General features: G+C 48.8%; 3 protein-coding genes across 6 annotated transcripts; 1 reads left to right on the top strand and 2 right to left on the bottom strand.

Moving 5' to 3' along the window:
- Window positions 1–42960: 42960 nt before the first annotated feature.
- On the top strand, window positions 42961–105595 carry GLS (glutaminase). Of its 3 annotated transcripts, XM_079782786.1 has the most exons (18): window positions 42961–43591; window positions 53710–53806; window positions 54149–54270; window positions 57766–57895; window positions 59988–60067; window positions 62177–62340; window positions 65514–65572; window positions 73504–73536; window positions 73624–73682; window positions 77838–77904; window positions 78460–78510; window positions 80144–80320; window positions 81529–81660; window positions 82827–82919; window positions 98492–98553; window positions 99560–99636; window positions 99719–99782; window positions 103201–105595. In XM_079782786.1, the coding sequence occupies exons 1-18, from the start codon at window positions 43182–43184 to the stop codon at window positions 103355–103357; spliced, it is 2034 nt and encodes a 677-aa protein (XP_079638912.1). In that variant the 5' UTR covers window positions 42961–43181; the 3' UTR covers window positions 103358–105595. The 3 variants fall into 3 exon arrangements, with proteins under 3 accessions (XP_079638912.1, XP_079638913.1, XP_079638914.1); XM_079782787.1 differs by lacking the exons at window positions 98492–98553; window positions 99560–99636; window positions 99719–99782; window positions 103201–105595 and adding an exon at window positions 83885–84877; XM_079782788.1 differs by lacking the exons at window positions 98492–98553; window positions 99560–99636; window positions 99719–99782; window positions 103201–105595 and adding an exon at window positions 83826–83964.
- Window positions 105596–108861: 3266 nt separating this feature from the next.
- STAT1 (signal transducer and activator of transcription 1) lies at window positions 108862–142626 on the bottom strand. 2 transcript variants are annotated; one of them, XM_079782784.1, is made up of 24 exons: window positions 142496–142626; window positions 138865–138993; window positions 137883–138027; window positions 136285–136383; window positions 133396–133485; window positions 132195–132273; window positions 130819–130910; window positions 130458–130609; window positions 129642–129800; window positions 128664–128756; window positions 127005–127064; window positions 126298–126327; window positions 126115–126208; window positions 124988–125029; window positions 123438–123521; window positions 122711–122809; window positions 121155–121290; window positions 119253–119302; window positions 118230–118324; window positions 117396–117541; window positions 116076–116261; window positions 114819–114891; window positions 113982–114084; window positions 108862–109883 (listed from the first exon to the last, which is right to left on the bottom strand). In XM_079782784.1, exons 2-24 carry the CDS (start codon window positions 138990–138992, stop codon window positions 109869–109871), a joined length of 2250 nt encoding a protein of 749 aa, XP_079638910.1. In that variant the 5' UTR covers window position 138993; window positions 142496–142626; the 3' UTR covers window positions 108862–109868. The 2 variants fall into 2 exon arrangements, with proteins under 2 accessions (XP_079638910.1, XP_079638911.1); XM_079782785.1 differs by having other exon boundaries at window positions 114819–114894; window positions 142496–142522.
- Window positions 142627–149467: 6841 nt separating this feature from the next.
- Window positions 149468–230917, bottom strand: STAT4 (signal transducer and activator of transcription 4). Its single transcript, XM_079781814.1, has 24 exons — window positions 230886–230917; window positions 228202–228330; window positions 226518–226662; window positions 186426–186524; window positions 185253–185345; window positions 184105–184183; window positions 180423–180508; window positions 179755–179906; window positions 174994–175152; window positions 174186–174278; window positions 170485–170544; window positions 170168–170185; window positions 169988–170081; window positions 167969–168013; window positions 162274–162357; window positions 160677–160775; window positions 158943–159078; window positions 156445–156494; window positions 155689–155783; window positions 155253–155389; window positions 154138–154329; window positions 151309–151375; window positions 150818–150926; window positions 149468–149619 (listed from the first exon to the last, which is right to left on the bottom strand). Exons 2-24 carry the CDS (start codon window positions 228327–228329, stop codon window positions 149593–149595), a joined length of 2247 nt encoding a protein of 748 aa, XP_079637940.1. The 5' UTR covers window position 228330; window positions 230886–230917; the 3' UTR covers window positions 149468–149592.
- Between the last annotated feature and the right edge of the window lie 56194 nt (window positions 230918–287111).

Genomic DNA, 287111 nt, shown 5'->3' on the forward strand with positions numbered 1-287111 from the left:
AGACTTAGCCAAAGTCTTGATTAGCAATACTTGCTCACTGTATTTCTCATATATCTTTTAGTAATTATGTACATATTTCCATGTTTAATTTTATCCCTCAGAGTGACTCTGTGTTAAGACATTTGAAATCAATATTTCAAGCATTTGTTTTTCCTCTCTCTAATGAAGGATATCTCCAATTCTCTTTTGCCTTTGCCTACATTCTTTTGACTTTAATTAAAAAAAGCATCTGGCCTGGCTGGTGTTGCTCAGTAGTTAAGCATCCACCTATGAACCAGGAGGTCATGGTTCGGTTCCTGGTCAGGGCACATGCCAGGTTACAGGCTGGATCCCCAGTAGGGGGCATGCAGGAGGCAGCTGATCAATGATTCTCCCTCATCATTGATGTTTCTCTCTCTCTCTCTCTTCCTTCCTCTCTCTCTGAAATCAATAATAAAAACAAACAAGGGGAAAAAAAGATGGCGACCGGCAGGAAGGTAGGGAGAGAGAGAGTGTGAGTGAGGAACCCATAGAGGAGAGTGTAGACGTGTGAGGTGTGTGTGTGTGTATGAGCTAGGGTCAGTTAGATTCTGCAAGTCTTCTAAGGGGCTCCCTAACCAGGCAGTCCTAGACGGCGGAGCCCCACGCACAAAGCGGACACTTCTCGGCGGCTGGTGCGGACGCGGAGACCACGCCATCTTGAGAAACAGAGCTGCCTGAGACTCGGATCCTGGCTTCTGACACAAACCAGGACCCTGCAGCCACTGGGGACAGAGAACTGCTATCACAGCTTCAGACCAACAAACAACAAGAATCCAGACTTCCCCGCAGATTTCCGTGAGTCAAAGAGCCTATCCCCCTCCCCGCAGGCGCGCAGATAGCGCCATAGTAACTGATAGACCCGCCCCTCCCCCAAGCTGCTGAGCGCCCACAGGCACACGGAAAGCGCCATAGTAACTGATAGACCCGCCCCTCACCCAAGCTGCCAAGCTTTGCACAGGGACGCGCTCCCCTGTAGGGAATTTGGCGCGCACGGGACAGAAGCAGCTCCCCGTCGGGGAAATCTGTCAGTGCGCACAGAAGGCTCCCCTTCAGGGAATTTTGGGAAATTTGGCTTGCGGGTCACAGCTCCCCCTTCGGGGATTCTTAGAGCGTGCACAGAGGGGCTTCCCTTTGGGGAATTTGACGTGCAGGATGGACTCCGCCCCCCTTCCGGGACTCTGGGAGAGTTCACGGAGCCAGCTCACCTTCAGGATTTTAAGAATGTGCGCTCTAGCCGGTTTGGCTCAGTAGAGAGAGCACACACAGGACGCAGCTCCACTTCAGGGAATTTGGCACGCCGGACACAGCTGCCTGGGATCCCTGACTCACAGCGCATTCACACTAAGAGCCAGCGACCCCAATTGTTGGTGCATGCACACACAGGGACCCTGATTCTCAACGAGAAACCGCACAAGGCAACAGAGACTTTGCCACTCGAGTCTTGGTGCAGACACAGGGAAACTCTTGACTCCTGGCACATGCTAAGGATCTCATTTTCGGCACATACCAACAGTGTGGTGCAGACAGGGCCCCTGATTCTAAGTGTGCACACGAGACCACACGGAACACTGGGGACACTGACCCTGGGCAAGTCTGGTTCCCGCCAACCAAAGGCAGCCACACGTCCTAGTGTCAGAGTACTTCAGTGAAACTCGGGTGGAGCGAAGTCCCCACAGCACACGGCCCAGGTCCACGCAAACGGAAGCTTGAGCTTTCTGGTAATAGCCAGAATGGGGAAACGAAATAACTCACAGAGGAAAGAAAATGTGGAGTCGCCAAGAAAGGAAATTAGTGAAACTGAAGCTTGCAACATGACCGAAAAGGAGTTCAGAGTAATGGTCATGGAATTTATACATCGGATGGATGAGAAAATCAACAACTTATGCAAGAATCAGGAAGAAATGAAAAGTGATATAGCTACAATCAAAAACACCATGGAAAGTTTCAACAGTAGACTACAAGAAGCAGAGGACCGAATTAGTGAGTTAGAAGATCAGGTACAGAAACAAGCTCAAGCTGAACAGCAATTGGAGAAAAAAATTAAAAAGCAGGAGGAAAGCCTAAGGGAGCTTCGGGACAACATGAAACGAAGTAACATGCGTATAATAGGGCTGCCAGAAGGACAAGAAGAGCAGCAGGGATTAGAAAATCTATTTGAAGAAATAATGACAGAAAACTTCCCGGATATGGGAAAGATAAAAGTTACGCAAGTACAGAGAGTCCCAAGCAGGATCAACCCCAAAAGACCCACACCAAGACATGTCATAATTTCAATGGCAAATATAAATGATAAAGAGAGAATCCTAAAGGCGGCAAGAGAGAGACAGAGAGTTACCTACAAAGGAACACCCATCAGATTGTCAAATGATTACTCAACAGAAACACAACAAGCTAGAAGTGAATGGAAGGAGGTATACAAAGTGTTGCAAAGCAAAGGACTGAATCCAAGAATACTATATCCAGCAAGACTATCAATCAAAATTGAAGGGGAAATCAGAAGCTTTGCAGACAAAAAAAGCCTCAGGGAGTTTATCACCACCAAACCAGCAATGCAAGAATTGCTAAAGGGAATACTGTAAAAAGAAGAAATAAACAGGTAAGAAGGAATACAGACACAAAAATAGATATGACTACAAAGAAATACCTTTCAGTAATAACTTTAAATGTAAACGGACTAAATGCTCCAATCAAAAGACATCGAGTAGCTGAATGGATAAAAAAACACGACCCATATATATGCTGCCTACAAGAGACCCACCTCAGAACAAGAGACTCACAGAGATTGAAAGTGAAGGGATGGAAAAATATCTTTCAGGCAAATGGAAATGAAAAAAAAGCTGGGGTAGCAATACTTATATCTGACAAAATAGACCTCAAAGTAAATGCCATAACAAGAGATAAGGAAGGCCACTTCATAATACTAAAGGGAGAAATCCAACAAGAAGAAATAATTCTGGTAAACATATACGCTCCCAATATAGGAGCACCCAAATACATAAAAAAACTCCTGGAGGATATCAAGGGAGAGATTAATAGCAATACAATCATAGTAGGAGACTTTAATACCCCACTATCACCACTGACAAATCCTCTAAACAAAAAATCAGCAAAGAAACAGCAATCCTAAATGACTCACTAGACCAGATGGAATTAATTGACATCTTCAGAACATTTCACCCCAAAGCCACAGAATATACATTCTTCTCAAGTGCACATGGGTCATTTTCAAAGATAGACCATATGCTGGGTCACAGGCAAAGTCTCTTCAAATTCAAGAAGATAGAAATTATATCAAGCATCTTCTCAGATCACAGTGGCATAAAACTGGAAATCAACTACAATAAATACAATCCAAAGAAATCAAACACATGGAGACTAAACAGCATGCTATTAAACAAGGACTGGGTCACCAGAGAGATCAAGGAAGAAATAAAAAACATCATGGCAACAAATGACAATGAAAACACAACAATCCAAAATCTATGGGACACAGCAAAAGCAGTCTTGAGAGGGAAGTTCATAGCTCTACAAGCCTATTGCAAAAAACAAGAAACAATGGTAATAAATTACTTAACCCTACAACTCAAAGAGCTAGAAAAAGAGCAGCAAGAAAAGCCCAGTGTAACCAGAAGGAAGGAAATAACAAAGATCAGAGCGGAGATAAATGACATAGAGACCAAAGAAACAATACATAAGATCAATAAAACCAAGAGCTGGTTCTTTGAAAGGATAAACAAGATTGATGGACCTCTAGCCAGGCTCACCAAGAAGCAAAGAGAGAGGACCCAAATAAACAAAATCAGAAATGAAAGAGGTGAAATAACAACAGACCCCGCTGAGATACAAAGGATTGTTACAAAATACTACGAACAACTCTATTCCAACAAACTGGACAACCTGGAGGAAATGGACATATTCCTAGAAAAATATAACCTTCCAAAAATCAATCAAGAAGAATCTAAACAGCTCAATAGGCCAATAACTATGGACGAAATTGAAGCAGTCATCAAAAAGCTTCCGGCAAACAAAAGCCCGGGGCCTGATGGCTTCACAGGAGAGTTTTACCAAACATTCAAGGAAGAACTAAAACCTATCCTCCTCAGACTATTCCAAAAAATTCAAGTGGAAGGAACACTTCCAAGCTCCTTCTATGAAGCCAGCATCACCCTAATACCAAAACCAGATAAAGACAACACAATGAAAGAGAATTACAGACCAATATCCCTCATGAACATAGATGCCAAAATCCTCAACAAAATTCTAGCAAATCGGCTCCAGCAGTACATCAGAAAGATCATACACCATGACCAAGTAGGATTTATCCCAGGAATGCAAGGATGGTACAATATCCGCAAATCAATAAACGTGATACATCACATAAACAAATTGAAAGATAAAAATCACATAGTCATATCAATTGATGCAGAAAAAGCATTTGACAAAATCCAACACCTTTTCTTGATAAAAACTCTCAACAAGGTGGGAATAGAAGGCTCATACCTCAACATAATAAAAGCTATATATGATAAACCCACAGCAAACATCATACTCAATGGACAAAAACTAAAAACATTCCCCCTGGCCGAAACCGGTTTGGCTCAGTGGATAGAGCGTCGGCCTACAGACTCAAGGGTCCCACGTTCGATTCCGGTCAAGGGCATGTACCTTGGTTGCGGGCACATCCCCAGTAGGGGGTGTGCAGGAGGCAGCTGATCGATGTTTCTCTCTCATCGATGTTTCTAGCTCTCTATCCCTCTCTCTTCCTCTCTGTAAAAAATCAATAAAAATATTAAAAAAAAAAAAAAACATTTCCCCTAAGAATAGGAACGAGACAGGGATGCCCACTCTCACCACTCCTGTTTGACATAGTACTGGAAGTATTAGCCATTGAAATTAGACAAGAAGAAGAAATAAAAGGCATCCAAATTGGAAAAGAACAAGTAAAGCTGTCTTTATTTGCAGACGACATGATATTATACATAAAAAACCCAAAAGACTCCGTCAAAAAACTAATAGACTTAATAAATGAATTCGGCAATGTAGCAGGATACAAAATTAACGCCAAGAAATCTATGGCCTTTCTATACACCAATAGTGAACTTACAGACAGAGAGATTAAAAAGGCAATCCCATTTACCATCGCACCAAAAAAATTAAGATACCTAGGAATAAACTTAACTAAGGAGGTAAAAGACCTATACACGGAAAACTACAGGACACTGAAAAAAGAGATAGAGGAAGACGTAAACAGATGGAAGAACATACCATGTTCATGGATTGGTAGAATCAACATCATTAAAATGTCTATACTACCCAAAGCAATCTATAGATTCAATGCACTCCCCATTAAAATACCAACGGCATATTTCACAGACCTTGAAAGAACTCTCCAAAAATTCATCTGGAATAAAAAAGACCCCAAATAGCCACAGCAATCCTGAGAAAGAAGAATAAAGTAGGAGGGATCTCAATACCAGATTTCAAGCTGTATTACAAAGCCACTGTTCTCAAAACAGCCTGGTACTGGCACAAGAATAGACATATAGATCAATGGAACAGAATAGAGAATCCAGATATTGACCCAAACCACTATGCTCAATTAATATTTGACAAAGGAGGCATGAACATACAATGGAGTCAAGACAGTCTCTTCAATAAATGGTGTTGGGAAAATTGGACAGATACATGCAAAAAAATGAAGCTTGATCACCAACTTACGCCATACACAAAAATAAACTCAAAATGGATACAGGACTTAAACATAAGACGGGAAACCATAAAAATACTAGAGCAATCCACAGGCAGCAAAATCTCAGACATATGCCAAAAGAAATTCTTCACTGACACTGCACCTAGGGCAATGGAAGCTAAAGAGAAAATTAACAAATGGGACTACATAAAAATAAAAAGCTTTTTCACAGCAAAAGAAACTATCAACAAAACAACAAGAAAGCCCACTGTATGGGAGAACATATTTGCAAATGGCATCACTGATAAAGGTTTAATCTCCAACATCTACAGGCAGCTTATACAACTTAATAAAAGGAAGATAAATGATCCAATTAAAAAATGGGCAACGGACCTAAATAGAATCTTTTCAAAAGAAGACAGAAGGAAGGCCAAGAGACACATGAAAACATGCTCAACGTCACTAATTATCCGAGAGATGCAAATCAAAACAACAATGCGGTACCATCTCACACCTGTCAGAATGGCTATCATCAACAAATCAACAAACGACAAGTGTTGGCGAGGATGCGGAGAAAAAGGAACCCTCGTGCACTGCTGGTGGGAATGCAGACTGGTGCAGCCATTGTGGAGAACAGTATGGAGTTTCCTCAAAAAACTGAAAATGGAACTCCCATTTGACCCAGTAATCCCACTCCTGGGAATATACCCGAAGAAACTAGAAACGCCAATCAGAAAGGATATATGCACCCCTATGTTCATAGCAGCACAATTCACCATAGCTAAGATTTGGAAACAGCCTAGGTGCCCATCAGCAGATGACTGTATCAGAAAACTGTGGTACATCTACACAATGGAATACTATGTTGCCATAAAAAAGAAGGAATTCTCATCATTTGCAGCAACCTGGATGGAATTGGAGAACATTATGTTAAGTGAAATAAGTCAGTCAATGAAAGAAAAATACCACATGATCTCACTCATTTATGGATAATAAAGAACATTATAAACTTGAACAAAAAGATAGATACAGAGACAGTAAAGCATCAAACAGACTGTCAAATTACTGGGGGAAGGTTAGGGAGAGGTGGGGGAGATAAGAGATCAATCAAAGGACTTGTATGCATGCATATAAGCATAACCAATGGATGCAAAACTCTGGGGGGTGAGGGCATATATGGGAGTGGGGTGGGGGGGCAATGGTAAGATATGTACACATATAATACCTTAATTAAAAAATTGAAAAAAAAATTAAAACAAACAAACCCAGATTTTTAAAAAATAGATCTGGCCCTGGCCCGTGTGGCTCAGTTGGTTGAACACTGTCTCATGCACCAAGAGGTCGCCAATTCGATTTGGTGTGCAGGAGGCAGCTGATCAATTGTTTCTCTCTCATCAATGTTTCTCTCTCTCTCTCTCTCTCTCTCTCTCTCTCTCTCTCTTTTTCCCTCTCTTAAAATCAATTTAAAAAACATATTTTTTAAAAAATAGATCTGGCCGAAACCGGTTTGGCTCAGTGGATAGAGCGTCGGTCTGCGGACTGAAAGGTCCCGGGTTCGATTCCGGTCAAGGGCATGTACATTGGTTGCGGGCATATCCCTGGTAGGGGGTGTGCAGGAGGCAGCTGGTCGATGTTTCTCTCTCATTGATGTTTCTAACTCTCTATCCCTCTCTCTTCCTCTCTATAAAAAATCAATAAAATATATATTTAAAAAAAAAATAGATCTGAGCCCTGGCTGATTTGGCTCAATGGATAGAGCATCAGCCTGTGAACTGAAGGGTCCTGGGTTTGATTCTGGTCAAGGGCTCATGCTCAGGTTTCGGGCTCTTTCCCCAGTAGGGGACGTGCGGGAGGCAGCTGATCAATGATTCTCTCTCATCATAATTGATGTTTCTATCTCTCTCTCCCTGTCCCTTCCTCCCTGAAATCAATAAAAAAAATATATTTTTTAAAAATAGATCTGATAATAAACTTTCCTGGAGATGAGCCTCAGAAATTGCTGAGGATTCGGGCGTCAGCATACTATGGCCCACAAACCACAGCATGTTTGCTGCCTGTTTTTAAAATAGTTTTATTGGAACACAGCCACACCCATTCATTTATATATTGTCTACGGCTGCTTCTTTGCTATAATGACAAAGTTGACAGAGATTGTATGGCCTTAACATTTTTACTATCTGGCTCTTAACAGAAAAAAAAAAGGTCATTGTCGCCAAAAGCATGGTTTACAGACTGTAATTGGTCTATGTATTATTTATTATCAAATTGTAGTAATAGCCCTGACCGGTTTGGCTCAGTGGATAGAGCATCGGCCTGTAGACTGAATGGTCCCAGGTTCGATCCGGTCAGGGGCATGTACCTTGGTTGCGGGCACATCCCCAGTAGGGGGTGTGCAGGAGGCAGCTGATCGATGTTTCTCTCTCATCGATGTTTATAACTCTCTATCCCTCTCCCTTCCTCTCTGTAAAAAAATAAAAATAAAAAAAAATTGTAGTAATATAAGGAGCTTTCATGAACTGTAAATAGAAACCAACTATATCATTATGCACACTATTGCATTCAGCTGATGTTTTTTGTAGTAAGACTTCCTTGATGGAAGGACGCAGTATATAGATTTACATTCTGTGGCAAAGTCTTTATCTCTCTGTTGATCAGCATTTTTAGTGCCAACAGGTTACAGGGCCTGCTTACACCTCCCCCCACATTGAGAGTTTTCTTTAGTACATTGCCCAAATGCCTAACACCAAGAGAAAGACAACTTTTCTTCTTTATTATTTCCTTTTCTTCTTTACTATAAAACTAGTAGCCCATATGCAGGAAGAATCCTGCAAGCGGCCGCTGCGGCCGTGTGCACTGCTGCGGCCACCGCCATTGCGGCTGCCGCGCCTGCACCCACGCGCCGCTGCCACCTGCCCCGCCCCGCCCCGCCCCGCCCGGGCTTTCCCTCTGGCAGCCACCTTGCTTTCCGCTTTTCCTCCCTCTTCCTTCTAAGTTGTCTTCAGTCTTCACTCCTCCCTCCCTCAGCGTATGCAAATTAACCACCATCTTTGTTTGGTAATTTGCATACTCGCCCTGATTGGCTGGCGGGTGTGGCTTTGGCTGGCGGGTGTGGCTTGGGCGTAGCTAAGGTGCGGTCAATTTGCATATTACTATTTTATTAGGTAGGATTCTCCAAAATTCCCTTTTCCCGTGATAGAACATTCAGGAGAGATGTATTAGCTTCAGAGGGCAGGGACTTTTTGTTATATGTTTTGTCACTGACATATTCCAGCTGTCTTAAATAATGCCTTGGCATACTAGGCCTTCAATAATAATTGAAGAATTGAATAACATGGCTTGCTTTTCTAAAAAAAAAATAATAATAATCAAGATGCAATAATGGGCACATTTCCAGAGTTCCGTTATTTCAGAACACCACCAGAAAACCCTGACCAGGAATCCAACCGTGACCTCCTGGTTCACAGGTTGATGCTCAACCTGAGCCATGCTGGCTGGGCTGTATTGAACTTCTTTGAGAGCAAAATTAAATATCTTAATGAGAGCACAACAATAAATGTAATGTTTTGAGGATTCTTTGATAAAATTCTTGACTAAAAATCACTATTAAAACCAAAGTCATCTCGGAAAATGACTTGTGAAAGAACTGCTCTAAAACCATTAAACAAAGCATGAATAGAAGTGGGCAGGTGCACATTCAATCAGTGCACTGAACAAGCACTAACCTGTGGAATGTACTCAGAAAAACAACTTTATCTTTTCTCTTCCATTGTCCACTTACATCTGTTCAGTGGGTCTCATACTTCCCCTGCTTGTCTGTAGAAACCTGGCTTTCCTTCTTGTCCTTAAACAATGAGTTCACAGTGCTTGTTCACTTTAGGACTCACTCTTTTTAAAAAATATATATATATATTTTATTGATTTTTTACAGAGAGGAAGGGACAGGGATAGAGAGTTAGAAACATCGATGAGAGAGAAACATCGGTCAGCTGCCTCCTGCACCCCCCCCCCCCCCACTGGGGATGTGCCTGCAACTAAGGTACATGCCCTTGACCGGCATGGAACCTGGGACCTTTCAGTCCGCAGGCTGACGCTCTATCCACTGAGCCAAACCGGTTTCGGCTAGGACTCACTCTTGACTTGAGATAAAGTGGGATGTGTTTTTTGTTTTGTAATCTCTCAAAAAAAATCAAAACACCTTACAAATGCCCAATAGAACTAACATTTATGCCCTTGATATAGGTAAGGGCTCTAAGAAGGTTGTAACTCTAAAATTCATTAATTCGTAATTCACTTAGGTATCTGATACGCTAGGATCTCAGCTGAAACTTCCACTTTAACATTCCATTCCACCTGAATAAGGAGGTTTAAACAGCAGGGTACACCAGGGATTGGCTCTAACACATTCTTATGAAATATTTGGTAAGTGATTCAGAGGTGAGTATGTGTGTGAAATATCCAAAGTGACATATGACATGAAACTTTCAGTTAGTAAAATGCCAAGTGCAGAATAAACTGCAGGAAGATGGTACCAGGCTGGATGAGTGGGCAGAGACATGGCAGATGAGTGTTCAAAGATACACTAGAAGATGCTTTCCGGACAAATAATCCAAACACCGTTTTCAGGGTAATGGTCTCCAGGGCAGTAGTCATGACCACCTGAGAGGATGGGCCTCAGAAAGGTACAAAGCTGTTCACAAAATAAGGATCACTTGAGATACAATTAAAAGTCTTTAGGATCCCAGCCAGTGTGGCTCAGTATCGACCTATGAACTAGGAGGTCACGGTTCAATTCCCGGTCAGGGCACATGCCCCAGTTGCGGGCTCCATCCCCAGTGTTCCTCTCTGAAATCAATAAAAATATATATTTTTTTTAAAGTCTTCAGGAGACTCTCAAGATTTTTTTTCCCCATTGAAAAGATGAGGCATTGGATAGCTGGTACAATTCCCACTAATAAAAATAAATGCCCTTCAGACAGGAATCAGATAAGCAGCTTGTTTCTGCAAAAGCTGAACTGTAGCCAGTTCTCATACAAACTCATTTCATAAATACTTCCCTCTTCCAGAGAGAGAGAGAGAGAGAGAGAGAGAGAGAGAGAGAGAAAGAATAAATGGATTAAAAAATGTCCAGGAAGGTGCTGAGGATTCTGCTCAGGATTATCCCAGGGGGAAGGGTCCATCTGTTCCCTCTAATCATTTAACTTGCTCTACTCTCTTCCGTATTTCTTATTTATTTTTTAAATATATTTTATTGATTTTTTTACAGAGAGGAAGGGAGAGGGATAGAGAGTTAGAAATATCGATCAGCTGCCTCCTGCACACCCCCTAACTGGGGATGTGCCTGCAACCAAGGTACATGCCCTTGAGCGGAATCGAACCTGGGACCCTTTAGTCCACAGGCCAATGCTCTACTCACTGAGCCAAACCAGTTAGGGCTCTTCTGTATTTATTCATCAGGACTTTGGAGCTTCTGCATCTAAGTTCAAATATTTTTCTCACTTCCCCTTTTATATTATTAAAATACCACAATTATTTGAAAAATCATTACCCTGCTCTATTGTTTACAGTATTTATCTTAGGAGAGAGAAAATATTTTATCACAAAAGATTTCATGACATCTCTATAGCTAAATATTTATGTATCTTTGTAAATGCCTTGATTGATTGGTCTCAGATTGTCTCAGATTCTATCTGATTTCAATCCCTGCTTCACTTCCTATTTAATCCTGCTTCCTAGGCCACACAGGTCACCTTCAAAATATTATGACTTTTGCTTGACTGGTGTGGCTCAGAAGGTCACGGTTTGATTCCTGGTCAAGGCACATGCCCGGGATATGGGCTCGATCCCCAGTGTTGGGTGTGCAGGAGGCAGCCCATCAATGATTCTCTCTCATCATTGATGGTTCTCTCTTTCTCTTCCTCTTTGAAATCAATAAAAATATATATATTTTAAATGTTATGACTTTTATGTCATGAAAACACAAAACATAACCATCACTTAAATGAATTCAATATGAGTAATTTTCAAGTAAACAGGATGTGAGTAATTTTCAAGTAAACAGGACATAAAGATAATTCAAGAAGAGGAACTCCACAAATCTTAGCATTGGAACAAGCACATAACTTTTTTCTGCTGAATCTTTTCAATATATGTGCTGTAATATTTATTTATAAAATCATTAACACTTTTATATTCTCGCCTCATACTTGGTATTAATATGCTATACAGTATCTCATATTTGGAGTAAAACACTTACTTGTTTAATGTATTCATGTAAATAGCACTCAGAAGAGGTAGATTTTAATTTTTAGTAGTGTCTTGTTTTTATTCATGACATTCTCACATCTATAATAATAAAAGCATAATATGCTAATTAGACCAGATGTCCTTCCAGACATCCTTCCGGGACAAAGCCCGGGCTGCAGCCATAGGATTGAGGCAGCCGTTGTGGCTGTGAGGGAGGGATCAAGGCCTACTCTTGCATGAGTTTTGTGCATCGGGCCTCTAGTTTAATAATAAAATATATAAAAGTGGATGTCTATAAGATTCTTTTAATTGGAGGAGTTTCTTGTGTTATATTTGTTTCTTTAAAAACTCCTGGGGCCATTAATTCATGATTTTAAATTGTTTGTAACCTTAGGGACTTGTCTACTGCTTCATCTCTCAACTTAAAAAAGAAAAAAGTAAGCAAAGTCTACAGAAGGTACTTTCAACTCCCCGGTGAAGGGCAATACTTTGCAGTAACTCTTTTCTGGCAGGCTCCTGTAATTTTCCATCACAAATGAGTGCTCGCGCTTCTTTCAAGCAGACACACGTTCCATGTGCTCTAAATACGTGGTGACCTTGAAGTGGAAGTGGAAACCAGCCCAAATCACACTCTGCTTTCCCCTTCCTGCTCCAAACATTTTTATGTGGGAACATCAGCTGAAGAGAAATCAACATGGAACCAAAGAATGAGGAAGAGCCACACCCAGTCTGGGTAGAGGGTGTGCATGGGAGATAAGCCAGTCTGACCTGCCTGCCTTGCTGACCGAGGGGATGGCAGGAGGTTGGGCATTCATCAGTAAGAAATTTTCCCCCTAAAGGATGCTGAGGACATGGAGTTTTTATAGCCCTAGGAGACAGGTAGTATTCTTATCCTCATATTTTACAGATGGGAAAACTGTACTTCAGTTGTTTTTAGTACCAGTTGGGGAATTGGCCAACTGCCTGAGTGAGTCAAGGTCCAGATGCTCAATCCTACAGCCAGAGGGCCTAATGTTCTTGTCACTACTTGCATTAGCTGTGCCCAGCACACACCCTAAATATTTGATAATATATGCTTATAAAGTAACTCCATGTTGTACTGATTATCACACAAATATCAGTGTTCGTGAATATTTATTTTCAGTATTTGAATCATTAACCCTCACTGCAGTACTGATTTTCACTTTGGCCGCTTGTGCCAATATAAGGAAGCATTGGCATGGATATTGGAAGTGGGCAATTCGCCCACCCAGCAGGACCATGCTCCTCACACAAATGTGCCAAACTCTGAAATTTGCTGTCACCTCATTCCTCTACAATTCAAGCTAGAATGGAAGAAAACTACCACTAGGGGGCAATAAATATCTTATCATGTGGTCAGAACCAGAGATAAATTGGTGGCCAGCAGCCATATTTTGCTTGATTCAAATGGTTTGTTGGCTTGTTCACTTTAAATTTAAGTCCACATTTAATAATAAGGAGTGTTCACATAACAATAAAGATTTTTTTCAGTTTTTCTTGGAAAAAAAAAATCAGAAGATCTAGCAATTATTGGCTCTGCATTTCCTCACAATAACAATTGGCTGTCACCGAGTCCAACCGCCCCATTTAGACAGCGAGGCTGTCTCCAGTATCCCGTCATTCATATCATCCATGCACACGTGCTCCCCGCAGCCTGCTACAGGTTACCTACCTGGCCTCTGTGGCATTTACGTTTGTGAACTTCTCATCCAAACAATTAGGCTAAGGCAGGAAGTATGGTTTTAAGAAAGATTGTATTCATTAAATTTTAGGCTTCCTTAAGTAAAATTTTAACTTGGTTTTAAAAACAACAACAACATTACATTATCAGGGATACAATAATTAAACATTACAGGGATCAACATGTTTGAAAATGACCAAATTTTAGGTATAATTGGATGTATTTATCACTAATGTTTAACTAGTTTATTCTAATTCTGTTCTTAAGCTCTGACTAAAACAGAAATTTGGAGAGTCATTTTAAATCCACACCCTGGAGGCATCAGGACCCTGCTAGAGAGGCTATATATTTTGTTACTTCCAACCAATCTGGCATCTGGCCCTTCTCTTAGCTGCAGGAAAAAGCAAGACTTGCATAGCTGCATCAGGATCTTGCTTAGATGCAGCCTCCCAACTTCTCACCTATTTCATTCTCTCTCTAACAGGTAAGCTTACTCACAATCAGAACAGGCAGAGAGAGCAAGTGATGGACTCCAAGGTCAAGAAGGGCTTTGGCAGGAATGTTTCTATTTCCAGACTCCTAGACTCTCCTCACTGTTTAGGGTCGAACTTTCTGGTTTCATGGAGAGATTTACTGAGGTACTTTGGAGTGGCAGGCAGAGATCTAGGTCTGAGAAAGGGGTGGTTTGAGTTCTGACTCTATCACTCACTGATTATCCATTTCTATTGTGCCCTGAGGCTCAATTTTCCTGACTATAAGGTGGATAATACTATTTGCCCTTACTATTTCCCCATGTTATTGTTAAAAATAAAATAATACAATGAAAACAAAGTGTAGAAATACAATGTATTAGAATTTGAAAAATGCTTGGGAGGCAAACTGACCTAAGATGCCTATTTTTCTTACCTAAAAGGTTTAACAATTAGGATGCAGGTGAGCAAGATCCTCATAGGGAAAGAGACTTTTAGGTAAGAGTTAGTGAGTCTTTGGGAAAGGAGTAGGCAGAGGAGGCAGCACTAAGAGTCTGACTCCCCTTAGGTAACACTTGTACTCAAATCTGCCTGACAGAACTATTGGAACTCTGGAGTCTATTAAAGGCTCCAAGCTTCCAGGAGAAGGCTTGGAGGGTAAATTGTGGTCATTTTTTACAATTTCAGCTCTGAGCATAGTAGCAACTACGCAGGCCCCCACCCCGTGGCAGGCAGCTGTGCTCTTGTTCCTGGGCAGCTTGCATGCAGCGTGCCAGAGCCAGCGGGGGCGGGGGTGGGGTGGGGGGGAGAACACTGTCCTCCAAATACCCAGATCTGCTCTCTGATTGCTGATTGCTGTTTATGACCACGGAGGAGCAGACGAAGAGGCAGCTGCCATGTGGTACACCTGCCCTCATGCTGCAAGCCCCTCTGCCTCTGGCTTAGTTAACGTCCATGGGTTTAAAGGGCTTACCCTGCACTTTTCTCGTTTTTTCTTTCGGAAGGCATACATTAGAAAGTAGGACATCAGAAGCAACCACATATTCAGGGGAAATTAATTAGAAAGTCACTGCACACATCCAGGCAAAGGCACAGGCTCAGAAAAGACCCGAGAAGACCTCAAGGTTACACCTCAGCCTGATTCTCAGTACAGAGACAGGCCTACAGCAATAATAATAAAAAAAAAACCAAACCCCAACATAAAAACAGAAAACCCTAGGGAAGGAAGAGAGTCTTATTTCCAGAGTTACCAAATTAATGGATTTAAATGTCCATTTTTTTAACAACAACAGCAAAAAATTACCAGGCATACAAAGAAACAGGAAAATATGGCCCATTCAAAGGAAAAACTAAACCAACAGAAACTGTCTAGGTGGTGAATCTACTTGACGAAGACATTGAAACAGCTGTCTTAAAGATGCTCAGAGAATTAAAGGAAGACATGGAAAAAATCAAGAAAATTATGTCTGAATAAAGAGTGTAGGCAAATATAAAGACTAACAGATAATGCAGGTGGACCTTAGAGGTGAGAAGTCTTGGACAATGAAATGCGAGTAGGGCTGCCACAGTCAGAGTTATAGTCTGAGTGTTATGCAGACACTTGATGGAGCAATCAGGGGAACTGAAATTCAGACCCAATCTCACTTGTCAAACCTCATGCCCTGGGGAAGGGGGGAGAATAGACTTTACCCCTAAAGACAGGTACCTTTTTCTAACTCACAGAAAGACTGCATAGGCTATCTGTGCCCCTGACTCCAAAGGTGTGCCTTTAAAACTGAAAATGTTAAGGAGAGAGACAGTCGGTGGTGCTGGTACTCTGTACTCAATCCAGGGTCTTCTTAACAATTTTCTCACATATTCAGAATTCAAGAGTATATTTTCAGATATATATATCCTGGGCTTATAATAGTATGTAACAATAGATGTTTAAACGTGGTGCTTAAGTTCTTCCTCTATTTTAAGAGAATGCTTTAATACTATATGAGATAATCTATAATAATAAAAGCATAATATGCTAATTTGACCAGACAGCTGAACAACCTTCCAGACAAAGCCAGGGCTGTGAGGGCTGAGGCAAGCCGCTGCGGCTGCGAGGGCTGAGCCCCTTGCACGAATTTTGTGCATCGGGCCTCTAGTATATTAAATAAAACAAAATACCAATGTCTTGTTTACCTTTATATTATGTTATAATGTTTTAAGAATCATCTTATTATTACCATTATCATAATACTTGAGAAAATCACCAGGCTCCAATGTAAAACATGGTCATTTATTATTTGAACAAGATTATTTTCATTTACATTGTTTCAAATCTTGAAGTTTGTGGCTCTACATAAAATAAAAGAAAGTGGCCTAATCTTTTCAAAATAGAGCGCTGATGTGGAGTTTAAAGTCCACTTCATTTTTATTCACTTTCATTTTCCTCTAAAACACCTGGAAGCATTCCTCATAATGAAAGAAAGCAGCTGTGCATTCATGTTCATGCAAATTGTAGTGTGAATCTAAAACACAAAACCTGTGTACATGTATATTTTATGAAACCTAAAGTTTTTTGTTTTTTGGGTTTTTTTAAATAAATATTTATTGTTCAGATTATTACAATTGTTCCTCTTTTTTTCCCCCCCATAGCTCCCCTCCACCCGGTTCCCACCCCACCCTCTGCCCTTACCTCCCCCACACTGTCCTCATCCATAGGTGTACAATTATTGTCCAGTCTCTTCCCGCACCTCCCACACCCCTTTCCCCCCCCCCGAGAATTGTCAGCCCACTCCTTCTATATCCCTGGTTCTATTATATTCACCAATTTATTCTGTTCATCAGATTTTTTTATTCACTTGATTTTTAGATTCACTTGTTGATAGATATGTATTTGTTGTCCATAATTTTTATCTTTACCTTTTTCTTCTTCTTCCTCTTCTTAAAGAATACCTTTCAGCATTTCATATAATCCTGGTTTGGTGGTGATGAACTCCTTTAGCTTTTTCTTATCTGTGAAGCTCTTTATCTGACCTTCAATTCTGAATGATAGCTTTGCTGGGTAGAGTAATCTTGGTTGTAGGTTCTTGCTATTCATCACTTTGAATATTTCTTGCCGATCCTGTCTGGCCTGCATAGTTTCTGTTGAGAAATCAGCTGACAATCGTATGGGTGCTCCCTTGTAGGTAAATAACTATTCTTCTCTTGCTGCTTTTAATATTCTGTCTTTGTCTTTTGCTCTTGGCATTTTAATTACGCTGTGTCTTGGTGTGGTCCTCTTTGGATTCCTCTTGTTTGGGGTTCTGTGTGCTTCCTGGACTTGTAAGTCTATTTCTTTCACCAGGTGGGGGAAGTTTTTGGTCATTATTTCTTCAAATAGGTTTTCAGCGTCTTGCTCTCTCTCTTCTTCTGGCACCCCCATAATTCTGATGTTGGTACGCTTGAAGTTGTCCCAGAGGCTCCTTACACTATCTTCATATATTTGGATTCTTTTTTCTTTTTGCTTTTCTGGTTGGGTGTTTTTTGCTTCTTCGTATTTCAAATCTTTGACTTGATTCTTGCGATCCTCTAGTCTGCTGTTGGATCTCTGTATATTATTTTTTATTTCAGTCAGTGTATGCTTAATTTCTAGTTGGTCCTTTTTCATATCCTCGAGGGTCTCACTAAATTTATCGACCTTTTCTAGAAAATTATTGAAAAACCTTATAACCGTGGTTTTAAACTCTATATCCAGTTGTTTGCTTTCCTCCATTTCTTTCATTTGTGACCTGTTTCTTTGTCTCCGCATTTTGGCTGCTTCCCTGAGTTGACAGAGTGGCTTTGTGTGCTAGGTGTCCTATAGGACACTCTTGGTGCACCCCTTTGTGGGCTGTGTGCACAGTCTTGTTATAGTTAAGCCTTGATTGTTGTTGGTATCACTGGGAGGAATTGACCTCCAGGCCAATTGGCTGTGAGGATCAGCTGTGTCTACGCTGGGAGAAATTCTGTGCTGGAGACACCCTTTTGAGACAAGACTTGTTTCAGTGGGGCTTTGGTGCTCACTGCGTCTGCCCCCTGAGTGTGTCCCTTATGGATCTGAGGAGTTGTAATCTGGATGGTCCCACTCTAACCTCTGGGTACATTGGCTCTTGGATCTCCAAGGAGGTGCTAATTTAGCCTCTGCCTGAGTCCACCCAGCAGGAGCTACAGAGAGATCTGCAGATTCCTCTTCTTTGTTTGGGTTTTGGAGGTGCCCAGATGAGGCCCAGCTGTGAAGCAATGCAAGCTGCTGCGGGGCCTTGGGCCTTCTTTTGGATGTTCTGGGTCTCTCTGACTCAGCTGCAGTTTGATAGGTAAGTTTAGAATTCAAAGGACCAGGCCATTCATATGCAAAAGCCTCTGCACTCAGCTTGGATGGGGCGGAATCTCAGGGGAGAGCAAGCAGCAATGGCTTCATGGGGCGGGATCTCAGGGCAGAGCAAACAGCAATGGCTTCCTGTCAGTCCTGCCCTAAGAGGCCCCTGGGTCTCAGTGTCCCAAGGTAATCGCTGCAAGCACCTCTGAGAGAAAGCCGCCCTCGAGTTTCGCCTGCTGCCAGGCAGTCCAGTTTCTCCCCGTATGAGTCTGGGTCCCCAGAGGCTCGCCCGGAACTGGAGTTCAGCGTAGTCGGGAGCTTTTTTCTCCCTCCCGCTTGAGAAAGCCAGCCGCGTACTCAGTTTCTAGCCCTCTCCGCGTGCGCGCGCCTCCATACCTCTGCCTTCCACAGCTCCTGTGAGTCTCAGTGTGCTTTTCTCTTTCCTTCTAGTTGTAGAACTTCCACTCAGCCAGCCTTCCTGTGGCTCTGGATGATGTCCATTTTGTCTTTTAGTTGTAGTTTTGAAATTGTTGTGTAAGGCAGCAGTTCAGGTGTTTACCTATGCTGACATCTTGGTTTCTGACAGAAACCTAAAGTTTTATAGCTTTTTCATGTGCCTATCTAAGACATAGTGTTTTTGGTTCCATAAGTGTCAAAATTCATTAAGTGTGCAAAGCATTTCGGAATTAAGCAGAGAAATATACTATTTCTGCCTTAAAAGGGATAGGTTATTTTGGCATTAAAATATTACTTTTAATGAAGATTATAACACCAGGAACATGGCTCGAATGTGGGCAAAATTGTACAGTTGTCGTCTACTGTTTTGATTTGTCTTTGAGGAAGGGAGAGGGGGTGGGAGAGGGGGAAAAGAGGATAAAGAGAGAGGGAGAGAGGGGGAGAGGGAGAAGAGGAGGGAGATGGAAAGGGAATTCTCCCCATGCCAGTTCCTTCTTCTATTAAGCCCATATCAAAATTACTTGCTTATATTTTCTTAGGGACTAGTTGCCAAGTGACAGCTAGCTAATCTGGGAAACTAATCCACACTAAGGTACATTCTAGTTTTATTCCTTTGAGCAATATACTTACACATTATGATCTTTTAGAGGCAGTGTCTTAATGCATAATGGCTCCACATTTAGTGTCCCTCAAATAAATCATTTGAGGGGCTGCCAACATTGTTTCCCTGTCCTGAGACCTGGGGAGAATAGAAATGGGCCAAATAAGAGTTCCAGCAGCATCCTTGCCAAAGCCCACGAGGGGCTGGTGGTTTCATCCATACCTTTTCTAGGATCCTCCATTTCAATACGCCAAGCCAAATTTCCACAATTTCTATTAGAGGAAAATATACTTCTCACAAAGGTGGTATTTGGGGCAGGATAGTTTTTTGTTTTTTTAGAATGGTATTATACATGGCAGGAATTTTAGCATCCCTGGTCTCAACCAACTAAATTCTAATAGCACTTCCCCTGCACTATCACTGTGACAACCAACATTTTCAGATATAGAAGCCGGATCTTAAGAGAAATCAGTAGTCGCTTAGAATAGAAATGCAGATCCAGGTCTCTAAGACCTGGGTCTCTTTTGAGTGCCTGGTAGAGTAAGGCACTGTGCTAAGAGAGAAGGTCAGAGACTTCCATGACTCTCTCCCCTCCAGTGAGGGCCACGTACAGAAGTCATTGTGGGTGGTGGACACACAGGACAGCGTACAGACGATGTGTTATAGAATTGTGCACCTGAACCCTGTATAATTTTGTTAACCAATGTCACCCCAATAAATTCAATAAAAAGTGGAGGGGAAAGAAGACATTGTGGCCCTGGCTGGGTAGCTCAGTTGGGTAGAGTGTTGTCCCAATACACCAGGGTTTGATCTCTGATCAGGGCACATACAAGAAATAAGCAATGAATGCATAAATAAGTGGAATAACAAATCGATGCCTCTCTCTGTGTCTCTCTCCCTCTCCCTCTCTCTTTCTCAAATAAAATTTTTTAAAAGTCATTGCATTCACTATTAAATGAGCTATAATGCAGGAAGTGACAAGGCAGCAGGGTAATATTTAAGGAGGGAGGAGCAATTACTGGCATGTAAGATATTGCTAATCCTCTGATGACAGGAGAATGACAGGAGTGGCATGCTGGCTCTCCAGATTCCCAGAGGCAAGCCATTTATGAAAGCTGAGTACACCACTGCCTCTGGGGGTCCAGGCCCCAGTTCTCTCCGCACAGCAGGCCGCCGGTGTATGCTGAGCAGTGCTGCGAGACCATACCATGCTCACTGAGAACGCTCCCCATCCAGGTCTCCGTCATAGCTGTGTCCCGTACACCACTCCCACCAACTTGAAAAGGGTCCCCTGTGATTTCTGAGAGTCACCCAAAGGGTCCTCACAGGCACAGAAAAACCAAGTCCTTCCTCTCCTGTTTGGGTTCCCTCTTGCCAGTGTCCCCTGCACCTGACACTCAGGGACCCTGCAGCCCCATGAAGGCCTGTGAGGCAGCCGTGCTGGAGCCGGCCTGTACCCGGCAGAGCCTCGGAAGGGGAGCCGAAGCCCCTCTCTCCAGGCTGTGGCCTTCCAAGGCCCCCCGGCTGGCGCCCAGTGTCTCTCAAAATAGAATGTCTTCCCTTCTTTACGCCTTTAAGCAAAAACCTGTCTCAACAAGAAGCAGTAACAGTTCTCTCTGTGTCCCCACTCCTGCAGGCCTACATCCAAGAAAAATGTTTCCTTTCCCTACGACTGAAATGCAAGCAGACACGCACACACAGGCCGTCAACACCAGAGACCTGGAGATGAAACCCAGTCAGCCATTCCCTTCCCACCCCAGGATGCTCACTACCCCGCTCAGGCGACTGGCACTTGCTTTATATTTGTGTAATTCTGGGCATGTTTTTTTTCTTTTAAACAGAGAAACAGTTTAAAGATGAATGAATATTTACTTGTGGAGACCAAAAACACACACACAAAAATTCACAAATTTTGAAGTTCAGCCTCAGCCAAGACCCTCTATTACTTGTAGGTGAAGAAATCAAGAGTCGGGAACATTAAGTTTGGTGGTTAACGTCATCCAGGCAGCGGCCGAGCCGGGTGAGAACCCAGGGTCTCTCATTCCCAGTCTAATGCTCTTCCTTGGGAGAGGGAGAGAAGAGGAGGCTAAGCGAGGTGTCGTTGGATACTTTTTCCTCTCAGGAGAAAGAAGAATGAATTTCTCTGTTCTCCTTCGCCTAGTTTTTTTTGGTCATCTGCTTGGTATGTGTCATTTCTGGCTCCTGCGTTTTCAACACAGCCGGCTCTTGTCTCCTGAGCGTGGCGGCTCGGTGGTTTTTCTGGAAAGCTCAGCCTGAGCCTCCTCCGAAGGGAGAGTGGGCACAGCACTCCTCACCCTAAAAACACGCTCTCTGTTTCAGCTGGGGCGGTTAACACAAGATTAAGTCTCATTTTATTAGGACTTGAATTGTGTCTAAATTCCTTTCACTGGTTTTCTTTCCAACTTCCTGTGCCCTGGTCCACCGTTCCGCTTTCCTATTTTTATCCTTTTAAATAAACTGATTGTGATGTGCTCCATGGAGCCTGGAATCATGGACTGGTGCCTCCTAATAAGTCAGTGTCTGCAGGCTGTCATTCACGTCCCAGCCTTCTCCTTCAGCATGGCTGCGTGGATGCGCTGCCAGAGGCCCCGATGGGGTCAGACCAGGTCCCAGGCCGGACTGACCTTCTGTGAGGCCCCCCTCCCTCTCCCTGGTCCAGGGAGGGGCTCCTTCCCTCAGCTTCACCAGGAACGTAGGCATGGGTCAGCTTCCTACCTCTCTAGGCTGCTCAGTGTCCCGGGAGAAAATATTGGGGGTAGGTTAGTGATGGCTGTTTCACCACATTCCTGTGAAAATGCCTGCAGACAGACGGCTCCACTCAAGGGCCAAAAAGCCTTCCTCCAGCCTGTCATCTGTGTGTGTGTGTGGGGGGGGGGGGGGGGGGGGAGGCCGCGGGGATGTGGGGCCGGCCCTGCTAGAAGGCATCAGTATCTAAAAGAAACCCCTGGGGGCGGGGAGGGGGCAAGATTCCTGGGACGTGTCCCCAGGCCCTAGGATTCTGTCCTTTTTGGGTAGAGCCCCAGGACCCTCCAGCAGCACCCACACAATCCTGTTGCGGGCTGTCTGCAGAGCATTCTTCGAGAAATGCTGATTACAGTTTCAGAATTAGGCTCCTTATTCTTTAAAAAAAAAAAAAATCCTCTTCTTTAAACTGTGGGTGGATAGTCAATTTTGAGGAATGCTAGAGGAGGTTAAAAAACAGATGGGGGAGCGGGCCAGATTCCTTCCTTCCCACCTCTACCATTCTATGCTGCATTTTTTAGGCTGTTATAATACATCAGAACCCACGGAATTCAGGCTCAGTATGGAGAGCCATTGGCATCTTTTTTCCCTAACTGGAGAATGTGCCCGATGAAGGCTTACGTTAAACTGTAGATACTGTGTTTAGAAGCAGCTTTGGTACCTTTCCGGAGTGACTCTGCTGATGAAATGAAACCCCAGACTGCAGTCCCCGGCCTGTCCCCAGTCTCACCCTCTGGGCACAGTCGGCTTGGTCTTACAGGATTAGGACTAGAGTCAATAGTCTGTAAACAGGAGCAGAGGGGGAGTGCCCTGAGGAAGGCGGTGAGCCTCAGAAGCTGAAAGGACAGGGCTGCTCACTCCTGGTGGCACAGACAGGGCTCCGGCGGTGTGATTTCAGAGACCAGGACACTTGGGCATGTCGCTTCTCTACAGGGGTTAAGGTGGCTGAGTGCCAAAGCCTCAATCTGTGTAAAGATAAAACTTAAAGGTATGTGCCTGGAAGATGATTTCTCATACTATTATAGATAAAGGATTTCCGTGAACTTTAAAGAAAGCTGTTTTGCCCTAGCCTGTTTGGCTCAGTGGATAGAGCATCAGCCTGTGAACTGAAAGAAAGCCTTTTCAATGTGGAGGGCGGAAATTGCCATAGTAAGTTGGAGTGGTGGGGGGAGGGAGGGTGGGGAAGGATGCAAATAAAAATAGATTATCACCATGACATGGTTCTTCTTTTTTTGTTCTGTTATAATGATGGCTTATTTTATTTTATTTAAGATGGTTCAACTACTATAATTTTTTAAAAAATCATTATGGTTGAAAATAATATATATGTTCCCTTTTCCCCCTATTAATCCCCTCCAGCCCATCCCCACCCCCTGCCCCAGGCCCTCACCACCTACTGTCTGTGGCCATGGGCCATGCATATATGCATACAAGGTTTTACCTCCCACTCACCGGCCCTCCCCTGCCTTCCCTCTGAGATTCAACGCGCTGTTCCATGCTTCTAGGTCTCTGGATCCACTCCATTCATCAGTTTATTTTGTTCATTAGATTCTACATATGAGTGAGATCATGTGATACTTGTCTTTCTCTGACTCATTTATTTTACTTAGCATAATCTCTCCAGGTCCCTCCATGCTGTCTCAAAGGGTAAGAGATTCTTTTTTCACTGCTGCATAGTATTCCATGGTGTAAATGTACCCCGGCTTTTTTATCCACTTTCATGGTATGGTTCTTCTTCTGTTAATGTTATCCAGTAGGCCAGGGGTCCTCAAACTTTTTTAACAGGGGGCCAGTTCACTGTCCCTCAGACCGTTGGAGGGCCGGACTATAGTTTAAAAAAAAACTATGAACAAATTCCTATGCACACTGCACATATCTTATTTTGAAGTAAAAAAACAAAACGGCAAAAACACCCGCATGTGGCCCGCGGGCCGTAGTTTGAGGATGCCTGCAGTAGGCAATCCACAAAAGAGAATTCTGGAGAAAAATACCTGACTGTATGGCAACCTCAAATTGTTGTGGCAGAATGCACGGGAGAAGGATCAGCCAGCACTCTAAGGGAGGAAAGTTTAATCTTTATTTCGCAGATGGGCTAGTCCAGGGCAGTGGTCGGCAAACTCATTAGTCAACAGAGCCAAATATCAACAGGACAACGATTGAAATTTCTTTTGAGAGCCAATTTTTTTAAACTTAAACTTCTTCTAACGCCACTTCTTCAAAATAGACTCGCCCAGGCTGTGGTATTTTGTGGAAGAGCCACACTCAAGGGGCCAAAGAGCCGCATGTGGCTCGCGAGCCACAGTTTGCCGACCACTGGCCCAGGGGATTCCGGATCCAAAGCCTGAACTGAACTCGTGGGGAGGCTGTGACCTATATATCTCCTCCTGTGGCGGCCCCTGAGGGTCCCCGAAGCTCCGCCCAAGTCAGTCAGAGTGGGGAAGTAAGACTGCAGTTTTAACCAGATACTGAACTAGATTGCAAGCCCCCCCGCCATTTTCTTTTTCAAAATAAGAGAGCAATAGAAATTCTAAGGAGCCCAAGCACAATGGGCCCTGACAAAGCAGATGCCATTGTGTTCTCCCACGGCAGAGGGAGGGCTTCAGGCCTGGCTGCTGCTGTGACGTGGTACATATACTCTGAGACACAGACATGGAAATCTCTCCAGGAGTTTCCCTATGAGCTGCCTTCCACATTGGGGGTTCCCAACAGAAATAATCCTGTGGACGGAAGAGGCCACATGCTAACCTGACAGCTCAGGGAAGGCTTGCATGGAAGTCTTGCAAACTCAAAGACCTAAAGTCACCACAAGGATGGTCTGAAATTAAACTTTAACTAAAAGCAATTATGGGTTCCAGGTTCAATTCTGGTCAAGGGCACTTGCCCAGGTTGTGGGCTCAATCCCCAGTAGGGGGTGTGCAGGAGGCAGCCAATCAATGATTCTCTCTCATCATTGCTGTTTCTCTCTCTCTTTCCCTCTCCCTTCCTCTCTGAAATCAATAAAAATTTAGACAATAAATAAATAAATAAATAAATAAATAAATAAATAAATAAAATAAAAGCAATTATGATGGGTAGTCACCTCCTAGGCTGGTCTTCCCTGACAAGGTCAACCTTTACCTTAACTGAGCCTATCTGTCTTTTTGTATCTACTTGTAACTTCCCTTTTGTTTGGACCCCTCAGGGCAAAACCAAATGCCCTGGGCGCCAGGACAGAGACCACAAATTCCTTCATTGTTATTGTTATCGTGTTAATTGTTGACTTAATTGTCCTGTACCCACCTAAGTAAAAGAAGTGTCTATCATTTTAATCTTTATCCAATCCCAGAGGTTTCCCTGCTTTGCTTTCTCTGCCTCTCTTATCACCAATGGACTTCATGTAACCCACCTACACCTCCTCCTTTGATTGCAATGTATAAAAATAGATGAAAACCCGCCAATCTGTTGAGATTCTGCTTCCTGGCAAGAGTCAGTTTAGCTCAAATACACTCAAAAACTCTTTACAGGTTTGAATGTTTTTACATTAACATGTTAAGCGACTGACACTACTTTCCATCCGACCTGGTCAGTCACTGGTGCCACCAGCATATTGCTGAAATCGGGTATCTCGGGCTAAACGGAAAGGAAGACAAAACAGGCTTGGCGCTTAACGTGTTTAGTCTAAAGGATGATGCTCATGAGACCAGGATGGGAGAGGAACCTTAAAGAAAAATCAAAGCCTGATAGGGAGGAAGACTCAAAGTGGTGTGTGTGTGTGTGGGGGGGGGAGAATGCAGGAAAGACTGTCAATCTAGACAGACAACCAGGCCAGAGAATGCAGAAAGATGGTACCGAGCGTAGTGCTTGGCACTTAGGAACAGTCATAAATATTCATGAAGGAAGGGAGGAAAGACAGGCTTTCCTATAAAAGCTTCCTATATCATTGGAAGAGGTGATGGGCTATAAAATGTGCTGTCATGACTAAAACACAAATGGGACCAAGTCTAGAATCCAGCCAGAAAAGGGTATTAGTACTTCCTTCCAGAGACCGGTGCAGGAGCACAGCTCAGGAAACTAGAGCAGGTGACTTAGCCCACTGGTAAATGATTCAAAGGCTCATGTGATACAAACTAGAAGCGCGGTACAAAGATATGCTGCAGGGACAATTCTACCGAAAGCTCAGGAGAGGGAGTGCCTTGAGGTAGTACTTTTTGTTCATAGTTAGTGGCCCCTTCTCTTCCTCTTTATAAAGTCCCTCTTTTCACATAAGTTTAGTTTTGCTCCAGAATCATTTGCAAATATTGAAATGCCGTGGCCGGGGTAAAAGAAAGGACGTTAGTTAAAGAGTAAGTAGGAAGAGGCCAACACACAAAAGCACAGTATTTGATGGAGGCATTTTCTTTCTCTTTTCCTCCTGGAGGTTGGCTCAAGAAGAACCCCCCAAAGTCTGACATCAGGTTGCCTGGAGTAATGTTTTCCAATGTTTCATGGTGTGGGAGGGAGATCTTTTGATGGGGGCAGAAATAGAATATTGGAGATCAGTATAATTGTAAGAAATATTAATCATACCCTGTGAACCGTGATGATTTTGTTCTGGTTAAAGAAGGCACACGCTCACCTGGCTGGGAGGTGCACGTGGGACCTGGGAGCTCACCTGGGAAGGCGGCCCATCCTGTCCATCAGGGAGCTGCCTGTGATCAGGGAAAGATGAACAACCCTGTTGCAGAAACCAGAGCTGCCAGCCCTTTGAAAGCCCCCAGCCCTTTTAATACCCACAGGCCTTTGCAAATCCCCAGCCCCCATTACCTGTAAACTGCCCATTGGGCATTCCCTTTTGCCTACTTCCCCATGTAATCTTTGTCCTTCTACCTAATATAAACAGCTGGCTTATAGTGGGGGGCAGAGCAGATGTTTGTGGGCGACCTGCTGCTCTCCCATACTGCTGGCATTATTGGAATAAACGCGCATATGATTCAACCCTGTCTCTGCTTAACTGGCTCAAGTAGCGACAGGCAGCACAGACCCATCGGTTGTCCAGTTACACTTTCACTACATCCGCAGGTAGATTCTCCAGCAACAAGCACTCCCTGCATCCTTCCCTGGGCCAGCCTGTGGCCGTGAGAGAAGCAGGCCTACTATCCTGGCCTTTAGGTACCTCACAGTCCAGGAGGGGAGAAATGGTCACATAGGATTATTCATTCGCTTGAAAGAAAAGAACAGGTGATAGAATTTTAACAGGGAAACACATTTGAGGAGGTGACATTTAAGCTGAGACCTGAAGAGTACGATTTTGCCAGCAACCAAAAGGTTAGATGAGGGTTCGGGGAAAGGGGACGGCATGTGCAGAAGCAGTGACAGTCCCCAATCACATTCAGAAGGGCCTCACTGGCAGCAATGTGGCTGAGCAGTGCAGTCAGAAGCTATTTTTGCATAGCATTTTACACAAGACTTATAGACTATCAATTGTGCATATTAAATGAGTTGGGGTTGATGCCTATTAGATAGGAGATAAAGCCCCCAAATCTCCCCTGTACTCCTACCATGCAGGAGCCAGGAGGTAGGTCTGGGCCATCCGAAGACCTGGGAGAAGGCAATGCAGTCACAGCATAACCCTAAGGGGAGACTGGCTGACGCTGTAGCTCAGAATTTACTAGTAGGCAGAGCCCAGGAGGCCTTGTAGGGAAGGCTATGAATTTTTAACATTATCTCCACTGCAATGGGAAGCCATTAAGCCGGGGAGTAGTAACAAGATCTGACTTACAGCTTAAGAAGATCACCTGGGTTTCTTAATAGAAGTGGATTGCAAGGGACAAGGAGCTGACATCTGTTGAGCTCCTGGGCCTGTCCCTGAATAACACACACGCACTACTCATTTAATTCTCACCACAGTCCCCCAAAGAGGGTGCTATTATGTTTACCAGTGAAGAAACAGAGTCCCTTTGAGAAGCAAGGTAAGGATGCAATTTGTTTTATTATTGTGCAGTTAATGCATGGGGCAAACTATACACCCAATAAAATTATAATGATTGTTTTATCATAAAATTCTGGAGGTGGGTGATTATCATATCCAGAATGCAGTGACCATGGAAGGGTTAATATGTGTTTTTGCAGCAAGAAAGTACCTGACCCTGGCTGCTGATCTGAGAGATAATGAATACAGCCATATTTGATTGAAGCTATTATAGCATTTTGCTCTTAAAACCTCCCTTATCATTGCTAAATGTGCAAAAGACCTGTTTTCACTGTTTTCATCTTTTTGTCAGGTTGTTTTCCAGGAAGTGGTTGCTAGGAGTGAAAGAGTTATTTAGAGATAAGTGGAGAATAGATATCCCATCCCCTTAAAAAGTAGACCCCCCCCCCAAATAAAAACCTACAGTAATTGACTTGAAAATTATTTTCCTGACACTGGTTTTACCAGTCCACCTGCTTTCTATTTACACTTGTGGTTATCTCCTTTTGCTAATGGCTCTCTAAAAGCACACACTAAGGTTTGCACCACTATACTGTCCTGGAGACTGAAAGAGGAGTCCGACTGTAGAGCTCTTTAGAGCCAACAGCTGCTTCTAAAGGCAGTGAGCATGCGCGTGCTGAGCGGCTACTGAGCCCCCTGTCGTGGGTCTGAGTGCCAGCCGGCCAGTGTACGAATTACCCGCACACATGGTTGCCTTATATTCTGATCATGTCTACCCCTGGGGTAAACCCCACTGAGGCTGACATTATACCAGTCAGGTTACAGTGACACTGTTCCACACACGGGGACAAGTCCCCACCCAGGCTCTGAGGTTCTTGGCTGTATATATCCCATTGCCACTTCTCGCACCATCCCTTAACAGTATCTTTAATTATTAATCTAAAGGTGCATGTACCCTTTATTGCTCTTGCAAAACTGCCATATGCTAGGCGTTTATAGCTTTTGTCTAGTCACTGGACTTACAACATTCTTTAACCTGTTTGATATTTATAGTGTGTCACCTTGAAAGTAATGCCATAGTATCTGTTGGAAAAACAATAGACATGAGAATTCATCAGCAAGTGTCAACTAATCTCCAGACAAAAGCCACAACTGCATGTAACCTGTGCTCAGAATCACACTTGGGGCTCAGACACCACCTTTGAGGTCACTTAATTCAAGCCTCCATTTTAGAGGCGAGGGAACTTAGGCACTGACAAGTCAAGACCCTTGCCCAGGTCAACCTGCTAGGGCAGCGGCCACCAACCGGTGGTCCTCAGACCACTGGTGGTCCGTGAGGTCCAAAAGGTTGGTGACCACTGTGCTGGGGAATGGCCAGCCTGGAGCTGGAACTCCAGTCGCCTGACTCTCAGTTCATAAAGCCTGTAGAGATCTATATATATTATTAAACTTTTTTAAAGTGTATTTTTATTGATTTCAGAGAGGAAGAAAGAGGGAGAGATAGATAGAAACATCAATGATGAGAGAGAATCATTGATCGGCTGCCTCCTGCATGCCCCACCCCCACCCCAATGGTGATCAAACCACAACCTGGGCAATGTGCCCTGACTGGAAATTGAACTATGACCTCCTGGTTCATAGGTAGATGTTCAACCACTGAGCCATGCCAGCCGGGCTACATTCTTAAACATTTAAGTAAACAAATTTAGTCTTCAGAAATGGACTTAGAATTTATTTATTGGATTTCTCACTGTGCAAGGACTTGATTTTCCTCTCAACATCTGTGCAGACTCTGTAAAGTTACACACTTGAGGCACTTACCTTGGCCTACTTCACAACTTATTGAGAAAAAAAACTACAATTATGAAGAGACAAAGTTTATCTCCATCTTTGCTCCACATCCCCTTGTCTTCTGTTGGTATTTCTTTCAGTGTTTCAGGTATCTTAAAATATGTATTCCAACCGGTTCATAGACCCTTGACCTTACATGTTTATAATTTAGGACAACCCCTCATGTCTAGACCTTTTCCTACCTCATTTCCTCCTCTGCCTACATAAGCTTACCTCTATGGAATCATCAAACTCTTAGCTCCTCCTCTCAGGGAGGATGTTAGCAAAGCTCATGTGCTAATAATCATCACCAACGTTCTGTTTTCGCCTATCATGAGATGTCAAGTTCTTACCATTTCAGTCACATTCTCAGATTAAAACACTATTTCTAGAAATCCCCGTTAAAATACAATGTTAGCTGGGAGGTAAAAATCCATGAAGGAAAAAAAAATCGATGAAGGCAGTACTGTATGAAGGTAGTACAATCTACTGGAATTAAAATCTAAACCTGTCTCTCTCCAAATTGTAAGCATTTCCCTTTGTATCATGCCTCTTGCAGTAAAAATGTAATGACAGCTAGTGTTCAATACCAACGAGAGCTAATATAGACCAAGACTACAGATATCTCTGGATACTTTTTTCTCCCTGGAACACATGGGTCAGTGGCTTTGTGACTGTAAGATTAAATAACGGTTGGATTATGAAGACATCTTTTTCTTGACTTAAATTACATTGGTCAACTTTAGAGTTAGTTGTGAAATAAGAACAGCTAGTCAGAAATGGCATTCAATCGAAAAAGCATAAAATGTGTTTACTTGAATTCATGAATTCAAATATTTTGGCAACACACTTTTAGGTAAGTGGTCATTTTATAAACTGACCTTTATATATGCTGCCAATGGGACTGGCTCTCTATATTCAATGATCTTCCTCCTACCTTCCTTGCATATTAGATGGGTCAATCAGAATAGAATGAGACAGTCCCCAAGTCACAGAAGTTTAAACTGACAAAGTTTCTCTCTCTGAACTTTAATACCCTGGTAGACAAAGCAGCCAACAGCTTTAAGCATTAACAGTTATAGGGGCATAGGAAAAGAGAGATTAGAAAATTCTGCATTGCCCTAACTGGTTTGGCTCAGTGGATAGAGCGTCGGCCTGCAGACTTAAGGGTCCCAGGTTCAATTCTGGTTAAGGGCATGTACCTTGGGTGCGGTTACATACCCAGTGGGGAGTGTGCAGGAGGCAGCTGATCAATGTTTCTCTGTCATCGATGTTTCTAGCTCTCTATCCCTCTCCCTTCCTCTCTGTAAAAAATCAACAAAATATATTTCTAAAATAAATAAATAAATAAATAAAATTCTAAAAAACAAGAAAAAAATAAAAATAAATAAAATAAAATTCTGCATTGGCCTTTTAAGTTTATAATCACATTCCCCTGGCCAAAGCAAGTTGCTGGATCCATCCAACTTCAAGGGAGTATGGATGTGCAATCCTACACAGTAAGACACTGGAAATATTTAGTGGAGAGTACTAATAAAACTATACCAGATTATTTATAGTTCCCTGAACCTACCATTTAACTTCACTCCTTTTTGTTCTTGAAAGAATGTCCTTGTCAATCTATACACTTGGATTTTTACCTACCAAATGCCACCTCCTTTCTAGAATATTCCATAATCTCCATCAAAAGAATTTATTTCTATATTATATTTACCCATCAAAATACATATATGTGTAAGGTTTATAGCATCCACAATACTGTATTTAATTAGCAGTTTATCTATCTGTGTTTTGTCTAACTCCTCAAAGCAAAACACCATGTTTTTTAAATTTATGTAATCTCCTTGGTGGTGGGCACAGGTAGACAGTCACTATAAACAAGGGGTCCATAAAGCCCTTTTGCAATTTGATTTTTAAAATTTCCTCCTCTTTGTGAAATTTAATAAAGAATAAATTTACTCAAGATTCAAAAAATGTCTGAAAGGTTCATTTGTTCTTATATATTTCTTTTATTTTATAGTGAACTCCTATGTTACATTAAACAGCCTCAATTATGTGATTGAAAATGATGTTACTAAAAATGATGGTGGATATGTTTAAAGTTAAAAATACTAAATTCTCAAAAAAATCCAACAAACAAACAAACAAACCAACACTAAATCCTCTTGTCTAGTTCGAAGACAGAGGCACACAGAGTCCTGCAATAAATGAAGATATTACCAAGTGAACCCTGATACAGAGAGAAAGGACCCCTTAACTCTGCCTGGACAGGTCAGGGAAGACTTCTCAGAAGAAATGACATTTGAGCTGAATTCTTAGGAAAGAGGAATATCCAAATGGAAATGGTAAGGGACAATGGTAGGGGTAAAAGACATAAAGTCAAATATTTGGTACTTTTGAGGCAAGTTACTAAAATGTTGGACAGATTATTTAACATTTCTGTGTCAATTTTCACACCTGCAAAATGAGATTGTACCTACTTGCCCATCTTAAATGGCTGTTATGAGGGTAACAGCTGTTACCAGGGTAAAAGGGCTGTTACATAAGAAATTGCAGAGCACCGTGAAGATCTAAGATGGGGACCTTGAAAGGTCAGTGGAATTTGATATGTAGAGAAAGGGGCTTAGGACATACATGGTGATAAGAATGGCATAGCAAAAACTCCCAGGAGGAAAGTTGGTTAGGTAAAGAAAAATTGATCATTTTGGCAAGAATGAAGAATAGCCAAGTTAAAGTCCAAACACTAACCAATCAGGCACAAGTATAGAATCTAGTTTAACAGAAGGGCAAAGCTGGTTGTCTCAATATGGCTCAATATTTTTTTTTGTTGGGAGAGAAGGGAAGCAAATCTAGAATGAAATGAAAAGGATTCTGGGTCCAAACTGAAGGTTAGGTGCTGGCTTCTTATGCTCACCATATCTCCAGCTCCATCATTTAAAAAAATATATTTTATTCATTTTTTTTTACATAGAGGAAGGGAGATGGAGAGAGTTAGAAACATTGATGAGAGAGAAACATCGATCAGCTGCCTCCTGCACGCCCCCTACTGGGGATGTGCCCACAACCAAGGTACATTCTCTTGACCAGAATTGAACCTGGGACCCTTGAGTCCGCAGGCTGATGCTCTATCCACTGAGCCAAACCAGCTAGGGCCCATCATTTTATTTTAAATCATGCAAGTCATATCATGTGTATATAGGTTAAAACATCTACACTAATAAAAGAGAAACATGCAAATTACCATCACTCCGCTACACTCAACAGCCAATCAGAGTGAGTATGCAAATTAACTTGAAAAGATGGCAGCAGCCCTGCCCCCCCAGCCGCTCCGGGCCTGTGGGAGTCAGAGAAGTTGGGCGTCAGCGCCTAAGCCTGGCTGCAGCCAGGGAGACCAAGAAGCCACCTGCCCCGTGACCCCAGGCCTCAGAAAATAGCAGAAGCTTCACGTCCACCTGCCCCACGACCTGGGGGCGACGGAGAAACCGGGCCCCAGCGCCTGAGGCTGGCTGCAGCCAGGGAGACCAAGAAGCCGCCTGCCCCGTGATCCCAGGCCTCAGAAAGCAGCAGAAGCCTCACGTCCACCTGCCTCACGACCTGGGGGAGACGGAGAAACTGGGCCCCAGCACCTGAGGCTGGGTGCAGCCCGGGAGATGAAGAAGCTGCTTGTCCCATGATCGCAGGCTGCAGCCAGTCGGAGAAGTCACCCACACTGCATCCCAGGGAATACGGAGAAGCCGCCCACCTGCGGTCCAGGCGCCAGCACCTGCGGCTGGCTACAACCTGGTAGACGGAGAAGCTGCCCACCCCGCAGTCCTGGGCACCAGTACCTGTGGCTGGCTGTGGCTCAGGAGACGGAGAAGCCGCCCACTCTGCGGTCCCGGGCACCAGCACTGCGGCTGCAGCCCAGGCGAAGCCACCTGCCCACCATCCCCTGAGGCTACAGCTGCCCTGGGCGCCTATGGCTGACCAGAGGGAGGGAAGCCCGGATCCCGGGTGCCTGTGGTCAGTTGGAGGAGGGAATCCTGGGTCCCGGATGCGGGGCCAAGGCAGAGGTGGTTAGGGGCAATCAGGCAGGCAGGTGAGCAGTTAGGAACCAGCAGTTCTGGATTGTGAGAGGGATGTCTGACTGCTGGTTATCCCCTGAGGGGTCCCAGATTGGAAAGGGTGCAGGCCGGGCTGAGGGACATCCTTCTCCCCTCTCCCCCGCACAAATTTCATGCACCAGGCCACTAGTAGATATATAAGTAAGTAGGGTTAATAAATGAGAGCGAAAGTAGATGTCATAAATTGTTCTCAGGGCAATCAGTCAGAATGTCTTAACGGAAACCCAGATTCAAAATGATTTAAATATTAAAGAAATGTATCACATGTAACAAAGGAGAGCAGGCCCCTGAGTTGGTTGAGTAAGTAGCTCATGAATGTCATGGAGGTTACAGATTCCATCTCTCACTCCTTGTCCTGGGTGTGTTGGTTTGCTGGGAGACCAGTTCCTCTCCTGGTAGCCAGGTAGCTGCAGCAGTTTCACGGGGAATGGGATGCGCATGGCTGGCTGGGACTAAAGATCTGGAGTAGAATCTGTCAGGAAACAAACCTCATCATCTGACTGCTCAGTGCAGTCAAATTATTCTTGCAGATATTTTGTGTATAGTGTTTTAAAAATTGTAATGAGCTACTTATATTTAAAAATCAGCCATATAATTTTATTTATTCTTTAAAGTCATATTTCTTAATTGGATTATCTTAAAGAATCCAAGGGTCTGGTAACTGTGTCTATATTCCACTTAGCTAAAATGGGCCGGAATGAATTAGATGGAGCATTCCAACTCCAACTTATTGGAGCCTCATCTTTCCCTAAAATATTACAACCTGTTCTTCTTTACTCAACTTGCCAATGGAGCCTCTCATTAGGGACATTACTCCCAGAGATTTTTATGACCCTTGTGGCATTTTTACATCCATAAACATGTCTCTTAAAGGCATTCGTCCAATGGTTCAAAAGAAATGAGGGCAAAGGCCACATTTAGCTTGAGGGTGTGTCATTGCCAACTTTATTATTAATTAGCTATGTGACCCTTATTAACTTATAATTTCTATAGCCATAAAGTTTAGCAATTGATACCATCCCTAACAGCAACATTACAAAGACAAATAGCTTCTTCTTCTTTTTTTTTTAATCCTCACCTAAGGATATTTTTTCCATTGCTTTTTAGAGAGTGGAAGGGAGGGAGGCAGGAGAGAGGGGGAGAGTGGGAGGGAGAGAGAGGGATAAGGAAAAAGAGAGAAACATCAATGTCTCACATTGACTCATTAACTGGTTGCCTCCTGCACAAGGTCCGACTGGGAGTGGAGAGTGAACGTGCAACCCAAGTACATGCGCTTGATCAAGAATCAAACTCAAAACCCTTTGGTATGCGGGCTGATGCTTTACCACTGAGCCACACCGGCCAGGGCATAAATAGCTGTTTAACTTCAAAGGAAGGAAGGATATACATATAGATCCTCACTCGAGGATGTATTTTTATTAATTTTTGAGAGAGAGAGAGAGACATCAATGTGAGAGAGAAACATTGCTTGGTTGCCTCCCCCCATGCACCTTGACTGGGGATTGAAACAACCTAGGTACGTGCCCTGACCGGGAATTGAACCTGTAACCCTTTGGTGCACGGGTTGACACTCCAACCAACTGAGCAACCCAGCCAGGCCTGGAAGCATGTAATTTATGGTCATATTTGTTTAATGAAAGAATTACTTACATATTTATGTTTATAGCCAAGAACCAAGTAATCTTTTCTATAAGTTTCATTTAAATGTTAGTCATTCTTACCTTTTGTAAAGTCTTTAGTTCAAGGATAGTGTCTGTTGGTTGCACTCTTGAAATATATTTCTAGGGTAGCTACATTGCTTACTAGTTTTATCAACGAGTGTTGGTTAGGCAAAATTAAATAAAGTTTAAAAGGAAACTTAAAATTGAATATTGTATTTGTAATATTTTCTACACTTATATTAGAGAAAAATAATGGCTTTCAACGTAATAGAACTTCTTCAAACATAGAGGAAAAGAGAAAATATAACGAACATCTATAATCAACTACCCAGGTGCCATATTTGCTTCAGATTGTGTTTTAAAAAAATCAATCATTACAGATGAAGCTCTCTGTGTACATGTATGTCTTCAATCCCATTCGGCATTGTATATACACAGAGATAATAACCAAACACTGAATTTGATGTTTATCATTCCTTTGCACATTGGAAACTTTTAAACCATATGTGTATACATCTATAAATAATATATTGTTTTGCATGCTTTACCATTTTATAATCATGGTATCATACTATACCCATCAATATTTAACTTTACTTTCTCCTCAACAGTGTTTTTGAGACTTATCTACTTTAATACTGGGGATCACTGATTCTAAATAAGTTATGTTATCCCGCTCTAGGGAAGTATCACATTGTTTATTCTATGCTCCTGCTCCATTCAGGCTGTTTCCACTACCTGGGCTGCATACGAATAAAATTCTGCCTTACCACACACCACATGGCGTTGCTGCAGTGAGATGCAGCTCTCTCATGAATCAAGAGTCAACCTTTCTGTTGTGGAGCTGCTTGTTGCGACTTATGACTGGACAGAGGGAATCACATGCTGACTGTAAATGTCAGATGCTTGAAAAGTAAAGACAGAGTTTGAAGGAATCCAAGCTATACAGAGGATGGATATTGATTCCCTTTTACTCCAGAACGTCAAAACACGTTACTGTGGACTCGGGTGCTTTTTTTCAGATGTCTGAGTGTAGCTCTATAAATAATGGTTTCAGTGGAGTTTAGTAATTGGTTCCTGCATTGGTAATATGATCTTACCTTTGGATGAACATAAACAGCAAAAGTCCAGGCTCATTTTTCTTTTTCAGGGTTTAAAAATGTGACAAATGCCAGATGTTGAACCAACATTAGATTTCACAGCATAACGCCAACACAGCATAATTGATATAGAGCTCATACCTCAAACCATTGCAAATTTTCCCCAATTATAATGTCCAAATATGTATGACATGTTGAAATATCAATCAAACATCTCTTACCTAACCTTTGGTTTTAATCGATCCTGAAAGAGGTCTACTCTGACTTTCTCTCAGTGGTATTAAGTTTCAACCGCTCTGGAGGTCTACTGCCTATCTTTCAGAGTTCTCTTTGTAATCCATACTAGTCTCAGGGCTGCTAAGTCTTCTTCACTGAGTTGGATGATACATTGGTCAAGGTAAGTCAAGTCATCTGATGGTAATAACCCCCAAGTTAAAATTACTTACAGTCAGGTGTCTCTCTCTTCATGCTGTCAGTCGCAGTTATCTTCAGCTTTGTGCCATCATCCTGGGACCCAGCTGAAGGGCATCCTCTATGTGGGACATGCTGTTTTTGCCGCAAAAGAAAAATATGACAGAACCAAGCAATTACTCTTAAAGTTTACGCCCAGCAGTGGTATATATCACTTTCTTTCTCATTTCGTTGAACAAATGAAGGCATAAGGCCAATCCTGCCATTCAACAAGGTGGGGAGGTAAAATCCTACCACTGGGAGGGACAAAATTATTTGGGAACAGTAATATAATCTACCACAGAGGCTGTTTTCATTCTCAGACAGGTATGGTTTTAACTTTTGGATTATCCTACATAATCCTATATAATAAAAGCGTAATATGCTAAGTGTCCAACTGATCAGTCGACCATTCAGTCAACTGCTCAACCAGTCGCTATGATGCACACTAACCACCAAGGGCCAGGCACTCTGACCAGTAGGTTAGCTTGCTGCTGGGGTCTGGTCAATCAGGACTGGGTGAGAGAGCTGGGCATGCCCTGGAACCCTCCCATGGTCCCTCCCCAGCCTGCTGGCCCCCATTGGCCCTGATCTGGCCCCCGATTGGCCCTGATCACCAGCCAGGCCAAGGGACCCCACCAGTGCACAAATTCATGCACTGGGCCTCTAGTTTACAAAATAAAAAAATTTGTTTAAGTTTTGCTAATATACAAGTAAGACTTTCTTATCTCTGGGATGGGGGTTAGTTCAATTTAATGCTTTCTATGAATTAAAAAAACACACACACCAAAAACAAGCCCTAGCCAGTTTGGCTCAGTGGATAGAGCCTTGGCCTGAGGACTGAAGGGTCCCAGGTTCAATTACAGTCAAGGGCACATGCCCCGGTTTTGTGCTCGATCCCCAGTGTGGGGCATGCAGGAGGCAGCCAATCCATGATTCTCTCTCATCATTGATGTTTCTATCTCTCTCTCCTTCTCCCTTCCTCTCTGAAATCAGTAAAGAAATATATTTTTAAAAAACACACAAAAAAACACACATCTAGAATTAAAATCACTTTGAAAAAAATCAATAAGTATCTGGAGGCTCAATGCATATAATTTTGATCTAAGTATAAACAATATTAACATAAACTGAGCTAATTGAAATATTTACTGTATCACTCTGAATGAAGGAAAAATAACTGATTAACTGATTTCTACCCCACTCCTATTTCAGCTATGAGGGGATCCCTCAAAAAGAATTTAATGTATTTTATTTAAATATTTTTTTATTGATTTCAGAGAGTAAGGAAGGAGAGAGATAGAAAAATCAATGATGAAAGAATCATTAATTGGCTGCCTCCTGCACACCGACACTGGGGATCAAGCCCACAACCTGTGCATGTGCCCTGACCAGGAATCAAACCGTGACCTCCTGGTTCACAGGTCAACGCTCAACCACTGAGCCACGTCAGCTGGGCATAGTTAATATTTTAAATGAGAACATTCAAATAGTTTCTTCAAATTTGATGAAAATTTCTCTCACCAATGTCACAAGGAACAGAGGTTTAATTTATATAGGTAGCAAATAAAAATTTTTTTAGATTTAATGGTATATGACATATGTATTAAGGTCAGTTTTTGTTGTTGTTTGATTTTCGCTAGCAATTCTTCTTTCTTTAGTACTTTTTAAAAGTTATTTGTCAATAGCTGGTACCTGGGCCAGCTTTGCTTAATCTGACTGCTTTTGCAGCAGTCTCTATTTCAAGATACTTTGGAAATTCTTTCTAAAAATGAAGTAAATAATCTCATTTGGGGAAGCTAGCTTCTATTTAAGTGGTATTTCATGATTAGAGGTTTTAAAACAATTCCCAGTTTGGCTTTTCAGTAATAGACCTGACAATGAATCACATTCACAACAAAATGTATTCACTCAGAGAATAATGAGAGTAATTATTATCATTGCTATTAATTATTTTTTAAAAAATATATATTTTATTGATTTTTTTACAGACAGGAAGGGAGAGGGATAGAGAGTGAGAAACATCGATGAGAGAGAAGCATCGATCAGCTGCCTCCTGCACACCTCCTACTGGGGATGTGCCCGCAACCAAGGTACATGCCCCTGACCGGAATTGAACCTGGGACCCTTCAGTTCGCAGGCCAACGCTCTATCCACTGCGCCACACCAGTGAGGGCATCATTGCTATTAATTATTATTGCTGTTAATAATCATTATTATAGCGAACAGAGGGCTACTGCCATTGTTCTAAGTGCTTTACATGTGTTGATTCATTTAATCTTCACAAGAATCCATGAGATGAGATACCAATATTGTCCCCATCTTACAGAAGAGGGATTTATAATACTTACTTTCATGCAAATCTAAATTCAGCTTTGGAAAAGTAAGTCATGTTTGGCAGGGCTTATCAGTGAGGCTAGGAAGTTGGCCAGTTCAAGCCGGAAACCAACAGAAGAAAGGGAAGTAGTAGCAGAAGCTTGTTTAGAGGTTTCCTGCTTACTCTTCTTTAAATAGAGGAATTTCAAACAAAAAATAAAAAACCTCAGGCAATTCTGATGGTAGTCAAAAGAGAATTATTGTCTATTTAGCTCTAGGTCAACAAATAGCCTTTTAGTTTTCGTGAAGGGCAAGATCTGGAACTTACACATAGGTTACATTATGATCTGGAGACATTAGCCATTTTTTAATCTTCAGAAGAACACAGAAGCTCAGGAACGGTGCTTCTAGTTAGAAGAGAAACAAAGTGGGTGCATTCCGGCCTCTCCCGTGACGGCCGGTTGCCTTCCCAAAGGCCGTGAGCCCACAACCCGTTGCAGGTTAGCTGCCCTTAATCCAGTCGAAAGAGGAAGTCTGAGAGTAGCTCTCAGGACCCAGCCACGTGCTAATCTGGAGAGCCACTTTCTATTTGTTGATATCTTGGTGGACCATTGCACGTGTAACATGTTTTTATAGGGCTATCTTTTGTTTTATATGATGATACGATTGAGTAGGTGAATAATTAACCTCATGGAAATAGTAATTAACTGCAATTCATAGTTCCAAAGTTGTACTTGATTAAAAAACAATTAGTAAAGATGAAAAAAAATTGTAGATGAAGAAAAGAACCAAATGAAAGCACTGAGTCACATTTTTATTCTATTTATGGTAATTTCAGTTTGCTGTCCATAACTTTTTCCTTGGTCTTCTCTAAAGAGGGGTTACATTTCATCAGACTCTTAAGTTTTTCTAAATGTTAGGAGTAATGTCTGTCTATTCTCACCAGTTTATTTTTGAAAGGAGAAACTCTAGAAAATAAGCTATTATAAGGTTTGCTTTTTATGTTTAAGTATCTATACAGTATTTAAACCTTTAATCATTGGAAAGAATTTTCATAGAAAAATTAGAGAAACTAAGAAAAAAGAACAGGGAGGAAAATAATAACTGGATTTGTCAGGAACCTGAATGTGGTTGAAAGGAATGCACCCACAAAATGGATTTTAAGAAGTTATACCTAAAAGATGGGAGAATATTCAGGTTTATGTCATTGATAAATCAGACAGGAAAGGTTAGGCAGAGGTAGTATTTATCTTTCTTACAAAATTTGATGTTCCTTTTCATGAGTATATTATTACTTTGATTCCTGTCAAATTTTAGTGACAGGTAACATGAAGTAGCAATAAAAGGCCTCTAAATAAATTGCAATTATCTTCACTTTTTTTTTTTTTAATGTGATTAAGTGCTTTACACAATAGCTTTTTCCACGTTCTTCTGGTTAAGGAGCAGGTGGAGCCCTGGCCGGTTTTGCTATGTGGTTAGAGGTCAGGCCCCCAGACTGAGGGGGGTGAGGTACCTGGATTCCGCCCCGATGGGGGTGCTTACAGGAGGCAGCCGCACTGATGTTTCCCTCTCGCTGTCTCTCCCTCCCTTCCACTCTCTCTCTCTAAAAAAATAAAACCAATGGAAAAAAATATCCTCGCCCAGCCGGGGTGGCTCCGCGGTTGAGCGCCTGACCTATGAACCAGGAGGTCAAAGGCCGATTCCCATCAGGGCACATACCCAGGTTGCAGGCTCCATCCCCAGGGTGGGGCATGCAGGAGGCAGAAGATCAATGATTCTCTCTCATCATTGATGCTTCTATGTCTCTTTTCCTCTCTGAAATCAATAAAAACATATATATATATATATATATATACTGTATATATCCTCGGGTGAGGATTAACAACAGCAACAAAAAAAGAGCAGACAGAAAGAACTTAAACATGGCAAGCCTGTGACATGCCATAGGCTACTCATCCTGTAGGGACAGGCAGATTTCCTAATTATTAATCTGGTGCAATATTGTAAGATTCATTAGCTTTCGACGGTAAACCTGGTGATTAGTTCCTGACGCGCCTGACACACACCCTTCCTGTTTCATAAAAATGAGCCCATCAACCTTTGGGGATCTGTGCATTTAAACCTACTTGTTTCAGGAAATCATCTCTGGCCCTGGCCGGTGTGGCTCAGTGGGTAGCGCGGGGGCCTGCGGACTGAGGGGTCCAGGGCACAGGCCGGGGTTGCGGGCTCGGTCCCCAGTAGGGACCATGCAGGAGGCAGCCGATCCATGATTTCTCTCTCATCGTTGAGGTTTCTCTCTCTCTCCCTCTCCCTTCCTCTCTGAAATCAATAAAAATATGTTTTACAAAATTCATCTTAAAAAACCAAGTCTAAAATAAGTCTATTTTAGATGGTTGAGCGGAGTGAATGTGTAGGCCCAGAGAGGAACTCAGAGCTCCCGATCCCGGGCTGTTCGGCTGCAGGTCCAAGAGCACGGGCGGGTCCAGCGGTACCGGGCTGAACCCACGGAGGGCCCCGAACCGGAGGCTCCGTTGGAAAGGGACGGAGCGGCTTTACAACAGAAAAGCGTCTTTCTCTCAGGCCAACGCGTGTCGAGGGGATCGCTGCTGTTCGGAAATACTTTTTGGAGATACTGGTGTACATTCCTTGTTTTAAAATAAAGTCATTTTGGGCCAGGACAGCAGCCGCCTTCGGGGACGGCCCCCCTAGCCGTCCGCCCGGCCCTACCGTCCGCACGGCCGCGCCGCCTAACAGAGGGTTTGGCTCATTTTCCCCAAAACACTTCCCATCCGGGTAGTCGCCAGCCATGGAAACGTCCAAGTAAAGGCCACACTGGGGAGAGGGGCCAGGCTCGTCGGGGGCTGCCTTCGCGGGGCCGCGGCCCTCGGAGCGTCGCCGCACGCCCTTACCCGTCGCCGGGGTCCCGCCGCCAGCCCGGCCCGCCGGCCCGGCCCGCCGGCCCCTCGCGCCCGCCCGGCCTCCTCAGCAGCGGGAGTCCCCGAGCCCAGGAGCCTCTCCGCTTCGTCCATGACGACTCCTGGGCTCTCGGCTCCACAGCAGAGCAGCCTCGGGGTGCGCACGGTGAGAGCGGGGCGGGGGTGGCTCCGGGGCCCGGCCGGGCTCCCCGCCTCACGCCTCCATTCCCCTCCTCTCCCCGCCTCCTGCCGCTCCGCCGCCCGCCTCTGTGCGCATCCAGCGCTGAGGGGAGTTTGACTGCTCCAGCCCCCAATCAGAAGAGAGGTCGGGAGCCTGAGCCAATAGGAGCTGGCGAGGTGGGCGTGCCCTCGGCGCGGCCCCGCCCCCGGAGAGGGAGCGCGGAATGTCCCCGGCCCCCGCCTGCACTTCAGCCTCAGTGCGGAGCCCTCGCCGGCGGGAGCAGCGGCGGCCGAGTCGGAGGCGGCGGAGTCGGGCTCGGAGGCGGCGGCGGCTGCGGAGCGCCAACCCCACCCACACCCACGTCGCGGGCCCTGTCCTCACTTGTCCTCTCGCCGTCCCGCGGGAGGACGATCCCGGGAGGAGAGCGGCCGCCCACGCCCCGAGCATCTTTCCCCGTCGAGCCGGCGCGGGCTGAGCGGGCGGCATGATGCGGCTCCGAGGGTCGGCGCTGCTGCGGGACCTCCTGAGGCCGCCCGCCGCCGCCAGCGCGGCCCTGAGGCGGGCGCAGCCTCTCGCCACGTTCCGCCGGCGAGCCTGGGGCGGGGGGCCCGAGGCCGCGGGCCCCGCTGCCGCCGCGCGGCTCTGCCCGCGGTGGGGCGGGGGCGGCCGGCCGGCGGGGCCCGGCGCCCGGGGCCTGTCCAGCTCGCCCTCCGAGATCCTGCGGGAGCTGGGCAAGGCGGGCGCGCAGCAGCCGCAGGACCCGCAGCCGCAGGACCCGCAGCCCGGGGCGTCGCCGCCCGCGGCCCCGCCGGCGCCCAGCCCCAAGGACGGCCCCGCGGACACGGACGCGTTCGGCCACGGCGAGGGCAAGGAGCTGGCGGCCGCCGGCGAGAGGTGAGTGTCCCCGCGAGGCGGGGCCCGCCGTGGGGCGCGGCCCGCTGTGGGGCGGGATGGCAGCGGAGGCCGGCGAGAGAGAAAGAAAGAGATGCCGGGCGGCCTGCGCCGTCTGCGCCATGTGATTAGGCCCGGCCGCGCCCCAGCCGGCGCCCCTTCGCCGGCCCCCACTTCCCTTCCCGGCCGGGGCGCCCGCGCGGAGCCGCCGAGGGGCCGGGGGCCTGCCCTGGCGCTGCGTGTCCGCGCCCCGCGCGCCCCGCTCGGGCTGCGGCACCCGGGCTCCCGCCCAGCCCTCCGCGGGGGATGCCGCCCGGACATCCCCGCCGGCTGACGTGCCGGGGCCGGGCGGGGAGCGAAGCCGGCGCCTCCCTGACTCGCCGCTTTTCCAGGCTCGCGTGGCCTCGGTCTGCCCCCCTCCCATCCCTGCCACCGTCTCTCTGGAAACCCAGCGTGGCCGAGGCTTCTCGCCGTTTCCAGGGTGGAAATACTCAGGGCTGCGTAGAGCCATCTGGGGCACCGGAAATAGGGCTTCCGAAAGGAGATTAGGGGCAGGAGGGTCACGTGGCCCCGGAGCCGGGGCTCGCGGTCCCGGCCACCTGCTCGCCCTGGGGACCACCGGCTTTGGCCTGTCGGTGTGCTGCGTGCGATGGGCGGCGAGCTGTGTTTTTGGAAAATAGAGTAACGAAGGTGAAACGTGGCCGGTAAAACGCTAACTGAAAAATTGGAGTTACTACAGTGATAGGATGTGAGCTCATCTCTGCCGCACAGCCGTTTGGTCTCCACGTAAACCTGGTTTTCCTTCCCCAGTATGGGAAGCAGTTCCCCGGGTGTTTTGTCCTGTGTAATGTAAGTGGACACAACCCTTGGTTTCCCAGGGTGGTGACACTTTACCTGTCTGTCTTCTTCATGCCCTGCTGTTTTTCTGATGCTGTACTGACATTCTCTCCAGCCCCATACTACCTTAAGTCAAACCGAAAGTGTGATTCTTAATACCTTCAATCTCAGGTCAGCTTAATGTTTCCTGTAATTGAAGCGGGCACCTTCTTAAAACATTCCAAGCTGAAGTTGTTTTCCCAGACTGGAAAAAAAAAAAAGTTATTTTTAAAAAAATCACTTGATGATGGGCAAAGTCTGGTATTTCGTGATGATGACGTGCTACAGAGTAGCCTTAGGACCTCGGGCACATCATTTAATACCTTCAGTTAGATGACTAACATCCCTTCAAGATCTAAAAAGCTAGACTTTTGTTAAATTTCCACCTCTTATGTTTTTTTTTTAGGGACTAGAATGGGTATGCTTAATCTCATCTGATACCTTTATCGCCTGGTTTACCAGACGTGTAACTAGTTTAAATAGCTGTGCTCAAAGTCACAGAATTGCAAAATGTAATTACTGGCATTTAAAAGTTGTCCTTCAAGGCTATAGGATGGGGCCTGCCTTCTATTGAAAACCCTTTCAGTCTATGTCTCTTCAGTGGCTTTAGTATCCTTTTTCCAGAAGCTTGTGCCTTCATTAACTTTGAAACCCTGGCAATGACTGAAACCCTATTGTGGCTAATACTTACTGACAACCCCCACACAAATGTCCTCCTAGCCTCCCCAGACCTCAGAGAAAATCAGCCTAGGCTAGGGATCCATCAAGATTATTTGCTTAGATGCCCAGGAGTTTGAGTGATCGATAGTCTTGTTTACCTCAATTAAAAGTTTGGAGAAATAGGCTAGACTGGTTCAGGTACTACAGTTACAGGCATACCTTGCAGACCACTGTAATAAAGCAAATTGCAGTAACAAGCAAGTCATAATCTTTTTGTTGGTGGAGAGTCTTGCCTTCAGTTTGTAAAAAACAACAACAAAAAACCCCAAAAAACACACCTCAATACCTAGTACAATAAAGCTAAATGCCATAAAATGAGGTGTGTGTGTGTGTGTGTGTGTGTGTATGTATATGTATGTATGTATGTATATATATATATATATATATATATATATATATATATATATATTATCCTGAGAGTTTTCCAATCAAGGATTTCAAGAGTGAACACCAGCTGTCTCCAGTTTACATACAAAGTGAAGAGCACTGGCTTGAGATTGTGGAAAACATTTTTTTTATCTGGTGAAAGATCCTATTTTCTGAATGTTCTGGTTTCCAATTGTAGCTTTCCTCCTTTCCATTTGCCTTTATTCTGGGAGGTAAGCTTCCAGTTGATTTTGTTATTCTTTCTGTAGCTCAGCTTCCAAAGCATAGGTCATCCCTCCAGCCGCAAACCACCTGGAATGCCAGTCCTCACTCAGGACTGCCAGGTTTCATAGAGGGTTATTAAAAGAAATAGCCAAGTGAAAAGCGAGTTAACGTTTTGTAAAGGGCTTACTTAGAACAGTATTTGGCATGTGTTGTATACAACAACTGTTTATTAAACAGAATGAAATTGCTTGTTTATTGTAAAACCTGACAAGGACATTGGCCTTTGAATTTTAGGACTACTCTTAAATATCTCATGGAAAAATGGAATGATCTTTGCGCAGTTTTCCATGTAGTGCTCTGATTTAATTTTGTTACTGTCATTCTCTCATTTTGAAAACCGCTTTACTTGGCTCTCTCATTTTTTAAGTTGTTGTGTCTGCTTTCCTGACTCTCTTTGGGTTTGCTCACTCGGTAAACCCTGAGGCCGGGGCCTTTGCTGCTTTGCCATTTGTCTACCTTCTCAAGAACATACCCCTTTTCTCAGCTCTGACTCTCATCTTTGTGTAGGTAATATCATCTCTCCTCCAAGCTCTGTTCTCACATTTACCTCCACATAGCTGATGACTTCAAACTTAAAATCTGTACCCTCGTATCCATTCTTTTGTCTCATTTCAATCTGTTTTGCATACTGTTTCGAGATTAATTATAGACTTTTAATTTCAAAGAATCACTGTCCTTTCAGAAAACCAATATGGACTAGAATGAGTGTTACATAAAAGTCACAGAGCATGCTATCGCATTAAAGATTCTTCATTAACCTTTATACCAGTGCTTGTCCAACATGGTCATTTTTATCACAGTGTTTCTTCTCTGTCAAGCATGCCATGCTTCATTTCTATAAAGCCTGGAAGTGTGTATATTCTAGGTCCCTGGGAAGGATTTGCAGGTGGGAACAGGGCATTTTAAGTTACTTTTTGTTGAGCAATTTATTTTTTAATTAGAAAGGAAAAGAGATATAACAGAAGGAGCAGGTTGGGAAAATATCACAAGTATGCTCTTTAGAAAATAGGTAATTCAGACAGGGTGCAACATTGAAAGTATTCCATTAAAATACCAGTGAGATCGTTTTTACTCTATCAGATTGGCAGACTTTGGTTAAATCAAGTGATGCAAAGGTTATGGGAAATGGGAACTCTTACGTTGCTGGTAGAAGTAAATTCAGCTATTTAGGAGGGCAGTTTGGTAGTATCTGTTAAAAATTATGTACCCATGTGCAATAATTGCATGTTTGCTCATTTATACAAAGTCACGGCACTTCAAACATTTTTTTAAAATTAGAATAATTAAAAATACTATATTAAAAAGTGAAAATGACAGCAAAAGTGATTTCCTCTATCTTCAGATACTGTGATTTTGTTTTGGAAATTCATATTTAAAAAAAAATATGTTGATTGATTTCAGAGAGAAAGCAACATCAATGATGAGGGAGAATCATTGATTGGCTGTCTCCTGCACGCCCCCTACTGGGGATCAAGCCAGCATCCTGGACCTGTGCGCTGACCAGAATCAAACAGAGATCTGGTTTATAGGTAGCTGCCCAACCATTGAGCCACACCGGCCAGGCTGCAAGTTCATATTCTTAATAAATGGAAAGCATAGGCCATAGAATCATTATATTCTATTGAGAATTGAATTTTGAAGTAAGGTTAAATACTTATGCATTGAATAAACATTGAGTTAGGTCTATAGAACAGTAAATAAAGTTGAGATGGTATTTAGCAGATATAGATAATATATTTTGGAATTTAAAAAACCCTCTGTTGACATAGATGACAAATTCTGTTATGATCTTTTAATTACTTGCTTTTTTGTAAAAGGGAACATATTTTCAGTTCACAAGCTAAAGTCAAATTGAAAGTACAGTTAATTTTGAGATAAAATATTTAATTTTTTTCACTGAACCTCAGTCATTTTATTTGTGATTTACTCTACTAAAAATTTTTACTGGTATCAGTGAGTTTAAGTTTTGTTTTAATGGCATCATAACATTTTACATTTTTGCTACCTAATGTTTACATTAAACCACACATCCAGTTAGCCATGGATATGTCAGTATACAATCTGTAATTAACCAACTACATGTTATTAATTAATTTTTAGGTGAAGTTCACTGATAGAGCGTGAATTAGACCCTGAAATTTAGTCTCCTTGAGTTTTAACGTCTAGTTTCCAGGCTTTCTTTCCTGTTTTACAAAGAAGTCTGTGTACTTCAGAATCCAGTGATTCAGGATAGGACTACCAAATAGCATTTAATCTTTTTTGTGTGTGAGGCAGTAGGTAGGGAAAGTAATTGGGGAGTAGGGCATTATTTTAGTCTGGAAAAAATAGAGGTCACCTTGAAGAGAAATTTGTTGCAGATATTTGTGGGTTACTTTGAGATTTACAAAATTATTGGAAACCAGTAAAAAGCTTCACTACTACTTCCTTCTTACAGTATTGAGGTAAAGTAAAATTATATCTGTAGAAACGGAAAGTCTAATTGTAGAATTTGCATTCTTTAGGGAGCTCAATCTTTAAATCCTATATAAATCAAGGAGTTATCATTTTCTAAAAATTTATCTTTATTGTTGAAAATATTATAGATGTCCTTTTTTTCCCCAATGACCCCTTGTCTGTGCCTTTTCACCCTTTAAGTCATTTGCTATTAAGAGGAATGCTTACCCAGTCATCATGGCTCAGGGGTTGAGCCTATGAACCAGGAGGTCACAGTTCGATTCCTGGTTGGGGCACAGACCTACCTGGGTTGTGTACTGGATCCTCAGTGTGTGGTGTGCAGGAGGCAGCTGATCAATGATTCTCTCTCATCATTGATGTTTTTATCTCTCTTTCCCTCTCTAAAATCAATAAAAATCTATTTTTTTTAAAAAAAGGAATTCTTAAGAAAGCCTAATGAAATTACATATTTACAAAAATAGTTACTAATAATTGATATCTCTAAGTGAGGTAAAGCGCTTACAGGTAGAGAGACTGTGAGTACGATGTTATCCTGGAATCTACTAAGGTATAAAATTGCTTTGGTTATGAAACAGTGCATATGAGTCATCACTGCACTTGTGATTTTTGTGACCACCTACAATGTGGTAGAAGCAAAATGTTAATGTAAGTCTTGGCTTCCTTTGGGAAGTATCTCTGGTTGGTATGTAACATTATTGCTTACTAAAGAAATGTTTATAGTGAAAACGCTCATTTTAAAACAACTATTGATACTGCATAATGAACAAAAGGTAGCCTTCAGGATTTAGGAATATTTTTTTGCATACTAATTTCTGGTGCAGGCCAAAGAAAATTTTAAAAGTTGTCATGTTGCTGAGGTTATTTTGAGTGACATAAATAGATTCTTCCTGGTCGGAGTTATTGAAAGAGTACAGACTTTCTGAACAATAGTTTTTAAACTGTATGAAGAACTTTAAATATATTCATACCTTTTTAGGAACTTATGGTAGCAAAGTAAGCTGAGGTATAGGAAGAATTATTTACTAATATTTTGGCACAGTATTATGCATATTAGAGAAATGCGGAGGAAACCTGTGTTCAACATTAGTGGAGTTAAATTATGGTGCATCCACATGCCTTCCCTCTGCCCCTTCCACTGTGAGACTTAAAGCTGTGCATGTGGACAAATGGCCACCAGCTGATAGGAACAGCCTGGTTAGTTATGTCCTCATGGAAAGCTGGCTTTTGCGCTTCTTTGGCTTGCTCTTGAATACATTTCAATCAAGTCCAATCAGAACAGCAGCCCTAATTTAATTTAATCTCATCCTCACTTTGTACAGGATGCAGTTTCAACAAGACAGAACAACAATTTAATCATGTAACATTTCCAAGGGTAAAAATGGATTTTTGTCAAGGAAGCTGTAGGCTTAGGGTAGCTGCCCACCATGGCCTGCTTTTCAGTAGGCCACCCCACGTGGTTCCTTCTGGACTGGCGAGGCCCACCTTGCGCCCCCTGAGCCTGTCAGGCTTGGTGCGTGGCCCTTTTTGTCCACACAGCAGGTAGAATCTAGGACTTTGAACCAAGGCCCCGCTTTGTAGGACTAATTCTGGCCGAACCACTTGAGTGTGTGATGTTGGACATGCTGCTTGACTTTGAGAGAGAGAAACATCAATGATGAGAGAGAATCATCAAACTGTTAATTGGGGACAGTTGTACCCAGCTTGCTTTACTGTTGAAGGGTTTTAAGATAAAATAACAGAGTCCTTTAAAAAAAAATCTATTGCATATTTATATTATTTTTTTATCTCACCCGAGGATATGTTTTTATTGATTTTTAGAGAGAGGAAGATGGAGAGAGAAATACCATCGGTTGCCTCCCATACACGCCCCAACCCAGGATTAAACCCGTAACCTTCTTTGGTGTACAAGCCATGTTCAATTTGGGGAGAAAAAAGGGACAAGAAAGATATTTGTAGTAATTTCTACCTGGTTGAAAGTTTGGGGAGAATCTGTACATTGGTTTGTTCACCAGATTGTTGAAGCTAACTCAGTCTCTGATCAGAGTCTGAGCTTTTAAAGGCCTACGTAGGTAATGAGGGAGAATAAAAGGAAAGGAATAAAAAGGTGTGAAACAGGATTTTTCTTTGGATTTATTAATCTGTGTATATCCTATTGTAGTTTCTGAGTGTCATAAACTAATTATTATTTTTTAATTAATTTTGACCATTTATTTTGTGAGAATATTTTTTAGAGTTGACAAATCTCTCCTGTGGATAAAAATTAGTCTCTTGTTCGAAAGCAAGTAAAAATTTACTTCTTTTGCTAGGGAATAACATGATCACACTAATTTTTTTGCACTATGGTACCATAAAGTAAGAAGTGTATTTCTATTTTATGTTATTTATGTAGCTTTTAGTGAAGCAAAAAACCATTTACTGATGTGATAAATACATAGAAAGCTTATTCTGCAAGTTTTTTTTAAACTACCACTGTCATTTATTTGACAAACCATTTTCTGTAAATAATCGGTATGTTATTTTTCACTGACTTTTTTGACAGCTAGCTCAATTTTCCTTTAAATATTAAGTCATTAGTATTGTTGAACACTGTTTAATGGTTTTAGATCAGGCTAAGACCAAGAAACATTGTACCTTATAAAAGTAATAATAACTAGTAAGTTTGGTAGTCAGTATACTCTAGTGCAGTGATGGCGAACCTATGACACGTGTGTCAGCACTGACACGTGTAGCCATTTCTGATGACACGCGGCCGCATGCCGAGGATGAAACATTTGCTGCTCCTGAGGATGAAACATTAGTTTTTTCCTCAAAGTGACACACTACCCGAGTTATGCTCAGTTTTTTGGCGAAGTTTGACACACCAAACTCAAAAGGTTGCCCATCACTGCTCTAGTGGTTAATGGTTTGGAGTAAGAGAAACCCATCTCTGCCACTATGCAGTCTTGGAAAGTTTCATATGTCTGAGCCTCTATTTCCTCATCTGAAATGAGGATAGAGCCATTCATCTTACCAACAAATAATAAATTTATTGAGCTTCTATGTACCCGGAACCATAATGTGTTTTGGGTAATAATAATAGTACCTTCTGTCATAAAATTGTTGGAGGCATTCATTACATTAGACAGAATGCATGCTCTGAGAGTTTGTAACACAAAAGTGATTGGTAAATGTTAGCTCTTATTTTTAAAATATCCCAAATACATTTTTAAAAGTTCTCTAAGAGCCAAAATTGTTTCAGGGAATAATTATATATCCAGGATATGTCATTAAATTAGGGTATGTGTTAGGTTTTTTTTAAACATTGGCATGAAATTCGTATATTTTAAGGTTGACTTTAAAAACTAAGTAACATCTTTGAACACAACTATAAATTAAAATCAACTTTAACATTTCAGGAAAAACTTTATAGTTGCATGTATAAATGTATATGCTATGTGGACCAACTCCATATTCTATTGTTTTTTAAGATAGAAATATATGGATCACTAATAATAGGGAAGTAATTATGTTAAGTAATAACTAAATACATGTGGTCAGTCTTATTAAAGTATTGAGGACATATTTGGACACCTGGAAAAGCTCTTCTTCTTTTTTTAATGTTTTTATTGGTTTTAGAGGGAGAGAGAAACATCGATGAGAGAGAACCATCAGTCGGCTGCCTCCGATATGCCCCCTACTGGAGGATGGAGCCCATAACCTGGGCATGTGCCCTGGAATGACGCTCAACCAACTGAGCCATAGCAGCCAGGGCGAAAAGCTCCTTGTAACAGTATAAAAACACAATTTTAAACATCCTTATGCTGTGTGATAGTTTATTTTACAGATGTAATTATAGGATTTTCCTTTGAAAGTTGTCATTATACCATTGGCTAGTCCTGAACTGACTTAGTATTAAGGTCTGAATTTAAGAAAAGAACTATTCCCTCCTTCCTTTCTAATTTTCTCTCTTGCTTTCTTGAAATACAGGTAAAGTCCTTTCCAGAATATTTCATATATTCACGCACATATGTATCTACACAAATGTGTATGTTTCTCCCCCGTTTTGTTAAATAGTGATGGGTGGGGAATGGCTTAATCTGCCTTAGACCTGTAATCCTTATAACATCACGCTAATGCTTATGACGGTATTGTGGGACAGAATCATGAAACGTGTTAATTTCCGTTTCAGGGCTCCCCAAAAAAGACATTTAATAGGTTCATTGTAGTTTGTTTACTTGAAAGCTTTTCTTTTTTAACTTTATTAATGATTTGAGAGAGAGGGAGGGACACACACAGAGAGAAAACATCAACTTGTTCCACTTATTGATGCACTAATATGTTGCTTCTTGTATAGTTCCTGACTGGGATCAAACCCTCAACCCTGGTGTATCAGGACAATGTTCTAATCAACTGAGCTACCCGGTCAAGGCCTACTTGAAAGCTTTTCAATGATTAGGAAAAACTCCTTTCTTGTTTAAAAGTTTGATTAACCATAGCATCTTATTATACTAGCTAATTAGTTAATTAAGATTTTAATGTATATTTATGGCAAAATTTTTATTCTAACAGTCTTTATGATTTGTGGCATTTGACCTGATAATGTAAGCCTAGAACACTTTAGAACTAGTAACTGTAACTACTACCATCAGTTGAGTACTTACTCTCTGACAGGCAGTGTTCTAAAGGTATTGAATGTATGAGCCAACAATAACCCTGTGAGATCTCCTTTTCTCAGATGAGGAAACAGAATCACAGGAAGGTAACTCAGTTTAAGTATTATAGCCAGGATTCAAGAACTTTTGTGCTAATCTTTCCTATCCAATACATAATTTCTCTCCCTTAGATTTTACAATCAGGATAAATATTTGAATAACTAGAGGCCTGATGCACAAAATTCATGCAAGAGTAGGCCTTCCTTCCGCTGGCTGCCGCCACCGGCTTCCCTCTGGCACCCAGGACCTGGGCTTCACTCGCAGCCCCAGCTTCCTCTGGAAAGTTGTCCAGAAGGACGTCCGGTCTAATTAGCATATTATGCTTTTATTATAGATATGTAAATATAGTCATAATTTTTTTTTAAAAGAGCAACATTTTGACAACTTGCCTGAACATTCGCTGAGCTCTGTAATTAATATTGGATGGTTGTATTAGATTGTGCAGGAAGGTACACCATAACAGATGGCTAGGCATTAGCACAACTAGGAATGGTCATCAAGATTTTAAAACCTGGGATTAAAAAGTATCTGTATTTAAGAATGAATGAATATTGTTTTTCAGTGTGGTTTCAGTAATACTGGTTTAATTTTGATAAATCGGCAGTTAATATTGTCTTGATGAGTAGATCAGTTCAGCCTGGTTCAATGAATATTTAATAATGGATGTAGCTAAAATCCTCTAGAATGTTCACATGAGGATTAATTTTCTCTTCTCTTTTTCCCCTTTAGTAAAATAAAACAGGGTCTGTTACCTAGCTTGGAAGACTTGCTGTTCTACACAATTGCAGAAGGACAAGAGAAAATACCTGTTCATAAATTTATTACAGTAAGTTTTTATACTTCTCTAAACCTTGTTAAAAATCAGCAGTGCTGAATCAATACAGAAATATTGAAATGTAATCTTAAAGGTCATTTGACATTAGATTCTGACTGACACTATTTCTCTTATGTTTTCAAATTTTCATTATGCTCATTTCAAGGTAATCAGTGAAAGAAAGAATGAGAAACCCATCCACAAAGTGTGTAATAGTGACACTAAAATGTCGTATACTATATATTCAGGTCCTGGGTAGAAGTGTTTATGTACAGGAATAAAAACTTGTAGTTGGAAAAAGCATATACATTATTTGCACTATATATTTACAAACTCTTATTTTTTTAAAAACAGGCACTCAAATCTACAGGATTGCGAACATCTGATCCCAGGTTGAAAGAGTGTATGGATATGTTAAGATTAACTCTTCAAACAACATCAGATGGTGTCATGCTAGACAAAGATCTTTTTAAAAAGTAAACATTTCTGCCAAACATTTAATGGTGATTGCTGTGCTATATGGTGATTTTTATTTTATAACAAAATTGCATCGTTTAAGGCCAGTGCTTCTTGTGTAATTGAAACAAAAAGGGGGGATTTATAAACATCAGTTGTTTGAAAAACTTGGTGCACATTAAGGTTTCCTAATACATTGGGGCTGTTGTCTACCTTCTGTGAAACTGCTCTAGAGAAATGTAGCCGTGGATGCTTCCAATGGATAGTACCTGGGGATTGCATTCACTTGGCATAGAGCCTCCGCTTTGTCCTGCTGTGGCTTACATTGATCTCCACTTCACCTGATTGTCTTGCGGCTGTCTCAGCATGGTCTCTGCTTCCTTCTCACAAGGTGACTTAGAGGACATCATAAAATGAGAAGGCTTCAGACAGCCGGTATTCCTAAGGCTTACAGTTCTTTGTCTGTTTCTCTCCTCTCTTTAGTTGTATTAATATATAGGCTTTTGACTATTTTCATTTTCCTCAAATATTTAAAAACTACAGATGACTTTGGAGATTAATGCCTCCATTGGGTAGATTGAGCACATTTTTTTGCTTCCCTATACATGCCTATGTATTATTTATCTTCATTAATGTGTCCCTACTAGTCTGGTTACTTAATGGTTTAATGGACAGCATGGTGTAATAGTATTTTAAACTACTAATCAAGTGGAAAGCAGTATAAACTTGTCAACATTACTGTAAGACATTGGCTTTTTTTCAGACCATAGGATTAGGTTCAAATCCCAAAGAATTCCAGTATCGACCTTGAAAATTTATTTGTATGTCTATATGTATTTATCTTTTATTTTCTTATGGGGATTGGATGATTTGTTCTAGATATCTCCTGGGAATATCCTGGGGTTTTAAGTTATCTAAAGGTGTGAGGATTTTTAACTGAGATCCTTCACAGTTTCCTGGCATGCTGTAAAGCATTGCTGACAGTTTGGGACTATATTTTTACCACAAGGTTCATGATTCTATTAATTCAGCTGACCTAATAAAGTATAGACTTTGGCATATCTGAGAATGAAGTTGTCAGAGAGATGGGAGGTAGATCTATTGATAATAGCAATGAGGATTTGCTTTGAAATTTTAAGTGAAAGCAGCATTTCACACTTTTTTAGTACTGTTTAAAATTTTTTGTGCTCAATAAACATGTTGCTATGATTTAATCTGAAATTAAAAGTAATTTAACTACATTGATTATAAATCCAGGAAACATAATTATAAATTTTTCTGCCCATAATTACATAAAAAACAACCACCATTATTTTAAACACTAATCCAATCATTTAACAAAATTGATTATTGTAATATAGGCAGTTCCCAATAGGACAAATGTGTACTAGTATGTAAGCAGGCAGAAAAGTCTTAAGTCTGTAGGCATAAGGGTTGCTCTTTCCAGCCCTAGAATGAGTTGATTTTAAACAGCTGAAAATTAACCTTTTCAAAAAAAGTTTTCTAGTTAGTGTTGCCAGAAATAAAACTACTTCACCTCCATGCAGGTGGGAATGAAATGGTATAGTGAAATTCATTTCCCCAGAAAATAATTTATAAAGATTTTATTGAAGTCAGTAATTTTGATGAAAATACATTTTTGGTTAACATATTTAGCCTTTGAGGATAATCTGAGAAACACCTATTATGTATGATTTAAAAAAAAAAAATGATTTCAGAGAAGAATGGAGAGGGAGAGAGTTAGAAACATCAGTGATGAGAGAGTCATCAATCTGCTGCCTCCTGTACACTCCACACTGGGGATCAAGCCTGAAACCCAGGCATGTGCCCTGACTGGGAATCAAACCGTGATCTCCTGATTTATAGGACAATGCTTAATCACTGAGTTGTGCTGGCAGGCTGACTTTTTTTTTTTTTTTTTAATGGGAAAATTAGTTCTGAGCATATTGTTTGGAGTATAATCTATTTGAAAGTTGGAGACTGCCTGTTAGTCAATTATTTTTAATGCTAATAACCCTTAAAATTAATAGAAGAAAATTTATGTTGAAAATGAATGCCATATTCATGCATTTTTAACCATATAAGTATTAGAATTAATTTTATGTGTAATAATTTTTGGTCTATTCTCTTTGGGGGGAAAATGAATGGTAATCTTTGCATTTGTATAATGTTTTAATTTTCTTTAAAAAATTCAGGGTTATTTTACTTTTGTAAAATACTGACTATACAATTTTGTTAATTATAAAGCCTCCTTTTAAAAGTGCTGATAATTTTAAATAGTTAAAATAGTTGGTAGTAGGTTAATTTAAATTTGTTTGGCAGTTCTCATTTTCTCATGCATAATTTCTTAAAAATAAGGATGTGTATTTGTTTTGATACAGATACAGCGATTTAAGATCAGGAATTGTCTTAACTTTTCTGCGGAGTAATGTATTCAGTATATTTCTTGCAACTCTTGAATTGCTATTTGGAATATATTGCTTGTTACAAATGAATGCCAAAATTTAATATTTTTTAGATTAACATTATGAAGGTATCAAAAAAATTTATCAAAATTTACTGAAGTAATGTTATCTCTGGAGTAGCAATTATTTCTACATATATAGGTTAATAATGGAAAATAGGACTAATTTTTTATGTTCTCATTGGGGCACATCATTATCACTGAAAACCTATTTTGTTTTATATCTTTTTAATTTTATGTTGATCAAGTGAGTATATATTCTGAATTTGTATTAATAGTTAAAAGTGAGTAGAATAATGTAATTATTTTGGTGAGTCAAATAATATAAATCAAATTATACTACATTATGTATATAATTTCATTTAAAATTCATTATTTTTATAAGCATTTTAATGTTATTTAAGAGACATTAATCTGACTAAACAAAGTTGATTTTTATCTACATTTTTTAGCTTAGAAATGCAAATTTTTCAAAATGTAATTCAGGAAAAATATGTTAAAATACAAACCAGCTTTTTGGAAATACTAGTAATAGTTTTATAGGAACTAAGAGATTAAAGTCTAATTTTTGTTAACTAAATTCATGTTTAAAATAGTTTCATTCATTTTTAGAGAGAGATGGAGAGAGAGAACATGGATGTGAGAGTGAAACATCAATTGGCTGCCTACTGCATGCCCCCTACCAAGGATTGAGCCTGAAACCAGGGACTGGGATAATGCCCAACCAACTGAGCCACACTGGCCAGGGCTAAAAACTTGTTTTTAGATGGTCTTGATATTTAACCTAATGAAATGTTCTGTTATTTTAATCTTTGATATAATTTTTTTGGCAATCTAATTTATTTTGTTATCTTGTTCAACAGCTTATAAGCAACTCCATGAAGGCTGCTTAAAGGAAAGAAACTGTAGAAAGAATATAATTTCTAGAATTTAGTTTGTTGTATAAAATTATTAATTTCTCTGTTGTTTAAATATTCTCCTAATATTGTTATTACCAAGTACTCATATTTGAAGGGCATTCAGTCGACTTATTTTTTCTCACATTCCACAGATGTGTTCAAAGCAACATTGTTTTGTTGACGCAAGCCTTTAGAAGAAAGTTTGTCATTCCCGACTTTATGTCTTTTACTTCTCATATCGATGAGTTATATGAAAGCGCTAAAAAGCAGTCTGGAGGAAAGGTAACATTTTAATGTGAATATTTTCCTAAACCAATCACTTAATAAATTCAACTCAACTTGAGATATAGAGAGTCAAGTTGTTAGTTTTCTTGTGTTTTGCTAATTAACTTTAAATGAAGCCATTGGATAAAGTACTTTTAACATTTTAAATATTTGAGCTTGTTATTTTGGCTAACAAGTAATCTAAGTTTATAAATTCTTGATTTTCAAATTATTGAGATGGCTTTTAAATCTTTAATAAAAAGTAACTTTACTGGGAATTTCTGCAGATATGATATTCTCAAACATTAAATATTTTTTAGTTTTAAAAATCCTCTAATACTAAGAGTTACTAATTTATTTCTTCATATTGAAAGGTTTTAGACAATGAAACTACTGGTATGACCCTGATTAAAGAAATTCTCTATTTCTTTCCCATATTAAAAAATACTCATTCAAATTCCTCTTTTAGACTCTGTGCTTTCCTAGGAAGAGAGAGTACTTGGGAAAACAGATGGGATGGTGGAGACTGAGGGAAATCATGTAGATTTCACCTGTAATTCTCAAAGCTGTTGTGCCCTTAGTTATTATGAATCCTACCTAATAATAGACAAACATGCACATTGGCCATACCTCCGACACGCCCAAAGCCACGCCCACCATCCAATCAGAGTGAATATGCAAATTAACCCAACCAAGATGGCTACAGCCACAGAGAGCAAGGTTTCCTAGGTAACAGAGGAAGCCAAGCTTTCTGCCTGCCCTTGCCAGGCCTAAGCTTCCACTCAAGCTACAAAGTTTCAATTATAGAAGGTAAACAAATTAAAACAGAAATGGCGGCAGAATGGAGCTTGAGAGAGCAGGCCAGGGTTGTCCCCGGCAACGGGAAGCAAAGTTTTCTGCACACCCTGGCCGGGCTCACCCGCTTAAGGCTACAAATTTTCAATTATAACCCCAACAGAAATGGCTGCCGGCCACGGAGGGAGCCCCAGGCTTGGCTCCGCTCCAGGCTATAAAGTTTCAATTGTAGAAGGAAAATAAATCCCAGATACCAGGGCCTCCGCTTGGGTTGCCAGGGGGCGTGGCCGGCCTGCAAACCACCACAGGCCCCTCACTCAGGCCGCCCCACGCCCCAAGGGAACCCCACCCTGATCAGGGACACCCTTCAGGGCAAACCAGCTGGCCCCCACCCCTGTACCAGGCCTCTATCCTATCTAATAAAAGAGTGATATGCAGATTGATCATCACTGCAACACACAATATAGCTGCCCCCATGTGGTCAAAGATCCTGCCCCCAAGTGGACACAAGATGGCCACCACAAGATGGCCAGCAGGAGAGGGCAGTTGGGAGGCACCCGGCCTGCAAGGGAGGGCAGTTGAGAGGGACCAGGCCTGCAAGGGAGGGCAGTTGGAGGTGATCAACCCTGCAGGAGAGGGCAGTTAGGGGTGACCAGGCCGGCAGAGGAGGGAAGTTGGGGGCAAACAGGATGGCAGCAGAGTGGTTAGGGGGTGATTAGGCTGGCAGGCAGAAGCGGTTAGGGGCAATCAGGAAGGCGGGCAGGCAAGCAGTTGGGAGCCAGCAGTCCTGGATTGTGAGAGGGATGTCCGACTGCCCGTTTAGGCCCACTGGGATCGGGCCTAAATGGGCAGTCGGACATCCCTCGAGGGGTCCCAGATTGGAGAGGGTACAGGCTGGGCTGAGGGACAACCCCCCCCTCCGTGCACGAATTTCGTGCACCTGGCCTCTAGTATTGTTATAAAAAACTACAAAGCCACTAAGTGCTATAAAATAAGTATTCATTGGTGGAAACTAAATTGAGATGAAATTTTTGGTAGACTAAAACAGTGGTCGGCAAACTCATTAGTCAACAGAGCCAAATATGAACAGTGCAACGATTGAAATTTCTTTTGAGAGCCAAAAACCGACTTCTGCGCATGGGCCACGAAGTTTCAATCGTACTGTATGTGTGCGCCCGCACGTGGCATTTTGTGGAAGAGCCATACTCGAGGGGCCAAAGAGCCACATGTGGCTCGTGAGCCGTAGTTTGCCGACCACTGGACTAAAGTATTATTTTCTTGTATTATATCTGTTAATTTCTAATATTTTGATTAGGTTGCAGACTATATTCCTCAACTAGCCAAGTTCAGTCCTGATTTGTGGGGTGTATCGGTTTGTACAGTAGATGGACAGAGGTAAGTTTCTTTCAAATCCATGAAAACCATCACTCATTTGTAAAGTATGAAGTCATTTGCAAAACATGCAGGATTTCATGAAGTTTATGAAATTTGTCTTTGGGAAATGCTCACACTATAGGCACAGCCACTGACAGATGAGGGTCTAGCAGAATTATAGAAAGGATAATGATGTTAGGTAACTTCGGAGAGTGATTTGATTTTAAAAAACAAATGAATTAAGGAGAGGCCCTTGGAAAAATGGATGAAGTCGGCAATGTTTTTTTAAGAATGATTTTTTTTATTGTGCTGTGAATCAGACATAAAGATTTAGTATCTTGTTGTAATTTGATTTTGTCAGTTAAAAAGAAAAACTTATTTTTTTCTTCATTTGAGGACTTAGCTCAGAGGTATCACCCAAGGTAATTCTTTTTTAAATTAAAATATAACATAAAATAAGGTATACAACACCTACGTGTATACAACTTTATTTATAGCATAGATGTAATTTACCCTAGATTTTGTGAAAACTAACAGGTCATTTAGCCTTATAATTTTAGGTTTATTTCTGAAGAAAATGTCCAATTAAAGCTTTCCTTCCCCATTTGTTAAATTCTGATCTGAAGTGCCTTTAATCTTTTCGTTATTCTTATTTTCCTCAAGTATTTATAGTAAAAAAAACATAGTTTAGTTTATTCATTTTTGAGATAAGGAATCTCAAGCCCAGAGATCATATAATACTGGAAGAGCTGAAATTAGCACCTAGGTCTCTTAACTTATAGTGCATTTGACTAAATGTTAATTTAGTCTAATAACATTTTATCCTCATCTGGGCCTGTAAAATATACTAAAATGCCATGAAAGGACACAAATCAAGGAGAAAATGTGGCTTTATCCTAATGGAGCACATTCCAGTAGGCAGTGAGGAAATGGTTTATCATGTAACAGAAATGTTTATATTTAGAGAATCATTACTATGTAATGCTTGCACATGGCTTTTCTCTTAAACATTGTGTGTAGAGGTGATTCTTTTAGTTTAGTTTTCTTATCTAGAGAATTTTAAAGACGACTTTGGACTGTTTATTTTATTTTATTTATTTATTTTTTATTAATCCTCACCCAAGGATATTTTTCTATTGCTTTTTCTTTTCTTTGAGAGAGAGAGTGGAAGGCAAGGGGAGAGAGAGAAAGAGAGAGACATTGATGTGAGAGAGACATATCTATTGGTTGCCTTCTGCTCGTGAGCCTGCAACCATGGTATGTACCCTTGACTGGAATCTATATATGTAAAAGCCTAAGGGACAATTATGACTGTTTGCTATGACTCACACTGACCACCAGGGGGCAGATGCTCAAAGTAGGAGCTGCCCCCTGGTAATCAGTGTGCTCCCACAGCCAATCTCCTGTGGTCCCTCCCCCCGGCCAGCCGGCCCCTGTAAGCCCTGATCGCCAGCCAGGCCGAGGGACACGACGTGTACGAATTCATGCACCGGAACTCTAGTCAAATATAATGCAAATATCTCTCTGTAATTAAGCTTATGTTATAATGGCGTCAGTGAGGATTTCTCTACTTCATGTGCATCCCAATTTGGTAATATATGAAGCTTTTTTATTCGGTTTTTATCTACATGGTGATAAATGATTACTATTAGTGCTAGTTATACTGGATGCCATATATAATGGTGCTGGAATTGTAAGTAGATATGGTTGACAAGATGAAGCATTTATTGATAGGGTCTCAGAGAATGGTATTGAATCTAAATTGTGCTCCATTTAAAAATTAACCATGGTTTAGCCATGATTAAGGCTATGAGTAAAAAAACAAGTGACTAGTTTCTAAAAGGGCTAAGTGATTTTATATGATTGAATACAGGAGGGCCATACCTGCTTGCCCTGAGGAAAATTTTTACATTATTAAATTGTCTAATCTGGAATTATTTTATTACCCGAGTACTTTTAAGGTTTGGCTTTATTTGCACTGTTCCTCTTAAAATAAACATACATTTATTTTTTAATATCTAAACTTGTGGTTGAATTATGGGGAAACCATTGCAAATTAGCATTCACATGTAAAAATAACACCAGTGATTCCAGTTTATCCTAATTATTATTTAATCTTCTTTTAAATAGGCATTCTATTGGCGATACCAAAGTTCCATTTTGTCTTCAGTCCTGTGTAAAACCTTTGAAATACGCCATTGCAGTTAATGACCTTGGAACAGAATATGTGCATCGATATGTTGGGAAAGAGCCAAGTGGATTAAGATTCAACAAACTGTTTTTAAATGAAGATGGTAAGAATTATATAAAAGTTGGTCAGAAAAAAGATATCTTTACTATGTAAACCTAAGTGGGTCATTTTTTGGAGGAGAAGAGTAAAAGCATTCATAGTTTCATTTTTCATAGAATTCTGTGAAACCAGTGGAATGTTTTAATCACCTACTTTTTAAATGGTTATTTTAGGCATCTCATACCACTGGAAAGTGGAATAAGGATAAGGTGGGGGTGGGAGCAGGTTAAGATTCTTACTTTATAATCACATAGGGGAATAGCTTTATAGTAAAATCTCACACTATCTGGGATTTGCTATCAGAGAATTCATGGAGTGCAGATGGGAGTGCTAGGTGTGACTGTTACTGTATGTTGGTAATTATTGAAGCTAAAGGATAGATATACATGGGTGTTCATATTTCTGCTTTTGTATATTGTACTAGGGGCCCAGTGCACGAATTCATGCACCTTGAAAGGAACTGTGGCTCTGAGGCTGCAGTGGGCAAAGGGGCGGGTATCGGCCAATCCTCCGGGCCTCCTTGTCACGACCCCCTTCCCCCCCCCCCCCCCCCGTCCCCTGTCTGCCGGCAGCCCCGCTCCTGCTGCCACCCCCACGGGCTGACGGTGCCAGCCCCGCTTGCACCCATTGCTAGTGTAGAGCCGGCGCTGTCAGCGGGTACGAGTGGCGGCTGCTGCCCCCATCGCCCTGCAGGAGCCAGGGGGAGGTGGAGAAGACCTCAGCAGGTGCGAGCGCCAGGTGGGACTGTGGCGCACGGGAGGAAAGAATTTTCAGTAACCACCAGAGGCTCAACCCAATGACAGTGGCCCCCCCCCCCCCCCCCCCCCGGTCTGGTGCCCCCACTCACCTGCTCATCCCGCCGTGGCCGGCCATGTTCCGCGCCCGCTCCCTGGTTGTCAGCGCATGTCATAGTAACCGGTTGTTCAGTTGTTTGCCGTTCAGTCTATTTGCATATTAGCCTTTTATTATATAGGATAGGACTGGACAGGATAGGATATATTTGAAAACTTCCATATGTTTTAAGTGGTAGCCCTGATTGAGATAATGTTTTTGCTTTTTCTGTTTTGTAACATTTAATATTTGAAAGAAACATTTTACGTTAAATAGTTAGACAACTAACAAGCCTTATTACTTTGTAGGGATCCAAAAGAAAAGGGAAGACAAAGGTAGTTAGTACTTTTGGTCCCTTCGCAGTTGGTGTTTTAAATCTACATATCAACGTGTAGATTTGTTTCTATCTTTCCATCTTTCAGGCACATGCTAGGTTCCTCATTGTGTAAATTAAGATAATTGAAAAAAGTGAGAGTGAGGGAATTCAGTAGTTGCAGTAATGGTTTGGAATAATACTTTTGTATTTTTTCTTTATTTTGGATAAAAATGAAATGTGATTTATAGTCATTGTTTTATTTTTTTTAGTGAAGTTAAAGGGTATTTTCTCAGGTTTCTTTTCCTATTTGAGAATGATTACATTTTATTCTTTTATCATAATCTTTCTAACCTGATGCTACATTTGACTTTATGGAGATTACCATAAACTTGTAACTTCAGTAAGGACAGTACATGCAGAAGTACTTTATTTATTAAATTCACTGAAATCAAGTTTTAATGTGGGGAAAAAGATTTAATATGGAAGAAGAAAAATTAACATTTTTCTATGTAATGTAAAATAGAATAATCTAGGAGGTTCTGGTGAATTGATTGGTGGTGGTTGTTTTTTTAATCCTCACTTGAGGATTTGCTTTCATTGATTTGTCGAGAGAGGCGGGGAGAGAGAGAAAAATTGATCGGTTGCTTCCTGTACGTGCATGGGGCCTCGGGGAATCACCAGGGCGGGGTGAACAGTGATTGTCAGGTTGATGGGACTTGGATATGGTGCTTCCCTGCACCGCAGCAGCAGGGCTCGGCGGTGAAAGCATGGCGCCTGCCAGCACTTGTGTCTGTGAGAAAGCTGCCCCTCCGGCCCTGCCCCAAAGCCAGACAACTCAGTTCCTCCCTGTAGGTCTTTCCCTGGTGCCTTTTGAGCTGCTGCCTCTGCCCTGGGGCTCGGAGTGAGTCCAAATAAGTCCACATGCAGGCCCTTTCATAGGAGTGCCCTCCATCTTAACTGTAATCCCTGCTGGTTTTCACAGCCAGAAGTTGTAGGGGTTTCTCTTCCTGGCACTGGAACCCTGGGCTGGGGAGCTTGGTGTGGGTCTGGGACCCCTCAGTTTTCAGGGGGCCTCTGAGCTGCGAGTTTCCCTCCTAATTTTTAACTTACACACGGGGGTGTGGGACAAGCCTGTTCAAGTCTCTGCCCCTCCTACCAATCTCCATTTGGCTTCTTTATATCCTTAACTATAGAACTTCCGCTCAGTGTGAGCTCATGCTGTTCTCAGTTATGGCTGTACTGTAGTTTAGTTTAATTTTGATGTGATCTTTGGAGGCTGCCAGTACCACCTTTACCTATTCTTCTATCTTGACCAGAGTCCTCTATTTAAGCGTTATGACTTGCTGGGGTGCTGGTGCTGTTGTTATCCTAGTTTACAGATGGGAAAACTGATGCAAGGTGAAGATCAGTCAGTTGTCCATAGTCATATAGCTAGTAAATGGCAGAATTAGGACATTTGGATGCGCTCTTAACACTACTAATCACTGCCTTCTGTACATGAATTTTTGTTCACATATATAATTATTACTAGAGGCCCAGTGCGCGAAATTCGTGCACTCGGGGGCGGAGGGTCCCTCAGTCCAGGAGCCCTGGCGGGGTGGGGGTGGTGGAATGTCCAACTGATGGCTGGAGCAGGCCTAAGCACTGCTGCGGAGGCGGGAGAGGCTCCTGCCACTGCTGCTGTGCTTGCCAGCTGTGAGCCCAGCTCAGGGCTTCTGGCCGAGCGGCGCTCCCCCTGTGGGAGTGCCCTGACACCAGGGGGCAGCTCCTGTGTTGAGCGTCTGCCCCCTGATGGTCAGTGCATGTCATAGCAACCGATCATTCCACAGTTCAGTTGATCTGCATCCTCTAAGATAGCAGCTTCCTAGAGGTGCATTACTAGTTTGATATGTAAGTGATTTTAAGTGCATTCCTCCACACTCCCCACCGTCCCCCCAAAGAAATAGATATATGTTCACGGGAAAAACCTATGCATTGCAGAAAATGATATCAGGTATTCGAAATAATGCTATTGCTTTTATGTGTTTCAGATAAGCCACATAATCCTATGGTAAATGCTGGAGCAATTGTTGTGACTTCATTAATAAAGGTAAAATGTTGACATTTCCTTTTTACCTAATACATTTTTTAAATAACTAAAGCATAATGTGAATTTTGGGTTATTTATGTAGAACTATATAAAAAGTTTTCTTTTGGTGATAAATTAATCTTTTGGTATAAAATTAGGATATCTATTAATGTAAAAATAAGTGATATAATTTGAAAACAGATGACTCATTATAAATTTCAACAGTTATTCTTGACCTGAAGATCTGGCAAAAATTCAAAAAGTCTCTGCTGAACAATAGGCACAAGTTTTTCTTCTTAAAGTTTTGTTATTTTTTTCTTTTCTGTTCCTTTTGGCTCTTTTAAAATGAACAGATGTAAACAGAGTTAAAAGCATTTTATTGTTTAATGTTTGTCATCAACATATATAGGAACAAATGTTCTGGTACTTTGTGTTAAGGCAAAGTACATTTACCCTTTAATATTCTCAAGTCTTTTACATTTTCATGAACTCTAGTTATGATTTTCATTTGAACTTGTTTTATTTGGTTTACTTCAATCATACTAATATAATAACTGAAATAATTAAGACTTATTCCAATTATTAAGTTACATTATTTTTATTATGCTTTGGTTTGCATTATATGTTTTAATTTTTTAAAAAAAATTTTAGTGTCTGGTTTGCCTTAATAATTGGAAGCTCTAATGTAATGTTTGAAATTAGTATTTGAAAATAGTTCTGTTGTGTGATATTGTTTAGATTTTAATTTTATAAATTTTATTTATATTCAAATAAATTTCATTTGTATTTGGAACATTTATGTGCTGTCTTAGTAAATCTGTGCCTGTGTGTTCCAAGCTTGAAAAAGTAAATGTATGGCTTTGTAGGTGTGTGACTGAGGATGGGCTATCTTGGCTAGACAAAGAATGTTTGAATATAAATTATGCTCTTGGCCCAATTAATAAAAATTCATCTACTTTGTATGCTAGAAATCCTCTGTTTCATGAATTTTATATACTTATGAGAAGAGGCCTTTAAATTAGAAGACTAATCTTAAGAATATGTACGTTTAGCTGCTATTTTAGGGCAAATGCTTTGAAACTATTGACCCACTTAATCCTTGTAACTCTAGTGAGGTAGCTACTATAGCCAAGTGTTATTTTTTAATGTAACTAATTCAGTAAGCTATGGAAATTTTCATTTTGTCCATTATCTAGTTATTTATGACTGTTTAGCATAAGAGAAAAGTTGTCATTTTGAGGCGAAAAGAAACTATTTGTCTATTGTAGAAAATTATAATATGAATATGTGCTAGGCACATCCCTGCCTTCAGGTGGCTTACATTATAGTGTGGAGTATACACAAATAAGTGGGCCCTTACCATGCAGTGCAGTAAGTACTGCAATGAGAGAAAAGTCTCATTAATAATAGTTAGATTTGAATAAGTAACTTGAATTAGAGGTGAGCAAATTTTTAATAATATATGTGTTAATAATGCTTAATGAAAAAACTAGAATGGTTCTGAACCTTTTGTGAATCTTCCCAGAAAAAATGTTCACATGCCCTGATTTTATGTAACTTTTTGGGGAGTTCACAGACCCTTGAAGCTGATCTATGGATCCTAGTTTAAGAGCTCTAACAATAGTATCAAGAAAGGGCATATGCAGGTGCCTTTCTTAACTGCATTCATCTTCTGTTTAATGATTCCTGGGTTTAATATACCACACTGCAAGGCCGCATGTGGGAAATGCATGTGTGGTCATACCATACCGTCACTTCATTAGTTTCACTTACCATGGTCATTCACAAGCCATGAACTTTACATTAAGCCATATTAATGTGAGCACTTAGAAACAGAGTTAAAACACACATACACAGTGTGGTTCAGCGTCCAACAGAGCAAAAATTTAACTGAGTCATCTTGTATTTGCAAATTTGATCAGTGATTTTAAATTTATAAAAGTTTCAAATTTACTGGAAATGAAGCATTAGGGTATGGTTTATATTTAAGTTCACTTTCTTTGAATTTTTATTTTGATTGGTTTTTAGAAAGTGTTTTACAAGGGTTTTTTGTTGTTGTTGCTTTTTAAATGACCTTTATCTAAATCTAGAGGTACATCAGGGGTAAGCTTATAATACTTAGACTCTTCAAAAAAAGAATTCAAAACTCTTATATTAAATGTATGTAATCTCTGCGAGTCATATGGTCATGTACTGTTTCTGAGTTGGTCATTGAAATTGGGGTAATGAAACCATAGCCGACAGGTTCTTCAAGCCCAGCCCTCGTACTTTACATATGTGCAGCGAGGAAATGGCATGGGTTTTAACTGCAGCAGCATCGGGCTTGAGCTAAATCTCCTGATTTTTCTGTTTGCTGTTGCCCTTAATTACATCTGTTTCTTTACCTAACACAGTTATATTGTCCAAGAAGCAGACATTTTATTTTCTGAATTTTTATTTATACAAAAGATGCAAATTTATTGGCTTAAAAGCACGCCTAATTTTCAGTGGAGCATAGTCATTCTTGAGACAGCAGTTGTAGAGCTCGGCCTTTGCTCAAGGAGCACCAGAGTTTGGGTATTTTATCATGGCTACTAGATTAGTTAATGTCTTTCAAGCTATTTTTTTTTTCTCGTTCAAATTCAAAACTGTATTATGATGCTATTAAAATAGTCTCTTCATGTTACTGCCATTCACACACACACACACAAACACACATACACTAAGTAGAGTCTTTAGTAAGACTCTTTATTTCATAATTTTGTAGTATTGATATTTTTTCCTTGTAGGATTGGTGGTGATCCTCAGGAAATGGGGCAAGAGGCAGAACAAGTGTTCAAAAGGATTAGCAGATTGTGGAAAAAAGGAGGATTTGGACAGAAGGAACCTGTTGCATAAATTCTTAACTACTAAACTTTTAGGAAACCGCCAATATTTAACATTTTAAACAAAGCTATATAGGTAAATACCTTCATAAAAGAAATGTCATTTTGTACAGAAAAAGAACATAATAAATAAAACATAAAGGTATTATACCTCCTCTCTTTATTTCTATGTTAGCTACTAAATTTAAAGGAATACTTTTTGATATAGTTTGTTTTATTGGATGATGATGATGATGTGATCACTTGATTTAAAGAAAAGAGGAAAAGTAAATTTGAAAGGAGCACTGTTACTCTGGGTGGAATAGTAGTAGTATTATGTAATTTTTTTCTTTCCAGTGGTAAAAGTTTCGTGTAGTTGTAAAGTTAAGCCTGGTAATAATAACTTTTAATAAAGTTTTGAATTTGAAGGTTAGGGTACAAAAATGAGGATAACATATTACATGATTATTGCCACACTTCTGCTTTTTTATTTTAAAAGAGTTACATTGTCTTCTTTGTTTACGTATCTCTATTCTAGTGGTAGTTTCCAGTGTTTGTCATTTGAAGAAGCTGATTTTTAAAATCAGAAGTATTTTTTAATTTAAAAAATCAGAAGTTGTTTTCCCTTCTTTCTCTTAAAAGGAGTTACTCATGCTCCGTGAAAATCTGCCTGCTGTGAAGCTCGGTTTGCTTCTGTCAGCGATAACCTGTCAGGCTGGCTGGAAGCCACATTTGTAAGGCAGTTTGTGGCTCTGGGGCGCAGTAGATGATGCCTTGGGCTTGCTGACGTGCATAAGAAAGGGTGGTATTGGTTTATTACTTCATGTTTATATCAGTTGGTGTATTCAACGTTTCTTTTAAATGAAAAATAATTTATTGCCAAAGATTTCACTTTTTTTTGTTGCTTTATTTTTAAGCAGATTTATTGGCTTAAAAGCACGTCTAATTTTCAGTAGTGCATAGTCATTCTTGAGACAGCAGTTGGTGCTCACTGTCTGTAGAGCTAGGCCTTTGCTCAAAGAGCACCCAGAGTTTGGGTATTTTATCATGGCTACCAGATGTGATTCTCTTTTTTAGCTTTTTAATTAATGTCCTTCAAGCTATGTTTTTTAATCTATGAAAAAAATAGTTTTAAAACATTATTTTTTTGTCTGTAACACTTATTAAAATACTCCATGTATTTAGCTTTTAAAGCATTCTCTATGGCAAGGTTAAACTTGAGAGTATCTTATAAAATTTTTAGTTATTTTGTTTTGCCTTTCTTCTAGGCCTCTTTTCTCTGAGATCTATTATTGTCAGTTGGCTTTTATATCTTCATATTTTATGGACAGAATCAAGTTATTTACATACATGCAGTGACTTTGAATGTCATTTTTATATTAAATTTATTCCTGTTAACAGTGATATTTTCACCTGTTAAATTGTATAATACATGATTTAATTCATGAGTATGTTGTAAAAACAGGCTGTAAAAACACTCTAAGTAATAATAGTTATATTTTATCAGCCAGTGTTAAAACTCACTGCCTCTTTATCAAATTTTCATTCATAAAATTTCTTTAAAGGAATGGAAATTCTTTAATATCTTTGGTAGATATGTTTATAGAAAAATAAATATATATAATTTTCTAATCTCAGGGTCTGATTACTACCTTTTCAAACAAGCCATGTGGCTTGCTTTTTTAAAGTCATTTGGTCAGCCCTGGCTGGTTTGGCTCAGTGGATAGAGCGTCGGCCTTCGGGTCCCAGGTTCAATTCCTGGTCAGGACACAGGCCCAGGTTGTGGGCTTGATCCCCAGCATGGGGTGTGCACAAGGCAGCCAATCCACGATTCTCTCCCATCATTGATGTTTCTCTGGCTCCCTCTCCCTCCCTCTCTGAAATCAATAAAAACTTTTTTTTTTAAAAAAAAAAAGTCATTTGATCAGTGGATTAAAAATTTAGTGAATATATTTTGTCTAGTTTTTTTTTTTTTTTTAAAGTTTTCCTGCTATACTTAATGTAACTTTTCAAGATTAAAATAACACGATATCAGGCTGGTCCGAGTGCAGTGGTGTCTTACAAAAGAACACGATATCTAATAATGCTGCAGTGATTTAAAACTGGAATAAACATATTCCTGGTCCTAGGGTTTTTTCCCCCAAGAGTAAAAGGCGTATTAATAGGTTTAGATTATCAGTTTTCAAATCTCAGTTTTCATATATGCTTTTTTAGAAGTTAATCTGCCTTTAATCCAGGTTTCCTCCCATTTTCCAAAAGAAAGGTATACTTCTCATGTGTCCCAAATGTTACTATGGTGTACTGCTTCAGGTTCTGAAAACCTGTTGGGCACCAACAAAAGAGAACATTTTGAAATAATGGACTCGGTGGCAGTGAGGATGTGAAGCACTGTAGTAGCAGGTCCTCTTGTAATACCAGGTTGTTTCCCGCTCTTTGGTTTCAGCAAAATAGAAAGAGGATCTTAGTTTTTGTAGCAGCAATAAGCATAATTTTTGAGGATTACTGACTTTTGTATGTGATGAGATAGATGTGTAAAATACTGTGACGTTGCTTTAAAACCTTTCCTGTTTCTACCTACTCACTTGTTGTCAGTGATACTTCTCAACTTGTGCATCTATAAAAATTTAAAATAGTGAGAAAATTAAACGCGTCCTAGTAGTAGAAAATATCCACTGATACATGAACTAATTAAAAATCAAATACTGTTTTAAGGGTAAAGAAAATATTCTTAAGGATGAATTTTGTAAATTAACATGAGAAATTATTCGCAAATAGACTTTTTCCCTTTAATATTTAATGAGAATCCTCAAACATACACAAAATAAACAGAAGAGTCTAACCAGCTTCCCCCCCCCCCCCCCCATATACCTATGACCATTTTTAATTTTCACATCTGTTCCTCCACCGCGGTGCACTGCTTGATAACAGTGATGGGCTTTTTTAAAGTTCACATTTGCTTATTTGTTTGGAGGTATTTACTCTATTTTGTATGTATTTTTTCTAATATCTTTACAAATAAATTTTACACAGTAACTTTTTCAAAAATAAAAATAACATGACATCTTATGATTGTTTGGGTTCATGAAGTCTTTCCAAGAGATACAGGAGCAAGTATATTTATTGAGTTACATTAAATGCTATTTCCAGGATAGATAATAAGAATAAACATTAATCAAGTGCTTTTACATTTAAACAGAGAAGTTTTGGAAAGACTTTTTTGAGTCAACACCATCATTCAAATATTTTATTTTGATTTTTTGCATAATTTGTCTAGAATATTTCAAGTAGCTTACTCAAATTTTTTATAATGATAGTCATTGGTAAATATCAAAGTTTCTTTTTAAAAAGCATAGAAACAAAAGTCAATCATACTTGATTTTAGTAAGCTACAAGAAGGTGACCATAGTCTAGGATTGGAACGGTTTTTCTTTTTCTTTTTTTTTTCCTTCTATTAAATACAACAGCTAAATAAAGAAAATTTGTGTTAATTTTATAGGGCACAGTTTATGTGAGAGAATGAAAGTTCAATATAACTTGTTTTACATTGATTAATTGTATAACCAGTAATTATTCATGTGACATCACAATGCAAATGCTGACATCCAAAAGAGTTGTGGTTCTTTTTATTTGTTTTTTTTTTTTTTTGGGTTGTTTTTATTTTTTATGCTTTTTCAAAGGTTAAAAAGGTTTTTGTGGTTTAAATGTTGTTACATATTTTACAGCATTAGGATCTATGGAATATTTTGACAACTGCAACAGTTCAATGAAGTTGGTAATTTCTTCTTTTAATTATTTTTTCATTGAACAGCTTTGGAGTTACAGTTCTACATTTTGATTTCTGGTGTCTTATAAGGAAAGAAAACTTAAAATATGTCAGAAGAACGCTTTAGAGAAAAGACAGTGATTACAATATGGCTTTAGCTAAATTATTCTTGTTTAAGTTTGTTAATACCTAATTTGATGAATAAATGTGGTGTTCTTTCTAGCAACTGATTGTATATGTGGATTGCACATCCTTTCTTAAATGAAAAGATTTTTAGGATTCCACAGATTGTCAGCCACATTCTAATCTGCTTATAAAGTGGAGAATGAACCTGGCTTTATTCAATTAAATAATACTCTCATACAGTTTTTCCCCCCCATAATTTTAATTGTAATGTTTTGGATTTTTTTGAAGGTAAAATTAAAATTTTTCACTTTTAAAACTATAGTTGTCAAATTATTTTATTTTGAACATGTTTTAAACTTAGAGATGTATTGTTTCTTTTGGGTGCACATCACCAATTAATACGTTTGATTTCAGATCTACAACTTACTGCTTTGTAAACTTCGCTGAGGTAAAATGCAACCGTTTGGCTACTTGAACTGATCTACATTACATAGGTTTTACCTATTGACATTTGCAGTAGCTAACATGTCAGAAATAGAAGCGATGAAACAATACATCTTCTATATTCTGAATTGGCACAATGCTAAATACAGACATAGCTAATTTTTTAGAGACTCTGAAATACGTTTTTTTTAGTTCAGTGTTTATTATATAACAAGTGAGATATTAAAAGTAGAGCTTTCTCTACACTAGTAAAATCTATCCAGAATGTTTGCATATACTAGAATTAAAATATTAATTTTGCAACATAACTCTTTTTTCTAACTCTTATATATTGTTTTAAGGTAATTTAAAAATATAAGTAGATTGTTCTTAATTTAAAACCATACTTACTTTTTCTCTAAGGGTGAAACTTTATTTTAAGTTTTTTAAAAATATGAAATTAACATTGTCTAGCAGATTATCTGTTGTCATGAAAGATATGGGATTGGGAGTAACTTGTATTTAAAATTCTATAACTTTGGGTTGGGTAAAGTTATACTTAAAATAAAGCATTCCCTTTGTAACTCAGATAATTTTCAACATATGGGTATTAATGAAAAAATATGTATATAATTTATGTAAATATTAGGTTATTTTAGAAGCATTTCCTAGATTTAAAAGTACTAATGCACAGTATATTAATTTTATGATAGTTTGAAATTTTTATATTATATTCATTTAAAACTTAAATTGTGGTGGTACCTTCACTAATGTTTTCATGTCTCATTTCTTTGTAGCAAGGAGTGAATAATGCTGAAAAATTTGACTATGTAAGTGCAATATAGAATTTAGTTTTCATACTACATTCTTTATATGTTTGTTTTTTGATACTGATATTTTTAAATTTTGGTTTATAGGTGATGCAGTTTTTGAATAAGATGGCTGGTAATGAATATGTTGGATTCAGTAATGCAACGTGAGTCTGCTTTATGACTTAGGATTTTATAATGGGCTATTCCTCTTACCTGCTTTTTATCAACCTCTCTCCTTAGTAAAAAATATATGTGTATACATACACACACACACACACACACACACACATACATATACATACTAGTGGCTTGGTGCATGAAATTCCTGCACGTGGGGGTCTGGGTGGAGGTTGGTTCCTCAGCCCTTCTGCACCCTCTCACAATCTGGGACCCCTCTGGGGGATGTCTGCCTGCCGGCCGGGGCCTTCCTTTATTCCGTACCACCCTCTGGTGGTCAGCGCATGTCATAGTGAGTGATTGAACTCCCAAGGAGACACTTTGCATATTAGCCTTTTATATATATATATATAGATATGTAAATGTACATTCATGTGGGTGGCTTTTATTCTGAACTGTTTGAAACATCACGACACCTCACTTTTAAATAACTTCGCCTGTGTATCCTAGGAATAAGGGCATTTTCCTACGTAACTATAGTACCATCGACACTTGACATTAACATGTGATATCCTATCTAATAAAAGAGTAATATGCAAATCGACCATCACTCCAACACACAAGATGGCTGCCCCCATGTGGACACAAGGTGGCCTGCAGGGGAGGGCAGTTGTGGGCATTTGGGCCAGCAGAGGAAGGCAGTTGGGGGAGATCAGGTCAGCAGGGGAAGGCAAGTTGGGAGGGACCAGGCCTGCAGGGGAGGGCAGTTGGGGGTACTAGGCCTGCAGGGGAGGGCAGCTGGGCTGGGGGGAGGAGCAGGCCTGCAAGGGAGGGCAGTTGGGGGTGACCAGACTGGAAAGGGGGGCAGTTAGGGGTTACCGGGCCAGCAGGGGAGGGCAGTTAGGGGCAATCGGGCCAGCAGGGGAGCAGTTAGGCGTTGATCAGGCTGGCAGTGGAGTGGTTAGGGGGTGATCAGGCAGCCAGGCAGGTGAGCCGTTGGGAGCCAGCAGTACTGGGGGATCAGGCCTAAACGGGCAGCCGAACATCACTTAAGGGGTCCCAGATTGGAGAGGGTGTAGACTGGGCTGAGGGACACATACCCCACCCCCACCCCCATGCACAAATTTTGTGCACCAGGCTTCTAGTTAATATATAAATGTCCTCTAAATGCCATAAACTAACCAAGGAACTAATCATGGTCTCTTGTCTTTTAAAAGTAAAACAGTCTGCCTGCCTCAGGCTCTTGCTTTTAAAAATTTTATTAAATGGCTTTTTTATTTTTATTTTTTTAATGTGCCAGTCACTTGCTTTCTAGTGCAGGAATTACCTAACTTTTTCTGTGGAGGACCAGGTAGTAAATATTTTACCTAGTAGTCTCTGTTACAACTACTTAGTTCTACTCTGAATAGGAAAGTAGCCATATAAATAAACCTTCTTTATAAAAACAAGAAGCAAGTTGGAACTAGCCCATGGGCTGTAGTGGATATTCCGTTTTTTATAGGTCTGGTTGTTTCCTTGTGATTAGATGAAGTTTAAATACTTTTAGCAGGAGTTCTAATTAGGTGATGGTTTGTATGTTTCAGAGGGCAAACATTTTCAGGTTGTCCGCCTTACCAACTTTTATTCATCAGCTTAAGTAACTTTCCCAGGAAGCTTTTTATTAATTTCATCTCATCCTTCTGTGCTCTCATATTTCATTGAACTATTTCTATATCTTGTCTTTGACCCATTGTCACCATTAGACTCTGCCTTCCTTAAGACCTGGGTAGAGTGAATTCACACTATTTCTCTTTGTTCCTATCAAGTCTGAAGATTTGCACAACTGCTCTCATTTTTGGGTCATACCTTTCCTTTCAGGTCTATCATCACTACCTCAATTTGGGCTTCCTGTACCTCTCATTACAGTAGTCACCTAATAACATCATTCATCCTTTCTTTTCCCCCTTTCCCAAACTGATGTCAGAGCCAGCCTTCTAAAATGTAGAGTTAACAAGGTAGCTTGTTTGAAAGCCTTTAAGCTTTCATTTTGTTGGCATTCAAGAGCTATTACATTTCTTAGCATTTATCAGTCTTGATAATTTGGTCCTAGTCTCCTTTGTTAAGTTTTTTTTTTTTTTTAATTAATCTTCATTGTTGAGATTATTTCAGAGGTTTCACCCCCATAGTTCCCCTCCACCCAGGACCTTGCCACCTATTGTCTGTGTCCATAGGTAATACATACATGCATATAAGTTCTTTGTCTAATCTCTTTCCCCACACCCCCTTCCCCCTGAGAATCGTTAGTCTGTTCCATTTCCATGGCCCTGATTCTATTCCATTCACCAGTTTATTCTGTTCATATTTTTTATTCGTTTGATTTTTTAGATTCAATTGTTGATAGATTTGTATTTGTTGCTACTTTGTTCATATTTTTTATCTTTACCTTCTTCCTCTTCTTAAAGAATACCCTTCAGCATTTCGTATAATCCTGGTTTGGTGGTGATGAACTTCTTTAGCCTTTTCTTGTCTGTGAAGCTCTCCCAGTCATCTGATGTGGACACTCTAGGTCCACCCCTTTGTGGGCTGTGTGCACAGTCTTGTTGTAGTTGAGCCCTGATTGCTGTTGGTGTCACTGGGAGGAATTGACCTCCAGGCCAATTGGCTGTAAGGACCAGCTGTGACTACAGTGGGAGAGCTGCTGTGCAGGCGATACCCCTATGGAGCAGGACTTGCTGCAGTGGGGCTTTTGTGCTCACTGAATCTGCCCCTTGAGTGTGTCGCTTATAGATGTAAAAGTTGTAATCTGGTATGGTCTGATACTGACCACTGGGTACACTGGCTCTTGGGTCTCCAGAGGTGCAAAGTCAGCCACTGCCTGGGGCCACCCAGCAGGAGCTACAGAGAGATCTGCAGATTCCTCCTCTTTGTATGGGGTTTGGAAGTGCCCAGACGAGGCCCAGCTGTGAAGCAAGGCAGGATGATGCTTGTGCTGGGTCTTGGGCCTTTTGATAGGTTTGTGGCTCCCTTTCCCAGCTGCAGCTTTTTAGCCTGAGCAAGGACAGGCCATTCATATGCAAAAGCTGTGGGGTTGTAAAATGGGTGGGGTGGGGTCTCAGGGAATCACCAGGGCAGAGCAAACAGAAATGTCTGGCAGTCAGCCCTGCAACTGGGGAGGCACCTCCGCCTGGAAGATAGCCACCCTCATGTTCCTGCCCCGATGCAGACAGTCAAGTTTCTCCCCATATGTGTCTGGGTCCCCCAGAGTCTTGCCCGGCACTGGAGCTCAGAGCAAGCGGGAGCTTGTATGTAGTTCAGTTCAGGGTGCCAGCCTTTGAACCAGCCCGTAGTTCTTACTGCCCGTAGGGACACCCTTCCCCAGCTCTGGGGTCCTGGGCTGGGCTTCTTGTGTGGGCTTGGGACCCCTTGGTCCTCCCAGTGGCCTCCACGGAGGCTGTCTCCCTCCCGAGTACAGAAGCAGCCCACACGGGTGCTGGACCAGCCCATTCTGCGCCTCCACACCTACCAGTGTCAGTGCGCTTTCTTCTTGACTTCTCTCCCTGGATGATGGTGGTTCTGCAGTTCAGTTGTAATGTTGATGTGGTTGTGGGAGTACAGGCATTTCCCCACACCGCCATCTTGGTTCTCTCCTCCGTTGTTAGTTTGATGTTTCTCCACTCTTCTCCATAAATCCCATTCCCCAGATACGGCAGAATATGTGCTGTGTTTCAGTGAAATGCTGTATTTTATACCTTTATAACTTGGTTCGTGCTGCTGCCTGGGCTGCCACCTGAAATCCGTAATCCCGCGAAGGCTGTAAGGCCCATTCCATGTCCCCCCCCCCCCCCCCCCAGTGTAATTTCCATGTGTTCCCTTAGTTGGAATTGACTGTTTATTGTACTTTCGAGGGAGCTAGAAAATTCTGCATTTTTTAGTATATTTTAGTGGTGGAATATTTGGTAATTAGCTTCTTTATTCAAAAAATGCGAAGATTAGAAAGCGCCTAGCTCATTTTAACCTTTTTACAGCTGAGAAATTTAAGATAGGAGGTGTCACTGAAATGACTCGCCGAAGGCCACATAGCTAGCAAGCCTATACACAGAACTGGGACAGAGCCAGCATCTTGACCATGAGGTCCATGTTCTTTATACTGCACTTGCGTATACAAATTAAGCTACAGAACCATACTTTACAGAAATAAAGCAAATGTTATTTTTTTCTTCTAGGTTTCAGTCTGAAAGAGAAAGTGGAGATCGAAATTTTGCAATAGGATATTACTTAAAAGAAAAAAAGGTTTTTAACTTTTTTGTTCTATTTCAAGTTATTCTTTTACTTAATAAAATGTATGAAGATACATGCTAAGAACTCAACAATCGATTTTAAACAATTACCTACTATTTAAGATTCAGAAGTTTTTACAAAATAGCCTTGAGTTATGCTATCAAAATGTTCATGTTATTAAATTGATTTGTATCTGGCAGTATTCAAATATTTGACTAGTTATGTTAATGCAAATTTTGTGTAAGCATCACCCATTTACTCAAATGCCTGACTATTGCTGATTACACTTGATTTTTTAAATTTTAAGTGGCTCGTCCAGTAACTTGGCTTATGAATTATGAATCAGTTTATATTTTTCAGTTCAACTAGAATCTAGAAGTCTATATGTGATGTAATTTTGTTTTATTGTTCTTTGTGATTTCCTGTTTATACCCTTTTATAGGTAATGTGCTATTTTGTTCTCAATTAAAATAAAACATCAATGTACATTTTTAAAATTTAATCTTAATATCTGCATTTCCCCCCCTGTGTTTGTATGTTTTTAATTGCCTTTCTATTTTTTTCCAGTGTTTTCCAGAAGGCACAGACATGGTTGGTATATTAGACTTCTATTTCCAGGTAATTTACTTTAAATATATGAATTGTGTATACAAATAAATGGGTATATCATTTTGCAAATATAGATATCTCTGAAATCTTGCCTTGGAGGCAAGAGAAAATATATTTCCCATTGACATTCGTAACAATATACTCATGAAAGACACTCTCGTGTGTGTGTCTCCTACAAAGTCATGACTCGGGATGTAATAGGGAAAATTCACTTCTGTAAATACATTCTTAATTAAGAAGTGTCAGAAACAATTGACTTCTTGTTAAAAATGGAACCCTGTTTTCTTAGCTCCTACATTTTGTTTGGAGGAGTTAACGGAGGGTTCATAGTGGCAGTTTCTCAGTTCGTCTCTGCGGTCACATAGTGGGTTTTCTTTTTAAGTTAGAATAGCAAGCTCCACTCGCTTCAGACTCCTCATCTGTGTGGTATAGACTCCATTAAAGATCGTCTTCCTGGACATCCCTCCCCCCATGCTGTCAGCTCATATTAGGAGTGTATTGCCTTAGGACACACAACTCCAATTAATACTAAGTATAAATTAAGAAATGGCTGTTAGAATTTAAATTTCATGTATTTTAGAAAGGCTTTCATGATTACATCAACCTTTGTCTTTGCTGTATGGGTCAGTATAGTAACTAGATTCTGTAGTTTCGGGGGAATTGGGAAGAGGCTTTAATAGAAATAGGCAAAAGTGAAAGTCAGTAAAAAAGTGGCTTCCAGTCACTACAGTAATTACTGTTTTTGCACCTCTTGTATGTAGATCTTGAGGTGTGAGTGAGAAGGTTTCTAAGTGGAGAACTCGGTTTTTTTTTCTTTCTCTTCCCCAGGCCCTCTTTCTCCTCTACTTTCCCCGTTTTGTTTGCTGTTAATGAAAAATAAAATAGACCATATTTATTGTTTTAGTTTTATGGGTACATTTGGGTTTGGTATGGTAAACTTTTTCCATTAGTTTGATTATATTTAACTACAAAAAATTTACTCTACATTGTAACTGGGCTTTGCTTTTCTACATTCATCATAGTATATCCAGCACCCAGGGTCAATAGTAAATAAATGTTTGAATCTTAGTTGATGGTTAAAAGGAAGCACTTTGCTTTAGGCACACATGTATGCAGGCTAGACTGTCTTGGATTCTTCTTCACTGAGTCCTTTGCATGTTGCCATATGGGGATGCTGAGCTTTGTTATAGACGAAACGTCAGGCAGTTAAGCATTCTTTCTCTAAAGCGGCGATTTCTCATACAGATGTACCTATTACACTGCTTTATCTGAAAACCATGTCATGGCTCCTTTTCCTGTTGAGTTAATAATTATGTTGGTGTACCTTACAGAAGCATTAAAAGCAGTTCTGAACATCACATGGAGCAATTACAAATACTAGTGCCTAGGGCCTGGCTCTTCCTAGCCTAGTTCTGCCATTAAAAGACTGAATAACTGGGGAAATCCGAATAACCTTAAAGGGGATAGACCTTTGTCCAAATTACAATCTTTAGAATGTCAAGCTATATTAAAATGACCCCCTTGGGATCATTTCAGATCTGTATGAAATGCCAGATAAAATAGATTATCTTAGAAGTCAAATGCAATACTAAAAATAATGTGAGCCTAGATTTTTCAGAATTCGTTTTTTGCTTCCTCTTAGTTATGCTCCATTGAGGTAACGTGTGAATCGGCTAGTGTGATGGCTGCAACACTGGCTAATGGCGGCTTCTGCCCAATTACTGGTGAACGAGTACTGAGCCCAGAAGCCGTTCGAAACACACTGAGCTTGATGCATTCCTGTGGCATGTATGACTTCTCGGGGCAGTTTGCTTTCCATGTAAGTTATTGTTTAATCTTAATTTTCTGTCAAGAAACTAGTCTGGACTAGTTCTTTTAAAATGGCAGTTTGAACTTTGCTTCTCAAATTGTACATTAATTTTTAAGAGAGGCTTGTTTTCAAGGTTAATTTGTTACAGAATTGGTAAGGAATAGAGTTACTAGTAAGCAGTCTACCAGATGTTCTTTAGAACCTGAAGTTTTATTTATAGAACCTCATCACTTCTTTTAAGGCATCCCCAATATACAAGGTTAGTATAGACTACTTAAGTTTTAAAGAACTTAATCTTTAATATCATCAAAATATTTAATCACTGTTCAGGTCATCTGGATTGTCTTATAAATTATTATTTTTCTCTTTGACTTGGGCTGCAAATAGTGCCTTACAATTATGATTGGTTGTATCTCCCTTTATTTTTCTTTAATCTATAGTCTTCCATGCTGCCTTCTCTCTTTTTTCTTGTTATTTTGGGTTGAAATAACTGGGTCATTTATCCTGTATAGTTTCTCACAGTTTAGATTTGGCTGATGCCTTCACTGTCCCTTGTATTCCTTGTGAGTCGGTAGATCCCATTCAGGTGATTTTTTGTTGTTGTTTAGTTTAATTTTATACAAGATTACTTGTAGCAGGAGGAACTCATTGTTTGAATGTTAGTAAGCCATTAAAGAACACTGTCCTGATGATATTAACTTTGTCTTTTATCATAATTATTATCAAGTTTTGCATAATGTAAAGGTAAATGTCTTGAAGAGAATTAACTTGAATTACCATCTTATCTCTATTCCTCAAAATGTCTCTGACATTATACCACAGAGAATCTTTTAAGAAGATATAAGTTCTCATTATTTTCTAGTCAAACTGTTTGTTGAAAATCATTTTTTGTACTTAAAAGCAATACATGTTTATAATAAAAACAATTAGAAAATATAGGCACAAAGAATAAAATAAAAATATAAGCCTAGGAATTAGAATATCTTTCAAAATTTTTCTATATTTAAATACATCCCAACTGTTGTATATATCTGTCTTTCATTTACCATATTATAAGCATGTTAGTAAATACCCTCAACATTTTTAAAGTTGGAATTCTGTATAGAAATAAATATGCCATGACTTTTAAGCCATTTATGCTCTTGTTGGACATAATAACTTGTGTTATTTTAAAACGTTAACATAAATGTTTCTTTTTCTTTTCAAATTGTTTTCAGGTTGGTCTTCCTGCAAAATCTGGAGTTGCTGGGGGCATTCTTTTAGTCGTCCCCAACGTCATGGGCATGATGTGCTGGTCTCCCCCTCTGGACAAGATGGGCAACAGTGTTAAGGGAATTCACTTCTGTCACGTAAGCATGTTTTCTCAACGAAAATAACGATCATATAACATGAGCCATCCAGTGACTCTATTTTTTTTACTCATTTTCATAGTTTATTGGTTGTTGGCTTGGCACTCTACTCATAGAGGGCTCTCATAGAAACATCCTCACAGAAAATTCCTTGTTTGATGCTTGTATTTTCATATTTATGGTTGTAATTACTTTTTGGTTTCCAAAAGCTCAGCAAAATATACTAACTTGGAGGAGTAATTTGAAACGCAATATAAATTAAGATTATTATAGTTCATTGTATCATCTTTAATCTTACATGGTTGAAAAACTTTATCCATAAAAGTTTTATTGTTGTTGTTGTTTGTTTGTTTGTTTGTTTGAGGAAACCAGCACTGCAATTTAAAATTATCACACTTCTGCCGAAACCGGTTTGGCTCAGTAGATAGAGCGTCAGCCTGCGGACTGAAAGGTCCCAGGTTCGATTCTGGTTGGGGGCATGTACCTTGGTTGCGGGCACAACCCCAGTAGGGGGTGTGCAGGAGGCAGCTGATCGATGTTTCTCATCGATGTTTCTAACTCTCTATCCCTCTCCTTTCCTCTCTGTAAAAAAAAAAAAAAAAAATTATCACACTTCTTGCCTAGATCAGAATTTTATGTTGTGACCCAACTCTTGCTAATATTTTAGCTTCTGGCTTGTTTACATTTATTACTTCCCAGGGTCTTCATTTTTTCTCCACTTTATTAATTAAAACTCTGATTTATCTTCAGTTTTTTATTTTCTATAAAAATTAGAGAATGACACTAGATTGCTTGCAGGTTATAATAGACTGTAATCAGAATATTTATTTGTATTTTTGTGGTGTTTCATTTTATGGTTATTTGAAAGAATTCTTTCATATGCCCTGTTAGTATAACGCTCACTTTATAGGAAATGAAAGGTAAACAATTTGAGTTTCTGAGTCCTGAGATCATGCTAGTAAGCAGTGATCTCAAAACGTGTATCCATATCTTTTTCTTCAGGTTCCAGTCCTCTTCCTGATGGGTCATGTTGTTTTAGCAACATGCAGAAGTGCTTTGTATGAGATAGTAGTTAAATGGGGCTGCATCGTATAATTTATTCAGTTATGAAGAAACAGTTGCCAATGAATAGCTAATTTCTTATACCTGGCTTTGTTTATTTACAGGATCTTGTTTCTCTGTGTAATTTCCATAACTATGATAATTTGAGACACTTTGCAAAAAAACTTGATCCTCGAAGAGAAGGTGGAGATCAAAGGGTAAGCTAAATTCTTATTTCGATTGTTATGCAATATTTTTTTAAGAGAGAAAATGAGATTCACCAGTTTAAATAAAAATTAGTTTAATTGGCAATGGCCTCATATCTATACTGATCGCAAATGAGTGTAAAACATACTTCATAGATACTAAGTAATGATGTTTTATTTAAATTGAAACTGGTTAGCCTAACAGCAGGGTTTCCTCTCTTCCCATTTTTTGCTATTTTAAGGAATTGATTCTGTTAAGACACATTAGAAAGCTGTACATGCTGTAAAAAGAAAGCCTGTTTTTACTCTTAATACATGTCTAGAATTCTATAGTTTTGACGTGGATGGGTATGTAACTGGAAAGGGATTAGGTATTATAGTGTTAGTGAGACACCATACAAAGCCTCATAAGTTTTATGACCCACTATTGTTGAAATATTTTTCTACATAAAGTGTTTAATGCAGTATCCCTGGTACTCGTAAGTACCATTTTCTTATTAGTGTGCCTGGCTTCATATCACACACACACACTAGTTGTTTAGAGTTTGTATTAGGAGTCAGGACTTACATTTCAGGAACAAGATTTTTTTGTTTTCATTGTTGTTCACTGAACTAAGGAACTTGTTTTGAGTTTTAACCCTATGGAAAATGTATGTCATAGAATTACCTAATTAGACTTGAAGCTCATATGAAGCACTTATAGGTAGAAAGAAAATACTTTAATGCATAAACTAAGTAAATTTTCATGTCATTAGTTCCAATTAAAGTCACTTATAATAATAGGAAAATTATGCAGAGCCAACACAGTAGAAACTCCCATGAGAGTCAACATGAGTAACATGGAGCTAACATCAAATGGTGGTGGGTAAAAATGTGAGCAGATTTTAATAACATTCACTGAAAAATACCATTTTATAGCTCGGACCTTTCTTCACTCAAGTGCACTAATAAATTATGTATGTTGCTTGAACAACTAGCATTCCTTGGGACCATTGGACTGTGAAAGTCTCCAACAAGAACTTGCTTTAAAAGAGACAGTGTGGAAAAAAGTGTCACCTGAGTCCAATGAGGACATCTCGACAACTGTAGTGTATAGAATGGAGAGTCTGGGCGAGAAAAGCTAAAGCAGTGGCGCTAGTTTCAGAGTTCTTCAGTACCTTCCACACATTGTTAGTGTGTTTGCATACTATAAATATTTATTTGAGTTTTTTCTGTTCTCAACCTTTGCTGCTGGAGCCATAAAGCTTTTCCTCTTTTTATTCTTTGTGTAAAGAGAATCAATTAAAAAGTAGATTTTGCCAGTTTTTAAAAAGTGATTTATAAGTAAGTAAAGCAAATTTGCTTTATTTTTAAAAATGCTAAAAGGATTTAAAATTTTTCCTGGTGTAATTAAAAATTTAATTATAGAGTCAACCCCATTTAAAATAGTAATAGAAATTTGTAATTTGTTGGTTCTAAAACCCACACATTGAACTTACAAGTTTCATTACATTTTGTTCTTTTCCAGTTTTAAAATTGACATGATGTCTTTAGTGGCAATAAAAAGTATTTCTAAGCTAAAAAGAAAACTTAAAAAGGTAAAATAATGAATCCCAAATTATTTAATATAGCAGATTATAAAATTAGCTTATGTTTACACGTCATGCCATTTTTAGTGATAGATTGGCTTTAAATTTTTAAAAATTCATTTAAAATTTTATCAAACACTTTATAAGTCATGTCTTTGCTTTTTTACTTTGCAACTCCTATGTTCTGTCAGAATTGTCATGTACAGGAGTGTCTTATGTTACTAAACATTCCAGCCAAAGAATTGCAGGTACAAGATAGTGGCATGCCCTCTGCTAAGAAGCTGTGGTCACCAGAAGCAGCGGTAGTGAGTGTCTTCAAGTGAAATGTTTACCTGAACAGTTTTATTTTCTATTATACACGTAGCCTTTTCTGTTATATTTAAATAAAATTGGTGAATCTTGGTTTTAGCTTTTAGTAATTTTATTCTTATAGTTTTACAAATGCTAATGAATCTTTTATGACAAATTATAGCATCTCATAAAGTTTGTTCTATTTGAACTCTTTTAGAGTACTTGGGAAATTGAGTTTGAAGGTAGTGAGTATTCTACTAAAATACCTATTAGATCTGAATCCTTTTGTTTGGTTATAAAAATGGAATATTGAGAATCAAACTTGTTTTTAAGAGAACTATAGGTTCTACACAGTCTGATTTCAAAGAATTCAAAGTATTTAAAGTCTGTCTTGGCAAAGTGATAACATTCTGTAGGACCTATTCACTCTCCCTCCTTCCTCCATGCACCTCTGTTCTCTCCACAGTTTCTCACAGCTTCCAGGTGCTTCTTGTTAATTCATTTTTAAACTTGTAGATTTTGAAGGTGCCAGGGTGGGATCTAGAAGGAGAACTTGATAGTTTTCTTGTGTCATGGCATATATTTATATGTTATGTGAAGTTTTAGAGGATTTTACCAAGGGCTTTATGGTGGTTTGAATGTTCCTCTAATGTACAGATGCATATTCTAGCTGGATGCTTCTGGTATGGCCGTCCACAGGAGAGGAGTGTGTGTGAAGGCCTCACCTCTGCTGGACCTTGGGACAGTATACATTTCACCAGAGCATTTGTGGTTTGGGGAACTGAATGCCTTAATTCACAGTTTGTAAAAAAGGCGTTATCCCCCCCCCCCCCCCCCAATGTCCTCTAAATTCTTACATTTTACTATTTTATTTGTAGGTTAGTTTTACTTTGTAAATGGAAATTTAGTGTTTCATACTGTTTTCATATTTGTATAGATTTCAAAATGGGTAATTTGTGGCACCTTTTTATGTTGGTAAGGCTAAATACACACTTACCAGCCGAGTAGGCTCTGTCCTCTGCTGTATTTACAGACTTGTTAAGGAGGGGCATCCAGAGATTTGTAGGAAGGCATAAATGGAAGAAGGGGGTATTGTGAATAGGCCCTCCAACTTTACTTTGCAAAAAAGGGGGAAATCTTTGCCAGATTTTACGACATTATTTTAATCCCTTCTGTGTTTTAACACCTTTTCAAATATAGTTCTTGAAAAGTCCCCAGTACTGTACTGTTGGATTTAATGTTTCATTCCATTACTGATTCTTGATATTCAAGCACTTAAAGTCAACGTATTTGTTTTTCTTTTCATTCATCATTAACATTTCATTTGAAATGTATATCCTTCTTGAAATACTTTATTTTTAGCATAAATGTTGTGCATTTTAATCTTCATGTTTGGATTAAAACATTTGTGTTATTTAGCTTTCTTTCATTTGCTTTGTATATTTAAGAATGTATCTTTTATTTTCTAGTATGCTTACTTTTTGTATTGTACAATAAATTTATTTTAAGCTGATTTTATTGGTTTTTTTTTTTTAATGACAGCAACTTCAGCATTTATATACAACTAATATTTGGAATTTTAACTTCAAAAAATTATCCTTTATGAAGATACTATTAAAATGTTTTATATTCTTAATTATTTCTGAGGCTGCTGTGAAGAAAAAATTAGAAATACTCCAAAAGGGATTCTTCCTTTTCTTTCTCTCTCTCTCTTCACAGCACAGTTAAAATTGTATTTTAACAGTTTCCGTGTGTTGTGGAACAAATACAGCACTTAAAAATTTCCTGTTTGATGAAATTTGCCATTCATGTAACAGCTTATGATCACTTGTTCTAAAAGATCCATTGGTTTTTGTTTGTGTGTTTAACTCATTTGATGCAAAGGAAAAGGTAACCCAAAGAGCTTAATTGTCTTGGCTCACAATGTAGAGTTTCATAGGCATGTATGTATGTGGAAAGAATCATTGATATAGACTGATATGTCAATCTATATCATGTTAATCTATATACGATGTATGTGTTATACGTGCAAGTGTTTATGTGTATATCTGTATGAACGTCGATCTTGCCAGCCAGCCATCTCTCCACATTCTGAAACCAGCAGCAGTTCTTTCCACGTCGTTTGTTGTGTATAAATGATTCATTGAGCTCTTCCGATTCCAAGTTTTGTCATAAAAGAAACTCTAATACTTTTGCTGCCCCAGAATTTATTTATTGTTCAGTGTAACTTGTTGAAGGCTCCATGGTTTCTGCTGCTCCCATTCACTGCCACGCTATCGAGGTGAGAGCCACCCGTATCGGGGAAGTCCACAGCAGGGAGCAGGGCCATCAGTGTGCAGCCGTCTCCAGGGCTTGTTACACAGGAAGATTGCTTTCAACCTAAATAGTGCACTTCTCCGTTTGGGCAGATCACTTTATGGAACAGTTGTTTAAAAATTATGCACTATTTTTAGTTTCAAGACTTTTACTATTCATTTGTAAAAATTTGGTTTTTCTCCTAGAGGTCTTGAAGATGCTAGAATGCATTTTTTTAAAACCAAGTAATGTAATTTCTGCTCAGTAGCATCTTCACCATTTTATATTAAGTGTAATACTTACATTGTATAATAAAGACCAAATCCAGATCTTGGAGATGCAACTAGCTCCGCTGTATCATGGCACGTCCCTCAGATGTTCACTTAGATTTACTCAGAATAAACTGGACCCGAAGACCATGTTCTGTCATGGCAAAACCATACATGAGCATATATCCAGACATGTCAGTTCAACCACGTTTATTTCAAATGGTAACACAGTTACAGTCTTTGTTTCTTACACTGCTTAGAAACGGAAGAAATATATTGGACTGGGAGAGGTTCTTTACCCTCTTCTCCCCTGACCCCACAGACAGTTTACTAATGAGAATACCATACATTGCCCATGACTTGAAAGAAATTTAGAAATTACAATCTTAGTCTGGACTTGGGTTTTTAAAACTACCATAAGGCATTTAGGGCAAAAATCTATCCAACAGATGATTAAAATTATCTTGGAAAGCTTAACTTTGGAAAGGCAAAATTCTTACCTGAAACAATTTTAAAACTTTTGTTTTCATATTCCACTCTTGGGCGACTTTTGTCTCTATAATGAAAATCTCCTCTGCCAAGCAATTCCACTTGGAACCCTGAGTTATAATTTTAAGTCATATTCTGTAAACAGCTGAAGAATTTGTTTTATTTCTAAAATATAGTTCAATCTTCCTAGGTCTTTGATCTCCTGTTTACCGTAATCTTATAGTTTATTAGAATCACATAATTGGGCTTGAAAATAATCGTAAAGGCTATCTGCTATAAACTCCGACTCCATTCAACCCCCTTTTCCAGGTTTCTCCACCTTCCTTTCTCAGTTAACATCTTCATCTTCTTTATGAGTCGGTCTGTTTTGTGTCTTGTTGACATAATGAGAAGTGGTGGGCAGTACTTAGTGGACTACGTTATCTGGCCGACGGATTGTCCCGTTCACTTAAACTGCTGGTGTTTGCTTGTGAGCAGTCGTCTACCGCAGTGTGTACAGACGGGTCAAGTTAGAAGTGAACGTTACAACTATACTGAAGTTCTAAAAATAAACGTTCCCCGGAACCTTTGAAAGAGTGAGTGTAGCAGAAATGTGACTAAAAATAAACGTGCACCACTGGCTCTTAAATTCCTTCGGAGTTAGGCTAAATGCGCAAGTAAAGATTTTAAACAAGCAGAAGGCTGTTAGAGTTCTAGACAGATGTTTCTTTAAAGGATGTATTTTTTCTTTTTCTTTACAAGTTAGCTCTTCCAGCATATACTATGAAAAATATATAGCTACTTCCCCCGTTTTTACTTTAGATATTTGGATCTCATAGTGTCTTCAGAGCAAGGGCCCCGTTTTCTGTTTATTACTTCACTGTGTTAATTGTCCTCGGTACCAATCTGTTTCATAATTCTGGGCTTCTTATTTTTTACTTGTGAAGGAAATGTATATTGCTTTTGTTAAAATGCATTAATTTTTTTAAAAAAATTGGTTGATTTGATTAATTTTTTAATCAATTGGTTGATTAAATGCTAAAACTTAAATACTGTTACTCTAAAAAAAAGTCCTGTTCCTTAATTCTCAAAACTGAACCTGGTCTAGGGAGCTCTTCTCCCCACAGGTTCATGCCGGGAGCCTGAGCATGCAGCAGCCTGGCTCTGAGCCGGTGGGGGCTCCACTTCCCAGTAAGCCCTGTTACAGTTAGAATGACGCGGAAGCAGTAGCTAGCATCAGTGATGAAAGTGTACTCAGGTTTGGACCATACCATTGTGAAATCCAAATTAAAATCATGATTTTCAGCCTATTAGACTTCCTTATGTTAGAATTAGTAGTTTTCATTATTTTGTGTGTGCTTCACAAATTATCATGAAGGGACACTTACAAATAGTCCTTTGAGAGGATAGCATAAAACATAAGTCTCTCCTCCATTAAATGAGATTGGTGATATATTAATTATTAATTGAACTACATTCCAGATCTGTTGTTTTATTCTTTCGGTCATTCAAAATTAAAAGTTCTAATTGGAAATCTTGAAATATATTTATTTCAAGTAGTCTTTTTCATCTTTTCCTATCATGATTCATTTTTGGCTGAAAAATCGGGTATTTTAAAAAATTATCAAAGTTGTTCATAAAATGGGTTTTCATTTTCAGATCATCATATTGCTTGTATATTTGCTACCAAATTTTTTAATATTATTGACACTTGGCATTCTAGTTTTATTTTCTTTCTTTAAAAACATTTTTTATTGATTTTTAGAGAGGAAGGGAGAGGGAGAGAATTAGAAACATCAACGGTGAGAGGGAATCATTGATTGGCTGCCTCTGCACGCCCCACACCAGGAATCAAGCCCGCAACCCAGGCATGTACCCTGACTAGGAATTGAACCATGACCTCCTGGTTCATGGGTTGAAGCTCAACCACTGAGCCACACTGGCTGGGCTAGTTTTATTTTCTTTCAAAAGTTTTTAAAAAGTGTCAAAATCCAAACTTCTTGATTGGTCTTTGAGATGGGAGTCTGCCATTCTCCCAGGTTGTGTGATTGACTCCTGAATAAAACCTCTTTCCTTTCACACCAAAAAATAAAAATAAAGAAATGCAAACTTTTTTCAATATACTACAGCTTACTGTTGATCATTTATTTTACACTCAACTTCAAATACATACATCTGTGGGTTCGATTATATGCACAAGATTTATAATTTAAATCATCTAAATCATTGCTTCTACTTTGAATTGAGATAAATGTCACATTTTCTGCACTATGAAACTCCATTAACATCTCCATGAAATACAGAAGTGATTTTGTTAAAATTTGGTGGTAACTAATACTATTTAACCCTCTTTAATCATGCCAATAAAATATTTCTTTCTTAATGTCTCTCTTTTGTTTTTTGTTTTTTACCTGAAAGACAACTAGAGAAGGAGCGGTTTTAAGGAGTGGAATAAGAGCTTAACTTTCTATTTGCCTGTTTGTGAAGTGTTTCAGCTAAAAAAATATTACAGCCAAGTTTGGAGCATGTGTGACTTCTTTTTCACCTTAAGGAGAAACAGGAGCACGAAAACTCATTTGCTATGTTTTTAGCCAAGAAATAAAAACCTGAGGAACTTTAATTTTGATTTGGTCACGGTTGTGCGATTTTGTTTCACATCCACCGTGTGTGTCTGCCACAGAATCGGCCCTGCTGTCGCCGGCCCCTCCCCTGCCAGCTCGGCCCTGGAGAGGCCTGCTCACGGGTCACTCAGCTTGCGCTCGGCTCTGGCTGGAGGCTGATGCTGCGGCTTGTCTTGGCTTTGCAGTGATCCGTGTGCAGCCCCCTGTCAGGCTGGAGTTCTGTGTTCAGAACCTGGTATCTTTCGCAAAAGTTCTGAATAGATTGGAACTTTGTTTCATCTTTGTTTTGCATTTTGGGTTTAAATAGCAACTGTGCGTGCTGGGCGCTTGCGCGTAAGATCTGGATGGGTAGCCCGGTGTGAGTTACCAGAGACATGAACTTCCGAGGTTTGTGAAAGTCCATGTAATTTTTTTAAATGTCCCAATACCCGGTTTAATGTTTTATAACAATGATACCAGTTCTATGACTAACGTTTCCTTCTCCAGAGGTGGAGTGAGGATGTCTTCAGGAAGGTGTGCCATTCTAATTCATTCTGACAGGACGGCAAACCGTAAGAATGAATCCCTTACAAACCGGCCTCGGGTGGGAATGGCCACACAGACCTAAGCTGACAGCGATCTAAGTGGAGGAGAGTGCCCGTCGGCTGCTCCCTTGGAGCCTGGGCTGCTTGGTCAGCCCATAGCAGGAGGCGCCGTGTGTAGCCTGGAACCGAGGGTACAGTGGCGAGTCCTCAAGAGCATGGCCCTGAGCCCCGGCAGGCAGGCTTGCCCACAAAATCCTGACATTTTTTGTACATTTCTACCCAGTCTTGACAATTTCAGTTGACTCCAGCAACAATGCATGCACAGTACACCATCTTCAGAAACTGAGTGACATCAAAATTTGAATAGCACAGCTTTTAGGGTCATTGGTGACAACTAGGACTTCCTGTGGGCCAGCCATCAGGGCAAAGCATGCTTTGTTGGGCTTTGAGATCTTCATAAAGTCTGAAACGTACCCCTCAACCGTCCTCCGGCCCCAGGGCTGCCCCGGAGCTCGGGTCTAGGAGCTGCTGGGGGGCCAGGCAGGTGGTTCTGAGCACTTCGGAAACTGCTTTTAACGGGGCTTTGGAGTCTACTGCAGACCCAACCTACGAGTTAGAACCCTGTTGGGGTTTTCCTTTCAGAGTTTGGTTCTGCTTAAAGAGTTTCCCACTTACTGAACATTGCACCGGCAAGTGCGTCTTGTATAGAATTCTGGGTCTCCATCCTTGCTTCTCGGAATGCGAGTCCTGATGAGAATTACAAAGGTTAGCGGTAGGTGTGAGCAGTCCAGTGCGAAGGCCCTGGGGATGGGGCCGAGTGCGTTTCTTCAATAGCTCCCTCAAACGTCACATTGCTTTATGTGGAGGGTCTTAAAAAGACCCTGCTCCACCTGCTGCTGCATCCTGTGCGGGAGGGATGGGCTGTAACTTGAGCCGTCACCTGGGACCGACCGGGAGAGCGCGGGCACAGCGCAGAGGCGGACGCAGCTCTGTGGGGGGGGGGGGGGGGGGCGCTGAAGCACACACCTCGGACTTCACAGAGCAGGTGTGGGACAAACGGAGCGTAGGCCCTGGGCACCAGTGGGAATGGGGGGTTCTTTCTAGAATCAGTCGGGACATGTGCTCGGATGCCGTGCGCGATGGCCGTGCTGGTGTTCAGGGCGTCCAGAGAGGGGCCCTTAGGTGAGACCAGGGTTCGGCCTCTCGGTGTCCAAACTGTTTCGTTTCCCGGCGGGAAGGGAGCCCACCTCCTCAGGGAACTTGCTCGTGTTAAGTTTTCACCAGACTCGGAATCTTTCCGTTCCAGTGGCCCTGCTCCTGGTTTTTTATTTTATTTTTTGAAGTAATACAGGCCTTTGGTGACCCGTTAATGCTTGTAAACAAACGTGACGTTCCATCGTGACTGCGGGCGCCTCGTTCTCTGATGTTTGGCAGGCGCCTGTGGGGGAGGCGGGCCGGGAAGATGGGGCGCGAGAGGCGGGAGCTGTGGGTAGACGCCAGCCCCGCTGCGCTGGGGGGAGCGCTGGTCCTGGGGCAGCCGGCCCGCGGCGGGGAGCACTGGCCACACAAAGACGTGGCTGTTCGCTCCGACACTCGGTGCCTCCAGCCCCGGGTGTCCTTGGGGACGGTCCACTGGCGTTGACGGAAGGACAGGAGGCTCGGATCGGTGGTTCGCCTGCTGCCAGGCCCAGCACGTGCCGTTCACCTTGACCCCAAGCTCCCGTTTCACCGAGGCGAGGCGCCAGCGCGGGAGTCACCTGTTGTGTCCCCTTCGCTCTCTGCAGTGAGAAACACGCGCCCTGGTTCGCAGCTCAGGAGGAAACGGGTGTCTGGTTTTTCTGTGCATTCTTTCTTTGTGGCTTCTGTTTCCCACCGCAAGTTTCAGCCTTGGCATGGTATTGAGGTCCCAGCTCGGGTTTTCTTAGGCGTCTCGGCCCGGTAGATCCTGGTGGGAGCCTGCGCCCCGCCTCCCAGCAGCGTCACCTGGCTCGGGTGCTGAGCGTGCTTCCTCCTGTGTCCGACCTTTTATGATGGAACCAGGGCTGACAGTTCTAAAGCACGGTGCTTAGCACAGGCAGGGCAGTGCTTCATATTAGCCACCTTGTCAATAAAAGACCACTTTTGTCAACATGGGTTGTCCTCTTTCTTTGATGTAATTGTGACTTGGTTTAAGGAAAGTTATTTTTGTTGAGAAATGTTGAAAATGGTATGCTTACGAGATTTATCACTTAGCTGATCGAGAGCAGAATCAAGTGTTTGGGGCTGACACTTGGTTGTTTTGTAAATGAAGTCTTTGCACCTGTTCAGAGTACAATTGACGCATCCGCTCTATTAAAACGACCATCTGAGAACCTGCGTTGGTGCAGAAATTCTGAAATGTGGTCATGAAATTGCCGAGCTGTTATTCCCACAAAGGGGTTTCTCTAATCCTCGGATCATGTCTGTGGATTAGTGTTGTCTGCAGCATATTAATTATTGTGTCTGAATGAATCACCAGAAAGCGTGGGGACGTGGCCTCGTGCCGATCTTAGACCGTGGGACCGTGAACGCACGCTAGTCCTGCTTTACACGCCCTGTGAGCAGGGAGAGGAAACACCTGTGGTCACATGCACATTCTCGGGCTTATGGTTACACCCTGGCCGTTGGCTGGCAATGAACATGACCTTGGGCTGTGCGGCAGCAGGCTCGCCCTTTTAACCGGCCTTGTGAGCAGTTTGTGAGAGAAGGCTCTGCCAGGGCCAAGTGGCAGTGTAGCTTCTTAAACGGCGATCTGGGGGACGACGGTTCATTGAACAGACGGGTATCTATTCCCCGGCAACGGATACGTCTGAGCTGGGAACCGGAGCCGCCAGGGCAGCCTGCAGAAGGCGGTTCTGCTGGTCGGTGCCAGGGCAGCGACCTCGCGAACTGTGACCCTGTTGTCCTCCGTTAAGACTGCAGATCAGCTCAGGCCGTCCGGTTCGGGCGGAGGGAGAGCTGATGGAGGCAGCAGCGCTGGGAAGGGCCGCAGTCCCCTGCCCAGTGCAGTTCCTCTCCTGTGCAGGGGCTCCCACGAGCGGAGGGGCTCCCACGAGCAGAGGGGCACCCATGAGCGGAGGGGCTCCCATGAGCGGAGGGGCTCCCATGAGCGGAGGGGCTCCCATGAGCGGAGGGGCACCTATAAGCAGAGGGGCTCCCATGAAGGGAGGGTCACCCATGAAGGGAGGGGCTCCCATGAGCGGAGGGGCTAAGAGCACTCACTCGCAGGCTGCGGCCCACGCCTGTCCTTACTCGGGAGTGCGTCATCGGAACTGGCTCGCCTGCTGGCAGCTGCTGTTCGCTCGTTGCTTGCCAGGCCCTGGCCTTCCTGACAGGTGTTTTAAAACTCACCTGACTCAGTGAGCACTGGGGAGTGGGGACGGGCGAGCAATGGTTAGCGCAATCCCTCCTTTGCCAGTCGGCTTGGCGCTGGGTGAGTCCTCTTCAGGGCCCCCCCCCCCCCGTGTGGTTTGTGTGGGCTTCGTGGCAGAGGGCGTGCCCTGGCACGGGGATGCCTGTGGAGCTCGGCAGAGCAGGAGGCGGCCTGAGTGCGGGGCCCACTGCTGTCCCAGCCCCGCTCAGGTTCTCTGGCCCCGGCCGCCTCCTGGCGCAGCCCTCGGCGTGCGCAAACCTTCGGAGGGGGCTGTGCCCGCCTCCCTGGGTGTCTGGTTGGGGCTAAATGCACCCGTGGCAGCCTTGCGTTCTCACGGGGAGAATCCCAACCCCCGTGTTACGTTTGTGTGTGTGTGAGTGTGAGTGTGTGTGTGTGAGTGTGAGTGTGTGTGTATGTGTGTGTGAGTGTGAGTGTGTGTGTGTGAGTGTGTGTGAGTGTGTGTGTGTGTGTGAAGACAAGCTCGTGGTTTCCTCACCCCCGGTTAGCCGCAGACCCTTCTAAAGTGCAGTGCATTTTTCTGACATCCTCCTTTTACATTTATCTCTCGGAACGGAAGCGTGCTTATGAATAAAGTATTAGCATACTCTCAGTGACCTGATCATATTCCCAAGTCAGCCTTTCATGGGCTTTATTAATAAGGAATGTACTCTTAGATTGGGAAATATTGAATGATTGGTGATACATACTATATGTAATAAAACCTCTTGGAACTAGCGTGGTCTAAATTCGGAATTTGAGAAAAGGGGTAGGTGTGCATACAGTCACAAACAGGCCGAGGGCTTACTGCTGATAGCGCTGTGAAGAATGGGAACCGGGTTTAAGGTTAACATTCCTGCTGCGCCCGTCGGAAGTCAGGGAGGAGATGCACGCGTGGGCCGGTGCCCCACATCAGAAGCACATGCAGGAGCAAGGCCTGGCTTCTGATGTGGGAGGTGGCATAGGGCTCACAGGGGAGGCGCTGAGAACAGCATTGCAGTGAGAGAGGGGGGAGAAACGATGATTTTAGGGAATAATTAGCATGTTCTGGGCCTGGGAGGAGCGGAAGGTACACTCGGGGTCGTACTGGGAAGAAGGGGTCTCCTTGAGGGCCCTGAGCACCACGGGGACAACGGGGATTGTGAGTGCTGGGTGAGGCGATGGAGGCGTGGCAGCCAGGGGACGCGGCCGGAGGGGATGGAGAGAGCGGACCGGGACCCAGGTGCTCCCGGAGGAGGAAGGGGCACAGCCGAGAGCAAGCGGGGAGGACCAGTGCTCCCGTCGGGGTTGAGAGGGTGGCAGGCTGAGGAGTCCGATCAGGGAGGACTCGGGGTGTGCTGACACTCCCTTGTGAGAATCGGTGCCCCGAGCAGTGCTTTGTGGAGACGGTGAGAGGGTGTGGAAGGTTCTGGAGGGTGGGAGGACAGACACGGCCCCAGTGGGGAGAAGCGGACGAGTTGGGTAACGCTGTTGGAAGAAGTTCAGGGAGGGAGACTCAACCATGATGCTAACGGAACCCCACATGGTGCTGACAGTTTGAATATTTGATGGCTTGGGAGAAAATACTTAGTGAACACTTGTTTTATTGAGATGTAGTCAACAAAGAACAGCGTAAGGCGCACAATGGGTTAATATGAGTCATTTAATGAGCATCGATTAGAACTGAAGCCACGCGGTCATGGGAGAGCGAGGCCCCGTCTGCCCACACGGAGCTTGTGTTGAGCGGGTGCCTGCCTCACAAGTGCCTGGAGCCCGAGGGGGGAGAGCGAGGAAGGGGATGAAGGAGAGGGCGGTGCTTCAGAGCTGCCTGGGCGTGAGACCGGGCAGAGGGACCGGGCGCCCCTCACCGCTGGGGGGCAGCGCCCAGCAGCAGGGCAGCCCTGGGTGCCGGGACCAACAGGACAACTGCCTGGCCGGGCAGAGTGAGGACGGAGACAGGGTGACGGCGTGGGGCAGTCGGTGTCCTGAAGGCCACGGGGGAGGGTTCCCTTTTAGTCCAGGTGTGAGGGAGCCCCCGGGGGCGCCAGGATGCATGTTTTAAAGAGATGCTTGTATGCCCGGCCGGCGTGGCTCCGTGGTTGAGCATCGACCTATGAACCAGGGGGCCACGGTGCCATTCCCGGGCAGGGCACAGGCCCGGGTTGTGGGCTCCATCCCTGGTGTGGTACATGCAGGAGGCAGCCCATCCATGGCTCTCTCTCATCATTGAGGTCCCTGTCTCTCTCTCCCTCTCCCTTCCTCTCTGAAATAAACAAAAATATATTTAAAAAATAGAAATAAAAAGCTGTCTGCGGCAGCCGAATCGAACAGAGGAACACAGCCATGCACCACCTCACCAGGGAACTGTGTTGTCGGGTGACCTCGTGCAAATGTCACAGCGCACACCTGCGCACACCTAGCCGGCAGGCCGTCTGCTCCCGGGCTTTGGGACCCCACCCCCCACCCCCTGACCCACACGTTGTGATGCGAGCGTGACGGTAGCCAGAGGCTGTTGCAGGCCCCCGGGTGGATAGGGGCGCAGCCCGAGGGGGTGAGAAGTGGGCGCTGACCACCCTGGAGGTGGAGCCTGTTTGTTGACTTGGCGTTTGGCCTGCGCCACCGGGGGAGCCGTGCCCTTCCACCTGGGGCGCTGGGAGGTGGGGGTGGGGGAGGCGGTGGAGACGGAGATTCCTGTTAAACATCTGGAGGCAGCGGCCAGCAGGGGGTCGGATATGGGCTTTCAGAGCCTGGGTGGGGAGCCCTAGCCTGCGGAGAGCTGTGCTGTTTTTAAATAAAAAGATTAAATAAATAAATAAATATAATTTCATTGATTTCAGAGAGGAAGGGAGAGAGAGATGGTAACACCCATGATGACAGATAATCATGGATCGGCTGCTTCCTGCACGCCTCACACTGGGGATAGAGCCTGCAACCCAGGCATGTGCCCTGACCGGGAATCAAGCCCTGACCTGGTTCATAGGTCAACGCCCAACCCCTGAGCCACACTGGCCGGGCTCAGGTTAAAATCTCGGGAGAGTCCCCAGGGCTGTGGCTTTGTCTGTGGACAGCTGGGTTACTTTCCACCGCTCCACTTCGACTTCTCTCTTCCACCAGTAAGGCCAATGTCAGTGGCTGAAGTTGCAAAGTAGAAGGTAAAAGTGGGCATTGACGAAGTGTTTACAGATCGTGTACGTTCAGTAATTAGCTTCTCAAAAGCGGGGCTGGCTGATGGCTTCGTGACGGCTGCCGGAAGCCGGTGGCCTTTGGGATAAGCCAGGCTGTCTTCATTGTAAGGCCCGATGGTGGGCGTTGTCAGTATCAGGGACCTACTGTGTGGGGAGGGTCCTGCCACCTGAGAGCAGTGTTGGGGGCTGAGCCGCTGGGCTCGCGTGGAAGACCGTCTTCCCGTGAAACAGCCTCGTCCCGGCTCCAGGTGCCCGTGCTGAGCGCGGCCTCGGGAGGTCTGAGAGGAGCCGTGGTGGTGATGGTGGTGGTGGTGGTGGTGGTGGTGGTGGTGGTGATGGTGGTGATGGTGGTGGTGATGATGGTGATGATGGTGGTGGTGATGGTGGTGGTGGTGGTGGTGGTGGTGATGGTGGTGGTGGTGATGGTGATGGTGGTGATGGTGGTGATGGTGGTGGTGATGGTGATGGTGGTGGTGGTGGTGATGGTGGTGGTGGTGGTGGTGGTGGTGGTGGTGGTGATGGTGGTGGTGGTAGTGATGGTGGTGATGGTGATGATGGTGATGGTGGTGGTGATGGTGGTGATGGTGAGGACGGTGACAGACAGGGCCTCGGCGCTGGTACGGCATGACTTGGTTTTCCGTAATGGTGAGACGTGCATGCTGTGAGCACAGTCAGCTCTCCGTGCCGGGCGCACCAGGGAGAAGGCTCTGACCACGTCTCCGAGGCCCCGCCGTGTGTCTCGCACGCACGTTAAGGTGCCCATCCCTTCGGGCCGGTGGCATCATTCCATTCCTCCCTCCCGCGTCTCATCTTCAGGTTGGATTTCCCAGAATCCTCTGGGGAAACAGGAAAAGAGCGCCCACGTGCCCGCCTCAGGGTGGACGTGCATGCAGGTGGGGTAACTGCGCGACCGGCTGAGGCGTCCCCCGCCCACGGGAGCCCGGTGCCGGTCCGTTCGGTGTCCCCCCGTGAAGCCTGACTTTCCTTGTCTTCCAGGTGAAGTCGGTGATAAACCTCCTGTTTGCGGCCTACACCGGAGACGTGTCTGCACTTCGGAGGTACGTTCCCGGGCGGTTAGCGAGTGGCTCACAGGTGTTCACGAAGCAGCTTCTGGGCAAACGGCCATCTCAAGGCGAAAACCCCACTTGCATTTCCCTCCGATGACAAGGACCCAAACAATGCAAATTAACGTCCCCTCCCAGGGCGCCAGGCTGGTGGTGCCGTCTCGTCCCTTCCTGCCTCCAGCAAAGCCCAGGCCCCTTTTCCTAAGGGTGGCGGTCCAAACGCCTTCTCCACCCCCGGCACCCTCCACTCCCCTCTCTGGGCGGAGGGGGAGGGGAAGGGGGAGGTGGGGGGCAGCAGAGGCCGCATGGCGCTGTGTACTTCACGTCAGGCCTTTGTGTAGAGCTGCAACTCCAGTGTGATCGAGTCTGTGCTTAACTCCATCTTTCACGTCTGTCGGTCCTCGTGCCCGTGCTGTACCATGCACTTGAGAGCTGCTGAGCGGCTGGCTCTTCATGGCTCTCACCACAAAAACAGTTACGCGGGCCGACAGAGGTGTTGGCTCACCAGCACTTTGCTGGTCATTCTATTGCAATATACCAGTGTGTGCAATCAACACACCGTACACCTGAAACTGACATCAACTCACAGGTCCTTATATCTCAATGAACTTGTGCTCTTCAAAGACCTTGAAGAAAAGTGAAGTCCGATTGGTTCTCGTACACGGTGGCCTGTAGCCTGCCTGGGGGATACCTGAGGGAGGTGCTAGCTGCTTGCTCTGAAGCACACATTCGTCTGGCGGGGTCCTGTTCTTGAGTTGGAGTAACAGGGGATGACGCCACATCCAGGGCGAGAGGGCGACGCTGCCTCTTACCCAACAAGAGCAAAGCTGGGGAGGGGCGCCGTGGCCGTGGCCCAGACGCCGTCCCGGCTGGACTGGGCCTCGCGCTCCCGGTGCGGAGCCCGGTGGAGGCCCTGCCTCCGGACCTTAGCCGGAACCGGGCGGTGCTGGGAGTGTGAGTTTAATGTTTTGTGAACACAGATGTGCCTCCACATTTTCAGGTTTGCCCTGTCGGCCATGGACATGGAGCAGCGAGACTACGACTCGAGGACGGCCCTCCACGTGGCTGCTGCTGAGGGTGAGGACGGCCCCGCGCCCACTTCCTTTTCAGGCTTGATCTCGCCTCGGCACTGAACCTGCCTGCTCTGTGTTGGCTACAGGTCACGTCGAAGTCGTGAAGTTTCTGCTGGAGGCCTGCAAAGTCAACCCTTTCCCCAAGGACAGGTGAGCCCGGCGCGGCCTCCGCATACCGTGCAGGTCGGGGTTTGATCACGCAGGTCAAGGGCAGGCTAGCTGAGGGGGCACCCCTTCGCCCACCACGTTTATGTGGGAGACGTTCTTCAACTGGGTGTGGTGCCTGCTGGGGGGCGGGTCCTCTCTGCCTATTCTATTTCTTACCCAAGGTGGTCCCTTGTCAGCATTTTCCACGTTCGTGTGGCTGTCGGTCAGCACTCCGTACGGGGAAACAATTCTTTGCCCTTGGAAAGAGGGAGTGGGAACTGTGTCCTCGGGGTTTCACCTACGCAGCGTGGACTATTTAGAAGGCGTGTGAATGCTGCTGTTCTGGGGCTCCCCAGCGAGTGCCTGGGGTTCTGAAAGTCCCGGGTGGGTCGGAGTCCCCTCGGAAGGCTTCGAGGAAGTAGGATGTCAGTCTGTGCCCTGGGGAGACGGGGCTGGAGGCCGGGAGAGAAGGTGCTGCTTCAGCGGGAGAAACGGGCCTGGACACACTCCGCTCCCTCCCGGCCCAGGGGGCACACTGCCACTCACCCCATAGGAGACGTGTCCACAGAGGACGCCCCGGAGGGGCAAGTGCAGCGCGTGGAGATGCCCGGCTTCTACCCATGGCCCACACATGCCAGAACTGCACATGTGCTTACGCGCCCGCACGTGTCAGAACTGCACGTGTGCTTATGCGCCCGCACATGTCAGAAGTGCACGTGTGCTTATGCGCCCACACATGCCAGAACTGCACATGTGCTTATGCGCCCACACATGCCAGAACTGCACATGTGCTTATGCGCCCACACATGCCAGAACTGCACATGTGCTTATGCGCCCGCACATGCCAGAACTGCACATGTGCTTATGCGCCCGCACATGCCAGAACTGCACATGTGCTTATGCGCCCGCACACGTCAGAACTGCACATGTGCTTATGCGCCCACACACGCCAGAACTGCACATGTGCTTATGCGCCCACACATGCCAGAACTGCACATGTGCTTATGCGCCCGCACATGCCAGAACTGCACATGTGCTTATGCGCCCACACATGCCAGAACTGCACATGTGCTTATGCGCCCGCACACGTCAGAACTGCACATGTGCTTATGCGCCCACACACGCCAGAACTGCACATGTGCTTATGCGCCCACACATGCCAGAACTGCACATGTGCTTATGCGCCCACACATGTCAGAACTGCACGCGTGCTTATGCGCCCGCACATGTCAGAACTGCACGCGTGCTTATGCGCCCGCACATGTCAGAACTGCACGTGTGCTTATGCGCCCGCACACGTCAGAAGTGCACGTGTGCTTTACGGACTTAGCTGCCCCGTGTTGGGCGCCCGGATGTTTACAAGGGTTACGTCCTATTGGACTGATCCCTTTATCACATGGAGTGTCCGTCTTTGTCCTTCTCACAGCCTTTTAGCCTCGGCTTTTAAAGTGTAGTTGGTCTGTTATGAGTATTTCTACCCCAGCTCCTTTTTCCCCTTTGCATGAAATGTTTTTTCCATCCCTTTACTTTCAATCTGTATTTTCCATTCTGAGGTGGATCCCTTGTAGACAGCTTGCATGGGAGTCTTGTTATCCATTTTGCTACCCTATGTCTTCTGATCCATGATCAGTGAGAAGGAGAATAAAGGTTTAGAAGAATGGAGGAAGGAGAGATGTGATACTGAGTTCGGGTGGGATACTTGAGGACTGTATTCAGTTTGGAGTATGTTGATTATTCCCTAGTTATTAAGGTTTTACATCTTTTCTTAAATGAGAGCTTTGGCTTTTATTTGCTCAGCTTGCAAGAAATGCAGGAAAGTTACGGCGTCAGGGTCTGAAAACTGTTGGTTCTCCAGGCCATAGCCTTTATTAGCAGCGTCCCAAACCTCCCTTTTGTCCCCAGATGTAATGCCCACGCCGGCTCGTTCCTTAGCAAGAAACTGAACAGCGCCCCCTCACCCCGATTGATAATCCCAACCCAAACATCACTCCCCACGCGTGGAGACCATTGCTGTGCTTGCATATTTAGGGACTGGGATGTGTTGTGGTTTTTTGTCCTAATTGGCCAGTAGGAACGTGGAAGTGAAGTACCCAGCTGATGGCAAGGGTTAGCTATGCAAGTAACTTGGTAACTAGGTATTCAACTATTCGAGATTTTAGGTTAAACCAAGACAGTTCTTTCTTCTACTTCACAGAGTCAGTGTCACCTCAATTTGAATAGGCTTGATCAAATGTAGTGTGTTCTGTAAAGTTGGTATTTTGCATTATTTCATGGGAAAAGTTGTAAAAAAGGTAACTTGCAGTTAACATTCAATCCCCCCCCTCCCAGAAAGACAGGTAATTATATGCTGCAGAGGACGAAATCTGTCCTCACCCCCATCTAAGGCCACTGACTCCCTAAATAAGTGAAGGCCAGTAAAGAAGTAAAAGCAACTTAATTCAGCTGGGGCTTTTGAGGGGAAAAATACACGTAAAATGTTACCTGATTTTAAAAATTAAGAACAGGTTACCAAACTTTATCCAGAAATATTTTTCAAATGAAACGGAATATACAAAACCTCTTGGGTCCATGTCGTGGCCTCCTTCAGAGGGTAAAGGTCAAGGACCGCGACGGGAGAGAGAAGGAAGGAAAGCCAGAAGGCGTGCGTGGCACAGGAGCCCGAGAGCCTGGTGCCAAGGACCGGCGCCATCCGCGAGGAGGCAGGAGGCTTCGTCGGTTGTGAGGGGTTAGGGAACCCCCGTCTCCCTCTGTCCCTTCCTTGGGTTGTGTGTCACCGACTGTCTCATTTCTTAAGAGGCGGGTGAGCTGCTTCACCGCTGCTGGCCACTCCTCCCCTGTCACCCTAAGAGCACGGCCCCAGGAACACGTGGGAAGGGCAGGGGTTGCCCTCCTGCCCGTGCGCTGGCCCTGGGTCCCATCTTCACCAGAGAAGGTGAACAGTCCAGTCCTTGGGGCCGATCTTGCTCCTACGATGTGCGCTTGGCCCTAATGGGGTCGCGGTTATTTCCAGGCTCTTGAGATTCACTGCGATCCTGAATTCATAGGAACATAATTTTCCTAGCAAAGGCTAGGGGGTGGGTGCTACAAACCTCATTTCCTTTGGACGTTTTATTGGGAGAGAGATCCCTGGAGCTTTTCATGGAGTCCCAACTCAGGGACCTAGAGGAGTCTCCTGTGTCCACCAGCCAGGACTCCCCCTCCGGAGCACTTGGGTCTGTTCTCGGAGAACATCCTGTCCTCCTCCTCCCCAAGGCTGCCTCCCAGGCCACTTTTTGAACCATGAGTCCCTCCTGTTTACTCCTCCCACTAATGGTTACTGGTCACAGGGCTCGGCTGGCACGGCCCTGCCCTGCCCCCGAGCCCGGAGGTGCAGGGCCGCTGTCCGAGGCGCCTCACGCCCTGTCCCGTGTGCCGCCTGCAGGTGGAACAACACGCCCATGGACGAGGCGCTGCACTTCGGCCACCACGACGTGTTCAAGATCCTCCAGGAGTACCAGGGCCAGTACACGCCGCAGGGCGACGCCGACGACGGGAAGGAGAACCAGACGGTGCACAAGAACCTCGACGGCCTCCTGTAACGCGCGGGAGCCCAGCGCAGCCGCTTACCTGTGTCACCGTGGACGTGATCGTGGAGCGCGTGTGTCTTTCTGCCTGGGGGTGTGTCCCACAGCGTGGGTCAGCTCAGCGCTACTGGCAGTCTCTCTCTTCGTTGTAGCCCAGGACAAACCTGATCTCTTTGGGGACAAAATAGAAATAAAACCACCTCCCTCCGCCATGTGAGCACTGTGGCCTGGTGCACTGTAGAGTCCGATGCAGAAGAAGTAGTCCCAGTGCTGGCTTAGCTGTGAGGTCCTCCTGATTGTGTGTGTTTTGTGGACTTTGTTTTACGCATCAATAGAAATTGAGCTGTTATATATACGGCCTGTCCGCAGAGGCGAGGCTGCCTGTAGAGGCAACGTAGTGTGATTTCCAGGACTTCCTACATAGACTTAGTCTGAGCGTTTGAACAACTGCGTGCACTTATGGTTGTGTGTGTAAGATTTCTCCCACCCCCGAGCTTCATGACGTGACTTTGCAAATTATAATAGTTAACAACTGTTAGTAGGATAGACCAATTCTGATCAGACTTTATCAGGGAATCTGTTCAAGATACGTTTGGTGACCAAAAAAATGTGTCCATGTAGCTAGACTACTTTTGGAGATGTTTCCTTTTTCTACGTCCCCTTGGCCCAGCCTCTTCCCAGACGCAGCCACATGCCTGTCGGGCCCTTTAGCTGGGAAAGGGGGTGTGACACGCCCCTCCCCATGTCCCCGCGTCAGTCAGAAAGCTCCTCCCAGATCTGGCCTCTGAGCTGTAAGGGGGCTGTCTGTCTACAGACGAACCAGACGACTGGGTACGGATTGGCCCCGTTTCTCGGCCCACAGAGGGGATGAGCTGCTGCGGCTCTCTAAGAAGCAGTCCGCGTCCAGGCTCAACCCAGAAGCGCCCGGTCCCGAGCGGAACCGCCGCGGAGGTCTGCACCGTGACGTCCGTTCTGTGGGTCCCCGAGGCCCCGCGGCTCCCTCGCTTCCCTGGCGGACCACGGTGGGGGGCTGCAGCGTTCAGAACAAGGCCAGTTCGTTGTAACTCGAGCCCCAGCATTTTCGGGGAAGGGATTGCACATACACTTTATCAGACCTCAGAGGTGAAGGGGTATGTTAGTGAGAATGTCTGATAGTAAGCGCGCGCACACACACACACACACACACACACACACACTCACTCACCCCTGACTTCTTCGAAGCCGTTTAGTGAAACGAGCAGAAACCTCCCCCAGACATGCCGGTGGTCACATTATACGGCAAATCCTTTCCCCTTGTCTACGGGCAACACGCTGCTTCCGAGCTTCATGGTGCCCGACGGCCCGCTGACCCACTAGCGGCCTCCACGTGTTTTGGTTTTTGCTTCCATCTAAGCCGGCGGCCGGCCTCGCCGGATCCCCGACAGCGTGTCCGTGGCCGGGGAGGACTGAGCCGCCAGGCACCAGGCCGGCCTGTGTCTGTGGGAACGAGGCGGTGGGCTCCTGCCCCGGAGCCTGCGGAGCCAGGGGGCCGGGAGCGGCGTTGCCCCGGCCAGACACCCCCCCCTCGACCCGACCCCAGGGGTCCCCGCTTCAAGCAGCGCTGTGTGCCGTGGGGGCCCTGATGGCTCCCGTGGCGGAAGGGTCCCCGATGGCCTGGGCGCTTTGCTTTAACGAAGAGGTTCCCGCTGTCATTTCTGAAGTCCTCACCTTTTCTCCGGTCAGGACTCTGGTAACGGCTTGTGGCTTAGCTCCCGTGCCCTTCCTGCCCACGAGGTTACGTACCCGCTCCCTGGCTCCCGCTGTGGCCGCTGGCTGTAGGCTGACGGTCAGGAGCACCTTTGGTTTGAGTGCTGTGCGCGGTGCTGCTAATGGACGCCACCTGTATACCCCCAAGACCTGTTTGGCGTGAGGCTCCTCTGTCCCGGAGCGCTGTGGTTTCCTCCGCTTTGTGCTCGCTGCCGTTGGCTGCTCTGGGTTCTGTGCTCTCATCGCGGGCGTAATGTGCTGCCCCCAACTGGGGAGCTGGGCGGTCGGCCGTGGGGGGCTGCTGTCTGGCCGGGCCTGGGTGCCGCGTGTTGGGTTTAGACTCCTCCCGGGGGTTGCTCAGCTATGAATGTATTTGCCGCCAGGACCTCCCGGGAACCTAATCGGACAGTTATGTTGTACATGTTCTGAAGTCGGGAAGTGTTTATTTTAAATGAAATCGGGTAGTGTTGCTTTCCACCGCGTAATAAATACATGTATCCAAAAAACCGTGACAGTGAAGTTTTTAAAAAAACAGCCCTGGGGCGGGCATGCCCCGGGCACACCGCGCTTGGCTGGTCGGAGCCATTCCTGCCGCCCGCGGAGAGCCGGGCGCCGGGCACGGTGTCGGTGCGGCCGCCGTGCGGGTGCCGGTGAGCACGTGTGGGCTCATCTCCGACAGCGACGGGCGGGGCCGGGGTGGTCTTCCCGCTCTCACCTGCTGACCTCACAGTAACGCGGGCCGGACGGCAGGCCGGCAGCTCAGGAATGTGTCAGGCGGCACTCAAACCAAGGCTTTTTGTGTGTGTGTGAGTGTGTGTGTGTGTGAGTGTGTGTGTGTGTGTATGTGTGTGAGTGTGAGAGTGAGTGTGTGTGTGTGAGTGTGTGTGTGTGTGTGGGGGGTGGGGGTACAGTTACAGATGGAAAGGACGGGGCGGAGGAGACGACTTGGGAAGGCACGCATGTTTCCAGACGGGAAGGTGAGGGAAGGAAGTCAGCTGTTGAAAGGGGCAGAGACTGGGTGTTTTGTTCTGTCCCAGAGCCTGAGCCCGAGCCCAGGCCTGTGTGCGCCCAGGATCGCCCCTGCCCCCCCCACTCCCCACTCCCCTCGGAGTCAGTGAGGGCTGCTAGGAAGTGAGTCCAACAAGCAGTCCCGACAGCAAGAGCGGCTCGAGGCGCTGCCCCTCGGACCAGAACTGGCAGAGGCTGTGACGGACGCCGCCCGGCGCACAGGCTGCAGCGGGTCAGCCGGGATGGAGACAGACAGCGGGCGGGCGGCCCTTCCCGTGCCGGCGCCGGCGCCTTCCCGTGCTGTGCGCCACACCGACGTAGTGAAGGTGCTGAACCTGCGGCCCGGCTGGCCCCTTGCTCCGCGCGGGAGGCACAGCCTGCAGCCGAGGCCGAGCCCGTTTCCCCGAGGGGCCGCCCGTTCACAACCGCCAAGGAGGCTCTGGACAGAGCGGCCTCGGTTCCCTACAGCCGTCAGGGCCGCGTCTCTGAAACGGCGCACTTTCATGGCACTTCCCCGGTTCCGTGCTGTGGGCGGTGTCGGCTTCACCGACTGTCCCCGTTTTATGCGTGAGATGGTGCCAGAGCGGTGACCAGGCCTCAGCACCTCCACCCCAGCCGGGCTCTCCCCGACGGTGTTCCGGCGTGTGGGCCCGGCAGGGGCGGCGGGAGGGAGGCTACTGGTCCTGGGGCCTCGTCTGCCTTCAGAGGGCCGCTGCTCCCGCCATCACACCCAGGGAGGTCGCTGCCGGTGCCGTGCCTGTGACTGTCCTCACCCTCCTTCCCAGCACACGCCTCTGTCCGAGGTCACGGCTTCCTGGCGGAGCACCTTTGGGCAAAGGGCACCTTTTTGCGTGGGTGCGGGGACAGCTCACGGGTCATGCAGGGGAGGGACTTGGAGACGAGACAAAGTCCCACTTCGCAGGCATTTCAACATGAGGCCTGTATCAGCAGCGCCGACATCCTCTAGAACCGTGGTCGGCAAACCGCGGCTCGCAAGCCACATGCGGCTCTTTGGCCCCTTGAGTGTGGCTCTTCCACAAAATACCACGGCCTGGGCGAGTCTATTTTGAAGAAGTGGCGTTAGAAGAAGTTTAAGAAATTTAGCTCTCAAAAGAAATTTCAATTGTTGTACTGTTGATATTTGGCTCTGCTGACTGATGAGTTTGCCGACCACTGGTCTAGAACAAGGGCCACGTGATTTGTGCGTATGGGGGCAGCTGTGGTCGCGAGGCCACGGGACTCGCACTTGCTCTTTAGGGCGCCAGCACAGCCTCCCTCACGTGTCCTCTCTGACGCTGTCCTCTCTGATCACTGTCCTCTGACCGCTGTCCTCTCTGACGCTGCCCGGACCGCCTCGCCTGCACAGCGGCTGAGGGAGCGAACACCAAGGAAGACGACGCTGTTAATCTGATTTAAAGCGGCTGTGGGACCCTTTTTCCTGCCAAGGGCCGTTGGGTATTTGTAACATCATTCTCGGGCCAAACAGAAGCATCCACTTAAAAAGTAGCCTGCTGCCCTGGCTGGTGTGGCTCAGTGGATAGAGTGTCGGCCTGCGGACTGACCGGTTCCATTCCAGTCAAGAGCACATTCCTGGGTTATGGGCTCGATCCCCAGTAGGAGGCCTGCAGGAGACAGTCGATCAATGATTTTCTCTCAGCATTGATGTTTCTCTCTCTCCCTCTCCCTTCCTCTCCGAGTTAAATAAAAATATATTTTAAAAAATTAGCCTGCTCTATTTGGTCAAATATGTAATTAGCTCACCCCTCATGCCTTGGCAGGGCCAGACCAAAGGGCCTATACAGCCCCCGGGGCAGACGTTCCCCACCTGTGTTAAAGGACTGATCATTGCCCTGGCTGGCTTGGCTCAGTGGATAGAGCGTCAGCCTGGGGATTGAAGGGTCCCAGGTTCGATCCCAGCCAAGGGCACATGCCCGGGTTGTGGGCTCGATCCTCAGTGGGGGGGTGTGCGGGAGGCAGCTGACCAATGATTCTCTCTCATCATTGATGTTTCTATCTCTCGTTCTCCCTTCCTCTCTGAAATCAATAAAGAAACGTTAAAAAAAATAAAAATAAAGAACTGATCATTGTTCTATGAAAAACAACAGCAGCAAGAAAAAAGTAAAACAAACTTACCCAGATCTCTGACCCCACCCCCCAAAAAAGGAAATATATTTTTAAGTTTAATCATGTTAAAAAAAAAAGAGAAAACACCAATCTACACGTAATGCCAGTAACCGTTACAATCTTCACCCGATGCTGTCAATGGGACCAGCACTAGCGTTAATGCTCCCTGAGAAGCGGACAGTCTCTAGGCGAGGGCCGTGCGTGAGCCGCCCAGACGCTCACAGAGAACACACGCCAGAGGGGAACCCCAGCAGTGAGAATCAAGGGTTTGTTCACGTCTCTGTTCCTTTACATTTCCATTCGCAAAGTCCACGCACACCCGGCCGGCCGCCGCCTCAGGTGTGAAGGGGGAGGAGGCCTGGCTGCTGCTCGGCACAAAGGACCAGGTGCACGCGGCATTCGGTGCGACAGGGAGGCGTCGGCTTTAATGTTAGGTGACGCGGCGACGGCGGGAGCAGACGCAGCTGCAAGGACAGCAGGCTGTGACGCATCTGAAGAACCGTGTCAAACCCGACCCCAAACATGACTTTTGTGTCAGAACTAAGGAAGGCAGGCGGCACGTAACAACACACGTCACAGAACACCACCAGTCAAAACGGGCTGGGGAAGCAGGACAGACGACGGGACCATTGGCAAAGGCCTTTGTCAGAGAAACACTTTATCAGCGAAAAGAAGCCATTCTCAACCGGTTACACAGGACGAGCTTTCACATGATTTGATTCTCGGAGTATCTCTGGTTAATGGTTGGCCAGCTATTCTTTCTTTGTCAACTTGAAAAGGTTATGACTAGGAGACTAAATACCAGCGAGTAACAATAAAGACAAGTTAACCCAATGAAGAAACATGAACTCAGTTTCTGAGTTCGTCTACACCTACAATTACACTCAACCTTGGAAAGAGGACCAGTTCTGGCCTGAGCGCTGCTGGGAGCAGCTGTTCCCGGCAGAGCGTGAAGGCGCTCGAACTCACGGCCATGGTGATGAGGCAGCGTCTTCAGCTGTGCACATTCACGCTGACACAGAAAACACGGCTCCCGGATGCGGAAACGTGCTCCCTCGACTGGTCTTAGCCAGAATCGTAACGTGACAGAAGAGCGAATCCCCGAGAGAGAGCGTTTGTCTTTCGCTGCAAGTGGCTGGTGTGGGCGTTACAGTAAAAGGCAGAACACAGCTGCTCTCCCTGCCCAGGCTCAGGATGGCCCCTCGGCCAGGAGGGGGTGTGATTCTAGAGAAACGTAGCTTTGAACTGCTTCTCAGGGAGCCGGGGAAACTTCCAGCCCGTTTAAGGCAGAGAAAACAACACGAATTCGCGGGTCTGTCCCGACCCTGCGGGCTGGCCCTGCCTTGGCGAGCAGTTGCTGGGTGCTGCTGGCGTCTCCGCTTCCCTCTCTCACCCCGGGAGTCCTGACTGCCTTCCCCTGAAGCCCGCTCGCTCCGTGGAGAGGGCCTCTCCCTTTTACCTTTAACTGGATGCACACAGCCCTGCGGGGAACAGGGGTGTCTGAATTGGGGGACTCCGCTTGCTATCAACGGGCTGCAGACACTGGGCCTTTCTTCCCTTTCCCTAGAAGCAGGACGCCGAGGACAGAGAGCAGGAGGGAGCGGCAGGGCGAAGGGCAGGTGGCGGCGGAGACGAGCAGGCGCGTGCTCTACACGGCGTTCATCTGCGGAGAGAGGACACGTCGGGCGGTTAGTGACGGCTCTGGCCCAGGGCAGGCCCAGGGCTCTCACACGGCCTGTCACCAAAGAAGCAGGAAGACGATTCCAACAGACGTACCGGGGACAGAGGCTGTCAGCACGGCCCCCGCCCCGGGACCCATGGAGGCCTTTCCCACCCCCTAAGCCCGTGGTCGGCAAACCGCGGCTCGCGAGCCACATGCAGCTCTTTGGCCCCTTGAGTGTGGCTCTTCCACAAAATTCCACGTGCGGGCGCGCACGTACAGTGCGACTGAAACTTCGTGGCCCGTGCGCAGAAGTCGGTTTTCGGCCTGGGAGAGCCTATTTTGAAGAAGTGGCGTTAGAACACTCACGGGGCCAAAGAGCCGCATGTGGCTTGCGAGCCGCGGTTTGCCGACCACTGCCCTAAGCTGATGGATTAGCGCTCTGTGGCCTGCTGGATTAGTCCTGGCCACCCCTCCGGGCTGCACAAAGCTTTCGGCTGTTATGCAACCAGCAAATCTGCTCCTGCAGAACCAGGAGGGACGTGCCTCCAGGCTGCTCGGCAGGAATGAGACAGACGGTCTCTCAGGTGGAGGAGAGCAGCGGAGGTAGGAACCCCTCGCCTCCAGCAGTGCCTCCTGCTCAGCTGCCTGAAGAGGGCACCTGGCAGGCAGGCGTGCTCACCCAGAGGGCACCTGCCCACTGCCGGCCTGGGCTCTCCCGCTGGCACCTCGTGAGCGGAGCCAGGGATGCTGCTGAGCGTCCTACACACTGACTGGCCTGCACGAGGGGTGCGCAGCCCGAAATGCCCCTTCTTTTCAGTCCCAGTGCTCACCAGGGGGGCACCTGGTGATGCTCAGAGAAGTGGTTTTGTAAGAGCACGTGATGGGCAAACCACGGAGGTGGGAGCAGATTCCTAGGAGGAAGGGGCTCGGGACACAAGTCGTGGAGGTGAAGGAAGGGCCCTCGGAGCTTGGGAGTGAGGAGCTAAGGGTAACAGGCGGGTGCCTGGGGGGGGGGGGGGCGGGGAGGGGAAGGCAGGGCGTGCTCCCCGAGGGAAAGCGCCAGGCCAATGGTTTTGGGTGAAAAGCACAATGTTCCAGTGCGGCTGATGCCACAGTGTAGCTGGGGGTAGACTCCGGAGGAGGAGTGGGCGGGAGAGGAAGCCCGGGCTCTGTTGTCGGTCCCTCAGCAGCTGTGACGGGCGTGTTCGTAGCCCCTGCCTCTCAGTCCCCACCCAAGGAGCTAAGGCAGACGGGTGCTCAAGGGCTAAACTGGACACGGACCGCCGCGTGGCAGACGGACAGCAACCATGACTAAAGGTCCCTCTTATCGTCACATCAGCTCGGACCAAAGGCCTGGGAGAGCGGTGAGGTTTCCTGGCGAAGGAGTTTATTGGACTAAAATCCAGGCGAACATGCACGTGGTCCTGCGTGCCGTCCCCGGACGACCTCCCGGGGCTGCGGGCTCCTGCTCCCGAGGGGCACAGGCATCGCCCGGGGCACCCACCCACCCACCCACCCACCCGCGCCCAGAGCTGCTGCCCCAGCCCGGGGACTAGCTCTGCGAGGTCACTCCGTGTCAGGGCAGCTGCCTATCCCAGGAGTGGAGGCTGTGGGAGCCGCGGCCCCGTGAGGACAGGCCATCGGACAGACAAGGCGGTCTCCTCAGTCCGGACGAACCCAGCGTGTGTCTAGGCAGCGCGCCCGCACGCGGGCCTCTCAGCTCCTTAAGCCCTCTCCACCTGTAATCGGGGGGTGCGTTTGTGTGTGCGAGACAGGGTTATTTATTCTACGTGGACTGTGACCCTGAAATGAAGGAAATCATCTGGAATGGGATGGGATGGCTACAGGGGACATGTGGAGACCCCGAGCCATTTCAGTGTTTATTTGAGGGTTTCATTCTCCCCCAGGATCGCTCAGAGCACGGAGAATGCACTCGCACTGCGCACAGATGGAGGGGACTCATCCATCTTATTTCCCCGGGGCCAAGGGAGATAACGGAGAAGACAGAACTCGATGTCCAGCCCCCAGCACAGGCCTCTCACCCCAGGCCCACGGCCCGGCCCACACGGCGCCTCCCACTGGGCCCGTGCACAGCAGATCAGACGCCCCGCCCCGCCCCGCCAGCTTCTCCAGGCGCCGCTTTGAGTGGAGCAGAGGCCGCTGTCCGTGGGAGGCGTCGGGGACGGTGGACAAGGGCAGGCTCTCACACCCCTGGACTCACATACCCGCCCTCACTCACTGTTCCTTCTCATCAAGTCACCTAGATTGGGGGTGCTTTTTCCACACCCGCAGAAATGGGAGTAACAGTAGTACCAGCTGGGAGGCGGTGTGAGGACCGAGTACGACCTGTGGGTGCCTGGCACACAGCCAGTGCCCGAGGCGTGTCGCCTGTGGTGTGTGAGGCCCAGGAGGCCCAGGCCACGTGCTCAGGGACAGCAGAGGCGGAGAATGGCAGCTGTGTTGGTACCACTGGCCTATCTCACGTGCTCTCTTTCCCCTAAATATATGTCTATTATTGTCAGAGAGGAAGGGAGAAGGAGAGGGAAACATCAATGCGAGAAAGAGTCATGGACCGGCTGCCTCCTGCACGCCCCACACTGGGGATCGAGCCTACAACCCGGGCCTGTGCTCTGACCAGGAATCGAACTGTGACCTCCTGGTTCATAGGTCGACGCTAGGCCACGGGGCCGGCTCACGTGTTCGGAATAGGCTTTCTATTTACGCCTCCTTCGTGTCAGCTCTCAAAGCACTTTCCCCAGGGCTGGGGGCACACTATGGAGGACGTGACCTTAACAGAGAGGTGCCTGTCCACCTGTCCACAGGAACAGACTGCTGGCTCTTTCACTGCCCAGGCATTTTTCTCAGTGACTGTCAGACATTTTGTCAACAATCAGGAAGTGTAAGAAAGGCCGGTCCGAGGGTTTTAGCCTGTGCTGCCTCAGGTGAGGACGTGACATACCGGAAACTTACCTGGAAGCAGGTATTACTGATGTTTTATAAATGCATTCCCTGCCCGCATGGACCTGGGCCCTGAGTGTGTGACCTGAGGCCCTGAGGGTGTGACCTGGGGCCCTGAGGGTGTGACCTGTGACCCTGAGGGTGTGACCTGAGGCCCTGAGGGTGTGACTGGGACCCTGGGGGTGTGACTGGGACCCTGAGTGTGTGACCTGTGACCCTGAGGGTGTGACTGAGACCCTGCTCACATGGACCTGGGACCCTGAGGGTGTGACCTGAGGCCCTGAGGGTGTGACTGGGACCCTGCTCACATGGACCTGGGGCCCTCAGGGTGTGACTGGGACCCTGGGGGTGTGACTGGGGCCCTGGGGGTGTGACTGGGACCCTGCCTGCATGGACCTGGGCCCGGAAGGTGTGCAGAGCAGAGCCCATGCAGCCTCCCCGCTCTCTGCCTCCCCCCACGACTGCCCGCAGGTCCGCAGGTCCCGGAGAAGCAGAAAGGCCGGGAAGGACACGGGATGTTTGGAAGGATGTGAAACACTTCTTTCACAATGAGCTGGAATGGCTTCGTGTGGAAAAGCTTAAAATGAAACAGCGTCAGCAAAAACCCAGCCAACCAAAAACACTGGATTTCAGGCTGATGAGCAGACCGCACGTCTGACAGACCGGAAAGCGGGAAACGCCCTCCTCCCAAGGGAAGAGGCCTCGGACCCGACCCTCACGAACTGCCTCCCTCCGGGCCCAGGTGCCAGCAGCTCGCACCTGTCCCAGCCGGGAGCCGGGAGCCGGGAGCCGGGAGCCGGGAGCAGGTGGCAGGGCTCCCTGCTGCCGCCACGTCTCCCATCAGCGCTGTCGTTCCCACGCACTAGCCCCCCTGAGAGTAACAGCTCCCACCCCGAAGCAGCAGGCCCCAGGCAAACCGGGTCAGGGGTCCTAGCCCCTGGATGCTGGGACATCGCCAGGGGACAGCCCCCAGGGGTAGAAGTCCTGGGGATGACGTGGCTTGTTTAGGCACAGCCGACGGGAAGCCTCCTGTCCCCGCTCTGCCAGGCTCCGTCTGACGCCCTGCAGCCGGCCCAGGTCTGTGGGGGCGAGGGGCCCTCCCTGCCCAGGAAGCCCCCAGCCCTCGGGGCGGGCACTCACCATGCTGTCGAATTCCACGGGGCCCACGATCCGAGACACCTCGTCAAACTCCTCGGGAGACATGGGGAGCAGGTTGTCTGTGGTCTGCAGTCGGGAAGGGTGCCTGGAACGGGAGGGGGAGGGTTAGCTCTGGGCGAGGAAGGCAGGGCTCTGCCCGCACGTGTCGGCGGCGGCCTGTGACTGCACCGTCCTGTTGTTGTTATGGCAGGAAGTGGGCACAATGCAAAATGCATTTTAAGAAGTGCAGACCCCGGGAGGCTGCTGCCCCGCGCGGCCCCTGCGGTGTTGCCTGGGGCGTGCGGGCGCGGGCGCGGCCTGGCTCGGGCGCATCGAGGCGGTGCGAGTCCCTCTTCCCTACCTTGCGGTGTGAGTGCAGAGGAGGCTGATCCCGAGATTTTACGTGAAGGCTACTCCATGCGCCCCACAGCGCTCAGGCCAAACTACTGACCGTGACTTTTCCCATTTTTTTGTCTACCTTTTATGAAACGAAACGACAAAATAAAAGCAGGTGGAAGAAATGTATCTCAACCATCACGGTGGCCTTTTCCAGATCGAAAAGAACTCCTCTCCCACTCTGATCGATTTTCGTTCATTTTATTCACACTTTTTCAAAGTCTGTTTGGGGAGGATTTATATCCCTTAAATACAACTTGGGGAGTTTTTTGTTTTGTTTTTTGTTTTTTATATAAAGGCGGTAAAATGCGGAGGCGGGGACACCGGGCCGCTAACTGGGGTCTTCCCATCGGGTTGAGTGCGGCGGCGGCAACAAGGACAAGGAAAGCAAAGTGCAAGCGTCTTCCGCGGCCCCCGGGGCAGCCACGCTCTCCTGCCACTTACACTTCAGACACGGAAATCAGCTCCGTCTTGATGTATCCCGTCCCTTTGGGGCCGTCGACTTCCATGGGCTCTGCTGCTGGAAGGAGCACGGGGGACACGCCATTAGCAGGGCCACACGCACAGGCATGCCTCTTTCACCAAATGTTACTTTGGGCCCTGGCCGGTTGCTCAGTGGTTAGAGCATTGACCCAAGGACTGAAGGGTCCCAGGTTCGACTCCGGCCAAGGGCACGTACCTCGGTTGCAGGCTCGATCCCCAGGCCCGGTTGGGGCCTGTGCAGGAGGCAACCAATCGATGTGTCTCTCTCACATCAATGTTTCTCGCTCTCTGTCTCCTCCTTCCCTTCCACTCTCTTTAAAAAATTGAAGGGAAAAGATATCACCCGGTGAGGATGAACAACAACAAAAAGTGACTATTTTTCCTCGACAGTCAGATACTGGAGTCCTGTCACTTTAAGGGGTCCGAGCTCCCTGGCTGAGTCACCTGAAGTTCTGGTGGGAATGTGAACAAGGAAGACGAGGGGAGGGTTCGGGACCGGGGTCAGGCCGAGCGGTTTCTCTTTCCGAGGCTCGGAACCCTGTAGGAGCTGTGCCTGGCGCTGCGGCCCGGCCTGGCTGCCGTAACCACACAGCTGGCCAGGCGAGGGAGGGCAACTCCCCCGAGTAACTGCGGACACTGAGGCGTCAGGTTCTGAAAAGCACGCAGCTTTGCTGGCATGTTCCCAGCCAGATGAGCCTGACCGGGCGTTCGCAGTGCCGTGCAGGGAGGACAGGGGAGCAGGAGGCCCGTGCTTAACGCCAGGTCTGCTCTTCACAACACTGTTCACAACACGCCCCCTACTGGCTGGGTCACCCCCGGAACTCCAGCACTTCTCCTGGGCCTCAGTTTACCCGATTTTAACAGGAGCAGGCTGGCATCAATCGGCTGGCCATAGCGGTCCTACCTTTTACCCTTTCCACGTGGAAAAGTGACAATGTGACAGATATGCAAGACGAGAAATGACCTTTCCCACCCCTCTAGAACAAGAAGGCGTTACTCATTTCTTAGCAGCTATTTCAGGCCGACTAGTGCACTAGGGTCAGCTGTGCTGTGTGGGTGCCATGTTTTCAAAGCCCGCTCTGAGCAATCCGAAAGGCAGTGGCCGTCTGATGGCTCAGCGTGGGGTCGGGGTCGTGCCGGCTCCTCGCACGCGCGGGAGGCAAGGGCCCGGGGCGCCTGAGCCTGTGGAGGCGATGAGGTGAGAACCCGGGCACTCACCTTCCTTGGGCCTGGAGTAATACTTCCCAAAGGCGTGGTCTTTGTCGATGTTGGGGTACAGGTACTTGAGGGGGTTCTCTGGAATATTTTCGGCGGCCATGACCTTGTAGTTGCGAATGATATCAGGGAACGTCACCGCAGAGAGCTCTTTCTTCGTGTAGGGCTCCACCGCATGGAAGTAAGGCTCTAAGGGAAGAAAACCGCGCTGAGTCCACGGAACATCCCAGCACAACAGAGGAAAGACGCAGAGCACGGCCGAGCCGGGGGGTCGGAGACTGAGAACCAATCACAGCCTCAGGGTTGCCATGCAGGCGGTGCACTAAGTCGATTACAATCTATAATAATCAAAGTGTAATATGCTAATTAGGCCGGACGACCTTCCGGACCAAGCAGAGGCTGCGAGGGAAGCCCGGGTGCCAGGTGCCTGCCGGTGGCTGGAGGGAATCCCAGGTCCCGGGTGCCAGAGGGAACCCGGTGCCGGCAGCCAGGGAAGGAAGGCCTACTCTTGCACGAATTTCGTGCATCGGGCCTCTAGTCCTTTCACAAACGGGAAAGCGGGCAGTCATTACTACCAACAGCACTGTGCTTGTCATCACACGCCGACACCTATAGCACTGGCCCCCACAGCATCTGCTAGCAGCCGAGAAGGAACCGGCTCCCCTATCCTGCCCTTCTCTGCGGTTCAGCCTTTCCCCCCAAAACGGGCATTTTTCAGTCATGGATTCATTCGTTAAACAGAAATCCAATGTAACGAATGTCAACTTGCATCTGCCCCGTCTGACAGCAGGTGGAGGGCTGCACCCAGGCCCGGACCCATCTTAGAAAGGCTGCCTGCACCCGTGCCCGCCCCCGCACCTGTGCCCGCCCCCCCGCACCTGTGCCCGCCCCCCCGCACCTGTGCCCCCCCCGCACCTGTGCCCGCCCCCATGCACCTGTGCCTTCCCCACCGCACCTGTGCCCGCCCCCCCCGCACCTGTGCCCGCCCCCCGCACCTGTGCCCGCCCCCCGCACCTGTGCCCCCCCCCCCCCCCCCCCCGCACATGTGCCCGCCCCCGGCCCCGCGGCCTTCCCCTGCCAAGACCTGGCTGCCACTCATACCGACTCCCCTTCCGCCTACAGAGGACAACAAGAAAAAAGAACGTGGCCGTGTATTTAAAAACCATGCCTGCATACCAGGTTCCGGGCAACGAGGGAACCAGACACTCATGCAACGGACTGAATCCCGCCTGGGGTGGCTGGGAGAGGACAGCTTCCGGTTTTGTGTCGGAAGCTGGTTCTCTGCAGGAGCTGCCTGGCGGGGAGGGAGGGCCATGGCCTTACCGCCTCCGTTCTGCGGCCGCTCCACCCACGTGAAGGTGATGGCGCCCTCGCGGCAGCTCTCACTGAAGCGCAGCAGGAAGGTGCCGGGCTGCTGGTCCTTGAGCAGCGCCCGCTCGCGCTCCTTGCTGATGAAGCCCACGATGCACCTGGCGGGAGGGCGAGGCAGTCGGGTCAGTCGTGACTTTAACCTTCATGCTCACTTCCTATCAAGGTCGCTGGGCCCTGACAGAACAGCTAACAGGGGGCAGGCTACTCAGAGGCTTTAACGTCGATTTAACCCACACTCAGGAAGGACTGCTCTCACGTATGCTGAAGTCCAAAATGGATCGGCAACACGGGCCCAGCAGGTGCTCTAGGTGAGCAGTTACTACTTGCCGGCCCGCCCGCGTGGCTCAGTGGTTGATGGTTGACCTATGAACCTGGAGGTCACGGTTCGATTCCTGGTTGGGGCACATGCCCGGGTTGCAGGCTAGATCCCCAGTGTGGGGCGTGCAGGAGGCAGCCAATCCATGATTCTCTCTCATCATGGATGTTTCTATCTCTCTTTCCCTTCCTCTCTGACATTAATAAAACGTATTTAAAAAATATATAATAAAAGTGTTTTCTTCCTTCCCTGGGGCAATACAGTGGGTGCTCAATAAATGTACGAATGGCACTCAGCGCACAGAGTCATCTCTGAGGCTACCCCGCCCCCCCGAGCCCTGAGGGGCGCTGGAAGCCCCGTTTCTGTGAGACGCACACAGGTCTCAGCACCGGGCCAGGCCTGTGCCGGCCGCACGGCCCGGGGAGTGTGCTGAACGCAGGTTTCAACACTGCGCCTGCCAAGGCCCTTACCCATCGTTCCAGAGAGAGAGTAGGTGCTTTTTGATGAGTTCAAGGATGCTTTCAATCCAAAGCCAGAAAGGAAAGTTTTTGTCATTTATATTTTCCTGCAAGTAAACAAGGACACACACTAGGAACACGGAATCCAAGTCCTGGTGACTTCCCGTGCCCCCTCGCCTCCCACCACCAAGCTGGACTCTGCAAAGGCGGCCCCGTACACAGCAGCCCCCATTCCTGGTCCCCAGACACCCAGCTCTGCCTTTCCTGGGCCGCCTCCGCTTCCCTCTCAAACAGGAGCAGCCGGCCAGGGAATGACCTCCCGGGGAATCACAACAAAAGCTGCCCTCGCACCGGACAGACCAGCAGCAAGTAGCAAGCTCGCAGCGGCAGTGAGCAGGCGGCAGTCTGGTGACTTCAGGGGCCTAATCACTCCCTCCGGCTGGTGGCTGGTCCCTCAGCTTGAGGTGGCTGGGGCTTGAGCTGGCTGGGGGTTGAGGTGGCTGGGGGTTGAGGTGGCTGGGGCTTGAGCTGGCTGGGGGTTGAGGTGGCTGGGGGTTGAGGTGGCTGGGGGTTGAGCTGGCTGGGGGTTGAGGTGGCTGGGGCTTGAGCTGGCTGGGGGTTGAGGTGGCTGGGGGTTGAGGTGGCTGGGGGTTGAGCTGGCTGGGGGTTGAGCTGGCTGGGGGTTGAGCTGGCTGGGGGTTGAGGTGGCTGGGGGTTGAGGTGGCTGGGGGAGCTCATCTGGCGCCAAGCCACCCACCGGCACGGAGCACAGTTCTCACGGATGGCTAACACGCTGCCAAAGGGGCCGTGTGAGCAAACCAGACTCGCCCGGGATGTGAGAGAATGTTATCACCCGGCGGGCTCTTCCTGTCTGACTCGCTGCGAGGCCAACCTCGGTGCCAAGGAAAGTAAACGCTCTGCCCGGGGGCCACGGGGAGAGGGACGAGCCAAAGTAAACGCCCGGCGCGGACTGCCACCGGGAGAGCGCGGACCTCGCAGAGAGCCAAGGACAGACGTAAAGCGGGGCGGGCCCACCTTGCAGAACCTCGTCCACGGGATGAGGCCGTCGGGGCCGGCACCAGGACCTAACGGATAAAAAAGCTTTGTCAGCAAACAGGTCAGTGCCGGAGCGTGGGCGGGGCTGGCCGGCTCGGGTTTGCTCTCAGAGGAGCCAGCCCCCGGCACAGGAAGGCCGTGTGCTCATGGCTGCTCTCGGTCCCGCGCTTTCTGCAGAAGCCGCCGCGTGTCCCTCCCTGGGCCATGGCCCCCCACGGCCTCCCTCTCCAGTGACCTACAGAGTTGGTTTAAAAATGCAGCTAAGGCCAAGATCTCCCTAGGCCACCTGCTGCATAAACACTTGACTTTATAAGCTTATTTTAGGTATTAAATTAGGCATTTCCCTCACACCTCCTCCAAACAGGACATGGGCTAGGGCAGTGGTCAGCAAACCGCGGCTCACGAGCCACATGCGGCTCTTTGGCCCCTTGAGTGTGGCTCTTCCACAAAACACCACGGCCTGGGCGAGTCTATTTTGAAGAAGTGGCGTTAGAAGATGTTTAAGTTTAAGAAATTTGGCTCTCAAAAGAAATTTCAATCGTTGTCCTGTTGATATTTGGCTCTGTTGACTGAGTTTGCCGACCACTGGGCTAGGGAGTTCGATACAAATCATGAGTCTCATATTTTTGTTGATTTCGGAGAGGAAGGGAGAGGGAGAGAGAGAAACATCAATGACGAGAGAGAATCACTGATCGGCTGCCTCCTGCATACTGCCTAATGGGGATCGAGCCCACAACCCAGGCATGTGCCCTTGACTGGAATCGAGCCCAGGACCCTTCAGTCCAAAGGCCGATGCTCTATCGACTGAGCCAAACCAGCCAGGGCAGAAGTCGAGGGAGAGAAAAGGGAGGGGAAGGCGGCCTCGGGGTTACTAGCTACATAAATGAGGGCAGCCCAGGCCATCAGAGGTGGGAGCTCACCTCTCCTCAAAGAGAACCACAAATGGCCCGGCCGGTGTGGCTCAGAGGTTAAGCATACACCCATGAACCAGGAGGTCACGGCTCGATGCCTGGTCAGGGCACATGCCCAGTATGGCGTGTGCAAGAGGCAGCCGATCGATGCTTCTCTCCCTTCCTCTCTGAAGTCAATGAAAACACACATGTATTTTAAAAGAGAGAATCACAAATAAGCCATTACAGAGAGAAATATATCTTTCTTAAGTCTCACCAACTGAGGAGAAGAAATACGGCGACTTTCTACTTTTGATTCAGTGGCACAAGCAGCTACATGGCCAAGAGGGGGCGCTGCAGCAGGCCTTGTGGTCGGGGAGCCCTGGGCGTGTCTGCAGTGCGCGCAGCGCTGCTGGGCAAGGAGCGCGTCCGCAGCGACGCTGCCCGTGAAATCGTAAAGAAATCGTGTGGACACTCCCGCCCACTGAAGGCCTGAGACCAGCGGCCTTTGACTTGCTGAGGGTGGGAGACTCGTCCACCATGGCACTGGCCACCGGAAGGGGACCATCTGCCTGGGGGGACCTGCGCAGGCAGGCGAAGCTCTTCGTCAGGGGGTCCCGATGTGGGCAGTGGGCAGGGCCTCCTCCTGGCCGCTGAGGCCGGCGCCCAGGGTGTGCCGTGCACGGGCCCCAGCCCTATTCGCATGTGGAGGAGACTTAGTTTTCTCTCCAAGGTTAAAAAGACTTGACCTTTCTCTTCGGAACTTATTTTAGCCACAAGGAATACACTTTTCATGATGCAAAAGCATCTTTCTCTTAGGACCGCTGCTCAGAAGTGCCACCGAGATCGTGGGAAACAGGCCACCTGGACCTCTGGCCGGCCTGTCACTCGAGGTGCGGGTCCCGCCCGCTCAGCTGAGCTGCACTGGAAGCCCCCGTTTCCCCTCCCCCGCTTGACCAGGAGAGCAGGAGGGGGAGGAGCGCGTGCGTACCCAGCAGCTTCTCCCCCAGCATGGCGAGCTGGTCCCCGTTGAGGCCTCTCTTGGTGACGGAAGAGAACTGCCAGCTCAGCACCTCCGAGAGCTGCGCCCAGCGCGCGCAGGGCGGGTTCAGGAAGAAGGACAGGTTCTGGGGAGAAGACACCCACGTGAGCGGCTCCCCGAGAGCCACGGCCACAGGCCAGGCACCCAGCACAGCGGTGCTGGCTTCCGTGACCCCCACGGCTGACGGAGAACCAGGGCCGATGTGCAAGGCCTGCAGCTTCCCACCTGTGAACTCAGTGCGCCCTGAACCGATGTCGCTCGGAAACAGACCCACATGCTTCTGCGCTCACTCGTGGCCGTGCGTGCACACGGGTGAGAAAGGCGTCACCCACAGCACGCTTCCCGTTGAGGTCAGACCCCCCCCCCCCCACCGCCCCGCCAGTTCACCTCTCAGAGGATCGGTCCTTCCGAGGCCGGCACAGCCAGCGCTCGGCCTGTGTGCCGCTCTGGGGCCTCGCTGCCTAACCTGCCTCAGGCAGGACCTGCCTCGGGAGCCTGTGCTGCCAGGTGGGCGGTGCTCAGGCCGAGGCTGTGCTGTGGGCAGGAGCCTGACGCCAATGCACCAGCAAACACGGCGGGAAGGTGTCTTTCAAGGGACACCAGACAGGTCACCTACGAACTGGTGACGAGAGCTTATAACCGAGGCTTGAGGAGCCTGACCCCCTTCTTTGGGCTCAGGATTTGCTAAACCAGTTTTCACGGTGACTAGGTGACTAAGGGCTGGAGGTGTTCACGGTGACTAAGGGACTGCAGGTGTTCACGGTGACTGAGGGCTGGAGGTGGTCACGGTGACTGAGGGGCTGGAGGTGTTCACGGTGACTGAGGGCTGGAGGTGTTCACGGTGACTGAGGGACTAGAGGTGTTCACGGTGACTGAGGGCTGGAGGTGGTCACGGTGACTGAGGGACTAGAGGTGTTCACGGTGCCTGAGGGGCTGGAGGTGTTCACGGTGCCTGAGGGGCTGGAGGTGTTCACGGTGACTGAGGGCTGGAGGTGTTCACGGTGACTGAGGGCTGGAGGTGGTCACGGTGACTGAGGGGCTGGAGGTGTTCACGGTGACTGAGGGCTGGAGGTGGTCACGGTGACTGAGGGGCTGGAGGTGTTCACGGTGACTAAGGGACTAGAGGTGTTCACAGTGTCTGAGGGGCTAGAGTACAGTGAACAACGAGAATCGACTAGAATCAGTCAGCGGGGAGTGTGCACGCTCTAACAATGAGGTTGTTTAGTAGATGCACCCATTTTAAAGAAGTAACAATAAAGGCCTCATCCACAGTAAGTTATAACAGACCACCGACTGCCCGGTTTAGTCAAACCTGAGGGAAATCACAGTTCTCACTCAAAACACATCCACAAGCTTCCGCTTCCCCAGAATCCCTCCAGACCCCTGGCCGTGCCCCTTGCGCTATGTCCCTCAGCACCCGGCCCTCGCGGCTCTTTTGGAGCCGCGGCAGCTAGAGCAGGGGGTGTGGGTGCCCGGGGTGAAAGCAGACGTGAGTGTGTACGTACCCTGGGCTCCGTCACCAGCATGTTGTACCACAGGATGGAGGCCCAGCCGCTGGGGAGCTGGCTGACGTTGGAGATCACCACGACAGGCAGGGAGGTCGTCTGCAAGAGGACAGAGACCAGGAAGCCGTCAGAGTGACAGCAATATCGCCTTAGACCTCTGCGCAGCCTCAGGCCGGAGCCAGGGATCATTGGTAAATTTACACAGATGTTACACTTCAAAATTAAAATGTCAAGTTATGTTCTTTCGATCATAGTTTAATTTGTTTTTTTTTCTTCTTAAGGTTGCCATTTTTTAAAAGTTGACTTGAGACGGGGGAGAGGGAGAGAGAGAGAGAGAAAGAGAGAACATTGATTGGTCGCCTCTCATACACACCCCAACTGGGACTCGAATCCAGGACCCTTCAGTACACGGGGACGATACTCCAACCAACTGAGCCACACTGCCCAGGGCTTAATTTGTTTTTGATTTACCTTTCAGTTAGGAAATACGTCTCAATGCTTCACATAAAATCTAACAGAATAGCTCAACTGAAACAATCTGCTTACAGAATTCGAAGGGTAGTTCAGTTACCGAGCTTCATGAATCATTAAATTAAGATAGTATCGGCTGGAAAATATCACCTTTTTTTAGCAAATAGGCAAATTCCTCTAAAACAAAAACTGAGGAATAAACACACAAGCAAGCAGTTGGAAATAAAGTCTCCCACGGCTGGACCGTAACCCTTACCTCCAGGTCAATCACCAAACCCGGCTGGCACAGCTGGGTCTCGAAGCTGAGGGAGTGCAGCTCCTCCGTCACGATGAGCGGGCCCTGGAAGAGAGGGGGCGCGGTCATCCGGGTCCTGCAGCTCCCGAGACCCCCCAGCGCCCAGGCCGAGAGCTGCGCCAGCCGGGCCACGCAGAGGCTCGTGCCCCTCCCGCCCCAGGCCGGTCACGGCAGCCGTCCCGTGTCCTCTCCAACACGGAGCGCGGGAACCGTGGCCAGGACCACTGACTCGGGGGAAGAACTGTCGCGACTAAGGCTCCTTGACCCCCCGCCCCGACCCCCCTCCCCGCGCCCCCTCCCCCGCGGGCTGCACACTCCGGCAGGTGGGGTGGGCGGTGCCGGGCCAGGTGTGATCCCCGACTGGAGGGCGATGTGCACAAGCCTGGGGGTGGGTAGAAATGTGGGTTTCAAAGCGCCTAGCTACCTGTTACCTCACGTGAGCATCTGTATGGGAAATGGGAACACGGCCCTCCCAGGCCCCCCCCCCCCCCCCCCCCGCACCCCGGCCCCGAGGGAACACAGTGCCGCATCGGGGAGCGGCTGGGAGGCCCCGGGAGCCTGGCAGCCCCTCAGCAGGACAGCCGCGTTCTGATCTCACGCGGCTTCCGCACGTCCCTGCCCGCTCGCCCTGGTTCTGTGCTCTGAGCTGAGAGAGCGTGGGTCCCGGGCGGCCCGCCCACAGGCCGGATCGGATCGGACTTAGAGGTTCAACTTCGGGGGTGGCAGCCGGGGGGCGGTGACATCACAGCCGGCGCCACCGGGACATGTAGGTCCTCATACGCCCACGTTTCACGGCCAGACCTCCGGCCCTCTCGTGAGGTTTCTGGGACCTCAGCACTTGGCATAGCCAATACCAGATCACATCTCAGACCAGAGGTGCGGCCGCTCCCCCGCGAGGACAGGAGACCAGAGGCCACGGAGACTACAGGCCAGGGCCGGCCCCGGCTCCCCACCGTGCTGGTGGCGGCGAGGAAGGACGCACGCTGTGCGGGCACCAGGGACGACACATTGCACACCAAACCCGTGCTGCCGTCCCCGTGCACAGCTCGCTGCTGAATGCAGCACGGACACGATCCTCCAGGATGTGGCTCTGAAAAGGCCACGCAGAAGGTCGCTGCCCTGGGGGAGTGGGGGCAGGGGCACCTCGGTTTCCGCAGGGCAGACGCAGAAACCGGCCTCCAGTTCCGGTCCCGACAGCGACCCCTCTGCACCCGGAGCTGCTCCTGCAGACCTGTGGGTCCAGGTCTCCCCTGCTCAACGTGAGCAGCACAGGCGCCTGCAGACCCCGCCATCCCCCACCCGGGCAGGCTGGGAGGGTCCGGCCCACTGGTGAGCAGAACCGTTTGAAAGCCATAAGCCACGAATGCAGTGTTTGCTGTTACTACAGATGCACCAAGTCCCCACACACCCACCGCTCTGCCCTGCTGGGCCTGAGCGCCCGTGCGAGGCGTCCCCGGCCATGGGGGTGCTGGGCCAGCCCCCGCACAGACCTGCCGATGAGACAGACTCACCTCGTTGGTTCTGTTGCCGGCGTTCTTCTGCTCCTTCAGTTGCTGTAAAACAAGGAGACACCTTAGTACATGGCCCGATCTTCGAAGGTGCTATTTTCATTTACAATCACACCAGTCGGGCCTCGGGAAGAAGGCGGCCGGGAAGCTGTGCTCAGAACCAGAGCACACGGCACAGGGCCTTGTGCGGGGTCCCAGGCAGGAGCCTGCCTGCCGCCGGGCATCGGCCAGCACCCACGCACAGGAGGAGCCAGGACACTGCTGCCCTCCCTCCCCTCAGCGACCCGTCTCCCTCCCCAGCTGCTCCAGGCTCCCCAGGCTCAGGGCTCGGCCTCTCCTGCCCCCACCTGCCCCTGCAGCCCCCCGGGCAGGCCCAGCAGTCCAGGCCCAGCTAAGACTGTCCTCACAAGGAGCCGATCCTTGTTGTCGAGGGAACAGCTTAGGGTCCGAGAGCAGCTCTGGTCGCCCTGGGGCTCCTGAGTTTGGACCGAGGCGCTCACACCAGGTCTAGCTTCCTGGCTGGGTCGCTGTTCACGGGAGGCCGAGAGGCCGGCAGGTGAAGGCTGCCTTGAGCCTCCCTGCAGGCTCCGAGAGCACTGAGGACTCAGCACCAGCCCGTCCTCAGCATGCACCCAGGGTCTGCAGGGGGGCGGCCGAGGCACCGCCCACCTCCACCCCTGCTGCCGGGTGGCAGTGGTGCAGGGCCACCAGGAGGCGAACGTGAGGAGGGGGCCGAGGGGACCCTGGGGTCGGCCACACCTGGGCGGGGAGAAGGCACAGCCGGGACGTGGGGGCGACAAGAACCTCTGGGGAAACGGCAGCGCCAGAGCGCGTGCCCTCGCAGCCGAGGTCCCAGGCGCACACGCCACGTGCAGGTCACTTATGTGCGGACTGGTGTGTGGGAGATGCTGCTGAGTCCCTGCGCCCCAAATACAGTGTCTCTGGGAGAGAAACGCAGCAAACAGAGTGCACAGTCCTGGGCTGGGGAGGGACTGAGGTTCCCCAAGCGCTGGGGGGAGGGGTGGTCGCCAGCCACAGAGGGGCATCTCCTCCCAGGGGGCCCGCCCCCCCCACATCCCACGAAGTCCTAGGAAAGCAGACGCGATGTAAAGGGGACCTGGCCGCCCTACCAGGTGCCGGAACTCGGCCGCCAGGCTCCCGTTGGTGGACTCCTCCATGTTCATCACCTTCGTGTGTGTGCCCAGGATGTTGAACTTCCTGAACCTGGACAGCAGAGGGAGAGATGTGTAAACGGCTTGGAACCACGACACGAAGAAAGAAGGTGGCAGAATAAGCGCAAAGCACTTACGTACCCTTTCACCGTGTTTCTCTCGTTCACATCTCTGCAAAAAAAAAAAAAAGGATCTATGTAAAATGTTATCTATGCATCTAAGCTTTGAAATGAGCTTTATCAAAAGTGTAAAAGTATATGTACAAATAAACGGTCACCAAAAAGGTCAATCTGTACTCGTGGGCTTTCTGCCCTTCCTTTCACTCACTCGCTCCCACACCAGCCTGCCCAGTACCCCTGGGTAATAAATTACGGGGCAGAAATTTTTCATTTGTGCAACATGTGAACAGCACCAAGCAGCAGCCTCTTGTGAGGCGTGAACTAGCTAATGGGTGCTAGCACGCCCTCATGCAAGGCAAGCCTCAGTTGTCACCGTTTATGGAGCAACTACTTACTCCACGCACAGCACTGTGCCAAGCCCCGAGGACTCCCCTCAGCAGAGCCCTGCTCGAAACCGAGAGGACCTTCGGAAGTGACAGCTTAGTCCTCGGCTGCAGAGTCACGGCAGCCTGGGCACCTGCAGCCTCCCCCGGGCGGGCGGCCTAGGAGGCGGGCGGTGCAGAGGCTCGCTCAGTACCAGCTCACACTTGTAAACTTGCCCTGTGCCGTCTAAACAGGCCAGGCGTGAGGGATAGGAGTGGGAGCTACAATTAAAACCCGCTGGGATCCCCGTACAACGGCCACATTTCAATAGGTCATGCATCTTAGATAGTATTCAAGATATCTTACTTATCAAACAGAACTTTGACTTTCAAGTTATAATTCAGCTCTTGCAATTTCACCAACAATCTGGAAAGAAAAATGAAAGTCACTATTACTTAAAAAAACTATCGATTACAATTTATTTTGCCAATTCCCTATCAATAAACATTTAGATAACCCCACCTTCTCCAGCTTTGGGTTATACAAACAATGAAACTGACATCTTTATCTTCGCGCCTGGGCGTCGGAAGTGTGTTTGAGGGACACGCCTGGCTGTGACTGCGGGCGGAGCGGCGACGGCAGACTCTGAGAGCGAGCGCGCAGCACCTGCTCCCTACACGGCCTAGCCCACACGGGGTTTTCACAAAATTTCTACTTTTGGTCAATTGTGTGGGTAAGATATAGTAAATACTTTTACTAAAGCTCGTATCTAATGCTTGTTCCCTTGGGGGAAGATAAAAACTATCGCCCTTCATCAGGAGAATGAGGGTCCCCTCTCTCATCACCCGGGCGGGGTGGAGCAATGGAGACTCAGGCCTGCTGTGCTCCGCTGAGCTGGAGGCCCCGTGTGGAGCAGGTGACGGGATGAGACTTCCGGTGCCCTCCCAGCTGTGGGTGCCAGGACCCAAGGGTGCTGAGTGTAGCGCCAGGAAGTAGCACCTAAAACCTCACTAACAGTTCAGCACATGGGACCAGGGCCGACTCGAGGCAAGTGCTGCTCCCCTGGCCGGTGCTACTCCCCAGAGCCCCACTGCTCCCCTGGCCAGTGCTGCTCCCGTGGCCGGTGCTGCTCCCCTGGCCGGTGCTACTCCCCAGAGCCCCACTGCTCCCCTGGCCAGTGCTGCTCCCCTGGCCAGTGCTGCTCCCCAGAGCCCACTGCTGCTCCCCTGGCCAGTGCTGCTCCCCAGAGCCCCGCTGCTCCCCTGGCCGGTGCTGCTCCCCTGGCTGGTGCTGCTCCCTGGAACCCCGCTGCTCCCCTGGCCAGTGCTGCTCCCCTGGCTGTGCTGCTCCCCAGAGCCCCGCTGCACCCCTGGAGGTGCAGGTGAGCGGGGGCAGCTGCTCCACAGGAGGGAGAGCATGTGTCCTCACATGGAAACGTCTCCGCAGTTTATCATCAGGAGAAAAACAGGCCGCAAAACAACTAACTAGCAGAATCCCGGTTCTTAGAAATAAAACGCTGCACGTCACATGTATTTGTGTGTGCATGTGTGTATGTATACACACACACATAACTCATGTACTATGTAGACGTGGACAAACCCTGTGAGGACTGGCACAAGCTGTTAGCACAGTCGTCTGCAGATGCTCAGGTAACTGCACATCTGATGAGAGAGCCATGAACCCACTTGGCAGAAAAATGTATGTGTCACAGGCCCCACACACAAGTGCAAGGGTTCTGGGGGCGTGTGAAGCTCTTCCCCGCACTGACGCTCGAGAGGGAAGGCGCTGCTGGGACTCAGGGAATGCGCACTCCATCTGCCCTGGAAAAAATCGGGGGTGTGCATGTGTACGCACACACATCTGTTACAGCTCTAGTGGGAAAGACCAGACTCTCAGCCTGCAGAAGGGTTCGGAATAAAGTGCCCGCTGCGAACTCCTCCCCCAGATGCGCCCCCGGGCAGTGCTGTGGGAGGAGGCGGGGAGCAGACTCGGCGCAGGAGGCAGCGGGCTGCCCGGCGCTCTCACCTCAGCTTCACGGTGAACTGCACGCCCGTCTTCAGGACCAGCGGCCTCTGCGGGTGCGTGGGCATGCACGGCTGCCGCTCCACCACGAAGGAGCTGTGGGTCCCACAAAGCACAGGTTAGCATTTCCAGGAAGGCCGAGCAGTAAAAGCTGATCTCCCACAGAGGAAGGGGGTACAGGGCACAAGCTAAGAAGCAGCTTAGAGGGCTCCGACGGTGGACAAAATGGGGGTTCCTAGTCAGTAAAGCGACGCTCGGGTCTCATTTGCTCTCGACAGAACCATAGAAATTGTCCTGAGGTGCGATCCTCTCCGCCAGCGAGACCCTCAGCTGGACGGTGTGCTCTGCAGTCGGCGCTGAGAAGCCAACCTGCTAACGACTTAGTACAGTGATCCTCCCGCAGCGTGCACAGCATCGGACCTGAGCGTCCTCCGCAGCGGGCACAGCATCGGACCTAAGCATTCAGAGGGGGATGCGAGAGCCTGGGAGCAGAGGAGGCCAGAGGGAGGGGACACGGCTGATGAGGGGAGACCCGCCGTCTCGCACGGCCTGGCTGTGGAGGGACAGAGAAGGGGTGACATTCACTAGTTCCCACTCTAGGCGGCCACAGAAGGACAGACTCCGGGAAGAACTGACTGGCCATGAAAAGTGTATGTAACCCATTAAACCCTCCTTTGTAAAATACAAATATATTTGTGTTGATTTCAGAGAGGAGGGGAGAGGAAGAGAGAGATAGAAACATCAATGATGAGAGAGAATCACTGTTCAGCTGCCTCCTGCATGCCCCCTACTGGGGATCAGGCCCGCAACCTGGGCATGTGCCCTTGACCGGAACCAAACCCTGGACCCTTCAGTCCGCAGGCCGATGCTCTATCCACTGAGCCACACCAGCCAGGGCCCATCAGACCCTCCTTACTGATCTGGATGAGCACACAGATTCCCTCGGGGGAACAGGCCTGCGGAGGTGCGACAGCCCCTCACCTCTGGATGAGCTGCTGGAAGAGGCTGAAGGTGCGGTCCGACAGGGCCTGCTTGTTCTTCGTGATGGGGTCGTGGTCGTAGGTGTACTTCTGCTCCAGCTCCTCGAGCTTTTTCAGCTGCTGGCGGACCTGCTGCAGGCTCTCGGCGACGACCGTGAACCTGGGAGGCACGGGGCAGGGCTGTCAGAAACAGCCCACAGCGGCCGGGACTGAGGGCCCGCGGACACCAGCCAGGGGTCCTCACAGGTAGCACACCCGCTACCACACGGGTGCACTCGCACCGCAGGGGGCGCTGGGGGACGAGGCTCCTCTCGGTGGTGTTTGGGGAGAAAACACTAACATGTGCTGCTCTCTCTGGTCGCCACGAAGCCCTCCTGTTGATTCTCAAGTGCACATCCAACTTCTGGAAACCTCGGAGGCGACCCCTCCCCTCGCCCCCCCCATGGAACTGGTTAGCGCTGGCAGCATGTGCTGCCGGAATCACCCGCGGCCACCTCCTGCCTGCACGCCCAGAGCTCCTTCCCGGCCAGGACCAGCCGCCCTCCCCCTGCGTCCCAGGCCTGGCCAGGGCCGCACGCAGCTTCAGGACGTACCCATGGGGCGGGTGACTGGACGAATGGCCACACAAACTGTTACCGCATGTCATCCTGGAAAATGCCTCAAGTGTTTTGTTTTTAATAAAACATCAGGACCCAAATTGTTCAACGTGTTATGTGACAACCATGTCCCTGGTGTTCCGGCACAAATGACGTGTCCCGTGGCCCAGGGGCAGCAGGGAGAGGGGCGCCCCGGCCCGGCGGAGCAAGGCCAGGCTTACCAGCTCTGCAGCTGATCGAGGCAGGCGTTGGGGGGCCCCCCGATGCAGGCGCTCTGCTGCCTGCGCTTCCACTCCACCAGCTCGTCGTTGATCAGGGCCTTCTGGGTCAGCTCGGTGGCATTCAGCACCTCGATGATCTTGTGAACGACTTCCTGCAGGGAGAGGGCGAGACAAAGCAAAATCAATTTACCTTTAGTCGCTGAGCTTTAAACAATTTTTTAAAAGCAAAGCCACTAGCCTTTCGTCTCAGCGGGGCGCTAGGTCAGTGGTTATAAAAACCACCTCTCCTCCACCCTGAGCTTCAGTCCGCCCCTCAGTCCCTGACAAAAGCGGCACGTCTTCCCGGAAGGCGAGTCCCTACCTTTCTCTTGTTGTCCAGCATCAAGTACATCTTCTGCAGCAACATCTGCTCTTGTTTCTGATCGCTCTTGGCCACGCCGTTGGCTTCGTGCTCTGTGAGTGGCAGACAACAGGCAGATGTAAAAGTGAAGGCCACGCCTCACAGCCCGTAGCAGAGCGGTGGCCCCACGCTGCGTGGCGAGAGGGCCAAGTTGGGTCTGCTCCGATCTCGCTTGAACAGGAGGAGGAAAACGTCCACGTGTAAGAACTGGACGCAGGAATCAAAGCCCTGGTCTCCGATGCCCCTGCCGGGTGGCAGCAGCACTGCCTGGCTCTGCAGTCACGTCACAGTCTGACCTCAAGGAATGTGCATGGCCAACTCCAAACCGCAGTGGCTCTGAGAGTAGACGATTAGGAAGTAAGAGTAGTTGAGGTTCCTTCTCTCAGAGTTTTTACCCAAATCATACGTATGATCTCTCCACTATTTCTTACTGAGTTTATTGGAGTGACCCTGGTTAATAAATTACACAGGTGTACAATTCTACAACACATGGTCTGTATACTGTGTGTTCACCCCCTCAAGTCAGGTCTCCTTCCGTCACCATTCGTCCCCCTCTGCTCTAATGTTAACCACGCCGTCCTCCAAATGGCTGCTGGGGTCACAGCAGTACCCCACATGTTCTACACCGCGCACGGGTTTTTTCAGTTGCTGTCATCATCAAAAACAACAACAAGCCCGGCATGGCTCAGTGGTTGAGTGTTGACCTATGAACCAGGAGGTCATGGTTCAATTCCTGGTCAGGGCACATGCCCGGGTTGTGGGCTCGATCCCCAGTGGGGAGCATGCAGGAGGCAGCCGATACATGATTCTCTCTCATCATTGATGCTTCTATCTCTTCCTCCCTCTTCCTCTCTGGGATCAATAATAAAAATTAATTTATTAATTAAATAAAATTAAAACAAAAACACAACAAAACAGAGCTACTGCTTGAAGGCACGAGAAGAACGCTGACCGTGATCCGCGGGCACACACGCGGAGCTGGAACGTGTGGGGGAGCTTCAGGCGCCGGGCTGGGAACTCACCCCACATTCCTAACCGTCTCTGTCAGCCATGGGCTAGACACAACAAGTAACGCGTCCCCTGCCACCAAGGGCACCGCTGGGGCCTGGGGATAGCGCTGCTGCCCCCTAGGGGTACAAGCCAGACATGCACAGGACACCTGCACAACACATTATCTGACCCCCAACATCCCAGCACTGAGGGCCGGGAACCCTGGCTCAGCCAGACGAGCGAGTCCGCGTGGAAATATCTGCACGTGGGAAGGAGGACTGGTCTCTGTGGCTCACGCAGGCGGAAAAACCCACGGCCAAGGAGCACCGCTCTGCATGCGAGCTTACCTCTGTTCTGCGAGGTTTTGCATTTAAAGTCATATTCATCTTGTAAGTCTTCCAGCGTCTTGATTTCATGCTCTATGCACTATAAACAAAGACATACACAGGGTTGCTACTGATCAGCTTCCAAAACTTTAGAAGACCCAGAAAACCATGGCAATAATCCTGCTCCCTCGGACGGACTAGACTTGCAAAATCCGAGTCATAGACATGAAATAATGACCGTTTCATTAATAAATATATAGTAACTTTATTTAGAAAAGAAACTATACAACCAGCCAGTGTGGCTCAGTAGCTGAGCATCGACCCACGAACCAGGAGGTCACGGTTCGATTCCCGGTCAGGGCACAGGCCCTGGGTTGGGGGCTGGATCCCCAGTGTGGGGTGTGCAGGAGGCAGCCGATCCATGATTCTCTCTCATCATGGATGGTTCTATTTTTCTCTCCCTCTCCTTCCCTCTCTGAAATCAATAAAAGTATATTTCTTTAAAAAGGAAAGAAACTATGTCAGGACGGGGCCCTGATCCTTACTGCAGTGACGGGCTCCCCAGGAGGCTGCGGGAGAGCTGCTCCAAAGAACCCGGAGTCTGGGCGGACCCGTCTGACACACCCCATGCCCGTGTGACCCAGAGACCCCCGGGAGGCCCAGCCCCCCTCAGCTGGCCTCTTCCACCGACACAGCCTGGTGGAGAGCAGGCTTCCTCTCTGCCCCCCAAACAGCCCTCAGAGTGCAGGGCGTGAGCGGACCCCCACCCCCACCCCAGGCCCCGAGCACCCCCGTTGCCACACGCTGCCGCCTCGAAGGCTTGTCTTAAAAGGATGGGGCGTTCTGCTCTAATCGGAAACACTTTTCTCCCATCCACGTCTGAGAGGAAAACAGGTGCCTGAGGACGGCCACGTGGACCCGTGGACCCGGGACCTCCGGCTAGAGCAGGGCTATTGGAGCAGCAGCGCCTCGTTTCCTGGGTGACGGGCAAAGGCAGCTACAACACGGCGCTACGGGAAGGCCGAAGCGAGCTCGGCGTCTGTCAGTCACACCGGGAAGGCCTGGGAGTCTGTCTACTCACTGGGGTCTCCGACTGGTTTACTGGAGGTTTGGGGCCTCGGCTGAACGTTTCTCCTCCACTGTTTAAAGGACTGAGATGCGTTGCTATGGTTACACTGAAACCTTTCCCTCCCCAGAGAGCCGCGGGGCACACGGTACTCACCATCACCTTGTCCTTCACGGCCCTGACGCGGGCGTCCAGCTCCTTCTGCTTGTCGAGCATCACCGTGCCCTGAACGCTCCCCGACTGAGCCTGTAACGGGGGCGCATGACCGACAGTCACCCTTTCCTCTGGGACTTACCTGCTGGTCACACGCCAAAGCCAAGTCTACACCCTGTGCCCCACGCCTCCGACACCTCCCCGACCTCCTTCCTAGGCGTCCCCAGGAGTGCCTGAGGGAACAGTTCCGTTCCCAGGGCCCTGGACAAGATGCCGGCGAACTGCGAATGCTACGGAAGGGCCAGGCTCAGTTCGTGCTGAAACAAACACACGGCACTTCAGGCATGTTCCACTGACCCACACAGCTGCAGGCGCCACACAGGAATTTGTTTCGGGGTTTCTCAGATTCTGCAGACAAGTTTCTTCTTAAGAACCCTGGACTCCTATGATTTCCCTCATACGGGTGAACACAAACAGCGGGGTGGTGGGTGCCAGAGGGAAGGGGGTGGGGGAAGAAGGGGGCCCCAATATAAGGTGATAGGACACTGGACTTGGTGGTGGGCACACGGTGCAATATACAGGTCTCGTCATACAGAAACCCCCACCTGAAACCCGTATGTTCACGTGGACCAATGTCACCCCAATCAATTTAATAAAAAAAGAACCCTGTCCTTGTCTGTCTTAAAGCCTCGGAGTCCCCGTGTGGTCCCAGGCTGGCCGCCTCTTGCACCTCAGCTTGCTGGGAGGCAGGGCGGCGGGTCCTTGTCTGATTCTGACTCAGACACCCCCTGGTGACCTCACCCAGGTGACGCAGAGGCATGACGGCGCTGCTGCTAAGGCCTTTGGGGAACACACCTTTCGTTCACAGGTCAGACTAGTCAGCTTGAATTTAAAACAAGTAATATGTAGCTTTAAATGCTTGCCCTAGCCGGTTTGGCTCAGTGGACAGAGCGTCGGCCTGCAAACGGAAGGCTCCTGGGTTTGATTCTGGTCAAAGGCACAGGCCCAGGTTGCAGGCTTGATCCCCAGTAGGGGGTGTGCAGGAGGCAGCCGATCCATGATTCTCTCTCATCATTGATGTTTCTATCTCTCCCTCTCCCTTCCTCTCTGAAATCAATAACAAATATTAAAAACTTTTAAAAAATATATTTTATTGATTTTTTACAGAGAGGAAGGGAGAGGGAGAGTTAGAAACATCGATGAGAGAGAAACATCGATCAGCTGCCTCTTGCACACCCCCCTCTGGGGATGTGCCCGCAACCAAGGTACATGCCCTTGACCGGAATCGAACCTGGGACCCTTGAATCCTCAGGCCGACGCTATATCCAGAGCCAAACCGGTTAGGGCTAAAAAAATTTTAAAATAAAAACAAATGCTTAGAGCAGTAAGGTGCATTCAGAGTGACAGGGAGACGGGGACACAGAGCCTGGGGAGGAGGCAGGGGACTGGCCGGATGCCCAGGACGTGCGTGGGGAAGGGCAGTCGCCACCGCTACTTCAAGACTCTCTCACTCTGCTCCCACCATCTCACAGTGCCCCGTGCGTCTGGGTTGTCTGTTAGAGAGATGCCCACGGGCACACTCCCGTGCACTCTGGCGTTCCCCCTCCCCCTCACATGGGAATCGTCACAGCCAGAACCACCCACACCACTGCGGTGTCACCACTGCCTCCCGCTGGGCTGTGCCCACCACCCAACACTCAAGGAAGGAATGGACAAATGCCACAGCTACTTTAAAGCTGCTGGGCCCTGGTCACAGGAAGGTCTGTATTAGATTTAACAAAACCGTGGTCAAAGGTCTTGCCCTAGCACAGCCCTGTCCATGCAGCGTTTGGCTGCCTTGGAAATGTGACAGGTATCACAGTCCTATGTAAAACACAGCTCCTGGCCTGGCCAGGTGGCTCAGTGGTTGATCGCCGACCTGTGAACCAGGAGGTCACTGTTTGATTCCCGGTCAGCGCACAAGCCAGGGTTGCAGGCTCGATCCCCAGCAGGCAGCTGATTCTCTCCCATCACTGATGTTTCTCTCTCTCTCTCTCTCTCTCTCTCTCTCTCCCTCTCCCTTCCTCTCTGAGGTCAATACAAATATATTTTAAAAACAAAACAAAGCTCTTCCTGGCGTGTAGCTCAGTTGGTTAGAGCATTGTCCTGATACTCCAAGGTTTGGGTTTGATTCTGGTCAAGGCACATATAAGAATCAACCAGTGAATGTATAAATAAGTGAAACAACATATTGATGTTTTTTCTCTCCCCCTCTCCCTCTCTCTCAAATCAATAAATTAAAAACAAAATAAAACAAAACCCAAAGCTCTTGCTTGTCCCATCAACCAGTTCTCCTCCCAAACCTCCTGTGCCGTCAAAGCCCGCCCTCCCTCCCTCGCCCTCCCGGCTCAGCACACAGGCTCTCCCAGTGAGTTACAGACCAGTCACCCTGACCTTTCACTGTCTCACTCCCACGTCTGAGCCTTCACGACAAGCCCTCTGGTACCAGGCCCAACACTGAACCCGTCTGCCCACTTGCCCTCCCCTCCCCACCCTGGGCTGCGGCAAGAACACGCTCAGGGCCTGCCTGCCTCCTTACTGCCCCCGCACCCCAGAACAGTGTCCGGACCCGGATCCACACAGCCAGTCCCCAGCCACCCATCACTGTCCACACAGCACCCTGCCCGGTTATCTCCATGGCGATCCTTATCTGGAAGAACTGTATCTATTCGTTGTCTCTTCCATTAGATCAGGCGCTTTCACGAGCCTGGTCCGTAACACCCCTACTTCTGATTTCCCACTTCCTGGGGCTACATCAGAGGCCTGCTCACCACCACCTCAGTAATATTTGCTGGAAAAATAAATGCGTTTATTTTATTATCATCATCAGTGTTCAATTAGAAGAAAAAGTACCTGATTGAATCTCTGGGCATTTTCCAGAATTTTTCTTTCCTCCTTCAGACAGTTATAGATGATCATTGACATCAGTATTGGGTCTTCCTGAAAATTATCCTATATACGGGTGGTCAGGACAAAAGTAAGTTAAGTATCAGAATGTTTAAGCCATTGGGCATTATAAATTGAGATGAACTTGTTCATATTCACTGAGAAACCTCATCTCGCATTTATTAAATTCTACAGAAGTTAATATTTGGTAAAATCAAAATATTCTTTCCACAAATTCTGACAAAAACTGCTCTAACTTTCCAATTAAGTGCAGGTACCTCAATTATTTCTTGATTTAAAAAACCAAGTATTTTTATACATGGTTCCTACCATATTTTTTCTTAAATTACTATTTTTCTTTTATAGTAATGATCCTTAGTTAGGGTCCTGAGACAATGCAAGTGATGCAGAAATGACCCATGACGTCCCGCTGGTCTCTGCTTCAATTAGACCAGAGACGTTCTCCTCAATTTTTCTGCTTCCTTGCCAAAAGTAGTTTGCAGAATACTGGCAATCATGGCTTTTTATTTTTTATTTTTTTAAACAGCCATCATGGCTTTTTATAACAGGTGTATGCAAGCCAAGTTGACAGGAGAACCAATGTTTATGCAGTTCATCGGACTTCCTCATCCCCTGGTGTTATAAAACCCTAACCCAGCCACAGGGGAGGACAAGGCGCTCACGGCCTATGCCAGTGATGGCGAACCTATGACACGCGTGTCAGCACTGACACGCGTAGCCATTTCTGATGACACGCGGCCGCATGCCGAGGATGAAACATTTGCTGCTCTGAGGATGAAACATTTGCGACTAGAGTCTTGGAGTTATTTTTTTCCTCAAAGTGACACACTACCCGAGTGATGCTCAGTTTTTTGGCGAAGTTTGACGCACCAAGCTCAAAAGGTTGCCCATCACTGGCCTAGGTGAACAGTTGCTGTGTTTTATGAAACAGGAAAACAACAGTGCTCGCCTCCCTGAGAACAGGAGCGTCCCACTGAACAGAGGAGCTGTGGGAGCCAGACTGAGGGACAAGGGAGCGCTTCCGAGGTAACCCCAAACTCCGCAGCAGCTCTCTCCGGCCCGGAGCCCCTGACCTCCCCTCGCAGGGCAGCCCCGCGAGAAGCAAGGCCAGGAGGGCCTGGCCCCGCCGCCCCGCCCCGGGGGCTCCGGAGGCCACACTGTGTGCAGAGCGAGGACTCAGGCCGGACTCGGCACGGACGCTCCTGTGGGCTTTGCCGTGGCTCTCTAGCTCACTGCTCTTAAAACGGAATCCTTTTCCTCTGGTTTAAATAGCAACAACCTTTGTCAAACAAGTTTCTGGCTTCACATTTTTCTCAGGATTACAGATGCCTAACAAGGGATCCGCTGAAACCTAAGCATTCCGTATGTGTTTACAGAACGAACTGACATTTCCTTTCACGTGTGCTCTCAAGTCTTGGCCTCAGGAGGGACTGGATTTAGTCTCTAACTTTTCTAAATGCCAACGCGTGTGCTCAGTGTGTGCGAATGGAAAACACTCCCATGTGGACACGGGCCGTTCCCACTAACAGCGCCCCCCCCCGTACCTGCAGGTTGCGCTTGCTCTTCCGGATGTTGTGCTGTAGCAGGAAGTTGTTCTCCAGGGAGAAGCGGCTGTACTGATCGTCCAGCTGCGACAGGAGGTCATGAAAACGGATGGTGGCGAACGAGACATCATTGGCGGCGTGCTCCCTAGACGGAACATCCACACTTTATCTAGGGGCTGTCCTAAACAGACAAGGTCATCACTGCCTCCATGCGAAGCTGCTAACAGCGGTGAGGGCTGCCTTAGTTTTTATCGCTTTCCTGTGACAGGGACGCTGCTTCAGTGGCAGTCGGCACAATATTTCTGCTATACACAGCCAGCCTGAGAAATTCTACAACTCCAAGACTGTGCACAGCACTGCTCATGGCGCTCAACCCCGAAGCGGGAGGTCAGCAGGGGACTTTTTTTTCTATGTCGAATACTCTCGGAACATCGAAAGCATCCGCAGTCAGCAAAAAGAAATTTTAAAATAGAACATGGATCCCTTTGAGCGATATGGCCTGAATGCTATCACCTCTTCATATCTCTAATCAATACTGTACCATAACTCAGCTTTAATGCTTTCTTTTAACTTCTTTCCATGGCCTGTATCCTAACTTGGGCAGTAACTGGTGTCGCATTACCTAACGTATCCAAAGCATTTAGGAGCGTTTCTAATAATAAAGGTATAATATGCTAATTAGACCAGAGGACGTCCTTCCTTCTGGACAAAGCTGCAGCGGGCGGGCGGGGGCCAGGGCCAAGGCCCTTGCACGCATTTTGTGCATCGGGCCTCTAGCGAGTCATCATTAAACTGACAAGACTGCGTGAAAGTGCTTAATGACTCATGTGTGTAGCTGTGTAGAGACACGTGCCACTTTTCAAATCAACACTCTCTGGAACAGACAACCCCAGTGGCTCCGATGAGGCTCATCCACGTCACTGAGTCAGCAAGCTCCTCGAACCGCATGGAGCAACATCCCCCTCTCCAGCGCCCTCCTTACCAGTCCTGCTTTTCCAGCCACTGGGCCAGGTACTGGCGGATCTCCATGGGGAAGCTGTCATCGTAGAGCTGGTGCACCTGCTCCAGGAACTTGGCGTCCAGCTGCTGGAGCTCGTACCACTGGGACATCCTAGGGAGAGCAGACAGTCACGAGTGGAAGCCAGACTCCGGGACGCGTGCTTAGCGTGGCGCTTCCTGCAGATGCCTTGCTTGATCCAAACATAATTTGCCTCTGAGCTATATACACACACTCCTGCCTCAATAGTGTCTGTACTCGGAAGCCTGTCTGTTTAGTTGCTGTTACTTTTTAATCGTTATTGTTGCAAGTATTACATGTGTCCCGCGTTATCCCCCTCTGCCCGCCTCCCCCCACCCCCCGCCTCCCCCCACCAAGCCCCCAAGGTCTTTGGTTGATTACCTCCTACCCACCCTCCCCTGCCTTCCCTCCCAGATTCCACACTGTTGTTTTTTTTAAAGCAACTTCTTTCTTAAAAAAAAAAAAAAGTATATTTTTTATTGATTTCAGAGAGGAAGGGAGAGGAAGAGAGAGAGAGAAATATCAATGATGAGAGAGAATCATTGATTTGCTGCCTCCTGCACGCCCCACACTGGGGATTGGGCCCACAACCCAGGCCTGTGCCCTGACCGGGAATCGAACCTGGGACCCTTCAGGCCAACGCTCCATCCACCGAGCCACAACAGCTAGGGCCACACTCTGTTTTTTAAATTGACTTTTGGAGTCAATTTTTTTTTTCTTTTCCAGGAAACACATCGTAAGGTCTTTGCTTAAACTTCTCGGGAAGCCCTTTCTGGCCGCCTTATTTAAAGGGACACCACCTCTCACCCTGGAAGATGCTATGCCACTTCCTGATGCATTTTTCTCCACAGCACTTACCACCACCTAACCTACCACGTATTTTCTTATCCTTTTTTTTTTTTTTTAAAGATTTTTAAAATTGATTTTAGAGAGAGAGGAAGGGAGAGGGGGGGAGAGAGAGAAACATCAGTGATGAGAGAGAATCATGGATCGGCTGCCTCTTGCACGCCCCCTACTGGGGATCGAGCCGCAATCCGGGCATGTGCCCTTGACCGGAATCCAACCTGAGTCACACCAGCTGGGCCACATATTTTCTTACATATTTTGATTACTTTTGTTTTCCTCACACGAAGAAAAGGATTTCGGGAGGTTTTGTTCACTGCTTCCAGGGCAGTGCTGGACACACAGTAGATGTTCAATAAATATGCCCTTTAAATAAATCTGTACTTTGATCAAACAAATAAATGCAAAACACCTACGTTTACTTAAGGACAAATCCTAAGAACTCGCCCAAAATCGCTCTCTTAAAAATTACAGCCCATTTGTAATTCAACTCAAAGAACTGTAAACTGGTATTTCACATTTTATGATTCATAGGTTAAAATGGATTATTTTTGTTAAAAAAGAGACATGTTTTCTTCTTTGCCAACTGCAAACAATAAGTCTGGCACAAAATGTCTTAAGTCTCAGTAATAACTTAAAGATCAAAACAACATCATTAAATATATGATCATTGGGAAGGATAAAGTAATACTATCTCTTTGCACAACTGTGAGTCAATTTTTGCACAGCAATTCTGAAGATGAACAATTAAGACAAAACCTAACTGAAGGGAGCCCTGACGTCCGGCAGGAGATGGGGAGCCCCCCATCGCCATGCAGTTCAGGGTTCGCACCAGGCTCGGCCACACCATTCGGAGTGGATGGAAGGGAGTGCTGCCCGCCGGCCCTCGGAGGAGGGGCCTGGCTTTGCAAGCAGGGACGGGCTTGCTGGCGAGCACACGTGTGCAGCACAGTCTTACCTACCCCACAAACGTCCTCCCAAAGGAAGAGAAGGACACGGTGGGAAGGCAGAGCTATCACCGCCATGGTGCCCGTAGGGACGGACTCTGGCCACCCGGTGCTCACTTCTCCTGTCCTGTGCCGGAGCGGAAGGCTCCGGATCTGTGGTCCCTCCTCCCCTGTGCGGCGTCTCAGAAGGATGTGCAGAGGCTGGGACAGCTCTGGCCAGGCAAGTGACCCCAGGCCACCCACTGGCTGTCCACAGGCTGGTGCTTAGGGCCCGGTGAACTAGGTCAGAGGCACTGCCTGGTCCCAGCAGGCAATCAATCCATTCACACCAGCAAAACCAGAACCCATCTTACCTTCTTACCAAACGTGTTACCAACACAGGGATCGGCACGATCGTCCTCCAAGTCCCTGGCTCCAGTCCCAAGCGCTCCTACGTCCCGGCCTCCTCCTACGTCCCGGCCTCCTCCTACGTCCCGGCCTCCGACACGACTTCCCAACCCGGCCTCTGCCCCCCTCGGCCGGACCCCATCCCTCGTTGGTTCACAACCGCCAGCTTGCCCACGCGTAGGCTGACTTCCTCCCAGGCCTTCCCTTCGTCGATGAGCAAAGCAGCCCGGGCCCCCGTTCTCCCTGGGCGTCTGGCTCTGCCCACCGTCTCTGCTGTGCTCCAGCTGCTGCCCTGGAACACCGTGTCCCCACACACGTCTGCCTCTCTCCACCCTGCCAGCGTTCCGAGGAGGTGCGGACGCCCCTTCTCTGTAGAGCTGTCTGAGCCTGACTCAGAGACAGCGGTGCTTCCTCCGACGTGAACCCCGGGGCATCCTGGACCTGCTGGAGCGCCGGGCCCTGCCTTCCGTACAGAGCTCTGTGATGGGCCCCCTGCGTGACGTCAGCTCCCCGTTGCAGGGACCATGCCTCAAAAAAAACTTTTTTTAAAGCCCTCTGCTCCTTGGACAGTGTCCTGCACATGTAACCGACTCAGTAACCGTCTGCGGGGTTGAAAATCTAGCGTATGTCAGAGAGCAATGGGAAGTAAAGGGCGAACCATATCACCGCCCAACCGGTCCGGGTCCCGCACCCTCAGGGGTTGCATCCTGGCTTATGGGGCGGCTCAAGTCTGGTTTCCATCCCACAAAAGCACACACCTCTCCAGCCCATACAAACAACACGCAAAGCACAGTCAGCCACACACCAATGCCGCTACCCCCAGCTCTGCGGTGCTGGCCAGGCAAGTTCGGGGAGGATGGGCTGCCTGGGGGGCGTGCAGGAAGGAAACGATCCCTTTCACGTTCTAGGAGGACAGTAAGCTCCTTCGGCCTTGAACACAGAGACACCATTAGGTTCCACGGTCATGCCACCGCCCCTTCGTTGCCACGGACAGTTACGGACCCACCACCGAGGGGCTGGGCATTCGGTCTGAGCAGCCGCCGCACACAGCACCTCGGGGGCAGACTGTGGGGTTTGCGGGCGCGGGACCGAGCTCCTCACGCAGAGAGCCCTCCGGGGTGGAGCACGCCCATCCAAGCCCCCGCCGACCCTGGAGCCCGTGGGTGCGGGGGGAAGGGGCGGGGAGGGCGGCATCGCGGGGGTGATGGCATTTCACGCGCCGTCTTTACTGCCAGGGCAAGGCTGGCCTGGGCAACCGTGCCAGCACCGAGAACCGCACTTGGGACACTCTGGACACGGGCCCTGGGGCGAGGGCGGCCGATGCACCTGTCAGCGCGGCCAGCCCGTCCGGCCCGGCGCCCCGCTGCCCCGCCCCGCCCCGCCGCCTGGCGCCCGGAGCCCCACGCTCGCTCACTCACTCTGCGCGCCGGGTGGGCAGGGACGGACGAAGGCGCCCCGGGCCGCCTCTGCTGGGCCTGGGGTCCGACGGGCGTCGCTCAGGTAAGGCGGGACCTCCTGCGGGCTCAGCGCAGGAAACCGAAAGTGCCGGCCAGGGGAAAAGGCAGCGCCGAGCGCCCCGCCCCCTCCGCCTCCACCAATCAGGGCCCCGCGCTCAGCCAATCGGACGCGGCTGTTCCGCGAGCGCGCTGCCTCCCCCCGGGGGCCGCTGATCGGCCAATCGGCTGGGTCCTTCCGTAGCCTTTGGGCGGGGACCCCGCGTGAGTGACACAGCGCTGTCTGCCCACGGGGCTGCGGGGACCCTTGCGTTTTCGCCTTCTGGGCAGCAACTAAACAGGAAGTTGCTTGCAGAGGCCCAGACCTGGCGATGTCTGCGGGGCTCCCCCGCACCCGAGCGCCTGCAGCGAAGCTCGGCTTGGCAGCTAAAGCCGGTGGGGGGCGTGCGGGGGGCGCCCATCAGTGATTCTCTCTCATCACGGATGTTCCTCTCTCCCCCTCTCCCTGCCTCTCTGAAGTCAATAAAAACATATTTTTAAAATGCAGCGGAGAGAGCACAGGACCATCCCAGTGCTGCCGGAATACACAGCGATGCAAACACAGGACAGAGGAGGGCGACGGGAGAGGGGGTGCTGGGGGCTCCGGGCGGCGGGTCCCCTTATCTTCATCACTTTCCCCGGTTGCACCAGCAGCCCAACCCCCCCGGGGACGCCTGTGAGGTCCGTGCTTCCGGGAGCGCCGCGGGGAGGGAGGTGCCGGGGCCCGGAGGCCGGGCTGGGGGCGGAGAGGGGCGGGATCCCATGGCCACGGGCCTGCGCGGCGGGAGGGGCGCGCCGCGGGGAAGAGCCGCCCCACGTGCTTTCGGGGAAACGCTCGGCGGCCGAGAAGGCACGGACTTGAGGGGAAACGAAAAGCGAAAGCGGGCCGGGCGCAGTGCGCAGGCGCGGGCGCGGGCCCGGGGCTTTCCCGCGGAGCCCGCCGCATCCCCGCACCCCCCGGCGGACACGCGCGCACCCCGCGCTCCCTGCCGGGGCCGCACTCGAGGGGCGTGGTCCTTGCCCAGCACGAGGGGTGGAGGCGGGAGGGGGGGCCGCCCTGAACCCCAGAGGGAGGGGGACATGGTCCAGTTGCTTCAGGTGCTGGGAAGCTCACCCGTCTGTCCCACTTCCACGTCTGTTCTTCCTCTGGACCCCCCTTCTTCTCCCCCATCCTAACCTCGCTTCTCCGTCTGCACCCTCTAGCTCAGGTCCTCCCGGGCCTGCGAGCTCTGCCCCTCCCAGCTGGGGCCCCTGACTTTTTTTTTTTTTTTTTAAATATGTTTTATTGATTTTTTACAGGGAGGAAGGGAGAGGGAGAGAGAGCTAGAAACATCAATGAGAAACATCGATCAGCTGCCTCCTGCACACTCCCTACCGGGGATGTGCCCGCAACCGATGTACATGCCCTTGACCGGAATCGAACCTGGGACCCTTCAGTCCGCAGGCCGGCGCTCTATCCACTGAGCCACACGGGTTTCGGCATGGGGCCCCTGACCTTGAACCAGAGATGAAGGGGGCTGGGCTGGCTGTCTCAAGCTGTCCTTTCGCTGGACCCACAGAGGGCTTCCCTCCCTCCTGGGTCGCATGTCTACGGGGATTAGGCCGAGGGGGTGGGAGAAGCGGATGGAGGGGGATGAAGGTCACTGGGCTGACTGGGAACGCGGGGCAGGCCAGGAGAGCAGTGTGGGCTCTGCCTGCAGCCTGCGTGGCTCATCCCGTGGTTCCAGGAGACACGGACCTCATGTCTTGGGGCGCTGCTCACCCACTCTTAAAGGGCTCTGCCTCCTTAGGGTGGCCTCGGGGCCAACTGAGGACCTCCAGGGTGAGGGGACCCACCCTACTGGACCCAGCCTCCAGCCTGGAGGGAGAGCGAGCCACGCCAGACCCCACACTTCCCGGGAACCCCCGCAGTGCAGAGGGGTGTGTGTCTTCTCCAGCTACAAGGAGAGGGCACAGAGAAGTTCCAGTGCAAATGAAAATGGGGGCCCCTTTTCCAAACTGTATGAAGAATTTCAGCCGAGACCGGTGTGGCTCAGTGGATAGAGCATTGGCCTGCGGACTGAAAGGTCCCGGGTTCGATTCTGGTCAAGGGCATGTACCTTGGTTGTGGGCACATCTCCGGTGGGGGGTGTGCAGGAGGCAGCTGATCGATGTTTCCCTCTCATCGATGTTTCTAGCTCTCTATCCCTCTCCCTTCCTCTCTGTAAAAAATCAATAAAATATATTAAAAAAGAAAAGAAAAAGAATTTCAAAAAGGCAACTGCAGAGCCTTAAACCAAGCCGGCCCTCTGCCCGGGGCGGGGATGGGGGGGGGGGGAACTGCACGGGGAAGGGAGCCGGGGAGGGCTTGCCCTGCAGAAGGCTTGCTGCCTGTTTACGTAAAACCAGGGAAGACCTCCATCTAACGGAGAAACAGGCCGGGACACCACTCCTCCCCGTGGCACTTGTGTAACGTCAGGCCTCCAGCGTTCCCGGGAGAGCCCTGCGTGATCTGCTCTGCCTCCCTTCTGCTTTTGAATTGAGTTTAGAGAGAGGAAGGTGAGAGAGAGTGTGTGTGAGACAGAGACGGACGGGTCTCACATGGGTTGGTGGCCTCCCACACATGCCCCAGCAGGGGCTGGGGATCAAAGCTGCCACCCAAATGCATGCCCTTGACTGAGTACTGACCTCTAGACCCGTGGGTGTGCGGCCCACGCTCCTACCACGGAGCAATGCCAGCCAGGGCTCCCCTAAAGGGGTGTCAGGAGAGCGGCATTCTCCCACACCCTTTCACCTCTCCCCACCCCCACCCAGTCTAGGCGTCCTCTAAGATTCTTCCCTCAGAGGCAGGTGGTGAGACATCTAAGAGGAGACTGTGAAACCTTACGTAAGACAGCGTGGGGGAGCATTTTACCGGGCAGGAGGAGAAGGCCCTGAGTCTGATGAGAGGGGTTAGGGTTAGGGTTAGGGGGGAGTTTCCGGAACTCTTGCGTGGGCAGATGTCTGGGATGCCTGGCACACATGAGCTACCTCAATGGAAGGAACGTTAGGGTAAGATCATCAAACAGTGTCATTCCAGAGCATTGCCACAGAGTTTGGAGGTAAAGAGTGGGGTGACAGAGAAGGGAATCCCTATGTTGGTTGAGCAATACCAAGTGTGTTTTGGTTATTCAGTTTGAAGTCTAATATTGGGGACTGTCCCATGATTTTAGAGTTTGGAGGCATTATGAACAGAATTCTAGCATAGTCTTGCAGGCAGACCAAGAAGTAAAGGAAAGGAAGGAATTCATTACCATCCTCTATGTGTTCAGACACCAAATCATTAACATATTGATTAGAGAGCAGAGTACTAGAGTCTAGGGGAATACCTATGAACAAAGCCTTCTCGGTCCATGGACATACAGAGCTTTGAAGAGAGTCTAATGAAGAAGGCAGATGATATACATTTACAACAAAGGTGATAGAAACCGTGCTGGGAGCTGGAGGATGTGACGCAGGAGTGACGTGACCTGAGCCATGTGTGTGCATGTGTGCATGCGTGCGTGCGTGTGTGTGTGTGTGTGTGTGTGTGTGTGTGTGTTTGAAAGGAAGGCCTTTTGGAGCCTAAAGGATGAATGAACCTAATCCAGTAGATGAGATGGGGCTGGAGACTAGAGAGGATAGAGCAGAGGGAGGTGAGAGTGAGCATGACCATCAAATAAACTGAAAGTAGTTCCCTCAGTCTCCTGTGTATGATTTGGAGGCTGAGAAGCCATTGTTGGGGAGAAGTCATGAGAGATGAGTTGAAGCATAAAAAGAGACTAAAAAATGACTTTGGAAAGATCTGTTAAGAATTATGGTCCAGAACTGGGAACCTTAATTGTTTTTTGTGCCAGGAACCACTCTGGCAGTCTAATGAAACCTATGAATTCCTTCAAGGAATAATGTTTTTAGTCAAATAAAATACATAAGATTCAAAAGGAAACCAAAACACTGATATAAAGATATCAAAATAGTGACACCAACCATGTAATATAGTAAGTAATACTAGAGGCCCGGTGCACGAAGTTCGTGCACGGGTAAGGCCCCTGGGCCTGGCCAGCAATCAGGGCTGATCGGGACCTTCCAGCTGCCATCTGGGGCCTTCCTTGGGGCTGCCAGCCGAGGCCTTCCTTCGTTCCGCACCGCCCCCTGGTGGTCAGCGCACATCATAGTGAACAATCAAACTCCGAGGCTCACGGTCAAACTCCCGAGGGGACACTTTGCATATTAGCCTTTTATATATATAGGTAAGTGCTTCTTTATTAATGGTACTACGTAAGATCTAGCAACGGGTCTGATGAATGCAATTTCAAAACTGTGCTTAGCATAAGCGATATTTTAAGATAAATGTAACAACTGTGACGAACACATGGTGTAGGTTATGGTTTGTTGGCTTTGTATCTATCTAAAAGAAATTCCGTTTCAGCAAAAAGTTGGTAGAAATAAACTCCTAACGATTGCCATCCAAATTCACGACCCTGCGGAATTCTGCTCATACTCTCTAGGCAAGCACTGCTAAGCCAGAGCGTCGCGAGCCATTTGAAGATTTTAAGCAGCGACTGAAACGATCCAGTTCACTTGCAATGGAGCGCCCTGCCTACGCCGGGAGCCACGCGGAGTTGTTGGTTGTGTTTACGGGAAGGTGCTGCAGGGCGCATCCTTCTCACCCTGTCCTCACGGTGTCCTCTTTGGGAGGACTCGGGTGGAAATGCTCTATGTCGAATAGGGTGGCTCCTCACCTGTACGGGTCTGCCAGGAAAGGGTGCATTTTACTGTCTAATTTATACTTCCGTGAGCCAGACTTCTAAAGATGCACTCATCCGTCAGTCAGTGCTCATGGTCAGTAGATAGAAGACTGGAGTCTGTGTCAGAAATCGGAGTGTGCGCACAGAGGCCCGTTGGCGAAGTCTAGGCCACAGTCACCTGCTGCGAGCACCGTACTAGGACGGCTTGCCCCCTCATTCTGCTCCTTCTCCCGGGGGGCGTGCACGGGCGTCCTGAGCCATGTGAGGCGAAGAAAACCCCCTTGGGTTTGCAGACTCACAGTCGTACTTTAGGGTTCTTTGGGGACTTTCCTCGCTCCCTCAAGACTCTGAGGAAGTCCACTGGGAGCGGTCTTTCTTCAGACAAAGGCACCAATACTCAGCACAACGGTGGGGGATAAGAAGCCATTGTTGGGGAGAAGGGATGAGATGAGAGATGAGCTGAGGCATACCAAGAGATTTAAAAATGACTTTGGAAAGGTCTGTTAAGAATTATGGTCCAGCACTGGGGCCATAAGGTGAAGAAGAACATTCTTTACCTGACAAAGCATTTGAAAAGGGGTTAGCAGAGTGGACACCGGTGATCGGTGTGGGATGGGTGAGGGGGAACGTGAAAACATGACTGATATTTTGAACATCTTCCTTGTGTTTCATTAGATGCTGCTTGTTTGCTCTGAGCTGGCAGAAAAAAATATTCCGGGGCGTGGAGGGGACTGATAGGATGGAATCTCTTGTTAGGAAGGTAGGTTATGTTAAATCCTTATCCTTTTTTTAAAAAATTATTTTTTCATCCGACATCGGCCTCTCCCTGTTTGCTTGCCTGGGGGCCAGAAAATGGGTGGGAGCTAGAGAGGAGCCTCAGAGACTGACATTTCCGACTGCGGTCAGGGCTCCCCGTGGACACCAGCCTCGGGCTTTTCCTGCAGGAAGTCATGCAGATGCCCTGGCATAGAGACCTGCCCAGGTCCGGGCACCGGGGATCCCACACTCTTACTCAGAGCAACAGCTGGGCACTGGCATCGCTAAGCATCCAGTCTGGTCCAGAACATCAGGGCCCATATGCCACCAGCAGTGACTCTGGGCCCCACCCCTAGCGGTTTATGGGAAGTCACTGCGATGCAATATGGCCCCAAGCGGCAAAGGCGTCTGGGAAATGTTGGATTCTTAGTTCTCTGTGACCTCAGGCTTGGCTGACTGACTACCCAGAAAGCCGGAATGCCACGCAAAGATGAATGCCATACTCCCAGGAAAGTTAGTGAATGTATAGAGAGTGATCACTGCGTGATGTTATCTGTTAACGTAGGAGGGCACTGTTCTTTCTGGGGTCCAAGTGACTACCCACCCTGTGGTTTTACTACAAACCCCCTATGAAGAGACCCTGTCCTGGGAGGGGAGGGATTCTTCCCGCCCGGCCAGCAGCTGCCCTGCCCGAGTGTGTAAGTTCTCCTAATAGAGCTCTTATGGATCTGAAGAAGGCTACGTGTCCGTTCTTCGGAATCAATCTGAATTTAGACTTTTGGGGCTTTTCCCCAACAGAGGAATCCCTGGCAGCGGTCCCAGCAGCTGTGAACCCCGAAGTTGGGACCCTGTGGACACGACAGTCATGAGGCTTCATAGTTCACCCCTGGGTACCCAGCTGTTGCTGCCCCATTATCCCCGCCAGGCTGGGTCATGTGCGACTCTTCCCTGCGGGCACCCGGGACACTGGCTCAGGTGGCTGTGCCCTCAGGCGCCCCTGCTGGCTTTTGAGTAATGCAGTGAGGCCTTGTTATTCTTGACCTGTTCCGAAATCTTCTTTAAAAATCATTTTTTAAATTACATTGATTGGGGTGACATTGGCCCACATGGTCATATAGGTCCCAGGTGTGGGTTTGTATGTTACAAGATCTGTATGTTGTGCCATGTGCCCACCCCCCAAAGTCCCATCTTCTCCCGTCACCCTGTATCAGGACCCCTATTCTGAAATCTTAACCTGGAGCCTTCTAGAGCCCAAATCATAAGGAACACAGGAGAAACCAGGTCAGAGATGGAACGAAGGCGAACCCAGGAGTCTTTGGTTAACATCATATGAACACTTGGCTTTTAAACGTCTCTTCTCTTGCACGTGTATCTGGAGCTTTGGTGCCGGGGTGCCAGCGAGAGCATATACAAAGCCACTGGGCATATACAAAGCTGAAGGAAGAAGGTGTGATTGCGGGCCAAGACCAGTCTTTCCGTTTGCCTTTGCTTCTTTCCTTTGAGTGTCAGGGGTTGATCCTGTCATTCGGCAGAATAGGGCGACTTCATCTGCAATTGGAAAATGAAAAGGACCTTTGAGGAAACTACTGCTTGGCAAAGAAATCACTATTTCTGATGTAAACACCCACGGCTGCTAACTGCGCCATAATCATTGTACCAGTTAACTAGTAAGCATTCAGAAGATACCTTTAAGTAGAAGAAAACTGTTTTAAGAAGGCCTATTCATCCCACGAATAGTAAGAAGAAATGGGTGCAAAGCGTAGCAAAAGTTCTCCCGTAACGAAATGATTTAAGGACAACTAACCACGGAATGGCCGTCCAAGGAGAGTATGGATTTTTCGTCCCTAGAAGTTTTCAGGAGAAGGACTAAAACCCACTAGGTTTATAGTCAGATAGAAATTTCTTGGGCCTCAGAGTCCCTCCAAGAGTCTATTATTCTGACGTTGGTTCATCGCTGTGCAAGGTTGGGGGTTTGAACTGCTTGACAGCGTTGGGGCATAAGAACAGATAGAATGCACCCTAACTCTCATTACTGCATTTCCAGTTATGACGCAGCTCTTGATTGTTCTTCATGTACCTCTGGCAGAGGCTCCCGGACGAACAATGCAAGCAACAGTTCATCAAGAAAAGTGGAAACTGCCCTAACCGGTTTGGCTCAGTGGATGGAGCCTCGGCCTGCGGACTCAAGGGTCCCAGGTTGGATTCCGGTCAAGGGCATGTACTTGGTTGCAGGCACACCCCAAGTAGGAGGTGTGCAGGAGGCAGCTGGTCGATGTTTCTCTCTCATCGGTGTTTCTAGCTCTCTATCCCTCTCTCTTCCTCTCTGTAAAAAATCAATAAAATATATATAAAAAAAGAAAGAAAAGTGGAAACAGGTGGTGCTTGAACTGCTAAAGTAAATATTAAAGTAAGTTTATAGATAATGACTAATACATGTGGTCTGCTCAAGTGGGGAGAGAGGTGGGGATGGGCATGGCCAACAGTGGACTTAGGGACGAAGTGTGTTTGAGGGGTTCAGGCATATGCTGCCCTGTGGTGGCTTGAGATGGGAAGAATTGAACAAGCTAGTCAAGATGCCTGCTTTCCACACGGGTGAGATCAGCAGCACACAGGCCCACACAGACAGCCTTGTGTTAAGCTGATGAATCCTTTTTCTCACGGCCCTGGCTTCGCACACCCCCTTTGCTCGCGTGGGAACGAATGCCCTGGACCGCGGAGAAGGGCCCGGAGAAGAGAGGGAACCTACTGCGGTTTCGATCGTCGTGGGACTCAGGTTTTCTCTCAGCACCGCGTACACGCTGGGAGACATCGGAAGAAGGTCTGACGGGGACTGTGGCTCGGTGGAATCGCTTCGGCTTAAAGAAATAACAAGGAAAAGAGCGAAGAGGATGAAACAGTCACAGCCCGTGTGGCTCACTGGGTCAGGAACTCATTTCTAGGGCTTGATCTGGTTGTGACACTGAGCTGCCTCATGCATCACCCGGCATCACAGCATTCAGCCGGCTGTGGACGGCACGGCATATCCCAGGGCAGCTCAGGAGCTGCGGTCAGGGCAGACGTGCTGTGCCTTGAAGACTAGCTCTGTGTATTCAGGAAAAGCGAGCGTGAGCACTAAAACGCTTTATTCTCGGGTATATGTATTCTCTCCACCCTTAAGTGTCCTACAGAAAGGCTGCTTTTGGTTTTTTTTTGGTGAGTCCAATAATAAACATTTTACATGTGACTAAGACTACTTACATTGTCGAGATGGGGATAAAAACAGAAGGAACATAACCTTTGTCCCCCTTTTCTGTTGGTCGTGAAACTGGAAAAGAAAGTGTTGGGAAACACGTTACCAATATTATTGATGAAATTAGAAAAGAGCCTAGAAAGATATGAGTAATGCTGAAAATAGAGAGAGGATACTGAAGCTTATCGATCCCCGAAACGTTTTAGTTGAGTATTGTAGATGCGCAGAAAACGTGCAAGAAGAGAAAAACACATCTTTTGGCAGGTCCGATCTAACTTTACATATTCATGTTTCTAACGTGCATGAGAAAAATTGGGAATCAGCCTGGCCGGCGTGGCTCAGGGGTTGAGCATCAACCTATGAACCAGGAGGTCACGGGTGCGATTCCCTGTCAGGTCACATGCCTGGGTTGTGGGCTCGATCCCCAGTAGGGGGCATGCAGGAAGCAGCCAATCAATGATTCTCTCTCATCATTGATGTTTCTCTCCCTTCCTCTCTGAAATCAACAAAAATATCCTATATAATAAAATGGTAATATGCAAATTGACCCTAACAGCAGAACAACCAGAACAACCGCTTGTCCAGTCACTATGAGACACATTGACCACCTCTCGGTCCCTTTCCCCAGCTGGCAGGCTCTGATCGCCCAATGGCGAATGGAGAACTTGGGGTGGGTGGCGGGGGACACAGGTGGTGCCAGGCTCAGGCCCCTGCCCACCAGTCATCCCACACACAGAGGGCAACCCGTGGTGGGGGCGGAGCTGGCAAGTGGGCAGAACAGCCAGCCTCTTGGTTCCTCCCCCCGCCCCCCACCCGGCCGGCAGGCTCCAATCACCCAATCACAAACGGGGAACTGGGGGTGGATGACGACGGGGTGCGTGGCTGGTTGTGGGCAGCTGGGGAAGATGGCTCTAATCCCAGGCCACGCCTAGGGACCGTACCCACGCACGAATTTCGTGTGCCGGGCCTCTAGTATATATACAGTATAAAAAAGAAAAATTGGGAATCAACTATATTACTCGCTTCTCTGTTACATTTAAGTTTGATTATAAAGACCGATTTATTTGTGTTTTAGGGGATTTAAAGTGATTCTGCTCTTTTCATTGAAACTGACACCAATCATAATCTTACAATTTCACCAATTTCTCAAGCACAGACACCAGAGCTACTGAAAGTACTACTGAGCTGTGGTCACAGGTGTGCAGACGTCAGCCTTGGAACAGCCCACATTCCTCCGCTACCCGATGCTGGGCTTGTGCTTGCTCTAGCTGTTCTTTGGACCAACTGCCGTTTTTCAACTGTGACTTGTTTCGTCGACATTGGTTGCTTCGTGTGATCAGAGGCAAAGACGCTTAGGGTCTGTTGTTGTTTTATTTTGTTGTTTGTTTGTTTCAGAAGGGGATGCAGTAGGGTGGCGACCGTCACCCACTGCGAGTGACAACTGTAGGACCGTCCACAGATGGTGCTCATGGATTTAGATGCACATTTCAATGGATGGTTTATACTTTCATTAAAGAGCCAACACAGTGAACTTACATTACAGCTATGTAGCTAATTTCATGAATGTGCTTGCATAGACTCAGCCAGTGTTTAACCAAATGCCTTCTGTGGCCAGGATTCTTTTAGGCCGGTAGCATACACCCCGGGAGGCAGGCATGTGGGGACTTGTTACGGGCAGGCCCGGAGGTGGGGGATGGTACGCAGACTCCCTGGTCCCCTCCTGGGCACATGAGTAACACCGAGTTGCGAGATACAGTTACATTTAATTTTGATGATAATGACTGATTCACTTGTGTATTTATAGTCATTGAGTTCTTTTCATTAAAACTGACACCAATCAAGCCCTAGCTGGTTTGGCTCAGTGGATAGAGCGTTGGCCTGTGGACTGAAGGGTTCTGGGTTTGATTCTGGCCAAGGGCACATGCCAGGGTTGTGGGCTCAATCCCCAGTGTGAAGCGTGCAGGAGGCAGCTGATCAATGATTCTCTCTCATCATTGATGTATCCATCTCTCCCTTTCCCTTCCTCTGTGAAATCAATAAAAATATATTTAAAAATAAATAAACTGACACCAATCATAATTATAAGTAAAAAGTATATCCTATATAATAAACCCTAATAGGCAAATCGACTGGACAGCAGAACGACCAGTCACTATGACGCGCACTGACCATCAGGGGGCAGACGTTCAACGAAGGAGCTGCCCCTGGTGGTCAGTGTGCTCCCACAGGGGAGACGCCACTCAGCCAGAAGCCGGGCTCACAGCTGGCAAGTGCAGCGGTGGTGGCGGGAGCCTCTCCTGCCTCTGTTGCAGGCGGGGATTGGGCCTAAGCCAGCAGGTGGACATCCCCTGAGGGGTCCTGGCCTGCGAGAGGGTGCAGGCCGGGCTGAGAGATCCCCTCCCCCTAGTGCACGAATGTCATGCACCAGGCCTCTAGTATATATAGTATATAAAGCTTATAAGCCCTGGGCTTTTTTTTTTTTTTTTTTTTTTTTTTTTTTTTGCAAAAAAGAGACTTGCTGGACTTGTAATGGCTTTCTAATCACCTCCTCTTTGTTTGCCTCTCCCCCAGTCACAGAAGTGAAGGCTGTGGGTCCGGAGAAGGAAGGAGAAACCCAAACTCTGCAAGTGGCTGGCGAGGTCCCCACGGCCACGGCCACGGATTGGCCAGCAGGCAGTCCCTTTCCAGGAACCGCTGACACGCCACTTCCTCGCTACGGTTGTGACCTCCACGTGTTCCTCGGATATTATAACCAAAGAGGAACTTCGTTTCCTTCAACCCAGTGCGAGGCTGATTCCCAAAATCTGAAGAGGAGAAAGCAAACCGAAGAACCTGACCTTCGCACGGCTGGGCGCTGTAGTGTTTCCCGAAGGCTTTGTCCTTGGGGATGTCGGGATAGAGGTACTTCAGGGGGTTTTCGGGGACGTTTTCGGCCATAATGACCTTGTAGTCTCGAAGGATGTCGGCGAAGGGCAGCGCCGACAGCCGGCCCTTGTTGTAGGGCTCCACGGAGTGGAACCTCACTTCTCCTGGGGAGACAGAGAGCCGGGCGGTCAGGGTTCCGCGGGCACCCTCTGTGGCCGTGCCTCCTGCCCACGGTGTCTTCACACCGCTGGGCATAACCCAGTGCCAGCCCCTCTGCCGTCCGACAGGACAGATCCCCCCCTGAGCGAGGAGCGAGGACACCGCCGGGGCTGGGAGGAAGTCATGGTCCCTGTGATCTGGGACGACTGTACCACGGATACTCAAACCCCCTGACAAGCAGAGTGGGTAGGGCAGACACAGAACATGGAAAACGAATTAGAATTGTAAGGGATGTTAATCGTGCTCTGTGGACCATGATGGCTCTGTTCCGAGTAGAGAAAGCACATCCTAACCCGGCTGGGAGTTGTACACCCTGGGACATGGGAGCTGACACCAGAATGCGTCCCTCCTCCTCCTGAGGACTGCCTGTCCTTGTGGAAAGATTGACAACCTCGTGGCCGAAACAGTCTAGTGGGGAGGCACCTGCTCTTTACAACCCCCGGCCCCTATTGCCTGTAGTCTGGTCCCGGGGTGCCTGTACTGTGACCCCCCCCCCACTACCCTCCCCCCCCCCCGCACCCGCATAACTTGTAACCTGTGATGATTATCCCGTGCCTGCCTTCCCATGCCTGTAATGCCTGCTTCCCCACATGATCCGTGTCCTTCTCCCCAGTATAAGCAGCTGGCTGATGGTGGGGCAGAGCGGATGTTGGTGGGTGACCTGCTGCTCTCCCACGCTGCCCGCAGGGTTGGAATAAACGCGCATAGGATTCAACCCCGTCGCTGCTGAAGTGGCTCAAGTAGCGCCAGGCAGCCAGGACCCCTTGGTTGCCCGGTTACAGAGCAACACCCCAGGCACTCCTGCAAACGGGAACACCGGTGGCCAAAGCCCACAGTCCCTGCGCGGGACGCCCCCGCGAGCACGCACCGCTCTCGGCATGGTCCACCCAGGTGAAGGTGATCCCGCCCAGGTGGCTCTCGCTGAACCGCAGCAGGAAGGTCCCCGGCATCTTGTCCTTGAGCAGGAGGCGCTCCTTCTCTTTGCTCACAAAGCCCATGACGCACCTGGAAAGGGAGCAACGGGTCGCAGTGCCTGATCAAGGGCAGGCACCGTGGCATTTGCATCCTCCGTGAATGAATTCACAAGGAGCAGACCTAAATTCGCTGTGGGATTAACTCAATTGTGTCTGAAACAGTCCTATACAGAGTAAAGTGAATCTCAGTATTCTGTGAGGAATGGAAGACACTGCAGCGATTTCCCCTCCACAACATTCAACACGTTTACAAAGAAAAGAAAAAGAAAACCAACAGCATAAAAATAAACACCTAGTGAACTCGTATGCAAAACATCACCTGTAACTCACCCATCGATCCAAAGGGGAAGGATGTGTTTCTTAATGAGATCTAATATTGCTTCAAGCCAAGTCCAAAAGGTGAACGATTTACCAGGTAAGTGTTCCTGTTAGCATAAACAAGCACAGCACAGTAATTATTCCCGAAGTGATGCTGATGTAATCATTCAAGGCCCTTTTTTCAGTGGAAGAATTTCTTGAAGTGAGACAACACCTGATAGAGTTTCTTTTTAAAACAACCTTATCCAGAAAATCCTCAAAATCCAGGTTACGATATAGAGTCTCACAGAGGAGTGCTGTTACATCTCACCCATCAGATCTACACTATAAAAACGATTAAACCAGTGCTGGCGAGGACGCAGGGAAACAGGAGGTCTCATTTCTGGTCAGGACTGTAGTTCAGACACGTTTTCCATGAGGCTATTTGTCAATGTGCATGGAAAGATTGAAGTATTCCTTTAACTCTATGCTTAACAGTCTTTTAGGGTTTTTATCTGAAGGAAATATTTAGACGAGTATATAAAAAGGTATAGACAAGATCCCAATGGCAACATTAAAAAAAAAAATAGCCCAAATTGCAAACATCAACATCCAACTGGTTGTTTACAATGTATTTCCTCCATCTTAAAGCATTCTTATCTTTCCAAATGAAGTGCGTGCGCAGGTGAGATGACAGGACTACCTACAGTTGCCAGCTGGAGAAAAAGGAGCACTGTTAAAACAGACTGTAAATGCCGCCCCCTCCCCTGCCCCTTCCCCTGCGGGTACCTTGCAGAACTTGGACCAGGTGAGGTGACCATCACTGTAGCTGGACTGGACTAAAATGAAAGGAAAGAATGACATCTTATTAAACAACTGGACTCTTCAATTTGGTGCTCCATTTAGATTCCCCTCCTTCTGTCAAACCTTTCCCAAGCACCTGCTATGTGTTTATAGCGTACTTAGTGCTAGAAACTGTAAACATAGATCGTGTCATTTATTATAAAGGGGCGAATCCTTTACATAGATCATGTAATTTATTATAAAGGGGCGAATTCTTTACATAGATCATGTCGTTTATTATAAAGGGGCGAATTCTTTTCCCTGGAGGAGCTAAAGATAGCTTTAGGAAGCGGGTAGGTGTCCAGGACCGAGCCTCCGTGAATGGACAGGAAATACATCGTCCGAGGAGAAGGAGGGGTCCCTCCAGTAGCAAGAAAAATGGAGGATGAAGCACACTGGACATGATTATGGTTTATATAAAGGACAGTCAGCCCTGGCCGGTTTGGCTCAGTGGATAGAGTGTCGGCCTGTGGACTGAAAGGTCCCGGGTTCGATTCCGGTCAAGGGCACATGCCCGGGTTTTGGGCTCCATCTCCAGTGTGGGGCGTGAAGGGGGCAGCCGATCCATGATTCTCTCTCGTCATGGATGTTTCTATCCCCCTCCCCCTTCCTCTCTGAAATCAATAAAAACATATATAAAAAAGAAGACAGTCAGAACAGCCTAGTGTTGGTGAATAAACAGAAAACCAATTTGCATAAGTAGACGAAGACAGAGGGCCAGGAGAGCTGACTCTTCCCGGGAAAAGGATGCAGGAGCGATCTATCAGGCAATAAGGAACCACTGACTGTTTGATCCAGGGCAGTGAAAGGGTACAGGAGTTCCTATCGCAATTTCTCTCTCTCTTTCTTTCTTCTTTCTTTCTTTCTTTCTTCTTTCTTTCTTTCTTTCTTTCTTTCTTTCTTTCTTTCTTTCTTTCTTTTTCTTTCTTTCTTTCTTTCTTTCTTTCTTTCTTTCTTTCTTTCTTTCTTTCTTTCTTTCTTTTCTCTCTCTCTCTCTCTCTCTCTCTACCGAATGGTGTTTTTGTTTTGTTTTTATTTTTTTATTTTTATTTTATTTTGTTTTGTTTTTAAATATATTTTTATTGATTTCAGAGAGGAAGGGAGAGGGAGAGATAGAAACATCAATGATGAGAATCACTGATTGCTGCCTCCTGCACGCCCCCTACTGGGGATCAAGCTCACAATGTGGGCATGTGCCCTGACTTGGAGTCCCATCGTGACTTCCTGGTTCATAGGTTGATGCTAAAACTACTGAACCACACCGGCCGGGCTCTATCTAAATTTCTAAGAAAATTATACTCATAAGAATGATGAAGATCTGAAGGTATATGGTGGCTATCTATGCTACATATTTAAAAGATTTATTCACTCACTAACAAATATATGTTGTATTCCTACTACTGTGGTTTATGAATTAAATAAGGATCCAAAAGGATATTTACATTAGTAGATGTTATGACATTCTTAAAGTCCTGATCTATTTAAATGCCCATTGATCACATACAGTTACAGCACCAGTGGCAGCCCAGCATCACCTGTAAGTCCAATGTAACCAAGTCACACAGGTCTTCAGTGCTGCTCAGACGCATCCTTGCCCTACTTTAACCACAAATCTATGCAAACCCAACTTTAACTATTTTTTGGTGCTAAATGTGTTCACCCTACACTTGTCAAAATATAGACATCTTGTAAAATTCTTGTAGAAAAAGCGTAACACTAAAGTCACTACACTGAGCACCAGTGTCTCTATTTTGCAAACGTTAGAAATGTCAGAACTGAAAAGTTCTTGCTAGGAAGAATGGAGTGTTACCTGGTGCGTTTTAATTTCTATTAGATCTTGTGGCCCTGGCATCAGCTCTTTTCTAGTTGGCTACGGGTCACTGTGACATGAATGAGAGACCCAGGCGCCATCAGGACCGCCCATCCTATTCGGCGGAAATGGCATGAGAACACCCCGGAGACTGGGCCTCGCCCGTGTCTGCCCTCTACTACGAAGCGGCCATGCAGCGGTGGCCAGTTACTCACTATCCTCATCGCTAAGACGCGTTACTCTGCTGTCAAGAACTCTTTTTTTTAAAATATATATTTTATTGATTTTTTACAGAGAGGAAGAGAGAGGGATAGAGAGTTAGAAACATCGATGAGAGAGAAACACCGATCAGCTGCCTCTTGTACACCCCCCACTGGGGATGTGCCCGCAACCAAGGTACATGCCCTTGACCGGAATCGAACCTGGGACCCTTGAGTCCACAGGCCGATGCTCTATCCACTGAGCCAAACCGGTTTCGGCCAAGAACTCTTGGAAGATAACATAGCATTCAGCCCTGTGCCTGGCGCTCAAATCGTGGTGACCGCTGTTCTGATTAACAGAAGCAACGTCACCCTGGCGCTTTACCGCATGTGAGTGCCAGCCACAGGGCCCAGGCCTCGGCCCGGGCACGCACCTGTGAGCTTCTCGGCCAGCATGCTGAGCTGATCGGCGTTCAGGCCACGCCCCACGTACGAGGAGAACTGCCAGCTCACCACCTCCAGGAGCTGGCTCAGCGTGGCCGGCGGGGGGTTGTTAAAGAAGACCAGGTTCTGAAACAGAGTTGGAACGGGGGTTATATGCCACACCGAGCACCCAGTGATCCAGTAGATTCCTGATTTCAACTCTCAGGCCCACCGAAGGGAGCAGGAGGGAATACAGAAGGGACACCCGGGTCAGTGTGCAGGCGGGACTCGAAGTCGGCTGTGCAGCTGTTTCAGGAGCTCTGTGTGACCTGATCGCCAGCCCTCGTCCAGGAGCAGAGGGGACCTGGGCTGGCTGGTGCTGAGTGGGAGGGTGGCTTTCTTAAAGAAGAAGGATGTGTGTGTGTGTGTGTGTGTGTGTGTGTGTGTGTGCGCGCGCGAGCGCGCGCAGCCCAGGGCACTCGCAGGCTGGAGAACAGAGAAGTGTCCCACATCCTGGAGGTGGGTGAAGGGCTCTGAACGCGGGTAGCTCCTAGGCAATGATGCTTCCTTCCCGGGGTGCTGGCTGCTCTTGGCTCTAAGGACGGGGTGACTTCTCTCGTGAGTTCTGTCCCCTCACTGCAGGCAGAGAGGGCGCCAGCACAGGCGCTTCAGCGCAGCCTTCCTGGGCAGCGGGTCTGTCTCAGATGCCAGGCCCGGGAAGTCGGGAAGGAACCGCATAGCGCTGAGTCATTTCCCATGCTGTTTCCTCATCTTTCTAAAGACCATGTGAGTGTTTATACTCTCTTACATCAGGCACTGCCTAAAATGCAACATCAGGAGTCAGAGAGAGAGAGAGAGAGAGACACCGGGAGCTGACTCAGCGGGCCTGTTCTCAGGGCTGGGCCAGGTGAGAGAATTCTTCCCTTTGGAAGGAACACTGGCTTTGAGTTCAGAAGAAGCAGTGTTGTTATTTGCATGTGACCTATTTTCTCTAGACCCCGGTGGTTTCCAGGACGACGCACTGGGGTTTTGTAAGAGGGGTCGGGGGACGTGCTTACTCATCGCTCTTGCCACGCCCTCCCCTGCCTGTTGGTTAAGAAAAGCATCTGTTGTCTGCGGGCTTGGTTAACCTGAGGCCAAGTTCTGATCAATGTCTCAAGTAACCACAAGATGGCATTGAAACCCACCTGGAGCCTAGAGTGGATGAAATCTGTAACGAACGTCAATGGATTAAATAAACACACAACCAACTCGAAAACCTGCGCCGTGGAGTGCCGTTAGGCAACACCGACGTCCATTCCAGTTACTTGTTTGGAAAGCAGCTCCCTGCCTCCGCAGAAGCGTCCGTGGGAGGTGTGGCCAGAGTAGTGGGGAGACAAGCACAGCCGCCATCAGTTCTGGAGCGCGGCGTCCCCCGTGGCCCAGTCCGCAGTCGGCGGGGTGACCCCAGAACTCCCTCTGACGCACCGACTGGGAGCTGACCAGACCCTCCGTCTGTCACCTTTGCCAGCCTGAACTCGCTCAGGGCCCGTGACCATTTGAACATAATACTTTGACTATGACATGAGAGAGGAATCATACAACTGGGGAGACTGGAGTTCTGAAATGAAGCAGCCCACAGGACATGCTGAAATTTTACACACACGCCTATTTTTTTTTTTTTTTTTTTTTTGATGCAGATGGGTTTGGTTGACAAAGCAAATCCAGTGGAATTAAAGGAGGAGAAATAGGAAAAGAAACTCTACCTGGGGATCGTTGGCTGACACATTGTACCAGATGATGGAGGCCCAAGCATTAGGTAACTGACTGACGTTGGAAATTATCACCACAGGTAATGAGCTGGTTCTGGTTTAAAAAGAAAAGCATAGTTAGTGCAGGTAGGTGAGCCTTTACGTGATTTTAAACTTGACCCTCTCCCCTCGAGGGCCTTCTCCAGCCAACCCCACTGCTCCCATCCTGGTCCCTGCGCTGCCCCGGTCACTACGGTGACTGTGAAGGCCCATAGATGCTTGCCGAGCACAGATGAGTCGAGGTTCAGGGAGGAAAGAAGCTGTAGACACAGGAATCCTTTCTAAAGTGCTCGGCCAGTCAGCCTCTTGACTATCTCCCCTGAGACCAGGTGAGTGTTTATACTCTCTTACCTCAGGCACTGCCCAAAATGCAACGAATTCGAGCTTGTTACGATCTAGCCACTGTCCTCTCCGTAAGTTACATGAAAGAATCGAATTTAAGTTTATCTCTGAGATGGATCAATATGTTCAAACTATGATCTGACATCTAATGTCAACACTAGACGTGGGAGTTTTAACTGTAGAAGATGGTGAAGTAGGCTGTCCTGGAACGCGAAGCATTATGGGAGATGGAGCTGCCTGGCCTGTTGGTGCAGAACTGAACTCAGTACTTCTGGAGCTGCAGCTCTGCACCCCATGCAGTAAAGAGACTTTCACAGACCAGCCTGGGAGACCGAGCAACTTCCATCAGTCCCTGCCCGTAACAGAGCTTAGAAGGCCGTGGACAGTGGAATAACCAGCTGAGGAGCTTCACAGCTCATGGGAACAAGTTTTGGGAAAAGAGATGAGTGAGGAATCCGTGATCAGTGCTATAAACATGTTTCCATTCAGTAAGACAAACAAGCAAAGGCAGGGCTCTAAAATAGTACATCCCACACACAGGATCACATTCCGGGCGTGTGACACTGCGCTTAGTCATTCATTTACTCAACACACGTTGAGCAGCTGCTGCGTGGCAGGCACTGTGCTGGGCACTGGGCACGGAGGAACAACGAGACATGATGCCCTGCCTGCAGGGAGCTCACAGGTGATCATGTTCACTGTCCCCAGAGTTCCTTTATTCCTTCTTTGAGTTCAATGGTGAATGTTAAAAGAGGATCAAAACACCAAAAGGTACTCTTGGTGTTCCTAGTATTTATCTTTACATTAGAAAAGTCTTTCTGAGGGATTTGTATGTAGGAGTTAAATTTCTGAAAATATATCACGACGTGACATGGCTCAAGGACACTGGTTTCTCTTCAGGCGCCCCCCTGAGTACCCCCGACTCAGGAAATCCCAGGAAACAAAACAAACACACAATCTTCCCAACAAATTATTCACTAGACACGGGTATGGCATCCCCAATGCCCGTGAGATTTTCATCGCTCAGACTCAACCAGAAGAGTCTACGTTGACTAATTCGTAAGTATCTGAGGTACTGATTTTCTAAATTAAAACAAACATAAGGAACAGGGAGGTCCTGAGGCCTAGAAAAGGCAGGTCTTACTCCACAGACGCTGACCGGCGCGGAAGACGTTAGTAGGACAGAGTGGATGTTTCTGGAAACCCCTACCTCCAGGTCTATCGTCAGGCCGTAGAGGCAGATCTGTGCTTCAAAGGTGATGGAGTGAAGCTCCTCCGTCACCATGTGGCAGCCCTGGGGAGAGAGACACGCCTTCACTCTTACAGACAAGCGCAGACTGCTGTCCTTACAGGCCTGCGTCTAAGAACCAACACGTTCTCAGAGCGTGAGCCCCCAGACCTTCCCCAGGATGCGACCGCTCCTCCTGTTCTTTTACAAGTTATTTAGAGCACCGAGTACAGAGTCTGAGTGACCTTCATTTCCACAAACAGAATCATTATAAGCCTCCAAAGCAATATAATTTCCAGCTTTTACAATTCTAGCCTAGTCTCGTCAGCTGAAATTCAGATCAATAGCTCTCTATCTTTTAACTTTCGGAGATTAGTCTTTTGACTTACCAACTAAGAATAAAAGCAAGCCGTGCATGTGTAGCTACAACAGAAACAGCTCGGTGTCATAATACATTTGTTTAAAAGGAAAGCAACATTTCCTCTGGTGACTGTTCCAGCTAGAAATGTCAATAGCATAACAGCTGGGGTTTTGTTTACTTTCTAATAGAGTAAACCTCTAATCCAGATCTCCCAGGGAGAGGCGTGTGTGTGTGTGTGTGTGTGTGTGTGTGTGTGTGTGGTGGTGGGGGGGTGAGGGTGGCAATGGGCGCCCTGTGCCCCTGAACCGGGGGTGGGCAGCACTGGGCCCCTGAGGCTTGAGGGTGAAGAGGGCCGACCAGGAGGGGCAGTTAGGAGCCCCAGTCCATGAGTGAGGTCCCATGCCCCCCCCCCCCCCCCAGCCCCGAGGAGGGCAGGGGTGGACTCTCTGGAGCCCATGAACCACAGGAACGGAAAGGCTGTCTGCATTTTGGATACAAGGTCAAGCTGAAGGCAGAGGTGAGGTGCTGAAGAGAGGAAGACGCGGTAAACGGGTATAGGAAAGCCTGGTGGGCGTGGCTCAGGGGTTGAGCGTCCACCTATGAACCAGGAGGTCACAGTTTGATTCCCGGTCAGGGCACATGCCCAGGTTGTGGGCTCCATCCCCAGTGTGGGGTGTGCAGGAGGCAGCTGATTAATGATTCTCTCTCACCATTGATGTTTCTCTCTCTCTCTCCCTTCCTCTCTAAAATCAGTAAAAAGATATTAAAAAGAACAATTTTATTGTTGAAAGTATTCCAGATGTCCTCCCTTGCCCCCTTCTAGCCCCCCCCGCCCAGGCCCTCGCCCCACTGTTGTCCGGGTCCATGGGTTATACATCGGTGCGTACAAGTTCTTTGGTTGGTCTTTCCCACCCGCCCTCCCTGGTCCCTGACGAAACTTGGCAGCACTTTGCCCTGTGCCAGGACCTGCAGCTGTGTCATCATCGAGAGCGGGCCGGCCTGACCCCGGCCTCTGAGCCAGAATCTCAGCAAGAACTCCAGGTGGAGTTTGTGAGAAAACCATTCTCGGTGTGGTGTATCCACGTTAGCCTCAAAAGGGATGTGAGACATTTAGAGATGGTGTAGGAAGCTTAACCAATGTTAAAAAATCATCCCTGTGGGAAAATGGAAACGGAAGTGGAGTTACTTGACTAGAAGAGTCTGCAGGGCGGGGGGTGCGTTGTGGGTGCAGAGTCAGCTCTGGGGGAACGGGGGTCTAATACTGAATGTGCGTTAATAACAAGGCAGAATCAATCGGATTACATTTCAAATATTAAAAATGGTTCTCATATGATGACATGGGTAACAATTACATGAGCAAGACTTTCCTGACAAGTGTTAAACTTACGGTTTGTTACCGAGCAGGAAGTACAGAATTAAAAACCAATGGTTAGATCATTGATACCTTACGTTGCCTGCAGGTAGTTCGATTCACTAGAGTGGGTTAGTGGAAAGTTATGTTAATGAAAATTCTGCTTAAAAACCCCTTAGGCCTCCTAAAAATTACTCCCAGCACATTCAGCACACCAGACAGGCCCACCCCCATGTTAAACAAACAAACAAACAAACAAACAAACAAACAGCTGCTTCTTTGGTTTTGCACGAGGTCAAGTAGTTGGCTTGTGTTTAGGCACAAAATGGAACAAAAAACCCGCATATTTTAAACCATAGAAAATCTCACTGCCCTATGCGATCCACAACCTCCTGGCCATGACCAGGCGCCTCTCCCCTCTCACCGAGGTCAATGGCAGCATGACGCAAGCCAGTGCAGAGCGGGCGAGAGGCCGCAGGCAAGCGCCCAGGAGACCCACATACCGTCTGTCTAAATACTGAACCATTCTAACTCGGTAACAAACTGTGGGACTATGGCCACCCTCCGGCTTTGACATCTAAGCCGCCACGTGACCTCAATGGCCAGTTTTAACTTCTCCACGTTTCCTGGGACCATGTGGCCTGGGGAGAGAAAGGTCACCCTAGCCTATCGCCCACCCCACTCTCCTCCACCTCTGTGAGGGCCTCGCAGGCCCCGGTGGCCTCCAGGCCCCGTGCTTGTGCCTAGAGATGCTGGCGTTGCTGGTGACACCCACGCTTGGCAGAATAAGTCAGAAGAGGCCCTCGCAGGCCCTGGAAGCAGGCTGAGGTCTTCCGGGCGGGAATTCTGGTCCTGGGCTCTGGGGGAGCAGGTTGCCTTGAACCCAAAGACCATTCCCTGTAGAGAGGCGTGGCTGGAAGACAGCCAGAGGGAGCCTTTTTGAGTCTGAGGGCTCGTCCCTACCAGGTTCTAGCCTCTAGTTTAAATTATATGATTAAACGTAAGTATGACATGGTCATTCATCACGGGTAACTTCCTCAGATCTCTGAGTTACGGCAGCCATCCGGGGTGTGAGAGCCCGGGCCTCCACAGACACTCAGGCGACATGTCCATTCACTTCGGAAAACAATGTCATGCTTTAGGATTACATCACTGGACTGGGGTGTGGGTGGAGAGAGGTTTCCTCGGTGATTCAAAGTAGTATCTGCTATTTACTTAACATCCCTAATGCAACTGTGAGGCACGTTTGGAACAAAACCCATCCAGGCAGCTGACTTACAATGCACGTGACTGGGGAACAGTGGCTCCGGCCAAAGGAAGCAACATCAATTCTCAAAGCCCGCATGGCCCTCGCTCACAGTCTCTCTTACTCTACCCGTGTGGTCCAAGCCAGGACCCTATTCCGCGTCAGCTCCCAGGATTCATTCCTTACAGACTAGGCAACTGTCGCAGGTGAGATGTACCATTCATGTCTGTATTGAAGGCCATTCTAGCCATCTGAGGTGATTATGGGCTTACAAGAGCCACCTTCATGCTACTTCTATGACATTGAACATGATAAAGGGCTCCACCTGGGAAAAAGCACAAGCGAATGAAAGGCAGGCCCAGATGCCGCCGTATTCTTCTTTGTTCCCGCTGCTCAGGGCCTCCCAGCACACCCTGAGCTCCTGGGAGAGGCTGACAAATGGTGACGGCTCTTGGCGTGAAAGGAACCCTCTGCTAAGTAAATAGGACTGGGGTAAGGGTGATTTTCACCTAAATTTCTGGCTGTAATCTATGATATTGTTGCACATGGAAAACGACACGGAATAGGCCGCAATCACAATGCCTCCGCTGCCTTTTGGAGCCTACTGTTATATATTTTGTGACTCTTCAATTGTTCCCACAGCACAGAAAGCAATGTTCAAGGCTATGGCTTCCCTTCAATGCACACAGGAGTCATATCAAAATTCTGTCAACAGGGGGAGCCCAAAGAATAGCGTAAAATAGAATTATTCTGATCTGATAAACTTGAAAAAAAAAAGGGAAGAAATGAAAGGATTCTGATGTGTACTGTACAATTTTGTTATTATTTGTAAAGTAAGAGGAAATACATTCAAATTAATATAAGTAGATAGTGTTAATAAGACTGGTTGATTTTTCTATAGTTTTCCGTCTCTAGGGAAATCCAAGGTTTTGTTTTTGCATCCATAAGGATGATGATGTATTGGTTGTTGAGCTGTTTGCGTTATTCCCATTTGACTTAGTTGACCTACTAAGAGTTCAGAAGCATTGTGCTTCATCTGTTCAGACTTAGTCAGTATTACTCAGGGATGTCAGGCAGCATGGAATGTCAATCACAACTCCCGCCCCAATTCCAGTGAGATGGGCTTTCATTTATCATGTGCTAATGTTTCCATCAGGAAATGTGGAAAACCTTTATGGGTTTCTAGAAGGTAGGAAGAATAACTCCCACTTTTTTGGTTTACTGGAATATTCTTAAACTCAAAAGCTCTGTTCACGTGACATCTGGGTGTTCGAAGCTCTGCCCTACGCCAAGGGTCTACCCTAGGAGAAGGCTTAGCTCATCTTTGGTGGGCCTGCAAGATTTGCCAAATGATCTTTCCAACAAGATTAAGAGACTGAAGCATTCTGGGAAGAAAAAATGTGGAGCATGAAATCTGACGTGATGGATCTGTGTGGTTTTGTGGGTGGGTTAGATGGATTGTAGTGGAATGCAGGATTTATGAAGTGCTTTTTTCTTCCAAATAATTCAAAGAGATGTTGCATAGGAGCTGTGAGGTAGAAAGCCAGGAGACAGGAGCCACACACCAGTCACGCCAGAAGCCAGCCCCACCGCTGTATAGCTGCCCTGTGTGGATGGCCTTACACCTGCAGCCTCTCTGAGCAGAGAGCATTGGGCAGTACTACCCTGATCTCTGAGAGGGAAAACGTGCAGCATTTCTCCAACAGACCATTTGTCAAGGATCGCATGTGCGGTCCCTGCCAGAATGGACTCAGACCCAGGTTCTCCAATCCTAAATCTGTAGGGCACAGGCATATGCCCCGGTATCTAGGCCAACGGCACCGATGGTCTCCAAGACCACTGCCAGCCCAGGATCCGGCCACGCTAGCATTGACTGACTCAAATGTGAATACTTGGACTGCATCCATTTGTCCTTTTAATCAACTCATTCAGTGGAATGCAGACCTTAAATGGAAGAGCAAGGTCATTGGTCCCGTGAAATAACAGAACTGTTTTTCACCTGTGGTTTCCACATCATCTGTCATGATGTTTGAGACTTAACTCTTATTTATAGAAAATGAGCAATTTTAAGATACTTTATAACAAAGGAGGAGTGACTAAAGAAAGTATGGCACACCTGTAAAATGAAATACAATATAGTCACGTTAAACCATGTTCTTCAAGAGTGTGTAAGGTTATGGGAAGCTGTTCACCACATGTGGCTAGGTGGGAAAAAAGCAGGTTATGAAGCAATGTATCTACATGAAATACATACAAAAAGTCTAGAATGATGTGAACCAAAATGTTAATAGTCATTTTCTTAGGAGGATATTATTATATGTAAGTTCCTCTTTGTTAAAAGAAAATTTCTTATGTTGTCTGCAATGATCAAGCTTTACATTTGTAATCAGAGAAACATGAATTTGACTTTATATCTATAATAATAAAAGCATAATATGCTAATTAGACCAGATGACCTTTCGGACAAAGCGAGGGCTGTGAGGGAGAAGCCCAGGTCCCGGGTGCCTGCCGGCAGCTGGAGGGAAGCCTGGGTCCCGGGTGCCTGCTAGCGGCCGGAGGGAAGCCGGTGCCAGCAGCCAGGGGAAGGAAGACCTACTCTTGCACAAATTTCGTGCACTGGGCCTCTAGTAAAAATATAAAAGGCAGTTTAAGGGCTTTATAAAAATAAGATGTTATAGAATTATTTCCTAGAAAAACTCTAGAAGAAAGCATTTCCTACCTCATTTCCTTTGCTTCCGGCAGTGGACTTCATTTCCTTCGGTTGCTTTGAGAAAGAAAACAGTGTTTACATGGAGACACGTTATCAGCTACCTATCAAGTTGGTTGTACCTACTTTAGTGATTTTCTTGGTCACAATTCTGACCGTCACCCAGATGTCTTCCCACTCATGGAACCCGACAGCTGCCCACATCACAGGAAGCAGCTTCCTGCTCGGATGCCAGCTCAGAAACTTCCATCGAGCTCAGGGAGGAGGTTGGCATACCACGAAGACTGTGTTTTTCAGCCAACGTTTTTGGAAAGAGGAAATCATGCTGGATGTGCTCGAATTTATTCAGAATGCCTTTGTACCTGGGAGGGGTCATCTGAGCTAAGGCGCGAGGGTTCCCAGCCCTGTGCAGCCCAGCCCAGCCCAGCACAGAGGACTGGGAAATGAGTGACGGGGTCACCTGCACAGGAAGTTCCAGGTCACGTTAGAGGACAAGGATACTTCCCGACGCAAAAATGTTCATGATATGGATCACTTACTAAATAAGACAGCAAACAAATGACATAGTGTGTACAATCGCATCTGGCTTTAAAAAGAAGGAAAACAAAAATAAGGGTGCAAATAGTGTCACCTCAAGGTGGTGGGATTACAGGTGATTTTTTTCATGTAAAAATTTTGCTTCTCTGATATTCTAAATCGACTTTTATATTAAAAGTGATTAAAGTTATTATGCAAAAATACATAAATGCTTTGCAACTAGAAGAGCAGGGTAAAACCTAAGGTTTGGGCTTTTACTGTTTTACTAATTTATTAGCAAACATTGTCCATTATTAAAAACTCCTTGAGGACTGAAATTAATCCTAAGTGAAAAAGTAAGTGCTAGCTATCAGGATGTGTAACATGTGACTCCTCATTACATTTTATTTAACAGTCTCTCGTGGTAGGAACTCAGTTAAAAGGAAATGCCCCCTTCAGTCCTGAAGACCGAACAAAAACAAAACTAAACACAAAAGCCAGCATAAACTTGCTAGGCAGATACCGTTCTGTTAACGTGAATTTTGTATCTTTTAGAAACTAGGCCTTTTGAGGCTGACGCGGTGGCGTCCCAACATTCAGGGACGATACTTCCTAAACGTTAACCAACCAGATGAGTGACAAGTTTCTGGCGAGACCAGCCATAGGATCCTTGGGAATGTAAAAACGATGCAAAGAACGAGAACGAAAAGCACGAAGAGAACTCGAGGTGGAGAGGAAGTGGTGAGCACCAGAAGCAACAGGATGCGGCTGGCCAGGGCTTTCTAGACATGCCAAGGCGAACCCCGCAGCTGTCATGCCAGGAGCACCCTGCCCCCCAGCTCATCAGCCTCAAGTGAATGTGCCTGCAGCCCGACTTGCTGTTCCTGGATGTCATTTCTTGGGGGCATTTAAAAAACGAACCCAGGAATGGCTGCCCATTACAAGATGGATTACTTTTGTGATTATTACCAAAATCTAGGGACCAATTACTATATACACTGAGTGGCCAGATTATTATGATCTCTGAACGCATAATAATCTGGCCACTCAGTATATATATATAGAGAGAGAGTAGAGGCCCGGTGCATGAATTCGTGCATGGGTGGGGTCGGGCCAGCCGGGCCAAAGGGAGGAGACATGGGCGGTTGGCTGGCCTGCCTGCTGGTCGAACTCCTGGTCGAGGGGGCAATTTGCATATTAGCCTTTTATTCTATAGGATATACACTGAGTGGCCAGATTATTATGCGTTCAGAGATCATCATCATCTGGCCACTCAGTGTATATTTAGGTACCACTTCACTGGTAAGAACTCGGACCTGAGTTTAGCTTCGGTGTTCCTCCTACCATTTTTAATTCTTCACTGATGGCATGTTGTTACAGCTGAACACATCTTTTCATCTCACATAAGAAACACGAAGAAACAACATGCGTGGGGTTCCAAGGCCTATCTGTAAAGAGTATTGGATTTGAGAAGGAAAAAGAAGCTTGCATAGGTTCCTGGGTATGGGTACTCACCAAATGTCGGAACTCCACCGAGAGGCTCCCGTTGGAAGATTCCTCGATGGACATGGCTTTGACGTGCGTCCCACAGAGCACAAACCTGCGATTACTGGGGAGGAAATCTCAGCCGTTGACATGGTCTCAGGGAAAACAGACTTACGAGAACAACAAAAAGTTCCAAAGTAAAGGGCTTACCTTAGAGTTGAAACATTCCTGCAAACGCAAGAAGATTTTTAAAAGTAAGCGATGTAATAGACCTACTAAAACTTTTTATAATACTTGAGAGGATACTATGCAAACGGTCATTTCCAGTGTTGAGGGCAAAATTTTAAAAATAAGCCTTCATTGGAGTTCTGTTAAATAGTTGCACTTCAAAGTCCAATATTTGAAGTGCATTGAGATGTAATGTTAGGGAAATAAATGTAAACGTTTGAAATTACTCTATAAAATAAGAACAGTTCTTTTTAGAGAGTCTTACATTTTCATGTTTCAAAATGAAATTAGATACTTACTTGTCAATTGATGCTTTCACCTTTACCTGATAATTTAGTTCTGGCAATTTTATTAGTAGTCTGGAAAGACACATAAATAAAGAATCAAAAGTAAAAATCACAAGTTCTAAAAGCCTTTTTTACATTTAGAGACGTCGATATATTTATAGCATATACATATAAATCAAATTACATCATCTCCTGTTACGTTAGTGCGTTTTAAACATGTCCAACTCCTCTTCAGTTCTCCATGTTACTAATACTGACATCAGCCACTTAATATATTGACAAACACTTGGGAAGTGTTTCCATATTGCTGTAGTTGATGTGTGTTGGATAATACCTTGGCTAGGTCAGAAAAATAGCTATATATTTTGGTTCAAGACAAAATTTGTGTTAAATGTATAAACATAAAAAAAATCAAAGTTTATTGATATGGCTTCATTTTATTCTTGTACTAGAGGTCCAGTACACACATTTGTGCACTGGGGGGAGGGGGGTCCCTCAGCCCGGCCTGTGCCCTCTCGCAGTTTGGGACCCCTCAGGGGATGTCCACCTGCTGGCTTAGGCCTGCTCCCCGCGTGAGCCCAGCTTCTGGCTGAGTGGCACTCCCCCTGTGGGAGTGCACTGACCACCAGGGGGCAGCTCCTGCATTGAGCATCTTCCCCCTGGTGGTCAGTGCGCATTATAGCGACTGGTTGTTCCACCATCCAGTCAATTTTCATATTAGCCTTTTATTATATAGGATTTTAAGAACACATTTTGTAAGCTTACTAAAACTAAATGTTTTGATGATAACTGTATTATTGTAAAAATATCGAGAAAGACCAGGCCTCTGGTAGAATATGGAAAATTCACACTTCAATGCATTTGCAATCTTTAAACATACTCTATTTAAGTAACAGCAAAAATGTTCATAATTTAAAAAGACATCATTTCAAATAAAGTGATTATAGGTCAGAATAACTTTCTTTAGTCCCTTAATCTGGTGAGGGCCCGTTTTTTCTTTCGTTTTCCCCATCTCTTCCAAACTGTATCTTCTCTCTGTAGGTTCAGCTCAGTTTCTGAGATAATCACTCACTTACTCATTCATTTAGTTTTGTCTTCATCCCAAACTTCATCCATTCACTCAATTGAGCTCCTCATACATATTCATTACGTGCTCTAGGCACTGGGGTATTGGGGTAGTGAAGACTGGGAAAGGGAGAGGTGTGGACACGGCTATACATAAAAGGAAGAAGTCCAGTCACATCTATGGAACATAGAGAATGGTGGAGCAACTGATTGGCATTAGAGACATATAATCATAGATACTAAACAGCCCGAACAAAAGGTGGGTAGAATGTCGCGAAGGTCCCTTCAATGTCCTGAAGAAGGCACAGGATTGGGTTCAGGGTTTGGACTAGGATAAGTGTGTAGTGCTGGTAGCAAGGGTTGGTATGCAATAAGGCCAGATGGTTTCCCTCTCTGCCTTCCTCTCTACCCCTCTTCAGGAAGGGATCGGATTCACGTGATGACTTGAAGGGAGTCCCCTGGTACCTCTCCCTTTGGAATAGAAGAATGCAGTGCTGTGGTAGAGGGGGGCTTAAGGGAAAAACCTGAATACTAAGTAAAGGTTCATCTGTTCAGACAGTGGGGAACAGGGTACAGAGAAGGCAAATGGGGGACTCAGCAGTCAGGTAGAAGAGAAGAACAGAACACTCACACCAGGGACTACAGGTCTTTGTCTCATGCAACCAGTTCAGACAACGTGCCAGGGGGTGCCATTCAGGGACCTCTTCCACTCAGAGCTCTGTGTCAGCAGTCCCTACTCACCTCCCTTTTTGTTCCAAAGGATATCATAGACTTAACATATCATTTATGGGGGTGTCTCAAGGAAAAGTAGGATGTTCACTATCCCTCGAATTTTACTTCCCTTTAGTGTTATTGTCTTCTGGGTTACATACAGATGAGAGGATGAAGAATAAACAATTTTTGAAAATTATAAAATTTTTAAAAGGAACTTGGCCTTGGCTTTAGTTCTTAAGTCTTTGCCGGGAACCAATTCCAGCATGTCATAATTATAAGAGTTGCATCAAAAGGTTGATGAAACTTAGACTCAACAAGGGCTGAGTCACATAATGTGGAACGGCTAAATGGCACTTCCCCCAAACCTGATTGCTTGCTGCCAGACAGCTCAGGGAATTTTAACCCTTTGCACTCGCTTGCTTTTTTCTCGATTCCTTTATTCTAATGCTAACCCTGTCGAGTCACACTTGACATCCGAGTGCAAAAGGTTAATCTACATGTTATTGCCTCCTGTTGGCCAAACACCTGAACAGCTGTAGGCTATTCCCCAATGTGACAATGCTTCTGTAAACCCTACCCTTTGAAACCCTACCCTCTGAAGGGTATTATCTCCACCTTGCCTTAGGACAAATTGTGTTAATAAAAAGCACTGGGTCCTGAGTCAAGGGGTAGTCTTTAGCTCCTTTAGCTGAAGCTCCTCTGACCCCCAATGCCTTTCAAAACTATCTTTTGTCCTTGGAGTCCTTCTTAATCATCTACGCACAGCCTTTCTCCAGATTGCTGAACCCCTTCTTAGTGCTGGGACAAGAACCCCGGCAAGTCTTGGTGCAAAATTCACACAAGGAAATGATCAAGAATTGTGTGCAAAATTCACACAAGGAGGGCTCTTGAAATGCAAATTGAAGACAAATGCCTTCCCTGTAAAAATTCAGAGATGATGAATGTTAGCTAAACTTACTATGATGATCATTTTGCAATTTCTGAATGTCAAGTCATTATGCCGCACACCTTAAACTTATACAGCACTGTACACTAATTATATCTCATTAGAACGGAAAAGAATAAAATAAAAATGGAGTTCCAACAGTGATATGCGATCAGGGACCCTATTATGGCATCCTATTTTCACCTTGGCAGCATTTCCTCTTGTATTAGTCTAGAATTTCAGCTTTCTGGAGGTGAATGGTGACTAGTGATTTAAAACTGTGGGGCCCTGGAGATTGAAGCATGATGCAAAACCTTTGAATGTTGAAAGACAAACTCATGATTTTAAGTGCCACGAGGGACAATGCTACCTTTTGGTTGCTCCTGCTAATGGAAAGGATAAAATGCATCGATAAAGCAACAATGACACACAAGTCATATCCATCAGTAAGTATATACCGGAAAATGTGGTGCTGAGTGTTTTCTGACAAAACCTAATAGGCTGGTTACTGGGTAGCACAGGGGGAGACCGTGCCATGCATTTCCTGAATAGGACATTCGAAGCTCTCCCTAATCTGTCCCCAGTCTGTCCTCTCCACCCTCTCTTCCTGCTCACAGGCTTAGGAAACAGACCTCGGAACCCATACTTCCTCAGGTGTCCTCCCTGCGAGCCTGCCCACATCATTCCCGCAATGCCTTCTCCGGTCTCTGCGGTCTTCGCTCACGGCAAGCTCTCCAGCCGCTCATTCCCTGTGCTCGATGTTGTGGTTTCAGGCTGCCGTGCGAATACCCCCTCATCGTCACACTTTCTACAAGAGGGCCCTCACCGTCACATTCCCGTGGGTGCTGACCACAGCTCAGTGCTGGGCGAGCAGAAGGCGCTCCGTGAAGAACAGGTGGAGGAAGGCACGGGGGCGGGGGGGCGGGGGGGGGAAGACATTGGCCTTAACCACACGGTGACTGTGGCTCCATGAACGTAGGGGCTGATAGAACGAACGCACTCTGCCTACCTTAGCTTGACCGTGAACTGAATGAGCGTTTTGAGCACCATCGGCCTCTGGGGGTGGGTTGGCATGCATGGCTGCCGTTCAACCACAAAGGAGCTAGAGTCAAAGGAAATGAAGAGTGTCACCTGAAAACACTGAGCATATCGACAGGCTACAAACCGCAGAGGAACAGGATGCTGTCCTCCTCTAAGGTCCACGCTTCCCACGCTGAGAAGACATTCAAACCCCCAGCAAAGCTCAGCTCTCCAAAGACGTCTCACAAATCATTACCTGGAGAGGGAACTGGCCTAAAGACCCTCCCTACGTAACAACAGCAATTCATTCTTAATCGTTAGGATTGAGTCAGGGATAAAAGCCCTGTCTATTTTTATCCTACTAAACGTAACCTAGGAAGCTAATTTCATGCCATTTTTGAAGTAGATAGTAGGATTTCTGGTACATACTAGTATTTGTTTTTTTTCCCCCGATGAGCTTATAAACAAAAACATGTTCTCCAGCCTTCATTTCTTAGATAGGCACTTAAGAAATCCTCGAAATCCTCTTTTTCTAAATGTTGACAAATGAACTTCAGGTGGCTGATGTGCTTGGTTCATGGAAAATGGACTCAGTTGTGGGGGGTGGGGTGGGGGAGAGGACTGATGAGTAGTGAAGACCAGAAATGTTTCCGGAACTCTCTGGAGCTTTATTCAGCTCACCCCAAGGCTCACTGCCTAGCTCCCTACCACCCCTTCCCCTTAACGCCCAAACCCCAGAGGGTGTCCCTCCACCGCACAGGACGGAAGCCGCCGGAGGCACGGACGATCAGGCTTACCTCTTAAACAGGCTGTAGATCAGGAAGGTGACCCTTTCGAGCAGGTGGGGCCCCTGCACGGGGATGGGGTCCCCTTCGTAAGTCACCTTGGAGGACTGCTCCTCCAGCTTCTCCAGCTGCCGTTTGAGCTGGAACAGACTCTCCGCCAGCAGCGTGAAGCTGTGGACGCAAAGGACAATCACAGGGCGTCCCCACGCCATCGGCCGTTGTTTTCTATCTCCCGTTTTAACTACTAACTGCACTTAGCAAATAGGCAAATACCGAACTAAACCAACCACAGCGTTCCCCGGAAGGTCAGTGACAGCGGCTTACATTCTTTTTTTTGGTCTTAATCCGTGTTTCCCTCTAAGGTGCATGAGACAGTGTTACATATTTGCAACGTTTTCTAATGTAGACCTTCAGTGACGGACACGAAATGCCTGGCAATGACCCTCTGCTCAACACAGATCGGTCTGTGGAACATGTATGTTAAGAATCTGACACTCACTAAGCAGCAAAGGAAGGCATCCCGAGAGCTTTAAAAATACACGATGTGAAGCATGTTATGTGTAAGTGTCCTGAAGAAGAAACAATAGAAAAGGAGCATATATGTTGGTTGTAAGACCTAGGATTAGCTGGGACTGATGGATGGAGATCCCGGAGAGAGGTGTCTGTGTTCTCCAGCTCCGACGTGCAGGGGGGAGCGTGGGTCGGACCCTAAGGAGGGAGACTGGGGTGATGGAACGGGAAGGGGACTCCCACTGCCTACCCAGGAGGCTGCCTTCGACAGACTGGGCACGTCTGCCCCTCAGCCCTGACCGTTCCTTAGCCCTGGCCTGTCCCTTAGCCCTGACCCGTCCCTTAGCCCTGACCCGTCCCTTAGCCCTGACCCCTCCCTTAGCCCTGACCCCTCCCTTAGCCCTGACCTGTCCCTTAGCCCTGACCCGTCCCTTAGCCCTGACCCGTCCCTCAGCCCTGACCGTTCCTTAGCCCTGACCTGTCCCTTAGCCCTGACCTGTCCCTTAGCCCTGACCTGTCCCTTAGCCCTGACCCCTCCCTTAGCCCTGACCCGTCCCTCAGCCCTGACGTGTCCCTTAGCCCTGACCCGTCCCTCAGCCCTGACCTGTCCCTTAGCCCTGACCCCTCCCTTAGCCCTGACCCGTCCCTTAGCCCTGACCCCTCCCTTAGCCCTGACCCGTCCCTCAGCCCTGACCCATCCCTTAGCCCTGACCTGTCCCTTAGCCCTGACCCCTCCCTTAGCCCTGACCCGTCCCTCAGCCCTGACGTGTCCCTTAGCCCTGACCCCTCCCTTAGCCCTGACCCGTCCCTCAGCCCTGACCCATCCCTTAGCCCTGACCTGTCCCTTAGCCCTGACCCCTCCCTTAGCCCTGACCCGTCCCTTAGCCCTGACCCCTCCCTTAGGCCTGACCCGTCCCTTAGCCCTGACCCGCCCCTTAGCCCTGACCCGTCCCTTAGCCCTGACCCGTCCCTTAGCCCTGACCCGTCCCTCAGCCCTGACCTGTCCCTTAGCCCTGACCCCTCCCTTAGCCCTGACCCGTCCCTTAGCCCTGACCCCTCCCTTAGCCCTGACCCGTCCCTTAGCCCTGACCCGCCCCTTAGCCCTGACCCGTCCCTTAGCCCTGACCCACCCCTCAGCCCTGACCCGTCCCTTAGCCCTGACCCGTCCCTTAGCCCTGACCCCTCCCTTAGCCCTGACCCGTCCCTCAGCCCTGATGTGTCCCTTAGCCCTGACCTGTCCCTTAGCCCTGACCCCTCCCTTAGCCCTGACCTGTCCCTTAGCCCTGACCCCTCCCTTAGCCCTGACCCGTCCCTTAGCCCTGACCCCTCCCTTAGCCCTGACCTGTCCCTTAGCCCTGACCCGTCCCTTAGCCCTGACCTGTCCCTTAGCCCTGACCCATCCCTTAGCCCTGACCTGTCCCTTAGCCCTGACCCGTCCCTTAGCCCTGACCCGTCCCTTAGCCCTGACCTGTCCCTTAACCCTGACCCGTCCCTTAGCCCTGACCCGTCCCTTAGCCCTGACCCGTCCCTTAGCCCTGACCCGCCCCTTAGCCCTGACCTGTCCCTTAGCCCTGACCCGCCCCTTAGCCCTGACCTGTCCCTTAGCCCTGACCTGTCCCTTAGCCCTGACCTGTCCCTTAGCCCTGACCCGTCCCTTAGCCCTGACCTGTCCCTTAGCCCTGACCTGTCCCTTAGCCCTGACCTGTCCCTTAGCCCTGACCCGCCCCTTAGCCCTGACCCGTCCCTTAGCCCTGACGTGTCCCTTAGCCCTGACCCGCCCCTTAGCCCTGACCCGTCCCTTAGCCCTGACGTGTCCCTTAGCCCTGACCCGTCCCTTAGCCCTGACCCGCCCCTTAGCCCTGACCCCTGCCTTAGCCCTGACCCCTCCCTTAGCCCTGACCTGTCCCTTAGCCCTGACCCCTCCCTTAGCCCTGACCCGTCCCTTAGCCCTGGCCTGTCCCTTAGCCCTGACCCGTCCCTTAGCCCTGACCCGTCCCTTAGCCCTGACCCTCCCTTAGCCCTGACCCACCCCTTAGCCCTGACCCGTCCCTTAGCCCTGACCCCTCCCTTAGCCCTGACCCACCCCTTAGCCCTGACCTGTCCCTTAGCCCTGACCCGTCCCTTAGCCCTGACCCACCCCTTAGCCCTGACCTGTCCCTTAGCCCTGACCCGTCCCTTAGCCCTGACCCGTCCCTTAGCCCTGACCCACTCCTTAGCCCTGACCTGTCCCTTAGCCCTGACCCGTCCCTTAGCCCTGACCCGTCCCTCAGCCCTGACCGTTCCTTAGCCCTGACCTGTCCCTTAGCCCTGACCTGTCCCTTAGCCCTGACCCCTCCCTTAGCCCTGACCCGTCCCTCAGCCCTGACGTGTCCCTTAGCCCTGACCCGTCCCTCAGCCCTGACCTGTCCCTTAGCCCTGACCCCTCCCTTAGCCCTGACCCGTCCCTTAGCCCTGACCCCTCCCTTAGCCCTGACCCGTCCCTCAGCCCTGACCCATCCCTTAGCCCTGACCTGTCCCTTAGCCCTGACCCCTCCCTTAGCCCTGACCCGTCCCTCAGCCCTGACGTGTCCCTTAGCCCTGACCCCTCCCTTAGCCCTGACCCGTCCCTCAGCCCTGACCCATCCCTTAGCCCTGACCCGTCCCTTAGCCCTGACCCGCCCCTTAGCCCTGACCTGTCCCTTAGCCCTGACCGCAGCTCTTCCCACATAACGTCCACGCCCCATGCGGTGCGGGAAGAACTGTCCCCCCCCCCCCCCCCCCCCCGCCACCACCCGGATGTGGAAGGAGCACCGTTTCCTTGCTGCCTTCGCTGTTCACCCTGTTTTCCTAACAGCCCAGCACAGGGGGAGAGAGAACGGAAGTCTCCGCCCAGGGCAGCCAGGCGTTCCTGGAAGAGCCCAGTCCATCGCTTTTCCTGGGAAACGTGCCGGCAGGGTGTTCCGCTGCCTCCGGCTCTCACCGCACTGAGCCGCGCCCCCTGAACCAGTGCTAGGTCCTGGCGAACACCTGCCTTCCCTTTAGGACATCGCCTAGGTGTTCCTTCAGCCGCTGCTTTACTGTCGCAGGGGAGAAGGGGAGCCGCTCTCCCTTCTAGCACAGGGCGCTGCCTCTGGTGCAGAGCGCAGCCGCCGTCCTAGAGCTGGGAGGCTTCTCTGGGAGCACAAAGTGAACTGTTCTGGAAAACAGACCGACGCTGAGCTCTGACGTCTTAGGGTACACCTTTAAAACAGGGATCCCTTTCCAAGCGCTTGAAGCCAGTGCTTCTGATGCCCTTAAAGCAGGGGTCCTCAAACTTTTTAAACAGGGGGCCGGTTCACTGTCCCTCAGACCGTTGGAGGGCCGGACTACAGTTTAAAAAAAACTAGGAACAAATTCCTATGCACACTGCACATATCTTATTTTGAAGTAAAAAAACAAAACGGCAAAAACACCCGCATGTGGCCCGCGGGCCGCAGTTTGAGGACGCCTGCCTTAAAGAAACCACATCGATTGCTGGTTTCAAAAATTCATGAGTCTTTTTTGTTTGTTTGTTTGTTTATCCTCACCCGAGGATACTTTTCTTTTTTTAAATATATTTTTATTAATTTCAGAGAGGAAGGAAGAGGGAGAGGGAGAGGGACAGAAAATCAGTGATGAGAGAGAATCATTGATTGACTCCCTCCTGCATGCCCCACACTAGGGATGGAGCCTGCAACCTGGGCGTGAGCCCTGATGGGGAATCGAACTGTGACCTCCTGGTTCATAGGTCAGCACTCAACCACCGAGCCACGTGGGCCGGGCCCGAGGATATTTTTCTATTGATTTTTAGAGAGAGGGGAAAAGACAGAAATATCGATGTGAGAGAAACATCGATTTGGTTGCCTCCTGCATGTGCCTCAATCAGGGCCCGGCCGGGGAGGAGCCTGCACCTCAGGTACATGCCCTTGACCGGACTTGAACCCGGGACCCTTTGTCCGCAGGTGGATGCGCTATCCACTGAACCAATCTGGCTAGGGCTTTTCAGCTTGGCATATAAGAAAATTAAGCAATTGTTAAGCATTTTATAAATTTCTGTGATGCTTTCTTTTTCTCCACAAAGGAATAAAGTGAAGAAGATGCGTATAATGATGTCTGCTGGTTTTTATCTGTAGAGCATCCCCGGCCAGTCCGCCATCCCCCCCGGGTGAGCTGGCACTCCGGCCTGCACGGCGTTCTCCGGCTGAGCGCCGCCGCGCTTGGGTACACCCTGTGGTTTTCTCTAGAAACGGAAGCCAGCGGTCTCACCAGTTCTGAAGCTGGTCCAGCCCGCTGTGGAGGGGCCCCCCGATGCAGGCCACCTGCTGCCGCCGCTTCCAGCCCTGCAGCTCCTCCGCCAGCATGCTGCTCGCCAGCAGGTCCGTTTCGCTGACGATCTGGGTCAGCTTGCTGAGCGCGTCCTAGCAACAGAGAGGCCTGCTGAGGAGATGCTCACGAGACACAACCTAAGGCACTCGTAACTCAGCCCAGAGACCAATGCGCCTGACCTCTCCCGCCTCCTATTGGCCATCACCCTGCCTTTGCCAACCATGAAGGTATTACCGCCAGATAAAGTCCTGAGAGCAGAGCCCAGCCCAGGGAACAGGCTCTTAATGTCTCAGAATACGCGGAGACTGTCAGAGAATGTGTGAGTCCTGTGACAATCCTATCTAATAAAAGCCTAATATGCAAATCGTCCCCTCGACCGGGAGTTCGACCGCTCGCTATGATGTGCGCTGACCGCCGGGGGGTGGCGCGGAACGTGGCGGGCGTTGGTGACGGGGCGCTGGCCGTGGGCGGCAGTGGAGGTGCTGCCGGCCCCATGGGCCCCGGTGAGAGCAGGGCTGCAGCGGGACGGTGGAGCGGGGACCGGGCAGCGCCAGGCCAAGGAAAAGGAGAAGAAGAGCCCACAGGCCACGCTCCAGCTCGTCACTGACCTTCCTCTTGAAGTCGAGGCTGTTGAGCATTTCTTGCAGAGTCAACACCTCCTGACTCACCAGGGCACTGTTCTTGTCACCCTGATCTGCGAAGGAAAAGAGAGCGACTTAGCGTCTCTCCGAGACCGAGGTCTCGGCCCTGAAAGCCAAATCGGCGGCCATCTGCCCTCCTCAGAGGCAGGAGCCCAAGGGGGCCATTGGGGAGATGAGCGTGGAGGTAAGTCTGCTCCCTTTGCCGGGAAGGATCCCATCCCGGCACGGAGAGGGGAGCTCTATGTCGCAGACCTTGAGAGAAGACCATGCTCCTTTAGGGGATGGGCCGAGAGGAGATACACAAGTCTGTATCGTGGGTTCCTTATCAGATCCCGCCACGTCGATGATAACCCCGGTTGGCTGGCATCAGCAGGAGGGAAGGGGGCCTTCCCGGTGCCCACGGTTAAATCGTATTCGACTCCTCCTGGTGCCCGACCTGGTACCCAGGAGTTACGAGAAACTGCCTGGTGGAGTTCGTGTTTTGTCTCCTTGGTCTCATGAACTAATAACAAAGACTAAGTCCTTAACGCCCCCTCCCCCTTTTATTTTTACAAAATAGGCTAGCCTCACAGTAAAACTAGAAGCGGGAAAGAGTTGCAGATTTTCAAAGCATCGCTAACTGAAGAAAAACCAAAAGGATGTGTCCTCCTCAATGGAAGATGTGCAAGGAAAGTTGTATTATTTAATTTAAACATTAAATTTTATTGGTATAGAGCCATGGTCGGCAAACTGCGGCTCGCGAGCCACATGCGGCTCTTTGGCCCCTTGAATGTGGCTCTTCCACAAAATACCACGGCCTGGGCGAGTCTAATTTGAAGAAGTGGCGTTAGAAGAACTTTAAGTTTAAAAAATTTGGCTCTCAAAAGAAATGTCAATCGTTGTGCTGTTGATATTTGGCTCTGTTGACTAATGAGTTTGCTGACCACTGGTATAGAGCAAGCGATGGTTTCTACCAACCACTCACATCTATGGAAAGTGAACGCCGGGGACGCTGATCTGACTCATGTATTTGAAAAAGAGGCACCAGGACAGCAGTGTGTCAAATTCCCTATAAAACAGCACTGATATCCCAAAAGGCATCTCTGGTTGCTTTATTTATTTTAAAAAATATTTTTATTGATTTCAGAGAGAAAGGGAGAGGGAGAGAGAGAGATAGAAACATCAATGATGAGAGAATCATTGATCGGCTGCCTCCTGCACGCCCCACACTGGGGATTGAGGCTGCAACCCGGGCATGTGCCCTGACCGGGAATTGAACCGTGACCTCCTGGTTCATAGGTTGACACTCAACCACTAAGCCACTCCGGCCTGGCCCTGGTTGCTTTAATTCACAAATTCACTAACTCTTAAACCCCATGGGTAGCAAAATCTTGGTTATATAGCATTTTATCAACACAAAACTTTATTAGCTAACATTTTCCCATCTTCACAACCAAGGATAGAACTTATTTTCCATGTAGCTTTCATTTCATTGCATTTAGAGCCAACAAAACAAATACTTCATTTAAATGATAAGATGATTGTTTGTATTCTTCATAATTCTCATGGAGCACTGAAAGATATTAAATTAACTCTAATTGCAATATATTAAGTTCAAAGTAATTTTATCATTTAAAGTATTCTGTTATATTCTAACTAGAGGACTAGTGCATGAAATTCGTGCACGGGTAGGGTCCCTAGGCCTGGCCGGCAATCAGGGACGATTGGGACCTTCCTTCATTCCACACCGCGCACGTCATAGCGAGCGATCGAACTCCCCGTCTCCCACTTGAACTCCTGAGGGGGCACTTTGCATATTAGCCTCATATATATACATACACATACACACACACACACACACACACACACACACACACACACATATATATATATATATTCTCAGAATTGATAGTTCACATATAAAATTTAGGATGAGGCTGCTTTCAATGAACTGTAAGGCTTGATGAAGTTTTCAGCCCTTAAATTGCTTTAGGATTGCGTACCCCTTTGATAATCTGATAAAACCCATGTTTGTGTCATTTCTTCTGAAGGAAAACATTGACATACAAACAATCATAAACATTTTAAATAGCACTTCATGGGAGTCAAGACATCCTGAAGATGCCAGAAGAACATATCACTCCTTACCTATGCCAGGAAAAACTAGTTTCCTAATATCCTCTCTTTTATTGTTTAAAACATATATTTTTACTAGAGGCCCAGTGCATGATTTAATCATGCACCTGGTGCACCAGCGGGCTGGCTGTCCGCCGGTGCCCCAGGCCTTCCGAAAGCCTCCGGCAGCCATGGCACAGACGCTGAGCTCGCGGCGCCACTGGCGCCGCGAGCTCAGCGTCCTGCTGGCCCAATCAGCTACCCCGGCCACCCTGAGTCCCGCCCCCTGCGCCTCCTGCTGGCCCAATCGTGGGCGTAGCGGAGTGATGGTAATTTACATATTACCATTTTATTATGTAGGATTGATTTCAAGGAGGAAGGGAGAGCCGGATAGAAACCTCGATGAGAGAGAGACTGATCAGCTGCCTCCTGCACACCCCCTACTGGGGATTGGGCCGGCAACCCGGGCATATGCCCTGATTGGGTATCAAACCATGACCTCCTGGTTCATAGGTCGATTCTCAATCACTGAGCAACACTAGCTGGGCTAACAATGATTCTTTAAAGGAGAGATTTAGATCCAATTTGCTTTTAAATTATTTTTAAATAATTTTAGAATTTAAAAGATAATAGAGTTCCCATATATCCTTCATCCACTTCCTCTAATGTCTTACAATGACCAAAGTCAATAAATTAACACTGATACAATCCCATGGACTAATCTAGACCTAATTTGAATTTCTCTAATTGTCCCACTAAATACAACACACATTAATGATCCGTTATTGTAAATCTGAAACCTAGCAAATAGTCTCTTTCCTTCCATTTCTTAAAAAACATCTAACTTCAATGTTTAACGACAAAGCGATAGTCAAATAAATATCAGTATCCTTACCGTTTGATATTTATATAACTATTAAAATTATGTTGTGAAGATTTTTTATAATATGGGGAAAAACTTCAAACTTCAAACTGAAACATACAAAACTATGTACAAGATTACCTCAGTATTTTGCAAATAAATAGATATGTGTGTATTTGAACATACAGGACAATGGCTTGAAGGAAGTATACTACCATTTTGACTGTTTATCTGTAGACAGTGGGAATGTGTGTGATTTTTATTTTTTTATTGTTTTTGCCTATTTTCCAAATTTCCTACAGTGAGTCACATTTCTACTTTATAACTTTAAAAATTTATATTTAAAAAAACTGACCTAGGATGACATGACTAATTTTCTAATCATATCAGGCAACTATTATCACTCTTTTTAATTGTGATAATGATGTTTTGCTTCTATAGGAGAAGGTACTTAGTTTTTGGAGCTGCATGCCAGCGTAGAAGTGCCTTCTCACCAGCTTTATCATTGACTTAGAATTGGTTAGTAGGAAAAAGGACGAAATGAAAGAAACACTCCACTGCCGAACCCTCCTTTACAAAAACACCGTTCACCTAGGGAAGGAGACCTGTTTATCAATTCTGTGAAGAAAGGGGAAGCCCCGGTCATGTGACTTTTACATTCCTGTGTACAATTAAGGATGAAACAAAACTCACCCATCATCTGAATCGTTTTATACCTGTAGTCAAATTCATCTTGCAGGTCTTCTAAATATTTGGTGTCTTGTTCTGTTATCTTTTTACAAAAAGAAAACAACAAACACATACCCGCTCAGTTGTTATAATTAAGCATGTCAATGAAACATCACCAGACTTGTATGCATGCATATGACTTGTATGCATGCATATAAGCCTAACCAGTGGTCACGGACAACAGCGGGGTAGGGGCATGCGTGGGGAGGGGTTTGGGATGGGAATGGGGGGATGAGGACAAATATGTGACACCTTAATCAATAAAGAAATTAAAATGGTAAAAAAAAAAAAACCAAAAGAAACATCGCCAGTATTTCAAAATATACCGTTTTGTTCTTCTGGTTTCTGGTAATATCGTAGACCAAACGTATAGAACCTACCTCTACAAAGAGCCCTTTCCCAGGAAAGCTGAGTAACGCTGGAAGAACCAGGCGGAATTTGCCCATCCATGGTCTCTGCCCAATTGGAAACTGCCCTCCTGTGTCTCAGTGAGTGACAAATGGTGCCACCGATCTCCTTTTCCACCCGAGAACGTGCACACTTCCCGTGTTAGTGCCATACAATCCTGTTCTAGGCACCAATGGTCATTTCGCTGGAAGTCTCCTTCCTGACCCGCTGCAGTTCATGACAATTCAGTGTACATTTCCCCCCTCTCTGCGTCTTAGACAAAAACACCTTTGTTTCCTCCCCGTCTCCTGTTTCTCTCTGAGATTTTTACTTTTCTCTTCTCTGAACCTGCGGCTGCTTTTCTGCTCAGACACAGCAGGTATTCAGTGTCCAGACCGGGCCCTTCAGGTGCGAGCTCCTGCAGCCACAGACCCGCTGCGGGGCGATCCCGCCCGGGGAGGAGGCAGCCGTCTGAGAGGTGAGCTGGCCCAGGTGCCCGAGGCCACAGGGCTCCGGGGTGGAGGTGGCGGGCAGACACAGACGCCAGTGACTGAAGTGGAAAAGCTTTCCCCGGAGAAATCTTTTCTAACGTGAACACAGCGTGTGAGAGACTCTGATCGCCCTGGCGCCCGCCTGGTTCCCGCCTGCACGCACCTGGACCGCAGGAGCCCGCAGCGGCCCGGTGCGGGGCCACGGCCAGCCGTGCTGGCGGCCACCTCACTCACCTGCACGCTGTTCTTAATGGCGGCCACTTTGTGCTCCATGCTCCTCTGTCTTTCCGACACGGAAGAGCTTTGTAAGGCTTTCTCCAGTGGTCCCTGGAAAAGGAATGTCTGACATGTCAATGGTGTTGACAAAACAAGGTTTATGATGAATGTGGTATGTGTAGTATACTTTGAGGTTTGGATCAATATGGTATGAAATACTCTGTAACCGTTAAAAATCATGCTGTAGAAAAATGTTTAATGACATATAAGTAGTGTCATATTGGTAAAAATACAGAAGATTATGAAACACCATATATTTATGATCTCTATTGCTTATATATGTATGTATATTTAGAAATATATGGATATATGTACAGACATGTATACTCAAGTACCTGTGATTGGAAGAACACCCCCCTAATGTTATATATGTTTTCCATGAATAGTAAAGTTATAGGTTATTTTATAGTTAACATTTTTTCTTAATTTGCTATAATAGACCTATGTTACTTGTGAAATTCTCTAAAATGAATACATGTAATTTAAAAAGTAGTATAGTGAAACTACATTAAGTTAGACTTAAATTTAGAATTAGACTTAAATTCAGATGAATCTGACAGCATGAGAATTATTTTTATACTGGAACAAAGGGAGTTCACGAAAGAATATGTCAAAATGTTAGCTTTGTTAAACAGAAAGGCTGACTAACTTCTCCAAGCGCTGGCCACTCTAATAATCTGATATTAAATGTGTTTGCCTCCTGCACATGCCCAACCAGGGCCAGAGATTGAGTCTGCAACCGAGGTACATGCCTTTGACCAGAATCTAACCCGGGACCCTTCAGTCTGAGGGCCGACGCTCTATCCACTGAGCAAAACCAGCTAGGGCGGTAGTTAACTATATTCTTGAACCAATGTTGTAACACCATGGGCCAGAGCGTGACCAGTAGAGAAAGAAAATAATGTATAGATAAGATTCTACAAACAAATGCTGGAGAAACTTGGTGATGATCTCAATCAGAAGCAGAGAAAAGGATCTCACGCGAAGAGGATCCTCGGTCTTGATGACAAGCGACCGGAAGGATGGTGGCATCACTAGCACAGAGAAGAAGCTCGTTCGCAAGCAAAGATTGTCGGTTCAGGAAGATTGAGCCCCAGGAGATAACAGGATCACAGGTTCAGGAAATCTTACCTGAACGGGCATGTTGGCAGCAGCCAATATTCTCCTCTCTTCCCTTAAACAATTTGAAATAACCACAGCTACATGCATTGGATTTCCATGAAATTTTCCCTGGAAAAAAGGGAGCAGAAGCAACAGAAAAGCTTAAACATGTGCATCTTAAAGAAACATTGCTGTTTGCAAATTAAAAAAAAAAATGACATCCCAATAAATATGGGGATCACTTGGGATTTGTTCCAACTATTACGAAACCACAGAAACTTATGTTGTGAACGTAGACTTCTTTGAGGCATATTGTCCCGTCTTCAAAACTCATGTTACTTTAGGCTTAGGGCAGATTTTAGGCGGAAGAGTTCGTCATCATGAACCACAGCTACTCACTGGTTAACTATGTGCTTCATGGTCTGCTTAACGCATGTCTTCTGGTCGCTGTTTGTGCTGTTCGCGTTGGCCAGCTGGGTGTGTTGTGTAAGTTAAAACGCTCTAACCCTCCAGGGGAGCATGTATTACCACGGATGCCCTAGCGTCCACCACTCGCCTTACCTGCCAGGCCCCTGCGGTGCCTGTGTTTTCTTGGTTTACAAGTCTAATTTGATCAACACCATCATTTCGGCCACAGCATTAAACTTCGTCATCATTAGACTCTTTCCAAGGTAGGATGAACGCAAGGCCCAATAAATGTAGACAAATGCATTTACTCTGCCCCCTTCTCTGAAGGAGGTGCCAATTACCCGTGAAATGGCCAAAAGATCAATAATAGAAAAAATAAAATAACTATCTACAAAGTGGGAAATTAGCAATTAATCAAAAGTAGGTTATACAGATGAGTAGACCAAGGGTCTTTCTAAGAAAGAAAGGAGGTTATTGGCTGTAAACATTTTTATGGCCGTGATTATGTTAGATGATGAATGTCAATTAGCTCTTCTATTTGTAAAACTATCCTATACAATAAAACCCTAATATGCAAATCAACCAAACAGTGGAACTACCGGTTGCTATGACGCACATTGACCACCAGGGGGCAGAGGCTCAACGCAGGAGCTGCCCCCTGGTGGTCAGTGCGCTCCCACCGGGGGAGCACCGCTCAGCCAGAACCCGGGCTCATGGCTGGCGAGCAGCGGTTGTGGCAGGAGCCTCTCCCACCTCTGAGGCAGCGCTAAGGAGCAGCGAGCCTGGCTTCTGGCTGGTGAGCGCAGCGGCTAAGGACCCCTCGGGGATGCCCGAATGCCAGGTTAGGCCTGCTCCCCGCAAAAGGAAGGAAATGAGTTGACAGAAACTCATAAGGTAAATAAATGAAAACAATTCCACTTATACACAGGGGTACCACCTTTCTGATTTCTGCATGCTGACACTTCAGATTCCTTCCAGTGAGAATGTTGTTAGTGTTCCTGCTGTTCATTTTCACACTTACTGTTTCCATCTACCTTCCAAGAATCACCGTTTCGTCCTTGTTTTTCTCACTGCTACAGGAGTTCTTTCTTGTTGATACTCTTTCAACATTTCTCAGCTCCATGGGGCACACTTTTTCATTTTTCTTTCCTGCTTACCCTTCTGTTACCTTCCCTTTCAGAATCAGTTTCTCCCCAGGTCTTGTAAGGTTAAATTACTCATTTTCCTCCTTTTCTAAGAGCAAAGAATCACAGGCTATTTTTTTCACTTCCCTTTGCACTTCTCCTTAGTCCCTCACTTAATGCATAAGACAAAAACATCTTATGGAAAATTGATCACTACAGAGTCAAAACCAAATTAGCACTTTTTATTTTTGAAAGTTTCAAAGATGTCACCTTTCAGTAGTTACCATGTGTATGCATCTCAAAAAAAGAGCAACAACACAACTGAAATCAGAAACAGAAACCCTGCACGTGTGGCTGGTAGGAGGAGGGAGGGAGAGACGCTGCCTGTGTGTGTCGTGGTTCTGTGTCCACACCTCTGCCCTGTGGCCTGTCTGGTCCCTGTCTCACAGTGCCAAGAAACAGAAGTTTTAAATTGGAATGAAGTCAGATTCTTCCCTTTGTGGCTAGTGCTTTATACGATTGAAGATATATTTCCCTAACTTGTAGTCATGGAGGATTTTTCCCCCAATTTATCTTTTTAAGTCTTTATATACTATTTTAAAAAATATTTTTTATTTATTTGAGAGAGAGAGATAAAGAGAGAGAGAGAGGGAGAGGGGGAGAGAGAGAGAGAGAGAGAGAGAGAGAGAGAGAGAGAGAGAGGGAGGGAGAGAGGAAGGGAGAGGAAGATAGGGAGAGAAACATTGATGTGAGAGAGAAACATCAATTAGTTGCCTCCCGCATGCACCCCGACCAGGGATCCCGCAACCTGGTTATGTGCTCTGACCAGGAATGGAACGGGTGACCCTTCAGTGGGTGGGTGGGACGACATTCAACCAGCTGAGCAACACCGGCCAGGGCTAAGTCTTCATACTTTTGCCCTTGATTTTAATTCCCATGGAGCTGGTTAATGATGACAGGTCCCTTTCCCTTTTTTCTGTGTGGATACTCAGTGCCGGTGATATCTATTGACCATTCTGTGCTTTCCCCCCTGCTCTGCTGGGCCAACCCTGTCACATCGCAATGTCTGTGTACGGCTGGGTTTGCTGCTCACACCCGTTCCACCTTATGGTTCTGTCTACCAGCAAACTGTCTTAATTACTGGAGCTTTGGAGTGGGTTTGATGGCAAGTAGAATAGGTTTTGTTTGCATTCCCATACAGATTTTAGAATCAGCTTGTCAAGCTACCCAAACACACAACCACATTGAGGATTTGAACGGCAGTAAATCCTCAGATGCATTTGGGAGACTTGGCATCCTTATCATTGTGTTCTAGTTCATTTATTTGGGTTTTCTTTCATGTCTCTCTATGAAGCACTAGAATTTTCCACCGCGATCTTACACGTTTTTGACAGGTTTCTTTCTATGTAGTTGGTAGTTTTGATAACGAAGTAAATGGTATCTTTCTTTCCTAATTGTTTTTTAAAAATGTATCTTTATTGTTGAAAGTATTACAGATCTCCCCTTTTCTTACCCGCTGACCCCCTCCACCCCATCCCCTGCCCCCACCCCACCCCCAGGCCTTCACCATACTGTTGTTTGTGTCCATGGGTTATGCATATATATATATACATGGAAGTTCTTTGGTTTTGAATTTGGCAACTCTGCTAAACTCTTATTGATTCTAATAATGTGTCTGTAATCTCTCTCTTTTTTTTTTGTAATATCTCTTATCCTAAACATTTATCTGTAGATTCCTTTGGATGTGATTTGCATATACAAATCATAATAAGTATAAGACTGTATAAATACTGATACATTTTTCTTCCTTTTTAATAATCTAGTTTCCATCAGGATTTCACCTTCATCCTAAAGTCTTATTTAGAAATATGTTGGTTAATTTCCAAACATAGCGATTTTCTATTTATCCCTTTTCTGAAACTGATTTTTCTGTAGATTTAAAAATTCTGGTCAGAATTGATGTTCTGGATTACTCTAATTATTTTTGTGGCCCAGCATACGGCCCTGTTGTGAACAGATGCCCCCTGTGAGCTTGTGGAGAATGGGAATTCTGCAGGTGTTGGGTCGAACGTCTTACGCAGGGTCATTAACCCAAGTTTGTTAATTCTGTTGTTCAAATTTCTACATCTTTGCTGATTTTTTGCCTGATTCATTGAGTCAGTTATTGAAAGAGGCACGCTGAAATGTATTTTGTGAATTTTCTCTGTGTGGTTCTGTCAAAAACATTCAGACATGTTATATACTATTAATGAGTCAAACCTTTGCTACAAACTGACCTGTATCTCTTATAATGCCTTTTGCCTGAAGCAAGATCAACTACGACATTATTCTTTGTATCACTTAGACTTTTATTTGAAATAATACTTTTATTTCAACATATAGATATTTAAAATCACATATCAGTATTGTGCATATAAAAGGGTAAATATACATGTAACTTCACATATTTAGAATTAAACTTTTCTTTTTAAAAATATATATATATTTATTGATTTCAGAGAGGAAGGGAGAGGGAGAGAGAGAGAAGCATCAATGAGGAGAGAGAATCATTGATCAGATGCCTCCTGCTCGTCCCCCACTGGGGGATCGAACCATGACCTCAACCACTGAGCCACCCAGGCTGGGCAATGTTCTATTTTTTTAATGGCATCAGGCTGCAAGTTAAGTGCAGTCTGTTCAAAATCAGCAGGGAGTTTCTGATAAGTGGATATTGTACCTCTTAGTGATAATCCTGTACAAGACATGAGTTGTTCCCTCCAGCCTTCTATTGTTTTAAGATTTCGTTCATCTATTGTGAGAAATTTGGCAATTTCTCTTGCCACTGTTGCTCTGTGTACGACAGGCAATCCTTTCGCATGAGCCTCAGTAATGAAGGATAACATCACTTCTTCTATTGGAGGGCCTCTTTCTTGCTTCTTACATCCTATCAAGCACTTTATTGTTGCCTTCCAAGAAAATATGGCACTTAGGGTTACCCGTCTGGTGGCAAATAATTTGCCGAATGTCACCTTTATACCCCGCTGGTTTGTTTCCATTCCATTCTGCACACGTGATAACTAATCGCTTCCGCCCTGAATCACAGTGTTCTACTGACGACGCTTTAGACAGCAATTAAACCCCACATGTGCTGCAGCAATAGTGCACATAATTCAACCGAGGGGACGACAGGAACAGCTATGGCTCAATTTCACATCACAGGCAATGACAACGACATTGTGATTGCCACTGGATAACAGCAGCTCAGAGATGCTATTGGTTATGAGATGCGATTTGATTTCAGAGGGTTAAAATGTGTGTGGGGGTGAGGTACTTGGATCAATGAACACGCTGTTTTCATCTTCCCGCTGCTTTATGCTAAATTCCTTGGCTTTCCCCCGAGTCCTTCTTCTAATTTAAATTCCCCTTTCATCTAACTCCTAAATTTGACTTGTCACTAAAGAGCGACTAGCTCATTAGCTTCCCCTCTGCCCCCAAACGACCCTAGGGTCCCAGTCAGAGGGGAAGGACAGGAGAAGACTTGCTTAAAGTAACCTCCGCTGCTCAGGGGCACAGACTCCGAGTTTTCACAACTAGACAGCCACTCCTTTGCGTTCTTTCCCCAAGGATCCCCTTTAAAATGCAAACACACGCTCTGGCTGGTGTGGCTCAGGGGATAGAGCGTCAGCCTGCAGACTGAAGGGTCCTGGGTTCGATTCCAGGCAAGGGCACATGCCAGGTTGTGGACTCGATCCCCAGTAGGGGGCGTGCAGGAGGCAGCCGATCCACGATTCTCTCTCACCATGGATGTTTCTATCTCTCTCTCCCTCTCCCTTCCTCTCTGAAATCAATAAAAAAAAATATTTTTTAAAAATGCAAACACACGAGGGAGACTTGACACCACATTTAATTAGCCTCCTGGGCGCCGGGAAGGGGTGGCCACAGGCTGTGCTCCGGCTGCAGTGGCCTGGCACCTGCCAGAGGAGAGCGATGGGCCAGGACCGGGGAGTGGGGACGTTTCAGGAGAGTCTTGAAAGACAGCAACCGAGGCGGGGCGGGGGTGAGGGGGATGGATTCTGAAGAAACATGTACCCCACAGCTGAGCTTGGGCTCCTCCACAAGCTAACCCTGGGACAAGGACTCTAGTGCGAGAAGTAACCAGTGTCCCACCTGAAGCAAGATAGTCACCGCAGGGAAACTCGCGGGCAGGGGCGCGAGAGGCCCAGGGAGGCCCTGGGAACGCTGTACTTTCCAGTCGGTTCTTCTGAAAGCCTAAGGCTGCTCTGAAAAGGCAGCCTGTTTCTGAAGGTGTCTTAGGAAAGTCACAATTCGGACATATCCTTGTGCTCCTCCTTTCGCCAGGAATGAACAAATTCAAATGAACAGAGATGCCTACCTCTCTTGCTCAGTTCGCATTTTTTGGGTAAGCCTCACCTGAGGCTATTTTTTCCATTGATTTTCAGGGAGAGTGGAAGAGAGAGGGAAACATCCATGTGAGAGAAACACATTGATTGGTTGCCTCCTGCACCAGGGCCCGGGCTGGGGAGGAGCCTGCAACCAAGGTACGTGCCCTTGTCCAGAATCGAACCCGGGACTCTTTGGTCCGCAGGCCGACGCTCTATCCACTGAGCCAAACCAGCTAGGGCACCACGAAGATTTTCTTGATGAAAGAGAAGTGAGGTACCCATTCTTGGTGGAGAAAAAGGATTCATGCCCCATGTATGTTACTAATACTACATGGATCTCAAAACAAGCTAGCTAAAAATTAACTACAGGTATGTACAGTTTATGTTAACTTATTTTTAAAAGAAAATACTTCTTAAAGGTACCAAGTACAGTGTCTACAAATTCTGAGTCTATTTCCGGACATGTTCTATGTCTGGGAGGTTTAACTCACCTGAGACCATTGCTCTGTGAATTACTTGCCATGTAAAATCAAGGGAATTGGGCTTTGATGGTGACTGTGTGACCTTAGGCAAGTCACTTCGTAACCTTCGTCACTTCAATTGCCCTCTGAGTTGGTTGTCAGGCACCATAGGGTCGTTGTGGGGCAGGCCAGACAACTGAGAAAGAGCTTCGGAACTTATAAAGCCTTTGTATAAGTATAAGCTGCAAGCATGTCAAACTCACAGCCTGTGGGCCGCATGCCTCGTCTAGTTGGCCCATGTTAGCCTCTGAGTTTGACATGCTTGGATAAGGAGTTTTCTATGTTTCCTGATGGGGGCGTTAGGAGAACTTAAAGCTCATAAATGGTAAATCAATAAAAACAGAAGATAAAAATCTTACTCTTTGTTTCACAGAAGTGACCAAAACGAATTATAAAGCCAATGAAGGTTGAGTTGTGTTCCAGGAAATATATTTACACGAATATAAAAGAAACTCCAGGAAAAAAACACACAAGACGATGTCTTTGGGGTTTTCAAAGCATTAATCAATGGGGACTTTCCTGGCATTTCTTTAGGACTAACTCTCACAGGCACACACATACATTAAAAGCTGCTTTGAATAAAAAATTAACCCACACAAGCTGGCAATTAGAAATAATAATACAGTGCGCTCACCCACCAGAGCATAATTCCTATAGTCTCTGGGAAAAAATAATCAATACCATACTTTGGATGCATAGAAAAAGGCCTGGGAGGGGATATGTCAAAATATCATGACTGATCACCCTTGGGGGAAAGGGATGGGTGGGATGGATATTTACACTTTTACCTCAATTCTTTGGTATTGTTAGACTTTTAAAAACAATTAAGCATGTGTTACTTTTATGATTAAAACTAAACAAGATGAGAAATTACACATGTATCAGATCTTTCTCTGATTCACACAGAGTTGTCTTAAAAGATGTTGGCGTTGAAAGATTGTCTTCCAGGTGAAGAGAGAAAAAAAGAGTTGGAGCCTAGTGAAGTCACATAATAACTACAGTGAAGTCACATGATAGTGAAGTCACATGATAACTACAGTGAAGTCACATGATACCGAAGTCACATGATAACTACAATGCAATGCTCAGGGGGCAGTCACGGCCTTGGCATGACGAGAGAAATGAACTGCTTAATTAACCATGTCAGGAAGGGAACAAACTAGATGCTTGCCAATTCCACTTTTCCTCTATATGCTGGGACATAACCTGCATTGACTGAACTCCTCTGGTGTGCAGGGTGCGTCATGAGCTTTGTGTTAAAACTGGCAACAGCCTGCAAGGTCCACATGAGGAAGCCCGGGGGCGGTGTCATTGGTGAAAGGTCACAGGATGGAAGTTAAGGAGGAACTCTTCAAGCCCGGGGGGCTCTCACTCCACCAACTAGGACTTTTCCAAATCACAACTGTCTTTTAAGAAATGCCTTCTTTCCCTGTTTCAGCAGACCCCTTGAGCCACAGCTGCGTTTCGTTTTATTTCCCCTGGGAATGGTAAACCTGCTCATGGACTAAGTGTTCTCTGTGGAACCTCAAGAAAGCTGCAGCAGTTACACCAACAAAAATATTACATGTGTAATGACAAAATTATTAAATCACTTCCTTTGAGACTACTTAGGTTGTTGTTGTTGTTTTTTAATCCTCACCTGAGGATATTTTCCCATTGATTTTTAGAGAGAGTGGAAGAGAAAGGAAAAGTCGGAGAAAAATATTAATGTGAGAGAAACACATCGATTGGTTGCCTCCTGCACGTGCCCTGACCAGGGCCCAGGCCAGGGAGGAGCCTGCAACCGAAGTACCTGTTCTTGACTAGAATCAAACCTGGGACCCTTCAGTCTGCAGGCCGACGCTCTATGAGCCACACTGGCCAGGGCAAGAGACTACTGAGGCTTTCATACCCTGGCAGGTATATCTGCTGTTGGTAGAGGCCCCCTGCCAGGGACCCTGGGTATCCCCGCGTGACCTTGATGGACCTGCCAAGAGTGCAAGGCCTGACCGTTCTTCAGGGCTGCGTTTGCAGAAAGCAGCCGTAAGTGATGAGGCCACGCCTCCCCGCAGCTGAAGAGCAGGCTTGCTTCGCCCAGCTCTAAAAGCAGTGAATCCCTCAAGTTCAGTCTCCTGGCACACAACCCACTGAGTGTGCATGCGACCGTGAGAGACCCCTGTGTCACCGTTAGGACGTGGGAGAAGTGGGGAACCCATGTGAATGAGCCTGAAGTTCTGAGCCCCACCTTCGCTGTGGATAGTCAAGTCCTTGCCTCCGATCAGGAAGCCTCACGTCTTTTCTGGCACCCATCACACAACACCAAGTTCACGTGGTCGCTGGGAAGGAGAGTCAAATCCCAGGCCCTGCATACTTCTTGACACCTGCTTCCGTGTAAAACGTCTCACACGGCGCTTCCATGATTTCTTTCTATGTCTCATTCCCTGCCTAGACTGTATCTTCCCTAAGCAGAGATTGGTCACCTGATGGGAACCTCACTAATGCTTGCTAGATGATCATGTGAGAGGATCAATTACAATAATCCTCTCCTAACTGAGAGAACAATAGAAAAAGCATATTATTCGGTCTCTGTGGTGGGAAAGATGTCTATCATGAAATCCTTCGGGGGGTTTTATTAGTCACTTGTCCCTCATAGCCAGGGAGAAAGGAGACAGTCTTGAGATTAGCGGAAGAGGGCAGCAAGGTATGAAATACCCCTGGAGATGGAACTTTGCTTCTCGAAGGCCCTGGCTGACCAACATCATTGGCAGTGAGGCTGCCTTGGGGCGACTTGGACGGTGAGGATGTCTCCCCAGCGGTGAGGACACTCTGAGTCTCCTGGTCTCTGTAGACTCTGATACCTCTTTTCCTAATGGGGAAGGGATCTGTGCCCTTGGCTTATGTCTGGTAGGACCCTTTAGTCACCCTTACTCTCGCGATAACAAGGATACATCCTCATAACTGAAGAGTTTAGACAAGAACATAAAAAGTAAATATTGGTAAAGAGAGTATACACACATCTCTCTTATTGATGATATAATTATATATCTAGAAAAAATAAGAGATCCTAATAAAATAATTCTGGACTAGATTATCAAGATAACATGCTTTTTTCTACACTGGCAAAGGCCATCTAGCACTTGAAATGGGGAAAATGTTGCATTCCAAAAAATAAGAAAAATGATTTTTTAAACTTAGCAATACATTTAACAAGAAAAAGCACAAGTCTTACAGGATTTGAACTAGGGTCCTATTGAAGACTTTAAACAAAGCCTAGAGGGCAAAAATTTTAAAAACAACATAGAATAAGCATAATATAGAATTCTAGGGTGTGAGACTTAGTATCATAAAAAATATTAATTGTCCCAAAATGAATACATGTAGGTGAAATTGAAGTCAGACTCTCCTATGTTGCTTGTGGAGGGTTTGGGCTGAAGGAAAGCGTCAATAAAGTTCATATGGAAGAAATGTTAGGAAAGTGACCAAGGCTAATGGGTTTTTCAGTGCTTGATGTCAGAAAACTTCCTGTGTTTTGTTTTGCTTTACTTAGTCTTCACAACTGTTTGAGGTAATAGTAGCATTGATTTCACCAGGAACTGATGCAGAGAGATGTTAAGTAACTTGAAGCCCGGATTCAATTTCGCTCCAGAGTGTGGTTATCGACCAGTTAACCACAGTCATTGTCTGTAAGTTGGGGGAGGAGGACTTACCATACAAGATACTGAAATGTACTATAAAGTGTAGTATGTTTATAAAGCATAAATATAGTACAAAACACACATTATGATCAATAGCATTCACATATACCCAGATTAGCAGATTATAACAGAGAGGGGTGGAAAATTAACATATAGGAAAATTAACATATGAAAAGGTAGTGTTTCAGCTCAGTGGTAATGATGATTTAAAAAATCTCGCTGTTATAAATATCTATCAATCCTTAAGAAAAAGCTGGATTTCTATACAAATAATTCTATGTAAATTAAAGACTTAAAACTTTTTAAAGGTTACAATAAATTCATGAAAACATGCGTATAATGGGAGACTTTAAACCAAAGCAGGACTCCCATAAACTATACAAAAAAAAAAAAGATGAATTTTCACTACATTTAATTATTTTTGTGGGGAAAAAGATGTCATAAAGCCAAATGACATATCACAGATTGAGGAAAATATCAGTAATGCATACGAAAGAGTATTTACTAGGAAAGACATGTTTAAAGTGATATTTTAATGTATAAAGAACGATTTGAAATTGATGAGAAGGCCCAATAAAAGAAAGTGGATGGAAAGTTGACAAAAGGGCACATCCAAATACCAATACACGAGAGAAAGATGCCCAGACTCACAAGCAGTCAGAGAAAAGCAAATTTAAAGTAAAAAAAAGAGAGAGAGAGTGACATTAGTTCCCAACAGTCAGGTGGGCAAACATGGAAAAGAATGAGAACGCCTGCTGCTAATGGGGACCTGGGGAGGCGGGTCCATGTGCACACCGCTGCTGACAACGGGAGTTTCACAGCCCATCTGGACAACGATCTGACAACGTCTATTAACATTTAAAATACTTATACCTCTGACCAGTAAGTCCATTTCTAGGCTCTGTCCTATAAAAGTAGGAGCACTAGCCCATAAGAATGCACGTACAAAGCTGTCTGTCACAATGCTGTTTATGGGCAGTGGTCCAATAAATTGTGACATATCCGCTCCATGGGCCATTTGCTACCATTCAAATAAAGAGACTTGTGTGATGTAACATTTGAAAAGCAGAGAAATGAGTCATAAAACTTCATTTTTTAAATGACAAAATTCTGGCTTCCCCATTTATAAAATTCCAAAAACACACATGGAGATAAATCACCCATTTTCCCATTTTATTTAACTAATCAGATATAGGAATGGAAGAGTGCACATTGGTTGTTAACACTGAGGTCACTGGGGGTGATATCATGGGGGGTGATGGCACAGAGGGAGGTAGAGAAAAGGGAAGGGGGAAGTGAGTTTGGAATAAAAAAGTAGCACGTGTAATGTCTAATTTATGGTAAATTACATGAGTGTCTATGGGGTAAAAGTGTGAAAAGATGGTGACCAAGATGTTCATGGCGGTGATCTTATTTTGGTGGAATTTCAGGGGGTTTTTAGTTTCTTCTTAGACTTTGCATTATCGTTTGAATTTTTACAAAGATATGTATTATGAAGGAATCGGAAAAAAACCAGAAAGCTATTTTCACCATAACACAAGTGCCATCAGTGAAGACTTTATATTAATTTACATATTGTGCAGAGATTGGAAAGTTACAGCCGCGGAAGCAAGAAGTGGAAACATCATTCCAACGTGAAGAAGTAAAAGTGGTCTCTGAAGACCGCTGACATTTACGAGGCAGCCCTCAAAGCGGCCCTGCACACTTTCCACGGAACGGAAGCCTGCAATCTAGCTGAACTGCAGCGAAGTAGCAATACCATCGCGCCACCGCGGGAGATGGAAACGGAAGGATGGCTGAGGGCTCATCAACCATGGAAGGTGGTGCCCTACTGACCCATTTTCTCAGCTGGGGCCTTGAGGCAGGACCCAGAGCCAGTCCTAAAGCTGAATCCCAAGGCTGGTTTGCAGACACGCAGAGGGATGCTTGCAAGTGGCCTTCAGGCTGGCCTGCCGTGCAGGCCTCACTCACATGTCTATATTCTAGTGACTTCTCTCATGGCCCCTCTAGACAGCACACTGACCAGGAAGAATTCCTCCCTCAGGCGCCAGAGCCTTCAAGTTGACAGTTCTGGCTCCCATGACTAGTTCTCCTTCCAGCTCCCTCAAAATGTGCTTATCTCCTTCCCTCTGTGCCTACTTCATGTACAACTAATTAATCAGATGTAGTCGCCTCTAACTCCCATCAGCTTAGACCAGTGGTTCTCAACCTTTCTAACGCCGCGACCCTTTAATACAGTTCCTCATGTGGTGGTGACCCCCAACCATAAAATTATTCTCGTTGCTACTTCATAACTGTAATTTTGCTACTGTTATGAATCGTAATGTAAATATCTGTGTTTTCCGATGGCCTTAGGCTCTATAGCAGCGGTTCTCAACCCCGTCACGACCCACAGGTTGAGAACCGCTAGCAGGGTCGCCTAAGACCATCGGAAAACACAGATATTTACATTATGATTCATAACAGTAGCAAAATTACAGTTATGAAGTAGCAACGAGAATAATTTTATGGTTGGGGGTCACCACAACGTGAGGAACTGTATTAAAGGGTCGCGGCATTAGGAAGGTTGAGAACCACTGGCCTAGACGAACAGGCCCTACCGAACTGCATGAGTTTATATATTTTATTACCTCAGGGCCTTGATCACTTGACATGCTGAACCAGCTGCAGTTGTTTAATTTTTTTTTATTTTAATCCTCACCCGAGGATATTTTTCCACTGATTTTTAGAGAGAGTGGGAGAGAGAGGGAAAGACAGAGAGAAATAATCAATGTGAGAGAAAAACATCGATTGGTTACCTCCTGCACGGGGAGGGGAGGCGCCTGCAACCGTAGTACGTGCCCTTGACCGGAATCGAACCCGGGACCCTCAGTCTGCAGGCCGATGCTCTACCCACTGAGCTACACCGGGCAGGTGAGCCAGCTGCATTTAAACAAGGCCTTTGTGGAGACTTGGTTTATCCCCCAACATGCACTGGGAAGTCGTCAGGGTGTGAGGTCAGAAATCCAGGTTCTACCCCAGCCCCCGTCACTAACTATGACATTAAAAATAAAAAGCCTCGATTTCCTCCCCAGTAAAACCTGTACCCTGCCTTTTTCTCCCAAGTTGTGAGAATCAAGTGGGATGCTCATAAGATCACAATCATTAAGCAAAGGTCAATTATGTTTTTCTCTGATTGTAGAGGCAAAAATGTCCTTTGAAAAAGGATTTTAAATGCAAACATCACCAAGAAAATAAAAATCACCCATAATCACAAGATCTGGAGGTAACCGAGGTTAACATTGTGATGTGCCATTTAGTTTCTTTTCTCCGTGTGTATATTTACAATCAATTTCATTTTTAATAGCTGTTTAATGGTTATTGTAGCCCATCTTATTTATTTAGTATATTCTCTACTGTTGACATGTAGATTTATTTTTCACCATTAATAGGCTGTGATATATTCTTGGTTAAATCAACCTCATTAAATTATAATATTTAGATCTTGTTCATTTATGGATTTTCCTTCTTGATATGTCAAAAACTGAGAAAAATGTATTAAAATGTCCCACAACTACTTTATTTTCTCATTTGTTTCTTGTATTTATAATTTTTACCTTATATTTCGATTCAATATTATTTGATGCATACTGATCCATGAATGTTAATGTTTTATTTGAAATTGTTTCTTATTTTATTTCAATGTTTTCCTGATTATTGCTTTTGGGCTGAAATTTGACACTGTCTGCCAAGCCCACAAGCATCATGAGAGACGTGCCCAAGGCGCCATGGAGACAGAGTGCCTGCTGGTGGAGGAGCAGGTGTTGGAGAAGAAAAGGTAAACGCAGACTTGTGTTATTTTAAAGGAGGAGACCTGCTTTACCCAATGTTTTTTCATTTTATCACAAGTTCTACTGACTATAAATATGTGACATCTTTGAATCCCCATCCTAGATAATAAAAGCCTAATATGCTAAGTGTCTGACCATTCGTTCGACAGTTCAGCTGTTCAACCAGTCGCTATGACACACACTGACCACCAGGGGGCAGATGCTCTGACCAGTTGGTTAGCTTGCTGCTGGGGTCCGGCCGATTGGGACTGGGCAAGACGGGCTGGACATGCCCCGGAGCCCTCCCACGGTCCCTCCCCAGCCCGGATCGTGCACCGGTGGAGTCCCTCGGCCTGGCCTGTGCCCTCTCGCAATCTGGGACTCCTCGGTGGATGTCGGAGAGCCAGTTTTGGCCCAATCCCTGCAGGCCAGGCCGAGGGACCTAGTGTAATCAATAACCTAGTTAAAAGCTATGTTGATTCATGTCACTCCTTTACCAAAAGCTTCCAGTGGTTTCTCATTTCAAAATAAAAGCCAAAGTCCTTACACTGTCCCACCCACGCCAAAGGCATGAGGGGGTGGCACATACGTCATGCACCATGTTCCTGCTGGTGTGTTCTTTCTAAAGACGAACGGTCTTTACAGCTACCAACTCTTCTCCCCCGTTGATTATGTTACATTGGGTTCTTAGCAATCATATTCTTTGCCTTTTAGATGACAAACAGAATCCATACCCACTGTATAAAATATATGAAACATGGGAAGAGTATAGATGAGTAATTAAAATTATCCCCAAATTTACCCATTACATATAATAGTAACGTTTTTCATGTATTTACTTCCAGGTTTTTAAAATTATTTTTTTCCTTCCTATATATAATATAACATAAAATTGAGATACAGGTGTGTATTCAGCCATTTTCATTTAGTAAATAGCACATCAGGATTATTTTTCCATGTCATTAAATAGTCTTCAAAAACATAACACTGAATAAATACACTGAGTGGCCAGATCATTATGATCTCTGAACGCATAATAATCTGGCCACTCTGTATATATTAGAGGCCCGGTGCATGAATTTGTGCATGGGAGGGGTCTGACCAGCCTGGCCAGGGGGAGGGGACATGGGCGATTGGCTGGCCTGCCTGCTGGTCGAACTCCTGGTCGAGGGGACAATTTGCATATTAGCCTTTTATTCTATAGGATATACACTGAGTGGCCAGATTATTATGCGTTCAGAGATCATCATAATCTGGCCACTCAGTGTATATGCTACTGAAGTATCTGGCTAGGCCACAATCTACAGAAATAGTTCCTGTTATGTACACTTAGATTGTTGCTGATTTCTAAATGTAGCATTTAATTATCCCGTATTTAAGTGCTAATGGCTGTAAACTGAAGACAAACAGGCCCTCACTTCTGGCTGGAGGTGGTGTTGGCCTGAGCTGAGGGACCTCAGAGGGTGGAGGTTTCGGGGGAAGACCTGGCCTGCTCTTCTGTTCCTGAGGCCGTATGGCCTTGGCTGAGTCGTCAGTAACAGGAGGGGTCAGTTTAAATGGCGTCAGCATCCCAGCTCTCCTCATTTTCATTTTGCCATCAACCTGTCTCCAGCCCAAAATAACTAGCCATCCCTGGGCCAGAACACAGATGTTACACAGGAACTGGGACCTGGGCCTCATTGGTGCGTTTCCGGCTTTGCTGGCAAATACAGCACTTGGTGCTGGAACCTCTCCAACCGGGCAGAGCAGGGGACACGTCCAGACGCTTGCCGAGCACGGCCTACGTCTCACAGGTCAGTGGCTGCTTAGAAGAAAAAAAAAAATCTGATCCGAGATTTCTAAAAAAAAAAAAGTGCACGAGTCAACCAATCATCGTAGGAAAAGCAAACCCCATCTCTCAGGGGCAGAACGAGACTGCCGCCCGTTACAGAGCGCCTGCGCCCGCACGGATTGGGCCAGATCCCCAGGAACGCTGCAGGGTGTGGAGAAACCTCCTTTTCACGAGCCGGCACTCCTGGGAGCCTCCAGGTGAGAACGGTACGTCACAGCAGAGCCTGCAAGGACGCGCCGTCTGCAGAGGTCACACGTTCAGTGCGTGGTGACACCCTGGCGTGTCAGGCAGGTGATGCTGGACTCGATGCCCACAGGGTCTGGTTGAGTTCGTGTCTCTGCGCTGTAACAGCAGCAGCACAGACGTGCGAGTGCGCACGTAGGCACAGGTGCTGGCTTCTCACCGGTGCCAGGGAGGAAACTCTTTAGGAGTGTCAGAGGTCAGCCTTCCTGTGCGCCAAATAATTTGTATTTCTTCTTTTTAAAAATGCTTTAGATCTCAGATTAAACAAATTTTTTATTGATTTTAGACAGAGGAGGGGAGAGGGATAGAGAGATAGAAACATCGATCAGCTGCCTCCTGCACGCCACCCCCCGCCCCCCACTGGGGATTGAGCCTACAACCCAGGCATGTGCCCTGACCAGGAATCGAACCGTGACCTCTGGGTTCATGGGTCAACACTCAACCACTGAACCACACCAGCCGGGCTATTTCTTCTTTATAATTCTCCTGCCTGCTACTAACCTTAAAGAAACGTGTCGTTTACACGCAGGCCTAGATCAGGTAATAGTTAGGAAATAACATGTATTTAGGGCTTTCTGGGTGCTAAGAAGCTCCGCGCGTGAATTCTAAGGGGCACAGCACTGCCGCCCTCCCATTTGCCAGGGAAGAGAGAGACAGGGGGGCGCGCAGGGGGGCTGAGGGACGTGTGAAGTCGCCCAGGCAGGAGATCAGAGCCAGGGTCCAACCCAGGCCGCCCGACGCATGGACGCACGGGCATGCCGGCTTCTGCTCTGGGTTCTGTTGGGGTTCGATGGGGCGTTCTGCGTTTCCCCCGGCTAAGTGGAAATAGTCCAGGCACCATCTCTGTCTTTCCACTCAGATGCCCACCATCCCTTCCTGCTGGTCTCGCATGGGGCCACAGGAAGAGAGCTGCCGCGCGGTTATAACTTTTCAGCAAGGATTGCTTACGTGGGGAGTCACAAACGTTCTACAGGGCGAAGGGCCCCGGTTTTCATAGGATGTTTCTTTCTTGGTTAATGCCCACATTTTACAAAAAAGGGGGGGGGCATGTCCATGATCTCCGGAAACTATGATTATAATTGATGAGGCATACCCGGGATGCGACAGAGAGGTGTCCATGGGTTAGCCCGGAGAGGGCATGTGTCCGGGAAGAAGTGGAAAGGTGATGCTGGTCACAGCCCGGTTCTTCACCACGCGTGTCCTTTGGGAACATACCTTTTCACGCACACACTCAGAAGCGGACTCGGGAGGGTTCAGGACGAAGACGTCATGTATGAGCTGAGCTGCAGGGGAGGAGGCAGCGCGGGAAGAGAAGGGACGGGGACACACGCTCATCTCGCTCCCGTTCACCACACAGTCCTGCCCCGCTGAGCAGACGCCGTTTCTCACGTAAGAAAGAAAGCCTCTGGGTCAGCATCCCTGCGACGGGGTGAGCGCAGAGGTTAGAGGGGAAGAGTGAGTCTGCCCGGGACGTGATGCTGTGGTCGGGCCTGACAGGCTGAAACCAGCCAAAGGTCACCCAGCCCAACGCGGCGATGCTCTGGTGGTGGAAACCCCCCCGAAATTCTACAGCAGTGCGGACGTGCCCTCACACCCCGGCTGGAGACGCGCTAACACAACCATTGCTCCTGACAGAACTTTCCACAGCTGCTCAACCTCCTGAAAACAAAACTGCGTGCGTGTGTGACACATTTTCTTTCCATTTGGCAAAAACAGAGCCCTCTTGGTTTCTATTGGAAAAATCACCACACGCCAGCTCTCTCCACGTTCCTGTTTGTCAAGGACACGCTCGCCCAGCCTGAGCTGCTCGCCCCCCCCCGAGCTGCTCGCCCCCCCCCTCACTCCCCCCACACCCCCCATCAGCAGCAGCCACAGTGTGTCTCTGCCCGGAAAGGGCCGCCTCCCCGGGCGCAGAGCGCTGTCCTGGTTGTGGGCGGGCCAGGCCCCTCGGAAGGCTGGTGGGCTCATCCCCATCTTACAGGTGAAGAGCAGAGGCCGGAAGGAACTTCCTTAGTGCTGGCCAAAACGTGCTCAGCTTTCCATAGACACTCACACGCGATGATGACATCTTTGTAAAGAGAAGCAGGGAAGCCAGAACGGGGCCTTCCATGTGCACAGCCAAGAGGGGCGTCTCCTCCGGCCTTCGCTCCCAGAGCCTCCTGAGCACCTGCTGGGGCCCAGTTTCTCTGTCCTCCCCCCCACCCCCCGCCCCCGCTCTCACTCAGTCCTCTGCCAGCGGCTGGGTGAGATGGCCACCATGACCCCTGGTTCCCAGACGGAGCACTGAGCCTCTCCAAGGGCAGTGGCTTCCTGGGTCATTTCCCTTGTCAGGGGCCGGCCAGGGGCTCACAGCAGGCGTCCCCCCTCCCCCCCCACCCCGCCCCCAGCGTCTTTCTATAACAACGGAGGGTGGGCGGGAAGAGATTAACCCAAGAGCTTGTACGCATCATGCAGAGCCCCTGGACACAGACAACAGGATGGTGAAGGCCTGGGGCGGGGGGTGGGGGTGGGCGGGGGGGCTAGAAGGGACATCAATAGGGGGGCGGGAGGGAGGATGAAGGGACATCTCTAATAACTTTCAACAATAAAAATAAATTTAAAAAAATAATGGAGGGAGAAGTTCAAACACAGTAACCATTCTTTAATTCTTAGGTTGCTTTGGATTCCTCTCATTCCAGTGGTTCTTAAAATATTCTTTAAAACATTTTATTTCTCAACCCTATTATTTCCCATGTTCTACGCTGTAGAGAGCGCCTGGGAAGGCACATGGCATTGCTTCAAATTGTCAGCTGAATGGAGGGCGGTCGGCAAAGCCACGCCCTGGAAACACATCCTGCCAAAAGGCGGAAGTGTTGTCAGCTTGACCTGCATTTCAGCCCAGGTGCAGGGGGTGGGTTTTCTTATGTCAATCCGGCCAAGCACCAGGAACGAATAGGAAAGCTTCCTGGTATTTGGGGCATAAAATAAACACACTGCACCGCTCTGGGTCACTGTCTCTCCATCAGAAGAGGCAGTAGTCCCACCCGGTCCCAGCTTTTTCCTTCTATCTCTGTGTCTTGTCTCTTTCTTTTATTTCTCAATCCCCAGCCGCCCCTACCCAGGAATTGGACCCGCTCTCTAGCCCCACTGGACACGGGGAAGAGAGAAGTATTTACACCACTCCATCTCAGAACAACCCCACTGCTGGTTTAGGGGTGCTTCCTCTTGGGCCCCCTGTGTCTGTGAGGGCCCAGTGCCTGGACAGATGTGCGGTGAGAAGCACAAATCTATCCTTCTCACGCACATCTGTGCTTCTCTCCGTACATGTGTGCTTCTCACGCACATCTGTGCTTCTCTCCGTACATGTGTGCTTCTCACCACACATCTGAGCTTCTCTCAGTACATGTGTGCTTCTCACGCACATCTGAGCTTCTCTCCGTACATGTGTGCTTCTCACCACACATCTGTGCTTCTCTCCGTACATGTGTGCTTCTCACCGCACATCTGAGCTTCTCTCTGCACATGTGTGCTTCTCACGCACATCTGTGCTTCTCTCCGTACATCTGTGCTTCTCACCACACATCTGAGCTTCTCTCCATACATGTGTGCTTCTCACGCACATCTGAGCTTCTCTCTGCACATGTGTGCTTCTCACGCACATCTGAGCTTCTCTCCGTACATGTGTGCTTCTCACCGCACATCTGAGCTTCTCTCTGCACATGTGTGCTTCTCACGCACATCTGTGCTTCTCTCCGTACATGTGTGCTTCTCACCACACATCTGAGCTTCTCTCCGTACATGTGTGCTTCTCACGCACATCTGTGCTTCTCTCCGTACATGTGTGCTTCTCACCACACATCTGTGCTTCTCTCCGTACATGTGTGCTTCTCACCGCACATCTGAGCTTCTCTCCGTACATGTGTGCTTCTCACGCACATCTGAGCTTCTCTCCGTACATGTGTGCTTCTCACGCACATCTGTGCTTCTCTCCGTACATGTGTGCTTCTCTCCGTACATGTGTGCTTCTCACCGCACATCTGAGCTTCTCTCCGTACATCTGTGCTTCTCACCGGACATCTGTGCTTCTCTCCATACATGTGTGCTTCTCACTGCACATCTGAGCTGCTCTCCGTACATGTGTGCTTCTCACCGCACATCTGTGCTGCTCTCCGTACATGTGTGCTTCTCACGCACATCTGTGCTTCTCTCCGTACATGTGTGCTTCTCACCGCACATCTGAGCTTCTCTCCGTACATCTGTGCTTCTCACCGGACATCTGTGCTTCTCTCCATACATGTGTGCTTCTCACCGCACATCTGAGCTTCTCTCCGTACATGTGTGCTTCTCACGCACATCTGAGCTGCTCTCTGTACATGTGTGCTTCTCACCGCACATCTGTGCTTCTCTCCGTACATGTGTGCTTCTCACGCACATCTGTGCTGCTCTCCGTACATGTGTGCTTCTCACCGCACATCTGTGCTGCTCTCCGTACATGTGTGCTTCTCACGCACATCTGTGCTTCTCTCCGTACATGTGTGCTTCTCTCCGTACATGTGTGCTTCTCACGCACATCTGTGCTTCTCTCCGTACATGTGTGCTTCTCACCGCACATCTGAGCTTCTCTCCGTACATCTGTGCTTCTCACCGGACATCTGTGCTTCTCTCCATACATGTGTGCTTCTCACGCACATCTGTGCTTCTCTCCGTACATGTGTGCTTCTCACCGCACATCTGTGCTTCTCTCCATACATGTGTGCATCTCTCCGTACATGTGTGCTTCTCACCGGACATCTGTGCTTCTCTCCATACATGTGTGCTTCTCACGCACATCTGTGCTTCTATCTGTACATGTGTGCTTCTCGCCGCACATCTGTGCTTCTCTCCGTACATGTGTGCTTCTCTCCATACATGTGTGCTTCTCGCCGCACATGTGTGCTTCTCACCGCACATCTGTGCTTCTCTCCGTACATGTGTGCTTCTCACCGCACATCTGTGCTTCTCTCTGTACATGTGTGTTTCTCACCGCACATCTGAGCTTTTCTCCATACATCTGTGCTTCTCACCGGACATCTGTGCTTCTCTCCGTACATGTGTGCTTCTCACCGCACATCTGTGCTTCTCTCTGTACATGTGTGCTTCTCACCGCACATCTGTGCTTTTCTCCGTACATGTGTGCTTCTCACTGCACATCTGTGCTTCTCTCTGTACATGTGTGCTTCTCACCGCACATCTGAGCTTCTCTCCGTACATCTGTGCTTCTCACCGCACATCTGTGCTTCTCTCCATACATGTGTGCTTCTCACGCACATCTGTGCTTCTCTCCGTACATGTGTGCTTCTCTCCGTACATGTGTGCTTCTCACCGCACATCTGTGCTTCTCTCTGTACATGTGTGCTTCTCACCGCACATCTGTGCTTTTCTCCGTACATGTGTGCTTCTCACCGCACATCTGTGCTTCTCTCTGTACATGTGTGCTTCTCACCGCACATCTGAGCTTCTCTCCGTACATCTGTGCTTCTCACCGCACATCTGTGCTTCTCTCCATACATGTGTGCTTCTCACGCACATCTGTGCTGCTCACCGTACATGTGTCCTTCTCCCCGCACATCTGTGCTTCTCTCTGCACATGTGTGCTTCTCTCTGCACATGTGTGCTTCTCTCTGTACATGTGTGCTTCTCACCGCACATCTGTGCTTCTCTCTGTACATGTGTGCTTCTTACCGCACATCTGAGCTTCTCTCTGCACATGTGTCCTTCTCCCCGCACATCTGTGCTTCTCTCTGCACATGTGTGCTTCTCTCTGTACATGTGTGCTTCTCTCTGTACATGTGTGCTTCTCACCGCACATCTGTGCTTCTCTCCGTACATGTGTGCTTCTCACCGCACATCTGTGCTTCTCTCCGTACATGTGTGCTTCTCACCGCACATCTGTGCTGCTCACCACACGTGTCCTTCTCCCCGCACAGACATTGGCGGAAGCATTGTCTAGGCCAGTGGTCGGCAAACTCATTAGTCAACAGAGCGGCAAACCGCGGCTCGCGAGCTGCATGTGGCTCGCGAGCCGCAGTTTGCCGACCACGGGTCTAAGCAAAGCCGCTGATGGGGCACCGCCTTGCGGTTTTCTCTCCCTGACTCAACATGGTCAAGTCCAGAAGCATCTCAGGCCTCACAGGGTGCCTTGCTGGACTCCCTGGAGACTCGGTTTCTCACCGTGGCAGGTGCTCGCTGCACCGTCCCCACCGGCGTGCCGCCTCCTGCTAGGCTACCCGGCCCTGAGTAAGCTGTTTGGTTCCCCAGGGCCCGTTCGCAGAGGCCGCGGTGAGCACGGTAAGCAAAGCGCTGGTTCCCAATCGGAGCCGTCACCTCCCACAGGACCGGCCACTGCCCGCCAGCGAGGTCCCCAGGAGCCAGCCATGCAGCCCCCTCCCCAGAAGACGCCAGGCCGCCGGCGGGACGAGGCCACAGGGCCGCTCCCAGGCTCGGTCTGCACAGGGTTTGCGTGGCCGCCCGGCGGGGGAAGGGGCTCCTTGGGGTCCGCCCCTCTCGGGGGCCCTCGCTGAGGAGAAAGCACGTGACGAGGCCACAGCGAGGCCGGGGAAGGAGCCTCAGCCCCGGGAGCCAAGGACATCTCAGGGAACAGGACTGGGGCGCCGGGAGGCAGACACCGTCTGTACCATCGGCCGCGTGCCACGTGCCGGCACATGCCTCTCACTCACAGCCCGCGCAGCCCCCCAGAGAGCGAGCGTTCTGCTGGACAGACGGGGAGACTGAGGCCCAGGGAAGCGGCCCCAGCCGGCGGGTCCTCCTGCCACACCATCTGGAAGCGGCGTCACGGGTCCCTCTCCAAAGTGCTCTCGCGTGGAACAAACAGATCGGAAGCAGGAGAGCTGGCTGCCCAGTCACAACTGCGTCACCAGAGGAAAGGTGCCTGGATTTCAGCGGCACGACGGAAGCGCGCCATCGCCGAGTTTCTGTAGTTTAGAGCACCACACCGGCTTTGATTTTAAACACATTTCACATGTAGAACTTCATATACCAAAGGTGAGGTATCGATTTCCTACGCCTGCATGCAAAAAACTTCAAAACTAACTCATGGTTTTGAAAGACTAGGGTGATATTACCTCTGGGAGGCAAATTCTCACCCACCGCCTCCTCTCCCCCGTCGGTAAGCCCCGCCTTCTTTCTCCATGTAGACATCCACTTAATAGTTCAGGGAAGCATGCTGCTGTCTTCAAACAAATACAATTTAAGGTATAGAGCACTGCTCTTTTCTTTTTTTCCTTCTTGCCTATTCCAGAGGATGGAGAATTATTAGAATTATCGTAAACAGGCATGCCATGTAGTAGAATACTACAAGCAGCAAACAGGAGTGAACTGTTGATACATGTAAAAACTTGGAAAAACCCCAAAATAATTATGCTGCGTGCAGGAGGCCAGTTAGGAAAACGGAGTGCATAATGAATGATTCTGTTTTTATTAAAAAGGCAAACTAATCTTTAAGCAGGTCAGTGGTTGCCTGGGGGTGGGACCCAGGGCACGGGGCGGGAGGGAAAGATTCAAAAGGGGCCCCGGGAACGTTTGGGGTGGTGGCTATGTGTATCATCTTCATTGTGGTAGTGGTTTCATGGGTGGATACGCTATGCCCAAGCCTGTCACACTGTGCACTGTGAATGGGTGTTGGTTGTATGTCATCACACCTCAATCAAGTTGTTAAAATGACCGTAAACTATACGTATTTTTAAGAGAAGTGTTAAGACAGAATGTGGAGAAATCACCTGCAGGTGCATAATATTTGGGGCGCAGGCTCTCGATTCAGAAAAGCTGAGATTGCCCCTTAGTTCTCTCACCTCTCAGCTCTGTGAACTCGCGAAGCCTCAACTCTCTCACGTGTAAAATGGGGGAACAGCAGCAACGCCCCGCAGGGCTGCTGTGAGGAGGGGATGCGCTAATGAAAGCCGTGAGCACAGGGCGCCCAGCCTTCACCGAACACGCGCCTGATTCTGAGATGCACACATGCGCATGCATGAACACAGGCGGGCAGAGGGGCCGACGGCGGTCCACATGGAAACCACTGCCGCAGACAATAAAGAGGGAAGCAAGAGTGAACCGGGTTCTGCACACTCACCACTGTCACCCTCCTCTGCCCCACCCTGCGTGCAAGCATCCGTGCTTTCTACACGAGCGATAACGGGGCACAGTGCATACGACGGTGATGAACCCCAAAGAAGCCATGAGTCTATCAGTGAAAAATGAAACTTCTGTGATTACTGTTATTACTTTCCAAACATCCACCTAATTTTTTAATGCTTTTTTTTCTAAATATATTTGTATTGATTTCAGAGAGGAAGGGAGAAGGAGAGACAGAGAGAAACATCAATGATGAGAGAGAATCATGGATGGGCTGCCTCCTGCAGGCCCCCTACTGGAGATCGAGCCTGCAACTCGGGCATGTGCCCTGACCCTAACCCTAACCCTAACCGTGACCTCCTGGTTTATAGGTTGACGCTCGACCACTGAGCCACGCCGGCCAGGCAAACATCACCTCATTTTTCACAACCATGTGAGTTGTCTTATTATTACCTCCATTCTGCAACTAAAATAAACCTGAAGCAGAGGGAGGGGGATGCTGGCTGGTGAGGGAGGGGGAGGCCGGCTGGTGAGGGAGGGGGAGGCCGGCTGGTGAGGGAGGGGGAGGCCGGCTGGTAAGGGATGGGGAGGCCGGCTGGTGAGGGAGGGGGAGGCCGGCTGGTGAGGGAGGGGGAGGCCGGCTGGTGAGGGAGGGGGAGGCCGGCTGGTGAGGGAGGGGGAGGCCGGCTGGTGAGGGAGGGGGAGGCCGGCTGGTGAGGGAGGGGGAGGCCGGCTGGTGAGGGAGGGGGAGGCCGGCTGGTGAGGGAGGGGGAGGCTGGCTGGTGAGGGAGGGGGAGGCCGGCTGGTGAGGGAAGGGGAGGCCGGCTGGTGAGGGAGGGGAAGGTCAGCTGGTGAGGGAGAGGCAGGCCGGCTGGTGAGGGAGGGGGAGGCCAGGTGGTGAGGGAGGGGGAGGCCGGCTGGTGAGGGAGGGGAAGGCCGGCTGGTGAGGGAGGGGGAGGCCAGGTGGTGAGGGAGGGGGAAGTCAGCTAGTGAGAGAGGGGGAGGCCGGCTGGTGAGGGAGGGGAAGGCCGGCTGGTGAGGGAGGGGGAGGCCAGGTGGTGAGGGAGGGGGAAGTCAGCTAGTGAGGGAGAGGCAGGCCGGCTGGTGAGGGAGGGGGAGGCCAGGTGGTGAGGGAGGGGGAAGTCAGCTAGTGAGGGAGAGGCAGGCCGGCTGGTGAGGGAGGGGGAGGCCAGGTGGTGAGGGGGGGGAAAGTCAGCTAGTGAGGGAGAGGCAGGCCGGCTGGTGAGGGAGGGGAAGGCCAGGTGGTGAGGGAGGGGGAGGGGGAGGTCAGCTGGTGAGGGAGGGGGAGGCCGGCTGGTGAGGGAGGGGGAGGGGAAGGCCAGGTGGTGAGGGAGGGGGAGGCTGGCTGGTGAGGGAGGGGGAGGCTGGCTGGTGGGGGAGGGGGAGGGGAAGGCCAGGTGGTGAGGGAGGGGGAGGCCAGCTGGTGAGGGAGGGGGAGGCTGGCTGGTGAGGGAGGGGGAGGCCGGCTGGTGAGGGAGGGGGAGGCCGGCTGGTGAGGGAGGGGAGGCCGGCTGGTGAGGGAGGGGGAGGGCGGCTGGTGAGGGAGGAGGAGGCCGGCTGGTGAGGGAGGGAAGGCCGGCTGGTGAGGGAGGGGGAGGCTGGCTGGTGAGGGAGGGGGAGGCCGGCTGGTGAGGGAGGGGGAGGCCGGCTGGTGAGGGAGGGGAGGCCGGCTGGTGAGGGAGGGGAGGCCGGCTGGTGAGGGAGGGGGAGGCCGGCTGGTGAGGGAGGGGTAGGCCGGCTGGTGAGGGAGGGGAAGGCAGGCTGGTGAGGGAGGGGGAGGCCGGCTGGTGAGGGAGGGGGAGGCAGGCTGGTGAGGGAGGGGGAGGCCGGCTGGTGAGGGAGGGGGAGGCAGGCTGGTGAGGGAGGGGGAGGCCGGCTGGTGAGGGAGGGGAAAGCAGGCTGGTGAGGGAGGGGGAGGGCGGCTGGTGAGGGAGGGGAAGGCAGGCTGGTGAGGGAGGGAAGGCCGGCTGGTGAGGGAGGGGGAGGCCGGCTGGTGAGGGAGCGGGAGGGGGAGGCGGGCTGGTGGGGGAGGGGGAGGCCGGCTGGTGAGGGAGCGGGAGGGGGAGGCCGGCTGGTGAGGGAGAGGGAAGCCGGCTGGTGAGGGAGGGGGAGGCCAGCCAGTAGTTAGTGGCAGAGCTGGAAGGGACACTCCAGCTTCAGGACAAACCACAGGAGAAGCCAAGTACCTTCCTCAAAACTAGTTCCTCCTATCCTGTGACTCGGATTAAACACAATTTCTAGTCCTCCAGGGGGGGAGCCTGTGGAAGAGAATCTCTCCGGCCCGCCCCCACCGCCAGCTCACACGCTCCCTCCATGAAGGGCCTTCCGGAGCTGCCGCCGCCCTGGCCCACCTTCCCATGACTCATGTGTGTGCACCAAGGGCTCACGTAGAGCCCTGGCAGGCTCCTGTGGCTCCCCCATCGCCTTCCCGCCTCTGTGCCTTGGCATACATGGCTCCGTCGACTGTGACCCCTGCCCAGGCCCTGCTGGGGAAGACCCTGCCAGGCTGGCCGACGTCACTGCCTCCCTCATTCACGCGTTCAGTGTTCGTTCATCCCACACATGTGAACTGAACAACGGTTATTACCAGGCATCGATCTGGGTGCTGAGAAAACCACACCAACAAGCACCCCTCCTCCATCTCTCCTTCCTTGACTCTGGCCTTCTTTCTTAGTATCGATGGTGTTGTTGTTCCTCTGCCCTCGCGAGCTAGGGCCGGGCCAGGGAGCAGGGCTGCAGACCCGGGAGAAAATCCCTTACTGAAAGGCATTCATTTAAGAGAATCTCTTACTCAAAGGCATTCAGTTAAGAGAATCTCTTACTCAAAGGCATTCAGTTAAGAGAATCTCTTACTCAAAGGCATTCAGCTAAGGGCAGGGAAAGTGCTGAACTGGATATCATAAGAAAGTGGTGGGTGTAAATAATGCTCAGAGACTCCCACAAGGCCAGATGTGAGGAAGGCTGACGTGGGGCACAAAACTCCAGGAAACCAGGAGATGTAGGAGGACCCCAGTGCTAACGTCTGCCTTCTGCTGTCACTGGGGAGAGGGAAGAACCGGGTAAAGATCAAATTCAGAAGGTGATTCAAATGAGGGTTTTCACAAAAGGACCAGGGTAACAGTAGAGAGGAAAACTAGTTGCGGAAACTGGGCTAATGAAAACCTGTGGGAATTTTTATTTTAAAGTAACTTCCTCACAGAGGACGTTCTCCAAAGATCCGCGGAGAAGGCCGTAGAACGCACGGGTTTTCATACCAGAGAAAGTGATGTGTGTGGAGAAAATGTGCTCAGGCATGTTACTTTTGACATGCCTCTCCCTTCTTCTCAAAACTACCACAAGCAGGAGGTTCCCCTAGAGTTTCTAGCCGATCAGGTCACATGTTTAAAACACACTGTTTCTCAAGAAAGCTGTGGTCTGAGAAAGGTGTGAGCTACAGGAAGCTGCTGTGATCATTTTAGTCTGGGCTATCATTGTTCTACAACTTGGGTAGCTTTTTAGGACTTAGTTTATCCAACTGAATTGCAATAAAGATAGGGAATGAATTACCAATGAAAAGAATGAAAACCTCAAGTCTTAAGCATTGTTGTGTTTAATACTAAGGTACTGATAATATAGTTTTAAAGCTGAACAAGACATAAAACTTAAGAAAATGTAGAGCTTGAAGGTTTATCAAAGTCATGGTAATGAGACCATATGTCAAGAGAATGTTCCTTTCCCTTGAGTTTTTTCTTTTCTTTGTTTTTGTTTTTTTTGCCAGTTATTTCTGTATACATATTTATTACTAGAGGCCTGGTGCACCACATTAGTGCACTAGGGGGTGAGGTCCCTCAGCCTGGCCTGCACCCTCTCGCAGTCCGGGACCCCTCGGGAGATAGCCGGCAGTTGGACATCCCCCAGAGGGTCCTTAGTGTTGCTGTGGAGGTGGGAAAGGCTCCCACCACCGCTGCTGCGCTCACCAGCTGTGAGCCCGGCTTCTGGCTGAGCGGCGCTCCCCCTGTGGGAGTGCACTGACCACCAGGGGGCAGCTCCTGCATTGAGCGTCTACCCCCTGGTGGTCAGTGCACGTCATAGCAACCGGTCGTTCCGCCGTTCGGTTGATTTGCACATTAGGGTTTTATTATATAGGATGTCTAAGGTCTCTTCCCTAGCTAAAGCGTTCTTCTTCTAAGGTGCTGACACATGTCATGTAATCAACCTGCAATGCAGTTCACTCTGTAGAGAGTGACCAGGAGAGCGAAAGCAGCAGCAGCACGCAGAGAAAGCAGCTTTTCAGAACAGTTGCCCTCTGACGGCTGCATTCTCACCTCCTCCAGAAAGTTTAACAGGAAGTCACAGCTCTCGGCGGCGTAATTCGTGTTTTCCATCCCCGGCCTCTTCGCAGCTGAGCACTTAGTAGAATTAGGAAGTCAGTGCCAGTGAGGACTTATCTTATCACCTGTGACATCACTTGCGTCTGCGATCGAAGCCCTGGGCTCTCCTCCCAAAATATTTTAGGGCCATCGGTGCCCCGGGGACTCCCAGGGGTTCGGGCGGCCTTTGGAGTGCGGGGACAGCAGTCTGAGGACCAGGAGGACGGCGCTCTGCGTCCCACTCGGTTCAGGGGCCGCCTGGTGTCGGCTGGGCCCGTGGGCAGGTCTGTCCCCGCCCCCTGGCACCACGTCACGTGCCTTTGCTCTCTGTTGTCATCAACGCGTCTGTTACGTTTTGTTCTCAGAACGGATGCCCTGATGTACGTTCGTTCGTGTACTTAAAAGGGTAAGTGTGTTAGTGCCCTCTCTGTATTTAGATTTATTTTCTACAACAGGCATGGAAGTGTATTCCTTTTACCAAGTAGAAATGGAAAATTTGAAATGCATCTTATGGTCACGGAAAAAACTTTGAACCGTTGGATTGTCAGAAAAACGGCATTTCCTTGGGACATACTCTGCTCAGAGAGGATGCGGAGGACTTTGGGAAGGGCCGTGGCTGGCACAGAGGAAATCTCTTTTTTTAGGGGAGGGCGGAGGAAGGGAGAGAGAGAGAGAGAGAGAGAGAGAGAGAGAGAGAGAGACATCCATGTGAGAAACACCCATGTGAGAGAGACATCGATTGGTTGCCTCCGGTTCTCACCCCGACAGGAGCCAGGGATCAAGCCTGCAACTGAGGCACGTGCCCTTGACCGGGAATCAAACCCATGACCCTTCGGTCCTCAGGCCAAGGCTCTGACCAAAGACCCAAACGGGCCGGGGCCACAGTGGACATCTTGATGACGCCTTCCCATTGTTTCCGTTTCTAATGAGAAGCAAAGACCGCACAGGCCTCCGTCCCCTGGTGCTGACCCGGGGGAACGGTTTGGTCAAGCAGCGTTCGCAGGCCTGGGGTCCGGGACCGCCTTCTCTGCGGGATCAGACCACCCCTGCCATTCCAGCCTGGACTGAGGCCTTCCCAGTTGGTCCTGTTGCTGTACAATCACTTTGCAACCTGCAGTTTCGGTAAAGAAGAACCCGCCCAGTCATACCGAGAAGTAGCCAGATGGAAGTTGAGAAATGTCGTTTCAGGTGAGAAAGAGGTACCCATGAGTGGCCTAGAAAAGTATCTTGCAATAAAATACGTGCAGATTTAGAACACATGTGGAGGCCCAGCCTCATGGAATCAGAAGAGGCTTTCTAAGCACACTTCATTTAACTTAGACAAGGTGGCACGTTGTGGGAGCGGCCCGTCATAGCTAACGCGCCCGGTCACAGCGGGGCACCCCGGAAGCTGCTCGCAGACTCAGCGCCAGTGCGATCACCTGTGTTGTTTAATTTCCACGCACTTGGAATTACACGCGTCATGAGGCATTATCCCCAGGTCAGCAGTGCTCCTGGCAGAGAGCCTCGTCAATCCATACTTGCTGAATGAATGAAAGAAAGTAAATTTCCTTGGACAGATTCTCACAAATGACAAGGGTGTGGAGGGAGAAAGTAGATGAATCTTTGGGAACCCATCACTTCTACTAGAAAAGCAGCTCAAGCGATCCCCTCCCCTTAAAATGGCTAAGAATGATGAAATATAGATCTGAGATCTACACATGATTTTTTTTTTTTGCATTACGTTGGTCCCTGCATCTTAATCTTGGCTACACATGCTAATCACCCGAGGGGCTGGGAAAAAAGTCCCAATTTCAGCAGGACGTGGGTGGGGCTGGGCGCGTTTGCTCTTTAAACACGTCTCTGCTGGTTCCAATGAGCAGACGATGCGGAGAGCACTGGCTGAGGGCACTCTCTCCCACGTCCATCTGATCAGAAACCAGCAGGCTGCTCAGGCCACGGCCACGGTCCGGTCCGTTTGGGAGAGAAAAAGTGCCAGTTTGTTTTGACAGAGAAACACGCGTTTCTAATTCTTTAAGGCTGTCGGACTCCAAATGTCGCCTTCAATCGTGTTGCCATTGTTTTAAATTCACTGTCCCCACAGAGGGACTCTATCGCAGGATTACTTTCCCGTGATCCTCGGCATTTCTCCTCGTCCTGAAATGGTACTTCGACAGCCTTCCCGGGACGACATCTTTGTTACTGTGGATCGATCCCATCCTTCTAGAGTAATTACCGTGTGTGATGGGTGTCAGGAGGAGTTGTGTGGTCCCTCAGTGGGCGAGGGAGGAGGAGGGAGAAATCGATGTGGATTTTAATGACTCGTAGAGAGGACGTGGCTGGCGCTGGCTGGATGATGGGAGGAAAGGGGAACTGAGCCCTGGGCAGAGGGCATGGCGCGTCATGAGCAAAGGTCTGTTCTAGAGACGCGGAACACCCAGGTCGCAAGGTCACCATCGCTTGTTTCTCTCCTGATGCCTCCGCCTGGGACACATCTCTTCCTTATAAACTCCGAATCTGACTCTTCTGATTCACATTCCCAACCTCATCCTCGACCTGTTGCATCAACATCGGAAGCAGGAAACCAGAAGTCTCCATGTTTAACAAGTCCCCCAAGTGATTTCTATCATGAAACATTCACTTGGGAGAATGAATCTACCTACACAGTTCAAGAGGAAGACAGATGCGACAGAACGTTCCCCGGGGAGAACCAAACGCAAGAGACTAGCACTTCTGTCCACATCAATCAGACACACCGTTTTTCATTTCTCAAACTGGCAAAGACGAAAACGCTGTGCACCGCTCAGGGTGATGATGGAAGGAGCTGGTGCGCACTGCTGGTGGGCAGGTGAATTGGCGCATTACTAAAGGACCACCTGGCAACTCTTATCAAAGCCGTCATCTCTCCCATACCCTTTGACGGAGCAACGACACTTTCAGGAATGTGGGCTCAACGCTGATAACTTACCAGAATCGCTTGGGAAGCTTTTATGAACTACAGATGCCTGGGCCCCCCTCTCTGAAAGTCTGGTTCTGTAGATTTGGGGAGAGGTCTGGGAATCTGCGTTGTGAAAATTCCCATGTAATTTGGGCTTATTTTTTTAAAATTCCAACTCATGGAAAAGTTAAACATTGGTGAGAGCAGCACCCTCCACTTTATCTCCTCACCCCCGTAGGTAATCACACTGGACACGTTGTTTTGTGTGTTTTTCATTCACTAACGTATATTATAGTCATTCTTTCACCTCCAGATATTCAGACCTAATATTTTCATAGTTCTATAGCATGCAAGAAAACAATCCCATTTATTTAACCATGTAGACATTTAAAGATGGACAAAAACAATAAGCATGCTTGTGTAGATATCCTCTCTTACTTACATGAGAATTTCTGTAGGCTAAATGTTCAGATATGGGATTGCTGAGTCACATTAAACTTTGACACTGACAAACTTCTCTCCAAAATGGTTTTACCAAATGGGGCAGACATACCTAATTGCCTTCCAAAACTCCTCCCACAGGATGTCCTGGGAAGTGGAAGTGGCAACCCATGTAGAGATCACACTTGCCAGTGTTCCGTGCATGGTGCGGGAGGCATGTAACCAGCTCTTGCTACTGGGATGCAGGTAGCGTGTGCTGTGTTTAGGCCAACGAACCTCAGATGTGGCTCTGACTTCATGCTCTTTCTCTTTCTCTCTCTCCTCTCTCTCTCTCCAAAGACATCCAGCCCCCGTTGGAAAAGCCCAGCCACGTTATGGAAGGAACTCGGATGCCCGAATCAGAATGAACAGGGGCCTGGTCGGCTGAGCATCAACCTATGAACCAGGAGGTCAAGGTTCGATTCCTGGTCAGGGCACACACTCGGGTTGTGGGCTCAATCCCCAGTGCGGGGTGGGCAGGAGGCAGCTGATCAATAATTCTCTCTCATCATTGATGTTTCCATCTCTCTCTCCCTCTCCCTTCCTCTGTGAAATCAATAAAAATATATATTTAAAAAAAGGAATGAAAAGGGAAGTCACCTGACCTACAAAATACCCAGGGTTACACTGTTATGTGCATGGTAAATGGAAGTCTATTGTCTAATAGTTTAGTTCAGTGGTCGGCAAACTGCGGCTCGTGAGCCACATGCAGCTCTTTGGCCCCTTGAGTTTTTAGCAAAGGCCAGCTTAGGAGTACCCTAATTAAGTTAATAACAATGTACCTACCTATATAGTTTAAGTTTAAAAAATTTGGCTCTAAAAAGAAATTTCAATCGTTGTATTGTTGATATTTGGCTCTGTTGACTAATGAGTTTGCCGACCACTGGTTTAGTTAATACAGTAACTAGCGTGATCCTCATTAATAGATCAGTTCACACTCATGTCACAGTGCATATTTATATTAAAAACAACAACTTTGCAAGATATTTTGATCCATGAAGTTAAGACCCATTGTCCTAACAGAATAATCATAAATATGAATAAAGTTTTAAACATCACTATGTTTCCTTCACTTGTTTATATTGGTGAAAAGTTGAAAAAAGCTATAAATGTCCAATTAATGGGTGAATTGCTAAAAAGATAATATTTAATCTCATAGAATACCATTCCCTGGTTGGTTGATTATTTAAGTGAATGTATTAAGCTTAGAAAGAAAGTTATAAGACAATAATAATTCTTAAAATAAAAATATTTATGAGTAGAAATATTAGCAGGAAATATACTATCATGTTAACAGTGGTTATCCGTTAAAGATGGAATTACAGATTATTTTTTCCCATTTTACTTATCTATGTTCCCTAAACTTTCTTATTGGATATGCATCACTTTTGTAACAAGAAAGTTCTTTTAAAATCAGTAGGTATGATATTAAGCTAACTAGCAAAAAGATATAACCTACAGGACTCAGAGATAAACCACCTACATGGCTCTCGATTTGTGTGGTTTGAGGCTTAATAACTACTGAACGTTGGCCGCTGAGAGAAGACCTGAAACCGAAGTGGTTCCCTTGCGTGTTAAAGGGCCTTCGATAGAACAGTTTACCAACAAGGACATGTTTCATTGATGAGCAGGGTTGGGGAGTAACCTTGCTAATCACTATGAGCTAAAAAGAGTTGCAGACATGGGAGATTCATAGTCCCACACATTCCGTTTCTGTCTTGTAATGCACGGAGAACCATGTTTCAAAAGTAAGAACCAGATGTTCTTCCATCACTGAGAAGTGAACGAGGAGAAGATGGGTTTAAGGGACAGCAGAGTGACAAAAGAAGGCATTGCCTGATGGCCATGTCACTCAGACTCTGGAAGGACCACGGAGTCTGCTCGTGCAATGCCCTTCCCTGGAGATTTTGAATAACAGGAAACAGATCGAGGTGGTTCTGTTGTGGTTTTAAAAACCAAAGGATGGGACATCTTGGGGGGCCCTTCTTTGCCCTTTGACTTCTCGTTGGTAGATGAGAATGGAGGAGGGAGAACGAATGGTGTGAGATGCCAATTATAGAAGTTAAGAGTGATGACTACAGCACTTACTAATGACAAAGGTTTTACATTTCATTGTGCTTATTAAGATGTATTGGAATAGCCAAAACCGGTTTGGCTCAGTGGATAGAGCGTTGGTCTGCGGACTCAAGGGTCCCGGGTTCAATTCCGGTCAGGGGCATGTGCCTTGGTTGCGGGCACATCCCCAGTGGGGGGTGTGCAGGAGGCAGCTGATCGATGTTTCTCTCTCATCGATGTTTCTAGCTCTCTATCCCTCTCTCTTCCTCTCTGTAAAAAAAATCAATAAAATATATTTAAAAAAAAAAAAAGATGTATTGGAATAGCCCGGCCCATGTGGCTCAGTGGTTGAGCGTCGACCTATGAACCAGGAGGTCATGGTTTGATTCCCAGATGCTTCTCTCTCCCTCACCCTTCAATGTCGGCTCAACTCTTCATTTATGCAACAAGACCCTGAGCCCCTCATATGTGCTGGAGATGCAGAGATGAATGTGCCCAAGGAGCCCACAGTCTTGCGAAGGAGACAGGCAAGTATATAAGCATATTAGTTCCAGTAACTTCCCATTAACTTCTGACCGCACTCCACTTAGAACTTATCATCTTGTGATCCCACCTCCCTCTCCAGACCTAATCTCCATTATGCATTAATATCCATGTAATAATCCAAACTAAAACCATCAAGCCATCTCTCATTTCTCACTCTCTCACAATGAGATACTCATTTCCCCCCCAAATAAATCTTTTTTAAAAAAAATAGATTTTATTGATTTTTTACAGAGAGGAAGGGAGAAGTTAGAAACATTGATGAAAGAGAAACATCAATCAGCTGCCTCCTGCACACCTCCCACTGGGGATGTGCCTGCAACCAAGGTACATGCCCTTGACTGGAATCGAACCTCAGACCCTTCAGTCTGCAGGCCGACGCTCTATCCACTGAGCCAAACCGGCCAGGGCCCCCCCAAATAAATCTTGACAAAGATTGGTAAGTTATGAAGATCTGGTAAGTAGAAAAAGCAGCTAGGTTTTTTTAAAAAAGTGTGATATGGCCCGGCCCGTGTGCCTCAGGGTTGAGCATCGACCTATGAACCAGGAGGTCACGGTTTGATTCCTGGTCAGGGCACATGCCCAGGTTGTGGGCTCGATCCCCAGTAGGGGGTTTTCAGGAGGAAGCTGATCAATGATTCTCTCTCATCATTGATGTTTCTATCTCTCTTTCCCTCTCCCTTCCTTTCTGAAGTCAATAAAAAAATATATTATGTGAGGTTTAATAACTTGCGAATGGGTTATAAACTCATGCCCACACAAAAATCTGCACATAAACGTTAATGTCAGCTTTATTCACAATTGCCAAAAATGGATAAACAAATTATAGTAAGTATTCCCCACTTGTCCGTAATGGGTGTGTTCCAAGACCCCTGGGGATGCCTGCAATCACAGGTGGGACTGAATCCTGCATATGCAACGGTAAGATGGAAAATATCGTAAATCCAAACGCCTTTAATACACCTAACCTCTTGAAAATCAGAACTTAGTCTAGCCTACCTTAAACGTGCCCGGAACCCTGACACTGGCCTACAGTTGGGCAACGCCATCTAACACGATGAGTACCCGGCAGACTAGCGGTGGTTTTCCCCGATCGCCTGGCTGCCTGGGAGCTGTGGCTCAGGACCAGCATCGCAGAGAGCATTGTAGTGCATATCGCTTGCCCAGGAAAAGATCAAAGTTCAAACTTTGAAGTACAATTTCTACTCAATGCATATCCTAAGTCAAAAAACCCTAAGTCAAACCATAGCACGCAGGCGACGTTTGTACTATGTTTTTTTCTTTACATCCATCCCTATGATAAAATTTAACTTACGAATTAGGCACAGTAAGAGATGCACAGCAATAACTGGTAATAAAATAGAACCATGGTAACAATGTACTGTGATAAAAGTTCCGTGAAGGTGCTCTCTCGGCCACACAGTGTAACCGATTGCTGGACTCACGTTCACGCACAGGAAGCACTTGATGGCTTCTCTTTGGCATATAAGGTTGCCATCATCCCTACTCCTGGGCGTGGGCCATGGCCAAGCAAATCACGTCTACCAGGACCCAGCACTGCGACCCCCCGACAGCAGAACCGGGTCTGATAACCGAGCCGGGTTTAATAGACGAACGCGCAGGGCAGGCCGCACTCAGTGTGGAGACGCTGGGCAACAGGAGGGCTTACGTCTGCAGCAGGTGGAGGAGGGCCTGTGAGGTTTCCCCTGAGAATGGCAGGTGGGCTATTTAAAACTTGGGAATTATTTCTGGAAATTTCTGTGTAATCTTTTCGGTTGGCTGCAGGTAACTGAAACCACAGGCAGTGAAACTGGGCATCCTGTAATGTATCGCAGTAGGTTCATAGCTGTAACACGGAGCACACCAATACAACATGACAGACACGAGAGCCGCGGAACTGAGGACGGGGGATGGCGTGGGAGCACAGAACTTTCTGCTCAGTTTTTCTATAAAACTAAAACTGCTCTAAAAAATGAAGTCTACTGTGTGTGTGTGTGTGTGTGTGTGTGTGTGTGTGTGTGTGTGTCTAAGGTCCAAGAACAGGACAAAGCACTCTTGAAACACCTGGGGCAGGTATTTATTTTTAGCAAATCCTCACTGAGCCCTTACCACATGCTTCAGGCCAGAGAGGGCCAATGTCTTGCCCTGGGACACACAGAGAGGAAGTCACAGAGCCAGGATTCAACAGGAAGTCTTTGCTCCTGACCTTGACCGGAGGCGGCCTCCCCTGGAAGGTCTGAGCCAGCTGGACATCAGCACTCCCAGCTTCCCATCTCGGGGCTAGCTGTGAGTCTTGGGTCAGAGTTTGGTTTAATTTGTCTTTTATAAGAAGCCAGTCTAAAGTCTTGTAGGAAGTAGGTGTGATATCAAATAGTAAACTTAAATATTGAAATTGGAGACTTCAGTTCCTATAAAAAAACAAAAACAAATCTACCTTATACCTGCTTAGTTCTCCTGGTACCATATTGTTAGCTTTTTTTTTTTTTTTTTTTTTTTGCTATACTAGTTAAAATAGATTGTATTTAAAATCCCAGAGGATGGCAATGCTTAGACCAGATAAGCACAGTGGCAATGACCTTTTGATGTTTTTTCCCCTCCTTTTGAAGTGTACTGTGTTTTATCCAAAAGACTTGACTTATCCAAAACCAAAACAAAAGAACAAACAGAACCCCTGGGAATCTGTCATCTGGAAAGAAGCGCCAAGTGCGGGTGTGTTTAGGCGGAAGACCTAGTTGACGATGTTCTTTACTACTATCTCCTCCGTGTTCTGGAGTCATATAAACGCCCAGGAACGAGAGCTGCTAACACGAAATAGGCAGAAGCACCAGAAAGAAACAGCAAGTGTTTCTGTCAATTCAAAAGATCTTAGCGAACCGGCGTTTCGGGCTCCCGGGCTGTAGCGGAACCACAGTGGGTACGAGAGAGAGGAGAGTCACAGAAGGAGGTCAGGCTCTTACCCTCAAAGGGCTGGTGACCCGCTTAGACACATCCAGCCCAGAGGAGAGGCTGTTACCTCGCAGCCCGTGCCAGTGGAGGCTGAGAATAGGGCTGCCTCGCAGGTGGCGGCTTCCTGCTGCTCCGGGACCTCCACGGCTCCTCTAGGGGTGGATGGGAACTGGAGGGGGAGGGAGAAGGGATGGCAGCGCACCCCTGGCCATGGGACCATCATGAACAAAAGCTCATAGTCATTCCAGAGTGAGCGTGGGGTGTTTGGGAACAAGGAGTAGATCCTTTCTCTGGGGCAGGGATGTTGGGAAAGGTCTACAGAGGCAAAATGCAAAAGGACCAGTGACAGAAGCAGAAGAATTTGTGCTTGAGCTGAAATGTGACTGAGAGGAGCTGGGATGGGACTGGGAGGAGCTGGGATGGGAGTGGGAGGAGCTGGGATGGGACTGGGAGGAGGATGGGACTGGGAGGAGCTGGGATGGGACTGGGAGTTACTGCAGGGTCTGGAACTTCCTGGTAATCTGAGACCCACCCAGAAAAAAAGATGGGCTATCCACTTCCCCCTGATATGCTGAGAAGGCCCCTATCAGCAAGAAACAGTTATTGGGAGCCAATATTTTCCCAGAATCAAAGCCCCAGTCTTCCTTTCAATTTGAAAAGGTAAGTAACAATTAATTCCATTTACATGATAGACATGAGAATTCAGAAAGATTACGTGATTTGTCCAAGGTCGTATTTTGAGAGCCAGAATCCTCAAAGGCCACGCGCCACCATTTCACCCATCTTTGCCCCTCAGCAAAGTGCAGGGTCTTCGCTTCTAGGCCAGAAGTCAGCACACTTTCCCATGAAGGGCAAGATCAGTTCCACACACACACACACACACACACAATCACAATCAATCACAATCACACACACACACACACACACACACACACACACACACACGTTTATTTTAGGCTTTGGGGCCCTCCAGTCACTGTGGCTACTCCCCTGAGCGGTTGCCGAGCGAGGCAGCCACAGCCAAGGCGTTATTAAAGGAGAGTGGCCACGTTCCACTAAAATGCAGAACTGCTCATTTCACATCACCTTCATGTCATAAGTGCCTTTTATTTGTTTGCTTATTTTTATTTGTTCAATCACTTAAAAATGTGAACACTATTCTCAGTCATGGGCCGCACACAAGAGGCAGCGGCGTGCCCGCCGGGTTAGGTGGGCCGATGAGAGCCCTGAGCTGGGGGGGGGGCCGCGGCTCAGGGTCTCCTCTCCATGAGAGAGGGTCTGCCTGATGCTCCCCAAGGCCCTGCTTTGTTGCCCACAAGCTCTTTCCCAGCCCTGGCCAAAGGCTCTTGTCAACTTGCGGGGGTCTATATGGCCAAGTTGGCTCAGTGCAGCCCAAGCAACAATCAAAAAAACAATACACGCATCCCTGTCACCAATGTTAGAGCTTCCAGCACATTTCCTTTAGAGTGTAGCTAACATCTCTAAGAATATCCTGGGTGGAAGCGTGGGCCTCTAAGAACGCCTCCCTGAGACCCGGCACAGGAGCTTGTGTGTGTCCTACATGCTCTACAGGCGCCCAGTAAACTCAACGGCAGCCCAGGCTCCGAGCCTGCCCTACTCACCCCCAGGTCAGCTCAGTAGCCTGCCCTTCATTATCAGAGCCCCGATCCACTCATTCACCCGCTCCCCGGGTCAGCTCAGGCAGCCTGCCCTTCATTATCAGAGCCCCGATCCACTCATTCACCCGCCCCCCAGGCCAGCTCAGTAGCCTGCCCTACTCACCCCCAGGTCAGCTCAGTAGCCTGCCCTTCATTATCAGAGCCCCGATCCACTCATTCACCTGCCCCCCAGGCCAGCTCAGTAGCCTGCCCTTCATTATCAGAGCCCCGATCCACTCATTCACCCGCTCCCCGGGTCAGCTCAGGCAGCCTGCCCTTCATTATCAGAGCCCCGATCCACTCATTCACCTGCTCCCCGGGTCAGCTCAGGCAGCCTGCCCTTCATTATCAGAGCCCCGATCCACTCATTCACCCGCTCGCCCTTCAACCAACGAGTGTGACACACCTACCACGCGGCCCGCCTGGTGTGGGTGCAGGGAATTCAGGCGGAATGCTGAAGGCGGCCTCAGGGACCTCACGGTGTGAGGGAGAAGACACGCTAATGTGCACACACACACACACACACACACACACACAAGGTGCCACGGCACAGGCGAGGTTGGGCGCCTCAGGGGCAGCGTGCCCTTTGCCTGTGGCCTGTGGCATAGGGGCTGGAGTGCAGCAAGGAATGTTTGTGAAGGAGGTGAGATCTGAACCAAACCGGGAAAACACACAACACGAGGCCTGCATCTACGAATGGAAACAACACTAACGCGAAATTATGTAAGAGGCAAAGGCAAGGGAGGCCGGGGGGCGGGCCGGCGGGAGCCACATCTCTCCCACCCCCGCTCCAGCATCGTCAGGATTGACCACAGCCACCAGACAGTCCCATGGACATCACACACGCCCTCCCCACGGACAAGGCATCTCAGGTTCAAAATTTCACGGAAAACAAGCAAACCATTGAGCACGAAATTCAAAATGGCAAGAGGATTCAGGAATTTATCTCCTTAAATATGGTTTCAGAATAACATAGGGGTACATATTTGATTTCTGGAAACTGAATCTGAGACTTAAAAAGCTGAGCATTTGGAAAAAGTGGAATGCATCCTCACCTGCAGGACTTTCCGAATTCTTTTTAGGTTGTGAATCAAGAGCAGGTTCTTCTCTTTGGAAACGCGACCTAACTGGTCATCCAGTTGTATCAACAGGTTTTGAAGAAGAATGGTGGCCATACTCTCGTTGTTAGAAGCCGCCTCCCTAAGGAAAAAAAAAAAAGGGGGGGGGCGGTTATTACCCAGCAGGAAACAACCAAGTAAGATGTCTACCTTCCCATCACACGGATTTTAAAGTGATAAACCTATTCCACAGTGATAAGCACTTAGAGATTTTTGAAAATTAAATTGTACACGTGGAAAGTTACTCAACAACACTCATCAGCAGGGAAATGCAAACCAAAACACCAGGAGATACCACTTCACAGAGACTGGGATGCAGTTATGGAAATCACAAAAAAGCATTAGCCGGGAGGAGCTGGTCCCTGGTGCGTTGCTGGCGTGTGTGTGTGTGTGTGTGTGTGTGTGTGTGTGTGTAAAATAGTGCCGCTGCCAGAAAAAAACAGGGCGGGAGAGGCCTCGGATAGAAACAGAGTCACCTACAGCAATTCCTCTCTGGGAAGACACCCAGGGGAACTGCAAGCAAGGAATAGGTATGTGTACACCAATGCTCAGAGCAGCTTTAGTCATAGGGCCCCAAGGCGGAGACAACGCAAATGTCTGCACAGACAGATTTTATATACATACTAGAGGCCCGGTGCACAAATTCGTGCACGGGTGGGGACTCTGGCCGGCCAGGCCTGATCGGGGCCGGGCCAGCCAGGGGGAGGGGCCATGGAGGTTGGCCGGCCAGCCAGCTCGGCTCCCGATCAGGCCGGTTGGCTGGGCACAGTGCCTTTCATAGTGACCAGTCATTCCAGTTGTTCGGCTTTTATAATATGTACACACACACACACACACACACACACACACACACACACATTTTATTAGTATTATTCAGCCTTAGAAAGGAGGAGCATTTTGATACATGCTACATGAATGTACATGCTAAGGGAACTCAGTCAGTCACAAAAGGACAAATGTTGTGTGCTGATACTTCCATGAGGCACCTGGAACATTAAATTCAGGGACAGAAAGGGGAATGGTGTGGTTGCGGGGGGCTGGATGAAGAGAATGAGGAGTTCGTGCTTAAAGGGTAGAAAGTTCCAGTTTGTGCAGATGAGAAAGTTCTGCAGATGGACGGTGGTGGCGGCTGCACAACAATGTGGATATACTCAGTGCCACCAAGCTGCACGCCTAGACATGGTTCAAGTGGTGGATGTTGTGTTACATACATTTTACCACAATAAAAAAATTAGACAACGGTTTAAAGCCAAAAAAAAAAAGTTTAAGTTGCGCACTGTGAACAGAGTTTTAAAGAATGTTTGTAAAATATACTAAGAAAAAATATTTATTTACATCGAGTCTGTGATAGAGAATTGATATTAACAACTGATTTACTTCACGGCTTTTTAACATTTAGAAAGTTGTTGCATTTTTGGCTTACAGAAAAACAAAGCACTAGAAACCAGAAAGAACTAGTATTCTTCTTTGAAAAGGTTTTCCAACACCTGGCAAGACTCTGCTATCTGAAAAGAATGCACCTATGGATGGAAAAGTGAACCCCAGAATAGACCCGTCTGGAGAGAGCTGGAAGCATGTGTGCAGGGACCTGGGGGAGAAACACAGCAACGCCTGACCCTACCAGTCCTGGTTCTCAATCCACTGGGCCAGCAGGTGACGGATTTCCATCGGAAAGTTGTCGTCATAGAACTGATCCACTTGTTCCAAGAACTTGATTTCTAACTGCTGGACTTGGTTCCACTGAGACATGCTGCAAGACAAGGGGGGAAAGTAGAGTTTCAAAGTAATAACGGTGGCACGTCGTATTCTTTCCTCAGATTTCAAACAAAGACACTGTTGTCCGTTAGGTAAGTCACTGAAGAAAGGTGACTTTGTAAAAACGGTCCCTCAATGAAAAGAGGAAATGCTTTCAATTCAAAGAATAAGGCCGATCTAAACTTGTGTGTAAGCCAGCCATCCCTCGTGAAGGACACAGGACTCTCCCTCTGGCCCAGACCACCTCCTTCTTGCCCTCCAGGAACTCCAGTCCAGCCTTCTCCAGGGACTTTCGCTCCCCCCTCCCCACCCTTCTCCCCACCCCGCCCCCCTCTCTACACCAATTTGTATTCTCAACGAGCTCCCTCGCCATCCCTTGCTCCCCCTACCCTACTAGACTTTGAGCAACTGCAAGGCAAACAGCATACGCAGCTACACCTCCTGAGACCCTCCTAAGGCTGTAGAGGCGAGGAATACCCAGGACAAGTTTAGTTTCTTTTTTTAAAAAAAATATTTTATTGATTTTTTTTTACAGAGAGGAAGGGACAGGGATAGAGAGTTAGAAACATTGATGAGAGAGAAACATCCATCAGCTGCCTCCTGCGCACCTCCTATTGGGGATGTGCCCGCAACCAAGGTACATGCCCTTGACCGGAATTGAACCCGGGACCCTTACAGTCCACAGGCCAATGCTCTATCCACTGAGCCAAACCGGTCAGGGCCAAGTTTATTTTCTACGAAAAGGCCCAATCCCTTTGTCTTCGTTTCAGATTTGCCTGGCTTCTAGCGTCAGCCTTACGCCTGCATCTTAGCTTTCTGAAGAGCTGATGCGTGCATGTCCGTGGGTTCTGATGCGCTCAGGTCAAACTCTCTCCGAGCCCACGCACAGCGCTATTTCTCTCTGTGGCTGCGGGGATCCGCGGTGCCGGACAGAGTTAGTCTCTGACGTGCCTGTAACGGTGGTCACACCCTGACGTTACTTGAGGACGAAACCGCACTCGGTATGTTGTTGGCAACCTGTCCTAACACAGAAGCGGTGTGTTTCCCCCGCAGAACCCCGCTCTGGCCACCGGGGCGTCAGCCACACGCCCGCACCCGGGAAAGCCACGCCGCCTCCTCGAAGTGACCGCTCTTTACCGTCTCAAAAGTCCAATTTTCACTGTTTCGTCAGCAATTCCAGATCAAAGGGGGAAAGCTTCCTGTAGTTAATAACCACAGCATTTCCATCTGTCGTGTAGGTGAGTGAGAGTTTGGTGGTGCCTACAGAACATGGGTGATAGTAAATTCCATAGGCACGTTTTCCAGTTTCCGGTGACACCCATTGGGGGGCACCTTTTTCCTGACGCCGAGGAGGGTGTCCAGGGGGAAGTGACGGCAATGTTTTGCTGAAAGAAAGCAACTGGGGAGAATGCTGTTTCGCTTGCACGTCCCGTGGCGTCCATGAAGACGCTTACGCAGGACGATTCCGGGCGAGGTGTGGTGCTCAGACCTGCTGTCACATGAAGGAGCGGCCCCTGGATGCTGCTGTGAGGAGGGCAGGTGTCACCCCAACTTTAAAAACGAAAACACCCGGAGGGTCGGAAATGAGTCCTGCCCCAGGGCACAGCGTCACGGACCCGGAGTCTCGGGGCCCCAGACCCGCCTCTCCTTCCAGATGCTGGGGGTACGCGTGCCCACGGGAACTGGGCCCCGGCCCCCCCGCTGCTGGGGAGGCGCCCTGCTGGCTCCCGTCACTCCAGTCCGTGACAAGAGAGACCTGAGCCGGGAACAGCATGACCCCGGCAGTCGCGCCCACTGTGGGGTCCGCAGGGACGGGGGGCACAGCTGTTTCTCACCAAGACTTCCTGAAGGCCAGCGCCCTCCTAGCCGCCTCGCCCCCTTCCCGAGAGCTGGGCTGGCTGAGAGAGGGAAGGACCAGGCAGACACCCCTCGGCCATGCTTCTCCCCGCTCCCTCCACCAGCGCCTCCAGGCCCCTCGGGCCCCTGCCTTTCCCTCTCAGGGCTCACTCCCCGTCCCCAGGCAGCTGCGCACCGGCTCCTTCTTGCTCCGAGCGCCTGGCCCTGGGGCACCCGGGGAAAGGGGCATTTTGCTCTCCGAGGGGCCGGGGCGGCCGGTGCCTGGTCGGCTGGGTGGCCCAGAGCTCGCCGAGCAGGTGGTCTGCCCCAACGTGTCCCCGGCTCGCCATGGCCAGCGTCCCCGTTCCCCTCGCTGCGGCCTCTCCCGGAGACCCAGGACGCGATCTAAGGCCGGACATCGCGACTCCCAGGAGCTGGTCAGAAAGGGAAGCGGGAGGGTCCCCTTCCCCACCCCGGGGCACCCGTCCGCGGCGGCCACACGCGTCCCACCCAGCGGCCGGCGACCTGTGCCCGGCGCATCTCTGCCCCGGAGCCCGGCCTCTGTGCGCAGCCCCCGCCCGGCCGCCCGCCCGCCCGCAGACAGTAACGTGCGGGGCTGTCACCGCCCAGGGCACCGGCCTCCGGCCCCACGTGCGCGTCCCGCCCGTCTTCTCTGGCGGCGGCGGGAGGGGGAGAGGGCACCTGCCCGCTTACCTGGCTCCCGCGCCCGCCCCGTCCGTGTCCGTCCGTCCCGCGGTGCTCACGGCCAAGGCCAGGCTCCCGCTCACTCACCGCCGGGACGCAGGCCCACACCGCCCGGGGATTTGCATCTCTCCTCCCCCGAGGCTTTCCGGTGCGTCAGCGACAGCCTGGGGACTTTACTGGGCCTCCCACCCACTCTCTCCCAGAACCGCCAGAGCCACCCCGGGGGGCTGAGCCCCGGGCAGGCGCCCCCTCCTCGCATCGCCACCCTCACCTGTGGCCGCAGGAGCCCACGGTGGGGAGGAGGTGGGGAGGTGGCGAGGTGGGGTGGGGAGGTGGGGGGTGGGGTGGGGTGAGGGCTAGCTACTCCTTGTCCTCTGAGGTCTCCCCAGGCAGCCGGACCCCCTGCAGCTTACTCGCCTGGAGCCCAGCTCCTGGCTTCCTGCTTTCTTCCTTCAGATCGGCTCCCCCAGGTCAGCCAGCCAGGTGGAGGGTGGGGAGGCAGGAGCAAAACACCACAAGCAGCCCCGCCGGTGTGGCTCAGTGGGTAGAGCGTGGACCTATGAACCAGGAGGTCACAGTTCCATTCCTGGTCAGGGCACAGGCCGCCGTTAAGGGCTCCATCCCCAGTGGGGGGCATGCAGGAGGCAGCCCATCAGTGGTTCTCCCTCTCCCTTCCTCTCCGAAATCAATAAAAATATATTAAAAAACAACAACAACAACAACAACAAAACCCACCAAACTCAGACCCCACTGTGCTGGGATTCAGCGGGTCTGCTCCCCCGAGAGAGGGCAGCAGCCTGCAGCCTGCCCCGTGCCCGGCCCTTCCCCGCCCTGCCCTCCCCAGCCCTGCAGCTGGGGGCTGCGGCGAGCCCTTCCCCTCAGACTGCACCTGCTCGGGACCAGGAGCTGGAGAGAGCCGGGCGCAGCTGGGACCAGGGGCTGGAGGGAGCCGGGCTCAGCTGGGACCAGGGGCTGGAGGGAGCCGGGCTCAGCTGGGACCAGGGGCTGGAGGGAGCCGGGCTCAGCTGGGACCAGGGGCTGGAGGGAGCCGGGCTCAGCTGGGACCAGGGGCTGGAGGGAGCCGGGCTCAGCTGGGACCAGGGGCTGGAGGGAGCCGGGCTCAGCTGGGACCAGGGGCTGCAGGGAGCCGGGCTCAGCTGGGACCAGGGGCTGGAGGGAGCCGGGCTCAGCTGGGACCAGGGGCTGGAGGGAGCCGGGCGCGGCTGGGACCAGGGGCTGGAGGGAGCCGGGCTCAGCTGGGATCAGGGGCTGGAGGGAGCCGGGCTCGGCTGGGATCAGGAGCTGCAGGGAGCCGGGCTCAGCTGGGATCAGGGGCTGGAGGGAGCCGGGCTCAGCTGGGATCAGGGGCTGCAGGGAGCCGGGCGCAGCTGGGATCAGGGGCTGGAGGGAGCCGGGCTCAGCTGGGACCAGGGGCTGGAGGGAGCCGGGCTCAGCTGGGATCAGGGGCTGGAGGGAGCCAGGCTCAGCTGGGATCAGGGGCTGGAGGGAGCCGGGCTCAGCTGGGATCAGGGGCTGGAGGGAGCCGGGCTCAGCTGGGATCAGGGGCTGGAGGGAGCCGGGCTCAGCTGGGATCAGGGGCTGGAGGGAGCCGGGCTCAGCTGGGATCAGGGGCTGGAGGGAGCCGGGCTCAGCTGGGATCAGGGGCTGGAGGGAGCCGGGCTCAGCTGGGATCAGGGGCTGCAGGGAGCCGGGCGCAGCTGGGATCAGGGGCTGGAGGGAGCCGGGCTCAGCTGGGACCAGGGGCTGGAGGGAGCCGGGCTCAGCTGGGATCAGGGACTGGAGGGAGCCGGGCTCAGCTGGGACCAGGGGCTGGAGGGAGCCGGGCTCAGCTGGGATCAGGGGCTGGAGGGAGCCGGGCTCAGCTGGGATCAGGGGCTGGAGGGAGCCGGGCTCAGCTGGGATCAGGGGCTGGAGGGAGCCGGGCTCAGCTGGGACCAGGGGCTGGAGGGAGCCGGGCTCAGCTGGGATCAGGGGCTGGAGGGAGCCGGGCTCAGCTGGGACCAGGGGCTGGAGGGAGCCGGGCTCAGCTGGGATCAGGGGCTGGAGGGAGCCGGGCTCAGCTGGGATCAGGGGCTGGAGGGAGCCGGGCTCAGCTGGGATCAGGAGCTGCAGGGAGCCGGGCTCAGCTGGGATCAGGGGCTGCAGGGAGCCGGGCTCAGCTGGGATCAGGGGCTGGAGGGAGCCGGGCTCAGCTGGGATCAGGGGCTGGAGGGAGCCGGGCTCAGCTGGGATCAGGGGCTGGAGGGAGCCGGGCTCAGCTGGGATCAGGAGCTGCAGGGAGCCGGGCTCAGCTGGGATCAGGAGCTGGAGGGAGCCGGGCTCAGCTGGGACCAGGAGCTGGAGGGAGCCGGGCTCAGCTGGGACCAGGAGCTGCAGGGAGCCGGGCTCAGCTGGGATCAGGGGCTGGAGGGAGCCGGGCTCAGCTGGGACCAGGAGCTGCAGGGAGCCGGGCTCAGCTGGGACCAGGGGCTGGAGGGAGCCGGGCTCAGCTGGGATCAGGGCTGCAGGGAGCCGGGCTCAGCTGGGATCAGGGGCTGGAGGGAGCCGGGCTCAGCTGGGATCAGGGGCTGCAGGGAGCCGGGCTCAGCTGGGATCAGGGGCTGCAGGGAGCCTGGCTCAGCTGGGATCAGGGGCTGCAGTGAGCCGGGCTCAGCTGGGACCAGGAGCTGGAGGGAGCCAGGCTCAGCTGGGACCAGGGGCTGCAGGGAGCCGGGCTCAGCTGGTTCTCTCCGTGCATAGCTGAAGGCCTGCCGCCCACAGGTGCCCGGAGCTGCTGGCGAGTCCCTGCTGAGCCGGTAGGAATCCAGGTGCGTCCGCTCCCTCCTCAGCTCCCTCCTCAGGGGCCTGTCAGGTCCCCTCCTGGGAGCTAGATTGTTAACCCCTGACGCACGCACGGCAGGAGTCCATGAATGCTCTCGGAAATAAAGGCACAAATAAGGACGCCCGGAGAGGTAGACGGGTGGCTGGATCTGCGGATGCCACGCCAGCGCAGTGCTGTGCGCCCAGGTGAGAACAGACCTGCCCTCACACACCCGCAGCCCGGGTTCTCCTCTCCCCGCGACGTGTTATCACGGCTTCAACACCACCTCTCTCCCTCCCTGGGAAAAGTGAGTCCCGGCCCCAAAGTGACCGCTGGACAGCAATCGCAGGTCACCGGGCAGGCGGGCCTGGGCCTGGCCGCTCGCCCACCCGGTGCTTCCCGGGCGCCCAGGCTGCTGTGTCCCCGCCCGGAGAGAGGGCCTGGTTCAGGCCTCCCAACCCTCCAAGAAGTCCTGTGTTCTTCCGGGGAAGCAGCCACTGTCAATGGTAAAGAGACCCAATTCTCGGCACTGAAATGTCTGTACAACGTGGTCCCGAGCTACCCAGGAACCTCTGCCTGCAGGAGCCCAGGCACCAGCCTCCTCTGCACCAGACTGGCCTCTCGCGGTCAGGACCAGGCGTTCCTTTCCTCTGCCGTTTCCTCCCTAACGCGGCTTCTTTGGAACCGCGTTCTTCTGGGGGGGGGGGGGGGGGAGATTCCCCTGCTCCGGTTCTCAGCACACTTCCATCCAAACCGGCGCTGTTCAGAGAGATGAAACACACCCCGCGTGCATTGAAGCTTTCTAGTTCCCACCTGGAAAAAGGAAAAGGTGAAATTAATTTTTTAAAATCTTTCCTGTTGAAAGTATTACAGGTGTCCCCTTTTCTCTCCCATTAACTTCATCCCCGCCCCAGGCCCTCACCACCCGATTGTCTGTGTCCTTGGGTTATGCATATATGCACACAAGGTTGATCCCTTCCCACTCAGCCTTCCCCGACTTCCCTCTGAGGTTCAATGCTTCTATGTCTCTGGATCTATTTTTGTTCATCAGTTTATGCTGCTCATTAGATTCCACATGTGAGTGAGGTCATGTGATACTTGTCTTTCTCCGACTGGCTTATTGCTCTCCAGGTCCCCCAGCATAATGATCTCATAATGCTCTCCAGGTCCCTCCATGCTGTTGCAAATGTAAGAATTCTTTCTTTTTTTGTAGCTGGGTAGTATTCCATTGTGTAAATGTACCACCGTTTTTAACCCACTCGTCTTGAAATCAATTTTTGTGCTGTAGATAACCCAGTTCATACAGAGTATTGACCTTTCGGTCTATAACCCACATAAAAATGATTGGGATCCTTTCACTCCCGATTTCATCCTAAATCTCGGCAGCCTGGTGCGGATTTGCACTTTCAGGACGTCTCGGCTGGGCCGTGGCCACACGTGGCTGGTGGCTGCCCTACGGGACGGCACGGGCCCAGGCCACTCTCCTCCCACTTCCACTTCCTGCCCGAGCGATAGTCACACTGGCTTTGCGTGTCTTTGCCATCAGCGTTGCGTGTCTTTATTCCACCGTTGAGTGTCTGCTGTGCAAACAGAGGCTTCGTTCCCTTCCTCCTTTTAGGGACCTCTTCCTGGGGCTCCCCCCGCACTTCTCGAGCTGTTTCATCTCATGACACCTTCATCCTCTTAAAAACTGGTGACAACCCCAAGATTTTTGCTGTTGCTATTCTTTAAATGGACATTTGGTGTACCCATTAAAACTGGATTCTTAGAAAAAAATCAAAATATGTACTCATTAAAAGTGACCATTCTAAACCCATTATGTGTTAAAAACAAACATTAGGAAAAACAAGTACTTTTCCCATCACACCGAAAATTAGTGATTTACAACTTTGAAAATCTCCTCAGTGTCTGGCTTGAGAGCAGACATCTGGATTCTTCCATCTGCTTCTGCCTTCGGTCTGTTGCAAACCATGGTCTTGGTGGCAGTATTTGAAGAACATCTGGACTCACACAGATCTGTCCCTGGAAAAGGAGAGCGCTTAACGGCCTTTTCAGAGCTGTGGGCAGCCTTCTGAGCCGCCACCCCGAATTCCAACGAGCGGTGGTTCCTTAGGGCTATCTGCGTTGTGGAGTGTGACCACGTCAGCGAGCTCTGTATGCACAGTGCTGCCCCCCAGTCCATTGTGTCTTGTGCTTTGAATGGAACCTCCGCCCACACACGCTATCACACTTCGGTCATTGGGAAAATCCTGGCTCACCGAATGATGCAGATCTCCCAACGCCGACAGCCTATCACACACTATCAGCAGGCCACAGTGGCGAGTCTCACCAGTGATCCCCCAGAAAAGTATGTAAGCACTGGGGCGCTGTATGCTCACAGTGACTATACACGTTTCACCCAAGGCCTGCTTTTAGCACTGGAAACAGATACTGCCAATGGTTTTCCTTGACGTGACAGGCTCCTTTTGTTCATTTTTAGGGAAATGTTTTCCAGATACCCGAGTCTGGATACACAGTCTGTCATTGCCCTTCCGCGTCAAAATGGCGTTCTGTGAGGAAGAGTGGCCAGGATGGCAGGCAACGCAATCGTGCAAATGCTTCCCCCCACCCCCACACCCCCCTCCAGGCCTTAGTAAGTATGCTTCCATTTCCTCGCACAGAATGTTAAGAGAGATGTACTCAGGTCTGAGATTTCATACAATTAATTTTCCTGCCCCATTGAATACTATATATATATATATATATATATATATATATATATATATATATATATATATAAATTGATTTCAGAGAAGATGGGAGAGGGAGAGAGAGAGAGAAACATCAATGATGAGAGAGAATCATTGATCGGCTGCCTCCTGCACGCCCCCTACTGGGGATGGAGCCCACAACCTGGGCATGTGCCCTGACCAGGAATTGAACCATGACCTCCTGGTTCATAGGTTGACACTCAACCATTGAACCACACCGGCCGGGCCATTGAATAGATTCTTAAGTCGAACTGGCATTGAAATGTTTTGAGTTTGTGGTGGTGAAGCTTGCATGACTGCGAGGACACGTTGGCACCAGCCCCTGGTTCATGCCATGGCACCATCATCACCCGCCATTGCTTTGGCACCATCTGTGTGGCATCAACAGAGTGAGAAGGCAAAACAGCACTATTAGGAAAAGAATTTTAACTTCGCAGACCCCCTGGGCAGGTCCTGGGGCCCACCCCCAGGCGTCCAAAGACAACACTCTGCACACCGCCGCTCTGTCCAGGCGTCCTGCCTGCTGTGCTCAGTTTAGCCAAAGGGATGCAGCATGAGGGACTCGCCACCCCCATGCACACTTTTCTCCTCGGTTCAAGCATCTGCGTAACCCTGTCTCCCTTCCTGTTTGAAGAACGGAGCCTGGCTTCTGAGAAACGGGGTCTCTGTGTCCGTGCTGCTTCTCTTTCTCTGAATCAAGTCTAAGCAGCTAGGTCCCCATGTTCTTGGCTCTACACTGGCCTGCCTTGGTCTCTCAAGCCCCTCAGAGTGGAAAATAAAAACCCAAAGCAAAACACAGAGAAACACCCCAAACTGAAAGCCCCCTAAGTGTCCCAAACTCAGAGGCCACCAGATCCCTCTGTCCCCGCGAAGGGTCTCTCAGCTGTCCCAGAGAGAAGCCCTGCACCGTTTTGTTTCCTTCTTCTTAACAGGGAAACCCCAGGGTATAGCCTTGCAGGAAAATCGATTCTGGTTCTGATTCCTCCACTTTTAAGCTGCCTAACCTCTCCGAGTCCCAAACTCCCTGTAAAAATGGGGGTATTCTATCCCCCACAATCTAATCAATGTAAGAAATGAGGTAAGGAAAATGTGGGTAACAGCTGTTAGTAATAGACTAATAAGCAAGTTGTGAGAAACTTTGCAGGTTCCTAGGCTAACTCCCTTCCTCCCTCCGGAGCTAGAAGGGGTTTCAAATGGAGATGAAGGCCAGACCCCGGCAGAGAGGAGTCCGCGTCGGCTCTCTGCTGTGCTTCCCCCTAAGCAGAGCTGCGTGTGTGTGTGTGTGTTTTAATATTTTTATTGATTTCAGAGAGCAAGGGAGAAGAAGGGGGAGATAGAAACATCCATGATGAGAGAGAATCATTTATCAGCTGCCTCCTGCAGGCCCCACAACCCGGGCATGTGCCCTGACCGGGAATCAAACCGTGACCTCCTGGTTCATAGGTCGGTGCTCAGCCCCTGAGCCACGCTGGCTGGGCAGAGTTGCTTGTTTTGGGAGCAGCGAGAGAAGAAGAGAGGGGAGATCCGTGCCTGCTGCGGGCTGTCAGCCGGCTTCCCCCGCTCCGGCTCCTGTATGAAGGATAGAAACCTGGTTGGCTTTCATTTTCTGTGGCAGCATCTTCCCTCTCCTGTCCAAGCTTCCCCTCTTCTGGGTCCAGAGGAAGCTGGAGAGGCGGAGTTGGAGGCTGGACAGACAGAGCACGTGCCTACAGACAGGCACGCTGGGTTTCGTGGTGGCACAGGCTGGCACCCGAGTGCCTAGTGAGGCTGACTGGGGCAAGGCAGCCTGGGGTGGGGCTGGGCAGCTCATCTGTGTGCGGGTCCTCAAACTCCATCGCCCTGGACGACGTCTCGTGCTAAGGGTTTAATACTGTCTATCCTGTTCGGTCCTCAAACCCAGTTCCCAATGACAGTGCTCCCTCTGCTGCCCCCGCAGAGGCACTACAACTTCCACGTCAGCCTTCCTTCCTGTCGCAGCCCTCGGTCAGCTCAAGGCCAGGCCACACGGGGAGCTGAGAACTTCACGTGCGTTGTCTGACCTTAGCCTCACACCACATCACAGGATTAGGGATCATCCTTGCCTCTGATTGTCCGACAAGGACAGTGGCTTCATGAGGCCAGAAGACCTGTTCATGGTAACCCGATGTCAAGGGGCAGGTCCCGGGTTCAAACTCAGGACCGTCTGACTCCAGAGACAATGCTTGAACCCAGGAAGCATCTTATCTGCTCTTATAAGAAAAGCAGTAATTTGCTCAGTGAGCTATGGAAGAAGTAAGCTTACGACGATACAGATGAATTCCACAACAGAGAGGCTAACCAGTCATCGCTGGTGAGAAATGATGTGTGGGCCTTGAGCCTCCAGCGTTCCCTTGGGGCATAGGGACGAAGAGCTGCGCATTTCAAAGTCCTCAAAGTATCGTGATGCCGACAGGGTTTCAAAACACTCAGCGAATCATGTGGTTCTATATCATCTGGCTATCCAGTGGTCGGCAAACTGCGGCTCGCGAGCCACCTGCGGCTCTTTGGCCCCTTGAGTGTGGCTCTTCCATAAAATACCACGGCCTGGGCGAGTCTATGTTGAAGAAGTGGCGTTAGAAGAAGTTTAAGTTTAAAAAATGTGGCTCTCAAAAGGAATTTCAATCGTTGTACTGTTGATATTTGGCTCTGTTGACTAATGAGTTTGCCGACCACTGGGTTATACCATATACACGTGGTGACTGTTTCTGCTGAGTCACAAATTAAAAGAAGGTTCGACAGCAGGCTAGGCTATTTGAATGGTAGACTCTTAATAAAATGTCTTATTTTCTGGTCAGTTAAATAGCCTATAACCACCCTATCCTATTTAGGTATTCTTCATGCTATTCTCACTCTCTGAACGGAATACATAGAGGGACAGGAGTGTATATTATTTCTTTTTTTTTTTAATTGATTTCAGAGAGGAAGGGGGAGAGAGAGAGAGAGAAAGAGGGAGAGAGAGACAGAGAGAGAGAGAGAGAGAGAGAGAGAGAGAGAAAAACATCAATGATGAGAGAGAATCATTGATCGGTTACCTCCTGCTCGCCCTCCACTGGGGATCGAACCCACAACCTGGGCATGTGCCCTGACCGGCAATCAAACCTGTGACTTCCTGGTTCATAGGTGGATGCTCAACCACGGGGCCATGCCGACTGGGCAGGAGTGTATATTATTTCTGTTTGTGCTTCGGTGTTCAGCTCAGTGCCCGGCCTAGACCAGGCACTCAGGCGGGGTAGCAGGTGGATGGCTCCATCCTCGGGGGCCCTGGGAGGGCTCTTTCTGTGACATGTCTTGTCCAAGCCTCTCATTCCCACCATGCCGGTCACTATGGCACTTATAATAATGTCTCGCATTGACGTGTTTGTATATAATTATATAAAATGTAGTGATATATGTGCACGAATTCCTGCCGAACGCTGCTCTGGCTGGTGGGAATTATAATAATGTCTCCCATTGACACACTTGTATACAAAAGCCTAAGTGACCGCTCGACCAGTTGCTATGACGTTCACTGACCACCAGGGGGCTGATGCTCAATGCAGGAGCTGACCCCTGGTGGTCAGTGTGCTCCCACAGCGGGAGCGCTGCTCAGCTGACCAATGGGCGCGAGACGCAGGCCTCACGGCTGGCCGCAGCCCCGGAGACCTCAGAAAAGTGGCAGCAAGCCTACCGAGCTGCGGCGGCAGGTGCAGCAGGGCCAGGATGAGCAGGAGCAGCAGGCAGCATTGGACTGCTGGTTTCGGCCCGATCCCTGCAGGCCACGCCGAGGGACCCCACCAGTGCATGAGTTCATGCACCGGGCCTGTAGTAATTATATAAAATGCAGTGACGTGATGTGCACGAATTCCTGCCGAACGCCGCTCTGGCTGGTGGGAATGTGAACCACGCCTCGCCCCGTGTGAGTTCCAGAAGTTGTTCCACCCGCTCTTTTTTAATGTTCCCCCCAACTGTGGGTGGTTGGCTGAACACACAGGCACTCGTCAGTGCTCAGCTGGAGAATTCGGGGCACCTTCTGCGGTCTCCTTGCCGGGGCTCTGCCTTTGAATTCTCGCCTCCTTGGCCTCCTCAGACGCTCAGCTCCGTCTCCTCCTCTCAGGGAGACGGCCGCCGGGCTCTGGGTTCCCCTTTCTGAGCTGCTGCCTGGGGGCTTTCTCCAGGAGATAAGCGGGCGCTCCCAGGAGGGCCTCACTGCTGCACTCTGTAAGGACCATTCTCTTGCACCGACTGTTCGCCGATGTCTGAAACCATTGCTTCATTTGTTTCTCTCTCTCTCTCTCTCTCTCTCTCTCTCTCTCTCTCTCTCTCTCTCTCTCTGTGTGTGTGTGTGTGTGTGTGTGTGTGTGTGTGTGCGTGTGTTTTAAGTTGTTTAAAGTTGCCCGGCCGGCGTGGCTCAGTGGTTGAGCATTGACCTATGAAGCAGGAGGGCAGGGTTTGATTCCTGGTCAAGGGCACATGCCCGGGTTGCTGGCTCAATCCCCAGTGTGGGGGCGTGCAGGAGGCAGCCGATCCGTGATTCTCTCTCCTCATTGATGTTTCTCTCTCTCTCTCTCTCTCCCTCTCCCTTCCTCTCTGAAATCAACAAAAAATATATATATTTTAAGAAGTTGTTTAAAGTAAGAGGGTAAACCTATCCCTGGAAGGGATAACGCAAATCAATATTCCCAAAGAAAAGAATCACCTGGAACAGATTCCTGATTTGTGAAAACATTGTCAGTAGCGCACAGCACCCTTCTCCATACACAGCCCTCACCAAGGCTCTCCGTCCCCAGCCAGGCGGAACGGAAGGAAACTAGACGAAACGGGGCTTCACGGGAGAGGAACGTAGGCATGGAGCTCCACCGGGTGTGGAAACAATGAACTAATGACGCAGGCTGCCATCGTCTTTCTCTGAAGAACGGTTTGCACACATGTTTGCTTCAGCCTACATTCATCTTTCCGTGTGAGCTGCCAAGTTCTTTCTCAGTTTTATGCTATATATACACGTGAAAAGTCTAACACACAATAAGACAGTTTTTAATGGAAAAGAGATATTTTAAGGACAGCCGGTCCTATTCCATAAATCTTTCCATATTGGTGGCGCTGTGAGGTTTTTCCTTTCCTTAGCCAGTGTGCAGGCGAGAACATTGACTAGACACCAGGGGGCACTATTCTCACAGGGAAGCCAACCCACAGACGGGCTAAAAAATGGAGGCCTCTGAGTTATGTATAAAAAGAGTTCTTTTCACATTTAAATGAGGCGTGCATTAGTCTGAAGGCTTTTGTCATCTGTGATTGTATAGTGCAGTGGTTGGCAAACTCATTAGTCAACAGCCAAATAGCAACAGTACAACGATTGGAATTTCTTTTGAGAGCCAAAGTTTTTAAACTTAAACTTCTTCTAACGCCACTTCTTCAAAATAGACTCACCCAGGCCGTGGTATTTTGTGGAAGAGCCACACTCAAGGGGCCAAAGAGCCGCATGTGGCTCGCGAGCCGCAGTTTGCCGACCACTGGTATAGCGGCCTTATCCTTGAGACATCATAGGGTTTACGGATTCAATAAACTAGACCCACCAACTTGCTCAATGGCTGTGGCAAGTGCATTGGATACTACTTTCGACCAGGATGAACATGGGGGAAAGGAGAGTGGGGGTGAACAACAGTTAGGTCAAAGGATTATTAGGACTTGTTCCTGGTTTTGCTTAACCTGGAAACCTGAATGGCGACATTGTCCGATTCATACCTAAGGGAGATCTGAGCCAGGAATTTGGCCAATTTAGATAAAGATTTTGTTTGTACTTTATTTATTTAGGGCTGTTTGCACACAGTGATAATCCCAGGAGGTTAGGGATCGCTTGCTAATCCAGAGGATCCACCAGTCACCTCTAGAAGACACATCGGCGGAGCGGAGGCGGAACACCTGCCCTGCTCAGGCTCCTTTAAGACGGGTCCCCGCGGTCCCTCCCAAACAAGCTGCCTCTCAAGTCCTCCCTCCCAGAGCCACTCTGCCCGCTGGATGGGTGGCTGGGTGGTTTGTCCAGACAACTCTCTCTAGCAGGCGTCCCCAAACTACGGCCCGCGGGCCACATGCGGGTGTTTTTGCCGTTTTGTTTTTTTACTTCAAAATAAGATATGTGCAGTGTGCATAGGAATTTGTTCCTAGTTTTTTTTTTTTAACTATAGTCCGGCCCTCCAACGGTCTGAGGGACAGTGAACTGGCCCCCTGTTTAAAAAGTTTGAGGACCCCTGCTCTCTAGTAACCGAAGTCACGTCTCAAAAGACAATGGTCGGCAAACTCATTAGTCAACAGAGCCAAATATCAACAGGACAACGATTGAAATTTCTTTTGAGAGCCAAATTTTTTAAACTTAAACTTCTTCTAACGCCACTTCTTCAAAACAGACTCGCCCAGGCCATGGTATTTTGTGGAAGAACCACACTCAAGGGGCCAAAGAGCCGCATGTGGCTCTCGAGCCGCAGTTTGCCGACCATGGTCATAAGACAAGGCCCTCTGATTCACTATTTCGTTGCTACAAGAAGCAGACAAATCCACAAAGTACTTCCAAGGACAGAGCCATTTTTATCAAGGGCTGCTATGACATGAAAGCTTAGTTAATAAAGTCCCATTCACTCTCAGAAACAACGCCTGGATTTCAAATGTTGGCGAGACCCCTGGTGACTCCCCAAGGGCTCTCTGCTCAGGTTCCCTTACAGATGGAGCTCCACTGCAGGTTGTCTGGGCGGAGGGGCTGGTCCTATCTGGCCACGGCAGACGCGGCCGGTGGGCAGAGCAGCGTGAGATGTGGACAGGATGGCACCGTGGCAGCGAGTCCTGTGAGCGGATGGTCCTTGGGCCACTGGGCGGCGCTGCCCGTGGTGAACTGGGGAGTGCTGCCCGGCTTCCCGGAGCCTCGGGAAACATTCCAGCTCAGACAGCAGCTGGCCCCTTGGGGAAGGCTGGCCGCCCCGTGTCTGTTCCGCCCTTCCTAGGCCCGTGGTCGGCAAACCGCGGCTCGCGAGCCACATGCGGCTCTTTGGCCCCTTGAGTTTTTAGCAAAGGCCAGTTTAGGAGGACCCTAATTAAGTTAATAACAATGTACCTACCTATATAGTTTAACCCTTTGCAGTTGCTTGCTTTTTTCTCGATTCCTTTATTCTACTCGGGATTTAATTTTTTAAATACCCCAGATTTTACAAAGCGCGGCAGTAGAATGAAAATCTGGAGTTTCTTTTCATACAAACTTATTTATTTGGATTTTTTTATATTTCAAATTATTGATACATTCAAAGAGTAATTTTAATCTCGACATCCGAGTGCAAAAGGTTAAGTTTAAAAAATGTGGCTCTCCAAAGAAATTCCAGTCGTCGTCCTGTTGATATCTGGCTCTGCTGACTGATGAGTTTGCCGACCACGGGCCTAGGCCGTTCCCAGGGCGGCCGCGGGGCGTTGCTTCGTCCTGACGACAATGGGTTCCTCAGAGCCGCTGCAGAGGGAGAAGGAACGCTTAGATCATCAGCCAGCTGGTCTCCCCCGCGAAGGGCATCACCCCAGGGGGGCATCTCACGGCCCTGCCAGAGGGGCCGCGCAGCAGGCGCCACACCGCCCCCTGTGCTGGGGCCCCGGGCTGTTTGCGTTGCCCCTCGTGCCCCACCGGCTGCCCCAAACAGGAGCCTCCCCGCGGGCTGCCCTTTTCCGGGAGAACCAATGGAGTCAGTGCCGTCCCTGGAAGGCAGTTAGCTCTGGTCCAAGGTCAGGTGACGGCGGGGAGCCCTGAGGAGGCCCACACAGGACAGGTCTCCCGTGGGAGGCCCCGCCCCGCTGTGCGCCGCGTTGTGCACGCTCTGGCTCAGAACGAGCCCTGGTTAGGGCTCATCGCCTCACCTGGCTGACGTCATTCAATAGCCAGGCCCGCCCCCCCCCCCCCCCCCAAACGCTTGGGTCCTCGCCCCAGGCTTCGGTCTTGATACGAACTGGAGAGTCTACCTTGTTCCTGGGTGTACTTTGGTTGTTGTTGTGGTTAATCCTCACCCACGGATTTTTAGGGAGGGTGGAAGAGAGAGGGAAAGACAGAGAGAAACATCGATGTGAGAGAAACACATCGATTGGTGGCCTCCTGCACGTGCCCCAAGCAGGGCCCAGGCCGGGGAGGAGCCTGCAACCGAGGTACATGCCCTTGACCGGAATCGAACCCGGGACCCTCCCGTCCACAGGCCGATGCTCTATCCACGGAGCCACACCGACCAGGGCTGTTCCCGGGTACCCTTTCTTATCAAGTTCAAGTAGATGGCTAATTCAAGTTCTCACCGTGGATCTTCTACTCTCTGGGGGTGAGAGACGAGCTCCCCACTCCACTTCGGGCCTTGTGTGAGGAGGGTGGAAGTCTCCACCCAGAACACAGTCCCCACGGTGACGCTGCGCGGACCCACGGTGGGGCCCGGATGGCCGCCCAGCAGGCAGTCCCCGTGGGGCGCTATTGGGGGACTGTGAGTGGGAAGGGCCACAGGCCCGGAGCTCTCAGCGGGCACGTCCCCCGTCGAAGGCAGAGATTGGAAAAGGCCGGCGTTTGTCCCTGGACCCGTCCTAGCGAGAGCCCTGCCCTCCTGGGCTTCCGTTAACCTGGAAAGCGAGTTCCTTTTTAAAATTAAGTATATTTTTATTGATTTCAGAGAGGAAGGGAAAGGGAGAGAGATAGAAACATCAGTGATGAGAGAGAATCATTGATCGGCTGCCTCCTGCATGCAACGCCCCCCACCCGCACCCCACCCTGCCCCTACTGGGGATCCAGCCTGCAACCCGGGCATGTGCCCTGACTGGGAATCGAACCGTGACCTCCTGGTTCATAGGTCGATGCTCAACCACTGAGCCACACCAGCCGGGCTCCTTTTTTTATTCTTAAGCAACTTGGACTTGAATGTCTGTCAGAAGCATCCAGCTATAGCCTGATCGGTGGAGTTTCAAAATAATACCACACCATGGCCTAGAACAGTGATGGCGAACCTATGACACGCGTGTCAGCACTAAATATTTAGTTTTTGGTTTATTAAATACAATTATATATAACAATTATACATTTATGTTATTTAAACTATAAATATCGCGAAATAATGTTTTTTTCCTCAAAGTGACACACTACCCGAGTTATGCTCAGTTTTTTGGCGAAGTTTGAAACACCAAGCTCAAAAGGTTGCCCATCACTGGCCTAGAAATAAGGACAGCCCAGAAGAGAACGCGAGCCTGACGGCAGATAGCTTATGAAGAAGCCGTACGCAAACTTACCAGGACCAGGCCTCACTTCTCGGAGGACTTGCTGAGCCGGCGGAGGCCGGCAGGGTTACATCTGCTCTGCTTTAACATTCATGATGGCCTGGGAAAGGGCCAGCACGCTGGGCAAAGAGCCGGCAGGAGGTGGTTGTGTAATGAAAAGGAAAGCTGTAGCCCGGGAAAGTACAGACCTGCAGGCTCGGCTCTACAGCAAGGGGGAAATTGCCGCAGTGACAATGTGAACGGGGCGAGATGTCGACTTGACAGGAACAACGTTTTCCCGTAGACCGTCTGCTACACGAGCTCGCTGGCAATGACGGGTGTATTCCGTCTGCGTCCGAGCTCAGACCCCGCGGTGCAAAGCCAGAGAAGCCGTGACAAGACTGGGGTCTCAGGGTCTGAGTAAGAGAGGCAGAGACCAGAGCTGGAGACATCGCTCGTGCCAGGGTCTAACACTGAGGGGCTTAAGGTCATCGAAGAGGCTTTGCCGTCTTCTGTCCCTCAAAACACTGGATTCCTAAGCATGGCCCTCTGAAGATGGCTCAGGTCCTTTGAGCGCTGTGTCCACCACGCATGTCACTAGATGACTGCTTTGCACATTGTTATTTATTCATTCTTTATTCATTCACTCACTTATTTAATACCTTGTTTGTGCAAGGCACCTTCCAAAGTATCATACCTAATAAAATAGTAATATGCAAATTACCATCACTCCGCTACGCCCACGATTGGGCCGGCTGGAGGCGCGGGGGGCGGGACTCAGGGTGGCCGATTGGCTGGCGGTAGGAGCAGGGGGCGGGGACTCGCGAGTCCCCGACCCCCGCTCCTCCTGCTGGCCTAAATGGCCGGCGCTGCTTAGGCCGGCGCTGCGGAAGACGCTGGTGGCGGAACTCGGGGTGGCCGATTGCGTGGCTGCTGGCACCAGTTTTCCGCCAGCAGCAGTTTTCCTCTGGCCACCCGCCCGATCGGAGCGCCTCCCGATCGGAGTTCCTCTCGGGGTGGCCGATCATGCTGGCGGGAGGCGCTCTGATCGGCGGGTGGCCAGAGGAAAACTGCTGCTGGCGGATAACTGGTGCCAGCAGCCAGGTAAAGGAAAAGTCTATTGCACGAAACTTCGTGCAACGAGCTCCTAGTCTATAATAATAAAAGTGTAATATGCTAATTAGACCAGACATCCTTCCGAATGACCTTCTGGACAAAGCTGGGGCTTTGAGGGGAGCCCGGGTCCCAGGTGCCTGCCAGCAGCTGGCGGGAAGCCCGGGTCCCAGGTGCCAGAGGGAAGCCGGTGCCGGCAGCCGGGGGAAGGAAGGCCTACTCTTGCACAGATTCTGTGCATCAGGCCTCTAGTAAAAACAATAAACATTAACAATGGCTTATGTGTTTCTCCAATGAGGACAGCTGCGTTGGGAGCATTGTAGTCATGATCTCATCGGTACTGACCTTTCTACTTAAAATTTATTGTCAAGGGAATAACAGTTAGGATGTAACTAAGTCCTGATGACTTTTCCCCATTACTTGAAGGTTTGCTATATGCTTGGACAAAATTTCAAAAAAGAATGGGTGTCTTAAACAGCTCTGTGAATCCTGGCTTGGCAGTTTTTCAGTTACAGCCTTCTTTGCAGACTCCTGATTTCATGAAGTCCTTTTCTGTCCGCTGCTTTACACCGTTCCAGTATGCTGCCAGCCGGTGTCATCTTTTATCTGCAACTTTGTTAAGGTCAGAAGCAAAACAAACAAAACAACACATATGGAGAAAAGAGTATTTCACTGTTCTCTTCTATTTTTACTTTCCTCATAAATCAGTAAACTTGAAAGCATGTTTCTACGTCACTCCCATTTTCGGTGGCTTTCCATTGTTGCATATGTTCTTTTGCAAAATAACTCATTAGAGAGCTTCATTACAGACCTCTGACTAGCTTCCATGTCTTAAATGATCTCTCACTTTTCACTTATAAACTTAATGTAAAACATCCAATATCAATACCTTTAAAGCAGTTATCACATAATTTCCTTATACTTACAGATGGGTGTCTACAAGCTGAGTCAGAGGGTGGTTTATTTATCTACCTACTGATTCTGCAAATGACTGAGAACAGCACGGAACCATGAGCTGCGTTAAGGTAAGGCCAGGTGAGACGCCAGTGTGTGCAGGACACACTCCTGCTCTCAGAGTTGGTCCCAGCAGCTGGGGGAGACAATGCCTAGGATTGAACATAAATACCACAGCAAGGCAAAGTGATTCACTGCCAGGGCTGACAGGCAGACCCTGAGCGACAGAAGAATGATGACTCTGACACACGGTTCTGTGAAAGAGAGGCTAAGGGGCTGCTTGGCTAGAGGAACCAAACAGCCCTGTTCCTCCGTGGGCTTTGATTGTCACAGCAGCTTGAACTAAAATTCACTATTAGACACTATCAGCACGGTAAGCATCCTTGAGAAGACTCCTGCGTCTGCAGTGTCCTTTAAGCAGGGAGGTCTGAAGACTAAGCATACAGATTCCAGTAAACACCCGGAGGCTCGGACTTGTTTGGAAAAGTCAAGGCAGGTTCTGCTGCCTTCGGCAAGGTCCCCCTAGAGGCCCCCGACCTTTCGGAGAATCCTCCTGACAGACTTTCCAACCGAGTCCCGTGCTTCCCCACAATTCCTAACAGGTCATTTGAATAAACTAAGGAGGACTGGGGTGGCGAAGATGGACCCTAAAGGGTGGTTAGGGCTTTCGGTAAGTCCTAACTAACGGGGAGAAGGCATTCCAAGCGGTGAGAAAGGTGTGAGTAAAGGCTGAACAGAGCGGACGATGCAGCGTGTTCAGGGAAGGTAACACGAGGCATGTTGGCAGGAACAGAAGGTTCCCACGGACAGGCAGCAGCGAGTGGAGCCGGTGAGCAGTCCGAGGGCCGTGTTGTGAATGTCAGGCGCATGAGTTTGGAGTATTTCTAGGACCAACTGGCCTCCCTGGTGTCATTCTCAGCCACTCCAACTCGTCCTTAAAACTGGTGCCAAGAGGCCCTCCTAAAAGAGCACGTTAGCAGAGAATTCCCGTGCTTAAGATTCTGCAGTGGATTTTAAAGGGGTGCGTGTCCCTAAGCCCACCCCCGGGGTGTGTGTGTGTGTGTGTGTGTGTGTGTGTGTGTGTGTGTGTGTCTATGAGACTGTGTACATTGAGCACCGAGACGAAGGGTCCTCTGGCTGAGCGTGGCCTGGTGGCGCCCCCGGTGGCCCTGCCTGGCCTCGGAGGGAGCTGGGTAAACAAAACCCTTCTCCAGCCAGAGTGACAGCCTCAGACAGAGGTGGAGAAACAGCACCTGCGACGCATTCTGCCTGGCAAAGGGGCTGAGCGAGTTCTCTGGGGGGGGGGAGGGGGGGTGTCATGAATTCTCGGACGCTTCCACGGAGGAGCTGGATGTTGTGGCCTCGCCGAACGCGGACAGGCCTTCCCACAGCTGTGCCAGATGCACAGGGTACCTGCCTCCAGCCTCAGTACAACCACACCCATGGCGTGAGATTCGGATGGTTCCTTTAAATCTCATAGATTACGTTCCATTTAGATTTAATGAACACATTCGCATGACGTATGGTGGAAAGTAGGGATGGATATATTCCTCAGGAATTGTTACCTAGTTTTATGTGTGTGATTAGATAACATTATGATAAGAATAATTTACGTTAATACCGAATTTCGCACTTTTTTTTTTTTTTTTTTTTTTTTTTTTTTACTTTAAAGGAGTTATGGGCATTACCCAAGTAGGGGAATATCATATTTTGTTTAGTCTTAAAATCACCCCTGCAAGGTAGCTATTATCCCCATGTGATAGATGAGGACGCTGAGGGTCGGAAGGCGGAAGTAATTTACGCGAGGTCCAACAGCAATGAAGTGGCAAAGCTGAGATTTTAACCCAGTTCTGTTCGATGACAATTTCTCCGCACACACAGGTTCAAAGTCATCCTGAGGGACATGAGGGTGGAGTTGGTGAGGGAGCGTTCTAGACACAGAGCAGAGACGTGAGGGACGAGGCTCACCTACAACACCTAACTTCAGGCTGCCCCGCTTCGGAGGAAAACTGAGGATTGTGGCCTCACTGAAGTGAAGAATTACATCTGATGACTTCTCTTTTTTCTTTTTGAAAATATATTTTTATTGATTTCAGAGAGGAAAGGGGAGGGGGAGAGAGAAACACCAATTATGAAGGAGAATCATTGATTGGTTGCCTCCTGCACGCCCCACACTGGGGATGGAGCCCGCAACCCAGGCCTGTGCCCTGACCGGGAGTCCAACCATGACCTCCTGGTTCATAGGTTGCCGCTCAAGCACTGAGCCACGCCGGCCGAGCATATTTGATGACTTCTCCAGTCTCCTCTCACCCCTGTAAGTCGATGACCCTCACAGATCTCTACTGCTCCCCAAACATCTGTTTCAAGAGCCGTGTTGAAACAACAAGGAGTTCCTTCACATTTGGAAGGAAACATCCTTCACAGTGATAGGTGCCTGTTTCCCCAGACACCAAAAGGAAACTCCAAACACCATTCCCACTGCTTCTCTCTGTCCTCGCCTCTTTCAAAAAACCAAGGACAGCAGCAACAAACCAACAGAACGGGGCTCTGGGCTCTGGAAGTCTGCGCCAGGCCGGTTCTCGGGGTCCCAGGCCACGTCGGGAGGTGCCGTCCGCTGGCCACAGCCCCACTGAGGAACAATGGGAGGCAGCGCTTCCAACGTCAAGCGGGGCGTTTGGTAGGCAACAGCTCCCACGGGTGCCTGATTGCTAACGAGGCATCCTGCTCCCCCTGCGGTGCTGACAAACACAGGAAGCCCGTGGGCCTGCAGGGGAGAGGGGGCCCTGGCAGAACAAAAGGAGCCGCATCCGCTGCTGCTAGGGATCCCGAGTCTGGGCCGCATCAAAGGCCAGGCTGCCAGGGGGGCCCATTGTCAGGGCCTCACAGCGAGCCCTTTCTTTTCCAGGAACCGCCCCAGAGGGAGAGGCTGCGCGGAATTCTCCTGCACGGAATGGATGTCAGTCAGCACATTCCCGGCTCGGCCACACGTTCCATTCTTATCGAGCGAAACTGACCTCTGTGCCAGCAAGTTCTTGTTCGTCACGGTGACTAATGTCAAGTTCACCGCGAGGTAGGTTTTTAGATGAATTGCACAGTCCGCCCAGACAGCAAGTATGTGCTTCTGGACTCCTCCCCTGGCGGCGGGGTCAGCGCTACCCTGCAAGGATGAGGGTTTCAGGAACAGCTGGCTCAGGCTCCACTCTGCATCTTGCGGAATGCTGGGCCCAGACTAGCCTCTCTCCTCATAGCTGGCAGAGACCTGCCCTTCCCTACTCAGGCTGCCTAACCCCAAGTGACTCAACTGGGAGTCACGACCAGCATGAAAACGATGAGCACACAATTCAAGGGTTTAAAGTATTTTTTCAGCCAAAGGAAGTGACCAGGAGCATGCTTACCACTAGCGATTTCTGAAAGATCAGACAGAGGGCGAAAACCAGGACTGCAGGCTTTGTTAGAGGAGAAGGACCTGCCGGGCTGTCTCGCAAGGGTTGAGCAGCAACTGGTGCAGAGGTGAACACGCCTTTTGAGGGGAGGAATGGGAAGGGATGGGGCTTAGGGTGCTCGGCACGTGCTGATTGGTGGCTTAATGTATGGTCCATATAAGGTACATAGTTAGTCACTCAGGTACTTAGGGACAAGGGCTTAGGGTATTTGGCAGCTGCTGATTGGTGGTTCAATGTACAGTCCATATAAGGTGCCTGGTTGGGTGCTCAGGTCTGTCCAGGCCGCAGGTGCAGGTTACATCATACTCCGCCCACCAGTTGGGGGAAGGGAGGATCTATCAATTTCCAAGTGAATGGCCCCGAGCCGTGCCAGGAGCTTCCTCTCAGGAGCTAACTCCTGTTCCCTTTGTCATCACCGTGGAAGGGAAGGAAATATGCAAAAGAAAGGCTGGGCAGAAGCCGCCCTTTGCCGTGCAGTTCTGCATCGGAATGGTTGTTTGCGCTCAGGTGTCCTCCCCAAACTTTGGTGGAGGCTCCGCGTGGTCCAGGTGGTGGAGCTGAGTTGATTCATGTCTCTATTTCCTCCCTTTTCAAGACTGAGACGTTTTCTTAGAGCTCAAAGTAAACAGGAAGTGCATTGTTCCTGTGTGCATCCAGGCAGTCCACGTGCCCACGAGGACCAAAGCCTCAGTTGAGGCTTCCACGGAGCTGTGGGAAACATCTGGTTGGAGCCTCCAGAGGACTTTGGATGTAAACGTGACCAAGGACAAGACACGGAAAATGCAGGAACAGGGTCTGGGGGTGCAGAATCCTACTCCGGGCTGGCCTGCCCACACAGTGATGCCCTGGCTCTCAGTGATGGCTCCTTCATTATTTACAACTAGAGGCCCGGTGCATGAAATTCGTGCATTGGGGGAGGGGATTTTGTGTGGGGGTGTGGGGGGAGTGTCCATCAACCCAGCCTGTACCCTCTCTAATCTGGGACATCCCTCTCACAATCTGGGACTGTGGCTCCCAACCACTCACCTGCCTGCCAGCCTGATCACCCCCTAACCACTCCCCTGCCAGCCTGATTGACATCTAACTGCTCCCCTATCGACCCAATCACCCCCAACTGCCCTCCCCTGCCAACCTGGTCCACCACAACTGCCCTCCCTCCCCTGCTGGCCTGGTCGCCCCTAACTGCCCTCCCCTGCTGGCCTGTTCGCCCACAACTACCCTCCCCTGCCAGCCATCTTGTGGCAGCCATCATTGACCACATGGGGGCAGTCATCTTGTGGGACGGCGCTCGGGTCAATTTGCATATTACCGCTTTATTAGATAGGATTCCCCCAATTCAGTCAGCGACAACACACCTGGGAATTCCGAGATAAATAGAAAAGAGTCCTTCTCACCGAGGAGCTCAGGGCCTACCGGGAAGGCAGGAGCTTTGCAATAAGCTAACACAGCTGAAGGAGTGGAAAGGCATCACTGAGGTGATTGTCGAGCGCGGTTCCCAAGGCTGAGTCGGAGATTGCCCCAAACAACAGAGAGGGCTGACGAGGTAATTGCAAAGGGAAGGAGTGCGAGATCCGAGATCCGAGATCCGGATGCGGGTAGGTGTTGCAATGAGGCCAGCCAGGTTGCGCCAGATCAGGAAGGCCAGTTGTTTCATAAACCCAAGGATGAGGTAGTGTGATTGGCAGCAATGTGGTGGATGGCCTGGGGTGGGGAGAGTTTACAGGGAGAGGGCTCAGCAGTGGGGTTGTGGCCATAGTCTCAGCAAGTGTTGATGAAGGCTGAGACCAAGGTACTGGCAGCAGGATTAGAGGGGAGAGAGCCGCACGTCAAAGACTTTTTTTTTTTTTTTTTTTGAGGTGGAATGAACAAGATTGGATGTGGCTGATGAGGGAGAAGTCCACAGTGGTTTCTAATTGGGGGGACTAGGCTGATTGACTAGTTCTGACAGAGGTCTCTCTCTCTCTCTCTCTCTCTCTCTCTCTCTCTCTCTCCCTCTCTCCCTCCCTTCCTCCCTGTTTATCTCTCTCAGTCTCTCTTTCTCTGCCACTGCTCTATCTTTCTGTAGACCTCTATCTCTGTCTTTGACATGACACTATCTCTGTCTTTGTCTCGCTCTCTTGTGGTGCCAGCTTCTCTGTGCCCACCACCTCTGTTCTCTCTTCTGACCAACTTCTTCACCATCCACATTTGCTCTGCTAACCTGGTAACTCCGATGGCATGTGCCTTTGACTTCAATCCCCCTCCTTCAGTCCCATGAACTTGTCACTTTCCATTCCGCTGTTCATGATCAAATTTGTCCCACGTTTCTTCATTCAGATCTCCAGCAGGGTCTAATTAGACCAGCTCTTCTTTCTACGCTCGTCCAGGGCGTCATTCAGCCTCACTGCTTATCAGAATCATCTGAGGGACTTAAAACACACACACGCACACACACACACACACACACACACACACACACACACACCCAGTGCAGGGCCCATCCTAGACACTGACTCCGAATCTGGAGGACGGAAAGCCCAGCGTGGGTATTTGTGCTGAGACTGATGCCCAAATGGGGCTAAAGCCACTGGTTGTGACAAGCCATCGTGTATAGTTCGCAGCAAGGCTTTGGGTCAGGTGCTCATCATTGTTCCAGCTTCGAATGGGGAGAAGGGAGTGGGGAGGGTCACACTGAGCAAATCGTGGCCACCCAGGGGCTCTGAGTGGAGACAGGTCCTCTGTGGTCACACAGGCAGCAGGAAACGTGCTGCTCAAAGCCTTGTGAGGGGTCGATGTTAAGGCATCGACAAGGCCTCCTCAGGGGGCCTCTACCCCAGGAGGAGGAGGAGCCTCCTGGTGAGGTGACACCTCACGTGAACTTTGGGGAACACAAACACATCAGTCGGGTGAAGACGGTGATGGTGAGCGTCGTGAAGGAGCTGAGCGTGGGCATCCTGATGGCAACGTGATGGTGGTCACTCACAGGCCGGAGAGGAGAGGGAGGAGGGGCCTGCTGGGACCCCGCCCTGCGGCCACGCAGATCTGATGTCTTCCTGTTCCCGAAGAGAAGCACCAGCCCCGTCCTTCCAGGTGAGGCCAGGTGCGGCCTCCTCAGAGGCTGAAGGTTAGCAAAGGAAGCGGAGGCTGCAGCGGACAGTCCACACTCCCTTCTCTTGAGGTTTAGATTTTTCTTACCCTTGGCCAACTTTTTTTTTTTTTTTTAATTTAAAAATTTCTTTAAATCCTCACCCGAGGATATTTTCCCATTGATTTCTATAATGGAAGAGAGAGGGGGAGACAGGGAGAAACATCGATGTGAGAGAAACACATCCATTGGTTGCCTCCTGCACATGCCCCAACCAGGGCCTGGACCGGGGAGGAGCCTGAAACCCAGGTACGTGCCCTGGACCATAATCGAACCCGGGACCCTTCGGTCCGCAGGCCTACGCTCTATCCACGGAGCCACACCGGCCAGGGCGTGACCAACATGTTGGTCAGGTTTGGTCGCTCGCGTCCTGGGGGCACGGACCTGCATGCTGAGGGGTTTCAGCACTCAGTTGCCTTTTTCTTATCAAACAGGTGTTGATGCCATTACCCTTAGAGACAGGATGGGACAGGAGGGGGAGGCGCCCCAGGGACCCCCCTGATGTAGAAACAGCAGCCCTCCTCTGGCCCGGGAGCAGCCAGGCTGGCCAGGGAGGGCAGACAGGGCCAGGGGCTGTGCGGTAGGACGGGGCGGGGAGGAGGGGCCGGGCGGCTGTAGCTCCCGGGGCCGTGGAAACCCTGGCGGAACAGCTCCCACCTGGGACCAGGTCAGGCGCACCTGGTGCGTGCAGAACCCTCCTTCCTTAGAGGGGACCTCCTTCCGTAGAAGGGACCTCCTTCCTTAGAGGGGACCTCGTTCCTTAGAGGGGACCGCCTTCCTTAGAGGGGACCGCCTTCCTTAGAGGGGACCTCGTTCCTTAGAGGGGACCTCCTTCCTTAGAGGGGACCTCCTTCCTTAGAGGGGACCTCCTTCCTTAGAGGGGACCTCGTTCCTTAGAGGGGACCTCGTTCCTTAGAAGTGACCTCCTTCCTTAGAGGGGACCTCGTTCCTTAGAGGGGACCTTCTTCCTTAGAGGGGACCTCCTTCCTTAGAGGGGACCTCGTTCCTTAGAGGGGACCTCGTTCCTTAGAGGGGACCTCCTTCCTTAGAGGGGACCTCCTTCCTTAGAGGGGACCTCCTTCCTTAGAGGGGACCTCCTTCCTAGCCCCAGGGGCAGGGGGGCCCTTCCCAGCGCCTCCACCTGGAGCCCGAGCTGCGCGGAGGCCCGGCCTCTCCCCTCCCCTGGCCCCCAGGGCACTCCTTGTCCGCAGTTCCTGTGGGAGGAGAAGAAACGCCTCTCGTCCAGGCCTGTTTCCTGTGGTGGAGCAGCGGGGTATGAGGTGAGGATGCATATGGTAATCCATTGTCTCTAAGTGAACATTGCGGGAAGGGGGGGGGGACGGGGCTGGGGGGGGGGGTGGTCCTCAGACCTCCTACATAAACACAGGTGCAGAATAATCTCTAAAACCGGGAAAAGAATGCACTGTGCACTCGGGTCGATGAACTACGTCTTGTACATAAATGTACAAATGTGAAACTATAGGATGATGTTATCATGAGGATACTGACATTGTTACAATCGCCTCATCTTAGGTACATGTTTTTATTGATTTTTAGAGAGAGAGCAAGGGAGAGGGATAGAGAGCTAGAAACATCGATGAGAGAGAAACATTGTCGATCGGCTGCTTCCTGCACGCCCCCTACTAGGGATCGAGCCTGCAACCTGGGCATGTGCCCTGACCAGGAATCACACCTCCACATCTTGGCTCATGGGTCTATGCTCAGCCCCTGAGCCCCGCCGGCCGGGCCACGGGGAGCGTCTCTCCCTGTGCTTGCTTCTATCTGGATCCTCTCCGATGAGATGCCCTTCAATGCCTTTTTGCCCATTTTCTACTTAGATTGTTGTTCTACCTCTGGCATGGAGAAGGTTTGAGAGTTCTTTACAAACTACAGATACTAATCCTTTGGCATTTCTGTGATTTGCAAATATTTTCACCTAGTCGGTAGCTTGCCTTTTCATTCTCTTCACACGGCCTCTCACAGAGCAAAGTTTTAAATGTTCTGAGGCCCAATTTGCTGATTTTATTCCTTTATGGATTGTGTTTTGGATGCCACGTCTAAGAACTCTTTCCCTTGTCTTAGGTGGCAAAGACTGTCTTCTTTTTCTTCCTGAATGTTTTTCAGTTTTCTGTTGTACATGTAGGACTGAGCTGCATTTGAGTTTATTTGGGTGTGAAGTGTGGGCTTTAGGTCAAGACTCTTGCGTGTTTTTGAAGTCCGGCTGCTCCAGCACCGTTGGTTGGAAAGGTTATGCCATTTCCCCTGAGCTGCTGTCACCGCCTTGTCAAACATCCGCTGGGTGGATCTGTGTGGGTCCATTTCTGGATGGCTAGGCCACTTTGGCAGCATCTTCCTCACACGGAGAGACGGAGCGTGAGAGGGGCTGCTTCCCTGTGGGGAAAGGAGGGCGCCTCGGTGGGGTTCTGGGTGTAACTGAGCCAAAGGGAGAGAGTGAGTGAGCGCAGGCCCGGCCCGCAGAGGAGACAGCTGCCCGGCAATCGCTGTAACATCAGCCTGAGCTTCCAACACAATCACTCCTGCTTAAGGCTCGTGCAGGAGCCTGTGCGAGTTCTCTGCCTCCCTGTCTCCATCTCTCACTGTTTTCTCCCGGAAAGGCTGGACTTCTCACTATTTCCTGCTGCAGATGACCAAAGACTAATGTTTAGGCCATCTCTTCCCCGCTCAGTGTTTGCCGGAGGCTGCAGGGACCACCTTCGGAGCAGTGTTTCCCCCTCGTTAACCCCCTGCTGCCCGTGTCTGTTCCGAAGGCCTCACAGGACTTGTTCATGCTAAGAGGGCGCCGTGAGTCTGGGGGACCCCGTGACTCCTGTTCCAGAAACCTAGGCTGGTTCTCTTTACCTCAGGCTGGTCCTCTGAATCAGGTTAGCACGGCTTTGTCTTGAACTTGCTCCCATGCTTTGATCACATGGAGAGATCGTTGAAGGATGAACTGACTGTCATCTGGAATGCTCTCCGGCCATAGCTGCTTTCACCTTTACTCTCTCCACCTTGTTCTCAAGAATTTAACTCCTTTTAGCCAGAATAATCTCCAACCCGGATGGGTAAAACCAGCAAACACTTAAAATTTCTTAGGAAATGAGTCACCTTTCTCTCCTCCTCCTCTGTAAGACACTGATGCTACCCTGTCCTTCGACATTTCCCCTGGGAGCCTCTGTCTTCCCTGTTCCTGCCATAACATGCACGGAGAAAGTTCTCTTTCTCTTCCTCTCTCTCTTTCCCTCTCTCCATGTCTTCTTCTTCCTCATTATATTTTAATTCTATTTCTTCTGGTCTTCCTTTCTGTAGGGGCAATGAATTACAATTTTTGTAGTTTGAAATATTGATGTGGACTGAAGTACATGTTTCTATTAGAGATCCTTGAGGCTGTTGGCCTGGAGAAGCTGTTGGCCTGGAGAAGCTGTTGGCTTGGAGAAGCTGTAGACATGGAGAAGCTGTTGGCCAAGAGAAGCTGTAGGCATGGAGAAGCTGTAGGCATGGAGAAGCTGTAGGCATAGAGAAGCTGTTGGCTTGGAGAAGCTATAGACATGGAGAAGCTGTAGGCATGGAGAAGCTGTAGACATGGAGAAGCTGTAAGCATGGAGAAGCTGTTGGCGTGGAGAAGCTGTAGGCATAGAGAAGCTGTTGGCGTAGAGAAGCTGTTGGCATAGAGAAGATGTAGGCATAGAGAAGCTATTGGCATAGAGAAGCTGTTGGCTTGGAGAAGCTGTAGGCGTGGAGAAGCTATTGGCATAGAGAAGCTGTTGGCATGGAGAAGCTGTATGCATGGAGAAGCTGTAGGCATGGAGAAGCTGTAGGCATGGAGAAGCTATTGGCTTGGAGAAGCTGTTGGCATGGAGAAGCTGTAGGCATAGAGAAGCTGTTGGCATAGAGAAGCTGTTGGCATAGAGAAGCTGTTGGCATAGAGAAGCTGTAGGCATAGAGAAGCTGTTGGCATAGAGAAGCTGTAGGCATGGAGAAGCTGTTGGCATGGAGAAGCTGTTGGCATGGAGAAGCTGTTGGCATGGAGAAGCTGTAGGCATAGAGAAGCTATTGGCATAGAGAAGCTGTTGGCATGGAGAAGCTGTAGGCATGGAGTAACTGTTGGCTTGGAGAAGCTGTAAGCATGGAGAAGCTGTTGGCATGGAGAAGCTGTAGGCATAGAGAAGCTGTTGGCATAGAGAAGCTGTAGGCATAGAGAAGCTATTGGTATAGAGAAGCTGTTGGCTTGGAGAAGCTGTAGGCGTGGAGAAGCTGTTGGCGTGGAGAAGCTGTAGGCATGGAGAAGCTATTGGCATAGAGAAGCTGTTGGCATGGAGAAGCTGTAGGCATGGAGAAGCTGTTGGCATAGAGAAGCTGTAGGCATGGAGAAGCTGTAGGCATGGAGTGACTGTTGGCTTGGAGAAGCTGTTGGCTTGGAGAAGCTGTTGGCATAGAGAAGCTGTAGGCATAGAGAAGCTGTTGGCATACAGAAGCTGTTGGCATGGAGAAGCTGTAGGCATGGAGAAGCTGTTGGCATGGAGAAGCTGTAGGCATAGAGAAGCTGTAGGCATAGAGAAGCTGTTGGCATAGAGAAGCTGTAGGCATGGAGAAGCTGTAGGCATGGAGTGACTGTTGGCTTGGAGAAGCTGTTGGCTTGGAGAAGCTGTAGGCATGGAGAAGCTGTTGGCATGGAGAAGCTGTAGGCATGGAGTAACTGTTGGCTTGGAGAAGCTGTAGGCATGGAGAAGCTGTTGGCATGGAGAAGCTGTTGGCCTGGAGAAACTGTAGGCTCAGAGAAGCAGTAGGTGGACTAACCTGAAGTAGAGCATCCTATGTCATTTGCTGATGGAGCATGTTTGGCTTTCTCGGGTTGACCCTAAGTTGGAAGTGGGGACAAAACTTATGAAAATTGTCCGATATTAATCATGTCCTGACCACTTGCGGCTGATTGTTACAGGGGTGCCGCTTGGTTGCATGGACTGGTTGCTAGAGATAGGGGTGTAATTTCTGGAACTGGTTACTGTGGCTAATAGGTTGGCTTTCTGGTCTGGTTGCTGCAGATTGTGTGTGAGTGTTCTGTTTTTATATAGAGTCGGACCATTGTTCATTTGTATAGCCAGTCTCTCAAGAGTTTAAGCAGCCTGTACATGAACAGATGACATGTCCTCCTCAAGTAGGTGGGGAGGGGCAGTGCTTTATGTCAAGAGCCAGCATACTTGTCCTAAGAGGGCCATTTGGTAAACAAGGCTTCAAGCTGCACAGTCTCAGTACAACCTGAGAGCAGGCCTGCGTGGAGAAGTGGGCTGGCTACATGCCAGTCAAACGCTGCTGGCAAATACAGTCCGCCAACCCAGCGCCTGTAGGCTGCTGACCCCTGCTCTGCACCCCCCTCACCTCGGGACTCGCTGGCGGAGGCTCCCTCCTTGTCCGTGCCAGCCATCACGCTGGCAGGAGGCACAAGGGTCGCGGAGAACCAAGCACAGCTCCTGCGTGCTTCCCCTGACGTCACCTATATCCCTTGCGCTCACATCTTATTGATGTAGAAGCCGCGTGGCCGCACCTCAGCCCAATGGACGGAGGTGGGGAGCCGGCCTCCTGGGCCCAGGAGGGGAGAGCAGAAGCTCTGACAGCAGCAGAAATGCCTGTCGCACGTTGCGTCATTCTTGTCTTCGTCCTGTTCTGTGGCTGCATTTTGCTGGGCTTTACGTGCCTCGTGGAGGAAGTGAGTGGTAGAGCTGTGGTTTGCTCTGTTCTTACAGGTTTGTTACTCAGCTTCTGGATCAACGGGCCTCTTTTCCTGCTTTTCTTGTTCAGCCTCCGGGCGGGTTATTGCTCAGCAACCAGAGCGCTAGAGAGCCAGAGGGAAAGTGACGTGGAAAATGCAAATTGGCTCACCTCAAAGGCGGCTCCTGGACCTTGTACCACCGTCTAGGAAAGTCCCTTCTGAGGGCGCCTGGTCAGGCTTGGGGTACAGAAATTTGCCTATGATGGATTAGCATCTAATTTACACAATCTATTCAAATTAACCCTTTATTCTTTGGGGCAATACCTGGCCTGCGTAGGGCAGCTCTGTATATCAGAAGTGTGTGTGTGTGTGTGTGTGTGTGTGTGTGTGTGTGTGTGTGTGTGTGTGTGTTTGTAGGGATGAATATCCAGGAACCAATTGTGCCAACTTCTGGAACATAGCTTCACTTACATCACTACCTTCTTTTCTTCTTTACCTTTTCTCTCCCTTTCTTCCTCATGAGTCCTGATGTTTTTGGAGAGTCAAAGTTAAGTTGGAGGGAGTGGGGATTGCGGGTAATTTTTTGGTTCAATTTCCCTTGCCTATGTGCTTACTCAAACCTTCCTCCGAATTTCTTTCGCGTTCACCCACTCATCTCCCCCCCAGCTTCTCCGTGAGGACCTCCTATTTGCCAGGCCTTCTGCTAGGTGGGTCATGGGGACATAACTGTGAGTACCAGCCGCAGAGTCTTTGCCCTCATTGAGCTGAAAACTTTTGTAGGAAAAAAAAATAGTGATGATGGATAAGAAACCTGAGGAATCCCGGGGGCTGGGGCTGGTAAGGGGCGTGAGGTGGGGCCCCTCTCTCCTGGAAGGTAAAGCTTTGGAGGGCAGAGTTCCTGCCGCCCGTGTGCAGGAAGGCACTCCTGCGGGTTTTATTCAAATGTTTTTGTTCTGTGACCTCTGTCCATTGTTCCTGCTGCTGCTATCTTTAGCTCTGTGTGGAGCAGGCACGCAGCCAGCCAGTTCTCAGTAGCGCTCCCGTGGGTAATAGGGCTCTCCCTCCTCTGGGCTTGGCTGGAAGGTGAGCTTGTGCTCAGGCCGCTCCCACAGTTTCCGCTCCGCTCGCTGGCCTGAAGCCTGCTCAGGTGAGAGTGTCACACGATTTGCATAGAAGAACGGAAACTTTCCAGGAAATGGAGCAGGGAAGGCATCATGTCTGTATTTCTGTTGTCTCCAAGGCTGGAGATTGAGGTGTTGTGTTCTCTGTCATTTTGTGTTTTCTTTTTGTTTTAATTTTGTATTGTGTAGGGGAAAAAAATGTATGTCTAGTTGAAATGCTGGCCCAATAAGATGAATACAATACTTAAATGTAAAGGCACTTTAAGAAGATGATCCTTACCAAAGATCAGCATAACATTCAAACCCACAGAACCTTCTACCGTGACAACGCGTGTACCTTCACGCGGGACAAACGTGCTAGGCCATACCACAGGACTTCCAGAAGGCGGGCTCCTCTGCGTTAGGAGCAAGAACCTAGCGTCTCTCCAGGGCTCCGAAAGGAGTCGAGGTACACACGTATGTACTCGGGCCTACATGTGTGCCCAAAGGCCTCCTTTCCGTGCCTCCCCGGCCCTCACGGCTGCTGTCAGGCTTCCCCCACCTGGGCTTCCCCTGTCTCCCTCTGAGCGGGGAACAGATACGGTGGGAACTTCTGTTCTCTCCCCCCCCCCCCCCCCCGCTCCCCCCGCCCCCCCCGGGGGTCGCCCAGAGCCTCGCCTGTAGGCAGGTGTGGCCGGGAGAAGCAGAGGACAGAGCTTGACCTCCGCGGCCTCTGCTGTGAAGCTTTCTCGGTCCCTGTTTCTGGGGAGAGATGGCCAAGGTTTCCATTCCTCCAGAAAGCGTGGAGCCCCCTCCCAGGCTCGCTGGGCAGCATGACCCCAGGTTACACGGATGGTGCCCCGGGCTGTGCCGTGCCCAGCCTGCAAGGCCACCGGGACTGACTCCTTCCTCCCCAGGGATCCCGAGAGCCGATGGAATCAGGTGCTGTCCTGTCACCTCTGGCAACGGCAGGGATCGAAGCGCTAAAAACGACAAGGCCAAGACTTGTTCGTGTGCTTCTGCAGAAAGTGTGACTTTTCCCTGTCGTTGCTCTGCCCTAGCACATGCCTTCATGCTGGGAGTGGCCCGGGCTCGCACGGATCTCCAGTCACCGATGTCTTTAAGCTCTGCAAATGGCAGTTCGCCTGAGAAGTGTAATTATTTATTCTAGGCGGATGCTGTTTTCACTCCCTTGAATGCCTAAACGTCCTCTGGGAAGAATAGGTTAATAATTCTCCTATTTTCAAGGCTAGCTTGATCTAGTCTGCTGTGGCCCCAGCGTTTGCAAAATCACTTAAATTAGGGCTGAGAAGTTCAAGGGGTCCCTGAAGGTTTCTAGGCAGTAAGCAGGATTTTTCCGTGATTATTTAAAATCTAGCGGCCCTGGCTGGTTTGGCTCCGTGGATAGAGCGTCGGCCTGCAGACAAAAGGGCTCCTGCAGGCTCCTCCCTGGCCCAGCACCCTGGTCGGGGCCCATGCAGGAGGCAACCAATCGACGTGTTTCTCCCACATCGATGTTTCTCTCTGTCTTTCCCTCTCTCTTCCACTCTCCCTGAAAATCAGTGGGACATATCCTCGGGTGGGAATTAACAAAAAATAAACAAAATAAAACCTAGCAGCGGGCGATGCAGGCTGATATTCAAGAATGTTTAAGTGAGCGGTACTCCAGCTGTGGCTCCTGCCAGGCCATTTCCTCGTGTTCCTGATGAGACGAGGGAAAGGTTTCAGTCCAGAGACAAAGTGTAGGAACGTAGAGGAAGGTACTGGCCGCAGCAAACACACTCAGGGCAGGAAATGAGGACACAGAAGCCGCTGAGAGCGGGCGGGCTGCTCTGGCTCACAGGCATCGGGGCAAAGGGGCCTTGGAGACAGGGTCGGGGGAGCCTGGGACGAGCTGCCGCTGCCCATTGCTCCCCGGTTGCCGGTCTCCTGGGGCCCCTCAGAGGGAAGGGGGGGGAATGGTGTGTCCCTGCTCCCCTGGGGGAGAGAGCTCACTGGTCCTTTGTGCTGAGCGAGTTTCTCTCTCTCTTGCAAGTGGGAGTCCTGGGGGCGCTCTCGGTGGGGGGGGGGGGTCTCAGTAGAATATCCATCAGCTTCCAGGGGTGCTCTTTCAGGGTCGTGGTCTCCACTGATTGGTCGGTGCCGGGACAGGGGTTCATTGGTCAGTGCAGCTGGTCCTGAGGCAGCCGCGGGTCACCGGTCTGGTTTGGCTGCTTCTCGGGGCCCGGAGCTGAAATGCAGCCTCGGTCTCGCCTCGATGTTATCTCCTGGGAGGAATGGGCAGGGGTCCAACCCGCATGGCCAGCGATGTGCTCCGGGAGGAAGGTCACCCTGGGGCGAGGTCCTTGCTGTCCCCGCTCTGCCCCTCCCAGGCCCCTGGGCCTTTCTGCCCCGTGAGTGTCTGTCCCTGGCCCAGCGTCCTCGCTCGGCTCCTGTCTGTCTAACTGCCCACAACACTGGGAACTCGTTCGAGATGCCCATGCTCCCTTCCTCCTCCCGGCAGACTGAACCAGCCCCTCGGGGGGTGGGCCCAGCCCCTGCACTTGGACGCCCTCCCAGGCGGTTCCCCTGCGGGCCCACCTTGGAGGAGCCGTGTTCTAGGTCCAGGAAGGCGTGCTCGGTCCCGGCCGCACAGAGGACCCCCTGGGAGCTCTGCAAAGTCTGGGCCCAGGCCACCCCCGGACAAGTCAGTCCCTGGGTGAATCAGGCGGAAGTTCCCAGGGTCACAGCGTGATCCGAGGGTGAGAACCTCTGCTCGGAGCATCCTCAGACCCCCTCACGCGTGGAAGGGACGGGAGGACGGGTGACACAGGCAGGCTCCCCGGGGACGGTCACCCACAGCGAGGCCTCCAGGCATTTACCTTTCGGCCCGCTGTCCAGGTGACACTATCGCAGAAGGTCCTTGGGCCACTCCATCCGGACCGTGACCGCAGACCCAGGTTGCTTAGCGAACCGTGGCTGTGCTTACGGTGGGAGTTCGGAAGCCGTGGCTCTGAAGGTTTAAAGGTGTAGGCCAGGGGTCCTCAAACTTTTTAAACAGGGGGCCAGTTCACTGTCCCTCAGACCGTTGGAGGGCCGGACTATAGTTTAAAAAAAAACTATGAACAAATTCCTATGCACACTGCACATACCTTATTTTGAAGTAAAAAAACAAAACGGCAAAAACACCCACATGTGGCCGCGGGCCGTAGTTTGAGGACGCCTGGTGTAGGTGAAAGGAGTTCAACTGGCGATGGACAGAGCGGGCGGGAAGGGAACGGAAGCCAGGCGGCAGGCTGTTTCAGGATAGCTTCCCTGTCGACCACCGCTTCCGTTGCGGGGGGAGCTAAGGAGCGCCTTCGTGAGGGAGGTGATGAAGTCATGGTACCAGGAGGCCGACCAGGTGGCCTCGTGCATGACCTGGTGCTGGAGCTAGCACACCCTCACCTCGGGAGCCACGGCCAGGGCGGGCAGCAGCAGGGACGGGGGCCGAGGGCGAGCAGGCCTGGATCGGAGCGGGATCGCACCACCTGCTGGCCCTGTGGCCTTGGGCGAGTTCCTTATCTCCCAGACTCCGGGCTCCAGCCTGTCAGATGGGGGCATTGAGCCCTTCCTCCCGGGTCACTATGAAGATTAGCATGAAAGACTCTTGGCACCCTCCAGCCTCCAACAGGGAGTAGCTGTTGTTCTCTGCTGACCATGGATCTGCTCAGCCAGTGGTCGGATTGATTGTGCTGTCACCCGTCCGTGGTCTTGACATCCTGAGAAACTCCCCAGCTCCTCTGCAGACCCCAGAGTTCACAGGCAGAGACACGAGGACCTGCTATGACTTTAAGAGAAAGCCACTGAAGGTCGGGCACTGGGGCACGGTTCTATCAGCAGCCCTGGGATGGTTCCGGCCGCCAAGCTGTCCTCGCTGAGCCCGCTGAGCAAACTAGGCCCATCGCCGCTGGGTAAAGGTTAACTTGGGGGAATCTCCCTTTCCGGCTGTTCTGGCTGCTCGATGAGAAAGAGCACACGCACGCCTTCCGCTGGGGCGCCGTCGGTCCGTGCAGCTGCAGAGAGAGGCTTCTACGTGGGTGAGGCCACGTCTCCTTGCTCAGGAACGCTTTTTCTAAATTTCTCCTGATAAGCTCACAAAGAGGACAGAGAACCTGGTAGACGAAAACACTGAGAATTCAAGTTGGGAAAGCATTCGAGCAGCCACCCAGTTCATTTTTTGAGTTTTAGACCGAAAGTCTCGCCTGCCGCCCTCCCGACGGCCTGAGGCAGATGAAGGCTCCTGTCTTCCAAGTTCTTCTTTAGGAAGAAACCGCTGCCTTCCTCCTGCCCGGGCCAAACACAGGCAAACACGGCGCAAACACGGCGGTTTGAGAGGGAGAGAGCTGGGCCGTCACGTCATCGTAACTGCCCCCAGACACCTGGAGAGGACAGTTGAGTCATTCTCTCTCCTCTTTTTTTCCAGGAAACGATCCAGTTCCTTCCGACGTGCCGCAGTGGCCCTGTCCCCAGCCTTTAACCAGCTCCTCCTGTGGGCCCTGCGGGTCCTGCTGCTCCCCTCAGCGGCTCTCAGGGATGGGGACCTGACCCCGCGGACAGCACAGGGAAGCCCCCTGTGTCCACACTCACAGGTGAGCCAAGAGAGGAGCTAAGTCATCCCCAACACCTCACAGGCATTGTTCCTGGACATGGAGGGCGCTGCTGTGCTGTCTCCTCCTCCCCCCTCCTCCCCCGCCCCCTACCAGATGGGAAGTGATGGGATGTGAGGACGGAGGTGGTCAGGCCAGGCAGCCAGCGCAGTGGCTCCAGGGTTCCACTCCGAGGCCACTGTCGCCAGGTCTTCTAATTTTTAAAAAATTTACTTAATTTTGATTTACTTTTAAATTGAGATATAATTGGCATATCTATACTAATAAAAGTGTAATATGCTAATTAGACCAGACAGCCGAATGACCTTCCAGATGTCCTTCCGGATGACCTTCCAGACAAAGCCAGAGTTGCGAGGGCTGAGCCCTTTGCATGAATTTCGTGCATTGGGCCTCTAGTAACATTATATTAGTTTCCGGTATACAGCGTACGCCATGCTGAACACCTGAAACTAATGCAGTATTGTACGTGAGCGACACTCAATGCAGAAATAAAGACACTGTAAACGGCCGGGACTTGGTTTTCTGGCATGGGACAATTTTGCGTTTTAATTGGAGCATTTTGGCAACGTCGTTAGTGTTGTTATTGGTATTGCTGAACTTGTGTCTGCCATCTCGATCTCCGTTCTGCTTGTCTCATCCGCCCTTTGCTTCCGTGGCCCACGGCCTGAGACACTTCCTGGAGCAGTTCCTGTCGGACCCCTCCCTGGTGATGAGGGACTCCTGCACTCTGCTTACCTGGGCTTCGGGATGTAGGATCCTGCCGATTTTCTTTCTTTTCCCCAGTTCTTTAAAATGCCGAACCATTGTTCTGGTCTGCTTCCCACTAGTCTGTGTTTTGTGTTCATTATTCCTTTGCTCTTTGAGGAATTATTTTATCTCTTACATATAGGTCCATAAACAGTGTTCTTTCAGCTTTGTCTGGTTTTGAGCTTTCGATGCTGAGTTGTGACCACCTCGTGGAAGGAAGATTGGCACAGGAGCAACCTGAAGGCAGGGAGACCATTTAGAGGTGACTGTCATAGCCAGAAACCAGGTGACGAGAACCCACATTCGGGCAACAGAAAGAGGAGAGGACCAACCCCAGTTATTCCACAGACAGAGTGCTCAAACCAAGGGATCGTTTTAAAAAATCTATACTAATAAAAGCCTAGGTGGCCCTCACGCGTGACGTCACAAGATGGCCGCCACAAGATGGCTGCCACAAGATGGCCACGCGCACAGCAGAGGCAGGGCCTGGTGGCCGCTCTGCGAAGTGAGGCCTGGGGGTCCCGCGGCTCCAAGCGGCATGGAGGGGGCCAGTCCCGGCGTCTCCGCCACCTCGCGCAGAGGAGGCAGGTCATGGCAGGGGAGGGCAGTTGGGGGCGATTGGGCTGGCAGGGGAGGGCAGTTGTGGGCGATCGGGCCGGCAGGGGAGCAGTTAGGTGTCAATCAGGCAGGGGAGTGGTTAGGGGGCGATCAGGCTGATAGGCAGAAGCTGTTAGGGGCAATCAGGCAGGCAGGCAGGCAGGTGAATGGTTAGGAGCCAGCGGTCCCGGATTGTGAGAGGGATGTCTGACTGCTAGTTTAGGCCCAATCCCTGTGGGGTCCCAGATTGGAGAAGGTGCAGGCCTGGCTGAGGGACATCCCCCTCGTGCACGAATTTCACGCACCGGGCCACTAGTAAATAAATAAAAGAAATGTAAGCCCTGGCCGATGTGGCTCCGTTGGTTGAGCAGCATCCTATGTACCAAGAGGTCACCAGTTCGATTCCTGGTCAGGGCACATGCCTGGGTTGTGGGTGCATCCCCCACAAGGGTGGGCAGGAGGCAGCCAAACTATTTCCCTCTTTCCACTAACCTTCTGCCCTCTCTAAAAATCAATGAAAACATTTTTTTTTTAAAGAGAGATATAAAGGAAGAGCTTCTTTAGAAATCTGCCCTTTGATATCTCCAATACCAGAAATAGGAAACTGTTTGTTTACTTTATTGACATAAATAGCTTGTATTTTGACCCTTGCTGTGCTGGTGGTTCCCTGTGGTTGCCAGGCAACAGGGAACAGCAAACTCGTACCCTTCCTTCCTGGGAGGTCTACGCGTGACGTTTAAGGGTAAGTCAGTAACGTGTTCCTTTGAGTGGCATGAAAGCTGTGGCACTTTATGGTCCTACTAAGCAACTGCTCAGATCTTGGTTTTTAACTCCAAAAACAAGTCCTTCCTGGTAGGCCATCATGTCTTGAAGTTTGCTTTTTTAATTCGCCACACCCAGACTTTTCTTAAATTTGTTTTTATACAAACATCTCACCATCTTTTTCTAACTTGTCCATAGAACATTGCCATTGTTTTCCGAGTCGCTTTCTTAAAACCCAATGATTTGAGCAATTTTTGCAAATTGTAGTTAATTTGAGGCTGTCCACCCGAGGGGAGGTTTTTAACTTTAAAATGAGACATTGCGTTCGCCAGTTTTATTGAGACCAGAGCAATTAGCTTGTAATTTGTGGTTGGCAGGGAACTGCCTCTCGTTGGAGGGGGAGTGTGAGTAGCTGCAGAAGTCCTCGCACTGACCTGGGTGAGGCCAACTCGGCCAAGCAGGGAGGCTGGGACGCGGCCTGCTCCAGCGGGAGCCCATTGTGCTGGACCAATTAGACTTGGAAACTGGTCGGACTTGTTGGATCAGAAAACAACTAGACAGCAAGAGTTTTAAAAAAAGAGTGATCGCATGGGAAAATATCGATGGAATACAGTAATTGTCAGATTAACTTGTCATCTTTTATTTTTTCTTTATTTTTTATATATATTTTATTGATTTTTTACAGAGAGGAAGGGAGGGGGATAGAGAGTTAGAAACACTGATCAGCTGCCTCCTAAACACCTCCTACTGGGGATGTGCCAGCAACCAAGGTACATGCCCTTGACCAGAATCGAACCTGGGACCTTTCAGTCTGTAGGCCGATGCTCTATCCACTGAGCCAAACCAGTTAGGGCTTAAATATATATATATTTCAGAGAGGAAAAGAGAGGAAGAGAGAGATAGAAACATCAATGATGAGAGAGAATCATGGATGGGCTGCCTCCTGCACGCCACAAACTGGGGATCTAGCCTGCAACCCGGGCCTGTGCCCTGACTGGGAATCGAACCCTGACCTCCTGGTTCATAGGTCGATGCTCCACCACTGAGCCACACCGGCCGGGCTGTCATCTTTTGAGATGATACCCACTCCCAACTGCCCAGACATTGGGGTGTCTGCTGGCAGGTCCCCGCGTCCCCCTGACGGAGCGCGTGCCGTAGCGGCTCGCTGGCTCTGCCCACCCGCTCATCCTGTCCCTAGGCTCCAAGTCCTGTGGGGGCAGGCTCCTGGCTCTCCCACTGGTTCCCAGCCTTTCTTGGCGTGGAGAGACTCAGGAAATCCTTGCAGGATGACCGGACAGCTCTCACCCATGATCTCACGCCTCCTTGTGACTGGGGAGCTTCTCTCTGCTGCCATCGTGTTTTCAAAAGGAGGCCGCTGGAGCCCGGCCGAGAGGGAGATGGTCCTCTTTGTCTTCATCCCCTAGACGGTGAGCGCCCACCCGGCTTGCCCGTGGGTCAGGACACATAACGGACACATCCCTTTAGTGAGTGCTTGTTGTGAGCTGCGGACTGGCCTCGCCCTGCACGTGGCCTCATGCATTTTCTCTTCACCACAGCCCTCTGAAGCTAATGCTGTTATTGTCACCATTGAAAAAACAGAGAAACCGAGGCAGCGAAGTCAAGCCGACTTGCATGTAAGTCCCGCCTTCCTTATTATGAAAAAGGGGGGAAAAGCGCTGAGTGACAACAACAGAAGTTTCTTCTATTTGTTTTAAAAAAAATCAAACTTCAATGTAGACTCGGTAAAATAAATGCAATAAGAAGGACAGAAGGGGAATTCACCCCTGGGTAGCCTGGCACAGCGCGCACGTGCATCGTTGCCTAGCAACCCATCAACAGTTCCTGAAACCCAGGTGGACGGGGAGCTCTGTTGAGGATAAATATTAGGAAGGATCCAAGCAGCACAAAACTCATCTCCACCAGGTGGCACTCGTGCCCCCAGATGAGGGTCTCGGGTGGGCCTGGTTCTGGTGGTGCTGCCAAGGCCCTTGGTAACATGATCCAGAGGCTGGCGGCCAGCCTCCAGGCGGCCTGGGGAGCGGAGGCACCTCCCTCCGGACACACACGCTGCCTGTTTCGCTCTAAGAGGAGTAAGTTCTCAGGGGCACGGTCCCTGTGGTGTCCCGGGTAGATGCAGGCCTGTTTCAGATTCTAGTCCAGGTTTCCTCAAATCCCAGCCCCAGCAGTTACCACCTGCAGGGCCCTGTGCAAGTGACTTAACCGTTCTGTGTTCCGGGATCCTCACCCAGGACACGGGGACAGTTGTGCCTCCGTCGCTCTGCACGCCTGTGGGGACAGCGCTCGGCTCAGAGGCCCGAGTAAGCACTTACCGGAATGGAATTCTCAGCGGACACTTCCAGCGGCCGGGAACCCCAATGCAGTCAGCGTTTTACTGGCTCAGGACGTACCATCGAGGAGAGGACCCTGGGTGTCAGTTTTAAATGCTCGTGCGGAGCTATGGCCTCTGACTACACACACGGAGTGGCCAGATTATTGTGATCTCTGAACGCATAGTAATCTGGCTACTCAGTGTATTTGTATCTCAAATGGGTACCAAAAGTATTCTAGACTTTTGCTGGAGATCAACCACCTATCTGCCCTGAGCTTTCTATCAGCCAGTGCAAAGGGGGAAACTGATCAGGTGCACGATTTAGAGTATCTTTGATATCAAATAAATGAGGTGCTCAAGAGAAGTACACTGAGTAGCCAGATGATTATGTGTTCAGAGATCACAATAATCTGGCCACTCAGTGTAGATGTTAGATGGTCATTAGGAGAAGAAGTAGAGATTTAGCCTCTCCAGTGAGCTAGTCCCTTCTAGCTGCTGCTGCAGAGCTGAGCTGGGCAGATACTGCCCTCAGGAAGCTTGAAATCTAGCGAGGAGAAGAAGCAGTCAACAAGTAATGACATACACGCAAGCCATTGCAAATGTGCCGAGTCCCAGGTGTAACAGGAGTGTAACCCAGATGCACTGAGTCTGGGCTGGGAGTCAGGGAAGGGCTCCACGAAGAAGTGACCGTGAGAGGCAGTCAGGCCATTCGCCAACAAGAGGCTGGGTGCGAATTCCAGGCCAAAGAAAGAACATTTGCAGAGGCCCCTAAGTGGGAAGGAACTTGCTCAATTCAAACAACTAAGAACATCCCAGAATGGCCGAGAGGAAGCAAGAGTGGGCAGAGAGGCTCGAAGCTGGAGAGGCTGCCTGCCGGTTGGGCAATAGGACCACGGAAGGATTTTACTAGAAAGGCGACACGATCAGACGTGCATTAAAAGGTCTTTGTTACGACTGGAAGGGAGAAGCTGGGTTGAGGCGGGAAGGCTGGTTTGGGAGAGACCAGGACAGAGGCCTTTGTATTATTTTAGCCAAACGGTGACGGCAGCCTGAGCCAGCGTGGCCCGAGGTGATGCTCTGAGAGACACTAGGTGGGCGCCGGCGGCTTAGCTGGCGAGACGGCGGAGCCCAGGCTTAAACAGGAGGGTGACGGGCTTGCCATTTCACAGCTGGAGGACGTGGGACGAGCGGCAGTGGCGAAGGGAGGTTCAAGCGTTCAGTTCAGGATATTTTGAGTTTGAGGCACTTAACAAATATTCAAGAGGAACTCTTAAGGAAGTACTTACGGCCCTGGCCGGGTGGCCCCGTTGGTTGGAGTGTCGTCCTGTCCACCAAAAGGTGGCAGGTTCCATCCCTGGTCAGGGCACATACCCAGATTGTGGGTTCCATTCCTGGTCAGGGCGTGTGGGGGAGGCAACTGATCAATGTTTCTCTCTCTGCCTCTCTCTCTCTCTTTCTCGTTCTAAATATCAATACTTTTTTTCCCCCAAAAAACAGAAAGTACTTATATGTGTGGAGCTCAAAAAACAAAACAAAAAAAAGATTGCGGTTGTTTGTGTAGTTGTCGATGTTATCAGCGGACAGATGTGAATGGAAACTGTGATGAGACCTTCTCAGGAGAGTGTGGAGTGAGAGACAGGATGTCCTGGGACAGCACCCCAGGGGACCCACTGTTTTCTAAATTGTGAGACTAGGAATCTGAAGTCAGACATGAAAACAGAGGAGCATCAGAGGGGAGGACAACCAGGAGGCTCGCATCCCACCCCCCCACCCCCAATCGTTAGGAAGGGTTAGGGGCCAATGGCACTGTCAGCTACAGAGAAGTCAGGAAGCTGGGAGCTAAAAAGCTGTCCTTTGTATCTGGGGACAAGGAGGCCATCGGTGACTCTGGTGGGATCAGCTCAAGGCTGACTGCAGTGAGTGGAAAAGTTAAATGTGAGGCAAGAAAATGGTGATAAATATGCTATAAACATTTCCTAGAAAACTGGCCAGGGTTTGTGCCTGTTATTTTAAATATAAACTGCTAAAAGTGACAGATGTTCATTTGCGAAAACTTGTCAAATTTAGAAGTAAACAGATTGATTACACTCAAACTTGGAGCCTCTAAAATGAGAAGTAGTCAGTGTTAACATTGTGGTATATACCATTATTAATATACTAGAGGCCTGATGCATGAAATTTGTGCATGGATGTGTGTGTCCCTCAGCCCAGCCTGCACCCTCTTCAATCTGGGATCCCTCTCACAATCCAGGACTACTGGCTCCCAACTGCTCGCCTGCCTGCCTTCCTGATTGCCCCTAACCGCTTCTGCCTGCTAGCCTGATCACCCCCTAACCACTCCCTTGCCAGCCTGATTGATGCCTAACTGCTCCCCTGCCAGCCTTTTTGCCACTAACTGCCCTCCCCTGCAAGCCTGATCACCCACAACTGCCCTCCCTTGCAGGCCTGGTGCCTCCCAACTGCCCTCCCCTGCTGGCCATCTTGTGGTGGCCATCTTGTGTCCACATGGGGGCAGGATCTTTGACCACATGGGGGTAGCCATCTTGTGTGTTGGAGTGACCGTCAATTTGCATATTACTCTTTTATTAGATAGGATAGAGGCCTGGTGCACGGGTGGGGGCCAGCTGGTTTGCCCTGAAGGGTGTCCCGGATCAGGTGGGAGTTCCCTTGGGGCGTGGGGCGGCCTGGGTGAGGGGCCTGTGGTGGTTTGCAGGCCGGCCACACCCTCCCGCGACCCAAGCAGAGGCCCTGGTACCTGGGATTGATTTATTTATCTTCTATAATTGAAACTTTGTAGCCTTGAGTGGAGGCCTGGGCTGGCCAGGGTGTGCGGAAAGCTTGGCTTCCTCCATTGTCGGGGAAACCCAAGCCTCCTGCTCGCTCCGTGGCCGCAGCCATCTTGGTTGGGTTAATTTGCATATTCACTCCTGATTGGCTGGTGGGCGTGGCTTGTGGGTATAGCTGAGGTATGGTCAATTTGCATATTACTCTTTTATTAGATAGGAGTAGAGGCCCAATGCACGAAAATTCATACAAGAGTAGGCCTTCCTTCCCCCAGCTGCCGGCACCGGCTTCCCTCTGGCACCCGGGACCCGGGCTTCGCTCCTCTGGCCGCCCGTGGGCACCCGAGACCCGGGCTGGCTTCCCTCTGGCCCTGGCTTCGTCAGTAAGGACGTCTGGAGTGACGTCCGGAAGATGTCTGGTCTAATTAGCATATTACCCTTTTATTATTATGGACTAGAGGCCCGGTGCACGAAATTCGTGCACGGGTGGGGGTGTCTCTCAACCTGGCCTTCACCCTCGACAGTCGGACATCCCCCTCACAATCCAGGGCTGCTGGCTCCTAACCGCTCCCCTGCCGGCCTGATTAATGCCTAACTGCTCCCCTGCTGTCCTGGTCACCCCCAACTGCCCTGCCCTGCCGGCCTGATCTTGCCCCCAACTGCCCTCCCCTGCCCGCCTGGTCGCCCCCAACTGCCCTCCCCTGCAGGTCTGGTCCCCCAAAACTGCCCTCCCCTGCAGCCCTGGTCACCCCCAACTGCCCTCCCCTGCAGGCCTGGTCCCCCACAACTGCCCTCTCCTGCCGGCCATCTTGTGGCAGCCATCTTGTGATGGTGTGAGGGTGGCCATCTTGTGATGACGTTGTGTGAGGGCATTGTGCCACCTAGGCTTTTATTATATAGGATTATAGAAATGTAGCCTGATCTATTGAAGTTTGTTATTTAAAGAAGCTCCTGATATATCAGGGTGTGTGTGTGTTATTTTTGCTTCCTCCTTAAAAGGAAACAGTGGTATTGAGAGTTGCAGTGACCAAATGTATTCAGTGACAAATCTAGCACAATTGGTGAAAGAAATGTGGAAATGTATTGTAGATTAGAAAAGGTTGAAAATTAGGTTTTTGGTAGCTGGGTGGGGTGGAAAATTAAGTGGCGTGTATACTTGATTCTAATCTATGACATACCCGTGGAAATAGCTCTGTTGACTAACTCAAATGTCGTTTCCTTCTCAATGCATCTCCAATCTTTCCTGGGCAGTCTTATCTAGCAAGTTCCTCCATGCTCCTAATAGTGCTACTATCTATGTTTAACAATATACTCATGATTGCTCTGGCTGGTGTTTCTCAGTGGTTAGAACGTCAGCCCTCACACCAAAGGGTCCCAGGTTCGATTCCCAGTCAAGGGCACATACCTGGGTTGCAGGTTCGATTCCCGGGCCCAACGTGTGGGAGGCAACCAATCAGTGTGTCTCTTTCACATCATTGTTTCTCTTTCTCTCTCTCCCCATCCCTTCCACTCTCTCTACAAATCAATGGAAAAAATACCCTCGAGTGAAGATTAACAACAGCAAAACAAAATAATAATAATAATGTGCTCATTATTTTAATAAAAATAATATATACTCTGTTTCAATATTATACTTTAAGGAGGAAATACAGTGTTGTGGTTAAGAACATAGAATGTAGGTTTAAACAGCCCAAGTTCAATTTCCAGCCTTACCATTAATTAGCTGTGTGACCCGGGATGAGCTAGTTAGCCTCTCTAACTAGCTAATTAATGGTGTCCTCATTTATAAATGGGAATAATTGCACCTACTTAATGGAATTGTTGTGAGAGACAAGTAGGACAATATTTGCAACATCTGACCCGTCCCAAAGCACAATCGATAAATAATGGGCACAATTATTTTTATGACAGAACGTGCCACGGGCTCTGCGGCTCCTGGGTGGGGCATGCTCTCCTCTAGACTGGGAACGCCCGCAGAGGCGCTGAGTCCTGGCCCCAGCCTCCCGCCCGCCTCCCGGAGCAGCTGACACAGTAGCCAATCCCCACGTATTTGCTGGGAGACACTGAGCCATGGAAAGTGCCAGATCAAATGCTCCTCGCTCAACACACACCACCCCAGGAATTCTGACTTTCAGAATAAATTCTAACTGCACATCATGAACTCTCATAAGCAGTATCTGACAAGGCCATTTCCACTTTGAATACAAGCGCGAGTTGAATGAGCACTTAGTCCGTGGCGGGTTTTGTCCTGGTGCTTTCCGTGGTCTTTAAGCCCCTTTCGGAGCTGGTGCTCTGACTTCTTTAACAGAGGAGCAGACCAGGGCCCGGGGGGTGCTGTGGACTCTGTAGCTTCTCCCCTTTGGGTGCCCCAAGGTGATGTAAATATATTTCTCTTTTTCCGCGTCCAGCGCAGCTAGAGAGTGGGTCCAGTTCCTGAGTAGAGGAGCTGGGGATTGAGAAATAAAAGAAAGAAAGAGACAAGACACAAAATGGAAGGAAAAAGCTGGGACCGGGTGGGACCCCTGCCCTCTTCTGCTGGAGAGACAGTGACCCAGTGTTTATTTTATACCCCCAAATACCAGGAAGTTTCACCAAAAGTCAAGACAAAGGAGATTATTTGCATTCTTTGAGTAGGCCCGAGCATTCCTGGTGCTTGACTGGATTTACATATCAAAACCCACTACCCGACACCTGGGCTGAAATGAAGGTCAAGCTGATGACACCCTTGCCCTTTTGGCAAAGCATGTTCCCAGGGCGTGGCTTTGCCTGTCCGTTTGGGTTCAGCTGACAATAATTGAAGAATGCCTATGTGCCTTCCCAGGCGCTCTCTACACCAAGGTGAGAAGAAGTGGCCACAGCTTTTCTTCTCTCTCTAGCAGGACATGCTATTTATTTCACAATCTCTTTCCTCTTCTGGAAAAACAAACAAAAGAGATTCTTGCTTCATTCGGGATGGCCCCCCTGCTGGCCCGGGCAGGCCCCCTGCAGAGCCCTGCCCAGGATGCCGTGCGGGAGGCAGTGCGGGGAGGGGGACGGCACCCCACGGAGGGAGGGTCCGGCAGGAAGTGTGTTTAGGAGGGGTTTGAAATGGGCGTTCAATGCATGCAGATAATAGTAACGGTAATTCCCGTCTCACCCCTGTGTGCAAAAACAACTAAGTCACCCGTGGAACCATAAAACCAGCGATCAGCTAAAAAACAGGGGGAGTGGGAGGCATTGAGAATTCTTTTAAGCAGCAGAGTGCTCTCAAAGAGAGTGTTGTATCCCGTGTGGCCCAGGCTGCTGCGTTCTCGAAGTTTCTCCCGTGCTGGCCCGGCTGCCTCCATGAACGAGACACGCTTTAGAGACGAGAGGAGCCGCGGGGTTGTTCCACTTCCAGGAAGCTGCCTGGCGTCTTTCCAGATCCCACATTTGTTCCTCTGGCCCAGAAGCCTCCTGACTTGGGAAAATATTTTCACTTCCCTCCCCCTTTGCTGGACGTCCTACAAAGACCTGTGCTGGGATGGGAAACATTTGCTGGGTCCCAGAGGAGCCTCCATCCGCTGGGGGAGAGAGAGAGAGAGAGCCGAAGGGAGCTGGGAGGGCCGTCAGGAAGAGGGCGAAGATGCTGGCAGAAGGTTCCGGAACATTCCGCGCACACTTTCTTCATTCATAGTACCCCCTCCACCCTATGACAGACAGAATGGGATCCTGGGGAGCGTTACATTATTTTTCCTTCACATACATCGTAAAAGGGGCAAAACCCGTCCCATTGAAAAGGACAACGGCATGGCGCCTAGCCCAGTGGTCGGCAAACCGCGGCTCGCGAGCCACATGCGGCTCTTGGGCCCCTTGAGTGTGGCTCTTCCACAAAATACCACGGCCTGGGCGAGTCTATGTTGAAGAAGTGGCGTTAGAAGAAGTTTAAGTTTAAAAAATTTGGCTCTCAAAAGAAATTTCAATCGTTGTGCTGTTGACATTTGGCTCTGTGGACTAATGAGTTTGCCGACCACTGGCCTAGCCTATTTATTCTTTAAACACTTTCTTGTAGTTCACTGTCAGAATTAGGCACAGAAATAGCAGAAACCACTATGTCAGATTGAGATCAACTGTTATTCTTCTCTGAGGATATAAATAGGTTAAAAGGAGAGGGTGGGGGGAGGCCACATCCATGACACAGGAATTTTGCTTTATGTTGGCTCACATTTCCATAACAATCTAAAGCACGCTAAGTAGAAAAATGGTTCTGTCTAATGGAACTCTCCTCTGATGCACTAATAAGAATCGGCGTGGGAGAGGGCCTCGGAGTGGGTCACGTTGTGGAACTAACTGCGTCCTGAGGGCACGCGGTGCCGCTTCGCAGACCTCTCTGGGGAAACAGGCAGCGCTTCCCAGGAAAAAGCCTTTGGAAAATGCTGCGTGGAAGCACCTTTCTGGAATGAAGGGTGGGGCTGCTTCTGGTCTCAGCTCGTGGGGGGAGATAGTATTCTGAACGGGTGGAATGAGTAACGTGGTGTCTGAAGAGTGGTGGCTGGCTGGCCCTGGGTGGCTCAGTGGTTGGAGCATCGTCCCATGTACCAAAGAGGAGGGGGGTCGGTTCCCAGTCAGGGCACACACCTAGGGTGCAGGTTTGAGCCCCAGGCAGGGGAAGCAACTGATCGATGTTTCTCTCTCTCTCTCTCTCTCTCTCTCTCTCTCTCTCTCCCTCCCTCCCCCCTCCTCCCTTCCTCTCTCTCTAAAAATCAATAAACATTTCCTCGGGTAAGGATTAAAAGTAAAAAAGGCCCAGTGGGGTAATGCATCATTCAGGATCCATCGTAGACATTCGCTACATGCTTGATCAGTACATGTTGGAGGTGCTGCTAGTTGTTGGGGTCACACAAGCTGTCGTTTGGAGCCCTCCGGAGCAGTGAGGCTCACTTCATCTCACAGGCGGAGTCCGTCTTCCCTCATCCCCCAGGGCTGCCTGCAGCGCGGGCCCTGGCCTTGGGGCTGGGGATGAGCGGTTACAGCGCAGATCCCGCTCGCACGGAGCTGCGTCCTCAAACACGGGGAGCCGGGCAGGCAGCGCCTCTGCAGGCCGGGCAGGGGCTCGGGCAGCAAGTCTCTGTCGCTGGCCCGTCGCATTGGGTCCATTGGGTCGGGCCGGGCCTCCCATGAGGAGCAGCTGCACGGGCGGGCCTCTCTGGAGCTCCTGTCCTGGGCTGACTGGCTCATCCTCACCCTCTGAAGCTCTCAGCCAGGAGACAGCGAGGAAGAGGGCGGGAGGTGCGCTGAGGCTGCGTGGGGCCAGTCACCGAATCCCGCGTGTCTCCCTAGGAGCAGCTCATGTAGGCGGCTCAGCTGCAGTTGGCTGGGCTGCGTCTGTCAGAGCGATCAGACCGTTCACGTGAACAGACTTGTTGGGGAGCAGTGAGTGCTGTGGTTGGTTGTATGGAGCAGTGAATCTGCAGCATGTCCTGTCTCCCTCCTGCCCCTCCTCCCTCTGCCTCCCCCTCCCCCTGCTGTGTCTGCATGACTGAGTGAGAGCAGGGCTGGGGCCTGCATCTTCCCTCCCCTCCCTGACCGTCTCCACTTCCCCGGTGGCCCTTAAAGAGGGGCCGGCCGTGTCCTCCCGCGTTCTAGGTTGCAGTGGTCATGCTTTGCTTTTCATGATTGCGGGTTTTCCTCCATGCAGAAGGAGGGCGCTGAAGTCTGGTTTCGTCTCCTGCCCACCATCCTGCCAGGCCAGGCCCGAAGGCACGGACAGGAGGTGGAAGTCCCTAACCGAGACCGACTCGGCATCAGACTCCAGCCGTCTGGGCTGCTGACTTAGAATTCACACCTATGGCCGATGCTTGGATGCTATCGCACGGCTACTGTGGGATCTGTTTCCCAAGTGGCCTGTTGTCGTGTGGACCATTGTCACCTTTGCTAGGAGCCGGGTGACTGGGCCCTGGTGCAGGGCATGGAGCGAGCCAGGCCAGCAGCACAGGGGATGCTCACCCCTCGCTGCTCCTCCTCCTCCAGGCAGGACCAGGTAAGCTGGTAACAGGGGGGCGGACAGCTGGGAGGGACAGGCCCAGGTGCCCAATGGCACGCCAGGCGAACGGAGTCACGCTGTCGGCGCATCTTGAAGTACAACTCCAGGCCCCGTGGCGAAGCTGTGACAGGACTGGGGACCCCTGGAGCAGGCGTGGGGAACGTCCAGCCCACAGGCCGTAGAAGGCCCTCGAAATCACTTGGCCTGGCCCTGCCAAGGCATTAGGGGCGCGTTAATCAAATGTTTGACCCAATATAGCAGCCTCCTCTTTTCCCCTTATAAATGTAAATTATTATTATTAACCATAAATACAGAAAATTAAACGTTTGATAAGTAAGCTTATATCCAAGTGGACAAGTCTTCCTATTTGCCCACTTCTCTCTGCTCTGCCTGGTGCTGGGCGGAGCCAGGCTCAGCTGGGCTTTCTGCCCATCCTTGCTGACTTACTTTATTTATTGTTGATAGTATTACAGATGTCTCCCACCCCGCCTTGTCCGCCCCCGCTCCTTTATCCCCTCTGCCTGGCCCCTGCCCACCTGACTAATTTTTAAGTGGATAATTTTGTGTGGCCTGAGAATGATGTTATAAATATCCAAATGGCCCTGGGCAGAGAAAAGGTTCCCCACCCCTGACCTAGAAAAAGACACTTCAGTCAGCAGGGAGGTGGCTGAAGGAAAAGGGTGTTTGGGAGTCTGTGGATTAAAATCAGGACAGAGCCCTGGCTGGTGGCTCAGTTGGTTGGAGCATCGTCGCGTGAACCAAAAAGGTTGTGGGTTTGGCACCTGGTCAGGGAACATACCTAGATTTCCAGTTCAATCCCCGGTCGGGGCATGTACAGGAGACAGCCGGTCCATGTCTCTCTCTCTTTCTCTTCCTCCCTTGGAAAGAGAATGGAAAAAAATATCCTCGGAAAAGGATTTAAAAAAAAAAAAGAGCATGGGCTTTGAAGTCAAGAGTGTGAATCCCAGCTCATGGCTTAATAATTGTGTGACTCTTGTGAAAATTACTTAATCTCTCTGAGCCTCAATTTCCATTTCTCTAAAACGGGCATGATTAATTTACCTGCCACTTAGGGATTTTGTGAGCATTAAGTGAAATAAGTGCCTGGCTTATCATAGGCACTTAAAAACTTATCTATATATATAAAAGGCTAATATGCCAAGTGTCCCCTTGGGAGTTCGACCAGGAGACTGGGAGTTCGATTGCTCACTGTGACGTGCGCTGACCACCAGGAGGCGGTGCAGAATGAAGGAAGCTGGGGAAGGAAGGCCACGGCCAGCAGCTGGAAGGCCCCGATCGGCCCTGATCACCGGCCAGGCCTAGGGACCCTACCCATGCACGGATTTCGTGCACCGGGCCTCTAGTAGGTATAATAACTACCTTTTTAAGGAGATTGAGAGGTAAAGAGAAAGGAACCACTAGGCTAATAACTCATTGATTATTGATTTAGCTGATGATCACAAACATCTTAAAGTGGGAATGGTCTCTCAGGCTTACGGTGTGCCAACATCTCTCTCCCTTCGCATGGACTCATATTTTCATGAGCTTGAGAAACGTGGCCTGTAAGCTACAAGAACGGCTGAGAAGACATGTTCCAGAAACGGCATGTTTTCGGCATTTGAAAAGGTAGGACCGAAGCTGCTATTTTAGGAAACCCGCATAAGAAGATCAATGTTTCACTGGCTCTGTGACGGGGAGGCATTAACAGGAATGGCTGCCTCGAACTACTTCCTATCAATGACTCCGCTGATGAGACTGAGTATTAAATGGGAATTTCCTCATAGCAATATTCTCTTCCGGGGGCTCAGAAAACAGAAGCGAAAACGAAAACTATTCCTAGAAGAGGCCTTCCTGCTGGTGAGATGGTTTAATAAGACACTTAGAGCTTCAGGCAGGCGATCTGCTCTGAGCAGCTGAGCGAGGGCCGGTCAAGTGGGATTTGTGCAAACTCCGGCCCGCAGCTCAGGGGTGCTGTGCGTGGCTGGCGCTCCCGCTACCTGCGCTGGAGGCTCCACTTGACCCCCAACAACCGCCTTCTTCAAAACCGTTACCCGTGTCCACAGGGACCTTCTGCTGCCACGCTCTTACCTGCAGCGCATCGCTGGGCCAAGACGCTTTGCTCCTCTGACAGCCCTCGCAGACGCCGGCCCACCAAGGGTAGCCCACAGGGCGCAGCGCCGGGCCTTCGCGCTGTGGAAGAGTGGGCGTGGACTCCAGGGGCGCCTGGCTAGCTGATTCTAAAATGACACTCGTTGCCCAGCCAGCGTGGCTCAGTGGTTGAGCATCGACCTATGAACCAGAAGGTCACAGTTCAATTCTCGGTCAGGGCACATGCCCGGGTTGTGGGCTCAATTCCTAGTGTGGAGCGTGCAGGAGGCAGCCGATCCGTGATTCTCTCTCATCATTGATGTTTCTTTCTCTCTCTCTCTCTCTCTCTCTCTCTCTCTCTCTCTCTCTCTCTCCCCCTCCCTCTCTGAAATGAATGAAAATATGTGTTTAAAAAAAATAATAAAGACACTTGCATCAAGGAAGTGATGGTTATTTAACTACATGAGCAGACAAACAGGACATGTGAAGAAAAATAGTGCGAATTGGGGGGTTCTTTTTGCAAACATATGAACACTGCAGAATACACAAGCCCGGTGAGAGTGTGAACAGACTCTCCCCACTTACTGCAGGCAGAGCTGTGCTCTTAGCAATCGTCTCCTACTTCTCAAGGAACTTCCTTATTTATCCCTCCATCCAAAATTAGTGCTTTAATCTGAAACAGCCATAAACAAATATGACTGGAGAAATCCCTGGGGCTCCCTTCTCCCACACCCTCCCCCCCCCACACGCATTTTTCTGCTGCTTTGCCTCCTCCACTCTCTCTGCCTCCGAGCCCCACACGAGGACCCGCAGTGGCCTGGCTTTCTGAAATCCCTTCCCAAGTCTCTTGGAAGAGCTACATCCGTGTTGACAGGAAAGAATTAAATTCACATCAATATGAATCAATGATGTATCAAATCTAAGCACACTTCAATAGCATCCAAGTATGGACTTCAGTTCGCTCGCTGCTGGTTTCTACCATCCTGGCCGCTCCGTGCTTCTTGGGTTGGGCTGTTCAGGGGTAGCCATGGGGCCTCTGGCCTGAGCAGTGGCTCCTGCCCACTGGGAGGGAGCTCCCTCCTCGTCTCGTCCATCCCCTCCTGACTTCCCGCCTTGCCACCCCTTTCTCCTTCCCTACTTTCCTTCATCGGACCTCCCTTCCCTTGCCCTTGATCCCGTATAATTAGCTCGTCAATAATGACAGGAAAGAGGCGAAGGGGATGTCAGACATCATGGGCTCGTCATTTGGGCAGCTTGGCCAGGAAGCTGGAGTTTCACCCCCCACGCCCCCCCTCCCCCTGCCAGGGATCCAACAATGGGGAGGTAGACTCACACCCAGGAGAGTTGGGGGGACTAGGGAAGGTGCTTGCTGTCAGTCACACCTGGGTACAGAAGTCATTGGCCAGAATGGGTGTGGCCACTGCAAGCGCAAGGAAACCTGGGGATACATAAACCCCTGAACTAAGGGACTCGCTTTCTTGGGCTCTCGGGACTCATGGCTCAGGGCGCTGTCTTCGTTCCCTGGCATTCACCCACGGCCATGCGGACCCCGTGCAGGGGACTGCGGCTAGCCTGATGCTGGGCCGGCCCGGCTCCAGCCTGGGAAGGCGGCTCTGGACACTGGCTCTGATTCTGGCTCCACGGAAGCCCCGGCGACACGTCCTCTATGACGGAACTGAAGCAAAGTGGACTTGGGGAACCCAGGGGTGTAATTCCACAGAAACAAAGCCTTCGGCCACCTCACATCCTCCCGGGCGAGTCTCAGAACATTCCTTTTCTCGGGATATCGCAATCAGTCCATCCCAGCAGCAACGGGGGAGACGAGGCCCGCTCCTGTCCGGTGATAACAGCCTTATCCTCGAGGAATTCCTCAGCCATGTGGCTTTCCTCCCGATTCGTCTCAACGCCGTCTTCTCAAAGAGGCGTGTGCTGATGGCTGCCTGATGGTTCCGGCCTGTGCTCTGCTCTCTCTCACAGAGAGCTCCCTGCTCTCTGGCTCTCCGTCGGCAAGTCCATGGGAGGCATCATGGGAGGTATAATGGGAGATATCATGGGAGGCATCATGGGAGATATCATGGGGGATATCATGAGAGGCATTATGGGAGATATCATGGGAGATATCATGGGAGGAATCATGGGAGATATCATGGGGGATATCATGGGAGGCATTATAGGAGGCATCATGGGAGGCATCATGGGAGATATAATGGGAGATATCATGAGAGGCATCATGGGAGGCATCATGGGAGAGCGTGGGGTGAGAGGGGGGAGAGCAGGGAGTTCCTCCTCCTCTCTTTCTGGAGAGCGGGTTCTCTGGCCCGGCTGCTTCTCACCCTGGCTTCCAGCTGCTGTTGGCTAGCTCCTTCCTTTGTGGCCTCAGGGCCTGCCAGGAGCCCTCTCTCCCTGCTGCTGCCTTCTCCCTGATAGTCCCGTCTTCCAGGTTCTGATAACACCACCTTCTCTCTCCAGCCCTGGGAGTGGGTGGCCCCAGGGGGTGGGGGGTGGGACGGGAGGGAGGGAGGAGATAATGGCTTCTGATTGTTGTTAATCTTCAGGTCACCTCCACCATCCCCACTTAACTCCTTGGTTCTGGTTCTCCCATCACATGGATGACAAGTTCCTGTATTAAATTCCTCTGTTTGAAACACCTACTGTGGTTTCTGTTTTCTTAACGGAGCCCTGACTGAAATAGAGGCTCAAAACTATAAGAAGAGCCCTAGCTGGTTTGGCTCAGGGGATAGAGGGTCAGTCTGCAGACTGAAGGGTCCCGGGTTCAATTCGGGTCAAGGCTACATACCCAGGTTGCAGGCTCCATCCCCAATAGGGGGCCTGCAGGAGGCAGCCGATCAATGATCTCATCATTGATGTTTCTGTCTCTCTCTCCCGCTCTGAAATCAATAAAATAGATATATATACGGAAAAAGCCTGTAAGGAGAACAAACAGCAGGAGCTTCCTCTGGGGCGGTGACTGCGTGGAGGCAGCGCCTGTGCCGAGCAGGCCTGGGAGCTCCGTCTGCACACCTGGTCCCTGGCATCTCTCCCTCTGGCTGCTCCTGAGTGCTGTCTTTTTCTAATTCACTTCAATCTAAACCAACCGAGAAATTACAACCTCGGAACCTCTCAGATCTCAGGTCTTGGGAAGTCTTCATAAGCCGAATCCAGATAACAGCAAGTCCTTATCATTAGAGGGGATGAGCGAGGTTCCTAAATCACCTCACGGAGGAAGGCAGCCTCCTGAACAGGGATGCCATCTTCCGACGGGCCCCTGCACGAGAGAAGCTAGGACTGCGTTTGCGCCATCACCGTTCGGGATGGTGATTTGTTATAACAGTTTACACAACTCTAGTAGAGGAGAATAGGAGCTGTGGGTGAGGAGATCATCCTCACGCAATCGCTTAAATCTTGAAAGTGTAATTTACAGCCCTAACCGTTTTGGCTCAGTGGATAGAGCATCGGCCTGCGGACTCAAGGGTCCCAGGTTCGATTCCGGTCAAGGGCATGTACCTTGGTTGCAGGCACGTCCCCAGTTGGAGGTGTGCAGGAGGCAGCTGATCGATGTTTCTCTCTTGTTGATGTTTCTAACTCTACCCCTCTCCTTTCCTCTCTGTAAAAAATCAATAAAATATATTAAAAAAAGAAAAAGAAAAAGTGTGATTTACATAAAGAATACTCACATGGTGAATACACATAGTTGGGTTGATGGTTGCACCGATGAGGTTGGCAAATGTATACGGGGTAATGGACTCTTCCTTGTACGCGACTCAATCAGCCATGGGAACGGGCAGACTGACGTATTCGTCGTCCTGCCAATGTTGAAAAGGACCTACAACTCCTGGGCACGAGGGGTTGATCATAAGTTTGATGTAGGAAGACAGTAAAGGTGGAAAGAACAACTAAAACAAACAGAAAAAGGCCAGCAACAGCAGCAAACACCACACCGCAGCTCAGACCACCAGTCCTTGTGGGGGAACGTGTTGTGCATGATCTTACCCCAGGCTTCCTTTGGGCGTGTATACGCACCGTAAGCCTCATACAGCCGTGGACGGGGCTTATCCAGCTAACAGCGCTGTGGACAAAAGAGGGGTTCTATGAAAAGTACCTCGCCGAAACCAGTTTGGCTCAGTGGATAGAGCGTCAGCCTGTGGACTGAAGGGTCCCAGGTTCGATTCCAGTCAAGGGCACGTACCTTGGTTGCGGGCACATCCCCAGTAGGGGGTGTGCAGGAGGCAGCTGATCGATGTTTCTCTCTCATCGATGTTTCTAACTCTCTATCTCTCTCCCTCTCTGTAAGAAATCAATTATATATATATATATATATATATATATATATATATATATATATGTATATGTATATGTATATAAAAGAAAAGTACCTCACAGGGTGACCTGATGGTGCTTTCCTAACGGGGCAGGGCACGGTGGGGCGTCACGCCCAGGCCTACAACTTTTTTAGTAAAAGTTTACCGTTGTCTTGGGCAAGCCCTGTCCATAGTTTCTGTGCATGTAGGCAACTTTGAAATACCTCTTTGTCGACCCCTCCTCCTAAGTGTGACCACCCTCGCCCTGGCGGGTAGCTCAGTTGGACAGAGTGTCATCCCGATATGCCAAGGTTTCGGGTTCGACCCCCGGTCAGGGCACAAAGAGGAATCAATCAATGAATGCATAAGTAAGCAGAACAACAAATTGATGTATCTCTTTCTCTCTCCCTTCTGTCCCCACCCTCAAACCAATAAATTTAAAAAATGCTCATGTTCAAGGGTGACTGCCTCCGCAGAGCACCTCAGCATGCTGCCTCTCCTGTCACCTGGCCCTCCCACCTGCACGGAACCTTCCAGACTTCCCTCCTCAATTCCGAGTGCAGAAACCAAGCTGCAGACGGCCGTTCCCGGGGGCCGTGCTCAGCCCGGCGGCAGCGTGCTTCCAGGCGTCCTCTCTGTTTGGCTCAAATAGATCTTTATGGAATTCTCCACGGGCTTGCGTGTTTCTTACGTTGACCGCTGTCCAAGCCCAATGTCCAGGGTAAGTCTGGGCTGCCCCCGAGGGGTGTGCGAGGGAGGCAGACGGGCATCTTCCCCTCTGCCCACCCGGGCCCCGCCGCTGCACTCTCCCGAGCCCGGAGCGGGTTTCGGCCCCTGCCTTGCTAACAGGGCTTCACAGCACAGGGTTTGGGAGATTGTGAGGGCCTTTCCCCTTCCCCTCGGGGTGGGCGTGTCCCACCTGCTCTGCACCGTGGCCTGGGGACGCCAGTCACGTGGCTGGGACCGTCACTGTGGTCAATAACCCTGAGTCCCACGGATAGCAGCATGTCTTTGTTAGTGAACCTGGGAAACGCCCGCCATAGAGCAGTGGTTTGTGACACTGAGTCCGAGTCCTTTTGGGAGAACCCTCAGGCGGGTCAGTCTCCTTCCCAGAGAAATATGCGTAGGTGCCACGAGTGGGAATGAGCCTGGTTACGTCTGTGTGTGTGTGTGTGTGCATGTGCATGCATGTGAGCGCATGCACACACACACACACACACACACACACACACACACACACACACACTTTGACATACATCTCAGCAGGCTTGCTGATTCCAGATTAAGAATCCCCTGGCCCCTGGCCACATGGTGCTTGGTCATATATTCTTCTTTTGTGTAATGTCTATGGATGTAACTGGTTTTATAATTAACTTACTTTCTTTCCATTTACCTTCTTTAGATGATAAATTTAATGTCAAAATACAAAATCTTGCCCTGGCCAGTGTGGCTGTTGGTAAGAGCGCGTCCCCTACACCGAAAGGCTGCGGCTCCGTTCCTGGTCGGGGCGCACACCTGGGCGGTGAGCTCAAGTCCCGGTCAGGGCGAGTACGGGAGGCAACTGATGGGTGTTTCTCTCTCTCTTCCTCTCCCCCTTCCCCTCTCTCTAAAACCCATAGGCATGGTCCAGCGGCGTGGCTCAGTGGTTGAGCGTCAACCTATGAACCAGGAGGTCACGGTTCGATTCCCAGTCAGGGCACAGGCCCGGGGTGCGGGCTCCATCCCCAGGGGGAGGAGGGTGCAGGAGGCAGCCGAT

The sequence above is a fragment of the Cnephaeus nilssonii genome (assembly GCF_951640355.1).
Source record: "Cnephaeus nilssonii genome assembly, chromosome: 10".
NCBI lineage: Eukaryota > Metazoa > Chordata > Mammalia > Chiroptera > Vespertilionidae > Cnephaeus > Cnephaeus nilssonii.

Coding starts and splice junctions, on each gene's coding strand:
- STAT4 (XM_079781814.1), bottom strand. CDS start 228,329: ATGTCTCAGTGGAACCAAGTCCAGCAGTTAGAAATCAAGTTCTTGGAA. Junction 160,776..162,273: donor GCCTGACGATAGACCTGGAG/GTAGGGGTTTCC, acceptor TTTTAAACCAGA/ACCAGCTCATTACCTGTGGT. Junction 149,620..150,817: donor CCACGACGATCGAAACCGCA/GTAGGTTCCCTC, acceptor TTCCAATTGCAG/ATGAAGTCGCCCTATTCTGC.
- STAT1 (XM_079782785.1), bottom strand. CDS start 138,992: ATGTCCCAGTGGTACGAGCTCCAGCAGCTGGACGCCAAGTTCCTGGAG. Junction 138,028..138,864: donor TGGCTGGAAAAGCAGGACTG/GTAAGGAGGGCG, acceptor TGTTCCGTCTAG/GGAGCACGCCGCCAATGATG. Junction 126,209..126,297: donor GAGAGAAACACGGTGAAAGG/GTACGTAAGTGC, acceptor TCTGCTGTCCAG/GTTCAGGAAGTTCAACATCC.
- GLS (XM_079782786.1), top strand. CDS start 43,182: ATGATGCGGCTCCGAGGGTCGGCGCTGCTGCGGGACCTCCTGAGGCCG. Junction 60,068..62,176: donor TGTACAGTAGATGGACAGAG/GTAAGTTTCTTT, acceptor TCTTTTAAATAG/GCATTCTATTGGCGATACCA. Junction 82,920..98,491: donor GAGAAGGTGGAGATCAAAGG/GTAAGCTAAATT, acceptor CTTGTCTTCCAG/GTGAAGTCGGTGATAAACCT.